The following is a 246,744-nucleotide window of genomic DNA, read 5'->3' as shown; positions in this document are numbered from 1 at the left end:
CTGACCACGCCTTGACCACGCCCTGACCACGCCCTGACCATGCCCTGACCACGCCCTGAGGTGTGCCTGCTGTATAATATATAATTTCTTCTGTTATATATTTAAATGAATAAAGATATAACATAATTCTGAACAAATTATATAGTTTTTAGACAAAAACAATTGTTGAATACCATTTGACATAATTGTCTGATTGACAGGAGGGCGTCGCCTTTAATGGAGCAGCCGCCAGGACTGAACAGGACTTTTATAGGTTTTTACAAATGAAACGTTATTAAAACCAAGACATGAAACAAAGTCATGACCTTTATAACCTCTGACTGAGATGTTTATCAAGGTCATGACCTTTATAACCTCTGACTGAGATGTTTATCAAGGTCATGACCTTTATAACCTCTGACTGAGATGTTTATCAAGTTCATGACCTTTATAACCTCTGACTGAGATGTTTATCAAGGTCATGACCTTTATAACCTCTGACTGAGATGTTTATCAAGTTCATGACCTTTATAACCTCTGACTGAGATGTTTATCAAGGTCATGACCTTTATAACCTCTGACTGAGATGTTTATCAAGGTCATGACCTTTATAACCTCTGACTGAGATGTTTATCAAGGTCATGACCTTTATAGCCTCTGACTGAGATGTTTATCAAGGTCATGACCTTTATAGCCTAACCTCTGACTGAGATGTTTATCAAGGTCATGACCTTTATAACCTCTGACTGAGATGTTTATCAAGGTCATGACCTTTATAGCCTAACCTCTGACTGAGATGTTTATCAAGGTCATGACCTTTATAGCCTCTGACTGAGATGTTTATCAAGGTCATGACCTTTATAGCCTAACCTCTGACTGAGATGTTTATCAAGGTCATGACCTTTATAACCTCTGACTGAGATGTTTATCAAGGCTTATGAAGTAGAACTTTCAAGAGGAATAATATCTAAATTATATCAATGCATTTCTAATCTGAACAAATACTAAATGATATTTAATATAATATATAAATAGAAATATAATCTATAATAATATAAATAAAATCTAATGGGAAAGAGAAGCTCATGTTGTTTTGACAGATGAAGAGTGGGAGGAGCTCAGCATCACATGGAACACATGTGTGTGGACACGCGTGTAGACAGGTGTGTGGACAGGTGTGTGGACAGGTGAGTGGACACGCGTGTGGACAGGTGAGTGGACAGGTGCATGGACAGGTGAGTGGACAGGTGTGTGGACAGGTGAGTGGACAGGTGAGTGGACAGGTGTGTGGACAGGTGTGTGGACAGGTGAGTGGACAGGTGTGTGGACAGGTGAGTGGACACGCGTGTGGACAGGTGAGTGGACAGGTGAGTGGACAGGTGTGTGGACAGGTGAGTGGACAGGTGAGTGGACAGGTGTGTGGACAGGTGAGTGGACACGCGTGTAGACAGGTGTGTGGACAGGTGAGTGGACACGCGTGTAGACAGGTGAGTGGACAGGTGAGTGGACAGGTGACTGGACAGGTGTGTGGACAGGTGAGTGGACACGCGTGTAGACAGGTGTGTGGACAGGTGAGTGGACAGGTATGTAGACAGGTGTGTGGACAGGTGAGTGGACACGCGTGTAGACAGGTGTGTGGACAGGTGAGTGGACACCCGTGTAGACAGGTGAGTGGACAGGTGAGTGGACAGGTGAGTGGACAGGTGTGTGGACAGGTGAGTGGACAGGTGAGTGGACAGGTGAGTGGACAGGTGTGTGGACAGGTGAGTGGACAGGTGAGTGGACATGCGTGTAGACAGGTGTGTGGACAGGTGAGTGGACAGGTGAGTGGACAGGTGAGTGGACAGGTGTGTGGACAGGTGAGTGGACACGCGTGTGGACAGGTGAGTGGACAGGTGTATGGACAGGTGAGTGGACAGGTGTGTGGACAGGTGAGTGGACACGCGTGTAGACAGGTGAGTGGACAGGTGTGTGGACAGGTGAGTGGACAGGTGTGTGGACAGGTGAGTGGACAGGTGAGTGGACAGGTGTGTGGACAGGTGTGTGGACAGGTGAGTGGACAGGTGTGTGGACAGGTGAGTGGACACGCGTGTGGACAGGTGAGTGGACAGGTGAGTGGACAGGTGAGTGGACAGGTGTGTGGACAGGTGAGTGGACAGGTGAGTGGACAGGTGAGTGGACAGGTGTGTGGACAGGTGAGTGGACACACGTGTAGACAGGTGTGTGGACAGGTGAGTGGACAGGTATGTAGACAGGTGTGTGGACAGGTGAGTGGACAGGTGAGTGGACACGCGTGTAGACAGGTGAGTGGACAGGTGAGTGGACAGGTGAGTGGACAGGTGTGTGGACAGGTGAGTGGACAGGTGAGTGGACAGGTGAGTGGACAGGTGTGTGGACAGGTGAGTGGACAGGTGAGTGGACACGCGTGTAGACAGGTGTGTGGACAGGTGAGTGGACAGGTGAGTGGACAGGTGAGTGGACAGGTGAGTGGACACACGTGTAGACAAGACTCTTGTGGATATTTTTTTAAGTTCTAAGTTCCTTTGTCCAATCCACTTCCTGTCCCACGGTCTAAAGACAAACACAACCAAAAATGGTTCTACAAATGAAACACATAGATGTAACTTTACTTCATCTGTAATCAGTGGTTCTTTTCTCATTAAAGGCAATTAGTAACATTCATACTGTATTTACCTCATCAAAGAAGGATTTCCTGTGAATATCATAGTCATATATTATATATCCAGTGGGAAACACTGTAATACTCAGGCAGCTGTGAAGTTAGAGCATTAGATTAAGGCTAAATATCTCAAAGTTGACTTTAATAATGTCATAGCTGATCATTTCTTCAGGAGTCAATGTAAAGAAATTGTTCACAATCTCTTCTTTTTATAGATTATAGGCTTTATATTGTTAAGATGCCTTTACAACTAGCTTAACTAGCCTAAACTAACAAGTACTCTGATAAACAAACATAATCAACGAACAGGAAACTTTTAATACAAATGAACTTCATTAACTGTCAAAGTGGGCGGAGCTATTGAGCTCGGACATTTGTGCGAATAACGCCAAACACAAGACATTAAGAACCACAATACATACCTCAACTGGATATACGTATTATACTACATCTTACAAATGGAACATGTGTAAGCTAAGCTTGTAATAAAATTAAAAAAAAAAAATCATTAAAGTGAGGTTTTACTTTCTCGGATGTTTCCGCTCCCATCACAACATCCGGTGCCACTTCCGGCACAGATCCTGTCAGCCGCGTTAGCTGCAGCGTTAGCGTCAAACGAGTTAATTTATCAAAGAAATACGTTTATTTCTATATAATTTGACACCAAATTGTTTCATTTCGATGAACACGTAGAAGACACGTTTATCGGTTTCATTTGGTGAAATTTGGTGACGGTTTAAAGGTAAAAGTGTTACGTTTTTGACTCAATGGATGTAGCTGTAGATGTTTTATTCCTGTCTATTACTAATAATAATCACTGGTAGAAAAAGCTTCAGTTGGAACACGCCTGGACGAATGAGGGATTACACCGACAATAATCACTGGTATTTTTATTGTCTTCCAGAGCCAAATGTCCGTGTTTAATCACTTGCAATAATAAAGCAATGATTTTTAATGTCGTTTTTTAATATGACTTATTTTCTAATATAATCTGACTAATTATTGCGTGCATTTGTTTAACATCGTCTGGTCGTGGATTGTAATGATGTAAAGTTCTTTCCATGAGATAATAATGGTTTTGGTGGTAAAAGAAGGAGGTTTTGTTTCAGGACAAAGCTTCTTCTGTTGTGGCGGTGCCAAGTCACAAAACACAACCAACTATTGTTCAAATCAAGACCACATTTGTTAGCTCTTCCATCCATCCATCCATTTTCTACCGCTTGTTCCCTTTCGGGGTCGCGGGTGACTGGAGCCTATCCCAGTGACTTCGGGCCTTAGGCGGGGTACACCCTGGACAGTGGCCAACTTGTCCAGGGTTGTTAGCTCTTTCTTTATATAATAATATGAATTCTCTGTTGACCCGGGAACTTTCTTACAGGTCAATATCGTTAAAAGAATTTGGTTTTAATGTTTTGTCTGGTAAAATAAATGTCAAATAAGTAAATGGTTCACGATTCCCTTAATTCAGACGTATGAATAACTCGGCACATTCAGATTAAAACTCTGCGATTTAGAACGTCACAAAATCTGATCTTATATCGACCAAAATGTCTGCACGTTCTTTCACGTCTTTCTAAACTGTGACTTGTCCGGCAGAAACATGGTGGACCTGTCCTCGTCCTGGGTCTGTGAGACGGAGGGACGATCTCTGTCCGACGTCCTGAACATCCAAAACCACCACGATCCCAACGAGAATCGCGAACAAAACGGGTGAGAAATGGGGACCGCTCGAGGCTCCGCCCCCGACGCGGCGTCACGATCGTGACAAACGCTCTTCGATCACGCCAGACGCCGGGAGGTCGCTTATTCCACCCGCTCTGAGCTGCGACTGCAGAGCAGCTAAAGGAGTGTAGCGGAGCGTCACGGGACGGTTCAGACATGTTCAATATCAGAGCACTGTCCCATTGAACTCGTGACCCGTGTTTACGTGGTTCATTTGTTCATTTAAACACAAAATAATAGTACCGCATTTGTCAGTAATAATAACAGACGAGAGAACATGGTGAATAGGTGTACGTATGCTAACATGCTAACGCTAACATCTTCAGCTACATTACGTATGCTAACATGCTAAGGCTAACACCTTCAGCTACATGACGTATGCTAACATGCTAACACCTTCAGCTACATGACGTATGCTAACGCTAACACCTTCAGCTACATGACGTATGCTAACGCTAACACCTTCAGCTACATGACGTATGCTAACGCTAACACCTTCAGCTACATGACGTATGCTAACGCTAACACCTTCAGCTACATGACGTATGCTAACGCTAACACCTTCAGCTACATGACGTATGCTAACGCTAACACCTTCAGCTACATGATGTATGCTAACGCTAATACCTTCAGCTACAGAAGTATGCTAACGCTAACACCTTCAGCTACATGACGTATGCTAACGCTAACACCTTCAGCTACATGACGTATGCTAACGCTAATACCTTCAGCTACAGAAGTATGCTAACGCTAACACCTTCGGCTACATGACGTATGCTAACGCTAACACCTTCAGCTACATGATGTATGCTAACGCTAACACCTTCAGCTACATGAGGCACAGACAGAACTGTGGTAAGTGTCTGGTATGTTAACGTAACATATGAACAGTTATTCAGATAACTATAGCATAAAGAACATGCTAACATGCTAACATGCTAACATGCTAACATGCTAACAAGTTTACCAAAGCATCAGTTTTACCCCAAATCACTAAATCCACTGAATTCTTCTTCCTCTGTGTCACTTCTAAACAACTCCACAAATTCCAGAGGAAGAGGAAGTGCAGATTCTTCTTCTGCGTCGCTCAGAGCCTAGAGCGCCCCCTTGTGGCTGTCATTGTGAAAATAACATATAAGTCGCTCTGGAGTATAAGTCGCACCCCGACCAAAACTATGAAAGAAAGTGCGATATATAGTCTGGATAATACGGTACTTTTTTCTCTCTGTCGTGTGGTCGTGTTCTTCTGATCAAGTTCAAGGTCAGGGATGTGCTCAAATATCAGTATCGACGCCGCGCTGCATCGTCGCGTCACAATTCCAGTTTAGTGTTGTTTTAAATGTATTTGATCAGGGGGAAACGTTTCATTTTAAACAACCAGAGTCGCCGGGCCCGTCCTGCTGTCGCAGCCGGAGGAGAGCGCCCCCTGCCTGCTGTCGCTGAACTGCAGGCCTCCCGCCGCCATCGCCGGGCTGGAGCTGGTGAGCGAGGCCCGGACGGCGGAGGTGTACGACCAGAGCGGGGAATACTGCGGCACAGCCCGAGGAGAGCCACGCCCGAGCGCTGACAGGTGCCAGGGGCCAGGGGCCAGGGGCCACAACCCAATCAGAACCACACCAAATAATAACAGTCGTGTCAATCGGTGTCATTTCAGTTCAATCCATGCTGATGTCATAAAGCTGGTGAAAGAAAGAACATGTAGTTTCATTGTTGTTGGGTCAAAGTCACAACAATCGTGAATCAAAATCCTAGAATTGAGCTCAAAAAGAGACAAAGTTCAAGTGTGATCGGCCAAACACGAGCATGAGGTGATGAAAGTATTACAGACACATGTGAGGCGTTCCTGTCCAGGTGATATGTCCAAATATACATCCGTTTATTGAATGATTGAAGTGATGTAAACGTTCAAACAAAAGGCAAAAGGTGAAAGTTTTGCACTTTTGTGATACATTTTACAGACATTTCTCATTTGTCTGATGATGAAACCTCAACTTACACGTTTGGTTGTCGTGATATCGCATCGTCAAAAGCCTCGCAATGATATCGTGTTCTGTCTCACGTCCCATTTTGTGTTTAAAAACGTAAGAACTACACAGACCATGATCCTTTGCTCATTCCACTGCAGAAACATGAAGAAATAACAGTTTGAATCTTTGGAACGTGACGGTAACGACTCACATTTATAACCCAAATGAATATCGTGACCGTTATGGACTCCACAGGTAAACGTGAGTGCCACACCCAAAACAACCAAAACAACCAAAATATGACAGAAGAATATCACAATATCAAAACTAATCCGTTTAAAGACATTTACACCACAAGATCGCGGTCAAAATGATTATAATCTGAGGTTTTAGACTCGTTTAAAGGTTTAAACTCCACAAATGCCTCTGAACGTTGACCAGAATGTTCTGTGTTCTTCAGTCCAGACTCGGAGACCTTCTACAGGAAACGGCTGCTTCTCGATCGTCCCGCCACTTCCTGTCAAGTCAAGGTGGGTCCGAGCATTCTTTTGTCCGTTTGATGAACACGAACATGGAACACAAATGTTGGTGAAGCGAAACAGTTAAACCTTCATCAAAATCACACAAAAACTGAATTATAAATATATATATATATATTTAGTGCAGCACAATTGCCACAAACAGGGGAAGTTTCAGACCCTTCCAGGCCACGTTTGTTGGATTTATAACGTTTTGTAGAGAAAAATGCTCTAAATTGCTGCTATTATACCTGTAACTTGTACTTTTAGTATTTCATTTTTTGGTGTACTTTTTCCTGTTACTGAAGTACACATTCGGCAGAAGTACTTGTAACTGCGTATGTTTTCATCCGTGTAACTGTACTTTGACTCTTTCCCGCTGCGTTTGACCTGGCCCTGCCCCTCAGCTGTTGTCGTTGTGCGGCCGGCGGCGCGTTCGAGTGCTCGCCGTGTCCGTGGTGGTGTCCGTGGCGACGGAGGCGGAGCGCTCGGGCGTCTCCGTAAACCACAGCGTCGACCTGCAGCGGGTGCGGTCCATGATGGAGGACATGGGCACCAGTCTGTCTCCTGGAGCGCAGCATCTGATGGACATGGTGCAGTCCCAGCAGCAGGTGAGAGGGGGCGCCGCTCAGCAGGCGAGAGGGGGCGCCGCTCAGCAGGGGAGAGGGGGCGCCGCTCAGCAGGGGAGAGGGGGCGCCGCTCAGCAGGGGAGAGGGGGCGCCGCTCAGCAGGGGAGAGGGGGCGCCGCTCAGCAGGGGAGAGGGGGCGCCGCTCAGCAGGGGAGAGGGGGCGCCGCTCAGCAGGGGAGAGGGGGCGCCGCTCAGCAGGCGAGAGGGGGCGCCGCTCAGCAGGCAGAGGGGGCGCCGCTCAGCAGGGGAGAGGGGGCGCCGCTCAGCAGGCGAGAGGGGGCGCCGCTCAGCAGGCGAGAGGGGGCGCCGCTCAGCAGGGGAGAAGGGGCGCCGCTCAGCAGAGGAGAGGGGGCGCCGCTCAGCAGGCGAGAGGGGGCGCCGCTCAGCTTCTGCACGTCTACGACAAAGATGATATTTGTGAGAAGAAACCGGGGCTCAGACACACATGACACTGAACACATCATAAACTCATGTTCCCGCCTCGTCAGTGCAGTGTGGAGTGATGCATGCTGGGACAGTTCTGTGCAGTGTGGAGTGACTCTGGTTGTTGTTGTTGTTGTTGTTGTTTTATGGCGGTTGCATTACCGCCAGACTTTATTCCTCAGACGTTTCGTAGTCCTCAGACTCTGTCGTAGTCCGTAAAAGTACTCCTCCCATCGCTTTGGCGTTACAAAGCCCATGAGGTCATGATGTGTTTTTGTGACTAGAATAGTTGTTGTGTCAGAGACCAACCGGCTTTATTCCAGGGAGACTCTTCTTCACCTTCCTCGCCCTCTTTGACTCTGGTGTTCTCCTCAGAATCACACGTCTTCTCTCACGTCTTTGTTCCCGTTGTTGATTGGAGGAAGGTCTCAGCTCCAAGTCACTCCCTCTGTCACTGACTCTCCGTCCAATCAGAACGGAGCGATGTCACATGACTCCCCCGACTCGCCCTGCTCAGGTGAGAATCGTCTGTGTTTATCTCAGAATTATGTATGTATGTATATATATCATATATGTATATGTGTATATATATATATATATATATATGTATATGTATATATATATATATCATATATCATATATATATATATATATATATATATATATATATATATATATATGATATATATCTATCATATATCATATATCATATAGATATATAGATATATAGATATATATATATCATATATATCTATATATATCATATATATATATATATATATATATGATAGATATATATCTATAGATAGATATATATATATATCTCATATCTATATATATATATCATATATATATAGATATATATCTCATATATATAGATAGATATATATATATATCTCATATATATATATATATATGAGTTCTAAAAGTGAAGGTGTCACTGTGCGTTTCAGAGAGCAGCGAGTCGCGCAGCCCTGTTAGCCCCGCCCACATCACAGAGATGATGTCACAGCTGCTGAGGGGGCGTGGCCAGGCGGACCTGCTGCCCGTCCTGCAGAGCGTGTGTGGTCATGTGACTCAGCTCAGACTGGACAACGGCGTCGCCCTGAAGGAGACGAGCGACGTCACATGGTCAGTTCCTCCCAAACATGTGTTGAGCAGGTGAAGCTGCAGCGTTAGATCTGACCTCTTCACTTGAGTTCTCATATTCTTCTATAGCTCATTATAATAAACAACAACAGTCAGAATATAAAGCACATGTGTTACAACTAACTCACTAAGACTCAACTGTAACAGACACTGGGCCCTCATCTGACAGAGCCTCTTGAAATGGGGGTGAGACAGGGCTGTGCTTGGTCCCCCCTGTTGTTTGCGTTGTACTTGGAACCATTGGTTCAGTTTATGAGACAATCACAAACATTTCATGTTTTTACAATCGATGGGACAGAACTACAAGTTACTGCAGATGATGTCGTACTATTTTGAACCAAAGCAGACATTTTCAGACCTCATGTGATGCATTTCCTTTAACCTGTTCCCACCCACCTGAGGCCAGCGAGCATTTTCTATATCTCAATTATTCTCTTACATCATCAATTTTATTTCCGTGGTCAATACCATAAGTTATACATCATTTTAAAGCTTATTTTCTCAACAAAACGAATATGTCATTGATTTATATTGAATAATTTGCCCCAAGAAGCAATTGCCAATAGTTTGTGAGAAAGTCTCAACTTTTACAAACACATGTCCTGTTTGTGTTTATGACGGAGGAAACAGCTTTAATTCTGTTCATCCTTGTGCTCAGTCTGTCCGTAAGGAACCATTGAAAAACAATATACACTTGTATTTTTACTGGAGTTTTCACATTTCGAGATATTGTCAAGTAAACAAACTTTTCTTTGTTTCTCGCCGGACGAGAATGCGCTTGTCCGCCGCATTTCTCCGTCCATAACAAATGACCTGTTTGACCTATAAGATAATGTTGGATATCCTTCTTTTCCTCAGACTGTTTCCTACAGAATGAAACCATCCACACATTTTTCTGTCCACGGGTTTGTTTGCTACAGCCTCCGCAAAAAAAAATGCGCCGCTTGCGACGCACATGGATTAGTCTGTTTACATCTAAATAGCGCCGCGTGCGAGTGACGTAGCTGAGATTGATTGACAGATTATTCTAGCCAATGAGAATAGCTTTAGAAAGAGGGGCGGGACAAAGGCCTTATTGACACAGAATCTTCTGTATTCTCGTGCGTAAGGCTCCGGGAAGGCTGTAAAGAGCCAGATTTCTCGGCAGGATTTTGCGCATAATGTTTTCTGATTTTATTAGCCTTTTGGACGTGCATTTTGTTAGATATATGTATTATTATACCAAACTAAAATGAAATAAAAATATTATAATTTTTTTTTTTTTTAACCTCTATATGGGAAATTCATGGGTAAACTCATATTTACACATTTTCACATATTTTTTTTTAGCAGTTATAATGGGTATTAGTGGCCTACAAAACATCAAAATGTATGTTTTATGATCATAGAGGAGCTAAAATTGTAATAAAACAGTTTGGCACAGTTGGCACATATTTGGATCACTTGAATATACTTTTTGATACAAAAAGGTCAACAGCACCAAAATGCTTCTGTTCTAGAGATGTGAAACTTGACACAGTTGTTGTCATGACAACATCATGTGCAGTGAACAGCATAAACACACAATGAAGTATGTCATGCTCAGGACCATTACAAATTAACAATATTCAGGCGAGACTAAAAAAAGATGTTTTGTTTATGTTTGGGCCTCTGTAGTGTGAGTTCTGAAGCCCTGACAGTGTGACACCTGCACATCTGCAGAAACTAAAAAGGCCTAAGCTTTCTAATGATGCATCACACTTGCATGTGGAACATAAGATCCTCTTTTAATAAGCAATGACATGTGGGTCTGACCAGTGTGCACAGGGCGAAAAGAGGTGGATGGAAACAGGTTAAGAAGTTGGTCTAATGTCCGGAGACAAACCGAATGTACAAAGAACTGAAATCCTCTCTCACTAGCGCCCCCTCTGGCCTTTAGTCACATTTAAATGATAGAATATAAATGTGCATCAATGGTCTTATACTGAGAGTCATGTGGTGCCGGGGGTTCCTGTACAGGTCTTATACTGAGAGTCATGTGGTGCCTGAGGTTCCTGTACAGGTCTTATACTGAGAGTCATGTGGTGCCTGAGGTTCCTGTACAGTTCTTATACTGAGAGTCATGTGGTGCCGGGGGTTCCTGTACAGGTCTTATACTGAGAGTCATGTGGTGCCGGGGGTTCCTGTACAGGTCTTATACTGAGAGTCATGTGGTGCCGGAGGTTCCTGTACAGGTCTTATACTGAGAGTCATGTGGTGCCGGGGGTTCCTGTACAGGTCTTATACTGAGAGTCATGTGGTGCCTGAGGTTCCTGTACAGGTCTTATACTGAGAGTCATGTGGTGCCGGGGGTTCCTGTACAGGTCTTATACTGAGAGTCATGTGGTGCCTGAGGTTCCTGTACAGGTCTTATACTGAGAGTCATGTGGTGCCTGAGGTTCCTGTACAGGTCTTATACTGAGAGTCATGTGGTGCCTGAGGTTCCTGTACAGGTCTCATACTGAGAGTCATGTGGTGCCGGGGGTTCCTGTACAGGTCTTATACTGAGAGTCATGTGGTGCCGGGGGTTCCTGTACAGGTCTTATACTGAGAGTCATGTGGTGCCTGAGGTTCCTGTACAGGTCTTAGTGGACATGCAGTGTTTGTCCTCCAGGTGGCAGTAGACACTCATGAATAGCGGTGGGGACAATGTGGAACAAAGGGAGCTCACAGTGACAGTGGTGAATTGTTGTGGGGCGTAAATGCCGTCTTTGTTTCTCGGAGGCTGAACTCTGACCTCAGCCTGAGCCACTAGCCCCGCCCACATGTCAAGCAACTGAAATGTCAAGAGACAAACTCTCTCTGTTCAACTGAAAACTGTCAAATCCTCCAGAGAAATCCAACCAGCGGTAAAGTACATGTACGTGTCTGTGGTTTAGACCTGGTTTAGACCTGGTTTAGTCCTGGTTTAGACCTGGTTTAGTCCTGGTTTAGACCTGGTTTAGACCTGGTTTAGACCTGGTTTAGTCCTGGTTTAGTCCTGGTTTAGTCCTGGTTTAGTCCTGGTTTAGTCCTGCTTTAGTCCTGGTTTAGTCCTGGTTTAGACCTGGTTTAGTCCTGGTTTAGTCCTGGTTTAGTCCTGGTTTAGTCCTGGTTTAGTCCTGCTTTAGTCCTGGTTTAGTCCTGGTTTAGTCCTGGTTTAGTCCTGGTTTAGTCCTGCTTTAGTCCTGGTTTAGTCCTGGTTTAGTCCTGCTTTAGTCCTGGTTTAGTCCTGTTTAAATGGTCTTGTGCTCAGTTCGGTGCAGATGGAGCGTCGCTTGGAGCAGATGGAGCAGCGTTTGAAGGAACATCTGGACAAACGACTGGACGCGCTGGAGCAGAAGCTGGACTCTGTTTTAAACCTGGCTTTGATGAACAAGAACTATGAACTTTTGACCGCAAAGAACCCGGCAGAAGAGACGAGGAACCAAGCCACCAAGAACTGTGCCTGAGAACCCGCTCCAAACAGAGAACGTCACATCCACATCTAACTCTTTTATCTTCTGCTAACGCACTTTTCTCTACTTTAACTTTCACCTTTTAATGAGGAAAGTGCACGATTAGGCCGCGTTCAGGCCGCGTTCAGGCCGCGTTCAGGCCGCGTTCAGGCCGCGTTCAGGCCGCGTTCAGGCCGCGTTCAGGCCGCGTTCTGGCCGTGTTCAGAGTAAACGCCTGAACCGTCCTCACCTGCTGCTTGTGTGTCTTGTTTTTACTGAACGGTTGAAGAACGATGGTTTTAAAGCTTTTCCTGTTTGAAATAAACTCTACCAGACTCACTTTGGTTTCACTCATTTAACTCAGACTTAGCGTCCTCCAGGGGGCGTGTCCTCCAGGGGGCGTGTCCTCCAGGGGGCGTGTCCTCCAGGGGGCGTGTCCTCTAGGGGGCGTGTCCTCCAGGGGGCGTGTCCTCTAGGGGGAAATCCCTACATCAAGTTTTTTGAAGCCCAAGTATAGGAAATATCAATTGTTGAGTTGAAGTGTTCTTTATCTCCCCCTGCCATTAGCAAAGGAGCTAGCTCTGCAGTCGAGGCCACTGTGACTTCACCTTTGACCCTTTACAGTTTGAGCCAATCAGAGGCTCCTCCCACAGAAAGGGGAGGAGCCTTTTCAGAGGCGTTTGGGAGCGGTTTGATCTGATGAGCTCATCGTTTACATCAGACTCTGACCACAAACCATCAGTGTGTTTGGTTTCTACGGCAACACGTTCACAAAGCAGTTTGTCCTAATGAAGACTTGGACTTGACCTGGTTTAGTCCTGGTTTAGTCCTGGTTTAGTCCTGGTTTAGACCTGGTTTAGACCTGGTTTAGTCCTGGTTTAGACCTGGTTTAGTCCTGGTTTAGTCATGGTTTAGTCCTGGTTTAGACCTGGTTTAGTCCTGGTTTAGTCCTGGTTTAGACCTGGTTTAGTCCTGGTTTAGACCTGGTTTAGACCTGGTTTAGACCTGGTTTAGTCCTGGTTTAGACCTGGTTTAGTCCTGGTTTAGTCCTGGTTTAGACCTGGTTTAGTCCTGGTTTAGTCCTGGTTTAGACCTGGTTTAGACCTGGTTTAGTCCTGGTTTAGTCCTGGTTTAGACCTGGTTTAGTCCTGGTTTAGTCCTGGTTTAGTCCTGGTTTAGTCCTGGTTTAGACCTGGTTTAGTCCTGGTTTAGTCCTGGTTTAGACCTGGTTTAGACCTGGTTTAGTCCTGGTTTAGTCCTGGTTTAGTCCTGGTTTAGTCCTGGTTTAGACCTGGTTTAGTCCTGGTTTAGTCCTGGTTTAGACCTGGTTTAGTCCTGGTTTAGACCTGGTTTAGACCTGGTTTAGTCCTGGTTTAGTCCTGGTTTAGTCCTGGTTTAGTCCTGGTTTAGTCAGAATGCTAAATTTAAATTTAAAATAAACATTTACAAAAACATTTTGACAAAATAACTTTATTGAAAATTTGAACAAACACAAATAAAACGTGGAGCGTTTGGACAGATTCTGCAGATGGACTTTTAGGAAATAAATACGAGCCACGCCCACAACAAGCACTGAGCCACGCCCACAACAAGCACTGAGCCACGCCCACAACAAGCACTGAGCCACGCCCACAACAAGCACTGAGCCACGCCCACAACAAGCACTGAGCCACGCCCACGACATGGCCACAGCTGCCCCGGGGCACGTTCGTGTTTGTGTGAACTGGACTAACATTTACAGGTCCCTGATTGGTTCTTTTGGAGCGTGTGGGTTCTGCAGTGGGCGGGGTCAAGGGGGTCAAGGGTCGATCTCCTCTGGGACGATGTTGATGATGACGTCTTCGTTGCCGCGGCGCACCACAGTTTGCAGCGTTTGGTCACGTTTTATGGCGGCGCTGACGTCACCGGCCGAAGTCACAGTTTCTCCATTTATACTGATGATGACGTCACTCTCCCTCAGCCCGGCACTGGACACGGGACATGGGACATGGGACAAGGGACATGGGACATGGGACAAGGGACAAGGGACAAGGGACATGGGACAAGGGACAAGGGACATGGGACAAGGGACAAGGGACAAGGGACATGGGACATGGGACAAGAGACAAGGGACATGGGACAAGGGACAAGGGACATGGGACATGGGACAAGGGACAAGGGACATGGGACATGGGACAAGAGACAAGGGACATGGGACAAGAGACAAGGGACAAGGGACAAGAGACAAGGGACAAGAGACAAGGGACAAGAGACAAGGGACAAGAGACAAGGGACAAGGGACATGGGACAAGGGACAATGGACATGGGACATGGGACATGGGACAAGAGACAAGGGACAAGGGACAAGGGACATGGGACATGGGACAAGAGACAAGAGACATGGGACAAGGGACAAGGGACAAGGGACATGGGACATGGGACAAGAGACAAGGGACAAGGGACATGGGACAAGAGACAAGGGACATGGGACAAGGGACAAGGGACAAGGGACATGGGACAAGGGACAAGGGACAAGGGACATGGGACAAGAGACAAGGGACAAGGGACAAGGGACAAGGGACAAGGGACATGGGACATGGGACAAGAGACAAGGGACATGGGACAAGAGACAAGGGACAAGGGACATGGGACAAGAGACAAGGGACATGGGACAAGGGACAAGGGACAAGGGACAAGGGACATGGGACATGGGACATGGGACAAGGGACAAGGGACAAGGGACATGGGACAAGAGACAAGGGACAAGGGACATGGGACAAGGGACAAGGGACATGGGACATGGGACAAGAGACAAGGGACAAGGGACAAGGGACATGGGACAAGAGACAAGGGACAAGAGACAAGAGACAAGGGACAAGAGACAAGGGACAAGGGACAAGGGACAAGGGACATGGGACAAGGGACAAGGGACATGGGACATGGGACAAGAGACAAGGGACAAGGGACAAGGGACATGGGACATGGGACAAGAGACAAGAGACATGGGACAAGGGACAAGGGACATGGGACAAGAGACAAGGGACAAGAGACAAGGGACATGGGACATGGGACAAGAGACATGGGACATGGGACAAGAGACAAGGGACATGGGACAAGAGACAAGGGACAAGAGACAAGGGACATGGGACAAGAGACAAGGGACAAGAGACAAGGGACAAGGGACATGGGACAAGGGACATGGGACAAGGGACATGGGACATGGGACAAGGGACAAGGGACATGGGACAAGGACAAGAGACAAGAGACAAGGGACATGGGACAAGAGACAAGGGACAAGAGACAAGAGACAAGAGACAAGGGACATGGGACAAGAGACAAGAGACAAGGGACATGGGACAAGAGACAAGGGACAAGAGACAAGGGACATGGGACATGGGACAAGAGACATGGGACAAGAGACAAGGGACAAGGGACATGGGACAAGGGACATGGGACAAGGGACATGGGACAAGAGACAAGGGACAAGAGACAAGAGACATGGGACAAGAGACAAGGGACAAGGGACATGGGACAAGGGACATGGGACAAGGGACATGGGACATGGGACAAGAGACAAGGGACAAGAGACAAGAGACAAGGGACATGGGACAAGGGACATGGGACAAGGACAAGAGACAAGGGACATGGGACAAGGGACATGGGACAAGGGACATGGGACAAGGGACATGGGACAAGAGACAAGAGACAAGGGACATGGGACAAGGGACATGGGACAAGAGACAAGGGACAAGAGACAAGGGACATGGGACAAGGGACATGGGACAAGAGACAAGGGACATGGGACAAGGGACATGGGACAAGAGACATGGGACATGGGACAAGAGACAAGGGACATGGGACAAGAGACAAGGGACATGGGACAAGAGACAAGGGACAAGAGACAAGGGACAAGAGACAAGGGACATGGGACAAGAGACAAGGGACATGGGACAAGAGACAAGGGACAAGGGACATGGGACAAGGGACATGGGACAAGGGACATGGGACATGGGACAAGAGACAAGGGACAAGAGACAAGAGACAAGAGACAAGGGACATGGGACAAGGGACATGGGACATGGGACAAGGGACATGGGACAAGGGACATGGGACAAGGACAAGAGACAAGGGACATGGGACATGGGACAAGAGACAAGGGACAAGAGACAAGGGACAAGGGACATGGGACATGGGACAAGGGACATGGGACAAGAGACAAGGGACAAGAGACAAGGGACATGGGACAAGAGACAAGGGACATGGGACAAGAGACAAGGGACAAGGGACAAGGGACATGGGACATGGGACAAGGGACATGGGACATGGGACAAGAGACAAGGGACAAGAGACAAGAGACAAGGGACATGGGACAAGGGACATGGGACATGGGACAAGGGACATGGGACAAGGGACATGGGACAAGGACAAGAGACAAGGGACATGGGACATGGGACAAGAGACAAGGGACATGGGACATGGGACAAGGACAAGAGACAAGGGACATGGGACATGGGACATGGGACAAGAGACAAGGGACATGGGACAAGGGACATGGGACAAGAGACAAGAGACATGGGACAAGGGACATGGGACAAGAGACAAGGGACAAGAGACAAGGGACATGGGACAAGGGACATGGGACAAGAGACAAGGGACATGGGACAAGGGACATGGGACAAGGGACATGGGACATGGGACAAGGACAAGAGACAAGGGACATGGGACATGGGACAAGAGACAAGGGACAAGAGACAAGGGACATGGGACAAGGGACAAGAGACAAGGGACATGGGACATGGGACAAGGGACATGGGACAAGAGACAAGGGACATGGGACAAGGGACATGGGACAAGAGACAAGGGACATGGGACAAGGGACATGGGACAAGAGACATGGGACATGGGACAAGAGACAAGAGACAAGGGACATGGGACAAGGGACAAGGGACATGGGACATGGGACAAGGGACATGGGACAAGAGACAAGGGACATGGGACATGGGACAAGAGACAAGGGACAAGAGACAAGGGACATGAGACAAGGGACATGGGACAAGAGACAAGGGACAAGAGACAAGGGACATGGGACAAGAGACAAGGGACATGGGACAAGAGACAAGGGACATGGGACAAGGGACATGGGACATGAGACAAGAGACATGGGACATGGGACAAGAGACAAGGGACATGGGACAAGGGACATGGGACAAGGGACATGGGACAAGAGACAAGGGACATGGGACAAGAGACAAGGGACAAGAGACAAGGGACATGGGACAAGGGACATGGGACAAGAGACAAGGGACAAGGGACAAGGGACATGGGACAAAAGACAAGGGACATGGGACAAGGGACATGGGACAAGAGACAAGGGACAAGAGACAAGGGACATGGGACAAAAGACAAGGGACATGGGACAAGAGACACGGGACAAGAGACAAGAGACACGGGACAAGAGACAAGAGACACGGGACAAGAGACAAGAGACACGGGACAAGAGACAAGAGACAAGAGACACGGGACAAGAGACAAGAGACACGGGACACGAGACAAGAGACAAGGGACAAGAGACAAGAGACACGGGACAAGAGAAAAGAGACACGGGACAAGAGACACGGGACAAGAGACACGGGACAAGAGACACGGGACAAGAGCCACGGGACATGAGACACGGGACGACACGGGACGACACGGGACGACAGGAGACACGGGACGACAGGAGACACGGGACGACACGAGACACGGGACGACACGAGACACGGGAAGACACAACAGAAGACACAGGGTTTAGAATGTGTCCTGTCCTCACGTTTGGAGGGACAGACTGGAAGACTCACGTCTCGGCCGGGGTTTTGCTGATCACCTCCAGGACGAACGCTCCGGACGTGACGTCAGGGAAATCCGACTGACGCTCCTTCAGCTCCAGAGACAAACTGAGGACGCAAGAGACAAACTGAGGACTCAAGAGACAAACTGAGGACGCAAGAGACAAACTGAGGACGCAAGAGACAAACTGAGGACTCAAGAGACAAACTGAGGACGCAAGAGACAAACTGAGGACGCAAGAGACAAACTGAGGACGCAAGAGACAATCTGAGGACGCAAGAGACAAACTGAGGACGCAAGAGACAATCTGAGGACATCAAGAAGCTGAACTCTGACCTTTGACAAACCTTTAGTAAGAGTTTTCACAATGTGACTTCTCGTGGTCAGATGTTCTGCCCCTGAGTTTAGTCTGAGCGCTGCCCCGCCCCCTTCAGTGTCACAGCCCCGCCCCCTTCAGTGTCACAGCCCCGCCCCCTTCAGTGTCACAGCTGCCCCGCCCCCTTCAGTGTCACAGCTGCCCCGCCCCCTTCAGTGTCACAGCCCCGCCCCCTTCAGTGTCACAGCCCCGCCCCCTTCAGTGTCACAGCTGCCCCGCCCCCTTCAGTGTCACAGCCCCGCCCCCTTCAGTGTCACAGCCCCGCCCCCTTCAGTGTCACAGCTGCCCCGCCCCCTTCAGTGCCACAGCTGCCCCGCCCCTTCAGTGCCACAGCCCCACCCCCTTCAGTGCCACAGCCCCGCCCCCTTCAGTGTCACAGCCCCGCCCCCTTCAGTGCCAGAGCTGCCCCGCCCCCTTCAGTGTCACAGCTGCCCCGCCCCCTTCAGTGCCACAGCTGCCCCGCCCCCTTCAGTGCCACAGCTGCCCCGCCCCCTTCAGTGCCAGAGCTGCCCCGCCCCCTTCAGTGCCAGAGCTGCCCCGCCCCCTTCAGTGCCAGAGCTGCCCCGCCCCCTTCAGTGCCACAGCTGCCCCGCCCCCTTCAGTGCCACAGCTGCCCCGCCCCCTTCAGTGCCACAGCTGCCCCGGGGCAGAGTCTCACCTCGGAGTGAGGCTCATCATTCTCACACCGATGTATTTCTTCTTTGGTGAAGTTTGGCCTGAAACAAGAACATTTGAATCAAATCAAGGCGTCTGTAGAGTCTGTAGCGTCAGTAGCGTCAGTAGAGTCTGTAGAGTCTGTAGAGTCTGTAGAGTCAGTAGAGTCAGTAGCGTCAGTAGTCTGTAGAGTCTGTAGAGTCTGTAGAGTCAGTAGAGTCTGTAGAGTCTGTAGAGTCTGTAGCGTCAGTAGCGTCAGTAGCGTCAGTAGAGTCTGTAGAGTCTGTAGAGTCTGTAGAGTCAGTAGAGTCTGTAGCGTCAGTAGCGTCAGTAGCGTCAGTAGTCTGTAGAGTCTGTAGAGTCAGTAGAGTCTGTAGCGTCAGTAGCGTCAGTAGCGTCAGTAGTCTGTAGAGTCTGTAGAGTCAGTAGAGTCAGTAGTCAGTAGCGTCAGTAGCGTCAGTAGCGTCAGTAGAGTCAGTAGAGTAGTCTGTAGCGTCAGTAGAGTCAGTAGAGTCAGTAGTCAGTAGCGTCAGTAGCGTCAGTAGCGTCAGTAGAGTCAGTAGAGTAGTCTGTAGAGTCTGTAGAGTCTGTAGAGTCAGTAGAGTCAGTAGAGTCTGTAGAGTCTGTAGAGTCTGTAGCGTCAGTAGCGTCAGTAGCGTCAGTAGTCTGTAGAGTCTGTAGAGTCAGTAGTCAGTAGCGTCAGTAGCGTCAGTAGCGTCAGTAGAGTCAGTAGAGTAGTCTGTAGCGTCAGTAGAGTCTGTAGAGTCTGTAGTCAGTAGAGTCAGTAGCGTCAGTAGAGTCTGTAGAGTCAGTAGAGTCAGTAGCGTCAGTAGAGTCTGTAGAGTCAGTAGAGTCTGTAGAGTCTGTAGAGTCTGTAGAGTCAGTAGAGTCAGTAGCGTCAGTAGCGTCAGAGTCTGTAGAGTCTGTAGAGTCAGTAGAGTCTGTAGAGTCTGTAGAGTCTGTAGCGTCAGTAGCGTCAGTAGCGTCAGGAGTCTGTAGAGTCTGTAGAGTCAGTAGAGTCTGTAGCGTCAGTAGCGTCAGTAGCGTCAGTAGTCTGTAGAGTCTGTAGAGTCTGTAGAGTCTGTAGAGTCAGTAGAGTCTGTAGAGTCTGTAGAGTCTGTAGCGTCAGTAGCGTCAGTAGCGTCAGTAGTCTGTAGAGTCTGTAGAGTCTGTAGTCAGTAGAGTCAGTAGCGTCAGTAGAGTCTGTAGAGTCAGTAGAGTCAGTAGCGTCAGTAGCGTCAGTAGAGTCAGTAGAGTAGTCTGTAGCGTCAGTAGAGTCTGTAGAGTCTGTAGTCAGTAGAGTCAGTAGCGTCAGTAGAGTCTGTAGAGTCAGTAGAGTCAGTAGCGTCAGTAGAGTCAGTAGCGTCAGTAGTCTGTAGAGTCTGTAGAGTCAGTAGAGTCTGTAGAGTCTGTAGAGTCTGTAGAGTCAGTAGCGTCAGTAGCGTCAGTAGTCTGTAGAGTCTGTAGAGTCAGTAGAGTCAGTAGCGTCTGTAGAGTCTGTAGAGTCTGTAGAGTCTGTAGAGTCTGTAGAGTCAGTAGAGTCTGTAGCGTCAGTAGCGTCAGTAGAGTCTGTAGAGTCTGTAGAGTCAGTAGAGTCAGTAGCGTTAGTAGAGTCTGTAACGTCAGTAGCGTCAGTAGAGTCTGTAGAGTCTGTAGAGTCAGTAGAGTCAGTAGCGTTAGTAGAGTCTGTAACGTCAGTAGAGTCAGTAGAGTCAGTAGCGTCAGTAGAGTCAGTAGAGTCTGTAGAGTCTGTAGAGTCAGTAGAGTCTGTAGAGTCAGTAGCGTCAGTAGCGTCAGTAGAGTCAGTAGCGTCAGTAGAGTCTGTAGAGTCTGTAGAGTCTGTAGAGTCTGTAGCGTCAGTAGCGTCAGTAGCGTCAGTAGTCTGTAGAGTCTGTAGAGTCAGTAGAGTCTGTAGCGTCAGTAGCGTCAGTAGCGTCAGTAGAGTCAGTAGAGTAGTCTGTAGCGTCAGTAGAGTCAGTAGAGTCAGTAGTCAGTAGCGTCAGTAGCGTCAGTAGCGTCAGTAGAGTCAGTAGAGTCAGTAGAGTAGTCTGTAGAGTCTGTAGAGTCTGTAGAGTCAGTAGCGTCAGTAGCGTCAGTAGTCTGTAGAGTCTGTAGAGTCAGTAGAGTCTGTAGAGTCTGTAGCGTCAGTAGCGTCAGTAGCGTCAGTAGTCTGTAGAGTCTGTAGAGTCAGTAGAGTCAGTAGTCAGTAGCGTCAGTAGCGTCAGTAGAGTCAGTAGAGTAGTCTGTAGCGTCAGTAGAGTCTGTAGAGTCTGTAGTCAGTAGAGTCAGTAGCGTCAGTAGAGTCTAGAGTCAGTAGAGTCAGTAGCGTCAGTAGCGTCTGTAGAGTCAGTAGAGTCTGTAGAGTCTGTAGAGTCAGTAGCGTCAGTAGAGTCTGTAGAGTCAGTAGAGTCTGTAGAGTCTGTAGAGTCAGTAGCGTCAGTAGAGTCTGTAGAGTCTGTAGCGTCTGTAGAGTCAGTAGAGTCTGTAGAGTCTGTAGAGTCAGTAGCGTCAGTAGAGTCTGTAGAGTCTGTAGAGTCTGTAGAGTCAGTAGAGTCTGTAGAGTCTGTAGAGTCTGTAGAGTCTGTAGCGTCAGTAGCGTCAGTAGCGTCAGGAGTCTGTAGAGTCTGTAGAGTCAGTAGAGTCTGTAGCGTCAGTAGCGTCAGTAGCGTCAGTAGTCTGTAGAGTCTGTAGAGTCTGTAGAGTCTGTAGAGTCTGTAGAGTCTGTAGCGTCAGTAGCGTCAGTAGCGTCAGTAGTCTGTAGAGTCTGTAGAGTCAGTAGCGTCAGTAGCGTCAGTAGCGTCAGTAGCGTCAGTAGAGTCAGTAGAGTAGTCTGTAGCGTCAGTAGAGTCTGTAGAGTCTGTAGTCAGTAGAGTCAGTAGCGTCAGTAGAGTCTGTAGTCTGTAGAGTCTGTAGAGTCAGTAGAGTCTGTAGAGTCTGTAGAGTCTGTAGAGTCAGTAGCGTCAGTAGCGTCAGTAGTCTGTAGAGTCTGTAGTCAGTAGAGTCTGTAGAGTCTGTAGCGTCAGTAGCGTCTGTAGAGTCTGTAGAGTCTGTAGAGTCTGTAGAGTCAGTAGAGTCTGTAGCGTCAGTAGCGTCAGTAGAGTCTGTAGAGTCTGTAGAGTCAGTAGAGTCTGTAGAGTCAGTAGCGTCAGTAGCGTCAGTAGCGTCAGTAGAGTCTGTAGAGTCTGTAGAGTCTGTAGAGTCTGTAGCGTCAGTAGCGTCAGTAGCGTCAGTAGTCTGTAGAGTCTGTAGAGTCAGTAGAGTGTAGCGTCAGTAGCGTCAGTAGCGTCAGTAGTCTGTAGAGTATGTAGAGTCAGTAGAGTCAGTAGAGTCTGTAGAGTCTGTAGAGTCAGTAGTCAGTAGCGTCAGTAGCGTCAGTAGAGTCAGTAGAGTAGTCTGTAGCGTCAGTAGAGTCTGTAGAGTCTGTAGTCAGTAGCGTCAGTAGAGTCTGTAGAGTCTGTAGAGTCTGTAGAGTCAGTAGAGTCAGTAGCGTCAGTAGAGTCAGTAGTCAGTAGAGTCAGTAGCGTCAGTAGCGTCAGTAGAGTCAGTAGAGTCAGTAGTCAGTAGAGTCAGTAGCGTCAGTAGCGTCAGTAGAGTCAGTAGAGTCTGTAGAGTCTGTAGAGTCAGTAGAGTCTGTAGAGTCAGTAGCGTCAGTAGCGTCAGTAGAGTCTGTAGAGTCAGTAGAGTCAGTAGTCAGTAGAGTCAGTAGCGTCAGTAGAGTCAGTAGCGTCAGTAGCGTCAGTAGTCTGTAGAGTCTGTAGCGTCAGTAGCGTCAGTAGCGTCAGTAGAGTCTGTAGAGTCTGTAGCGTCAGTAGCGTCAGTAGTCTGTAGAGTCTGTAGAGTCTGTAGCGTCAGTAGCGTCAGTAGAGTCTGTAGAGTCTGTAGAGTCTGTAGAGTCAGTAGCGTCAGTAGTCTGTAGAGTCTGTAGAGTCAGTAGCGTCAGTAGCGTCAGTAGAGTCAGTAGCGTCAGTAGAGTCTGTAGAGTCTGTAGAGTCTGTAGAGTCAGTAGAGTCTGTAGAGTCTGTAGCGTCAGTAGCGTCAGTAGCGTCAGTAGAGTCTGTAGAGTCTGTAGAGTCTGTAGAGTCAGTAGAGTCTGTAGCGTCAGTAGCGTCAGTAGCGTCAGTAGTCTGTAGAGTCTGTAGAGTCAGTAGAGTCTGTAGCGTCAGTAGCGTCAGTAGCGTCAGTAGTCTGTAGAGTCTGTAGAGTCAGTAGAGTCAGTAGTCAGTAGCGTCAGTAGCGTCAGTAGAGTCAGTAGAGTAGTCTGTAGCGTCAGTAGAGTCTGTAGAGTCTGTAGTCAGTAGAGTCAGTAGCGTCAGTAGAGTCTGTAGAGTCAGTAGAGTCAGTAGCGTCAGTAGAGTCTGTAGAGTCAGTAGAGTCTGTAGAGTCTGTAGAGTCTGTAGAGTCAGTAGAGTCTGTAGAGTCTGTAGAGTCTGTAGAGTCAGTAGAGTCAGTAGCGTCAGTAGCGTCAGTAGCGTCAGTAGAGTCTGTAGAGTCTGTAGAGTCTGTAGAGTCAGTAGAGTCTGTAGCGTCAGTAGCGTCAGTAGCGTCAGTAGTCTGTAGAGTCTGTAGAGTCAGTAGAGTCTGTAGCGTCAGTAGCGTCAGTAGCGTCAGTAGTCTGTAGAGTCTGTAGAGTCAGTAGAGTCAGTAGAGTCTGTAGCGTCAGTAGCGTCAGTAGCGTCAGTAGTCTGTAGAGTCTGTAGAGTCAGTAGAGTCTGTAGCGTCAGTAGCGTCAGTAGCGTCAGTAGTCTGTAGAGTCTGTAGAGTCAGTAGCGTCAGTAGCGTCAGTAGCGTCAGTAGAGTCAGTAGAGTAGTCTGTAGCGTCAGTAGAGTCTGTAGAGTCTGTAGTCAGTAGAGTCAGTAGCGTCAGTAGAGTCTGTAGAGTCAGTAGAGTCAGTAGCGTCAGTAGAGTCTGTAGAGTCAGTAGAGTCTGTAGAGTCTGTAGAGTCTGTAGAGTCAGTAGAGTCTGTAGAGTCTGTAGAGTCTGTAGAGTCAGTAGAGTCAGTAGCGTCAGTAGCGTCAGTAGCGTCAGTAGAGTCTGTAGAGTCTGTAGAGTCTGTAGAGTCAGTAGAGTCTGTAGCGTCAGTAGCGTCAGTAGCGTCAGTAGTCTGTAGAGTCTGTAGAGTCAGTAGAGTCTGTAGCGTCAGTAGCGTCAGTAGCGTCAGTAGTCTGTAGAGTCTGTAGAGTCAGTAGAGTCAGTAGAGTCTGTAGCGTCAGTAGCGTCAGTAGCGTCAGTAGTCTGTAGAGTATGTAGAGTCAGTAGAGTCAGTAGAGTCTGTAGAGTCTGTAGAGTCAGTAGAGTCTGTAGCGTCAGTAGCGTCAGTAGCGTCAGTAGAGTCTGTAGAGTCTGTAGAGTCTGTAGAGTCAGTAGAGTCTGTAGCGTCAGTAGCGTCAGTAGCGTCAGTAGTCTGTAGAGTCTGTAGAGTCAGTAGAGTCTGTAGCGTCAGTAGCGTCAGTAGCGTCAGTAGTCTGTAGAGTCTGTAGAGTCAGTAGCGTCAGTAGCGTCAGTAGCGTCAGTAGAGTCAGTAGAGTCAGTAGAGTAGTCTGTAGCGTCAGTAGAGTCTGTAGAGTCTGTAGTCAGTAGAGTCAGTAGCGTCAGTAGAGTCTGTAGAGTCAGTAGCGTCAGTAGAGTCTGTAGTCTGTAGAGTCTGTAGAGTCTGTAGAGTCTGTAGAGTCAGTAGCGTCAGTAGCGTCAGTAGCGTCAGTAGTCTGTAGAGTCAGTAGAGTCAGTAGAGTCTGTAGAGTCTGTAGAGTCTGTAGCGTCAGTAGCGTCTGTAGAGTCAGTAGCGTCCGTAGAGTCTGTAGAGTCTGTAGAGTCAGTAGAGTCTGTAGCGTCAGTAGCGTCAGTAGAGTCTGTAGAGTCTGTAGAGTCAGTAGAGTCAGTAGCGTTAGTAGAGTCTGTAACGTCAGTAGAGTCAGTAGAGTCAGTAGCGTCAGTAGCGTCAGTAGAGTCAGTAGAGTCTGTAGAGTCTGTAGAGTCTGTAGAGTCTGTAGCGTCAGTAGCGTCAGTAGCGTCAGTAGTCTGTAGAGTCTGTAGAGTCAGTAGAGTCTGTAGCGTCAGTAGCGTCAGTAGCGTCAGTAGTCTGTAGAGTATGTAGAGTCAGTAGAGTCAGTAGAGTCTGTAGAGTCTGTAGAGTCAGTAGTCAGTAGCGTCAGTAGCGTCAGTAGAGTCAGTAGAGTCTGTAGAGTCAGTAGAGTCTGTAGAGTCTGTAGAGTCAGTAGAGTCTGTAGAGTCAGTAGAGTCAGTAGCGTCAGTAGAGTCAGTAGTCAGTAGCGTCAGTAGCGTCAGTAGAGTCAGTAGAGTCAGTAGAGTCAGTAGCGTCAGTAGCGTCAGTAGAGTCAGTAGAGTCTGTAGAGTCTGTAGAGTCAGTAGAGTCTGTAGAGTCAGTAGCGTCAGTAGCGTCAGTAGAGTCAGTAGCGTCAGTAGAGTCAGTAGTCAGTAGAGTCAGTAGCGTCAGAGTCAGTAGAGTCTGTAGAGTCTGTAGAGTCTGTAGCGTCTGTAGAGTCTGTAGAGTCAGTAGAGTCAGTAGTCAGTAGAGTCAGTAGCGTCAGTAGAGTCAGTAGCGTCAGTAGCGTCAGTAGTGTGTAGAGTCTGTAGCGTCAGTAGCGTCAGTAGCGTCAGTAGAGTCTGTAGAGTCTGTAGCGTCAGTAGCGTCAGTAGCGTCAGTAGTCTGTAGAGTCTGTAGAGTATGTAGAGTCTGTAGAGTCAGTAGAGTCTGTAGCGTCAGTAGCGTCAGTAGTCTGTAGAGTCTGTAGCGTCAGTAGCGTCAGTAGCGTCAGTAGTCTGTAGAGTCTGTAGAGTCAGTAGAGTCTGTAGAGTCTGTAGAGTCAGTAGAGTCAGTAGAGTCAGTAGAGTAGTCTGTAGCGTCAGTAGAGTCTGTAGAGTCTGTAGAGTCAGTAGAGTCAGTAGCGTCAGTAGCGTCAGTAGAGTCTGTAGAGTCTGTAGAGTCAGTAGAGTCAGTAGCGTCAGTAGCGTCTGTAGAGTCTGTAGAGTCAGTAGAGTCGGTAGAGTCGGTAGCGTCGGTAGCGTCGGTAGCGTCGGTAGAGTCTGTAGAGTCAGTAGAGTCTCTAGAGTCAGTAGCGTCTGTAGAGTCAGTAGAGTCTGTAGAGTCTGTAGAGTCAGTAGCGTCTGTAGAGTCTGTAGCGTCTGTAAAGTCTGTAGAGTCTGTAGAGTCAGTAGCGTCTGTAGAGTCTGTAGAGTCAGTAGCGTCTGTAGAGTCCGTAGAGTCTGTAGAGTCAGTAGCGTCTGTAGAGTCAGTAGAGTCTGTAGCGTCTGTAGCGTCTGTAGAGTCAGTAGAGTCTGTAGCGTCAGTAGAGTCTGTAGAGTCTGTAGAGTCTGTAGAGTCAGTAGCGTCTGTAGAGTCAGTAGAGTCTGTAGAGTCTGTAGAGTCTGTAGAGTCAGTAGAGTCTGTAGCGTCAGTAGCGTCAGTAGCGTCAGTAGTCTGTAGAGTCTGTAGAGTCTGTAGAGTCTGTAGAGTCAGTAGAGTCAGTAGTCAGTAGCGTCAGTAGCGTCAGTAGCGTCAGTAGAGTCAGTAGAGTAGTCAGTAGCGTCAGTAGAGTCTGTAGAGTCAGTAGAGTCAGTAGCGTCAGTAGAGTCTGTAGAGTCTGTAGAGTCTGTAGAGTCTGTAGAGTCAGTAGCGTCAGTAGCGTCAGTAGAGTCAGTAGAGTCTGTAGAGTCTGTAGAGTCTGTAGCGTCAGTAGCGTCAGTAGCGTCAGTAGTCAGTAGAGTCAGTAGAGTCAGTAGAGTCTGTAGAGTCTGTAGAGAGTAGCGTCAGTAGCGTCAGTAGCGTCAGTAGAGTCAGTAGAGTAGTCTGTAGCGTCAGTAGAGTCAGTAGAGTCTGTAGAGTCTGTAGAGTCAGTAGAGTCAGTAGCGTCAGTAGAGTCTGTAGAGTCTGTAGAGTCAGTAGCGTCAGTAGAGTCTGTAGAGTCTGTAGAGTCAGTAGAGTCTGTAGAGTCTGTAGAGTCTGTAGAGTCTGTAGAGTCAGTAGCGTCAGTAGAGTCTGTAGAGTCTGTAGAGTCAGTAGAGTCTGTAGAGTCTGTAGAGTCTGTAGAGTCAGTAGTCAGTAGCGTCAGTAGAGTCAGTAGTCAGTAGAGTCAGTAGCGTCAGTAGCGTCAGTAGAGTCAGTAGAGTCAGTAGTCAGTAGAGTCAGTAGCGTCAGTAGCGTCAGTAGAGTCAGTAGAGTCTGTAGAGTCTGTAGAGTCAGTAGAGTCTGTAGAGTCAGTAGCGTCAGTAGCGTCAGTAGAGTCAGTAGCGTCAGTAGAGTCAGTAGTCAGTAGAGTCAGTAGCGTCAGAGTCAGTAGCGTCTGTAGAGTCTGTAGAGTCTGTAGAGTCTGTAGAGTCTGTAGCGTCTGTAGAGTCTGTAGAGTCAGTAGAGTCAGTAGTCAGTAGAGTCAGTAGCGTCAGTAGAGTCAGTAGCGTCAGTAGCGTCAGTAGTCTGTAGAGTCTGTAGCGTCAGTAGCGTCAGTAGAGTCTGTAGAGTCTGTAGCGTCAGTAGCGTCAGTAGCGTCAGTAGTCTGTAGAGTCTGTAGAGTATGTAGAGTCTGTAGAGTCAGTAGAGTCTGTAGCGTCAGTAGCGTCAGTAGCGTCAGTAGCGTCAGTAGCGTCAGTAGTCTGTAGAGTCTGTAGCGTCAGTAGCGTCAGTAGCGTCAGTAGCGTCAGTAGCGTCAGTAGCGTCAGTAGTCTGTAGAGTCTGTAGAGTCAGTAGAGTCTGTAGAGTCTGTAGAGTCAGTAGAGTCAGTAGAGTCAGTAGCGTCAGTAGAGTCAGTAGAGTAGTCTGTAGCGTCAGTAGAGTCTGTAGAGTCTGTAGAGTCAGTAGAGTCTGTAGAGTCAGTAGAGTCAGTAGCGTCAGTAGAGTCTGTAGAGTCTGTAGAGTCAGTAGAGTCTGTAGAGTCAGTAGAGTCTGTAGAGTCTGTAGAGTCAGTAGCGTCTGTAGAGTCAGTAGAGTCTGTAGCGTCTGTAGAGTCTGTAGCGTCAGTAGAGTCAGTAGCGTCAGTAGAGTCTGTAGAGTCTGTAGCGTCAGTAGCGTCAGTAGCGTCAGTAGTCTGTAGAGTATGTAGAGTCAGTAGTCAGTAGAGTCTGTAGAGTCTGTAGAGTCAGTAGTCAGTAGCGTCAGTAGCGTCAGTAGAGTCAGTAGAGTAGTCTGTAGCGTCAGTAGAGTCTGTAGAGTCTGTAGTCAGTAGCGTCAGTAGAGTCTGTAGAGTCTGTAGAGTCTGTAGAGTCAGTAGAGTCAGTAGCGTCAGTAGAGTCAGTAGTCAGTAGAGTCAGTAGCGTCAGTAGCGTCAGTAGAGTCAGTAGAGTCAGTAGTCAGTAGAGTCAGTAGCGTCAGTAGCGTCAGTAGAGTCAGTAGAGTCTGTAGAGTCTGTAGAGTCAGTAGAGTCTGTAGAGTCAGTAGCGTCAGTAGCGTCAGTAGAGTCAGTAGCGTCAGTAGAGTCAGTAGTCAGTAGAGTCAGTAGCGTCAGAGTCAGTAGCGTCTGTAGAGTCTGTAGAGTCTGTAGAGTCTGTAGCGTCTGTAGAGTCTGTAGAGTCAGTAGAGTCAGTAGCGTCAGTAGAGTCAGTAGCGTCAGTAGCGTCAGTAGCGTCAGTAGAGTCAGTAGCGTCAGTAGTCTGTAGAGTCTGTAGAGTCAGTAGAGTCTGTAGAGTCTGTAGAGTCTGTAACGTCAGTAGCGTCAGTAGAGTCTGTAGAGTCTGTAGAGTCAGTAGCGTCAGTAGCGTCAGTAGAGTCAGTAGCGTCAGTAGAGTCTGTAGAGTCTGTAGAGTCTGTAGAGTCTGTAGCGTCAGTAGCGTCAGTAGCGTCAGTAGTCTGTAGAGTCTGTAGAGTCAGTAGAGTCTGTAGCGTCAGTAGCGTCAGTAGCGTCAGTAGAGTCAGTAGAGTAGTCTGTAGCGTCAGTAGAGTCAGTAGAGTCAGTAGTCAGTAGCGTCAGTAGCGTCAGTAGCGTCAGTAGAGTCAGTAGAGTAGTCTGTAGAGTCTGTAGAGTCTGTAGAGTCAGTAGCGTCAGTAGCGTCAGTAGTCTGTAGAGTCTGTAGAGTCAGTAGAGTCTGTAGAGTCTGTAGCGTCAGTAGCGTCAGTAGCGTCAGTAGTCTGTAGAGTCTGTAGAGTCAGTAGAGTCAGTAGTCAGTAGCGTCAGTAGCGTCAGTAGAGTCAGTAGAGTAGTCTGTAGCGTCAGTAGAGTCTGTAGAGTCTGTAGTCAGTAGAGTCAGTAGCGTCAGTAGAGTCTAGAGTCAGTAGAGTCAGTAGCGTCAGTAGCGTCTGTAGAGTCAGTAGAGTCTGTAGAGTCTGTAGAGTCAGTAGCGTCAGTAGAGTCTGTAGAGTCTGTAGAGTCAGTAGAGTCTGTAGAGTCTGTAGAGTCAGTAGAGTCAGTAGCGTCAGTAGCGTCAGAGTCTGTAGAGTCTGTAGAGTCAGTAGAGTCTGTAGAGTCTGTAGAGTCTGTAGAGTCTGTAGAGTCTGTAGCGTCAGTAGCGTCAGTAGCGTCAGGAGTCTGTAGAGTCTGTAGAGTCTGTAGAGTCTGTAGAGTCTGTAGAGTCTGTAGCGTCAGTAGCGTCAGTAGCGTCAGTAGTCTGTAGAGTCTGTAGAGTCAGTAGCGTCAGTAGCGTCAGTAGCGTCAGTAGCGTCAGTAGAGTCAGTAGAGTAGTCTGTAGCGTCAGTAGAGTCTGTAGAGTCTGTAGTCAGTAGAGTCAGTAGCGTCAGTAGAGTCTGTAGTCTGTAGAGTCTGTAGAGTCAGTAGAGTCTGTAGAGTCTGTAGAGTCTGTAGAGTCAGTAGCGTCAGTAGCGTCAGTAGTCTGTAGAGTCTGTAGTCAGTAGAGTCTGTAGAGTCTGTAGCGTCAGTAGCGTCTGTAGAGTCTGTAGAGTCTGTAGAGTCTGTAGAGTCAGTAGAGTCTGTAGCGTCAGTAGCGTCAGTAGAGTCTGTAGAGTCTGTAGAGTCTGTAGAGTCTGTAGCGTCAGTAGCGTCAGTAGCGTCAGTAGCGTCAGTAGAGTCTGTAGAGTCTGTAGAGTCTGTAGAGTCTGTAGCGTCAGTAGCGTCAGTAGCGTCAGTAGTCTGTAGAGTCTGTAGAGTCAGTAGAGTGTAGCGTCAGTAGCGTCAGTAGCGTCAGTAGTCTGTAGAGTATGTAGAGTCAGTAGAGTCAGTAGAGTCTGTAGAGTCTGTAGAGTCAGTAGTCAGTAGCGTCAGTAGCGTCAGTAGAGTCAGTAGAGTAGTCTGTAGCGTCAGTAGAGTCTGTAGAGTCTGTAGTCAGTAGCGTCAGTAGAGTCTGTAGAGTCTGTAGAGTCTGTAGAGTCAGTAGAGTCAGTAGCGTCAGTAGAGTCAGTAGTCAGTAGAGTCAGTAGCGTCAGTAGCGTCAGTAGAGTCAGTAGAGTCAGTAGTCAGTAGAGTCAGTAGCGTCAGTAGCGTCAGTAGAGTCAGTAGAGTCTGTAGAGTCTGTAGAGTCAGTAGAGTCTGTAGAGTCAGTAGCGTCAGTAGCGTCAGTAGAGTCTGTAGAGTCAGTAGAGTCAGTAGTCAGTAGAGTCAGTAGCGTCAGTAGAGTCAGTAGCGTCAGTAGCGTCAGTAGTCTGTAGAGTCTGTAGCGTCAGTAGCGTCAGTAGCGTCAGTAGAGTCTGTAGAGTCTGTAGCGTCAGTAGCGTCAGTAGTCTGTAGAGTCTGTAGAGTCTGTAGCGTCAGTAGCGTCAGTAGAGTCTGTAGAGTCTGTAGAGTCTGTAGAGTCAGTAGCGTCAGTAGTCTGTAGAGTCTGTAGAGTCAGTAGAGTCAGTAGAGTCTGTAGAGTCTGTAGCGTCAGTAGCGTCAGTAGCGTCAGTAGAGTCTGTAGAGTCTGTAGAGTCTGTAGAGTCAGTAGAGTCTGTAGCGTCAGTAGCGTCAGTAGCGTCAGTAGTCTGTAGAGTCTGTAGAGTCAGTAGAGTCTGTAGCGTCAGTAGCGTCAGTAGCGTCAGTAGTCTGTAGAGTCTGTAGAGTCAGTAGAGTCAGTAGTCAGTAGCGTCAGTAGCGTCAGTAGAGTCAGTAGAGTAGTCTGTAGCGTCAGTAGAGTCTGTAGAGTCTGTAGTCAGTAGAGTCAGTAGCGTCAGTAGAGTCTGTAGAGTCAGTAGAGTCAGTAGCGTCAGTAGAGTCTGTAGAGTCAGTAGAGTCTGTAGAGTCTGTAGAGTCAGTAGAGTCAGTAGCGTCAGTAGCGTCAGTAGCGTCAGTAGAGTCTGTAGAGTCTGTAGAGTCTGTAGAGTCAGTAGAGTCTGTAGCGTCAGTAGCGTCAGTAGCGTCAGTAGTCTGTAGAGTCTGTAGAGTCAGTAGAGTCTGTAGCGTCAGTAGCGTCAGTAGCGTCAGTAGTCTGTAGAGTCTGTAGAGTCAGTAGAGTCAGTAGCGTCAGTAGCGTCAGTAGCGTCAGTAGAGTCAGTAGAGTAGTCTGTAGCGTCAGTAGAGTCTGTAGAGTCTGTAGTCAGTAGAGTCAGTAGCGTCAGTAGAGTCTGTAGAGTCAGTAGCGTCAGTAGAGTCTGTAGTCTGTAGAGTCTGTAGAGTCTGTAGAGTCTGTAGAGTCAGTAGCGTCAGTAGCGTCAGTAGTCTGTAGAGTCAGTAGAGTCAGTAGAGTCTGTAGAGTCTGTAGAGTCTGTAGCGTCAGTAGCGTCTGTAGAGTCAGTAGCGTCCGTAGAGTCTGTAGAGTCTGTAGAGTCAGTAGAGTCTGTAGCGTCAGTAGCGTCAGTAGAGTCTGTAGAGTCTGTAGAGTCAGTAGAGTCAGTAGCGTTAGTAGAGTCTGTAACGTCAGTAGAGTCAGTAGAGTCAGTAGCGTCAGTAGCGTCAGTAGAGTCAGTAGAGTCTGTAGAGTCTGTAGAGTCTGTAGAGTCTGTAGCGTCAGTAGCGTCAGTAGCGTCAGTAGTCTGTAGAGTCTGTAGAGTCAGTAGAGTCTGTAGCGTCAGTAGCGTCAGTAGCGTCAGTAGTCTGTAGAGTATGTAGAGTCAGTAGAGTCAGTAGAGTCTGTAGAGTCTGTAGAGTCAGTAGTCAGTAGCGTCAGTAGCGTCAGTAGAGTCAGTAGAGTAGTCTGTAGCGTCAGTAGAGTCTGTAGAGTCTGTAGAGTCAGTAGAGTCTGTAGAGTCAGTAGAGTCAGTAGCGTCAGTAGAGTCAGTAGTCAGTAGCGTCAGTAGCGTCAGTAGAGTCAGTAGAGTCAGTAGAGTCAGTAGCGTCAGTAGCGTCAGTAGAGTCAGTAGAGTCTGTAGAGTCTGTAGAGTCAGTAGAGTCTGTAGAGTCAGTAGCGTCAGTAGCGTCAGTAGAGTCAGTAGCGTCAGTAGAGTCAGTAGTCAGTAGAGTCAGTAGCGTCAGAGTCAGTAGAGTCTGTAGAGTCTGTAGAGTCTGTAGCGTCTGTAGAGTCTGTAGAGTCAGTAGAGTCAGTAGTCAGTAGAGTCAGTAGCGTCAGTAGAGTCAGTAGCGTCAGTAGCGTCAGTAGTGTGTAGAGTCTGTAGCGTCAGTAGCGTCAGTAGCGTCAGTAGAGTCTGTAGAGTCTGTAGCGTCAGTAGCGTCAGTAGCGTCAGTAGTCTGTAGAGTCTGTAGAGTATGTAGAGTCTGTAGAGTCAGTAGAGTCTGTAGCGTCAGTAGCGTCAGTAGTCTGTAGAGTCTGTAGCGTCAGTAGCGTCAGTAGCGTCAGTAGTCTGTAGAGTCTGTAGAGTCAGTAGAGTCTGTAGAGTCTGTAGAGTCAGTAGAGTCAGTAGAGTCAGTAGAGTAGTCTGTAGCGTCAGTAGAGTCTGTAGAGTCTGTAGAGTCAGTAGCGTCAGTAGAGTCAGTAGAGTAGTCTGTAGCGTCAGTAGAGTCTGTAGAGTCTGTAGAGTCAGTAGAGTCAGTAGCGTCAGTAGCGTCTGTAGAGTCTGTAGAGTCTGTAGAGTCAGTAGAGTCGGTAGAGTCGGTAGCGTCGGTAGCGTCGGTAGCGTCGGTAGAGTCTGTAGAGTCAGTAGAGTCTCTAGAGTCAGTAGCGTCTGTAGAGTCAGTAGAGTCTGTAGAGTCTGTAGAGTCAGTAGCGTCTGTAGAGTCTGTAGCGTCTGTAAAGTCTGTAGAGTCTGTAGAGTCAGTAGCGTCTGTAGAGTCTGTAGAGTCAGTAGCGTCTGTAGAGTCCGTAGAGTCTGTAGAGTCAGTAGCGTCTGTAGAGTCAGTAGAGTCTGTAGCGTCTGTAGCGTCTGTAGAGTCTGTAGCGTCAGTAGAGTCAGTAGCGTCAGTAGAGTCTGTAGAGTCTGTAGAGTCTGTAGAGTCAGTAGCGTCTGTAGAGTCAGTAGAGTCTGTAGAGTCTGTAGAGTCTGTAGAGTCAGTAGAGTCTGTAGCGTCAGTAGCGTCAGTAGCGTCAGTAGTCTGTAGAGTCTGTAGAGTCTGTAGAGTCTGTAGAGTCAGTAGAGTCAGTAGTCAGTAGCGTCAGTAGCGTCAGTAGCGTCAGTAGAGTCAGTAGAGTAGTCAGTAGCGTCAGTAGAGTCTGTAGAGTCAGTAGAGTCAGTAGCGTCAGTAGAGTCTGTAGAGTCTGTAGAGTCTGTAGAGTCTGTAGAGTCAGTAGCGTCAGTAGCGTCAGTAGAGTCAGTAGAGTCTGTAGAGTCTGTAGAGTCTGTAGCGTCAGTAGCGTCAGTAGCGTCAGTAGTCAGTAGAGTCAGTAGAGTCAGTAGAGTCTGTAGAGTCTGTAGAGAGTAGCGTCAGTAGCGTCAGTAGCGTCAGTAGAGTCAGTAGAGTAGTCTGTAGCGTCAGTAGAGTCAGTAGAGTCTGTAGAGTCTGTAGAGTCAGTAGAGTCAGTAGAGTCAGTAGCGTCAGTAGAGTCTGTAGAGTCTGTAGAGTCAGTAGCGTCAGTAGAGTCTGTAGAGTCTGTAGAGTCAGTAGAGTCTGTAGAGTCTGTAGAGTCTGTAGAGTCTGTAGAGTCAGTAGCGTCAGTAGAGTCTGTAGAGTCTGTAGAGTCAGTAGAGTCTGTAGAGTCTGTAGAGTCTGTAGAGTCAGTAGTCAGTAGCGTCAGTAGAGTCAGTAGTCAGTAGAGTCAGTAGCGTCAGTAGCGTCAGTAGAGTCAGTAGAGTCAGTAGTCAGTAGAGTCAGTAGCGTCAGTAGCGTCAGTAGAGTCAGTAGAGTCTGTAGAGTCTGTAGAGTCAGTAGAGTCTGTAGAGTCAGTAGCGTCAGTAGCGTCAGTAGAGTCAGTAGCGTCAGTAGAGTCAGTAGTCAGTAGAGTCAGTAGCGTCAGAGTCAGTAGCGTCTGTAGAGTCTGTAGAGTCTGTAGAGTCTGTAGAGTCTGTAGCGTCTGTAGAGTCTGTAGAGTCAGTAGAGTCAGTAGTCAGTAGAGTCAGTAGCGTCAGTAGAGTCAGTAGCGTCAGTAGCGTCAGTAGTCTGTAGAGTCTGTAGCGTCAGTAGCGTCAGTAGAGTCTGTAGAGTCTGTAGCGTCAGTAGCGTCAGTAGCGTCAGTAGTCTGTAGAGTCTGTAGAGTATGTAGAGTCTGTAGAGTCAGTAGAGTCTGTAGCGTCAGTAGCGTCAGTAGCGTCAGTAGCGTCAGTAGCGTCAGTAGTCTGTAGAGTCTGTAGCGTCAGTAGCGTCAGTAGCGTCAGTAGCGTCAGTAGCGTCAGTAGCGTCAGTAGTCTGTAGAGTCTGTAGAGTCAGTAGAGTCTGTAGAGTCTGTAGAGTCAGTAGAGTCAGTAGAGTCAGTAGCGTCAGTAGAGTCAGTAGAGTAGTCTGTAGCGTCAGTAGAGTCTGTAGAGTCTGTAGAGTCAGTAGAGTCTGTAGAGTCAGTAGAGTCAGTAGCGTCAGTAGAGTCTGTAGAGTCTGTAGAGTCAGTAGAGTCTGTAGAGTCAGTAGAGTCTGTAGAGTCTGTAGAGTCTGTAGAGTCAGTAGCGTCTGTAGAGTCAGTAGAGTCTGTAGCGTCTGTAGAGTCTGTAGCGTCAGTAGAGTCAGTAGCGTCAGTAGAGTCTGTAGAGTCTGTAGCGTCAGTAGCGTCAGTAGCGTCAGTAGTCTGTAGAGTATGTAGAGTCAGTAGTCAGTAGAGTCTGTAGAGTCTGTAGAGTCAGTAGTCAGTAGCGTCAGTAGCGTCAGTAGAGTCAGTAGAGTAGTCTGTAGCGTCAGTAGAGTCTGTAGAGTCTGTAGTCAGTAGCGTCAGTAGAGTCTGTAGAGTCTGTAGAGTCTGTAGAGTCAGTAGAGTCAGTAGCGTCAGTAGAGTCAGTAGTCAGTAGAGTCAGTAGCGTCAGTAGCGTCAGTAGAGTCAGTAGAGTCAGTAGTCAGTAGAGTCAGTAGCGTCAGTAGCGTCAGTAGAGTCAGTAGAGTCTGTAGAGTCTGTAGAGTCAGTAGAGTCTGTAGAGTCAGTAGCGTCAGTAGCGTCAGTAGAGTCAGTAGCGTCAGTAGAGTCAGTAGTCAGTAGAGTCAGTAGCGTCAGAGTCAGTAGCGTCTGTAGAGTCTGTAGAGTCTGTAGAGTCTGTAGCGTCTGTAGAGTCTGTAGAGTCAGTAGAGTCAGTAGCGTCAGTAGAGTCAGTAGCGTCAGTAGCGTCAGTAGCGTCAGTAGTCTGTAGAGTCTGTAGCGTCAGTAGCGTCAGTAGCGTCAGTAGAGTCTGTAGAGTCTGTAGCGTCAGTAGCGTCAGTAGCGTCAGTAGTCTGTAGAGTCTGTAGAGTATGTAGAGTCTGTAGAGTCAGTAGCGTCAGTAGCGTCAGTAGCGTCAGTAGCGTCAGTAGTCTGTAGAGTCTGTAGCGTCAGTAGCGTCAGTAGCGTCAGTAGCGTCAGTAGTCTGTAGAGTCTGTAGAGTCAGTAGAGTCTGTAGAGTCTGTAGAGTCAGTAGAGTCAGTAGAGTCAGTAGAGTAGTCTGTAGCGTCAGTAGAGTCTGTAGAGTCTGTAGAGTCAGTAGAGTCAGTAGAGTCAGTAGCGTCAGTAGCGTCAGTAGAGTCTGTAGAGTCTGTAGAGTCAGTAGAGTCTGTAGAGTCAGTAGAGTCAGTAGCGTCTGTAGAGTCTGTAGAGTCTGTAGAGTCTGTAGAGTCGGTAGAGTCGGTAGCGTCGGTAGCGTCGGTAGCGTCGGTAGAGTCTGTAGAGTCAGTAGAGACTCTAGAGTCAGTAGCGTCTGTAGAGTCAGTAGAGTCTGTAGAGTCTGTAGAGTCAGTAGAGTCAGTAGCGTCTGTAGAGTCTGTAGCGTCTGTAAAGTCTGTAGAGTCTGTAGAGTCAGTAGCGTCTGTAGAGTCCGTAGAGTCAATAGAGTCGGTAGAGTCAGTAGAGTCTGTAGAGTCTGTAGAGTCAGTAGCGTCTGTAGAGTCAGTAGAGTCTGTAGCGTCTGTAGAGTCTGTAGCGTCAGTAGAGTCAGTAGCGTCAGTAGAGTCTGTAGAGTCTGTAGAGTCTGTAGAGTCAGTAGCGTCTGTAGAGTCAGTAGAGTCTGTAGAGTCTGTAGAGTCTGTAGAGTCTGTAGAGTCAGTAGAGTCTGTAGCGTCAGTAGCGTCAGTAGCGTCAGTAGTCTGTAGAGTCTGTAGAGTCTGTAGAGTCAGTAGAGTCAGTAGAGTCTGTAGAGTCTGTAGAGTCTGTAGCGTCAGTAGCGTCAGTAGCGTCAGTAGTCTGTAGAGTCTGTAGAGTCAGTAGAGTCAGTAGTCAGTAGCGTCAGTAGCGTCAGTAGAGTCAGTAGAGTAGTCTGTAGCGTCAGTAGAGTCTGTAGAGTCTGTAGTCAGTAGAGTCAGTAGCGTCAGTAGAGTCTGTAGAGTCAGTAGAGTCAGTAGCGTCAGTAGAGTCTGTAGAGTCTGTAGAGTCTGTAGAGTCAGTAGCGTCAGTAGCGTCAGTAGTCAGTAGAGTCTGTAGAGTCTGTAGAGTCTGTAGAGTCTGTAGCGTCAGTAGAGTCAGTAGAGTCAGTAGAGTCTGTAGAGTCTGTAGAGTCTGTAGAGTCAGTAGTCAGTAGCGTCAGTAGCGTCAGTAGCGTCAGTAGAGTCAGTAGAGTAGTCTGTAGCGTCAGTAGAGTCTGTAGAGTCTGTAGAGTCTGTAGAGTCCGTGGAGTCAGTAGAGTCAGTAGCGTCAGTAGAGTCTGTAGAGTCTGTAGAGTCAGTAGAGTCAGTAGCGTTAGTAGAGTCTGTAACGTCAGTAGAGTCAGTAGCGTCAGTAGAGTCAGTAGAGTCTGTAGAGTCAGTAGAGTCTGTAGAGTCAGTAGCGTCAGTAGCGTCAGTAGAGTCAGTAGCGTCAGTAGAGTCAGTAGAGTCAGTAGCGTTAGTAGAGTCTGTAACGTCAGTAGAGTCAGTAGCGTCAGTAGAGTCAGTAGAGTCTGTAGAGTCTGTAGAGTCTGTAGCGTCAGTAGCGTCAGTAGCGTCAGTAGTCTGTAGAGTCTGTAGAGTCAGTAGAGTCTGTAGCGTCAGTAGCGTCAGTAGTCTGTAGAGTATGTAGAGTCAGTAGAGTCAGTAGAGTCTGTAGAGTCAGTAGTCAGTAGCGTCAGTAGCGTCAGTAGAGTCAGTAGAGTAGTCTGTAGCGTCAGTAGAGTCTGTAGAGTCTGTAGAGTCAGTAGAGTCTGTAGAGTCTGTAGAGTCAGTAGAGTCAGTAGCGTCAGTAGAGTCAGTAGTCAGTAGAGTCAGTAGCGTCAGTAGCGTCAGTAGAGTCAGTAGAGTCAGTAGTCAGTAGAGTCAGTAGCGTCAGTAGCGTCAGTAGAGTCAGTAGAGTCTGTAGAGTCTGTAGAGTCTGTAGAGTCAGTAGAGTCTGTAGAGTCAGTAGCGTCAGTAGCGTCAGTAGCGTCAGTAGCGTCAGTAGAGTCAGTAGCGTCAGTAGAGTCAGTAGCGTCAGAGTCAGTAGAGTCTGTAGAGTCTGTAGAGTCTGTAGAGTCTGTAGCGTCTGTAGAGTCTGTAGAGTCAGTAGAGTCAGTAGAGTCTGTAGAGTCTGTAGAGTCTGTAGAGTCTGTAGCGTCTGTAGAGTCTGTAGAGTCAGTAGAGTCAGTAGTCAGTAGAGTCAGTAGCGTCAGTAGAGTCAGTAGCGTCAGTAGCGTCAGTAGTCTGTAGAGTCTGTAGCGTCAGTAGCGTCAGTAGTCTGTAGAGTCTGTAGAGTATGTAGAGTCTGTAGAGTCAGTAGAGTCTGTAGTCTGTAGCGTCAGTAGCGTCAGTAGCGTCAGTAGTCTGTAGAGTCTGTAGCGTCAGTAGCGTCAGTAGCGTCAGTAGCGTCAGTAGCGTCAGTAGTCTGTAGAGTCTGTAGAGTCAGTAGAGTCTGTAGAGTCTGTAGAGTCAGTAGAGTCAGTAGCGTCAGTAGAGTCTGTAGAGTCTGTAGAGTCTGTAGAGTCAGTAGAGTCAGTAGCGTCAGTAGCGTCTGTAGAGTCTGTAGAGTAGTCTGTAGCGTCAGTAGAGTCTGTAGAGTCTGTAGAGTCAGTAGAGTCTGTAGAGTCAGTAGAGTCAGTAGCGTCAGTAGAGTCTGTAGAGTCTGTAGAGTCAGTAGAGTCTGTAGAGTCAGTAGAGTCAGTAGAGTCAGTAGCGTCAGTAGCGTCTGTAGAGTCTGTAGAGTCTGTAGAGTCTGTAGAGTCGGTAGAGTCGGTAGAGTCGGTAGCGTCGGTAGCGTCGGTAGCGTCGGTAGAGTCTGTAGAGTCAGTAGAGTCTCTAGAGTCAGTAGCGTCTGTAGAGTCAGTAGAGTCTGTAGAGTCTGTAGAGTCAGTAGAGTCAGTAGCGTCTGTAGAGTCCGTAGAGTCAATAGAGTCGGTAGAGTCAGTAGAGTCTGTAGAGTCAGTAGAGTCTGTAGAGTCTGTAGAGTCTGTAGAGTCTGTAGAATCAGTAGAGTCTGTAGCGTCTGTAGAGTCTGTAGCGTCAGTAGAGTCAGTAGCGTCAGTAGAGTCTGTAGAGTCTGTAGAGTCAGTAGCGTCTGTAGAGTCAGTAGAGTCTGTAGAGTCTGTAGAGTCTGTAGAGTCAGTAGCGTCTGTAGAGTCAGTAGAGTCTGTAGCGTCTGTAGAGTCTGTAGAGTCTGTAGCGTCAGTAGAGTCAGTAGCGTCAGTAGAGTCAGTAGAGTCAGTAGCGTCTGTAGAGTCAGTAGAGTCAGTAGAGTCAGTAGTCTGTAGAGTCAGTAGCGTCAGTAGTCTGTAGAGTCTGTAGAGTCTGTAGAGTCTGTAGCGTCTGTAGCGTCTGTAGAGTCTGTAGAGTCAGTAGCCTCTGTAGAGTCAGTAGAGTCAGTAGAGTCAGTAGTCTGTAGAGTCAGTAGCGTCAGTAGAGTCAGTAGCGTCAGTAGCGTCAGTAGAGTCAGTAGAGTCAGTAGAGTCAGTAGAGTCAGTAGCGTCAGTAGCGTCAGTAGAGTCAGTAGCGTCAGTAGCGTCAGTAGCAGAGTCAGTAGAGTCAGTAGAGTCTGTAGAGTCTGTAGAGTCAGTAGAGTCAGTAAAGTCGTCAGTAGAGTCAGAAGCGTCAGTAGCGTCAGTGGAGTCTGTAGAGTCTGTAGAGTCTGTAGAGTCAGTAGAGTCTGTAGAGTCTGTAGAGTCTGTAGCTTCAGTAGAGTCAGTAGCGTCTGTAGAGTCTGTAGAGTCTGTAGAGTCAGTAGAGTCAGTAGCGTCTGTAGCGTCTGTAGAGTCTGTAGAGTCTGTAGAGTCTGTAGAGTCAGTAGCGTCTGTAGAGTCTGTAGAGTCTGTAGAGTCTGTAGAGTCAGTAGAGTCTGTAGCATCTGTAGAGTCTGTAGAGTCTGTAGAGTCAGTAGCGTCTGTAGAGTCTGTAGAGTCTGTAGAGTCTGTAGAGTCAGTAGAGTCTGTAGCATCTGTAGAGTCTGTAGAGTCGGTAGAGTCTGTAGAGTCTGTAGAGTCTGTAGTCTGTAGAGTCAGTAGAGTCAGTAGCGTCAGTAGCGTCAGTAGCGTCAGTAGAGTCAGTAGAGTCTGTAGAGTCAGTAGAGTCAGTAGCGTCAGTAGCGTCAGTAGCGTCAGTAGAGTCAGTAGAGTCAGTAGAGTCTGTAGAGTCTGTAGAGTCAGTGGAGTCAATAGAGTCAGTAGCGTCAGTAGCGTCAGTAGAGTCTGTAGCGTCAGTAGCGTCAGTAGTCTGTAGCGTCAGGAGAGTATGTAGAGTCTGTAGAGTCAGTAGAGTCAGTAGCGTCTGTAGAGTCTGTAGAGTCTGTAGAGTCAGTAGAGTCAGTAGCGTCAGTAGAGTCTGTAGAGTCAGTAGCGTCAGTAGTCTGTAGCGTCAGTACAGTCTGTAGAGTCTGTAGCGTCAGTAGCGTCAGTAGAGTCAGTAGAGTCAGTAGAGTCTGTAGAGTCTGTAGAGTCAGTAGAGTCTGTAGAGTCTGTAGAGTCAGTAGATGCAGTAGAGTCAGTAGAGTCAGTAGAGTCAGTAGCGTCAGTAGCGTCTGTAGAGTCTGTAGAGTCTGTAGAGTCTGTAGAGTCAGTAGAGTCTGTAGAGTCTGTAGAGTCTGTAGAGTCAGTAGTCTGTAGAGTCAGTAGAATCAGTAGAGTCAGTAGCGTCTGTAGAGTCTGTAGAGTCTGTAGAGTCAGTAGCGTCAGTAGAGTCTGTAGAGTCTGTAGAGTCAGTAGCGTCAGTAGTCTGTAGCGTCAGTAGAGTCTGTAGAGTCAGTAGAGTCAGTAGTCAGTAGCATCAGTAGAGTCAGTAGAGTCTGTAGAGTCTGTAGAGTCTGTACAGTCAGTAGCGTCAGTAGAGTCTGTAGAGTCAGTAGCGTCAGTAGTCTGTAGCGTCAGTACAGTCTGTAGAATCTCTAGAGTCAGTAGCGTCAGTAGAGTCAGTAGAGTCAGTAGAGTCAGTAGAGTCTGTAGAGTCAGTAGCGTCAGTAGAGTCTGTAGAGTCAGTAGAGTCAGTAGAGTCTGTAGAGTCAGTAGAGTCAGTAGAGTCAGTAGCGTCAGTAGAGTCAGTAACGTCAGTAGCGTCTGTAGAGTCAGTAGAGTCTGTAGAGTCAGTAGAGTCAGTAGAGTCTGTAGCGTCTGTAGAGTCAGTAGAGTCAGTAGAGTCTGTAGAGTCTGTAGAGTCTGTAGAGTCAGTAGAGTCAGTAGAGTCTCTAGAGTCAGTAGAGTCAGTAGTCAGTAGAGTCAGTAGCGTCAGTAGCGTCAGTAGAGTCAGTAGAGTCTGTAGAGTCTGTAGAGTCTGTAGAGTCAGTAGAGTCTGTAGAGTCAGTAGCGTCAGTAGCGTCAGTAGCGTCAGTAGAGTCAGTAGCGTCAGTAGAGTCAGTAGCGTCAGAGTCAGTAGAGTCTGTAGAGTCTGTAGAGTCTGTAGAGTCAGTAGAGTCAGTAGAGTCTGTAGAGTCAGTAGAGTCAGTAGAGTCAGTAGCGTCAGTAGAGTCAGTAACGTCAGTAGCGTCTGTAGAGTCTGTAGAGTCTGTAGAGTCAGTAGAGTCAGTAGAGTCTGTAGAGTCAGTAGAGTCAGTAGAGTCAGTAGCGTCAGTAGAGTCAGTAACGTCAGTAGCGTCTGTAGAGTCAGTAGAGTCTGTAGAGTCTGTAGAGTCAGTAGAGTCTGTAGAGTCAGTAGTCAGTAGAGTCAGTAGCGTCAGTAGCGTCAGTAGAGTCAGTAGAGTCTGTAGAGTCTGTAGAGTCTGTAGAGTCAGTAGAGTCTGTAGAGTCAGTAGCGTCAGTAGCGTCAGTAGCGTCAGTAGAGTCAGTAGCGTCAGTAGCGTCAGTAGAGTCTGTAGAGTCTGTAGAGTCAGTAGAGTCTGTAGAGTCAGTAGCGTCAGTAGCGTCAGTAGCGTCAGTAGAGTCTGTAGAGTCTGTAGAGTCTGTAGAGTCTGTAGCGTCAGTAGCGTCAGTAGCGTCAGTAGTCTGTAGAGTCTGTAGAGTCAGTAGAGTGTAGCGTCAGTAGCGTCAGTAGCGTCAGTAGTCTGTAGAGTATGTAGAGTCAGTAGAGTCAGTAGAGTCTGTAGAGTCTGTAGAGTCAGTAGTCAGTAGCGTCAGTAGCGTCAGTAGAGTCAGTAGAGTAGTCTGTAGCGTCAGTAGAGTCTGTAGAGTCTGTAGTCAGTAGCGTCAGTAGAGTCTGTAGAGTCTGTAGAGTCTGTAGAGTCAGTAGAGTCAGTAGCGTCAGTAGAGTCAGTAGTCAGTAGAGTCAGTAGCGTCAGTAGCGTCAGTAGAGTCAGTAGAGTCAGTAGTCAGTAGAGTCAGTAGCGTCAGTAGCGTCAGTAGAGTCAGTAGAGTCTGTAGAGTCTGTAGAGTCAGTAGAGTCTGTAGAGTCAGTAGCGTCAGTAGCGTCAGTAGAGTCTGTAGAGTCAGTAGAGTCAGTAGTCAGTAGAGTCAGTAGCGTCAGTAGAGTCAGTAGCGTCAGTAGCGTCAGTAGTCTGTAGAGTCTGTAGCGTCAGTAGCGTCAGTAGCGTCAGTAGAGTCTGTAGAGTCTGTAGCGTCAGTAGCGTCAGTAGTCTGTAGAGTCTGTAGAGTCTGTAGCGTCAGTAGCGTCAGTAGAGTCTGTAGAGTCTGTAGAGTCTGTAGAGTCAGTAGCGTCAGTAGTCTGTAGAGTCTGTAGAGTCAGTAGAGTCAGTAGAGTCTGTAGAGTCTGTAGCGTCAGTAGCGTCAGTAGCGTCAGTAGAGTCTGTAGAGTCTGTAGAGTCTGTAGAGTCAGTAGAGTCTGTAGCGTCAGTAGCGTCAGTAGCGTCAGTAGTCTGTAGAGTCTGTAGAGTCAGTAGTCTGTAGCGTCAGTAGCGTCAGTAGCGTCAGTAGTCTGTAGAGTCTGTAGAGTCAGTAGAGTCAGTAGTCAGTAGCGTCAGTAGCGTCAGTAGAGTCAGTAGAGTAGTCTGTAGCGTCAGTAGAGTCTGTAGAGTCTGTAGTCAGTAGAGTCAGTAGCGTCAGTAGAGTCTGTAGAGTCAGTAGAGTCAGTAGCGTCAGTAGAGTCTGTAGAGTCAGTAGAGTCTGTAGAGTCTGTAGAGTCAGTAGAGTCAGTAGCGTCAGTAGCGTCAGTAGCGTCAGTAGAGTCTGTAGAGTCTGTAGAGTCTGTAGAGTCAGTAGAGTCTGTAGTGTCAGTAGCGTCAGTAGCGTCAGTAGTCTGTAGAGTCTGTAGAGTCAGTAGAGTCTGTAGCGTCAGTAGCGTCAGTAGCGTCAGTAGTCTGTAGAGTCTGTAGAGTCAGTAGAGTCAGTAGCGTCAGTAGCGTCAGTAGCGTCAGTAGAGTCAGTAGAGTAGTCTGTAGCGTCAGTAGAGTCTGTAGAGTCTGTAGTCAGTAGAGTCAGTAGCGTCAGTAGAGTCTGTAGAGTCAGTAGCGTCAGTAGAGTCTGTAGTCTGTAGAGTCTGTAGAGTCTGTAGAGTCTGTAGAGTCAGTAGCGTCAGTAGCGTCAGTAGTCTGTAGAGTCAGTAGAGTCAGTAGAGTCTGTAGAGTCTGTAGAGTCTGTAGCGTCAGTAGCGTCTGTAGAGTCAGTAGCGTCCGTAGAGTCTGTAGAGTCTGTAGAGTCAGTAGAGTCTGTAGCGTCAGTAGCGTCAGTAGAGTCTGTAGAGTCTGTAGAGTCAGTAGAGTCAGTAGCGTTAGTAGAGTCTGTAACGTCAGTAGAGTCAGTAGAGTCAGTAGCGTCAGTAGCGTCAGTAGAGTCAGTAGAGTCTGTAGAGTCTGTAGAGTCTGTAGCGTCAGTAGCGTCAGTAGCGTCAGTAGTCTGTAGAGTCTGTAGAGTCAGTAGAGTCTGTAGCGTCAGTAGCGTCAGTAGCGTCAGTAGTCTGTAGAGTATGTAGAGTCAGTAGAGTCAGTAGAGTCTGTAGAGTCTGTAGAGTCAGTAGTCAGTAGCGTCAGTAGCGTCAGTAGAGTCAGTAGAGTAGTCTGTAGCGTCAGTAGAGTCTGTAGAGTCTGTAGAGTCAGTAGAGTCTGTAGAGTCAGTAGAGTCAGTAGCGTCAGTAGAGTCAGTAGTCAGTAGCGTCAGTAGCGTCAGTAGAGTCAGTAGAGTCAGTAGAGTCAGTAGCGTCAGTAGCGTCAGTAGAGTCAGTAGAGTCTGTAGAGTCTGTAGAGTCAGTAGAGTCTGTAGAGTCAGTAGCGTCAGTAGCGTCAGTAGAGTCAGTAGCGTCAGTAGAGTCAGTAGTCAGTAGAGTCAGTAGCGTCAGAGTCAGTAGAGTCTGTAGAGTCTGTAGAGTCTGTAGCGTCTGTAGAGTCTGTAGAGTCAGTAGAGTCAGTAGTCAGTAGAGTCAGTAGCGTCAGTAGAGTCAGTAGCGTCAGTAGCGTCAGTAGTGTGTAGAGTCTGTAGCGTCAGTAGCGTCAGTAGCGTCAGTAGAGTCTGTAGAGTCTGTAGCGTCAGTAGCGTCAGTAGCGTCAGTAGTCTGTAGAGTCTGTAGAGTATGTAGAGTCTGTAGAGTCAGTAGAGTCTGTAGCGTCAGTAGCGTCAGTAGTCTGTAGAGTCTGTAGCGTCAGTAGCGTCAGTAGCGTCAGTAGTCTGTAGAGTCTGTAGAGTCAGTAGAGTCTGTAGAGTCTGTAGAGTCAGTAGAGTCAGTAGAGTCAGTAGAGTAGTCTGTAGCGTCAGTAGAGTCTGTAGAGTCTGTAGAGTCAGTAGCGTCAGTAGAGTCAGTAGAGTAGTCTGTAGCGTCAGTAGAGTCTGTAGAGTCTGTAGAGTCAGTAGAGTCAGTAGCGTCAGTAGCGTCAGTAGAGTCTGTAGAGTCTGTAGAGTCAGTAGAGTCAGTAGCGTCAGTAGCGTCTGTAGAGTCTGTAGAGTCTGTAGAGTCAGTAGAGTCGGTAGAGTCGGTAGCGTCGGTAGCGTCGGTAGCGTCGGTAGAGTCTGTAGAGTCAGTAGAGTCTCTAGAGTCAGTAGCGTCTGTAGAGTCAGTAGAGTCTGTAGAGTCTGTAGAGTCAGTAGCGTCTGTAGAGTCTGTAGCGTCTGTAAAGTCTGTAGAGTCTGTAGAGTCAGTAGCGTCTGTAGAGTCTGTAGAGTCAGTAGCGTCTGTAGAGTCCGTAGAGTCTGTAGAGTCAGTAGCGTCTGTAGAGTCAGTAGAGTCTGTAGCGTCTGTAGCGTCTGTAGAGTCTGTAGCGTCAGTAGAGTCAGTAGCGTCAGTAGAGTCTGTAGAGTCTGTAGAGTCTGTAGAGTCAGTAGCGTCTGTAGAGTCAGTAGAGTCTGTAGAGTCTGTAGAGTCTGTAGAGTCAGTAGAGTCTGTAGCGTCAGTAGCGTCAGTAGCGTCAGTAGTCTGTAGAGTCTGTAGAGTCTGTAGAGTCTGTAGAGTCAGTAGAGTCAGTAGTCAGTAGCGTCAGTAGCGTCAGTAGCGTCAGTAGAGTCAGTAGAGTAGTCAGTAGCGTCAGTAGAGTCTGTAGAGTCAGTAGAGTCAGTAGCGTCAGTAGAGTCTGTAGAGTCTGTAGAGTCTGTAGAGTCTGTAGAGTCAGTAGCGTCAGTAGCGTCAGTAGAGTCAGTAGAGTCTGTAGAGTCTGTAGAGTCTGTAGCGTCAGTAGCGTCAGTAGCGTCAGTAGTCAGTAGAGTCAGTAGAGTCAGTAGAGTCTGTAGAGTCTGTAGAGAGTAGCGTCAGTAGCGTCAGTAGCGTCAGTAGAGTCAGTAGAGTAGTCTGTAGCGTCAGTAGAGTCAGTAGAGTCTGTAGAGTCTGTAGAGTCAGTAGAGTCAGTAGCGTCAGTAGAGTCTGTAGAGTCTGTAGAGTCAGTAGCGTCAGTAGAGTCTGTAGAGTCTGTAGAGTCAGTAGAGTCTGTAGAGTCTGTAGAGTCTGTAGAGTCTGTAGAGTCAGTAGCGTCAGTAGAGTCTGTAGAGTCTGTAGAGTCAGTAGAGTCTGTAGAGTCTGTAGAGTCTGTAGAGTCAGTAGTCAGTAGCGTCAGTAGAGTCAGTAGTCAGTAGAGTCAGTAGCGTCAGTAGCGTCAGTAGAGTCAGTAGAGTCAGTAGTCAGTAGAGTCAGTAGCGTCAGTAGCGTCAGTAGAGTCAGTAGAGTCTGTAGAGTCTGTAGAGTCAGTAGAGTCTGTAGAGTCAGTAGCGTCAGTAGCGTCAGTAGAGTCAGTAGCGTCAGTAGAGTCAGTAGTCAGTAGAGTCAGTAGCGTCAGAGTCAGTAGCGTCTGTAGAGTCTGTAGAGTCTGTAGAGTCTGTAGAGTCTGTAGCGTCTGTAGAGTCTGTAGAGTCAGTAGAGTCAGTAGTCAGTAGAGTCAGTAGCGTCAGTAGAGTCAGTAGCGTCAGTAGCGTCAGTAGTCTGTAGAGTCTGTAGCGTCAGTAGCGTCAGTAGAGTCTGTAGAGTCTGTAGCGTCAGTAGCGTCAGTAGCGTCAGTAGTCTGTAGAGTCTGTAGAGTATGTAGAGTCTGTAGAGTCAGTAGAGTCTGTAGCGTCAGTAGCGTCAGTAGCGTCAGTAGCGTCAGTAGCGTCAGTAGTCTGTAGAGTCTGTAGCGTCAGTAGCGTCAGTAGCGTCAGTAGCGTCAGTAGCGTCAGTAGCGTCAGTAGTCTGTAGAGTCTGTAGAGTCAGTAGAGTCTGTAGAGTCTGTAGAGTCAGTAGAGTCAGTAGAGTCAGTAGCGTCAGTAGAGTCAGTAGAGTAGTCTGTAGCGTCAGTAGAGTCTGTAGAGTCTGTAGAGTCAGTAGAGTCTGTAGAGTCAGTAGAGTCAGTAGCGTCAGTAGAGTCTGTAGAGTCTGTAGAGTCAGTAGAGTCTGTAGAGTCAGTAGAGTCTGTAGAGTCTGTAGAGTCTGTAGAGTCAGTAGCGTCTGTAGAGTCAGTAGAGTCTGTAGCGTCTGTAGAGTCTGTAGCGTCAGTAGAGTCAGTAGCGTCAGTAGAGTCTGTAGAGTCTGTAGCGTCAGTAGCGTCAGTAGCGTCAGTAGTCTGTAGAGTATGTAGAGTCAGTAGTCAGTAGAGTCTGTAGAGTCTGTAGAGTCAGTAGTCAGTAGCGTCAGTAGCGTCAGTAGAGTCAGTAGAGTAGTCTGTAGCGTCAGTAGAGTCTGTAGAGTCTGTAGTCAGTAGCGTCAGTAGAGTCTGTAGAGTCTGTAGAGTCTGTAGAGTCAGTAGAGTCAGTAGCGTCAGTAGAGTCAGTAGTCAGTAGAGTCAGTAGCGTCAGTAGCGTCAGTAGAGTCAGTAGAGTCAGTAGTCAGTAGAGTCAGTAGCGTCAGTAGCGTCAGTAGAGTCAGTAGAGTCTGTAGAGTCTGTAGAGTCAGTAGAGTCTGTAGAGTCAGTAGCGTCAGTAGCGTCAGTAGAGTCAGTAGCGTCAGTAGAGTCAGTAGTCAGTAGAGTCAGTAGCGTCAGAGTCAGTAGCGTCTGTAGAGTCTGTAGAGTCTGTAGAGTCTGTAGCGTCTGTAGAGTCTGTAGAGTCAGTAGAGTCAGTAGCGTCAGTAGAGTCAGTAGCGTCAGTAGCGTCAGTAGCGTCAGTAGTCTGTAGAGTCTGTAGCGTCAGTAGCGTCAGTAGCGTCAGTAGAGTCTGTAGAGTCTGTAGCGTCAGTAGCGTCAGTAGCGTCAGTAGTCTGTAGAGTCTGTAGAGTATGTAGAGTCTGTAGAGTCAGTAGCGTCAGTAGCGTCAGTAGCGTCAGTAGCGTCAGTAGTCTGTAGAGTCTGTAGCGTCAGTAGCGTCAGTAGCGTCAGTAGCGTCAGTAGCGTCAGTAGTCTGTAGAGTCTGTAGAGTCAGTAGAGTCTGTAGAGTCTGTAGAGTCAGTAGAGTCAGTAGAGTCAGTAGAGTAGTCTGTAGCGTCAGTAGAGTCTGTAGAGTCTGTAGAGTCAGTAGAGTCAGTAGAGTCAGTAGCGTCAGTAGCGTCAGTAGAGTCTGTAGAGTCTGTAGAGTCAGTAGAGTCTGTAGAGTCAGTAGAGTCAGTAGCGTCTGTAGAGTCTGTAGAGTCTGTAGAGTCTGTAGAGTCGGTAGAGTCGGTAGCGTCGGTAGCGTCGGTAGCGTCGGTAGAGTCTGTAGAGTCAGTAGAGACTCTAGAGTCAGTAGCGTCTGTAGAGTCAGTAGAGTCTGTAGAGTCTGTAGAGTCAGTAGAGTCAGTAGCGTCTGTAGAGTCTGTAGCGTCTGTAAAGTCTGTAGAGTCTGTAGAGTCAGTAGCGTCTGTAGAGTCCGTAGAGTCAATAGAGTCGGTAGAGTCAGTAGAGTCTGTAGAGTCTGTAGAGTCAGTAGCGTCTGTAGAGTCAGTAGAGTCTGTAGCGTCTGTAGAGTCTGTAGCGTCAGTAGAGTCAGTAGCGTCAGTAGAGTCTGTAGAGTCTGTAGAGTCTGTAGAGTCAGTAGCGTCTGTAGAGTCAGTAGAGTCTGTAGAGTCTGTAGAGTCTGTAGAGTCTGTAGAGTCAGTAGAGTCTGTAGCGTCAGTAGCGTCAGTAGCGTCAGTAGTCTGTAGAGTCTGTAGAGTCTGTAGAGTCAGTAGAGTCAGTAGAGTCTGTAGAGTCTGTAGAGTCTGTAGCGTCAGTAGCGTCAGTAGCGTCAGTAGTCTGTAGAGTCTGTAGAGTCAGTAGAGTCAGTAGTCAGTAGCGTCAGTAGCGTCAGTAGAGTCAGTAGAGTAGTCTGTAGCGTCAGTAGAGTCTGTAGAGTCTGTAGTCAGTAGAGTCAGTAGCGTCAGTAGAGTCTGTAGAGTCAGTAGAGTCAGTAGCGTCAGTAGAGTCTGTAGAGTCTGTAGAGTCTGTAGAGTCAGTAGCGTCAGTAGCGTCAGTAGTCAGTAGAGTCTGTAGAGTCTGTAGAGTCTGTAGAGTCTGTAGCGTCAGTAGAGTCAGTAGAGTCAGTAGAGTCTGTAGAGTCTGTAGAGTCTGTAGAGTCAGTAGTCAGTAGCGTCAGTAGCGTCAGTAGCGTCAGTAGAGTCAGTAGAGTAGTCTGTAGCGTCAGTAGAGTCTGTAGAGTCTGTAGAGTCTGTAGAGTCCGTGGAGTCAGTAGCGTTAGTAGAGTCTGTAACGTCAGTAGAGTCAGTAGCGTCAGTAGAGTCAGTAGAGTCTGTAGAGTCAGTAGAGTCTGTAGAGTCAGTAGCGTCAGTAGCGTCAGTAGAGTCAGTAGCGTCAGTAGAGTCAGTAGAGTCAGTAGCGTTAGTAGAGTCTGTAACGTCAGTAGAGTCAGTAGCGTCAGTAGAGTCAGTAGAGTCTGTAGAGTCTGTAGAGTCTGTAGCGTCAGTAGCGTCAGTAGCGTCAGTAGTCTGTAGAGTCTGTAGAGTCAGTAGAGTCTGTAGCGTCAGTAGCGTCAGTAGCGTCAGTAGTCTGTAGAGTATGTAGAGTCAGTAGAGTCAGTAGAGTCTGTAGAGTCAGTAGTCAGTAGCGTCAGTAGCGTCAGTAGAGTCAGTAGAGTAGTCTGTAGCGTCAGTAGAGTCTGTAGAGTCTGTAGAGTCAGTAGAGTCTGTAGAGTCTGTAGAGTCAGTAGAGTCAGTAGCGTCAGTAGAGTCAGTAGTCAGTAGAGTCAGTAGCGTCAGTAGCGTCAGTAGAGTCAGTAGAGTCAGTAGTCAGTAGAGTCAGTAGCGTCAGTAGCGTCAGTAGAGTCAGTAGAGTCTGTAGAGTCTGTAGAGTCTGTAGAGTCAGTAGAGTCTGTAGAGTCAGTAGCGTCAGTAGCGTCAGTAGCGTCAGTAGCGTCAGTAGAGTCAGTAGCGTCAGTAGAGTCAGTAGCGTCAGAGTCAGTAGAGTCTGTAGAGTCTGTAGAGTCTGTAGAGTCTGTAGCGTCTGTAGAGTCTGTAGAGTCAGTAGAGTCAGTAGAGTCTGTAGAGTCTGTAGAGTCTGTAGAGTCTGTAGCGTCTGTAGAGTCTGTAGAGTCAGTAGAGTCAGTAGTCAGTAGAGTCAGTAGCGTCAGTAGAGTCAGTAGCGTCAGTAGCGTCAGTAGTCTGTAGAGTCTGTAGCGTCAGTAGCGTCAGTAGTCTGTAGAGTCTGTAGAGTATGTAGAGTCTGTAGAGTCAGTAGAGTCTGTAGTCTGTAGCGTCAGTAGCGTCAGTAGCGTCAGTAGTCTGTAGAGTCTGTAGCGTCAGTAGCGTCAGTAGCGTCAGTAGCGTCAGTAGCGTCAGTAGTCTGTAGAGTCTGTAGAGTCAGTAGAGTCTGTAGAGTCTGTAGAGTCAGTAGAGTCAGTAGCGTCAGTAGAGTCTGTAGAGTCTGTAGAGTCTGTAGAGTCAGTAGAGTCAGTAGCGTCAGTAGCGTCTGTAGAGTCTGTAGAGTAGTCTGTAGCGTCAGTAGAGTCTGTAGAGTCTGTAGAGTCAGTAGAGTCTGTAGAGTCAGTAGAGTCAGTAGCGTCAGTAGAGTCTGTAGAGTCTGTAGAGTCAGTAGAGTCTGTAGAGTCAGTAGAGTCAGTAGAGTCAGTAGCGTCAGTAGCGTCTGTAGAGTCTGTAGAGTCTGTAGAGTCTGTAGAGTCGGTAGAGTCGGTAGAGTCGGTAGCGTCGGTAGCGTCGGTAGCGTCGGTAGAGTCTGTAGAGTCAGTAGAGTCTCTAGAGTCAGTAGCGTCTGTAGAGTCAGTAGAGTCTGTAGAGTCTGTAGAGTCAGTAGAGTCAGTAGCGTCTGTAGAGTCCGTAGAGTCAATAGAGTCGGTAGAGTCTGTAGAGTCTGTAGAGTCTGTAGAGTCTGTAGAATCAGTAGAGTCTGTAGCGTCTGTAGAGTCTGTAGCGTCAGTAGAGTCAGTAGCGTCAGTAGAGTCTGTAGAGTCTGTAGAGTCAGTAGCGTCTGTAGAGTCAGTAGAGTCTGTAGAGTCTGTAGAGTCTGTAGAGTCAGTAGCGTCTGTAGAGTCAGTAGAGTCTGTAGCGTCTGTAGAGTCTGTAGAGTCTGTAGCGTCAGTAGAGTCAGTAGCGTCAGTAGAGTCAGTAGAGTCAGTAGCGTCTGTAGAGTCAGTAGAGTCAGTAGAGTCAGTAGTCTGTAGAGTCAGTAGCGTCAGTAGTCTGTAGAGTCTGTAGAGTCTGTAGAGTCTGTAGCGTCTGTAGCGTCTGTAGAGTCTGTAGAGTCAGTAGCCTCTGTAGAGTCAGTAGAGTCAGTAGAGTCAGTAGTCTGTAGAGTCAGTAGCGTCAGTAGAGTCAGTAGCGTCAGTAGCGTCAGTAGAGTCAGTAGAGTCAGTAGAGTCAGTAGAGTCAGTAGCGTCAGTAGCGTCAGTAGAGTCAGTAGCGTCAGTAGCGTCAGTAGCAGAGTCAGTAGAGTCAGTAGAGTCTGTAGAGTCTGTAGAGTCAGTAGAGTCAGTAAAGTCGTCAGTAGAGTCAGAAGCGTCAGTAGCGTCAGTGGAGTCTGTAGAGTCTGTAGAGTCTGTAGAGTCAGTAGAGTCTGTAGAGTCTGTAGAGTCTGTAGCTTCAGTAGAGTCAGTAGCGTCTGTAGAGTCTGTAGAGTCTGTAGAGTCAGTAGAGTCAGTAGCGTCTGTAGCGTCTGTAGAGTCTGTAGAGTCTGTAGAGTCTGTAGAGTCAGTAGCGTCTGTAGAGTCTGTAGAGTCTGTAGAGTCTGTAGAGTCAGTAGAGTCTGTAGCATCTGTAGAGTCTGTAGAGTCTGTAGAGTCAGTAGCGTCTGTAGAGTCTGTAGAGTCTGTAGAGTCTGTAGAGTCAGTAGAGTCTGTAGCATCTGTAGAGTCTGTAGAGTCGGTAGAGTCTGTAGAGTCTGTAGAGTCTGTAGTCTGTAGAGTCAGTAGAGTCAGTAGCGTCAGTAGCGTCAGTAGCGTCAGTAGAGTCAGTAGAGTCAGTAGAGTCTGTAGAGTCTGTAGAGTCAGTGGAGTCAATAGAGTCAGTAGCGTCAGTAGCGTCAGTAGAGTCTGTAGCGTCAGTAGCGTCAGTAGTCTGTAGCGTCAGGAGAGTATGTAGAGTCTGTAGAGTCAGTAGAGTCAGTAGCGTCTGTAGAGTCTGTAGAGTCTGTAGAGTCAGTAGAGTCAGTAGCGTCAGTAGAGTCTGTAGAGTCAGTAGCGTCAGTAGTCTGTAGCGTCAGTACAGTCTGTAGAGTCTGTAGAGTCAGTAGATGCAGTAGAGTCAGTAGAGTCAGTAGAGTCAGTAGAGTCAGTAGAGTCAGTAGAGTCTGTAGAGTCTGTAGAGTCAGTAGAGTCTGTAGAGTCTGTAGAGTCAGTAGATGCAGTAGAGTCAGTAGAGTCAGTAGAGTCAGTAGCGTCAGTAGCGTCTGTAGAGTCTGTAGAGTCTGTAGAGTCTGTAGAGTCAGTAGAGTCTGTAGAGTCTGTAGAGTCTGTAGAGTCAGTAGTCTGTAGAGTCAGTAGAATCAGTAGAGTCAGTAGCGTCTGTAGAGTCTGTAGAGTCTGTAGAGTCAGTAGCGTCAGTAGAGTCTGTAGAGTCTGTAGAGTCAGTAGCGTCAGTAGTCTGTAGCGTCAGTAGAGTCTGTAGAGTCAGTAGAGTCAGTAGTCAGTAGCATCAGTAGAGTCAGTAGAGTCTGTAGAGTCTGTAGAGTCTGTACAGTCAGTAGCGTCAGTAGAGTCTGTAGAGTCAGTAGCGTCAGTAGTCTGTAGCGTCAGTACAGTCTGTAGAATCTCTAGAGTCAGTAGCGTCAGTAGAGTCAGTAGAGTCAGTAGAGTCAGTAGAGTCTGTAGAGTCAGTAGCGTCAGTAGAGTCTGTAGAGTCAGTAGAGTCAGTAGAGTCTGTAGAGTCAGTAGAGTCAGTAGAGTCAGTAGCGTCAGTAGAGTCAGTAACGTCAGTAGCGTCTGTAGAGTCAGTAGAGTCTGTAGAGTCAGTAGAGTCAGTAGAGTCTGTAGCGTCTGTAGAGTCAGTAGAGTCAGTAGAGTCTGTAGAGTCTGTAGAGTCTGTAGAGTCAGTAGAGTCAGTAGAGTCTCTAGAGTCAGTAGAGTCAGTAGTCAGTAGAGTCAGTAGCGTCAGTAGCGTCAGTAGAGTCAGTAGAGTCTGTAGAGTCTGTAGAGTCTGTAGAGTCAGTAGAGTCTGTAGAGTCAGTAGCGTCAGTAGCGTCAGTAGCGTCAGTAGCGTCAGTAGAGTCAGTAGCGTCAGTAGAGTCAGTAGCGTCAGAGTCAGTAGAGTCTGTAGAGTCTGTAGAGTCTGTAGAGTCAGTAGAGTCAGTAGAGTCTGTAGAGTCAGTAGAGTCAGTAGAGTCAGTAGCGTCAGTAGAGTCAGTAACGTCAGTAGCGTCTGTAGAGTCTGTAGAGTCTGTAGAGTCAGTAGAGTCAGTAGAGTCTGTAGAGTCAGTAGAGTCAGTAGAGTCAGTAGCGTCAGTAGAGTCAGTAACGTCAGTAGCGTCTGTAGAGTCAGTAGAGTCTGTAGAGTCTGTAGAGTCAGTAGAGTCAGTAGAGTCAGTAGTCAGTAGAGTCAGTAGCGTCAGTAGCGTCAGTAGAGTCAGTAGAGTCTGTAGAGTCTGTAGAGTCTGTAGAGTCAGTAGAGTCTGTAGAGTCAGTAGCGTCAGTAGCGTCAGTAGCGTCAGTAGAGTCAGTAGCGTCAGTAGCGTCAGTAGAGTCAGTAGCGTCAGAGTCAGTAGAGTCTGTAGAGTCTGTAGAGTCTGTAGAGTCTGTAGAGTCAGTAGTCAGTAGAGTCTGTAGAGTCAGTAGAGTCAGTAGAGTCAGTAGCGTCAGTAGAGTCAGTAACGTCAGTAGCGTCTGTAGAGTCAGTAGAGTCTGTAGAGTCAGTAGAGTCAGTAGAGTCTGTAGCGTCTGTAGAGTCAGTAGAGTCAGTAGAGTCTGTAGAGTCTGTAGAGTCTGTAGAGTCAGTAGAGTCAGTAGAGTCTCTAGAGTCAGTAGAGTCAGTAGCGTCAGTAGAGTCTGTAGAGTCAGTAGCGTCAGTAGTCTGTAGCGTCAGTACAGTCTGTAGAGTCTGTAGCGTCAGTAGCGTCAGTAGAGTCAGTAGAGTCAGTAGAGTCTGTAGAGTCTGTAGAGTCAGTAGAGTCTGTAGAGTCTGTAGAGTCAGTAGAGTCAGTAGAGTCAGTAGTCAGTAGAGTCAGTAGCGTCAGTAGCGTCAGTAGAGTCAGTAGAGTCTGTAGAGTCTGTAGAGTCTGTAGAGTCAGTAGAGTCTGTAGAGTCAGTAGCGTCAGTAGCGTCAGTAGCGTCAGTAGCGTCAGTAGAGTCAGTAGCGTCAGTAGAGTCAGTAGCGTCAGAGTCAGTAGAGTCTGTAGAGTCTGTAGAGTCTGTAGCGTCTGTAGAGTCTGTAGAGTCAGTAGAGTCAGTAGAGTCTGTAGAGTCTGTAGAGTCTGTAGAGTCTGTAGCGTCTGTAGAGTCTGTAGAGTCAGTAGAGTCAGTAGTCAGTAGAGTCAGTAGCGTCAGTAGAGTCAGTAGCGTCAGTAGCGTCAGTAGTCTGTAGAGTCTGTAGCGTCAGTAGCGTCAGTAGTCTGTAGAGTCTGTAGAGTATGTAGAGTCTGTAGAGTCAGTAGAGTCTGTAGTCTGTAGCGTCAGTAGCGTCAGTAGCGTCAGTAGTCTGTAGAGTCTGTAGCGTCAGTAGCGTCAGTAGCGTCAGTAGCGTCAGTAGCGTCAGTAGTCTGTAGAGTCTGTAGAGTCAGTAGAGTCTGTAGAGTCTGTAGAGTCAGTAGAGTCAGTAGCGTCAGTAGAGTCTGTAGAGTCTGTAGAGTCAGTAGAGTCTGTAGAGTCAGTAGAGTCAGTAGAGTCAGTAGCGTCAGTAGCGTCTGTAGAGTCTGTAGAGTAGTCTGTAGCGTCAGTAGAGTCTGTAGAGTCTGTAGAGTCAGTAGAGTCTGTAGAGTCAGTAGAGTCAGTAGCGTCAGTAGAGTCTGTAGAGTCTGTAGAGTCAGTAGAGTCTGTAGAGTCAGTAGAGTCAGTAGAGTCAGTAGCGTCAGTAGCGTCTGTAGAGTCTGTAGAGTCTGTAGAGTCTGTAGAGTCGGTAGAGTCGGTAGAGTCGGTAGCGTCGGTAGCGTCGGTAGCGTCGGTAGAGTCTGTAGAGTCAGTAGAGTCTCTAGAGTCAGTAGCGTCTGTAGAGTCAGTAGAGTCTGTAGAGTCTGTAGAGTCAGTAGAGTCAGTAGCGTCTGTAGAGTCCGTAGAGTCAATAGAGTCGGTAGAGTCAGTAGAGTCTGTAGAGTCAGTAGAGTCTGTAGAGTCTGTAGAGTCTGTAGAGTCAGTAGCGTCTGTAGAATCAGTAGAGTCTGTAGCGTCTGTAGAGTCTGTAGCGTCAGTAGAGTCAGTAGCGTCAGTAGAGTCTGTAGAGTCTGTAGAGTCAGTAGCGTCTGTAGAGTCAGTAGAGTCTGTAGAGTCTGTAGAGTCTGTAGAGTCAGTAGCGTCTGTAGAGTCAGTAGAGTCTGTAGCGTCTGTAGAGTCTGTAGAGTCTGTAGCGTCAGTAGAGTCAGTAGCGTCAGTAGAGTCAGTAGAGTCAGTAGCGTCTGTAGAGTCAGTAGAGTCAGTAGAGTCAGTAGTCTGTAGAGTCAGTAGCGTCAGTAGTCTGTAGAGTCTGTAGAGTCTGTAGCGTCTGTAGCGTCTGTAGAGTCTGTAGAGTCAGTAGCCTCTGTAGAGTCAGTAGAGTCAGTAGAGTCAGTAGTCTGTAGAGTCTGTAGAGTCTGTAGAGTCAGTAGCGTCAGTAGAGTCAGTAGCGTCAGTAGCGTCAGTAGAGTCTGTAGAGTCAGTAGAGTCTGTAGAGTCAGTAGAGTCAGTAGAGTCAGTAGAGTCAGTAGCGTCAGTAGCGTCAGTAGAGTCAGTAGCGTCAGTAGCGTCAGTAGCAGAGTCAGTAGAGTCAGTAGAGTCTGTAGAGTCTGTAGAGTCAGTAGAGTCAGTAAAGTCGTCAGTAGAGTCAGAAGCGTCAGTAGCGTCAGTGGAGTCTGTAGAGTCTGTAGAGTCTGTAGAGTCAGTAGAGTCTGTAGAGTCTGTAGAGTCTGTAGCTTCAGTAGAGTCAGTAGCGTCTGTAGAGTCTGTAGAGTCTGTAGAGTCAGTAGAGTCAGTAGCGTCTGTAGCGTCTGTAGAGTCTGTAGAGTCTGTAGAGTCTGTAGAGTCAGTAGCGTCTGTAGAGTCTGTAGAGTCTGTAGAGTCTGTAGAGTCAGTAGAGTCTGTAGCATCTGTAGAGTCTGTAGAGTCTGTAGAGTCAGTAGCGTCTGTAGAGTCTGTAGAGTCTGTAGAGTCTGTAGAGTCAGTAGAGTCTGTAGAGTCTGTAGAGTCTGTAGTCTGTAGAGTCAGTAGAGTCAGTAGCGTCAGTAGCGTCAGTAGCGTCAGTAGAGTCAGTAGAGTCAGTAGCGTCAGTAGCGTCAGTAGAGTCTGTAGAGTCTGTAGTCTGTAGAGTCAGTAGAGTCAGTAGCGTCAGTAGCGTCAGTAGCGTCAGTAGAGTCTGTAGAGTCAGTAGCGTCTGTAGAGTCTGTAGAGTCTGTAGAGTCTGTAGAGTCAGTAGAGTCTGTAGCATCTGTAGAGTCTGTAGAGTCTGTAGAGTCAGTAGCGTCTGTAGAGTCTGTAGAGTCTGTAGAGTCTGTAGAGTCTGTAGAGTCTGTAGAGTCTGTAGAGTCAGTGGAGTCAATAGAGTCAGTAGCGTCAGTAGCGTCAGTAGAGTCTGTAGCGTCAGTAGCGTCAGTAGTCTGTAGCGTCAGGAGAGTATGTAGAGTCTGTAGAGTCAGTAGAGTCAGTAGCGTCTGTAGAGTCTGTAGAGTCTGTAGAGTCAGTAGAGTCAGTAGCGTCAGTAGAGTCTGTAGAGTCAGTAGCGTCAGTAGTCTGTAGCGTCAGTAGAGTCTGTAGAGTCAGTAGAGTCAGTAGTCAGTAGCATCAGTACAGTCAGTAGAGTCTGTAGAGTCTGTAGAGTCTGTACAGTCAGTAGCGTCAGTAGCGTCAGTAGAGTCAGTAACGTCAGTAGCGTCTGTAGAGTCAGTAGAGTCTGTAGAGTCAGTAGAGTCAGTAGAGTCTGTAGCGTCTGTAGAGTCAGTAGAGTCAGTAGAGTCTGTAGAGTCTGTAGAGTCTGTAGAGTCAGTAGAGTCTGTAGAGTCTGTAGAGTCTGTAGAGTCAGTAGTCTGTAGAGTCAGTAGAATCAGTAGAGTCAGTAGCGTCTGTAGAGTCTGTAGAGTCTGTAGAGTCAGTAGCGTCAGTAGAGTCTGTAGAGTCTGTAGAGTCAGTAGCGTCAGTAGTCTGTAGCGTCAGTAGAGTCTGTAGAGTCAGTAGAGTCAGTAGTCAGTAGCATCAGTACAGTCAGTAGAGTCTGTAGAGTCTGTAGAGTCTGTACAGTCAGTAGCGTCAGTAGAGTCTGTAGAGTCAGTAGCGTCAGTAGTCTGTAGCGTCAGTACAGTCTGTAGAATCTCTAGAGTCAGTAGCGTCAGTAGAGTCAGTAGAGTCAGTAGAGTCAGTAGAGTCTGTAGAGTCAGTAGCGTCAGTAGAGTCAGTAGAGTCTGTAGAGTCTGTAGAGTCAGTAGAGTCAGTAGAGTCTGTAGAGTCAGTAGAGTCAGTAGAGTCAGTAGCGTCAGTAGAGTCAGTAACGTCAGTAGCGTCTGTAGAGTCAGTAGAGTCTGTAGAGTCAGTAGAGTCAGTAGAGTCTGTAGCGTCTGTAGAGTCAGTAGAGTCAGTAGAGTCTGTAGAGTCTGTAGAGTCTGTAGAGTCAGTAGAGTCAGTAGAGTCTCTAGAGTCAGTAGAGTCTGTAGAGTCTGTAGAGTCTGTAGAGTCAGTAGAGTCATTAGAGTCAGTAGAGTCTGTAGAGTCAGTAGAGTCTGTAGAGTCTGTAGAGTCAGTAGAGTCAGTAGAGTCTGTAGAGTCTGTAGAGTCAGTAGAGTCAGTAGCGTCAGTAGCGTCAGTAGAGTCTGTAGAGTCTGTAGCGTCTGTAGAGTCTGTAGAGTCAGTAGCGTCTGTAGAGTCAGTAGCGTCAGTAGCGTCAGTAGAGTCAGTAGCGTCAGTAGCGTCAGTAGAGTCTGTAGAGTCAGTAGAGTCAGTAGAGTCAGTAGAGTCTGTAGAGTCAGTAGAGTCAGTAGAGTCAGTAAAGTCGTCAGTAGAGTCTGCAGAGTCTGTAGAGTCTGTAGAGTCTGTAGAGTCAGTAAAGTCGTCAGTAGAGTCTGTAGCGTCTGTAGAGTCTGTAGAGTCAGTAGAGTCTGTAGAGTCTGTAGAGTCTGTAGCGTCAGTAGCGTCTGTAGCGTCTGTAGAGTCTGTAGAGTCTGTAGAGTCAGTAGCGTCTGTAGAGTCTGTAGAGTCTGTAGAGTCAGTAGAGTCCGTAGCGTCTGTAGCGTCTGTAGAGTCTGTAGAGTCTGTAGAGTCAGTAGCGTCTGTAGAGTCTGTAGAGTCTGTAGAGTCAGTAGAGTCTGTAGCGTCTGTAGTCTGTAGAGTCTGTAGAGTCTGTAGAGTCAGTAGCGTCTGTAGAGTCTGTAGAGTCAATAGAGTCAGTAGAGTCTGTAGAGTCAGTAGCGTCAGTAGCGTCAGTAGTCTGTAGCGTCAGTAGAGTATGTAGAGTCTGTAGAGTCAGTAGAGTCAGTAGCGTCTGTAGAGTCTGTAGAGTCAGTAGAGTCAGTAGAGTCAGTAGAGTCAGTAGCGTCAGTAGAGTCTGTAGAGTCAGTAGCGTCAGTAGTCTGTAGCGTCAGTAGAGTCAGTAGAGTCAGTAGAGTCCGTAGCGTCTGTAGAGTCTGTAGAGTCTGTAGAGTCTGTAGAGTCAGTAGCGTCAGTAGAGTCTGTAGAGTCAGTAGCGTCAGTAGTCTGTAGCGTCAGTACAGTCTGTAGAGTCTGTAGAGTCAGTAGCGTCAGTAGAGTCAGTAGAGTCAGTAGAGTCTGTAGAGTCTGTAGAGTCTGTAGAGTCTGTAGAGTCTGTAGAGTCTGTAGAGTCAGTAGATGCAGTAGTCAGTAGAGTCAGTAGCGTCAGTAGCGTCTGTAGAGTCTGTAGAGTCTGTAGAGTCTGTAGAGTCTGTAGAGTCAGTAGAGTCAGTAGAGTCAGTAGCGTCAGTAGAGTCTGTAGAGTCTGTAGAGTCTGTAGAGTCAGTAGAGTCAGTAGAGTCAGTAGAGTCTGTAGAGTCTGTAGAGTCAGTAGAGTCAGTAGCGTCAGTAGCGTCAGTAGAGTCTGTAGAGTCTGTAGCGTCTGTAGAGTCTGTAGAGTCAGTAGCGTCTGTAGAGTCAGTAGAGTCAGTAGAGTCAGTAGTCTGTAGAGTCAGTAGCGTCAGTAGCGTCAGTAGCGTCAGTAGAGTCTGTAGAGTCAGTAGAGTCAGTAGAGTCAGTAGAGTCTGTAGAGTCAGTAGAGTCTGTAGAGTCTGTAGAGTCAGTAAAGTCGTCAGTAGAGTCTGCAGAGTCTGTAGAGTCTGTAGAGTCTGTAGAGTCAGTAAAGTCGTCAGTAGAGTCTGTAGCGTCTGTAGAGTCTGTAGAGTCAGTAGAGTCTGTAGAGTCTGTAGAGTCTGTAGCGTCAGTAGCGTCTGTAGCGTCTGTAGAGTCTGTAGAGTCTGTAGAGTCAGTAGCGTCTGTAGAGTCTGTAGAGTCTGTAGAGTCTGTAGAGTCAGTAGAGTCAGTAGCGTCTGTAGCGTCTGTAGAGTCTGTAGAGTCTGTAGAGTCAGTAGCGTCTGTAGAGTCTGTAGAGTCTGTAGAGTCAGTAGAGTCTGTAGCGTCTGTAGAGTCTGTAGAGTCTGTAGAGTCTGTAGAGTCAGTAGCGTCTGTAGAGTCTGTAGAGTCAATAGAGTCAGTAGAGTGTGTAGAGTCAGTAGCGTCAGTAGCGTCAGTAGTCTGTAGCGTCAGTAGAGTATGTAGAGTCTGTAGAGTCAGTAGAGTCAGTAGCGTCTGTAGAGTCTGTAGAGTTAGTAGAGTCAGTAGAGTCAGTAGAGTCAGTAGCGTCAGTAGAGTCTGTAGAGTCAGTAGCGTCAGTAGTCTGTAGCGTCAGTAGAGTCAGTAGAGTCCGTAGCGTCTGTAGAGTCTGTAGAGTCTGTAGAGTCTGTAGAGTCTGTAGAGTCAGTAGAGTCTGTAGAGTCAGTAGCGTCAGTAGTCTGTAGCGTCAGTACAGTCTGTAGAGTCTGTAGAGTCAGTAGCGTCAGTAGAGTCTGTAGAGTCTGTAGAGTCTGTAGAGTCAGTAGAGTCTGTAGAGTCTGTAGAGTCTGTAGAGTCAGTAGATGCAGTAGTCAGTAGAGTCAGTAGCGTCAGTAGCGTCTGTAGAGTCTGTAGAGTCTGTAGAGTCTGTAGAGTCTGTAGAGTCTGTAGAGTCAGTAGAGTCAGTAGAGTCAGTAGCGTCAGTAGAGTCTGTAGAGTCTGTAGAGTCAGTAGCGTCAGTAGTCTGTAGCGTCAGTAGAGTCTGTAGAGTCTGTAGAGTCAGTAGTCAGTAGCATCAGTAGAGTCTGTAGAGTCTGTAGAGTCTGTAGAGTCTGTAGAGTCAGTAGCGTCAGTAGAGTCTGTAGAGTCAGTAGCGTCAGTAGTCTGTAGCGTCAGTACAGTCTGTAGAGTCTCTAGAGTCAGTAGCGTCAGTAGAGTCAGTAGAGTCTGTAGCGTCTGTAGAGTCTGTAGAGTCAGTAGAGTCAGTAGAGTCTGTAGCGTCTGTAGAGTTAGTAGAGTCAGTAGAGTCTGTAGAGTCTGTAGAGTCTGTAGAGTCAGTAGCGTAGGTAGCGTCAGTAGAGTCAGTAACGTCAGTAGCGTCAGTAGAGTCAGTAGCGTCTGTAGAGTCTGTAGAGTCTGTAGAGTCTGTAGAGTCAGTAGAGTCAGTAGAGTCTGTAGCGTCTGTAGAGTTAGTAGAGTCAGTAGAGTCTGTAGAGTCTGTAGAGTCAGTAGCGTCTGTAGAGTCTGTAGAGTCAGTAGAGTCAGTAGCGTCTGTAGAGTCTGTAGCGTCTGTAAAGTCTGTAGAGTCTGTAGAGTCAGTAGCGTCTGTAGAGTCCGTAGAGTCAATAGAGTCGGTAGAGTCAGTAGAGTCTGTAGAGTCAGTAGAGTCTGTAGAGTCAGTAGCGTCAGTAGAGTCAGTACCTTTGGCTTGTCTGTCGTGAGCTTCTGAGAGAAACTGTCGGATCTTGTCAGATGGAATCGCGAAGGAGATTCCAGCCGTGACTTTCAGAGTGTTTATGCCGATCACTTCCCCATCCTGAAGACAAGAGCCAGACTGAGGCCTACTGCGGCCTACTACATCTACTACAAACTACTACAGACTACTACAGACCACTACAGACTACTACAGACTACTACATCTACTACAGCCTACTACATCTACTACAGACTACTACAGCCTACTGCAGACTACTACATCTACTACAGCCTACTACAGCCTACTACAGACTACTACAGACTATTACATCTACTACAGACTACTACTGCCTACTACAGCCTACTACAGACTACTACAGCCTACTACATCTACTACAGACTACTACAGCCTACTACATCTACTACAGACTACTACAGCCTACTACATCTACTACAGACTACTAGACTACTACAGACTACTATAGCCTACTAAAGACTACTACAGACTATTACATCTACTACAGACTACTACAGCCTACTACATCTACTACAGACTACTACAGCCTACTACATCTACTACAGACTACTAGACTACTACAGACTACTATAGCCTACTAAAGACTACTACAGACTATTACATCTACTACAGCCTACTACATCTACTACAGACTACTACAGCCTACTACAGACTACTACAGACTATTACATCTACTACAGACTACTACTGCCTACTACAGCCTACTACAGACTACTACAGCCTACTACATCTACTACAGACTACTACATCTACTACAGACTACTACAGACTACTACAGACTACTACAGCCTACTACAGACTACTACAGACTACTACATCTACTACAGACTACTACAGACTACTACAGACTATTACATCTACTACAGACTACTACAGCCTACTACAGACTACTACAGACTACTACAGACTACTACATCTACTACAGACTACTACAGACTACTACAGACTACTACAGACTACTACATCTACTACAGCCTACTACAGCCTACTACAGACTACTACAGCCTACTACAGACTACTACAGCCTACTACAGACTACTACAGACTACTACATCTACTACAGACTACTACAGCCTACTACATACTACTGCGGCCTACTACAGACTACAGACTACTACAGCCTACTACAGACTACAGACTACTACAGACTACTGCGGCCTACTACAGACTACTACAGACTACTAAAGACTACTAGAGCCTACTACAGACTACTACAGACTACTAAAGACTACTACAGCCTACTACATACTACTGCGGCCTACTACAGACTACAGACTACTACAGCCTACTACAGACTACAGACTACTACAGACTACTGCAGACTACTGCGGCCTACTACAGACTACTACAGACTACTACAGCCTACTACAGCCTACCAAAGACTACTACAGACTACTACAGCCTACTTAAGACCACTACAGCCTACTACAGACTACTACATTCTACTACAGACTACTGCAGCCTACTACAGACTACCAGAGCCTAATACAGATTACTGCAGCCTACCAAAGACTACTACAGCCTACTACAGCCTACCAAAGACTACTACAGACTACTACAGCCTACTAAAGACCACTACAGCCTACTACAGACTACTACATTCTACCTCAGACTACTACAGCCTACTACAGACTACTACAGACTACTACAAACTACTACAGCCTACTACAGCCTACTGCAGACTACTACAGCCTACTATAGACTACTACAAAATACTACAGCCTACTACAGCCTACTACAGCCTACTAAAGACTAGTACAGCCTAATACAAACTACTACAGACTACTACAGACTACAGCCTACTACAAACTAATACAGCCTACTACAGACTACTAAAGACTACTAGAGCCTACTACAGACTACTACAGACTACTAAAGACTACTACAGCCTACTACATACTACTGCGGCCTACTACAGACTACAGACTACTACAGACTACTGCGGCCTACTACAGACTACTACAGACTACCAAAGACTACTACAGCCTACTACAGCCTACCAAAGACTACTACAGACTACTACAGCCTACTTAAGACCACTACAGCCTACTACAGACTACTACATTCTACTAATGACTACTGCAGCCTACTACAGACTACTACAGACTACCAGAGCCTAATACAGATTACTGCAGCCTACCAAAGACTACTACAGCCTACTACAGCCTACCAAAGACTACTACAGACTACTACAGCCTACTAAAGACCACTACAGCCTACTACAGACTACTACATTCTACCTCAGACTACTACAGCCTACTACAGACTACTACAGCCTACTACAGCCTACTGCAGACTACTACAGCCTACTATAGACTACTACAAAATACTACAGCCTACTACAGCCTACTACAGCCTACTAAAGACTAGTACAGCCTAATACAAACTACTACAGACTACTACAGACTACAGACTACTACAAACTACTACAGCCTACTACAGACTACTATAGACTACTACAGCCAACTACAGCCTACTACAGACTAAAGACTACTACAAACTACTACAGCCTACTACAGACTACTACAAACTACTGCAGCCAACTACAGCCTACTACAGCCTACAGACTACTACAAACTACTTCAGCCTACTGCAGACTACTGCAGCCTACTACAGCCTACTACAGCCTACTAAAGACTACTACAGCCTACTAAAGACTACTGCAGCCTACTGCAGCCAACTACAGACTACTACAGCCTACTACAGACTATAGACTACTACAGACTACTACAGACTACTGCAGCCTACTACAGACTACTGCAGCCTACTACAGACTACTACAAACTACTACAGCCTACTAGAGACTACTGCAGCCTATTGCAGCCTACTACAGCCTACTAAAGACTACTACAAACTACTACAGCTTACTACAGACTACTGCAGCCTACTACAGACTACTACAGCCTACTAAAGACTACTACAGCCTACTACAGACGACTACAGACTACTGCAGCCTACTAAAGACTACTACAGACGACTACAGACTACTGCAGCCTACTAAAGACTACTACAGACTACTACAGCCTATTGCAGTCTACTGATGCCTACTACAGCCTACTACAGCCTACTGCAGTCTACTGATGCCTACTACAGCCTACTACAGCCTACTACAGCCTACTGAAGCCTACTACAGCCTACTACAGCCTACTACAGACTACGGCACCCTTCTGCAGTATACTACAGACTACTACAGCCTACTGCAGTCTACTGATGCCTACTACAGACTACTACAAACTACTATAGCCTACTACAGCCTACTGCAGCCTGTAGAGTCTGTAGAGTCTGTAGAGTCTGTAGAGTCAGTAGAGTCAGTAGCGTCAGTAGCGTCAGAGTCAGTAGCGTCTGTAGAGTCTGTAGAGTCTGTAGAGTCAGTAGCGTCAGTAGCGTCAGTAGAGTCAGTAGAGTCTGTAGAGTCTGTAGAGTCTGTAGCGTCAGTAGCGTCAGTAGCGTCAGTAGTCTGTAGAGTATGTAGAGTCAGTAGAGTCAGTAGAGTCAGTAGAGTCTGTAGAGTCTGTAGAGTCAGTAGTCAGTAGCGTCAGTAGCGTCAGTAGCGTCAGTAGAGTCAGTAGAGTAGTCTGTAGCGTCAGTAGAGTCTGTAGAGTCTGTAGAGTCTGTAGAGTCTGTAGAGTCTGTAGAGTCAGTAGAGTCAGTAGCGTCAGTAGAGTCTGTAGAGTCTGTAGAGTCTGTAGAGTCAGTAGCGTCAGTAGAGTCTGTAGAGTCTGTAGAGTCAGTAGAGTCTGTAGAGTCTGTAGAGTCTGTAGAGTCAGTAGAGTCAGTAGCGTCAGTAGAGTCTGTAGAGTCTGTAGAGTCAGTAGAGTCAGTAGCGTTAGTAGAGTCTGTAACGTCAGTAGAGTCAGTAGAGTCAGTAGCGTCAGTAGAGTCAGTAGAGTCTGTAGAGTCTGTAGAGTCAGTAGAGTCTGTAGAGTCAGTAGCGTCAGTAGCGTCAGTAGAGTCAGTAGCGTCAGTAGAGTCAGTAGTCAGTAGAGTCAGTAGCGTCAGAGTCAGTAGCGTCTGTAGAGTCTGTAGAGTCTGTAGAGTCAGTAGCGTCAGTAGCGTCAGTAGAGTCAGTAGCGTCAGTAGTCTGTAGAGTATGTAGAGTCAGTAGAGTCAGTAGAGTCTGTAGAGTATGTAGAGTCAGTAGAGTCTGTAGCGTCAGTAGAGTCAGTAGAGTCAGTAGAGTCTGTAGAGTCTGTAGAGTCTGTAGAGTCAGTAGAGTCAGTAGAGTCAGTAGAGTCTGTAGAGTCTGTAGAGTCTGTAGAGTCAGTAGTCAGTAGCGTCAGTAGCGTCAGTAGAGTAGTCTGTAGCGTCAGTAGAGTCTGTAGAGTCTGTAGAGTCAGTAGAGTCTGTAGAGTCAGTAGAGTCAGTAGAGTCTGTAGAGTCAGTAGAGTCAGTAGCGTCAGTAGTCTGTAGAGTCTGTAGAGTCAGTAGAGTCAGTAGCGTCAGTAGAGTCAGTAGCGTCAGTAGAGTCTGTAGAGTCTGTAGAGTCTGTAGTGTCAGTAGCGTCAGTAGCGTCAGTAGTCTGTAGAGTCTGTAGAGTCAGTAGAGTCTGTAGCGTCAGTAGCGTCAGTAGCGTCAGTAGTCTGTAGAGTCAGTAGAGTCAGTAGAGTCAGTAGAGTCTGTAGAGTCTGTAGAGTCAGTAGAGTCAGTAGTCAGTAGCGTCAGTAGCGTCAGTAGCGTCAGTAGAGTCTGTAGAGTCTGTAGAGTCAGTAGTCTGTAGAGTCAGTAGTCTGTAGAGTCTGTAGAGTCAGTAAAGTCTGTAGAGTCTGTAGAGTCAGTACAGTCAGTAGCGTCAGTAGAGTCTGTAGAGTCTGTAGAGTCAGTAGAGTCAGTAGCGTTAGTAGAGTCTGTAGAGTCTGTAGCGTCAGTAGCGTCAGTAGTCTGTAGAGTCTGTAGAGTCAGTAGAGTCTGTAGAGTCTGTAGAGTCAGTAGTCAGTAGCGTCAGTAGAGTCAGTAGAGTCTGTAGTCAGTAGAGTCAGTAGCGTTAGTAGAGTCTGTAGAGTCTGTAGAGTCTGTAGAGTCTGTAGAGTCAGTAGCGTTAGTAGAGTCTGTAGAGTCTGTAGAGTCAGTAGCGTTAGTAGAGTCTGTAGAGTCAGTAGAGTCAGTAGCGTTAGTAGAGTCTGTAGAGTCTGTAGAGTCAGTAGAGTCTGTAGAGTCTGTAGAGTCAGTAGCGTCAGTAGAGTCAGTAGAGTCAGTAGAGTCAGTAGCGTCAGTAGCGTCAGTAGAGTCAGTAGAGTCTGTAGTCAGTAGAGTCAGTAGCGTCAGAGTCAGTAGCGTCTGTAGAGTCTGTAGAGTCAGTAGAGTCAGTAGCGTCAGTAGAGTCTGTAGAGTCTGTAGAGTCAGTAGAGTCAGTAGCGTTAGTAGAGTCTGTAACGTCAGTAGAGTCAGTAGAGTCAGTAGCGTCAGTAGAGTCAGTAGAGTCTGTAGAGTCTGTAGAGTCAGTAGAGTCTGTAGAGTCAGTAGCGTCAGTAGCGTCAGTAGAGTCAGTAGCGTCAGTAGAGTCAGTAGTCAGTAGAGTCAGTAGCGTCAGAGTCAGTAGCGTCTGTAGAGTCTGTAGAGTCTGTAGAGTCAGTAGCGTCAGTAGCGTCAGTAGAGTCAGTAGCGTCAGTAGTCTGTAGAGTATGTAGAGTCAGTAGAGTCAGTAGAGTCTGTAGAGTATGTAGAGTCAGTAGAGTCTGTAGCGTCAGTAGAGTCAGTAGAGTCAGTAGAGTCTGTAGAGTCTGTAGAGTCTGTAGAGTCAGTAGAGTCAGTAGAGTCAGTAGAGTCTGTAGAGTCTGTAGAGTCTGTAGAGTCAGTAGTCAGTAGCGTCAGTAGCGTCAGTAGAGTAGTCTGTAGCGTCAGTAGAGTCTGTAGAGTCTGTAGAGTCAGTAGAGTCTGTAGAGTCAGTAGAGTCAGTAGCGTCAGTAGTCTGTAGAGTCTGTAGAGTCAGTAGAGTCAGTAGCGTCAGTAGAGTCAGTAGCGTCAGTAGAGTCTGTAGAGTCTGTAGAGTCTGTAGTGTCAGTAGCGTCAGTAGCGTCAGTAGTCTGTAGAGTCTGTAGAGTCAGTAGAGTCTGTAGCGTCAGTAGCGTCAGTAGCGTCAGTAGTCTGTAGAGTCAGTAGAGTCAGTAGAGTCAGTAGAGTCTGTAGAGTCTGTAGAGTCAGTAGAGTCAGTAGTCAGTAGCGTCAGTAGCGTCAGTAGCGTCAGTAGAGTCTGTAGAGTCTGTAGAGTCAGTAGAGTCTGTAGAGTCAGTAGTCTGTAGAGTCTGTAGAGTCAGTAAAGTCTGTAGAGTCTGTAGAGTCAGTACAGTCAGTAGCGTCAGTAGAGTCTGTAGAGTCTGTAGAGTCAGTAGAGTCAGTAGCGTTAGTAGAGTCTGTAGAGTCTGTAGCGTCAGTAGCGTCAGTAGTCTGTAGAGTCTGTAGAGTCAGTAGAGTCTGTAGAGTCTGTAGAGTCAGTAGTCAGTAGCGTCAGTAGAGTCAGTAGAGTCTGTAGTCAGTAGAGTCAGTAGCGTCAGTAGAGTCTGTAGAGTCTGTAGAGTCTGTAGAGTCTGTAGAGTCAGTAGCGTTAGTAGAGTCTGTAGAGTCTGTAGAGTCAGTAGCGTTAGTAGAGTCTGTAGAGTCAGTAGAGTCAGTAGCGTTAGTAGAGTCTGTAGAGTCTGTAGAGTCAGTAGAGTCTGTAGAGTCTGTAGAGTCAGTAGCGTCAGTAGAGTCAGTAGAGTCAGTAGAGTCAGTAGCGTCAGTAGCGTCAGTAGAGTCAGTAGAGTCTGTAGTCAGTAGAGTCAGTAGCGTCAGAGTCAGTAGCGTCTGTAGAGTCTGTAGAGTCTGTAGAGTCTGTAGAGTCAGTAGCGTCAGTAGCGTCAGTAGCGTCAGTAGAGTCAGTAGAGTCTGTAGAGTCTGTAGAGTCTGTAGCGTCAGTAGCGTCAGTAGCGTCAGTAGCGTCAGTAGTCTGTAGAGTATGTAGAGTCAGTAGAGTCTGTAGAGTCTGTAGAGTCAGTAGTCAGTAGCGTCAGTAGCGTCAGTAGAGTCTGTAGAGTCAGTAGAGTCTGTAGAGTCTGTAGAGTCTGTAGCGTCAGTAGCGTCAGTAGCGTCAGTAGTCTGTAGAGTCTGTAGAGTCAGTAGAGTCTGTAGCGTCAGTAGCGTCAGTAGCGTCAGTAGTCTGTAGAGTATGTAGAGTCAGTAGAGTCAGTAGAGTCTGTAGAGTCTGTAGAGTCTGTAGAGTCTGTAGAGTCAGTAGAGTCAGTAGCGTCAGTAGAGTCAGTAGTCAGTAGAGTCAGTAGCGTCAGTAGCGTCAGTAGAGTCAGTAGAGTCAGTAGAGTCAGTAGTCAGTAGAGTCAGTAGCGTCAGTAGCGTCAGTAGAGTCAGTAGAGTCTGTAGAGTCTGTAGAGTCAGTAGAGTCTGTAGAGTCAGTAGCGTCAGTAGCGTCAGTAGAGTCAGTAGCGTCAGTAGAGTCAGTAGTCAGTAGAGTCAGTAGCGTCAGAGTCAGTAGCGTCTGTAGAGTCTGTAGAGTCTGTAGAGTCTGTAGCGTCTGTAGAGTCTGTAGAGTCAGTAGAGTCAGTAGTCAGTAGAGTCAGTAGCGTCAGTAGAGTCAGTAGCGTCAGTAGAGTCAGTAGCGTCAGTAGCGTCAGTAGCGTCAGTAGTCTGTAGAGTCTGTAGAGTATGTAGAGTCAGTAGAGTCTGTAGTCTGTAGCGTCAGTAGCGTCAGTAGCGTCAGTAGTCTGTAGAGTCTGTAGCGTCAGTAGCGTCAGTAGCGTCAGTAGCGTCAGTAGTCTGTAGAGTCTGTAGAGTCAGTAGAGTCTGTAGAGTCTGTAGAGTCTGTAGAGTCTGTAGAGTCAGTAGCGTCAGTAGCGTCAGTAGAGTCAGTAGAGTCTGTAGAGTCTGTAGAGTCTGTAGAGTCTGTAGCGTCAGTAGCGTCAGTAGCGTCAGTAGTCTGTAGAGTATGTAGAGTCAGTAGAGTCAGTAGAGTCAGTAGAGTCTGTAGAGTCTGTAGAGTCAGTAGTCAGTAGCGTCAGTAGCGTCAGTAGCGTCAGTAGAGTCAGTAGAGTAGTCTGTAGCGTCAGTAGCGTCAGTAGCGTCAGTAGTCTGTAGAGTATGTAGAGTCAGTAGAGTCTGTAGAGTCTGTAGAGTCTGTAGAGTCTGTAGAGTCAGTAGAGTCAGTAGCGTCAGTAGAGTCTGTAGAGTCTGTAGCGTCAGTAGAGTCTGTAGAGTCTGTAGAGTCAGTAGAGTCTGTAGAGTCTGTAGAGTCTGTAGAGTCAGTAGCGTCAGTAGAGTCTGTAGAGTCTGTAGAGTCTGTAGAGTCAGTAGAGTCTGTAGAGTCAGTAGCGTCAGTAGCGTCAGTAGAGTCAGTAGCGTCAGTAGAGTCAGTAGTCAGTAGAGTCAGTAGCGTCAGAGTCAGTAGCGTCTGTAGAGTCTGTAGAGTCAGTAGAGTCAGTAGCGTCAGTAGTCTGTAGAGTATGTAGAGTCAGTAGAGTCAGTAGAGTCTGTAGAGTCTGTAGAGTCAGTAGTCAGTAGCGTCAGTAGCGTCAGTAGCGTCAGTAGCGTCAGTAGCGTCAGTAGCGTCAGTAGAGTAGTCTGTAGCGTCAGTAGAGTCTGTAGAGTCTGTAGAGTCTGTAGAGTCTGTAGCGTCAGTAGCGTCAGTAGCGTCAGTAGTCTGTAGAGTATGTAGAGTCAGTAGAGTCTGTAGCGTCAGTAGCGTCAGTAGCGTCAGTTGTCTGTAGAGTATGTAGAGTCAGTAGAGTCTGTAGAGTCAGTAGAGTCAGTAGAGTCTGTAGAGTCAGTAGCGTTAGTAGAGTCTGTAGAGTCAGTAGAGTCAGTAGAGTCTGTAGAGTCAGTAGTCTGTAGAGTCTGTAGAGTCAGTAGAGTCTGTAGAGTCTGTAGAGTCAGTAGCGTCAGTAGAGTCAGTAGAGTCAGTAGAGTCAGTAGAGTCAGTAGCGTCAGTAGCGTCAGTAGAGTCAGTAGAGTCTGTAGTCAGTAGAGTCAGTAGCGTCAGAGTCAGTAGCGTCTGTAGAGTCTGTAGAGTCTGTAGAGTCAGTAGCGTCAGTAGCGTCAGTAGCGTCAGTAGAGTCAGTAGAGTCTGTAGAGTCTGTAGAGTCTGTAGCGTCAGTAGCGTCAGTAGCGTCAGTAGCGTCAGTAGTCTGTAGAGTATGTAGAGTCAGTAGAGTCTGTAGAGTCTGTAGAGTCAGTAGTCAGTAGCGTCAGTAGCGTCAGTAGAGTCTGTAGAGTCAGTAGAGTCTGTAGAGTCTGTAGCGTCAGTAGCGTCAGTAGCGTCAGTAGTCTGTAGAGTCAGTAGAGTCTTTAGCGTCAGTAGCGTCAGTAGCGTCAGTAGTCTGTAGAGTATGTAGAGTCAGTAGAGTCTGTAGAGTCTGTAGAGTCAGTAGAGTCAGTAGCGTCAGTAGAGTCAGTAGTCAGTAGAGTCAGTAGCGTCAGTAGAGTCAGTAGAGTCAGTAGTCAGTAGAGTCAGTAGCGTCAGTAGCGTCAGTAGAGTCAGTAGAGTCTGTAGAGTCTGTAGAGTCTGTAGAGTCAGTAGCGTCAGTAGCGTCAGTAGAGTCAGTAGCGTCAGTAGAGTCAGTAGTCAGTAGAGTCAGTAGCGTCAGTAGCGTCAGTAGCGTCAGTAGTCTGTAGAGTCTGTAGAGTATGTAGAGTCAGTAGAGTCTGTAGTCTGTAGCGTCAGTAGCGTCAGTAGCGTCAGTAGTCTGTAGAGTCTGTAGCGTCAGTAGCGTCAGTAGCGTCAGTAGTCTGTAGAGTCTGTAGAGTCAGTAGAGTCTGTAGAGTCTGTAGAGTCAGTAGAGTCAGTAGAGTCAGTAGCGTCAGTAGCGTCAGTAGAGTAGTCTGTAGCGTCAGTAGAGTCTGTAGAGTCTGTAGAGTCAGTAGAGTCAGTAGAGTCAGTAGCGTCAGTAGCGTCAGTAGAGTCTGTAGAGTCTGTAGAGTCAGTAGAGTCTGTAGAGTCAGTAGAGTCAGTAGAGTCAGTAGAGTCAGTAGCGTCAGTAGCGTCTGTAGAGTCTGTAGAGTCTGTAGAGTCTGTAGAGTCAGTAGCGTCTGTAGAGTCAGTAACGTCAGTAGCGTCAGTAGCGTCTGTAGAGTCCGTAGAGTCAATAGAGTCGGTAGAGTCAGTAGCGTCAGTAGCGTCAGTAGAGTCAGTAACGTCAGTAGCGTCTGTAGAGTCAGTAGAGTCAGTAAAGTCGTCAGTAGAGTCAGTAGAGTCAGAAGCGTCAGTAGCGTCAGTGGAGTCTGTAGAGTCTGTAGAGTCAGTAGAGTCAGTAAAGTCGTCAGTAGAGTCAGTAGAGTCAGAAGCGTCAGTAGCGTCAGTGGAGTCTGTAGAGTCTGTAGAGTCTGTAGAGTCAGTAGCGTCTGTAGCGTCTGTAGAGTCTGTAGAGTCTGTAGAGTCAGTAGCGTCTGTAGTCAGTAGAGTCTGTAGAGTCTGTAGAGTCAGTAGAGTCAGTAGCGTCTGTAGAGTCTGTAGCGTCTGTAAAGTCTGTAGAGTCTGTAGAGTCAGTAGCGTCTGTAGAGTCCGTAGAGTCAATAGAGTCGGTAGAGTCAGTAGAGTCAGTAGAGTCTGTAGAGTCTGTAGAGTCAGTAGAGTCTGTAGAGTCAGTAGAGTCAGTAGCGTCAGTAGCGTCTGTAGAGTCTGTAGAGTCTGTAGAGTCTGTAGAGTCGGTAGAGTCGGTAGAGTCGGTAGCGTCGGTAGCGTCGGTAGCGTCGGTAGAGTCTGTAGAGTCAGTAGAGTCTCTAGAGTCAGTAGCGTCTGTAGAGTCTGTAGAGTCTGTAGAGTCAGTAGAGTCAGTAGCGTCTGTAGAGTCTGTAGCGTCTGTAAAGTCTGTAGAGTCAGTAGCGTCTGTAGAGTCCGTAGAGTCAATAGAGTCGGTAGAGTCAGTAGAGTCAGTAGAGTCTGTAGAGTCTGTAGAGTCTGTAGAGTCAGTAGAGTCAGTAGAGTCTGTAGAGTCAGTAGAGTCAGTAGAGTCAGTAGCGTCAGTAGAGTCAGTAGAGTCAGTAACGTCAGTAGCGTCTGTAGAGTCAGTAGAGTCTGTAGTCAGTAGAGTCAGTAGAGTCTGTAGAGTCAGTAGAGTCAGTAGAGTCAGTAGCGTCAGTAGAGTCAGTAACGTCAGTAGCGTCAGTAGAGTCAGTAGCGTCAGTAGAGTCAGTAGCGTCTGTAGAGTCAGTAGAGTCTGTAGAGTCTGTAGCGTCAGTAGAGTCAGTAGCGTCAGTAGAGTCTGTAGAGTCTGTAGCGTCTGTAGAGTCAGTAGAGTCTGTAGAGTCTGTAGAGTCTGTAGAGTCAGTAGCATCTGTAGAGTCAGTAGAGTCTGTAGCGTCTGTAGAGTCTGTAGAGTCTGTAGAGTCAGTAGAGTCTGTAGAGTCTGTAGAGTCTGTAGAGTCAGTAGATGCAGTAGAGTCAGTAGAGTCAGTAGAGTCAGTAGCGTCAGTAGCGTCAGTAGAGTCTGTAGAGTCAGTAGAGTCTGTAGAGTCAGTAGAGTCAGTAGTCAGTAGAGTCAGTAGCGTCAGTAGCGTCAGTAGAGTCAGTAGCGTCAGTAGCGTCAGTAGCAGAGTCAGTAGAGTCAGTAGAGTCTGTAGAGTCTGTAGAGTCAGTAGAGTCAGTAAAGTCGTCAGTAGAGTCAGTAGAGTCAGAAGCGTCAGTAGCGTCAGTAGAGTCTGTAGAGTCAGTAGAGTCTGTAGAGTCAGTAGAGTCAGTAGTCAGTAGAGTCAGTAGCGTCTGTAGAGTCAGTAGAGTCAGTAAAGTCGTCAGTAGAGTCAGTAGAGTCAGAAGCGTCAGTAGCGTCAGTGGAGTCTGTAGAGTCTGTAGAGTCAGTAGAGTCAGTAGCGTCAGTAGCGTCTGTAGAGTCTGTAGAGTCAGTAGCGTCAGTAGTCTGTAGCGTCAGTAGAGTCTGTAGAGTCTGTAGAGTCTGTAGAGTCTGTAGAGTCAGTAGAGTCTGTAGAGTCTGTAGAGTCAGTAGTCTGTAGAGTCAGTAGAATCAGTAGAGTCAGTAGCGTCTGTAGAGTCTGTAGAGTCTGTAGAGTCAGTAGCGTCAGTAGAGTCTGTAGAGTCTGTAGAGTCAGTAGCGTCAGTAGTCTGTAGCGTCAGTAGAGTCTGTAGAGTCAGTAGAGTCAGTAGACAGTAGCATCAGTAGAGTCAGTAGAGTCTGTAGAGTCTGTAGAGTCAGTAGCGTCAGTAGAGTCTGTAGAGTCAGTAGCGTCAGTAGTCTGTAGCGTCAGTACAGTCTGTAGAATCTCTAGAGTCAGTAGCGTCAGTAGAGTCAGTAGAGTCAGTAGAGTCAGTAGAGTCAGTAGAGTCTGTAGAGTCAGTAGAGTCTGTAGAGTCTGTAGAGTCAGTAGCGTCAGTAGAGTCTGTAGAGTCAGTAGAGTCAGTAGCGTCAGTAGAGTCAGTAACGTCAGTAGCGTCAGTAGAGTCAGTAGCGTCTGTAGCGTCTGTAGAGTCTGTAGAGTCTGTAGAGTCAGTAGAGTCTGTAGAGTCAGTAGAGTCAGTAGAGTCTGTAGCGTCTGTAGAGTCAGTAGAGTCAGTAGAGTCTGTAGAGTCTGTAGAGTCTGTAGAGTCTGTAGAGTCTGTAGAGACTGTAGAGTCAGTAGAGTCAGTAGAGTCTGTAGAGTCTGTAGAGTCTGTAGAGTCTGTAGAGTCTGTAGAGTCTGTAGAGTCTGTAGAGTCTGTAGAGTCTGTAGAGTCAGTAGAGTCAGTAGAGTCTGTAGAGTCAGTAGAGTCAGTAGCGTCAGTAGCGTCAGTAGAGTCTGTAGAGTCAGTAGAGTCAGTAGCGTCTGTAGCGTCTGTAGAGTCTGTAGAGTCAGTAGCGTCTGTGGAGTCAGTAGAGTAAGTAGAGTCAGTAGTCTGTAGAGTCAGTAGCGTCAGTAGCGTCAGTAGCGTCAGTAGCGTCAGTAGAGTCAGTAGCGTCAGTAGCGTCAGTAGAGTCTGTAGAGTCAGTAGAGTCTGTAGAGTCAGTAGAGTCAGTAGAGTCAGTAGCGTCAGTAGCGTCAGTAGCGTCAGTAGAGTCAGTAGCGTCAGTAGCGTCAGTAGCAGAGTCAGTAGAGTCTGTAGAGTCAGTAGAGTCAGTAGAGTCAGTAAAGTCGTCAGTAGAGTCTGCAGAGTCTGTAGAGTCTGTAGAGTCTGTAGAGTCAGTAGAGTCAGTAGAGTCAGAAGCGTCAGTATCGTCAGTGGAGTCTGTAGAGTCTGTAGAGTCTGTAGCGTCAGTAGAGACAGTAGCGTCTGTAGAGTCAGTAGAGTAGTCTGTAGCGTCAGTAGAGTCTGTAGAGTCTGTAGAGTCAGTAGAGTCAGTAGAGTCAGTAGCGTCAGTAGCGTCAGTAGAGTCTGTAGAGTCTGTAGAGTCAGTAGAGTCAGTAAAGTCGTCAGTAGAGTCAGTAGAGTCAGAAGCGTCAGTAGCGTCAGTGGAGTCTGTAGAGTCTGTAGAGTCAGTAGAGTCAGTAGCGTCAGTAGCGTCTGTAGAGTCTGTAGAGTCTGTAGAGTCTGTAGAGTCTGTAGAGTCAGTAGCGTCTGTAGAGTCTGTAGAGTCTGTAGAGTCAGTAGCGTCAGTAGAGTCTGTAGAGTCTGTAGAGTCAGTAGCGTCAGTAGTCTGTAGCGTCAGTAGAGTCTGTAGAGTCTGTAGAGTCTGTAGAGTCAGTAGCGTCAGTAGAGTCTGTAGAGTCAGTAGCGTCAGTAGTCTGTAGCGTCAGTACAGTCTGTAGAATCTCTAGAGTCAGTAGCGTCAGTAGAGTCAGTAGAGTCAGTAGAGTCAGTAGAGTCAGTAGAGTCAGTAGAGTCTGTAGAGTCAGTAGAGTCTGTAGAGTCAGTAGCGTCAGTAGAGTCAGTAGAGTCTGTAGAGTCAGTAGAGTCAGTAGAGTCTGTAGAGTCAGTAGAGTCAGTAGAGTCAGTAGCGTCAGTAGAGTCAGTAACGTCAGTAGCGTCAGTAGAGTCAGTAGCGTCTGTAGCGTCTGTAGAGTCTGTAGAGTCTGTAGAGTCAGTAGAGTCTGTAGAGTCAGTAGAGTCAGTAGAGTCTGTAGCGTCTGTAGAGTCAGTAGAGTCAGTAGAGTCTGTAGAGTCTGTAGAGTCTGTAGAGTCTGTAGAGTCTGTAGAGACTGTAGAGTCAGTAGAGTCAGTAGAGTCTGTAGAGTCTGTAGAGTCAGTAGAGTCAGTAGAGTCAGTAGAGTCTGTAGCGTCAGTAGCGTCAGTAGAGTCTGTAGAGTCAGTAGAGTCAGTAGAGTCTGTAGCGTCTGTAGCGTCTGTAGAGTCAGTAGCGTCAGTAGCGTCAGTAGAGTCTGTAGAGTCAGTAGAGTCAGTAGAGTCTGTAGCGTCTGTAGCGTCTGTAGAGTCTGTAGAGTCAGTAGCGTCTGTAGAGTCAGTAGAGTCAGTAGAGTCAGTAGTCTGTAGAGTCAGTAGCGTCAGTAGCGTCAGTAGCGTCAGTAGAGTCAGTAGCGTCAGTAGCGTCAGTAGCGTCAGTAGAGTCTGTAGAGTCAGTAGGGTCTGTAGAGTCAGTAGAGTCAGTAGCGTCAGTAGCGTCAGTAGCGTCAGTAGAGTCAGTAGCGTCAGTAGCGTCAGTAGCGTCAGTAGCAGAGTCAGTAGAGTCTGTAGAGTCAGTAGAGTCAGTAGAGTCAGTAAAGTCGTCAGTAGAGTCTGTAGAGTCTGTAGAGTCTGTAGAGTCAGTAAAGTCGTCAGTAGAGTCAGTAGAGTCAGAAGCGTCAGTAGCGTCAGTGGAGTCTGTAGAGTCTGTAGAGTATGTAGAGTCTGTAGAGTCTGTAGTCAGTAGAGTCTGTAGAGTCTGTAGAGTCTGTAGCGTCAGTAGAGACAGTAGCGTCTGTAGAGTCAGTAGAGTAGTCTGTAGCGTCAGTAGAGTCTGTAGTCTGTAGAGTCAGTAGAGTCAGTAGAGTCAGTAGCGTCAGTAGCGTCAGTAGAGTCTGTAGAGTCTGTAGAGTCAGTAGAGTCTGTAGTCAGTAGAGTCAGTAGCGTCAGTAGCGTCTGTAGAGTCTGTAGAGTCTGTAGAGTCTGTAGAGTCTGTAGAGTCAGTAGAGTCGGTAGAGTCGGTAGCGTCGGTAGCGTCGGTAGCGTCGGTAGCGTCGGTAGAGTCTGTAGAGTCAGTAGAGTCTCTAGAGTCAGTAGCGTCTGTAGAGTCAGTAGAGTCTGTAGAGTCTGTAGAGTCAGTAGAGTCAGTAGCGTCTGTAGAGTCTGTAGCGTCTGTAAAGTCTGTAGAGTCTGTAGCGTCTGTAGAGTCAGTAGAGTCGGTAGCGTCGGTAGCGTCGGTAGCGTCGGTAGCGTCGGTAGCGTCGGTAGCGTCGGTAGAGTCTGTAGAGTCTGTAGAGTCAGTAGAGTCTGTAGTCAGTAGAGTCAGTAGCGTCAGTAGCGTCTGTAGAGTCTGTAGAGTCTGTAGAGTCTGTAGAGTCTGTAGAGTCAGTAGAGTCGGTAGAGTCGGTAGCGTCGGTAGCGTCGGTAGCGTCGGTAGCGTCGGTAGAGTCTGTAGAGTCAGTAGAGTCTCTAGAGTCAGTAGCGTCTGTAGAGTCAGTAGAGTCTGTAGAGTCCGTAGAGTCAGTAGAGTCAGTAGAGTCTGTAGAGTCTGTAGAGTCAGTAGAGTCTGTAGAGTCTGTAGAGTCTGTAGAGTCAGTAGCGTCTGTAGAGTCAGTAGAGTCTGTAGCGTCTGTAGAGTCTGTAGCGTCAGTAGAGTCAGTAGCGTCAGTAGAGTCTGTAGAGTCTGTAGAGTCTGTAGAGTCTGTAGAGTCAGTAGCGTCTGTAGAGTCAGTAGAGTCTGTAGCGTCTGTAGAGTCTGTAGAGTCAGTAGCGTCTGTAGAGTCAGTAGAGTCTGTAGCGTCTGTAGAGTCTGTAGAGTCAGTAGCGTCTGTAGAGTCAGTAGAGTTTGTAGAGTCTGTAGAGTCTGTAGAGTCAGTAGCGTCTGTAGAGTCAGTAGAGTCTGTAGAGTCTGTAGAGTCTGTAGAGTCAGTAGCGTCTGTAGAGTCAGTAGAGTCTGTAGCGTCTGTAGAGTCTGTAGAGTCTGTAGCGTCAGTAGAGTCAGTAGCGTCAGTAGAGTCTGTAGAGTCTGTAGAGTCAGTAGAGTCAGTAGAGTCAGTAGAGTCAGTAGCGTCTGTAGAGTCAGTAGAGTCAGTAGAGTCAGTAGTCTGTAGAGTCAGTAGCGTCAGTAGTCTGTAGAGTCTGTAGAGTCTGTAGCGTCTGTAGCGTCTGTAGAGTCTGTAGAGTCAGTAGCGTCTGTAGAGTCAGTAGAGTCAGTAGAGTCAGTAGTCTGTAGAGTCAGTAGCGTCAGTAGCGTCAGTAGCGTCAGTAGAGTCTGTAGAGTCAGTAGAGTCAGTAGAGTCAGTAGAGTCTGTAGAGTCAGTAGAGTCTGTAGAGTCTGTAGAGTCAGTAAAGTCGTCAGTAGAGTCTGCAGAGTCTGTAGAGTCTGTAGAGTCTGTAGAGTCAGTAAAGTCGTCAGTAGAGTCTGTAGCGTCTGTAGAGTCTGTAGAGTCAGTAGAGTCTGTAGAGTCTGTAGAGTCTGTAGCGTCAGTAGCGTCTGTAGCGTCTGTAGAGTCTGTAGAGTCTGTAGAGTCAGTAGCGTCTGTAGAGTCTGTAGAGTCTGTAGAGTCTGTAGAGTCAGTAGAGTCAGTAGCGTCTGTAGCGTCTGTAGAGTCTGTAGAGTCTGTAGAGTCAGTAGCGTCTGTAGAGTCTGTAGAGTCTGTAGAGTCAGTAGAGTCTGTAGCGTCTGTAGAGTCTGTAGAGTCTGTAGAGTCTGTAGAGTCAGTAGCGTCTGTAGAGTCTGTAGAGTCAATAGAGTCAGTAGAGTGTGTAGAGTCAGTAGCGTCAGTAGCGTCAGTAGTCTGTAGCGTCAGTAGAGTATGTAGAGTCTGTAGAGTCAGTAGAGTCAGTAGCGTCTGTAGAGTCTGTAGAGTTAGTAGAGTCAGTAGAGTCAGTAGAGTCAGTAGCGTCAGTAGAGTCTGTAGAGTCAGTAGCGTCAGTAGTCTGTAGCGTCAGTAGAGTCAGTAGAGTCCGTAGCGTCTGTAGAGTCTGTAGAGTCTGTAGAGTCTGTAGAGTCTGTAGAGTCAGTAGAGTCTGTAGAGTCAGTAGCGTCAGTAGTCTGTAGCGTCAGTACAGTCTGTAGAGTCTGTAGAGTCAGTAGCGTCAGTAGAGTCAGTAGAGTCAGTAGAGTCTGTAGAGTCTGTAGAGTCTGTAGAGTCAGTAGAGTCTGTAGAGTCTGTAGAGTCTGTAGAGTCAGTAGATGCAGTAGTCAGTAGAGTCAGTAGCGTCAGTAGCGTCTGTAGAGTCTGTAGAGTCTGTAGAGTCTGTAGAGTCTGTAGAGTCTGTAGAGTCAGTAGAGTCAGTAGAGTCAGTAGCGTCAGTAGAGTCTGTAGAGTCTGTAGAGTCAGTAGCGTCAGTAGTCTGTAGCGTCAGTAGAGTCTGTAGAGTCTGTAGAGTCAGTAGTCAGTAGCATCAGTAGAGTCTGTAGAGTCTGTAGAGTCTGTAGAGTCTGTAGAGTCAGTAGCGTCAGTAGAGTCTGTAGAGTCAGTAGCGTCAGTAGTCTGTAGCGTCAGTACAGTCTGTAGAGTCTCTAGAGTCAGTAGCGTCAGTAGAGTCAGTAGAGTCTGTAGCGTCTGTAGAGTCTGTAGAGTCAGTAGAGTCAGTAGAGTCTGTAGCGTCTGTAGAGTTAGTAGAGTCAGTAGAGTCTGTAGAGTCTGTAGAGTCTGTAGAGTCAGTAGCGTAGGTAGCGTCAGTAGAGTCAGTAACGTCAGTAGCGTCAGTAGAGTCAGTAGCGTCTGTAGAGTCTGTAGAGTCTGTAGAGTCTGTAGAGTCAGTAGAGTCAGTAGAGTCTGTAGCGTCTGTAGAGTTAGTAGAGTCAGTAGAGTCTGTAGAGTCTGTAGAGTCAGTAGCGTCTGTAGAGTCTGTAGAGTCAGTAGAGTCAGTAGCGTCTGTAGAGTCTGTAGGGTCTGTAAAGTCTGTAGAGTCTGTAGAGTCAGTAGCGTCTGTAGAGTCCGTAGAGTCAATAGAGTCGGTAGAGTCAGTAGAGTCTGTAGAGTCAGTAGAGTCTGTAGAGTCAGTAGCGTCAGTAGAGTCAGTACCTTTGGCTTGTCTGTCGTGAGCTTCTGAGAGAAACTGTCGGATCTTGTCAGATGGAATCGCGAAGGAGATTCCAGCCGTGACTTTCAGAGTGTTTATGCCGATCACTTCCCCATCCTGAAGACAAGAGCCAGACTGAGGCCTACTGCGGCCTACTACATCTACTACAAACTACTACAGACTACTACAGACCACTACAGACTACTACAGACTACTACATCTACTACAGCCTACTACATCTACTACAGACTACTACAGCCTACTGCAGACTACTACATCTACTACAGCCTACTACAGCCTACTACAGACTACTACAGACTATTACATCTACTACAGACTACTACTGCCTACTACAGCCTACTACAGACTACTACAGCCTACTACATCTACTACAGACTACTACAGCCTACTACATCTACTACAGACTACTACAGCCTACTACATCTACTACAGACTACTAGACTACTACAGACTACTATAGCCTACTAAAGACTACTACAGACTATTACATCTACTACAGACTACTACAGCCTACTACATCTACTACAGACTACTACAGCCTACTACATCTACTACAGACTACTAGACTACTACAGACTACTATAGCCTACTAAAGACTACTACAGACTATTAAATCTACTACAGCCTACTACATCTACTACAGACTACTACAGCCTACTACAGACTACTACAGACTATTACATCTACTACAGACTACTACTGCCTACTACAGCCTACTACAGACTACTACAGCCTACTACATCTACTACAGACTACTACATCTACTACAGACTACTACAGACTACTACAGACTACTACAGCCTACTACAGACTACTACAGACTACTACATCTACTACAGACTACTACAGACTACTACAGACTATTACATCTACTACAGACTACTACAGCCTACTACAGACTACTACAGACTACTACAGACTACTACATCTACTACAGACTACTACAGACTACTACAGACTACTACAGACTACTACATCTACTACAGCCTACTACAGCCTACTACAGACTACTACAGCCTACTACAGACTACTACAGCCTACTACAGACTACTACAGACTACTACATCTACTACAGACTACTACAGCCTACTACATACTACTGCGGCCTACTACAGACTACAGACTACTACAGCCTACTACAGACTACAGACTACTACAGACTACTGCGGCCTACTACAGACTACTACAGACTACTAAAGACTACTAGAGCCTACTACAGACTACTACAGACTACTAAAGACTACTACAGCCTACTACATACTACTGCGGCCTACTACAGACTACAGACTACTACAGCCTACTACAGACTACAGACTACTACAGACTACTGCAGACTACTGCGGCCTACTACAGACTACTACAGACTACTACAGCCTACTACAGCCTACCAAAGACTACTACAGACTACTACAGCCTACTTAAGACCACTACAGCCTACTACAGACTACTACATTCTACTACAGACTACTGCAGCCTACTACAGACTACCAGAGCCTAATACAGATTACTGCAGCCTACCAAAGACTACTACAGCCTACTACAGCCTACCAAAGACTACTACAGACTACTACAGCCTACTAAAGACCACTACAGCCTACTACAGACTACTACATTCTACCTCAGACTACTACAGCCTACTACAGACTACTACAGACTACTACAAACTACTACAGCCTACTACAGCCTACTGCAGACTACTACAGCCTACTATAGACTACTACAAAATACTACAGCCTACTACAGCCTACTACAGCCTACTAAAGACTAGTACAGCCTAATACAAACTACTACAGACTACTACAGACTACAGCCTACTACAAACTAATACAGCCTACTACAGACTACTAAAGACTACTAGAGCCTACTACAGACTACTACAGACTACTAAAGACTACTACAGCCTACTACATACTACTGCGGCCTACTACAGACTACAGACTACTACAGACTACTGCGGCCTACTACAGACTACTACAGACTACCAAAGACTACTACAGCCTACTACAGCCTACCAAAGACTACTACAGACTACTACAGCCTACTTAAGACCACTACAGCCTACTACAGACTACTACATTCTACTAATGACTACTGCAGCCTACTACAGACTACTACAGACTACCAGAGCCTAATACAGATTACTGCAGCCTACCAAAGACTACTACAGCCTACTACAGCCTACCAAAGACTACTACAGACTACTACAGCCTACTAAAGACCACTACAGCCTACTACAGACTACTACATTCTACCTCAGACTACTACAGCCTACTACAGACTACTACAGCCTACTACAGCCTACTGCAGACTACTACAGCCTACTATAGACTACTACAAAATACTACAGCCTACTACAGCCTACTACAGCCTACTAAAGACTAGTACAGCCTAATACAAACTACTACAGACTACTACAGACTACAGACTACTACAAACTACTACAGCCTACTACAGACTACTATAGACTACTACAGCCAACTACAGCCTACTACAGACTAAAGACTACTACAAACTACTACAGCCTACTACAGACTACTACAAACTACTGCAGCCAACTACAGCCTACTACAGCCTACAGACTACTACAAACTACTTCAGCCTACTGCAGCCTACTGCAGCCTACTACAGCCTACTACAGCCTACTAAAGACTACTACAGCCTACTAAAGACTACTGCAGCCTACTGCAGCCAACTACAGACTACTACAGCCTACTACAGACTATAGACTACTACAGACTACTACAGACTACTGCAGCCTACTACAGACTACTGCAGCCTACTACAGACTACTACAAACTACTACAGCCTACTAGAGACTACTGCAGCCTATTGCAGCCTACTACAGCCTACTAAAGACTACTACAAACTACTACAGCTTACTACAGACTACTGCAGCCTACTACAGACTACTACAGCCTACTAAAGACTACTACAGCCTACTACAGACGACTACAGACTACTGCAGCCTACTAAAGACTACTACAGACGACTACAGACTACTGCAGCCTACTAAAGACTACTACAGACTACTACAGCCTATTGCAGTCTACTGATGCCTACTACAGCCTACTACAGCCTACTGCAGTCTACTGATGCCTACTACAGCCTACTACAGCCTACTACAGCCTACTGAAGCCTACTACAGCCTACTACAGCCTACTACAGACTACGGCACCCTTCTGCAGTATACTACAGACTACTACAGCCTACTGCAGTCTACTGATGCCTACTACAGACTACTACAAACTACTATAGCCTACTACAGCCTACTGCAGCCTGTAGAGTCTGTAGAGTCTGTAGAGTCTGTAGAGTCAGTAGAGTCAGTAGCGTCAGTAGCGTCAGAGTCAGTAGCGTCTGTAGAGTCTGTAGAGTCTGTAGAGTCAGTAGCGTCAGTAGCGTCAGTAGAGTCAGTAGAGTCTGTAGAGTCTGTAGAGTCTGTAGCGTCAGTAGCGTCAGTAGCGTCAGTAGTCTGTAGAGTATGTAGAGTCAGTAGAGTCAGTAGAGTCAGTAGAGTCTGTAGAGTCTGTAGAGTCAGTAGTCAGTAGCGTCAGTAGCGTCAGTAGCGTCAGTAGAGTCAGTAGAGTAGTCTGTAGCGTCAGTAGAGTCTGTAGAGTCTGTAGAGTCTGTAGAGTCTGTAGAGTCTGTAGAGTCAGTAGAGTCAGTAGCGTCAGTAGAGTCTGTAGAGTCTGTAGAGTCTGTAGAGTCAGTAGCGTCAGTAGAGTCTGTAGAGTCTGTAGAGTCAGTAGAGTCTGTAGAGTCTGTAGAGTCTGTAGAGTCAGTAGAGTCAGTAGCGTCAGTAGAGTCTGTAGAGTCTGTAGAGTCAGTAGAGTCAGTAGCGTTAGTAGAGTCTGTAACGTCAGTAGAGTCAGTAGAGTCAGTAGCGTCAGTAGAGTCAGTAGAGTCTGTAGAGTCTGTAGAGTCAGTAGAGTCTGTAGAGTCAGTAGCGTCAGTAGCGTCAGTAGAGTCAGTAGCGTCAGTAGAGTCAGTAGTCAGTAGAGTCAGTAGCGTCAGAGTCAGTAGCGTCTGTAGAGTCTGTAGAGTCTGTAGAGTCAGTAGCGTCAGTAGCGTCAGTAGAGTCAGTAGCGTCAGTAGTCTGTAGAGTATGTAGAGTCAGTAGAGTCAGTAGAGTCTGTAGAGTATGTAGAGTCAGTAGAGTCTGTAGCGTCAGTAGAGTCAGTAGAGTCAGTAGAGTCTGTAGAGTCTGTAGAGTCTGTAGAGTCAGTAGAGTCAGTAGAGTCAGTAGAGTCTGTAGAGTCTGTAGAGTCTGTAGAGTCAGTAGTCAGTAGCGTCAGTAGCGTCAGTAGAGTAGTCTGTAGCGTCAGTAGAGTCTGTAGAGTCTGTAGAGTCAGTAGAGTCTGTAGAGTCAGTAGAGTCAGTAGAGTCTGTAGAGTCAGTAGAGTCAGTAGCGTCAGTAGTCTGTAGAGTCTGTAGAGTCAGTAGAGTCAGTAGCGTCAGTAGAGTCAGTAGCGTCAGTAGAGTCTGTAGAGTCTGTAGAGTCTGTAGTGTCAGTAGCGTCAGTAGCGTCAGTAGTCTGTAGAGTCTGTAGAGTCAGTAGAGTCTGTAGCGTCAGTAGCGTCAGTAGCGTCAGTAGTCTGTAGAGTCAGTAGAGTCAGTAGAGTCAGTAGAGTCTGTAGAGTCTGTAGAGTCAGTAGAGTCAGTAGTCAGTAGCGTCAGTAGCGTCAGTAGCGTCAGTAGAGTCTGTAGAGTCTGTAGAGTCAGTAGAGTCTGTAGAGTCAGTAGTCTGTAGAGTCTGTAGAGTCAGTAAAGTCTGTAGAGTCTGTAGAGTCAGTACAGTCAGTAGCGTCAGTAGAGTCTGTAGAGTCTGTAGAGTCAGTAGAGTCAGTAGCGTTAGTAGAGTCTGTAGAGTCTGTAGCGTCAGTAGCGTCAGTAGTCTGTAGAGTCTGTAGAGTCAGTAGAGTCTGTAGAGTCTGTAGAGTCAGTAGTCAGTAGCGTCAGTAGAGTCAGTAGAGTCTGTAGAGTCTGTAGAGTCTGTAGAGTCTGTAGAGTCAGTAGCGTTAGTAGAGTCTGTAGAGTCTGTAGAGTCAGTAGCGTTAGTAGAGTCTGTAGAGTCAGTAGAGTCAGTAGCGTTAGTAGAGTCTGTAGAGTCTGTAGAGTCAGTAGAGTCTGTAGAGTCTGTAGAGTCAGTAGCGTCAGTAGAGTCAGTAGAGTCAGTAGAGTCAGTAGCGTCAGTAGCGTCAGTAGAGTCAGTAGAGTCTGTAGTCAGTAGAGTCAGTAGCGTCAGAGTCAGTAGCGTCTGTAGAGTCTGTAGAGTCAGTAGAGTCAGTAGCGTCAGTAGAGTCTGTAGAGTCTGTAGAGTCAGTAGAGTCAGTAGCGTTAGTAGAGTCTGTAACGTCAGTAGAGTCAGTAGAGTCAGTAGCGTCAGTAGAGTCAGTAGAGTCTGTAGAGTCTGTAGAGTCAGTAGAGTCTGTAGAGTCAGTAGCGTCAGTAGCGTCAGTAGAGTCAGTAGCGTCAGTAGAGTCAGTAGTCAGTAGAGTCAGTAGCGTCAGAGTCAGTAGCGTCTGTAGAGTCTGTAGAGTCTGTAGAGTCAGTAGCGTCAGTAGCGTCAGTAGAGTCAGTAGCGTCAGTAGTCTGTAGAGTATGTAGAGTCAGTAGAGTCAGTAGAGTCTGTAGAGTATGTAGAGTCAGTAGAGTCTGTAGCGTCAGTAGAGTCAGTAGAGTCAGTAGAGTCTGTAGAGTCTGTAGAGTCTGTAGAGTCAGTAGAGTCAGTAGAGTCAGTAGAGTCTGTAGAGTCTGTAGAGTCTGTAGAGTCAGTAGTCAGTAGCGTCAGTAGCGTCAGTAGAGTAGTCTGTAGCGTCAGTAGAGTCTGTAGAGTCTGTAGAGTCAGTAGAGTCTGTAGAGTCAGTAGAGTCAGTAGAGTCTGTAGAGTCAGTAGAGTCAGTAGCGTCAGTAGTCTGTAGAGTCTGTAGAGTCAGTAGAGTCAGTAGCGTCAGTAGAGTCAGTAGCGTCAGTAGAGTCTGTAGAGTCTGTAGAGTCTGTAGTGTCAGTAGCGTCAGTAGCGTCAGTAGTCTGTAGAGTCTGTAGAGTCAGTAGAGTCTGTAGCGTCAGTAGCGTCAGTAGCGTCAGTAGTCTGTAGAGTCAGTAGAGTCAGTAGAGTCAGTAGAGTCTGTAGAGTCTGTAGAGTCAGTAGAGTCAGTAGTCAGTAGCGTCAGTAGCGTCAGTAGCGTCAGTAGAGTCTGTAGAGTCTGTAGAGTCAGTAGAGTCTGTAGAGTCAGTAGTCTGTAGAGTCTGTAGAGTCAGTAAAGTCTGTAGAGTCTGTAGAGTCAGTACAGTCAGTAGCGTCAGTAGAGTCTGTAGAGTCTGTAGAGTCAGTAGAGTCAGTAGCGTTAGTAGAGTCTGTAGAGTCTGTAGCGTCAGTAGCGTCAGTAGTCTGTAGAGTCTGTAGAGTCAGTAGAGTCTGTAGAGTCTGTAGAGTCAGTAGTCAGTAGCGTCAGTAGAGTCAGTAGAGTCTGTAGTCAGTAGAGTCAGTAGCGTCAGTAGAGTCTGTAGAGTCTGTAGAGTCTGTAGAGTCTGTAGAGTCAGTAGCGTTAGTAGAGTCTGTAGAGTCTGTAGAGTCAGTAGCGTTAGTAGAGTCTGTAGAGTCAGTAGAGTCAGTAGCGTTAGTAGAGTCTGTAGAGTCTGTAGAGTCAGTAGAGTCTGTAGAGTCTGTAGAGTCAGTAGCGTCAGTAGAGTCAGTAGAGTCAGTAGAGTCAGTAGCGTCAGTAGCGTCAGTAGAGTCAGTAGAGTCTGTAGTCAGTAGAGTCAGTAGCGTCAGAGTCAGTAGCGTCTGTAGAGTCTGTAGAGTCTGTAGAGTCTGTAGAGTCAGTAGCGTCAGTAGCGTCAGTAGCGTCAGTAGAGTCAGTAGAGTCTGTAGAGTCTGTAGAGTCTGTAGCGTCAGTAGCGTCAGTAGCGTCAGTAGCGTCAGTAGTCTGTAGAGTATGTAGAGTCAGTAGAGTCTGTAGAGTCTGTAGAGTCAGTAGTCAGTAGCGTCAGTAGCGTCAGTAGAGTCTGTAGAGTCAGTAGAGTCTGTAGAGTCTGTAGAGTCTGTAGCGTCAGTAGCGTCAGTAGCGTCAGTAGTCTGTAGAGTCTGTAGAGTCAGTAGAGTCTGTAGCGTCAGTAGCGTCAGTAGCGTCAGTAGTCTGTAGAGTATGTAGAGTCAGTAGAGTCAGTAGAGTCTGTAGAGTCTGTAGAGTCTGTAGAGTCTGTAGAGTCAGTAGAGTCAGTAGCGTCAGTAGAGTCAGTAGTCAGTAGAGTCAGTAGCGTCAGTAGCGTCAGTAGAGTCAGTAGAGTCAGTAGAGTCAGTAGTCAGTAGAGTCAGTAGCGTCAGTAGCGTCAGTAGAGTCAGTAGAGTCTGTAGAGTCTGTAGAGTCAGTAGAGTCTGTAGAGTCAGTAGCGTCAGTAGCGTCAGTAGAGTCAGTAGCGTCAGTAGAGTCAGTAGTCAGTAGAGTCAGTAGCGTCAGAGTCAGTAGCGTCTGTAGAGTCTGTAGAGTCTGTAGAGTCTGTAGCGTCTGTAGAGTCTGTAGAGTCAGTAGAGTCAGTAGTCAGTAGAGTCAGTAGCGTCAGTAGAGTCAGTAGCGTCAGTAGAGTCAGTAGCGTCAGTAGCGTCAGTAGCGTCAGTAGTCTGTAGAGTCTGTAGAGTATGTAGAGTCAGTAGAGTCTGTAGTCTGTAGCGTCAGTAGCGTCAGTAGCGTCAGTAGTCTGTAGAGTCTGTAGCGTCAGTAGCGTCAGTAGCGTCAGTAGCGTCAGTAGTCTGTAGAGTCTGTAGAGTCAGTAGAGTCTGTAGAGTCTGTAGAGTCTGTAGAGTCTGTAGAGTCAGTAGCGTCAGTAGCGTCAGTAGAGTCAGTAGAGTCTGTAGAGTCTGTAGAGTCTGTAGAGTCTGTAGCGTCAGTAGCGTCAGTAGCGTCAGTAGTCTGTAGAGTATGTAGAGTCAGTAGAGTCAGTAGAGTCAGTAGAGTCTGTAGAGTCTGTAGAGTCAGTAGTCAGTAGCGTCAGTAGCGTCAGTAGCGTCAGTAGAGTCAGTAGAGTAGTCTGTAGCGTCAGTAGAGTCTGTAGAGTCTGTAGAGTCTGTAGAGTCTGTAGAGTCTGTAGAGTCAGTAGAGTCAGTAGCGTCAGTAGAGTCTGTAGAGTCTGTAGCGTCAGTAGAGTCTGTAGAGTCTGTAGAGTCAGTAGAGTCTGTAGAGTCTGTAGAGTCTGTAGAGTCAGTAGCGTCAGTAGAGTCTGTAGAGTCTGTAGAGTCAGTAGAGTCAGTAGCGTTAGTAGAGTCTGTAACGTCAGTAGAGTCAGTAGAGTCAGTAGCGTCAGTAGAGTCAGTAGAGTCTGTAGAGTCTGTAGAGTCTGTAGAGTCTGTAGAGTCAGTAGCGTCAGTAGCGTCAGTAGAGTCAGTAGCGTCAGTAGAGTCAGTAGTCAGTAGAGTCAGTAGCGTCAGAGTCAGTAGCGTCTGTAGAGTCTGTAGAGTCTGTAGAGTCAGTAGCGTCAGTAGCGTCAGTAGAGTCAGTAGCGTCAGTAGTCTGTAGAGTATGTAGAGTCAGTAGAGTCAGTAGAGTCTGTAGAGTCTGTAGAGTCAGTAGTCAGTAGCGTCAGTAGCGTCAGTAGCGTCAGTAGCGTCAGTAGCGTCAGTAGCGTCAGTAGAGTAGTCTGTAGCGTCAGTAGAGTCTGTAGAGTCTGTAGAGTCTGTAGAGTCTGTAGCGTCAGTAGCGTCAGTAGCGTCAGTAGTCTGTAGAGTATGTAGAGTCAGTAGAGTCTGTAGCGTCAGTAGCGTCAGTAGCGTCAGTTGTCTGTAGAGTATGTAGAGTCAGTAGAGTCTGTAGAGTCAGTAGAGTCAGTAGAGTCTGTAGAGTCAGTAGCGTTAGTAGAGTCTGTAGAGTCAGTAGAGTCAGTAGAGTCTGTAGAGTCAGTAGTCTGTAGAGTCTGTAGAGTCAGTAGAGTCTGTAGAGTCTGTAGAGTCAGTAGCGTCAGTAGAGTCAGTAGAGTCAGTAGAGTCAGTAGAGTCAGTAGCGTCAGTAGCGTCAGTAGAGTCAGTAGAGTCTGTAGTCAGTAGAGTCAGTAGCGTCAGAGTCAGTAGCGTCTGTAGAGTCTGTAGAGTCTGTAGAGTCAGTAGCGTCAGTAGCGTCAGTAGCGTCAGTAGAGTCAGTAGAGTCTGTAGAGTCTGTAGAGTCTGTAGCGTCAGTAGCGTCAGTAGCGTCAGTAGCGTCAGTAGTCTGTAGAGTATGTAGAGTCAGTAGAGTCTGTAGAGTCTGTAGAGTCAGTAGTCAGTAGCGTCAGTAGCGTCAGTAGAGTCTGTAGAGTCAGTAGAGTCTGTAGAGTCTGTAGCGTCAGTAGCGTCAGTAGCGTCAGTAGTCTGTAGAGTCAGTAGAGTCTTTAGCGTCAGTAGCGTCAGTAGCGTCAGTAGTCTGTAGAGTATGTAGAGTCAGTAGAGTCTGTAGAGTCTGTAGAGTCAGTAGAGTCAGTAGCGTCAGTAGAGTCAGTAGTCAGTAGAGTCAGTAGCGTCAGTAGAGTCAGTAGAGTCAGTAGTCAGTAGAGTCAGTAGCGTCAGTAGCGTCAGTAGAGTCAGTAGAGTCTGTAGAGTCTGTAGAGTCTGTAGAGTCAGTAGCGTCAGTAGCGTCAGTAGAGTCAGTAGCGTCAGTAGAGTCAGTAGTCAGTAGAGTCAGTAGCGTCAGTAGCGTCAGTAGCGTCAGTAGTCTGTAGAGTCTGTAGAGTATGTAGAGTCAGTAGAGTCTGTAGTCTGTAGCGTCAGTAGCGTCAGTAGCGTCAGTAGTCTGTAGAGTCTGTAGCGTCAGTAGCGTCAGTAGCGTCAGTAGTCTGTAGAGTCTGTAGAGTCAGTAGAGTCTGTAGAGTCTGTAGAGTCAGTAGAGTCAGTAGAGTCAGTAGCGTCAGTAGAGTCAGTAGAGTAGTCTGTAGCGTCAGTAGAGTCTGTAGAGTCTGTAGAGTCAGTAGAGTCAGTAGAGTCAGTAGCGTCAGTAGCGTCAGTAGAGTCTGTAGAGTCTGTAGAGTCAGTAGAGTCTGTAGAGTCAGTAGAGTCAGTAGCGTCAGTAGCGTCTGTAGAGTCTGTAGAGTCTGTAGAGTCTGTAGAGTCAGTAGCGTCTGTAGAGTCAGTAACGTCAGTAGCGTCAGTAGCGTCTGTAGAGTCCGTAGAGTCAATAGAGTCGGTAGAGTCAGTAGCGTCAGTAGCGTCAGTAGAGTCAGTAACGTCAGTAGCGTCTGTAGAGTCAGTAGAGTCTGTAGTCAGTAGAGTCAGTAGAGTCTGTAGAGTCAGTAGAGTCAGTAGAGTCAGTAGCGTCTGTAGAGTCAGTAGAGTCTGTAGCGTCTGTAGAGTCTGTAGCGTCAGTAGAGTCTGTAGAGTCAGTAGCGTCTGTAGAGTCAGTAGAGTCTGTAGAGTCTGTAGAGTCTGTAGAGTCAGTAGCGTCTGTAGAGTCAGTAGAGTCTGTAGCGTCTGTAGAGTCTGTAGAGTCTGTAGAGTCAGTAGCGTCTGTAGAGTCAGTAGAGTCTGTAGCGTCTGTAGAGTCTGTAGAGTCTGTAGCGTCAGTAGAGTCAGTAGCGTCAGTAGAGTCTGTAGAGTCTGTAGAGTCAGTAGAGTCAGTAGAGTCAGTAGAGTCAGTAGCGTCTGTAGAGTCAGTAGAGTCAGTAGAGTCAGTAGTCTGTAGAGTCAGTAGCGTCAGTAGTCTGTAGAGTCTGTAGCGTCTGTAGCGTCTGTAGAGTCTGTAGAGTCAGTAGCCTCTGTAGAGTCAGTAGAGTCAGTAGAGTCAGTAGTCTGTAGAGTCAGTAGCGTCAGTAGAGTCAGTAGCGTCAGTAGCGTCAGTAGAGTCTGTAGAGTCAGTAGAGTCTGTAGAGTCAGTAGAGTCAGTAGAGTCAGTAGAGTCAGTAGCGTCAGTAGCGTCAGTAGAGTCAGTAGCGTCAGTAGCGTCAGTAGCAGAGTCAGTAGAGTCAGTAGAGTCTGTAGAGTCTGTAGAGTCAGTAGAGTCAGTAGAGTCAGTAAAGTCGTCAGTAGAGTCAGTAGAGTCAGAAGCGTCAGTAGCGTCAGTGGAGTCTGTAGAGTCTGTAGAGTCAGTAGAGTCAGTAAAGTCGTCAGTAGAGTCAGTAGAGTCAGAAGCGTCAGTAGCGTCAGTGGAGTCTGTAGAGTCTGTAGAGTCTGTAGAGTCAGTAGCGTCTGTAGCGTCTGTAGAGTCTGTAGAGTCTGTAGAGTCAGTAGCGTCTGTAGTCAGTAGAGTCTGTAGAGTCTGTAGAGTCAGTAGAGTCAGTAGCGTCTGTAGAGTCTGTAGCGTCTGTAAAGTCTGTAGAGTCTGTAGAGTCAGTAGCGTCTGTAGAGTCCGTAGAGTCAATAGAGTCGGTAGAGTCAGTAGAGTCAGTAGAGTCTGTAGAGTCTGTAGAGTCAGTAGAGTCTGTAGAGTCAGTAGAGTCAGTAGCGTCAGTAGCGTCTGTAGAGTCTGTAGAGTCTGTAGAGTCTGTAGAGTCGGTAGAGTCGGTAGAGTCGGTAGCGTCGGTAGCGTCGGTAGCGTCGGTAGAGTCTGTAGAGTCAGTAGAGTCTCTAGAGTCAGTAGCGTCTGTAGAGTCTGTAGAGTCTGTAGAGTCAGTAGAGTCAGTAGCGTCTGTAGAGTCTGTAGCGTCTGTAAAGTCTGTAGAGTCAGTAGCGTCTGTAGAGTCCGTAGAGTCAATAGAGTCGGTAGAGTCAGTAGAGTCAGTAGAGTCTGTAGAGTCTGTAGAGTCTGTAGAGTCAGTAGAGTCAGTAGAGTCTGTAGAGTCAGTAGAGTCAGTAGAGTCAGTAGCGTCAGTAGAGTCAGTAGAGTCAGTAACGTCAGTAGCGTCTGTAGAGTCAGTAGAGTCTGTAGTCAGTAGAGTCAGTAGAGTCTGTAGAGTCAGTAGAGTCAGTAGAGTCAGTAGCGTCAGTAGAGTCAGTAACGTCAGTAGCGTCAGTAGAGTCAGTAGCGTCAGTAGAGTCAGTAGCGTCTGTAGAGTCAGTAGAGTCTGTAGAGTCTGTAGCGTCAGTAGAGTCAGTAGCGTCAGTAGAGTCTGTAGAGTCTGTAGCGTCTGTAGAGTCAGTAGAGTCTGTAGAGTCTGTAGAGTCTGTAGAGTCAGTAGCATCTGTAGAGTCAGTAGAGTCTGTAGCGTCTGTAGAGTCTGTAGAGTCTGTAGAGTCAGTAGAGTCTGTAGAGTCTGTAGAGTCTGTAGAGTCAGTAGATGCAGTAGAGTCAGTAGAGTCAGTAGAGTCAGTAGCGTCAGTAGCGTCAGTAGAGTCTGTAGAGTCAGTAGAGTCTGTAGAGTCAGTAGAGTCAGTAGTCAGTAGAGTCAGTAGCGTCAGTAGCGTCAGTAGAGTCAGTAGCGTCAGTAGCGTCAGTAGCAGAGTCAGTAGAGTCAGTAGAGTCTGTAGAGTCTGTAGAGTCAGTAGAGTCAGTAAAGTCGTCAGTAGAGTCAGTAGAGTCAGAAGCGTCAGTAGCGTCAGTAGAGTCTGTAGAGTCAGTAGAGTCTGTAGAGTCAGTAGAGTCAGTAGTCAGTAGAGTCAGTAGCGTCTGTAGAGTCAGTAGAGTCAGTAAAGTCGTCAGTAGAGTCAGTAGAGTCAGAAGCGTCAGTAGCGTCAGTGGAGTCTGTAGAGTCTGTAGAGTCAGTAGAGTCAGTAGCGTCAGTAGCGTCTGTAGAGTCTGTAGAGTCAGTAGCGTCAGTAGTCTGTAGCGTCAGTAGAGTCTGTAGAGTCTGTAGAGTCTGTAGAGTCTGTAGAGTCAGTAGAGTCTGTAGAGTCTGTAGAGTCAGTAGTCTGTAGAGTCAGTAGAATCAGTAGAGTCAGTAGCGTCTGTAGAGTCTGTAGAGTCTGTAGAGTCAGTAGCGTCAGTAGAGTCTGTAGAGTCTGTAGAGTCAGTAGCGTCAGTAGTCTGTAGCGTCAGTAGAGTCTGTAGAGTCAGTAGAGTCAGTAGACAGTAGCATCAGTAGAGTCAGTAGAGTCTGTAGAGTCTGTAGAGTCAGTAGCGTCAGTAGAGTCTGTAGAGTCAGTAGCGTCAGTAGTCTGTAGCGTCAGTACAGTCTGTAGAATCTCTAGAGTCAGTAGCGTCAGTAGAGTCAGTAGAGTCAGTAGAGTCAGTAGAGTCAGTAGAGTCTGTAGAGTCAGTAGAGTCTGTAGAGTCTGTAGAGTCAGTAGCGTCAGTAGAGTCTGTAGAGTCAGTAGAGTCAGTAGCGTCAGTAGAGTCAGTAACGTCAGTAGCGTCAGTAGAGTCAGTAGCGTCTGTAGCGTCTGTAGAGTCTGTAGAGTCTGTAGAGTCAGTAGAGTCTGTAGAGTCAGTAGAGTCAGTAGAGTCTGTAGCGTCTGTAGAGTCAGTAGAGTCAGTAGAGTCTGTAGAGTCTGTAGAGTCTGTAGAGTCTGTAGAGTCTGTAGAGACTGTAGAGTCAGTAGAGTCAGTAGAGTCAGTAGAGTCTGTAGAGTCTGTAGAGTCTGTAGAGTCTGTAGAGTCTGTAGAGTCTGTAGAGACTGTAGAGTCAGTAGAGTCAGTAGAGTCAGTAGTCTGTAGAGTCAGTAGCGTCAGTAGCGTCAGTAGCGTCAGTAGCGTCAGTAGAGTCAGTAGCGTCAGTAGCGTCAGTAGAGTCTGTAGAGTCAGTAGAGTCTGTAGAGTCAGTAGAGTCAGTAGAGTCAGTAGCGTCAGTAGCGTCAGTAGCGTCAGTAGAGTCAGTAGCGTCAGTAGCAGAGTCAGTAGAGTCTGTAGAGTCAGTAGAGTCAGTAGAGTCAGTAAAGTCGTCAGTAGAGTCTGCAGAGTCTGTAGAGTCTGTAGAGTCTGTAGAGTCAGTAGAGTCAGTAGAGTCAGAAGCGTCAGTATCGTCAGTGGAGTCTGTAGAGTCTGTAGAGTCTGTAGCGTCAGTAGAGACAGTAGCGTCTGTAGAGTCAGTAGAGTAGTCTGTAGCGTCAGTAGAGTCTGTAGAGTCTGTAGAGTCAGTAGAGTCAGTAGAGTCAGTAGCGTCAGTAGCGTCAGTAGAGTCTGTAGAGTCTGTAGAGTCAGTAGAGTCAGTAAAGTCGTCAGTAGAGTCAGTAGAGTCAGAAGCGTCAGTAGCGTCAGTGGAGTCTGTAGAGTCTGTAGAGTCAGTAGAGTCAGTAGCGTCAGTAGCGTCTGTAGAGTCTGTAGAGTCTGTAGAGTCTGTAGAGTCTGTAGAGTCAGTAGCGTCTGTAGAGTCTGTAGAGTCTGTAGAGTCAGTAGCGTCAGTAGAGTCTGTAGAGTCTGTAGAGTCAGTAGCGTCAGTAGTCTGTAGCGTCAGTAGAGTCTGTAGAGTCTGTAGAGTCTGTAGAGTCAGTAGCGTCAGTAGAGTCTGTAGAGTCAGTAGCGTCAGTAGTCTGTAGCGTCAGTACAGTCTGTAGAATCTCTAGAGTCAGTAGCGTCAGTAGAGTCAGTAGAGTCAGTAGAGTCAGTAGAGTCAGTAGAGTCAGTAGAGTCTGTAGAGTCAGTAGAGTCTGTAGAGTCAGTAGCGTCAGTAGAGTCAGTAGAGTCTGTAGAGTCAGTAGAGTCAGTAGAGTCTGTAGAGTCAGTAGAGTCAGTAGAGTCAGTAGCGTCAGTAGAGTCAGTAACGTCAGTAGCGTCAGTAGAGTCAGTAGCGTCTGTAGCGTCTGTAGAGTCTGTAGAGTCTGTAGAGTCAGTAGAGTCTGTAGAGTCAGTAGAGTCAGTAGAGTCTGTAGCGTCTGTAGAGTCAGTAGAGTCAGTAGAGTCTGTAGAGTCTGTAGAGTCTGTAGAGTCTGTAGAGTCTGTAGAGACTGTAGAGTCAGTAGAGTCAGTAGAGTCTGTAGAGTCTGTAGAGTCAGTAGAGTCAGTAGAGTCAGTAGAGTCTGTAGCGTCAGTAGCGTCAGTAGAGTCTGTAGAGTCAGTAGAGTCAGTAGAGTCTGTAGCGTCTGTAGCGTCTGTAGAGTCAGTAGCGTCAGTAGCGTCAGTAGAGTCTGTAGAGTCAGTAGAGTCAGTAGAGTCTGTAGCGTCTGTAGCGTCTGTAGAGTCTGTAGAGTCAGTAGCGTCTGTAGAGTCAGTAGAGTCAGTAGAGTCAGTAGTCTGTAGAGTCAGTAGCGTCAGTAGCGTCAGTAGCGTCAGTAGAGTCAGTAGCGTCAGTAGCGTCAGTAGCGTCAGTAGAGTCTGTAGAGTCAGTAGGGTCTGTAGAGTCAGTAGAGTCAGTAGCGTCAGTAGCGTCAGTAGCGTCAGTAGAGTCAGTAGCGTCAGTAGCGTCAGTAGCGTCAGTAGCAGAGTCAGTAGAGTCTGTAGAGTCAGTAGAGTCAGTAGAGTCAGTAAAGTCGTCAGTAGAGTCTGTAGAGTCTGTAGAGTCTGTAGAGTCAGTAAAGTCGTCAGTAGAGTCAGTAGAGTCAGAAGCGTCAGTAGCGTCAGTGGAGTCTGTAGAGTCTGTAGAGTATGTAGAGTCTGTAGAGTCTGTAGTCAGTAGAGTCTGTAGAGTCTGTAGAGTCTGTAGCGTCAGTAGAGACAGTAGCGTCTGTAGAGTCAGTAGAGTAGTCTGTAGCGTCAGTAGAGTCTGTAGTCTGTAGAGTCAGTAGAGTCAGTAGAGTCAGTAGCGTCAGTAGCGTCAGTAGAGTCTGTAGAGTCTGTAGAGTCAGTAGAGTCTGTAGTCAGTAGAGTCAGTAGCGTCAGTAGCGTCTGTAGAGTCTGTAGAGTCTGTAGAGTCTGTAGAGTCTGTAGAGTCAGTAGAGTCGGTAGAGTCGGTAGCGTCGGTAGCGTCGGTAGCGTCGGTAGCGTCGGTAGAGTCTGTAGAGTCAGTAGAGTCTCTAGAGTCAGTAGCGTCTGTAGAGTCAGTAGAGTCTGTAGAGTCTGTAGAGTCAGTAGAGTCAGTAGCGTCTGTAGAGTCTGTAGCGTCTGTAAAGTCTGTAGAGTCTGTAGCGTCTGTAGAGTCAGTAGAGTCGGTAGCGTCGGTAGCGTCGGTAGCGTCGGTAGCGTCGGTAGAGTCTGTAGAGTCAGTAGAGTCTCTAGAGTCAGTAGCGTCTGTAGAGTCAGTAGAGTCTGTAGAGTCCGTAGAGTCAGTAGAGTCAGTAGAGTCTGTAGAGTCTGTAGAGTCAGTAGAGTCTGTAGAGTCTGTAGAGTCTGTAGAGTCAGTAGCGTCTGTAGAGTCAGTAGAGTCTGTAGCGTCTGTAGAGTCTGTAGCGTCAGTAGAGTCAGTAGCGTCAGTAGAGTCTGTAGAGTCTGTAGAGTCTGTAGAGTCTGTAGAGTCAGTAGCGTCTGTAGAGTCAGTAGAGTCTGTAGCGTCTGTAGAGTCTGTAGAGTCAGTAGCGTCTGTAGAGTCAGTAGAGTCTGTAGCGTCTGTAGAGTCTGTAGAGTCAGTAGCGTCTGTAGAGTCAGTAGAGTTTGTAGAGTCTGTAGAGTCTGTAGAGTCAGTAGCGTCTGTAGAGTCAGTAGAGTCTGTAGAGTCTGTAGAGTCTGTAGAGTCAGTAGCGTCTGTAGAGTCAGTAGAGTCTGTAGCGTCTGTAGAGTCTGTAGAGTCTGTAGCGTCAGTAGAGTCAGTAGCGTCAGTAGAGTCTGTAGAGTCTGTAGAGTCAGTAGAGTCAGTAGAGTCAGTAGAGTCAGTAGCGTCTGTAGAGTCAGTAGAGTCAGTAGAGTCAGTAGTCTGTAGAGTCAGTAGCGTCAGTAGTCTGTAGAGTCTGTAGAGTCTGTAGCGTCTGTAGCGTCTGAAGAGTCTGTAGAGTCAGTAGCCTCTGTAGAGTCAGTAGAGTCAGTAGTCTGTAGAGTCAGTAGCGTCAGTAGAGTCAGTAGCGTCAGTAGAGTCTGTAGAGTCAGTAGAGTCTGTAGAGTCAGTAGAGTCAGTAGAGTCAGTAGAGTCAGTAGCGTCAGTAGCGTCAGTAGAGTCAGTAGAGTCAGTAGCGTCAGTAGCAGAGTCAGTAGAGTCTGTAGAGTCTGTAGAGTCAGTAGAGTCAGTACAGTCGTCAGTAGAGTCAGTAGAGTCAGAAGCGTCAGTAGCGTCAGTGGAGTCTGTAGAGTCTGTAGAGTCAGTAGCGTCTGTAGAGTCTGTAGAGTCTGTAGAGTCTGTAGAGTCAGTAGCGTCTGTAGAGTCGGTAGAGTCAGTAGAGTCAGTAGAGTCTGTAGAGTCTGTAGAGTCTGTAGCGTCTGTAGAGTCTGTAGAGTCAATAGAGTCGGTAGAGTCGGTAGAGTCTGTAGAGTCTGTAGAGTCGGTAGTCTGTAGAGTCAGTAGAGTCAGTAGAGTCAGTAGCGTCAGTAGCGTCAGTAGAGTCAGTAGAGTCAGTAGAGTCTGTAGAGTCTGTAGTCTGTAGAGTCAGTGGAGTCAATAGAGTCAGTAGCGTCAGTAGCGTCAGTAGTCTGTAGCGTCAGGAGAGTATGTAGAGTCTGTAGAGTCAGTAGAGTCAGTAGCGTCTGTAGAGTCTGTAGAGTCTGTAGAGTCAGTAGAGTCAGTAGCGTCAGTAGAGTCTGTAGAGTCAGTAGCGTCAGTAGTCTGTAGCGTCAGTACAGTCTGTAGAGTCTGTAGAGTCAGTAGAGTCTGTAGAGTCTGTAGAGTCTGTAGAGTCAGTAGATGCAGTAGAGTCAGTAGAGTCAGTAGAGTCAGTAGCGTCAGTAGCGTCTGTAGAGTCTGTAGAGTCTGTAGTCTGTAGAGTCTGTAGAGTCAGTAGAGTCTGTAGAGTCTGTAGAGTCTGTAGAGTCAGTAGTCTGTAGAGTCAGTAGAATCAGTAGAGTCAGTAGCGTCTGTAGAGTCTGTAGAGTCTGTAGAGTCAGTAGCGTCAGTAGAGTCTGTAGAGTCTGTAGAGTCAGTAGCGTCAGTAGTCTGTAGCGTCAGTAGAGTCTGTAGAGTCAGTAGAGTCAGTAGTCAGTAGCATCAGTAGAGTCAGTAGAGTCTGTAGAGTCTGTAGAGTCAGTAGCGTCAGTAGAGTCTGTAGAGTCAGTAGCGTCAGTAGTCTGTAGCGTCAGTACAGTCTGTAGAATCTCTAGAGTCAGTAGCGTCAGTAGAGTCAGTAGAGTCAGTAGAGTCAGTAGAGTCAGTAGAGTCTGTAGAGTCAGTAGAGTCTGTAGAGTCTGTAGAGTCAGTAGCGTCAGTAGAGTCAGTAGAGTCTGTAGAGTCTGTAGAGTCTGTAGAGTCAGTAGAGTCAGTAGAGTCTGTAGAGTCAGTAGAGTCAGTAGAGTCAGTAGCGTCAGTAGAGTCAGTAACGTCAGTAGCGTCTGTAGAGTCAGTAGAGTCTGTAGAGTCAGTAGAGTCAGTAGAGTCTGTAGCGTCTGTAGAGTCAGTAGCGTCAGTAGAGTCTGTAGAGTCTGTAGAGACTGTAGAGTCAGTAGAGTCAGTAGAGTCTGTAGAGTCTGTAGAGTCTGTAGAGTCTGTAGAGTCAGTAGAGTCAGTAGCGTCAGTAGCGTCAGTAGAGTCTGTAGAGTCTGTAGAGTCAGTAGAGTCAGTAGAGTCTGTAGCGTCTGTAGAGTCTGTAGAGTCTGTAGAGTCAGTAGCGTCTGTAGAGTCAGTAGAGTCAGTAGAGTCAGTAGTCTGTAGAGTCAGTAGCGTCAGTAGCGTCAGTAGCGTCAGTAGCGTCAGTAGAGTCAGTAGCGTCAGTAGCGTCAGTAGAGTCTGGAGAGTCAGTAGAGTCTGTAGAGTCAGTAGAGTCAGTAGAGTCAGTAGCGTCAGTAGCGTCAGTAGCGTCAGTAGCGTCAGTAGCGTCAGTAGCAGAGTCAGTAGAGTCTGTAGAGTCTGTAGAGTCAGTAAAGTCGTCAGTAGAGTCTGCAGAGTCTGTAGAGTCTGTAGAGTTTGTAGAGTCAGTAAAGTCGTCAGTAGAGTCTGTAGAGTCTGTAGAGTCAGTAGAGTCTGTAGAGTCTGTAGAGTCTGTAGCGTCAGTAGCGTCTGTAGCGTCTGTAGAGTCTGTAGAGTCTGTAGAGTCAGTAGCGTCTGTAGAGTCTGTAGAGTCTGTAGAGTCTGTAGAGTCAGTAAAGTCAGTAGCGTCTGTAGCGTCTGTAGAGTCTGTAGAGTCTGTAGAGTCAGTAGCGTCTGTAGAGTCTGTAGAGTCTGTAGAGTCAGTAGAGTCTGTAGCGTCTGTAGAGTCTGTAGAGTCTGTAGAGTCAGTAGCGTCTGTAGAGTCTGTAGAGTCAATAGAGTCGGTAGAGTCGGTAGAGTCAGTAGAGTCAGTAGAGTCTGTAGAGTCTGTAGAGTCTGTAGAGTCAGTAGCGTCTGTAGAGTCAATAGAGTCGGTAGAGTCAGTAGCGTCAGTAGCGTCAGTAGAGTCAGTAGAGTCAGTAGCGTCAGTAGCGTCAGTAGCGTCAGTAGTCTGTAGCGTCAGTAGAGTATGTAGAGTCTGTAGAGTCAGTAGAGTCAGTAGCGTCTGTAGAGTCTGTAGAGTCAGTAGAGTCAGTAGAGTCAGTAGAGTCAGTAGCGTCAGTAGAGTCTGTAGAGTCAGTAGCGTCAGTAGTCTGTAGCGTCAGTAGAGTCAGTAGAGTCAGTAGCGTCTGTAGAGTCTGTAGAGTCTGTAGAGTCTGTAGAGTCAGTAGCGTCAGTAGAGTCTGTAGAGTCAGTAGCGTCAGTAGTCTGTAGCGTCAGTACAGTCTGTAGAGTCTGTAGAGTCAGTAGCGTCAGTAGAGTCAGTAGAGTCAGTAGAGTCTGTAGAGTCTGTAGAGTCTGTAGAGTCAGTAGAGTCTGTAGAGTCTGTAGAGTCTGTAGAGTCAGTAGAGTCAGTAGTCTGTAGAGTCAGTAGAATCAGTAGAGTCAGTAGCGTCTGTAGAGTCTGTAGAGTCTGTAGAGTCTGTAGAGTCAGTAGCGTCAGTAGAGTCTGTAGAGTCTGTAGAGTCTGTAGAGTCAGTAGTCAGTAGCATCAGTAGAGTCTGTAGAGTCTGTAGAGTCAGTAGCGTCAGTAGAGTCTGTAGAGTCTGTAGAGTCTGTAGAGTCTGTAGAGTCAGTAGCGTCAGTAGAGTCTGTAGAGTCAGTAGCGTCAGTACAGTCTGTAGAGTCTCTAGAGTCAGTAGCGTCAGTAGAGTCAGTAGAGTCTGTAGCGTCTGTAGAGTCTGTAGAGTCTGTAGAGTCTGTAGAGTCAGTAGAGTCAGTAGAGTCTGTAGCGTCTGTAGAGTTAGTAGAGTCAGTAGAGTCTGTAGAGTCTGTAGAGTCTGTAGAGTCAGTAGAGTCAGTAGCGTCAGTAGCGTCAGTAGAGTCAGTAACGTCAGTAGCGTCAGTAGAGTCAGTAGCGTCTGTAGCGTCTGTAGAGTCTGTAGAGTCTGTAGTCAGTAGAGTCTGTAGAGTCAGTAGAGTCAGTAGAGTCTGTAGCGTCTGTAGAGTTAGTAGAGTCAGTAGAGTCTGTAGAGTCTGTAGAGTCAGTAGAGTCAGTAGAGTCAGTAGCGTCAGTAGAGTCAGTAGCGTCAGTAGAGTCAGTACCTTTGGCTTGTCTGTCGTGAGCTTCTGAGAGAAACTGTCGGATCTTGTCAGATGGAATCGCGAAGGAGATTCCAGCCGTGACTTTCAGAGTGTTTATGCCGATCACTTCCCCATCCTGAAGACAAGAGCCAGACTGAGGCCTACTGCGGCCTACTGCGGCCTACTACATCTACTACAAACTACTACAGACTACTACAGACCACTACAGACTACTACAGACTACTACATCTACTACAGCCTACTACATCTACTACAGACTACTACAGACCACTACAGACTACTACAGACTACTACATCTACTACAGCCTACTACATCTACTACAGACTACTACAGCCTACTGCAGACTACTACATCTACTACAGCCTACTACAGCCTACTACAGACTACTACAGACTACTACAGACTACTACATCTACTACAGCCTACTACAGACTACTACAGACTACTACAGCCTACTGCAGACTACTACATCTACTACAGCCTACTACAGCCTACTACAGACTACTACAGACTACTACAGACTACTACAGACTATTACATCTACTACAGACTACTACTGCCTACTACAGCCTACTACAGACTACTACAGCCTACTACATCTACTACAGACTACTACAGCCTACTACATCTACTACAGACTACTACAGCCTACTACATCTACTACAGACTACTAGACTACTACAGACTACTATAGCCTACTAAAGACTACTACAGACTATTACATCTACTACAGACTACTACAGCCTACTACATCTACTACAGACTACTAGACTACTACAGACTACTATAGCCTACTAAAGACTACTACAGACTATTACATCTACTACAGACTACTACAGCCTACTACATCTACTACAGACTACTACAGCCTACTACATCTACTACAGACTACTAGACTACTACAGACTACTATAGCCTACTAAAGACTACTACAGACTATTACATCTACTACAGACTACTACATCTACTACAGCCTACTACATCTACTACAGACTACTACATCTACTACAGACTACTACAGCCTACTACATCTACTACAGCCTACTACATCTACTACAGACTACTACAGCCTACTACAGACTACTACAGACTATTACATCTACTACAGACTACTACAGACTACTACAGACTACTACAGCCTACTACATCTACTACAGACTACTACAGCCTACTACATCTACTACAGACTACTACATCTACTACAGACTACTACAGCCTACTACATCTACTACAGCCTACTACATCTACTACAGACTACTACAGACTACTACAGACTACTACAGCCTACTACAGACTACTACAGACTATTACATCTACTACAGACTACTACAGCCTACTACAGACTACTACATCTACTACAGCCTACTACAGACTACTACAGACTATTACATCTACTACAGACTACTACATCTACTACAGACTACTACAGCCTACTACAGACTACTACATCTACTTCAGACTACTACAGCCTACTACAGACTACTACAGACTACTACAGACTACTACATCTACTACAGCCTACTACAGCCTACTACAGACTACTACAGACTACTACATCTACTACAGACTACTACAGCCTACTACAGACTACTACAGACTACTACAGACTACTACATCTACTACAGACTACTACAGACTACTACAGACTACTACATCTACTACAGCCTACTACAGCCTACTACAGACTACTACAGCCTACTACAGACTACTACAGACTACTACATCTACTACAGACTACTACAGCCTACTACAGACTACTAAAGACTACTACAGCCTACTACATACTACTGCGGCCTACTACAGACTACAGACTACTACAGCCTACTACAGACTACAGACTACTACAGACTACTGCGGCCTACTACAGACTACTACAGACTACCAAAGACTACTACAGCCTACTACAGCCTACCAAAGACTACTACAGACTACTACAGCCTACTTAAGACCACTACAGCCTACTACAGACTACTACATTCTACTACAGACTACTGCAGCCTACTACAGACTACTACAGACTACTACAGACTACCAGAGCCTAATACAGATTACTGCAGCCTACCAAAGACTACTACAGCCTACTACAGCCTACCAAAGACTACTACAGACTACTACAGCCTACTAAAGACCACTACAGCCTACTACAGACTACTACATTCTACCTCAGACTACTACAGCCTACTACAGACTACTACAGACTACTACAAACTACTACAGCCTACTACAGCCTACTGCAGACTACTACAGCCTACTATAGACTACTACAAAATACTACAGCCTACTACAGCCTACTACAGCCTACTAAAGACTAGTACAGCCTAATACAAACTACTACAGACTACTACAGACTACAGCCTACTACAGACTACTACAAACTACTACAGCCTACTACAGACTACTGCAGCCTACTGCAGCCAACTACAGCCTACTACAGCCTACAGACTACTACAAACTACTACAGCCTACTGCAGACTACTGCAGCCTACTACAGCCTACTACAGCCTACTAAAGACTACTACAGCCTACTAAAGACTACTGCAGCCTACTGCAGCCAACTACAGACTACTACAGCCTACTACAGACTATAGACTACTACAGACTACTGCAGCCTACTACAGACTACTGCAGCCTACTACAGACTACTACAAACTACTACAGCCTACTAGAGACTACTGCAGCCTATTGCAGCCTACTACAGCCTACTAAAGACTACTACAAACTACTACAGCTTACTACAGACTACTGCAGCCTACTACAGACTACTACAGCCTACTAAAGACTACTACAGCCTACTACGGACGACTACAGACTACTGCAGCCTACTAAAGACTACTACAGCCTATTGCAGTCTACTGATGCCTACTACAGCCTACTACAGCCTACTGCAGTCTACTGATGCCTACTACAGCCTACTACAGCCTACTACAGCCTACTGATGCCTACTACAGCCTACTACAGCCTACTACAGACTACGGCACCCTTCTGCAGTATACTACAGACTACTACAGCCTACTGCAGTCTACTGATGCCTACTACAGACTACTACAAACTACTATAGCCTACTACAGCCTACTGCAGCCTACTACAGCCTACTGCAGCCTACTACAGACTACTACAGCCTACTACAGACTACTAAAGCCTACTGCAGTATACTACAGACTACTGCAGACTACTACGAAGAAGTAAAAGTATTTGTTTCTACAAAACACTTTAAACAATTCTGTAACATGAGAAAAAATGCAGAGACTTACCAGGTTCACTAACGGTCCACCTGAGTTACCGTACTGAAGGAACAGAGACATGTTACTGAGCAGAACTAAAGCAGGTCTAAACAAGGACTAAACAAGGACTAAACCAGGTCTAAAAAAGGTCTAAACCAGGACTAAACCAGGTCCAAACCAGTTCTAAACCAGGTCTAAACCAGGACTAAACCAGGTCTAAACCTGGTCTAAACCAGTTCTAAACCAGGTCTAAACCAGGACTAAACCAGGTCTAAACCAGTTCTAAACCAGGTCTAAACCAGGACTAAACCAGGTCTAAACAAGGACTAAACCAGGTCTAAACCAGGTCTAAACCAGGACTAAACCTGGTCTAAACCTGGTCTAAACCAGGTCTAAACCAGGTCTAAACAAGGACTAAACCAGGTCTAAACCTGGTCTAAACCAGGTCTAAACCAGGTCTAAACCAGGTCTGAACAAGGTCAGTCCGTACGTTGATGATGGCGTCCGTCTGGATATAGTCCATGTCAGAGTTCCTCAGGCCCAGCTCTCGGCCGCCTCGCTGTGTCGTGCTGACGATTCCTGTGGTGACCGTGTTCTGCAGTGAGAAGGGACTCCCGATGGCCACCACGAACTCTCCAGGACGAAGGTCTGAGGACCGGCCCAGCAGCAGGACCGGCAGTTTCATCTGAGGGAGGGTCAGACCAGGGTCAGACCAGGACATGGACCGGGGTGAGACCAGGACATGGACCGGGGTGAGACCAGGACATGGACCGGGGTCAGACCAGGACATGGACCGGGTCAGACCAGGACATGGACCGGGTCAGACCAGGACATGGACCGGGTCAGACCAGGACATGGACCGGGGTCAGACCAGGACATGGACCGGGTCAGACCAGGACATGGACCGGGGTCAGACCAGGGTCAGACCAGGACATGGACCGGGGTCAGACCAGGACTGAGCCGGGATTAAAACACAAACTCTCCAGAACAAAAGTTCAATAATTCAACAGTATAAGTTGAGATAAAGACCAGGACTGGACCAGGACTGGACCAGGAATGGACCAGGAATGGACCAGGTTTGGACCAGGACTGGACCAGGATTAAACCAGGACTGAATGAGGACTAATGTCTTCGGTTTAATCGTGTGAGGTTTAGATCCTGGTTCAGATCCTGGTTTAGATCCTGTTCCTCACTTTCCTTTGACCCCGAGAGACTCTTGAATAATTCTATTTCACTTGTTTACTAGACTTTTATTAGTCATATCATTAAAACAGAACATTTAATCCAGATGCCCCGCCTCTGCTCCAGGGACTGACATCACCTCATTCAGGCCAAGTATCTGACGTCAAATGAACATAACTCATGTTAGAGTAACACCAGAGTATCATCAGAGTATCACCAGAGTATCACCAGAGTAACACCAGAGTATCACCAGAGTATCACCAGAGTATCACCAGAGTAACACCAGAGTATCACCAGAGTATCACCAGAGTAACACCAGAGTATCACCAGAGTATCACCAGAGTATCACCAGAGTAACACCAGAGTATCACCAGAGTATCACCAGAGTAACACCAGAGTATCACCAGAGTATCACCAGAGTAACACCAGAGTATCACCAGAGTAACACCAGAGTAACACCAGAGTATCACCAGAGTAACACCAGAGTATCACCAGAGTATCACCAGAGTAACACCAGAGTATCACCAGAGTAACACCAGAGTATCACCAGAGTATCACCAGAGTAACACCAGAGTATCACCAGAGTATCACCAGAGTAACACCAGAGTATCACCAGAGTATCACCAGAGTATCACCAGAGTATCACCAGAGTAACACCAGAGTATCACCAGAGTAACACCAGAGTATCACCAGAGTATCACCAGAGTATCACCAGAGTATCACCAGAGTAACACCAGAGTATCACCAGAGTATCACCAGAGTATCACCAGAGTAACACCAGAGTATCACCAGAGTAACAACAGAGTATCACCAGAGTATCACCAGAGTATCACCAGAGTATCACCAGAGTAACACCAGAGTAACACCAGAGTATCACCAGAGTAACACCAGAGTATCACCAGAGTATCACCAGAGTAACACCAGAGTAACACCAGAGTATCACCAGAGTAACACCAGAGTATCACCAGAGTATCACCAGAGTAACACCAGAGTATCACCAGAGTAACACCAGAGTATCACCAGAGTATCACCAGAGTAACACCAGAGTAACAACAGAGTATCACCAGAGTATCACCAGAGTATCACCAGAGTAACACCAGAGTAACACCAGAGTATCACCAGAGTATCACCAGAGTATCACCAGAGTAACACCAGAGTATCACCAGAGTAACACCAGAGTAACACCAGAGTAACACCAGAGTATCACCAGAGTATCACCAGAGTAACACCAGAGTAACACCAGAGTAACGTCAGAGTATCACCAGAGTATCACCAGAGTATCACCAGAGTAACACCAGAGTATCACCAGAGTAACACCAGAGTATCACCAGAGTATCACCAGAGTAACACCAGAGTATCACCAGAGTATCACCATAGTATCACCAGAGTATCACCAGAGTATCACCAGAGTAACACCAGAGTAACACCAGAGTATCACCAGAGTAACACCAGAGTATCACCAGAGTAACACCAGAGTATCACCAGAGTATCACCAGAGTATCACCAGAGTAACACCAGAGTATCACCAGAGTAACACCAGAGTATCACCAGAGTATCACCAGAGTATCACCAGAGTATCACCAGAGTATCACCAGAGTAACACCAGAGTAACACCAGAGTATCACCAGAGTATCACCAGAGTAACACCAGAGTATCACCAGAGTATCACCAGAGTAACACCAGAGTATCACCAGAGTATCACCAGAGTATCACCAGAGTAACACCAGAGTATCACCAGAGTATCACCAGAGTAACACCAGAGTATCACCAGAGTATCACCAGAGTATCACCAGAGTAACACCAGAGTATCACCAGAGTTGAAAATAACAATCACAAATACACAAATGAATAAACACGTAAAATGTGGACTGCTAAACATTAGAGCAATTTCCTCCAAATCGCTCTTAGTTAATGAATTAATTAGTGACTATAACATAGATCTTCTAGCTCTAACTGAAACGTGGCTTCAACAAGACGACTACGTCAGACTAAATGAGTCCACCCCACCCAGCCATGTTAACCCCACCCACCCATGTTAACCCCACCCACCATGTTAACCCCACCCACCCATGTTAACCCCACCCACCCATGTTAACCCCACCCAGCCATGTTAACTTTCAGACTGCCAGGAGCACAGGCCGAGGTGGTGGTGTGGCAGTGATCTCACACTCAAGCGACTCATGAGCCCTAAAACTAACAATGCATTTCACTCATTTAAAGCCTTATGCTGTCAATCACATGTCCAAATATGAAAAACCAAAAAGGAGTTTTGTTCATAGTTATCTACCGACCTCCTGGTCCCTACTCAGAGTTTTTAACAGAGTTTTCTGACTTTATATCAAACTTAGTGTTAGCCTGGGATAAAATAGTTATAGTTGGAGACTTTAATATCCACGTGAACATGAGTGATGACGCTCTCAGTAATGCCTTCAGCGCCTTGTTAGACAGCATTGGTTTCACTCAGAATTTAAATAAACCGACTCACACTCACAAGAACACTCTGGATCTTGTCCTAACGTATGGAACAGAGATTAGTGACCTCATTGTCCTCCCTCAAAACCCTATATTGTCAGATCATTTCCTAATTACCTTTCAGTTTATTCTTAAAGATCATCCAGTCCCACAAAATAAAGTTATAATGAAAAGGACAATATCTGAAAAATCTATCTCAAAATTCAAAGAAATAATAGAGCCAATATTCAGTGACATGTCATGTGATCATGTCATGTGATCATGTCATGTGATCATGTCATGTGATCATGTCATGTGATCAGGTCATGTGATCATGTCATGTGATCATGTCATGTGATCATGTCATGTGATCCTGCTGAGAACAGCTTTAGTCCCAGTTTAAGTGATCAATGTGTCGACTTGACCATGAATTCTCTGAAGTCTGCTCTTGACGTTGTCGCGCCGTTAAAACAGAAGGTCATTAGGCCAAAGCGCGCCTCCCCATGGTACAACCAAGAACTGCGTTCACATAAACAAAGAGTTAGAAAGTTAGAGGGATTATTTCGTCGCTCTCACACCGAAGAATCCCTAAAAGCAGGAAAAGTTGCCTGCTGTCCTATAAGCAGGCTCTGCGTAAGGCCCAAACCAGATATTATTCAAATCTAATAGAAGTCAACAAAAGTAACACTAAATTCCTTTTCAGCACTGTAGCTAGGCTAACAAACTGTCACAGTGCAGTAGAGCCCTCAATCCCAGCTACACTTAGCTCTGATGATTTCCTCCTATTTTTTAATAATAAAATAAAAACAATCAGAGATAAATTAGATGAAATTACCCCCGCTATTAGCCCTGAACTAGCCCAAGCTGTAAATCTAACGTCCCATATAAATCCACCTGTAAACCTAGAAAGGTTCACAGCTGTTGATCAAGCAGAGATAACTTCAGCCATTATGTCCTCTAAAAGCTCAACTTGTGTCCTAGACCCCATTCCAAGCAGACTCCTCAAAGACATTCTCCCCCTAATTATAGACCCTATTCTTAATATAATAAATACTTCACTCGAAAGTGGCTATGTTCCACAGTCCTTCAAACATGCAGTCATTAAACCTCTTCTGAAAAAGCCTAATCTAGATCCCGACCTATTGGTAAACTACAGACCTATTTCAAATCTTCCCTTCGTCTCTAAAATCCTTGAAAAAGTTGTAGTAAAACAGCTTTGTCGCCACCTGCAGGACAATAACTTATTTGAAGTTTTCCAGTCAGGGTTCAGAGCCCACCACAGCACTGAAACTGCACTAGTTAAAGTCACAAATGATTTGTTATTAGCCGCTGACGATGGACTGGTCTCAGTCCTGGTTCTGTTGGACCTCAGCGCAGCGTTTGACACCATTGACCACAACATTCTACTGCAGAGGTTAGAATGTGATGTAGGTGTTGGAGGAACAGCCCTCAGCTGGTTTAAATCCTATCTATCTGATAGGTTCCAATTTGTTAATGTAAACCAGAGCTCCTCACCAAGCTCTAAAGTAATTCACGGTGTGCCACAGGGTTCGGTACTCGGTCCAATTCTGTTTACTCTTTATATGCTGCCATTAGGTCACATGATCAGGTCACATGACATTAACTTCCACTGCTCTGCAGACGACACTCAGCTGTATTTATCAATGAAACCTGATCAGAGCGATCAAGTAGACAGACTTAGTACTTGTGTGAAGGAGATAAAAACCTGGATGACACTAAACTACCTGCTTCTTAACCCTGAAAAAACCGAGGTCATTGTGCTTGGCCCTAAACATCTACGAGACGCTCTATCTGAGCAGATAGTCACACTGGACAATGTCAGTGTAGCCTCCAGTTCTACTGTAAGAAACCTTGGAGTCTTATTTGACCAGGAGCTCTCATTTAAAGCTCATATAAATCAAGCTTGTAAAACAGCCTATTTCCATTTGCGCAACAAGAGCCAAAATCAGAAGAATCCTGCCTAAAAGTGATGCCGAAAAACTTATCCATGCATTTGTAACGACTAGATTAGACTACTGTAACTCCCTGCTTGCAGCGTGTCCTAAAAGCTCCATAAAAAGCTTTCAACTGGTTCAAAATGCAGCAGCAAGATTACTAACAGGAACAAAAAGAAGAGAGCACATTACGCCAGTGCTGAAGTCTCTTCACTGGCTCCCCGTCGAGTCCAGAATCAAATTCAAAATTCTACTCTTGACCTACAAAGCCATAAATGACATGGCCCCATCCTACCTCAAAGATGCTATAGAACCATATCATCCAAACAGAGCTCTTCGCTCTCAGAATGCCGGCCTTCTGGTGGTGCCAAGAGTCTCTAAAAGTACTGTAGGAGGTAGAGCGTTTAGCTACCAAGCCCCTGTGTTATGGAATCAGCTCCCGACCCATGTTAAATCTGCTGACACAGTCTCTTCATTTAAGTCCAGGCTTAAAACGTTCCTCTTTGAAATCGCTTATGGTCAGAGTAGTTAGGAACAGAAAGATAAACCCACAGCTTCAGCTACGCTGCCCTAGGAGTAACTATGCTGGGGGAAGTATGACAGCTTGAGCACTGTCCTCTTCTTCTGACTACTTATGCTATCAAACAATATTTATTTTTTAATTCCACTTGCAAACTGTTCACCGCCTTCTTTTTCTTTCTCTCACTCCTGAGGACCTGTGGACCCAGATGTCCCTCTCCTGGTGAAGTGGTCCCTGCCCCATGTGGACGGTCCCTCATCTGCCTGAAGAGTGGGTCCAGCTCGCCTCAGTCGGTCCCTCATCTACCTGAAGAGTGGGTCCAGCTCGCCTCCCACGGTCCCTCATCTGCCTGAGGAGTGGGTCCAGTTCGCCTCCGACGGTCCCTCTTCTGCCTGAAGAGTGGGTCCAGTTCGCCTCAGTCGGTCCCTCATCTGCCTGAAGAGTGGGTCCAGCTCCAGTCTCCTCGTGTCCGTCTGTCCGTCTGTGAGAGTCGGATCTCTCCTTCACTGGAACTCCTCCAGGTTTCTACGCTTTTTTCCCAAAGAGGTTTTTTTTGTAGTTTTTCCTGGCCGAGAAGGAGAGTCTAAGGACAGAGGACCCTGGGACATCGTCCCTCGCCACCACAGACATTGTTGATTCATTTCTCCCTGTGGCCCTCAGAGGCAACTGTTGTTGTGATTTTGGGCCTTACAAAAATAAATTGATTTGATTTGATTTGATGATTTGATTTGATTTGATTTGATTGATTTGATTTAGAGTAACACCAGAGTAACAACAGAGTATCACCAGAGTAACACCAGAGTAACACCAGAGTAACACCAGAGTATCACCAGAGTATCACCAGAGTATCACCAGAGTATCACCAGAGTATCACCAGAGTAACACCAGAGTAACACCAGAGTATCACCAGAGTATCACCAGAGTAACACCAGAGTAACACCAGAGTATCACCAGAGTATCACCAGAGTAACACCAGAGTAACACCAGAGTAACACCAGAGTAACGTCAGAGTATCACCAGAGTATCACCAGAGTATCACCAGAGTAACACCAGAGTATCACCAGAGTAACACCAGAGTATCACCATAGTATCACCAGAGTATCACCAGAGTATCACCAGAGTATCACCAGAGTAACACCAGAGTAACACCAGAGTATCACCAGAGTATCACCAGAGTAACACCAGAGTAACACCAGAGTATCACCAGAGTATCACCAGAGTATCACCAGAGTATCACCAGAGTAACACCAGAGTAACACCAGAGTATCACCAGAGTAACACCAGAGTATCACCAGAGTATCACCAGAGTATCACCAGAGTAACACCAGAGTATCACCAGAGTAACAACAGAGTATCACCAGAGTATCACCAGAGTATCACCAGAGTATCACCAGAGTATCACCAGAGTAACACCAGAGTATCACCAGAGTAACACCAGAGTAACACCAGAGTATCACCAGAGTAACACCAGAGTATCACCAGAGTATCACCAGAGTATCACCAGAGTATCACCAGAGTAACACCAGAGTAACACCAGAGTATCACCAGAGTAACACCAGAGTATCACCAGAGTAACAACAGAGTATCACCAGAGTATCACCAGAGTATCACCAGAGTAACAACAGAGTATCACCAGAGTATCACCAGAGTATCACCAGAGTAACACCAGAGTATCACCAGAGTAACACCAGAGTATCACCAGAGTATCACCAGAGTATCACCAGAGTAACACCAGAGTAACACCAGAGTATCACCAGAGTAACACCAGAGTATCACCAGAGTATCACCAGAGTAACACCAGAGTATCACCAGAGTATCACCAGAGTAACACCAGAGTATCACCAGAGTATCACCAGAGTAACACCAGAGTATCACCAGAGTAACACCAGAGTAACAACAGAGTATCACCAGAGTAACGTCATAAGGCGCTGGTACAGCTGGCAGCCCGGTGTAAACGCTCTCTCTTCTTTCTCACACTTATTGTGCTTTATCTCCTATATTTTGTAAATATAGTTAGTATATTTTTTCTATTTTACTGTACGATAGGGACACGCGCTGGAATAGTTTTTTTAATTCAACTGTTTTGGACTTTTTTCGGCTGGATTTGAGCGTTATTCGTTGCGTTCGTTGTGTTGTTGTGACGTGAGCTAGCTCCGCCCCCCGCGCCCTCCGGCCGCGCTAAAGTACGGCGTGTCGTCGGTACACGTTTATATACACGTTTATATACACGTTTATATACACGTTTATATGAAAGAGGAACTTCACGAACGATCGGGACACGCACTGGAATCGCTTTAAATTGACTTGTTTTGACTTTATTCGGCTGGATTGAGTGTTTTCGTCGTGTCGTGGCGATGTGTCTTGGCTCTGAGTCCCCCGGCCCCGCCCCCCGGCTCCGGCCCCGCCCCCCGGCTCCGGCCCCGCCCCCCGGCTCCGGCCCCGCCCCCCGGCCGCGTTTCCACAAAGGAGGAACTCATGAAACTGTCGTCTTACCCGGAGATCGTCACGTTATCCCGGCGCAATACTGACCTAACCTAATACTGCTGTGCAATTCTGTCATATGTGCAATTACTGTGAAATTCATGTGCAATTCATGTGCTGTCGTGATCACATGCAATGGTATTTATGTATTTATTTATGTATTTATTTGTCTATGGGAGTTTTTATTTATTTATAGGAGATCTTCTACTGAAAGTGTTTTTCAGACTTCCTATAAGTGATCTGTTCTTCTGCATCTACCTCTGTATCTACCTGCGTTGCACCAATGAAATTTCCCCATGTGGGACAATAAAGGAATATCTTATCTTATCTCTAACTCTGAGAGTATCACCAGAGTAAAAGCAAATAAAAATGGGAAATTAACTGCTGCAACTGACAAACTGGTTTAGTCCTGGTTTAGACCTGGTTTAGTCCTGGTTTAGTCCTGGTTTAGACCTGGTTTAGTCCTGGTTTAGTCCTGGTTTAGACCTGGTTTAGTCCTGGTTTAGACCTGGTTTAGACCTGGTTTAGTCCTGGTTTAGTCCTGGTTTAGTCCTGGTTTAGTCCTGGTTTAGACCTGGTTTAGACCTGGTTTAGTCCTGGTTCATGACTCAACAGTTTTACACTGAATCGTCAAAACCTCAAATTCCACGAGTCAGATCCAAGTCAAAGCTTCTGCATGAAACATGTGAGGGCAAAAACATGACTAAAGGTGATAAAAAACACTACTAAAGGTGATAAAACATGACTAAAGATGATAAAACATGACTAAAGGTGATAAAAACATGACTAAAGGTGATAAAAACATGACTAAAGGTGATAAAAACATGACTAAAGGTGACAAAAACATGACTAAAGGTGACAAAAACATGACTAAAGGTGATAAAACACGACTAAAGGTGACAAAACATGACTAAAGGTGACAAAAACATGACTAAAGGTGTTAAAACATGTCTAAAGATGATAAAACATGACTAAAGGTGATAAAAACATGACTAAAGGTGATAAAAACATGACTAAAGGTGACAAAAACATGACTAAAGGTGATAAAACATGACTAAAGGTGATAAAAACATGACTAAAGGTGACAAAAACATGACTAAAGGTGACAAAAACATGACTAAAGGTGATAAAACACGACTAAAGGTGACAAAACATGACTAAAGGTGACAAAAACATGACTAAAGGTGTTAAAACATGTCTAAAGATGATAAAACATGACTAAAGGTGATAAAAACATGACTAAAGATGATAAAACATGACTAAAGGTGATAAAAACATGACTAAAGATGATAAAACATGACTAAAGGTGATAAAAACATGACTAAAGGTGACAAAAACATGACTAAAGGTGACAAAAACATGACTAAAGGTGATAAAACATGACTAAAGGTGACAAAACATGACTAAAGGTGACAAAAACATGACTAAAGGTGTTAAAACATGACTAAAGATGATAAAACATGATTACAGGTGATAAAACATGACTAAAGGTGTTAAAACATGACTAAAGATGATAAAACATGATTACAGGTGATAAAACATGACTAAAGGTGACAAAACATGACTAAAGGTGACAAAAACATGACTATAGGTGACAAAAACATGACTAACGGTGACAAAACATGACTAAAGGTGACAAAACATGACTAAAGGTTACAAAAACATGACTAAAGGTGACAGAACATGACTATAGGTGACAAAAACATGACTAACGGTGACAAAACATGACTATAGGTGACAAAAACATGACTAACGGTGACAAAACATGACTAAAGGTGACAAAACATGACTAAAGGTTACAAAAACATGACTAAAGGTGATAAAAACACTACTAAAGGTGATAAAACATGACTAAAGATGATAAAACATGACTAAAGGTGATAAAAACATGACTAAAGGTGATAAAAACATGACTAAAGGTGACAAAAACATGACTAAAGGTGATAAAACATGACTAAAGGTGATAAAAACATGACTAAAGGTGACAAAAACATGACTAAAGGTGATAAAAACACTACTAAAGGTGATAAAACATGACTAAAGATGATAAAACATGACTAAAGGTGATAAAAACATGACTAAAGGTGATAAAAACATGACTAAAGGTGATAAAAACATGACTAAAGGTGACAAAAACATGACTAAAGGTGATAAAACACGACTAAAGGTGACAAAACATGACTAAAGGTGACAAAAACATGACTAAAGGTGTTAAAACATGTCTAAAGATGATAAAACATGACTAAAGGTGATAAAAACATGACTAAAGGTGATAAAAACATGACTAAAGGTGACAAAAACATGACTAAAGGTGATAAAACATGACTAAAGGTGATAAAAACATGACTAAAGGTGACAAAAACATGACTAAAGGTGACAAAAACATGACTAAAGGTGATAAAACACGACTAAAGGTGACAAAACATGACTAAAGGTGACAAAAACATGACTAAAGGTGTTAAAACATGTCTAAAGATGATAAAACATGACTAAAGGTGATAAAAACATGACTAAAGATGATAAAACATGACTAAAGGTGATAAAAACATGACTAAAGATGATAAAACATGACTAAAGGTGATAAAAACATGACTAAAGGTGACAAAAACATGACTAAAGGTGACAAAAACATGACTAAAGGTGATAAAACATGACTAAAGGTGACAAAACATGACTAAAGGTGACAAAAACATGACTAAAGGTGTTAAAACATGACTAAAGATGATAAAACATGATTACAGGTGATAAAACATGACTAAAGGTGTTAAAACATGACTAAAGATGATAAAACATGATTACAGGTGATAAAACATGACTAAAGGTGACAAAACATGACTAAAGGTGACAAAAACATGACTATAGGTGACAAAAACATGACTAACGGTGACAAAACATGACTAAAGGTGACAAAACATGACTAAAGGTTACAAAAACATGACTAAAGGTGACAGAACATGACTATAGGTGACAAAAACATGACTAACGGTGACAAAACATGACTATAGGTGACAAAAACATGACTAACGGTGACAAAACATGACTAAAGGTGACAAAACATGACTAAAGGTTACAAAAACATGACTAAAGGTGATAAAAACACTACTAAAGGTGATAAAACATGACTAAAGATGATAAAACATGACTAAAGGTGATAAAAACATGACTAAAGGTGATAAAAACATGACTAAAGGTGACAAAAACATGACTAAAGGTGATAAAACATGACTAAAGGTGATAAAAACATGACTAAAGGTGACAAAAACATGACTAAAGGTGATAAAAACACTACTAAAGGTGATAAAACATGACTAAAGATGATAAAACATGACTAAAGGTGATAAAAACATGACTAAAGGTGATAAAAACATGACTAAAGGTGACAAAAACATGACTAAAGGTGATAAAACATGACTAAAGGTGATAAAAACATGACTAAAGGTGACAAAAACATGACTAAAGGTGACAAAAACATGACTAAAGGTGATAAAACACGACTTAAGGTGACAAAACATGACTAAAGGTGACAAAAACATGACTAAAGGTGTTAAAACATGACTAAAGATGATAAAACATGACTGAAGGTGATAAAAACATGACTAAAGATGATAAAACATGACTAAAGGTGATAAAAACATGACTAAAGATGATAAAACATGACTAAAGGTGATAAAAACATGACTAAAGGTGATAAAAACATGACTAAAGGTGATAAAAACATGACTAAAGGTGACAAAAACATGACTAAAGGTGATAAAACATGACTAAAGGTGATAAAAACATGACTAAAGGTGACAAAAACATGACTAAAGGTGATAAAAACACTACTAAAGGTGATAAAACATGACTAAAGATGATAAAACATGACTAAAGGTGATAAAAACATGACTAAAGGTGATAAAACATGACTAAAGGTGACAAAAACATGACTAAAGGTGATAAAACATGACTAAAGGTGATAAAAACATGACTAAAGGTGACAAAAACATGACTAAAGGTGACAAAAACATGACTAAAGGTGATAAAACACGACTAAAGGTGACAAAACATGACTAAAGGTGACAAAAACATGACTAAAGGTGACAAAAACATGACTAAAGGTGATAAAAACATGACTAAAGGTGACAAAAACATGACTAAAGGTGATAAAACATGACTAAAGGTGATAAAAACATGACTAAAGGTGACAAAAACATGACTAAAGGTGACAAAAACATGACTAAAGGTGATAAAACACGACTAAAGGTGACAAAACATGACTAAAGGTGACAAAAACATGACTAAAGGTGTTAAAACATGTCTAAAGATGATAAAACATGACTAAAGGTGATAAAAACATGACTAAAGGTGACAAAAACATGACTATAGGTGACAAAAACATGACTAAAGGTGACAGAACATGACTATAGGTGACAAAAACATGACTAACGGTGACAAAACATGACTATAGGTGACAAAAACATGACTAAAGGTGATAAAACACGACTAAAGGTGACAAAACATGACTAAAGGTGACAAAAACATGACTAAAGGTGTTAAAACATGTCTAAAGATGATAAAACATGACTAAAGGTGATAAAAACATGACTAAAGGTGACAAAAACATGACTATAGGTGACAAAAACATGACTAAAGGTGACAGAACATGACTATAGGTGACAAAAACATGACTAACGGTGACAAAACATGACTATAGGTGACAAAAACATGACTAACGGTGACAAAACATGACTAAAGGTGACAAAACATGACTAAAGGTTACAAAAACATGACTAAAGGTGATAAAAACACTACTAAAGGTGATAAAACATGACTAAAGATGATAAAACATGACTAAAGGTGATAAAAACATGACTAAAGGTGATAAAAACATGACTAAAGGTGACAAAAACATGACTAAAGGTGATAAAAACATGACTAAAGGTGACAAAAACATGACTAAAGGTGATAAAAACACTACTAAAGGTGATAAAACATGACTAAAGATGATAAAACATGACTAAAGGTGATAAAAACATGACTAAAGGTGATAAAAACATGACTAAAGGTGACAAAAACATGACTAAAGGTGATAAAACATGACTAAAGGTGATAAAAACATGACTAAAGGTGACAAAAACATGACTAAAGGTGACAAAAACATGACTAAAGGTGATAAAACACGACTAAAGGTGACAAAACATGACTAAAGGTGACAAAAACATGACTAAAGGTGTTAAAACATGACTAAAGATGATAAAACATGACTAAAGGTGATAAAAACATGACTAAAGATGATAAAACATGACTAAAGGTGATAAAAACATGACTAAAGATGATAAAACATGACTAAAGGTGATAAAAACATGACTAAAGGTGACAAAAACATGACTAAAGGTGACAAAAACATGACTAAAGGTGATAAAACATGACTAAAGGTGACAAAACATGACTAAAGGTGACAAAAACATGACTAAAGGTGTTAAAACATGACTAAAGATGATAAAACATGATTACAGGAGATAAAACATGACTAAAGGTGTTAAAACATGACTAAAGATGATAAAACATGATTACAGGTGATAAAACATGACTAAAGGTGACAAAACATGACTAAAGGTGACAAAAACATGACTATAGGTGACAAAAACATGACTAACGGTGACAAAACATGACTAAAGGTGACAAAACATGACTAAAGGTTACAAAAACATGACTAAAGGTGACAAAACATGACTATAGGTGACAAAAACATGACTAACGGTGACAAAACATGACTAACGGTGACAAAACATGACTAAAGGTGACAAAACATGACTAAAGGTTACAAAAACATGACTAAAGGTGACAAAACATGACTAAAGGTGACAAAAACATGACTAACGGTGATAAAAACATGACTAAAGGTGATAAAAACATGACTAAAGATGATAAAACATGATTACAGGTGACAAAACATGTCTAAAGGTAACAGAAACATGACTAAACGTGATAAAACATGACTAAAGGTGATAAAAACATGACTCAAAGTGATAAAACATGACTAAAGGTAACAAAAACATGACTAAAAGCAAAAACTGCTAACCAGGACGAAACCAGGACTAAACCAGGTCTAAACCAGGACTAAACCAGGACTAAACCAGGTCTAAACCAGGACTAAACCAGGTCTAAACCAGGACTAAACCAGGACTAAACCAGGACTAAACCAGGACTAAACCAGGTCTAAACCAGGACTAAACCAGGACTAAACCAGGACTAAACCAGGTCCAAACCAGGACTAAACCAGGACTAAACCAGGACTAAACCAGGTCTAAACCAGGACTAAACCAGGACTAAACCAGGACTAAACCAGGTCCAAACCAGGATTAAACCAGGACTAAACCAGGACTAAACCAGGTCTAAACCAGGACTAAACCAGGTCCAAACCAGGACTAAACCAGGACTAAACCAGGACTAAACCAGGACTAAACCAGGACTAAACCAGGACTAAACCAGGTCCAAACCAGGATTAAACCAGGACTAAACCAGGACTAAACCAGGTCTAAACCAGGACTAAACCAGGTCCAAACCAGGACTAAACCAGGACTAAAACAGGACTAAACCAGGACTAAACCAGGTTTAAACCAGGACTAAACCAGGACTAAACCAGGTCCAATCCAGGACTAAACCAGGACTAAACCAGGCCTAAACCAGGACTGAACCAGGTCTAAACCAGGACTAAACCAGGACTAAACCAGGTTTAAACCAGGACTAAACCAGGACTAAACCAGGTCTAAACCAGGTCCAATCCAGGACTAAACCAGGACTAAACCAGGTCTAAACCAGGACTAAACCAGGACTAAACCAGGTCTAAACCAGGACTAAACCAGGACTAAACCAGGAATAAACCAGGTCTAAACCAGGACTAAACCAGGTCTAAACCAGGACAAAACCAGGCCTAAACCAGGTCTAAACCAGGTCTAAACCAGGTCTAAACCAGGACTAAACCAGGACTAAACCAGGACGAAACCAGGTCTAAACCAGGTCTAAACCAGAACTAAACCAGGTCTAAACCAGAACTAAACCAGGACTAAACCAGGACTAAACCAGGACTAAACCAGGCCTAAACCAGGTTTAAACCAGGTCTAAACCAGGACTAAACCAGGACTAAACCAGGTCTAAACCAAAACTAAACCAGGTTTAAACCAGGTCTAAACCAGGACTAAACCAGGCCTAAACCAGGACTAAACCAGGACTAAACCAGGTCTAAACCAGAACTAAACCAGGTCTAAACCAGAACTAAACCAGGACTAAACCAGGTCAAAACCAGGACTAAACCAGGACTAAACCAGGTCTAAACCAGAACTAAACCAGGACGAAACCAGGACTAAACCAGGACGAAACCAGGTCTAAACCAGGTCTAAACCAGGACTAACCAGGACTAAACCAGGTCTAAACCAGGACTAAACCAGGACTAAACCAGGTCTAAACCAGAACTAAACCAGGACTAAACCAGGACTAAACCAGGACTAAACCAGGTTTGAACCAGAACTAAACCAGGACTAAACCAGGACTAAACCAGGACTAAACCAGGTCTAAACCAGAACTAAACCAGGTCTAAACCAGAACTAAACCAGGACTAAACCAGGACTAAACCAAAACTAAACCAGGTTTAAACCAGGTCTAAACCAGGACTAAACTAGGTCTAAACCAGGACTAAACCAGGCCTAAACCAGGACTAAACCAGGCCTAAACCAGGACTAAACCAGGACTAAACCAGGTCTAAACCAGGTTTAAACCAGGTCTAAACCAGGACTAAACCAGGACTAAACCAGGACTAAACCAGGACTAAACCAGGTCTAAACCAGAACTAAACCAGGTCTAAACCAGGACTAAACCAGGACTAAACCAGGTCTAAACAAGGACTAAACCAGGACTAAACCAGGACTAAACCAGGACTAAACCAGGCCTAAACCAGGACTAAACCAGGACTAAAACAGGACTAAACCAGGTCTAAACCAGGACTAAACAAGGACTAAACCAGGACTAAACCAGGTCTAAACCAGGACTAAACCAGGACTAAACCAGGACTAAACCAGGTCTAAACCAGAACTAAACCAGGACTAAACCAGGACTAAACCAGGACTAAACCAGGACTAAACCAGGACTAAACCAGGTCTAAACCAGGACTAAACCAGGACTAAACCAGGTCTAAACCAGGACTAAAACAGGACTAAACCAGGTCTAAACCAGAACTAAACCAGGTCTAAACCAGAACTAAACCAGGACTAAACCAGGTCAAAACCAGGACTAAACCAGGACGAAACCAGGTCTAAACCAGGTCTAAACCAGGACTAACCAGGACTAAACCAGGTCTAAACCAGGACTAAACCAGGACTAAACCAGGTCTAAACCAGAACTAAACCAGGACTAAACCAGGACTAAACCAGGACTAAACCAGGTTTGAACCAGAACTAAACCAGGACTAAACCAGGACTAAACCAGGACTAAACCAGGTCTAAACCAGAACTAAACCAGGTCTAAACCAGAACTAAACCAGGACTAAACCAGGACTAAACCAAAACTAAACCAGGTTTAAACCAGGTCTAAACCAGGACTAAACTAGGTCTAAACCAGGACTAAACCAGGCCTAAACCAGGACTAAACCAGGCCTAAACCAGGACTAAACCAGGACTAAACCAGGTCTAAACAAGGACTAAACCAGGACTAAACCAGGACTAAACCAGGACTAAACCAGGACTAAACCAGGACTAAAACAGGACTAAACCAGGTCTAAACCAGGACTAAACAAGGACTAAACCAGGACTAAACCAGGTCTAAACCAGGACTAAACCAGGACTAAACCAGGACTAAACCAGGACTAAACCAGGACTAAACCAGGACTAAACCAGGTCTAAACCAGGACTAAACCAGGACTAAACCAGGTCTAAACCAGGACTAAAACAGGACTAAACCAGGTCTAAACCAGAACTAAACCAGGTCTAAACCAGAACTAAACCAGGTCTAAACCAGAACTAAACCAGGTCTAAACCAGAACTAAACCAGGACTAAACCAGGTCTAAACCAGAACTAAACCAGGTCTAAACCAGAACTAAACCAGGACTAAACCAGGACTAAACCAGGACCAAACCAGGTCTAAACCAGGACTAAACCAGGACTAAACCAGGACTAAACCAGGTCTAAACCAGAACTAAACCAGGACGAAACCAGGTCTAAACCAGGACTAAATCAGGTCTAAACCAGGACTAAACCAGGACTAAACCAGGTCTAAACCAGGACTAAACCAGGACTAAACCAGAACTAAACCAGGTCTAAACCAGAACTAAACCAGGACTAAACCAGGTCTAAACCAGGACTAAACCAGGTCTAGACCAGGACGAAACCAGGTCTAAACCAGGACTAAATCAGGTCTAAACCAGGACTAAACCAGGACTAAACCAGGTCTAAACCAGGACTAAACCAGGACTAAACCAGGACTAAACCAGGACTTAACCAGGACTAAACCAGGACTAAACCAGGACGAAACCAGGACTAAACCAGGTCTAAACCAGAACTAAACCAGGACTAAACCAGGTCTAAACCAGGACTAAACCAGGTCTAAACCAGGTCTAAACCAGAACTAAACCAGGACTAAACCAGGTCTAAACCAGGACTAAACCAGGTCTAAACCAGGTCTAAACCAGAACAAAACCAGGACTAAACCAGGTCTAAACCAGGACTAAACCAGGACGAAACCAGGTCTAAACCAGGACTAAACCAGGTCTAAACCAGGTCTAAACCAGGACTAAACCAGGACTAAACCAGGTCTAAACCAGGACTAAACCAGGACGAAACCAGGACGAAACCAGGACTAAACCAGGACTAAACCAGGTCTAAACCAGGTCTAAACCAGGACTAACAAGGACTAAACCAGGTTTAAACCAGAACTAAACCAGGACTAAACCAGGACTAAACCAGGACTAAACCAGGACTAAACCAGGTCTAAACCAGGACTAAACCAGGTCTAAACCAGGACTAAACCAGGACTAAACCAGGTCTAAACCAGGACTAAACCAGGACTAAACCAGGTCTAGACCAGGACGAAACCAGGTCTAAACCAGGACTAAACCAGGACTAAACCAGGACTAAACCAGGTCTAAACCAGAACTAAACCAGGTCTAAACCAGAACTAAACCAGGACTAAACCAGGTCTAGACCAGGACGAAACCAGGTCTAAACCAGGACGAAACCAGGTCTAAACCAGGACTAAACCAGGTCTAAACCAGGACTAAACCAGGTCTAGACCAGGACGAAACCAGGTCTAAACCAGGTCTAAACCAGGAATAAACCAGGACTAAACCAGGTCTAAACCTGGACTAAACCAGGACTAAACCAGGACTAAACCAGGTCTAAACCAGGACTAAACCAGGTCTAAACCAGGACTAAACCAGGACTAAACCAGGTCCAATCCAGGACTAAACCAGGACTAAACCAGGACTAAACCAGGACTAAACCAGGTCTAAACAAGGACTAAACCAGGACTAAACCAGGTCCAAACCAGGACTAAACCAGGACTAAACCAGGTCTAAACCAGGACTAAACCAGGACTAAACCAGGACTAAACCAGGTCTAAACCAGGACTAAACCAGGACTAAACCAGGTCCAAACCAGGACTAAACCAGGACTAAACCAGGACTGAACCAGGACTAAACCAGGACTAAACCAGGACTAAACCAGGACTGAACCAGGTCTAAACCAGGACTAAACTAGGACTAAACCAGGTCTAAACCAGGTCCAATCCAGGACTAAACCAGGACTAAACCAGGCCTAAACCAGGACTGAACCAGGTCTAAACCAGGACTAAACCAGGACTAAACCAGGTTTAAACCAGGACTAAACCAGGACTAAACCAGGTCTAAACCAGGTCCAATCCAGGACTAAACCAGGACTAAACCAGGACTAAACCAGGACTGAACCAGGTCTAAACCAGGACTAAACCAGGACCAAACCAGGAGTAAACCAGGTCCAAACCAGGACTAAACCAGGACTAAACCAGGTCTAAACCAGGACTAAACCAGGACTAAACCAGGACTAAACCAGGTCTAAACCAGAACTAAACCAGGTCTAAACCAGAACTAAACCAGGACTAAACCAGGTCTAGACCAGGACGAAACCAGGTCTAAACCAGGACTAAACCAGGTCTAAACCAGGACTAAACCAGGACTAAACCAGGACTAAACCAGGACTTAACCAGGACTAAACCAGGACTAAACCAGGACTAAACCAGGACGAAACCAGGTCTAAACCAGGTCTAAACCAGGACTAAACCAGGTCTAAACCAGGACTAAACCAGGACTAAACCAGGACTAAACCAGGACGAAACCAGGTCTAAACCAGGACTAAACCAGGACTAAACTAGGACTAAACCAGGTCTAGACCAGGACTAAACCAGGTCTAAACCAGAACTAAACCAGGACGAAACCAGGTCCAAACCAGGACTAAACCAGGTCTAAACCAGGACTAAACCAGGACTAAACCAGGACTAAACCAGGTCTAAACCAGAACTAAACCAGGACTAAACCAGGTCTAAACCAGGACTAAACCAGGTCTAAACCAGGTCTAAACCAGGACTAAACCAGGACTAAACCAGGTCTAAACCAGAACTAAACCAGGACTAAACCAGGACTAAGCCAGGACTAAACCAGGACTAAACCAGGTTTAAACCAGGACTAAACCAGGACTAAACCAGGTCTAAACCAGGTCTAAACCAGGACTAAACCAGGACTAAACCAGGACGAAACCAGGACTAAACCAGGTCTAAACCAGGTCTAAACCAGGTCTAAACCAGGTCTAAACCAGGACTAAACCAGGACTAAACCAGGTCTAGACCAGGACTAAACCAGGTCTAAACCAGGACTAACCAGGACTAAACCAGGTCTAAACCAGGACTAACCAGGACTAAACCAGGTCTAAACCAGAACTAAACCAGGACTAAACCAGGTCTAGACCAGGACTAAACCAGGTCTAAACCAGGACTAACCAGGACTAAACCAGGTCTAAACCAGGACTAACCAGGACTAAACCAGGTCTAAACCAGAACTAAACCAGGACTAAACCAGGTCTAGATCAGGACTAAACCAGGTCCAAACCAGAACTAAACCAGGACTAAACCAGGTCTAAACCAGGACTAAACCAGGACTAAACCAGGACTAAACCAGGACTAAACCAGGACGAAACCAGGACGAAACCAGGTCTAAACCAGGTCTAAACCAGAACTAAACCAGGACTAAACCAGGTCTAGACCAGAACTAAACCAGGTCTAAACCAGAACTAAACCAGGACTAAACCAGGTCTAGACCAGGACGAAACCAGGTCTAAACCAGGACTAAACCAGGTCTAAACCAGGACTAAACCAGGACTAAACCAGGACTAAACCAGGACTTAACCAGGACTAAACCAGGACTAAACCAGGACTAAACCAGGACTAAACCAGGACGAAACCAGGACTAAACCAGGTCTAAACCAGAACTAAACCAGGACTAAACCAGGTCTAAACCAGGACTAAACCAGGACTAAACCAGGACTAAACCAGGACTTAACCAGGACTAAACCAGGACTAAACCAGGACTAAACCAGGACTAAACCAGGACGAAACCAGGACTAAACCAGGACTAAACCAGGACTAAACCAGGACTAAACCAGGTCCAAACCAGGACTAAACCAGGACGAAACCAGGACTAAACCAGGTCTAAACCAGAACTAAACCAGGACTAAACCAGGTCTAGACCAGGACTAAACCAGGTCTAAACCAGAACTAAACCAGGACTAAACCAGGTCTAGACCAGGACTAAACCAGGTCTAAACCAGGTCTAAACCAGAACTAAACCAGGACTAAACCAGGACGAAACCAGGACTAAACCAGGTCTAAACCAGGACGAAACCAGGTCTAAACCAGGACTAAACCAGGTCTAGACCAGGACGAAACCAGGTCTAAACCAGGACTAAACCAGGACTAAACCAGGACTTAAACAGGACTAAACCAGGACTAAACCAGGACTAAACCAGGACGAAACAGGTCTAAACCAGGACTAAACCAGGTCTAAACCAGGACTAAACAGGACTAAACCAGGACGAAACCAGGTCTAAACCAGGACTAAACCAGGACTAAACCAGGACTAAACCAGGTCTAAACCAGGACTAACCAGGACTAAAACCAGGTCTAAACCAGAACTAAACCAGGTCTAAACCAGAACTAAACCAGACTAAACCAGGTCCAAACCAGGACTAAACCAGGTCTAAACCAGGACTAAACCAGGACTAAACCAGGACGAAACCAGGTCTAAACCAGGACTAAACCAGGACTAAACCAGACTAAACCAGGTCTAAACAGGACTAACCAGGACTAAACCAGGTCTAAACCAGGACTAAACCAGGTCTAAACCAGAACTAAACCAGGACTAAACCAGGACTAAATCAGGACGAAACCAGGACTAAACCAGGACTAAACCAGGACTAAACCAGGACTAAACCAGGTCTAAACCAGGACTAAACCAGGACTAAACCAGGACGAAACCAGGTCTAAACCAGGTCTAAACCAGGACTAACCAGGACTAAACCAGGTCTAAACCAGAACTAAACCAGGACTAAACCAGGTCTAAACCAGGACTAACCAGGACTAAACCAGGTCTGAACCAGGACTAAACCAGGACTAAACCAGGACTAAACCAGGACTAAACCAGGACTAAACCAGGACTAAAACAGGACTAAACCAGGACGAAACCAGGTCTAAACCAGGACTAAACCAGGTCTAAACCAGGTCTAAACCAGGACTAAACCAGGACTAAACCAGGACTAAACCAGGTCTAAACCAGGACTAAACCAGGACTAAACAAGGACGAAACCAGGTCTAAACCAGGACTAAACCAGGTCTAAACCAGGACTAAACCAGGACTAAACCAGGTCTAAACCAGAACTAAACCAGGTCTAAACCAGAACTAAACCAGGACTAAACCAGGTCTAGACCAGGACGAAACCAGGTCTAAACCAGGACTAAACCAGGTCTAAACCAGGACTAAACCAGGACTAAACCAGGACTAAACCAGGACTTAACCAGGAATAAACCAGGACTAAACCAGGACTAAACCAGGACGAAACCAGGTCTAAACCAGGACTAAACCAGGTCTAAACCAGGACTAAACCAGGACTAAACCAGGACTAAACCAGGACGAAACCAGGTCTAAACCAGGACTAAACCAGGACTAAACCAGGACGAAACCAGGACGAAACCAGGACTAAACCAGGACTAAACCAGGTCTAAACCAGGTCTAAACCAGGTCTAAACCAGGACGAAACCAGGTCTAAACCAGGACTAAACCAGGACGAAACCAGGACAAAACCAGGACTAAACCAGGACTAAACCAGGTCTAAACCAGAACTAAACCAGGACTAAACTAGGACTAAACCAGGACTAAACCAGGACTAAACCAGGACTAAACCAGGACGAAACCAGGACTAAACCAGGACGAAACCAGGACTAAACCAGGACTAAACCAGGACTAAACCAGGTCTAAACCAGGACGAAACCAGGACTAAACCAGGACTAAACCAGGTCTAAACCAGGTCTAAACCAGGACTAACCAGGACTAAACCAGGACTAAACCAGGTCTAAACCAGGTCTAAACCAGGACTAAACCAGGTCTAAACCAGGACTAAACCAGGACTAAACCAGGTCTAGACAGGACTAAACCAGGTCTAAACAGAACTAAACCAGGACTAAACCAGGGTCTAAACCAGGACTAAACCAGGTCTAAACCAGGTCTAAACCAGGACTAAACCAGGACTAAACCAGGTCTAAACCAGGTCTAAACCAGGACTAAACCAGGACTAAACCAGGACTAAACCAGGTCTAAACCAGACTAAACCAGACGAAACCAGGTCTCTAAACCAGGACTAAACCAGGACGAAACCAGGACGAAACCAGGACTAAACCAGGACTAAACCAGGTCTAAACCAGGTCTAGACCAGGACTAACCAGGACTAAACCAGGTCTAAACCAGAACTAAACCAGGTCTAAACCAGAACTAAACCAGGACTAAACCAGGTCTAGACCAGGACGAAACCAGGTCTAAACCAGGACTAAACCAGGTCTAAACCAGGACTAAACCAGGTCTAAACCAGGACTAAACCAGGACTAAACCAGGACTAAACCAGGTCTAAACCAGGACTAAACCAGGTCTAAACCAGGACTAAACCAGGACTAAACCAGGACTAAACAAGGACGAAACCAGGACTAAACCAGGTCTAAACCAGGACTAAACCAGGACTAAACCAGGACTAAACCAGGTCTAAACCAGGACTAAACCAGGACTAAACCAGGACTAAACCAGGTCTAAACCAGGACTAAACCAGGACTAAACCAGGACTAAACCAGGTCTAAACCAGAACTAAACCAGGTCTAAACCAGGACTAAACCAGGACTAAACCAGGACTTAACCAGGACTAAACCAGGTCTAAAGCAGGACTAAACCAGGACTAAACCAGGACTAAACCAGGACGAAACCAGGTCTAAACCAGGACTAAACCAGGACGAAACCAGGACTAAACCAGGACTAAACCAGGACTAAACCAGGACTAAACCAGGTCTAAACCAGGTCTAAACCAGGACTAACCAGGACTAAACCAGGTCTAAACCAGAACTAAACCAGGTCTAAACCAGAACTAAACCAGGACTAAACCAGGTCTAGACCAGAACTAAACCAGGACTAAACCAGGACGAAACCAGGTCCAAACCAGGACTAAACCAGGTCTAAACCAGGACTAACCAGGTCTAAACCAGGTCTAAACCAGAACTAAACCAGGACTAAACCAGGTCTAGACCAGGACTAAACCAGGTCTAAACCAGAACTAAACCAGGACTAAACCAGGACGAAACCAGGTCTAAACCAGAACTAAACCAGGACGAAACCAGGACTAAACCAGGTCTAAACCAGAACTAAACCAGGACTAAACCAGGTCTAAACCAGGACTAAACCAGGTCTAAACCAGGACTAAACCAGGACTAAACCAGGTCTAAACCAGGACTAAACCAGGACTAAACCAGGACTAAACCAGGACTAAACCAGGACGAAACCAGGTCTAAACCAGGTCTAAACCAGAACTAAACCAGGACTAAACCAGGTCTAAACCAGGACTAAACCAGAACTAAACCAGGACGAAACCAGGACTAAACCAGGTCTAAACCAGGACTAACCAGGTCTAAACCAGGACTAAACCAGGTCTAAACCAGAACTAAACCAGGACTAAACCAGGTCTAAACCAGGACTAAACCAGGTCTAAACCAGGACTAAACCAGGACTAAACCAGGTCTAAACCAGGACTAAACCAGGACTAAACCAGGTCTAAACCAGGACTAAACCAGGTCTAAACCAGGACTAAACCAGGACTAAACCAGGACTAAACCAGGACGAAACCAGGACGAAACCAGGACTAAACCAGGACTAAACCAGGTCTAAACCAGGTCTAAACCAGGACTAACCAGGACTAAACCAGGTCTAAACCAGAACTGAACCAGGTCTAAACCAGAACTAAACCAGGACTAAACCAGGTCTAAACCAGGACTAACCAGGACTAAACCAGGTCTAAACCAGGTCTAAACCAGGACTAAACCAGGACTAAACCAGGTCTAAACCAGAACTAAACCAGGACTAAACCAGGACTAAACCAGGTCTAAACCAGGTCTAAACCAGGACTAACCAGGACTAAACCAGGTCTAAACCAGAACTAAACCAGGTCTAAACCAGAACTAAACCAGGACTAAACCAGGTCTAGACCAGGACTAAACCAGGTCTAAACCAGAACTAAACCAGGACTAAACCAGGACGAAACCAGGTCTAAACCAGAACTAAACCAGGACGAAACCAGGACTAAACCAGGTCTAAACCAGGACTAAACCAGGTCTAAACCAGAACTAAACCAGGACTAAACCAGGTCTAAACCAGGACTAAACCAGGTCTAAACCAGGACTAAACCAGGACTAAACCAGGTCTAAACCAGGACTAAACCAGGACTAAACCAGGTCTAAACCAGGACTAAACCAGGACTAAACCAGGACTAAACCAGGACGAAACCAGGTCTAAACCAGAACTAAACCAGGACGAAACCAGGACTAAACCAGGTCTAAACCAGGACTAACCAGGTCTAAACCAGGACTAAACCAGGTCTAAACCAGAACTAAACCAGGACTAAACCAGGTCTAAACCAGGACTAAACCAGGTCTAAACCAGGACTAAACCAGGACTAAACCAGGACTAAACCAGGACGAAACCAGGTCTAAACCAGGACTAAACCAGGTCTAAACCAGGACTAAACCAGGACTAAACCAGGACTAAACCAGGTCTAAACCAGGTCTAAACCAGGACTAAACCAGGTCTAAACCAGGACTAAACCAGGACTAAACCAGGACGAAACCAGGTCTAAACCAGGACTAAACCAGGTCTAAACCAGGACTAAACCAGGACTAAACCAGGACTAAACCAGGTCTAAACCAGGTCTAAACCAGGACTAACCAGGACTAAACCAGAACTGAACCAGGTCTAAACCAGGTCTAAACCAGAACTAAACCAGGACTAAACCAGGTCTAAACCAGGACTAAACCAGGTCTAAACCAGGACTAAACCAGGACTAAACCAGGACTAAACCAGGACGAAACCAGGACGAAACCAGGACTAAACCAGGACTAAACCAGGTCTAAACCAGGTCTAAACCAGGACTAACCAGGACTAAACCAGGTCTAAACCAGAACTGAACCAGGTCTAAACCAGAACTAAACCAGGACTAAACCAGGTCTAAACCAGGTCTAAACCAGGACTAACCAGGACTAAACCAGGTCTAAACCAGGACTAACCAGGACTAAACCAGGTAAACCAGAACTAAACCAGGACTAAACCAGGTCTAGACCAGGACTAAACCAGGTCCAAACCAGAACTAAACCAGGACTAAACCAGGACTAAACCAGGACTAAACCAGGTCTAAACCAGAACTAAACCAGGACTAAACCAGGTCTAAACCAGGACTAAACCAGGTCTAAACCAACCTAAACCAGGACTAAACCAGGACTAAACCAGGACTAAACCAGGACTAAACCAGGTCTAAACCAGAACTAAACCAGGACTAAACCAGGTCTAGACCAGGACTAAACCAGGTCTAAACCAGGACTAAACCAGGACTAAACCAGGACGAAACCAGGACTAAACCAGGACTAAACCAGGACGAAACCAGGCCTAAACCAGGACTAAACCAGGTCTAAACCAACCTAAACCAGGACTAAACCAGGACTAAACCAGGACTAAACCAGGACTAAACCAGGACGAAACCAGGACGAAACCAGGACTAAACCAGGACTAAACCAGGTCTAAACCAGGTCTAAACCAGGACTAACCAGGACTAAACCAGGTCTAAACCAGAACTAAACCAGGTCTAAACCAGAACTAAACCAGGACTAAACCAGGACGAAACCAGGACTAAACCAGGACTAAACCAGGTCTAAACCAGGTCTAAACCAGGAATAACCAGGACTAACCAGGACTAAACCAGGTCTAGACCAGAACTAAACCAGGTCTAAACCAGAACTAAACCAGGTCTAAACCAGAACTAAACCAGGACTAAACCAGGTCTAAACCAGGACTAAACCAGGACTAAACCAGGACTAAACCAGGTCTAAACCAGGACTAAACCAGGACGAAACCAGGTCTAAACCAGGACTAAACCAGGTCTAAACCAGGACTAAACCAGGACTAAACCAGGACGAAACCAGGTCTAAACCAGGACTAAACCAGGTCTAAACCAGGACTAAACCAGGTCTAAACCAGGACTAAACCAGGACTAAACCAGGACGAAACCAGGACGAAACCAGGACTAAACCAGGACTAAACCAGGTCTAAACCAGGTCTAAACCAGGACTAACCAGGACTAAACCAGGTCTAAACCAGAACTGAACCAGGTCTAAACCAGGTCTAAACCAGGTCTAAACCAGGACTAACCAGGACTAAACCAGGTCTAAACCAGGACTAACCAGGACTAAACCAGGTCTAAACCAGAACTAAACCAGGACTAAACCAGGTCTAGACCAGGACTAAACCAGGTCCAAACCAGAACTAAACCAGGACTAAACCAGGACTAAACCAGGACTAAACCAGGTCTAAACCAGAACTAAACCAGGACTAAACCAGGTCTAAACCAACCTAAACCAGGACTAAACCAGGACTAAACCAGGACTAAACCAGGACTAAACCAGGTCTAAACCAGAACTAAACCAGGACTAAACCAGGTCTAGACCAGGACTAAACCAGGTCTAAACCAGGACTAAACCAGGACTAAACCAGGACGAAACCAGGACTAAACCAGGACTAAACCAGGACGAAACCAGGACTAAACCAGGACTAAACCAGGACTAAACCAGGACTAAACCAGGTCTAAACCAACCTAAACCAGGACTAAACCAGGACTAAACCAGGACTAAACCAGGACGAAACCAGGACGAAACCAGGACTAAACCAGGACTAAACCAGGTCTAAACCAGGTCTAAACCAGGACTAACCAGGACTAAACCAGGTCTAAACCAGAACTAAACCAGGTCTAAACCAGAACTAAACCAGGACTAAACCAGGACGAAACCAGGACTAAACCAGGACTAAACCAGGTCTAAACCAGGTCTAAACCAGGTCTAAACCAGAACTAAACCAGGACTAAACCAGGTCTAAACCAGGACTAAACCAGGACTAAACCAGGTCTAAACCAGGACTAAACCAGGACTAAACCAGAACTAAACCAGGTCTAAACCAGAACTAAACCAGGACTAAACCAGGACGAAACCAGGACTAAACCAGGACTAAACCAGGTCTAAACCAGAACTAAACCAGGACTAAACCAGGTCTAAACCAGGTCTAAACCAGGAATAACCAGGACTAAACCAGGACTAAACCAGGACTAAACCAGGACGAAACCAGGTCTAAACCAGGACTAAACCAGGTCTAAACCAGGACTAAACCAGGACTAAACCAGGTCTAAACCAGAACTAAACCAGGTCTAAACCAGGACTAAACCAGGTCTAAACCAGGACTAAACCAGGACTAAACCAGGACTAAACCAGGACTAAACCAGGACGAAACCAGGTCTAAACCAGGACTAAACCAGGTCTAAACCAGGACTAAACCAGGACTAAACCAGGACGAAACCAGGTCTAAACCAGGACTAAACCAGGTCTAAACCAGGACTAAACCAGGTCTAAACCAGGACTAAACCAGGACGAAACCAGGACTAAACCAGGACTAAACCAGGACTAAACCAGGTCTAAACCAGGTCTAAACCAGGACTAACCAGGACTAAACCAGGACTAAACCAGGACTAAACCAGGACGAAACCAGGTCTAAACCAGGACTAAACCAGGTCTAAACCAGGACTAAACCAGGACTAAACCAGGTCTAAACCAGAACTAAACCAGGTCTAAACCAGGACTAAACCAGGACTAAACCAGGACGAAACCAGGTCTAAACCAGGACTAAACCAGGTCTAAACCAGGACTAAACCAGGTCTAAACCAGGACTAAACCAGGACTAAACCAGGTCTAAACCAGAACTAAACCAGGACTAAACCAGGACGAAACCAGGTCTAAACCAGGACTAAACCAGGACTAAACCAGGTCTAAACCAGGACTAAACCAGGACTAAACCAGGTCTAAACCAGAACTAAACCAGGACGAAACCAGGACTAAACCAGGACGAAACCAGGTCTAAACCAACCTAAACCAGGACTAAACCAGGACTAAACCAGGACTAAACCAGGACTAAACCAGGACGAAACCAGGTCTAAACCAGGACTAAACCAGGACTAAACCAGGACTAAACCAGGACTAAACCAGGTCTAAACCAGGTCTAAACCAGGACTAACCAGGACTAAACCAGAACTAAACCAGGTCTAAACCAGAACTAAACCAGGTCTAAACCAGAACTAAACCAGGTCTAAACCAGAACTAAACCAGGACTAAACCAGGTCTAGACCAGAACTAAACCAGGTCTAAACCAGAACTAAACCAGGTCTAAACCAGAACTAAACCAGGACTAAACCAGGTCTAGACCAGGACTAAACCAGGACTAAACCAGGACGAAACCAGGTCTAAACCAGGACTAAACCAGGACTAAACCAGGACTAAACCAGGTCTAAACCAGGACTAAACCAGGACTAAACCAGGACTAAACAAGGACGAAACCAGGTCTAAACCAGGACTAAACCAGGACTAAACCAGGACTAAACCAGGACTAAACCAGGACGAAACCAGGTCTAAACCAGGACTAAACCAGGTCTTAACCAACCTAAACCAGGACTAAACCAGGACTAAACCAGGACTAAACCAGGACTAAACCAGGTCTAAACCAGGACTAAACCAGGACGAAACCAGGACTAAACCAGGTCTAAACCAGGACTAAACCAGGACTAAACCAGGTCTAAACCAGGACGAAACCAGGACTAAACCAGGTCTAAACCAGGACTAAACCAGGACTAAACCAGGTCTAAACCAGAACTAAACCAGGACGAAACCAGGACTAAACCAGGACTAAACCAGGACGAAACCAGGACGAAACCAGGACTAAACCAGGACGAAACCAGGTCTAAACCAGGACTAAACCAACCTAAACCAGGACTAAACCAGGACTAAACCAGGACTAAACCAGGACGAAACCAGGTCTAAACCAGGACTAAACCAGGACGAAACCAGGACGAAACCAGGACTAAACCAGGTCTAAACCAGGTCTAAACCAGGACTAACCAGGACTAAACCAGGACGAAACCAGGACGAAACCAGGACTAAACCAGGACTAAACCAGGTCTAAACCAGGTCTAAACCAGGACTAACCAGGACTAAACCAGAACTAAACCAGGTCTAAACCAGAACTAAACCAGGTCTAAACCAGAACTAAACCAGAACTAAACCAGGTCTAAACCAGAACTAAACCAGGACTAAACCAGGTCTAGACCAGAACTAAACCAGGTCTAAACCAGAACTAAACCAGGTCTAAACCAGAACTAAACCAGGACTAAACCAGGTCTAGACCAGGACTAAACCAGGTCTAAACCAGGACTAAACCAGGACTAAACCAGGACGAAACCAGGTCTAAACCAGGACTAAACCAGGACTAAACCAGGACTAAACCAGGACTAAACCAGGACGAAACCAGGTCTAAACCAGGACTAAACCAGGTCTAAACCAACCTAAACCAGGACTAAACCAGGACTAAACCAGGACTAAACCAGGTCTAAACCAGGACTAAACCAGGACGAAACCAGGACTAAACCAGGACTAAACCAGGTCTAAACCAGAACTAAACCAGGACTAAACCAGGACGAAACCAGGTCCAAACCAGGACTAAACCAGGTCTAAACCAGGTCTAAACCAGGACTAAACCAGGTCTAAACCAGGACTAAACCAGGTCTAAACCAGGACTAAACCAGGACTAAACCAGGTCTAAACCAGGACTAAACCAGGTCTAAACCAGAACTAAACCAGGACTAAACCAGGTCTAAACCAGGACTAAACCAGGACTAAACCAGGACTAAACCAGGACTAAACCAGGACGAAACCAGGTCTAAACCAGGTCTAAACCAGAACTAAACCAGGACTAAACCAGGTCTAGACCAGGACTAAACCAGGTCTAAACCAGAACTAAACCAGGACTAAACCAGGACGAAACCAGGTCCAAACCAGGACTAAACCAGGTCTAAACCAGGACTAAACCAGGACTAAACCAGGTCTAAACCAGAACTAAACCAGGACTAAACCAGGACGAAACCAGGTCCAAACCAGGACTAAACCAGGTCTAAACCAGGTCTAAACCAGGACTAAACCAGGTCTAAACCAGGACTAAACCAGGACTAAACCAGGTCTAAACCAGGACTAAACCAGGACTAAACCAGGACTAAACCAGGACTAAACCAGGTCTAAACCAGGACTAAACCAGGTCTAAACCAGGACTAAACCAGGACGAAACCAGTACGAAACCAGGACTAAACCAGGACTAAACCAGGTCTAAACCAGGTCTAAACCAGGACTAAACCAGGTCTAAACCAGGTCTAAACCAGGACTAACCAGGACTAAACCAGGACGAAACCAGGTCTAAACCAGGACTAAACCAGGACGAAACCAGGACTAAACCAGGTCCAAACCAGGACTAAACCAGGACTAAACCAGGTCTAAACCAGGACTAAACCAGGTCTAAACCAGGACGAAACCAGGTCTAAACCAGGTCTAAACCAGGACTAACCAGGACTAAACCAGGTCTAAACCAGGTCTAAACCAGGACTAACCAGGACTAAACCAGGACGAAACCAGGTCTAAACCAGGACTAAACCAGGACTAAACCAGGACTAAACCAGGACTAAACCAGGACGAAACCAGGTCTAAACCAGGACTAAACCAGGACTAAACCAGGACGAAACCAGGACTAAACCAGGTCTAAACCAGGTCTAAACCAGGACTAAACCAGGACTAAACCAGGACTAAACCAGGACTAAACCAGGTCTAGACCAGGACTAAACCAGGTCTAAACCAGAACTAAACCAGGACTAAACCAGGTCTAAACCAGGACTAAACCAGGACTAAACCAGGACTAAACCAGGACTTAACCAGGACTAAACCAGGACGAAACCAGGTCTAAACCAGGACTAAACCAGGTCTAAACCAGGACGAAACCAGGTCTAAACCAGGTCTAAACCAGGACTAAACCAGGACTAAACCAGGACTAAACCAGGACGAAACCAGGTCTAAACCAGGACTAAACCAGGTCTAAACCAGGACTAACTAAACCAGGACTAAACCAGGACTAAACCAGGACGAAACCAGTTCTAAACCAGGACTAAACCAGGTCTAAACCAGGACTAAACCAGGACGAAACCAGGACTAAACCAGGACTAAACCAGGTCTAAACCAGGTCTAAACCAGGACTAAACCAGGACTAAACCAGGTCTAAACCAGGACTAAACCAGGACTAAACCAGGTCTAAACCAGAACTAAACCAGGTCTAAACCAGAACTAAACCAGGACTAAACCAGGTCTAAACCAGGACGAAACCAGGTCTAAACCAGGACTAAACCAGGACTAAACCAGGACGAAACCAGGACTAAACCAGGTCTAGACCAGGACTAAACCAGGTCTAAACCAGGACTAAACCAGGACGAAACCAGGTCCAAACCAGGACTAAACCAGGTCTGAACCAGAACTAAACCAGGTCAAAACCAGGTCTAAACCAGAACTAAACCAGGACGAAACCAGGACTAAACCAGGACTAAACCAGGACTAACCAGGACTAAACCAGGTCTAAACCAGGACTAAACCAGGACGAAACCAGGACTAAACCAGGACTAAACCAGGACTAACCAGGACTAAACCAGGTCTAAACCAGAACTAAACCAGGACGAAACCAGGACTAAACCAGGACTAAACCAGGACTAACCAGGACTAAACCAGGTCTAAACCAGGACTAAACCAGGTCTAAACAAGAACTAAACCAGGACTAAACCAGGTCTAAACCAGGACTAAACCAGGTCTAAACCAGGTCTAAACCAGAACTAAACCAGGACTAAACCAGGACTAAACCAGGACTAAACCAGGACTAAACCAGGTCTAAACCAGGACGAAACCAGGACTAAACCAGGACTAAACCAGGTCTAAACCAGGTCTAAACCAGGACTGAACCAGGACTAAACCAGGTCTAAACCAGGTCTAAACCAGGTCTAAACCAGAACTAAACCAGGAATAAACCAGGACTAAACCAGGACTAAACCAGAACTAAACCAGGTCTAAACCAGAACTAAACCAGGACTAAACCAGGTCTAGACCAGGACTTAACCAGGTCTAAACCAGGTCTAAACCAGAACTAAACCAGGACTAAACCAGGACGAAACCAGGTCTAAACCAGGACTAAACCAGGTCTAAACCAGGACTAAACCAGGACTAAACCAGGACTAAACCAGGACGAAACCAGGTCTAAACCAGGACTAAACCAGGTCTAAACCAGAACTAAACCAGGACTAAACCAGGTCTAGACCAGGACTAAACCAGGTCTAAACCAGGTCTAAACCAGAACTAAACCAGGACTAAACCAGGACGAAACCAGGTCTAAACCAGGACTAAACCAGGTCTAAACCAGGACTAAACCAGGACTAAACCAGGACTAAACCAGGACGAAACCAGGTCTAAACCAGGACTAAACCAGGTCTAAACCAGGACTAAACCAGGACTAAACCAGGACTAAACCAGGACTAAACCAGGACTAAACCAGGTCTAAACCAGAACTAAACCAGGACTAAACCAGGTCTAGACCAGGACTAAACCAGGTCTAAACCAGGTCTAAACCAGAACTAAACCAGGACTAAACCAGGTCTAGACCAGGACTAAACCAGGTCTAAACCAGAACTAAACCAGGACTAAACCAGGACGAAACCAGGTCCAAACCAGGACTAAACCAGGTCTAAACCAGGACTAAACCAGGACTAAACCAGGTCTAAACCAGAACTAAACCAGGACGAAACCAGGTCTAAACCAGGACGAAACCAGGTATAAACCAGGTCTAAACCAGGACTAACCAGGACTAAACCAGGTCTAAACCAGGTCTAAACCAGGACTAACCAGGACTAAACCAGGACGAAACCAGGTCTAAACCAGGACTAAACCAGGACTAAACCAGGACTAAACCAGGACTAAACCAGGACTAAACCAGGACGAAACCATGTCTAAACCAGGACTAAACCAGGTCTAAACCAGGACTAAACCAGGACTAAACCAGGACGAAACCAGGACTAAACCAGGTCTAAACCAGGTCTAAACCAGGACTAAACCAGGACTAAACCAGGACTAAACCAGGTCTAAACCAGAACTAAACCAGGACTAAACCAGGTCTAGACCAGGACTAAACCAGGTCTAAACCAGAACTAAACCAGGACTAAACCAGGTCTAAACCAGGACTAAACCAGGACTAAACCAGGACTAAACCAGGACTTAACCAGGACTAAACCAGGACGAAACCAGGTCTAAACCAGGACTAAACCAGGTCTAAACCAGGACGAAACCAGGTCTAAACCAGGTCTAAACCAGGACTAAACCAGGACTAAACCAGGACTAAACCAGGACGAAACCAGGTCTAAACCAGGACTAAACCAGGTCTAAACCAGGACTAAACCAGGACTAAACCAGGACTAAACCAGGACTAAACCAGGACTAAACCAGGACTAAACCAGGTCTAAACCAGGACTAAACCAGGACGAAACCAGGTCTAAACCAGGTCTAAACCAGGACTAAACCAGGACGAAACCAGGTCTAAACCAGGACTAAACCAGGACTAAACCAGGACTAAACCAGGTCTAAACCAGGACTAAACCAGGACTAAACCAGGACTAAACCAGGTCTAAACCAGGTCTAAACCAGGACTAAACCAGGACTAAACCAGGTCTAAACCAGAACTAAACCAGGTCTAAACCAGAACTAAACCAGGACTAAACCAGGTCTAAACCAGGACGAAACCAGGTCTAAACCAGGACTAAACCAGGACTAAACCAGGACTAAACCAGGACTTAACCAGGACGAAACCAGGACTAAACCAGGTCTAGACCAGGACTAAACCAGGTCTAAACCAGGACTAAACCAGGACGAAACCAGGTCCAAACCAGGACTAAACCAGGACTAAACCAGGACGAAACCAGGTCCAAACCAGGTCAAAACCAGATCTAAACCAGAACTAAACCAGGTCTAAACCAGAACTAAACCAGGACTAAACCAGGACGAAACCAGGTCCAAACCAGGACTAAACCAGGTCAAAACCAGGTCTAAACCAGAACTAAACCAGGACGAAACCAGGACTAAACCAGGACTAAACCAGGACTAACCAGGACTAAACCAGGTCTAAACCAGGACTAAACCAGGTCTAAACAAGAACTAAACCAGGACTAAACCAGGTCTAAACCAGGACTAAACCAGGTCTAAACCAGGTCTAAACCAGAACTAAACCAGGACTAAACCAGGACTAAACCAGGACTAAACCAGGTCTAAACCAGGACGAAACCAGGACTAAACCAGGTCTAAACCAGGTCTAAACCAGGACTAAACCAGGTCTAAACCAGAACTAAACCAGGTCTAAACCAGAACTAAACCAGGTCTAAACCAGGACTAAACCAGGACTAAACCAGGACTAAACCAGGTCTAAACCAGGACTAAACCAGGACTAAACAAGGACGAAACCAGGTCTAAACCAGGACTAAACCAGAACTAAACCAGGACTAAACCAGGTCTAGACCAGGACGAAACCAGGTCTAAACCAGGACTAAACCAGGACTAAACCAGGACTAAACCAGGTCTAAACCAGAACTAAACCAGGTCTAAACCAGAACTAAACCAGGACTAAACCAGGTCTAGACCAGGACTAAACCAGGTCTAAACCAGGACTAAACCAAGTCTAGACCAGGACGAAACCAGGTCTAAACCAGGACTAAACCAGGACTAAACCAGGACTAAACCAGGTCTAAACCAGAACTAAACCAGGTCTAAACCAGAACTAAACCAGGACTAAACCAGGTCTAGACCAGGACTAAACCAGGTCTAAACCAGAACTAAACCAGGACTAAACCAGGACGAAACCAGGTCCAAACCAGGACTAAACCAGGTCTAAACCAGGACTAAACCAGGACTAAACCAGGTCTAAACCAGGTCTAAACCAGGACTAAACCAGGACTAAACCAGGACTAAACCAGGACTAAACCAGGACGAAACCAGGACTAAACCAGGACTAAACCAGGACTAAACCAGGACGAAACCAGGTCTAAACCAGGACTAAACCAGGTCTAGACCAGGACTAAACCAGGTCTAAACCAGAACTAAACCAGGACTAAACCAGGACGAAACCAGGTCCAAACCAGGACTAAACCAGGTCTAAACCAGGACTAAACCAGGACTAAACCAGGACTAAACCAGGACTAAACCAGGACTAAACCAGGTCTAAACCAGGACTAACCAGGACTAAACCAGGTCTGGACCAGAACTAAACCAGGTCTAAACCAGAACTAAACCAGGTCTAAACCAGAACTAAACCAGGACTAAACCAGGTCTAAACCAGGACTAAACCAGGACTAAACCAGGACGAAACCAGGTCTAAACCAGAACTAAACCAGGTCTAAACCAGAACTAAACCAGGACTAAACCAGGTCTAGACCAGGACGAAACCAGGTCTAAACCAGGACTAAACCAGGTCTAAACCAGGACTAAACCAGGACTAAACCAGGTCTAAACCAGAACTAAACCAGGACGAAACCAGGACTAAACCAGGTCAAAACCAGGACTAAACCAGGTCTAAACCAGGACTAAACCAGGACTAAACCAGGTCTAAACCAGGACTAAACCAGGTCTAAACCAGAACTAAACCAGGACTAAACCAGGTCTAAACCAGGACTAAACCAGGTCTAAACCAGGACTAAACCAGGACTAAACCAGGACTAAACCAGGACTAAACCAGGTCTAAACCAGAACTAAACCAGGACTAAACCAGGTCTAGACCAGGACTAAACCAGGTCTAAACCAGAACTAAACCAGGACTAAACCAGGACGAAACCAGGTCCAAACCAGGACTAAACCAGGTCTAAACCAGGACTAAACCAGGACTAAACCAGGTCTAAACCAGAACTAAACCAGGACGAAACCAGGACTAAACCAGGTCTAAACCAGGACTAACCAGGTCTAAACCAGGACTAAACCAGGACTAAACCAGGTCTAAACCAGGACTAAACCAGGTCTAAACCAGGACTAAACCAGGACTAAACCAGGTCTAAACCAGGACTAAACCAGGACTAAACCAGGACTAAACCAGGACTAAACCAGGCCTAAACCAGGACTAAACCAGGACGAAACCAGGTCTAAACCAGGTCTAAACCAGGACTAACCAGGACTAAACCAGGTCTAAACCAGGTCTAAACCAGGACTAACCAGGACTAAACCAGGACTAAACCAGGACTAAACCAGGACTAAACCAGGACTAAACCAGGACTAAACCAGGACGAAACCAGGTCTAAACCAGGACTAAACCAGGTCTAAACCAGGACTAAACCAGGTCTAAACCAGGACTAAACCAGGACTAAACCAGGACGAAACCAGGACTAAACCAGGTCCAAACCAGGTCTAAACCAGGACTAAACCAGGTCTAAACCAGGACGAAACCAGGTCTAAACCAGGTCTAAACCAGGACTAACCAGGACTAAACCAGGTCTAAACCAGGTCTAAACCAGGACTAACCAGGACTAAACCAGGACTAAACCAGGAATAAACCAGGACTAAACCAGGACTAAACCAGGACGAAACCATGTCTAAACCAGGACTAAACCAGGTCTAAACCAGGACTAAACCAGGACTAAACCAGGACTAAACCAGGTCTAAACCAGGTCTAAACCAGGACTAACCAGGACTAAACCAGGTCTAAACCAGAACTAAACCAGGACTAAACCAGGTCTAAACCAGGACTAAACCAGGACTAAACCAGGACTAAACCAGGACTTAACCAGGACTAAACCAGGACGAAACCAGGTCTAAACCAGGACTAAACCAGGTCTAAACCAGGACTAAACCAGGTCTAAACCAGGACTAAACCAGGACTAAACCAGGACTTAACCAGGACTAAACCAGGACGAAACCAGGTCTAAACCAGGACTAAACCAGGTCTAAACCAGGACTAAACCAGGACTAAACCAGGACTAAACCAGGACGAAACCAGGTCTAAACCAGGACTAAACCAGGTCTAAACCAGGACTAAACCAGGACTAAACCAGGACTAAACCAGGTCTAAACCAGGACTAAACCAGGACTAAACCAGGACTAAACCAGGTCTAAACCAGGACTAAACCAGGACTAAACCAGGTCTAAACCAGAACTAAACCAGGTCTAAACCAGAACTAAACCAGGACTAAACCAGGTCTAAACCAGGACTAAACCAGGTCTAGACCAGGACGAAACCAGGTCTAAACCAGGACTAAACCAGGACTAAACCAGGACTAAACCAGGACTAAACCAGGACTTAACCAGGACGAAACCAGGTCTAAACCAGGACTAAACCAGGACTAAACCAGGACGAAACCAGGACTAAACCAGGTCTAGACCAGGACTAAACCAGGTCTAAACCAGGACTAAACCAGGACGAAACCAGGTCCAAACCAGGACTAAACCAGGTCTGAACCAGGACTAAACCAGGACTAAACCAGGACTAAACCAGGACTAAACCAGGACTTAACCAGGACGAAACCAGGTCAAAACCAGATCTAAACCAGAACTAAACCAGGTCTAAACCAGAACTAAACCAGGACTAAACCAGGACGAAACCAGGTCCAAACCAGGACTAAACCAGGTCAAAACCAGGTCTAAATCAGAACTAAACCAGGACGAAACCAGGACTAACCAGGACTAAACCAGGTCTAAACCAGGACTAAACCAGGTCTAAACCAGGACTAAACCAGGACTAAACCAGGACTAACCAGGACTAAACCAGGTCTAAACCAGGACTAAACCAGGTCTAAACCAGGACTAAACCAGGACTAAACCAGGTCTAAACAAGAACTAAACCAGGACTAAACCAGGTCTAAACCAGGACTAAACCAGGTCTAAACCAGGTCTAAACCAGAACTAAACCAGGACTAAACCAGGACTAAACCAGGACTAAACCAGGATTAAACCAGGTCTAAACCAGGACGAAACCAGGACTAAACCAGGACTAAACCAGGTCTAAACCAGGTCTAAACCAGGACTGAACCAGGACTAAACCAGGTCTAAACCAGGTCTAAACCAGGTCTAAACCAGAACTAAACCAGGACTAAACCAGGACTAAACCAGGACTAAACCAGAACTAAACCAGGTCTAAACCAGAACTAAACCAGGACTAAACCAGGTCTAGACCAGGACTAAACCAGGTCTAAACCAGGTCTAAACCAGAACTAAACCAGGACTAAACCAGGACGAAACCAGGTCTAAACCAGGACTAAACCAGGTCTAAACCAGGACTAAACCAGGACTAAACCAGGACTAAACCAGGACGAAACCAGGTCTAAACCAGGTCTAAACCAGGTCTAAACCAGGACTAAACCAGGACTAAACCAGGACTAAACCAGGTCTAAACCAGGACTAAACCAGGTCTAAACCAGGACTAAACCAGGACTAACCAGGTCTAAACCAGGACTAAACCAGGTCTAAATCAGGTCTAAACCAGAACTAAACCAGGAGTAAACCAGGTCTAAACCAGGACTAAACCAGGACTAAACCAGGACTAAACCAGGACTTAACCAGGACTAAACCAGGACGAAACCAGGTCTAAACCAGGACTAAACCAGGTCTAAACCAGGACTAAACCAGGTCTAAACCAGGACTAAACCAGGACTAAACCAGGACTAAACCAGGACTAAACCAGGACGAAACCAGGTCTAAACCAGGACTAAACCAGGACTAAACCAGGTCTAAACCAGGACTAAACCAGGACTAAACCAGGACTAAACCAGGTCTAAACCAGGTCTAAACCAGGACTAAACCAGGACTAAACCAGGACTAAACCAGGTCTAAACCAGAACTAAACCAGGTCTAAACCAGAACTAAACCAGGACTAAACCAGGTCTAAACCAGGACTAAACCAGGTCTAGACCAGGACGAAACCAGGTCTAAACCAGGACTAAACCAGGACTAAACCAGGACTAAACCAGGACTTAACCAGGACGAAACCAGGTCTAAACCAGGACTAAACCAGGACTAAACCAGGACGAAACCAGGACTAAACCAGGTCTGAACCAGGACTAAACCAGGACTAAACCAGGACTAAACCAGGACTAAACCAGGTCTAAACCAGGTCTAAACCAGGACTGAACCAGGACTAAACCAGGTCTAAACCAGGTCTAAACCAGGTCTAAACCAGAACTAAACCAGGACTAAACCAGGACTAAACCAGGACTAAACCAGAACGAAACCAGGTCCAAACCAGGTCAAAACCAGGTCTAAACCAGAACTAAACCAGAACTAAACCAGGACTAAACCAGGACTAAACCAGGACTAACCAGGACTAAACCAGGTCTAAACCAGGACTAAACCAGGTCTAAACAAGAACTAAACCAGGACTAAACCAGGTCTAAACCAGGACTAAACCAGGTCTAAACCAGGTCTAAACCAGAACTAAACCAGGACTAAACCAGGACTAAACCAGGACTAAACCAGGATTAAACCAGGACTAAACCAGAACTAAACCAGGTCTAAACCAGAACTAAACCAGGTCTAAACAAGAACTAAACCAGGACTAAACCAGGTCTAAACAAGAACTAAACCAGGACTAAACCAGGTCTAAACCAGGACTAAACCAGGTCTAAACCAGGTCTAAACCAGAACTAAACCAGGACTAAACCAGGACTAAACCAGGACTAAACCAGGTCTAAACCAGGTCTAAACCAGGACTGAACCAGGACTAAACCAGGTCTAAACCAGGTCTAAACCAGGTCTAAACCAGGACTAAACCAGGACTAAACCAGGACTAAACCAGAACTAAACCAGGTCTAAACCAGAACTAAACCAGGACTAAACCAGGTCTAAACCAGGACTAAACCAGGTCTAAACCAGGACTAAACCAGGTCTAAACCAGGTCTAAACCAGGACTAAACCAGGTCTAAACCAGGACTAAACCAGGTCTAAACCAGGTCTAAACCAGAACTAAACCAGGACTAAACCAGGACTAAACCAGGACTAAACCAGGTCTAAACCAGGTCTAAACCAGGACTAAACCAGGTCTAAACAAGAACTAAACCAGGACTAAACCAGGTCTAAACCAGGACTAAACCAGGTCTAAACCAGGACTAAACCAGGTCTAAACCAGGTCTAAACCAGAACTAAACCAGGACTAAACCAGGACTAAACCAGGACTAAACCAGGTCTAAACCAGGTCTAAACCAGGACTGAACCAGGACTAAACCAGGTCTAAACCAGGTCTAAACCAGGTCTAAACCAGAACTAAACCAGGACTAAACCAGGACTAAACCAGGACTAAACCAGAACTAAACCAGGTCTAAACCAGAACTAAACCAGGACTAAACCAGGTCTAGACCAGGACTAAACCAGGTCTAAACCAGGTCTAAACCAGAACTAAACCAGGACTAAACCAGGACGAAACCAGGTCTAAACCAGGACTAAACCAGGTCTAAACCAGGACTAAACCAGGACTAAACCAGGACTAAACCAGGACGAAACCAGGTCTAAACCAGGACTAAACCAGGTCTAAACCAGGACTAAACCAGGACTAAACCAGGTCTAAACCAGAACTAAACCAGGACTAAACCAGGTCTAGACCAGGACGAAACCAGGTCTAAACCAGGACTAAACCAGGACTAAACCAGGACTAAACCAGGACTAAACAAGGACTAAACCAGGACTTAACCAGGACTAAACCAGGACTAAACCAGGACTAAACCAGGACTAAACCAGGACTAAACCAGGTCTAAACCAGGACTAAACCAGGACTAAACCAGGTCTAAACCAGAACTAAACCAGGACGAAACCAGGACTAAACCAGGTCTAAACCAGAACTAAACCAGGACTAAACCAGGTCTAAACCAGGACTAAACCATGTCTAAACCAGGACTAAACCAGGTCTAAACCAGGACTAAACCAGGACTAAACCAGGTCTAAACCAGGACTAAACCAGGACTAAACCAGGACTAAACCAGGACTAAACCAGGACGAAACCAGGACTAAACCAGGACGAAACCAGGACTAAACCAGGACTAAACCAGGTCTAAACCAGAACTAAACCAGGACTAAACCAGGTCTAAACCAGAACTAAACCAGGACTAAACCAGGTCTAGACATGAACTAAACCAGGACTAAACCAGGACGAAACCAGGTCCAAACCAGGACTAAACCAGGTCTAAACCAGGACTAAACCAGGACTAAACCAGGTCTAAACCAGGACTAAACCAGGACTAAACCAGGTCTAAACCAGAACTAAACCAGGACGAAACCAGGACTAAACCAGGTCTAAACCAGAACTAAACCAGGACTAAACCAGGTCTAAACCAGGACTAAACCATGTCTAAACCAGGACTAAACCAGGTCTAAACCAGGACTAAACCAGGACTAAACCAGGTCTAAACCAGGACTAAACCAGGACTAAACCAGGACTAAACCAGGACTAAACCAGGTCTAAACCAGGACTAAACCAGGACTAAACCAGGACTAAACCAGGTTTAAACCAGGTCTAAACCAGGACTAAACCAGGTCTAAACCAGGACTAAACCAGAACTAAACCAGGACTAAACCAGGTCTAAACCAGGACTAAACCAGGACTAAACCAGGACTAAACCAGGACTAAACCAGGACTAAACCAGGACTAAACCAGGTCTAAACCAGGACTAAACCAGGACTAAACCAGGACTAAACCAGGTTTAAACCAGGTCTAAACCAGGACTAAACCAGGTCTAAACCAGGACTAAACCAGGACTAAACCAGGACTAAACCAGGTCTAAACCAGAACTAAACCAGGTCTAAACCAGAACTAAACCAGGACTAAACCAGGACTAAACCAGGTTTAAACCAGGTCTAAACCAGGACTAAACCAGGTCTAAACCAGGACTAAACCAGGCCTAAACCAGGACTAAACCAGGCCTAAACCAGGACTAAACCAGGACTAAACCAGGTTTAAACCAGGTCTAAACCAGGACTAAACCAGGACTAAACCAGGTCTAAACCAGGACTAAACCAGGACTAAACCAGGTCTAAACCAGAACTAAACCAGGTCTAAACCAGAACTAAACCAGGACTAAACCAGGACTAAACCAGGACTAAACCAGGTCTAAACCAGGACGAAACCAGGACTAAACCAGGACTAAACCAGGTCTAAACCAGAACTAAACCAGGTCTAAACCAGAACTAAACCAGGACTAAACCAGGACTAAACCAGGTTTAAACCAGGTCTAAACCAGGACTAAACCAGGTCTAAACCAGGACTAAACCAGGACTAAACCAGGACTAAACCAGGTCTAAACCAGAACTAAACCAGGTCTAAACCAGAACTAAACCAGGACTAAACCAGGACTAAACCAGGTTTAAACCAGGTCTAAACCAGGACTAAACCAGGTCTAAACCAGGACTAAACCAGGCCTAAACCAGGACTAAACCAGGCCTAAACCAGGACTAAACCAGGACTAAACCAGGTTTAAACCAGGTCTAAACCAGGACTAAACCAGGACTAAACCAGGTCTAAACCAGGACTAAACCAGGACTAAACCAGGTCTAAACCAGAACTAAACCAGGTCTAAACCAGAACTAAACCAGGACTAAACCAGGACTAAACCAGGACTAAACCAGGTCTAAACCAGGACTAAACCAGGACTAAACCAGGACTAAACCAGGTCTAGACCAGGACTAAACCAGGTCTAAACCAGGACTAAACCAGGACTAAACCAGGACTAAACCAGGACTAAACCAGGACTAAACCAGGTCTAAACAAGGACTAAACCAGGACTTAACCAGGACTAAACCAGGACTAAACCAGGACTAAACCAGGACTAAACCAGGACTAAACCAGGACGAAACCAGGACTAAACCAGGTCTAAACCAGGACTAAACCAGGACTAAACCAGGACAAAACCAGGTCTAAACCAGGACTAAACCAGGACTAAACCAGGTCTAAACCAGGTCTAAACCAGGACTAACCAGGACTAAACCAGGTCTAAACCAGAACTAAACCAGGTCTAAACCAGAACTAAACCAGGACTAAACCAGGTCTAGACATGAACTAAACCAGGACTAAACCAGGACGAAACCAGGTCCAAACCAGGACTAAACCAGGTCTAAACCAGGACTAAACCAGGACTAAACCAGGTCTAAACCAGGACTAAACCAGGACTAAACCAGGTCTAAACCAGGTCTAAACCAGGTCTAAACCAGGACTAAACCAGGACTAAACCAGGTCTAAACCAGGACTAAACCAGGACTAAACCAGGTCTAAACCAGGACTAAACCAGGACTAAACCAGGACGAAACCAGGTCTAAACCAGGACTAAACCAGGTCTAAACCAGGACTAAACCAGGACTAAACCAGGACGAAACCAGGACGAAACCAGGACTAAACCAGGACTAAACCAGGTCTAAACCAGAACTAAACCAGGTCTAAACCAGAACTAAACCAGGACTAAACTAGGTCTAAACCAGGACTAAACCAGGTCTAAACCAGGACTAAACCAGGACTAAACCAGGACTAAACCAGGTCTAAACCAGAACTAAACCAGGTCTAAACCAGAACTAAACCAGGACTAAACCAGGTTTAAACCAGGTCTAAACCAAAACTAAACCAGGTTTAAACCAGGACTAAACCAGGACTAAACCAGGACTAAACCAGAACTAAACCAGGTCTAAACCAGAACTAAACCAGGACTAAACTAGGTCTAAACCAGGACTAAACCAGGTCTAAACCAGGACTAAACCAGGACTAAACAAGGACTAAACCAGGTCTAAACCAGAACTAAACCAGGTCTAAACCAGAACTAAACCAGGACTAAACCAGGTTTAAACCAGGTCTAAACCAAAACTAAACCAGGTTTAAACCAGGACTAAACCAGGACTAAACCAGGACAAAACCAGGACTAAACCAGGACTAAACCAGGTCTAAACCAGGACTAAACCAGGTCTAAACCAGGACTAAACCAGGACTAAACCAGGACTAAACCAGGACGAAACCAGGACTAAACCAGGTCTAGACCAGGTCTAAACCAGGTCTAAACCAGGACTAAAGCAGGTCTAAACCAGGACTAAACCAGGTCTAAACCAGGTCTAAACCAGGTCTAAACCAGGACTGAACCAGGTCTAAACCAGAACTAAACCAGGTCTAAACCAGGACTAAACCAGGACTAAACCAGGTCTAAACCAGGACTAAACCAGGACTAAACCAGGTCTAAACCAGAACTAAACAAGGACTAAACCAGGTCTAAACCAGGACTAAACCAGGTCTAAACCAGGACGAAACCAGGTCTAAACCAGGACTAAACCAGGTCTAAAACAGGACTAAACCAGGACTAAACCAGGTCTAAACCAGGTCTAAACCAGGTCTAAACCAGAACTAAACCAGGACTAAACCAGGTCTAAACCAGGTCTAAACCAGGTCTAAATCAGGACTAACCAGGACTAAACCAGGTCTAAACCAGAACTAAACCAGGACTAAACCAGGTCTAGACCAGGACTAAACCAGGTCCAAACCAGAACTAAACCAGGACGAAACCAGGACTAAACCAGGTCTAAACCAGAACTAAACCAGGACTAAACCAGGTCTAAACCAGGACTAAACCATGTCTAAACCAGGACTAAACCAGGTCTAAACCAGGACTAAACCAGGACTAAACCAGGTCTAAACCAGGACTAAACCAGGACTAAACCAGGACTAAACCAGGACTAAACCAGGACGAAACCAGGACTAAACCAGGACGAAACCAGGACTAAACCAGGACTAAACCAGGTCTAAACCAGAACTAAACCAGGACTAAACCAGGTCTAAACCAGAACTAAACCAGGACTAAACCAGGTCTAGACATGAACTAAACCAGGACTAAACCAGGACGAAACCAGGTCCAAACCAGGACTAAACCAGGTCTAAACCAGGACTAAACCAGGACTAAACCAGGTCTAAACCAGGACTAAACCAGGACTAAACCAGGTCTAAACCAGAACTAAACCAGGACGAAACCAGGACTAAACCAGGTCTAAACCAGAACTAAACCAGGACTAAACCAGGTCTAAACCAGGACTAAACCATGTCTAAACCAGGACTAAACCAGGTCTAAACCAGGACTAAACCAGGACTAAACCAGGTCTAAACCAGGACTAAACCAGGACTAAACCAGGACTAAACCAGGACTAAACCAGGACGAAACCAGGACTAAACCAGGACGAAACCAGGACTAAACCAGGACTAAACCAGGACTAAACCAGGACTAAACCAGGACTAAACCAGGTTTAAACCAGGTCTAAACCAGGACTAAACCAGGTCTAAACCAGGACTAAACCAGGACTAAACCAGGACTAAACCAGGTCTAAACCAGAACTAAACCAGGTCTAAACCAGAACTAAACCAGGACTAAACCAGGACTAAACCAGGTTTAAACCAGGTCTAAACCAGGACTAAACCAGGTCTAAACCAGGACTAAACCAGGCCTAAACCAGGACTAAACCAGGCCTAAACCAGGACTAAACCAGGACGAAACCAGGTCTAAACCAGGTCTAAACCAGGACTAAACCAGGTCTAAACCAGGACTAAACCAGGACTAAACCAGGACTAAACCAGGACGAAACCAGGACTAAACCAGGTCTAGACCAGGTCTAAACCAGGTCTAAACCAGGACTAAAGCAGGTCTAAACCAGGACTAAACCAGGTCTAAACCAGGTCTAAACCAGGTCTAAACCAGGACTGAACCAGGTCTAAACCAGAACTAAACCAGGTCTAAACCAGGACTAAACCAGGACTAAACCAGGTCTAAACCAGGACTAAACCAGGACTAAACCAGGTCTAAACCAGAACTAAACAAGGACTAAACCAGGTCTAAACCAGGACTAAACCAGGTCTAAACCAGGACGAAACCAGGTCTAAACCAGGACTAAACCAGGTCTAAAACAGGACTAAACCAGGACTAAACCAGGTCTAAACCAGGTCTAAACCAGGTCTAAACCAGAACTAAACCAGGACTAAACCAGGTCTAAACCAGGTCTAAACCAGGTCTAAATCAGGACTAACCAGGACTAAACCAGGTCTAAACCAGAACTAAACCAGGACTAAACCAGGTCTAGACCAGGACTAAACCAGGTCCAAACCAGAACTAAACCAGGACGAAACCAGGACTAAACCAGGTCTAAACCAGAACTAAACCAGGACTAAACCAGGTCTAAACCAGGACTAAACCATGTCTAAACCAGGACTAAACCAGGTCTAAACCAGGACTAAACCAGGACTAAACCAGGTCTAAACCAGGACTAAACCAGGACTAAACCAGGACTAAACCAGGACTAAACCAGGACGAAACCAGGACTAAACCAGGACGAAACCAGGACTAAACCAGGACTAAACCAGGTCTAAACCAGAACTAAACCAGGACTAAACCAGGTCTAAACCAGAACTAAACCAGGACTAAACCAGGTCTAGACATGAACTAAACCAGGACTAAACCAGGACGAAACCAGGTCCAAACCAGGACTAAACCAGGTCTAAACCAGGACTAAACCAGGACTAAACCAGGTCTAAACCAGGACTAAACCAGGACTAAACCAGGTCTAAACCAGAACTAAACCAGGACGAAACCAGGACTAAACCAGGTCTAAACCAGAACTAAACCAGGACTAAACCAGGTCTAAACCAGGACTAAACCATGTCTAAACCAGGACTAAACCAGGTCTAAACCAGGACTAAACCAGGACTAAACCAGGTCTAAACCAGGACTAAACCAGGACTAAACCAGGACTAAACCAGGACTAAACCAGGACGAAACCAGGACTAAACCAGGACGAAACCAGGACTAAACCAGGACTAAACCAGGTCTAAACCAGAACTAAACCAGGTCTAAACCAGAACTAAACCAGGACTAAACCAGGACTAAACCAGGTTTAAACCAGGTCTAAACCAGGACTAAACCAGGTCTAAACCAGGACTAAACCAGGACTAAACCAGGACTAAACCAGGTCTAAACCAGAACTAAACCAGGTCTAAACCAGAACTAAACCAGGACTAAACCAGGACTAAACCAGGTTTAAACCAGGTCTAAACCAGGACTAAACCAGGTCTAAACCAGGACTAAACCAGGCCTAAACCAGGACTAAACCAGGCCTAAACCAGGACTAAACCAGGACTAAACCAGGTTTAAACCAGGTCTAAACCAGGACTAAACCAGGTCTAAACCAGGACTAAACCAGAACTAAACCAGGTCTAAACCAGAACTAAACCAGGACTAAACCAGGACTAAACCAGGACTAAACCAGGTCTAAACCAGGACGAAACCAGGACTAAACCAGGACTAAACCAGGTCTAAACCAGAACTAAACCAGGTCTAAACCAGAACTAAACCAGGACTAAACCAGGACTAAACCAGGTTTAAACCAGGTCTAAACCAGGACTAAACCAGGTCTAAACCAGGACTAAACCAGGACTAAACCAGGACTAAACCAGGTCTAAACCAGAACTAAACCAGGTCTAAACCAGAACTAAACCAGGACTAAACCAGGACTAAACCAGGTTTAAACCAGGTCTAAACCAGGACTAAACCAGGTCTAAACCAGGACTAAACCAGGCCTAAACCAGGACTAAACCAGGCCTAAACCAGGACTAAACCAGGACTAAACCAGGTTTAAACCAGGTCTAAACCAGGACTAAACCAGGACTAAACCAGGTCTAAACCAGGACTAAACCAGGACTAAACCAGGTCTAAACCAGAACTAAACCAGGTCTAAACCAGAACTAAACCAGGACTAAACCAGGACTAAACCAGGACTAAACCAGGTCTAAACCAGGACTAAACCAGGACTAAACCAGGACTAAACCAGGTCTAGACCAGGACTAAACCAGGTCTAAACCAGGACTAAACCAGGACTAAACCAGGACTAAACCAGGACTAAACCAGGACTAAACCAGGTCTAAACAAGGACTAAACCAGGACTTAACCAGGACTAAACCAGGACTAAACCAGGACTAAACCAGGACTAAACCAGGACCAAACCAGGACGAAACCAGGACTAAACCAGGTCTAAACCAGGTCTAAACCAGGACTAAACCAGGACTAAACCAGGACAAAACCAGGTCTAAACCAGGACTAAACCAGGACTAAACCAGGTCTAAACCAGGTCTAAACCAGGACTAACCAGGACTAAACCAGGTCTAAACCAGAACTAAACCAGGTCTAAACCAGAACTAAACCAGGACTAAACCAGGTCTAGACATGAACTAAACCAGGACTAAACCAGGACGAAACCAGGTCCAAACCAGGACTAAACCAGGACTAAACCAGGACTAAACCAGGTCTAAACCAGGACTAAACCAGGACTAAACCAGGTCTAAACCAGGTCTAAACCAGGTCTAAACCAGGACTAAACCAGGACTAAACCAGGTCTAAACCAGGACTAAACCAGGACTAAACCAGGTCTAAACCAGGACTAAACCAGGACTAAACCAGGACGAAACCAGGTCTAAACCAGGACTAAACCAGGTCTAAACCAGGACTAAACCAGGACGAAACCAGGACGAAACCAGGACTAAACCAGGACTAAACCAGGTCTAAACCAGAACTAAACCAGGTCTAAACCAAAACTAAACCAGGTTTAAACCAGGACTAAACCAGGACTAAACCAGGACTAAACCAGAACTAAACCAGGTCTAAACCAGAACTAAACCAGGACTAAACTAGGTCTAAACCAGGACTAAACCAGGTCTAAACCAGGACTAAACCAGGACTAAACAAGGACTAAACCAGGTCTAAACCAGAACTAAACCAGGTCTAAACCAGAACTAAACCAGGACTAAACCAGGTTTAAACCAGGTCTAAACCAAAACTAAACCAGGTTTAAACCAGGACTAAACCAGGACTAAACCAGGACAAAACCAGGACTAAACCAGGACTAAACCAGGACTAAACCAGGACTAAACCAGGACTAAACCAGGACTAAACCAGGACTAAACCAGGTCTAAACCAGGACTAAACCAGGACTAAACCAGGACGAAACCAGGTCTAAACCAGGTCTAAACCAGGACTAAACCAGGACGAAACCAGGACTAAACCAGGTCTAGACCAGGTCTAAACCAGGTCTAAACCAGGACTAAAGCAGGTCTAAACCAGGACTAAACCAGGTCTAAACCAGGTCTAAACCAGGTCTAAACCAGGACTGAACCAGGTCTAAACCAGAACTAAACCAGGTCTAAACCAGGACTAAACCAGGACTAAACCAGGTCTAAACCAGGACTAAACCAGGACTAAACCAGGTCTAAACCAGAACTAAACAAGGACTAAACCAGGTCTAAACCAGGACTAAACCAGGTCTAAACCAGGACGAAACCAGGTCTAAACCAGGACTAAACCAGGTCTAAAACAGGACTAAACCAGGACTAAACCAGGTCTAAACCAGGTCTAAACCAGGTCTAAACCAGAACTAAACCAGGACTAAACCAGGTCTAAACCAGGTCTAAACCAGGTCTAAATCAGGACTAACCAGGACTAAACCAGGTCTAAACCAGAACTAAACCAGGACTAAACCAGGACTAAACCAGGTCCAAACCAGAACTAAACCAGGACGAAACCAGGACGAAACCAGGTCTAAACCAGGACTAAACCAGGTCTAAACCAGGACTAAACCAGGACTAAACCAGGACTAAACCAGGACTAAACCAGGACGAAACCAGGTCTAAACCAGGACTAAACCAGGACTAAACCAGGACTAAACCAGGACTAAACCAGGTCTAAACCAGAACTAAACCAGGTCTAAACCAGGACTAAACCAGGACTAAACCAGGTCTAAACCAGGACTAAACCAGGACTAAACCAGGTCTAAACCAGAACTAAACCAGGACTAAACCAGGACTAAACCAGGACTAAACCAGGACTAAACCAGGTCTAAACCAGGACTAAACCAGGACTAAACCAGGACTAAACCAGGTCTAAACCAGGACTAAACCAGGACTAAACCAGGACTAAACCAGGTCTAAACCAGAACTAAACCAGGTCTAAACCAGAACTAAACCAGGACTAAACCAGGTCTAAACCAGGACTAAACCAGGACTAAACCAGGACTAAACCAGGACTAAACCAGGTCTAAACCAGGACTAAACCAGGACTAAACCAGGACTAAACCAGGACGAAACCAGGACTAAACCAGGTCTAGACCAGGTCTAAACCAGGTCTAAACCAGGACTAAAGCAGGTCTAAACCAGGACTAAACCAGGTCTAAACCAGGTCTAAACCAGGTCTAAACCAGGACTGAACCAGGTCTAAACCAGAACTAAACCAGGTCTAAACCAGGACTAAACCAGGACTAAACCAGGTCTAAACCAGGACTAAACCAGGACTAAACCAGGTCTAAACCAGAACTAAACAAGGACTAAACCAGGTCTAAACCAGGACTAAACCAGGTCTAAACCAGGACGAAACCAGGTCTAAACCAGGACTAAACCAGGTCTAAAACAGGACTAAACCAGGACTAAACCAGGTCTAAACCAGGTCTAAACCAGGTCTAAACCAGAACTAAACCAGGACTAAACCAGGTCTAAACCAGGTCTAAACCAGGTCTAAATCAGGACTAACCAGGACTAAACCAGGTCTAAACCAGAACTAAACCAGGACTAAACCAGGACTAAACCAGGTCCAAACCAGAACTAAACCAGGACGAAACCAGGACGAAACCAGGTCTAAACCAGGACTAAACCAGGTCTAAACCAGGACTAAACCAGGACTAAACCAGGACTAAACCAGGACTAAACCAGGACGAAACCAGGTCTAAACCAGGACTAAACCAGGACTAAACCAGGACTAAACCAGGACTAAACCAGGTCTAAACCAGAACTAAACCAGGTCTAAACCAGGACTAAACCAGGACTAAACCAGGTCTAAACCAGGACTAAACCAGGACTAAACCAGGTCTAAACCAGAACTAAACCAGGACTAAACCAGGACTAAACCAGGACTAAACCAGGACTAAACCAGGTCTAAACCAGGACTAAACCAGGACTAAACCAGGACTAAACCAGGTCTAAACCAGGACTAAACCAGGACTAAACCAGGACTAAACCAGGTCTAAACCAGAACTAAACCAGGTCTAAACCAGAACTAAACCAGGACTAAACCAGGTCTAAACCAGGACTAAACCAGGACTAAACCAGGACTAAACCAGGACTAAACCAGGTCTAAACCAAAACTAAACCAGGTTTAAACCAGGTCTAAACCAGGACTAAACCAGGACTAAACCAGGACAAAACCAGGACTAAACCAGGACTAAACCAGGACTAAACCAGGACTAAACCAGGTCTAAACCAGGACTAAACCAGGACTAAACCAGGACGAAACCAGGTCTAAACCAGGTCTAAACCAGGACTAAACCAGAACTAAACCAGGTCTAAACCAGAACTAAACCAGGACTAAACCAGGTCTAGACATGAACTAAACCAGGACTAAACCAGGACGAAACCAGGTCCAAACCAGGACTAAACCAGGACTAAACCAGGACTAAACCAGGTCTAAACCAGGACTAAACCAGGACTAAACCAGGTCTAAACCAGGTCTAAACCAGGTCTAAACCAGGACTAAACCAGGACTAAACCAGGTCTAAACCAGGACTAAACCAGGACTAAACCAGGTCTAAACCAGGACTAAACCAGGACTAAACCAGGACGAAACCAGGTCTAAACCAGGACTAAACCAGGTCTAAACCAGGACTAAACCAGGACTAAACCAGGACGAAACCAGGACGAAACCAGGACTAAACCAGGACTAAACCAGGTCTAAACCAGAACTAAACCAGGTCTAAACCAAAACTAAACCAGGTTTAAACCAGGACTAAACCAGGACTAAACCAGGACTAAACCAGAACTAAACCAGGTCTAAACCAGAACTAAACCAGGACTAAACTAGGTCTAAACCAGGACTAAACCAGGTCTAAACCAGGACTAAACCAGGACTAAACAAGGACTAAACCAGGTCTAAACCAGAACTAAACCAGGTCTAAACCAGAACTAAACCAGGACTAAACCAGGTTTAAACCAGGTCTAAACCAAAACTAAACCAGGTTTAAACCAGGACTAAACCAGGACTAAACCAGGACAAAACCAGGACTAAACCAGGACTAAACCAGGACTAAACCAGGACTAAACCAGGACTAAACCAGGACTAAACCAGGTCTAAACCAGGACTAAACCAGGACTAAACCAGGACGAAACCAGGTCTAAACCAGGTCTAAACCAGGACTAAACCAGGTCTAAACCAGGACTAAACCAGGACTAAACCAGGACTAAACCAGGACGAAACCAGGACTAAACCAGGTCTAGACCAGGTCTAAACCAGGTCTAAACCAGGACTAAAGCAGGTCTAAACCAGGACTAAACCAGGTCTAAACCAGGTCTAAACCAGGTCTAAACCAGGACTGAACCAGGTCTAAACCAGAACTAAACCAGGTCTAAACCAGGACTAAACCAGGACTAAACCAGGTCTAAACCAGGACTAAACCAGGACTAAACCAGGTCTAAACCAGAACTAAACAAGGACTAAACCAGGTCTAAACCAGGACTAAACCAGGTCTAAACCAGGACGAAACCAGGTCTAAACCAGGACTAAACCAGGTCTAAAACAGGACTAAACCAGGACTAAACCAGGTCTAAACCAGGTCTAAACCAGGTCTAAACCAGAACTAAACCAGGACTAAACCAGGTCTAAACCAGGTCTAAACCAGGTCTAAATCAGGACTAACCAGGACTAAACCAGGTCTAAACCAGAACTAAACCAGGACTAAACCAGGACTAAACCAGGTCCAAACCAGAACTAAACCAGGACGAAACCAGGACGAAACCAGGTCTAAACCAGGACTAAACCAGGTCTAAACCAGGACTAAACCAGGACTAAACCAGGACTAAACCAGGACTAAACCAGGACGAAACCAGGTCTAAACCAGGACTAAACCAGGACTAAACCAGGACTAAACCAGGACTAAACCAGGTCTAAACCAGAACTAAACCAGGTCTAAACCAGGACTAAACCAGGACTAAACCAGGTCTAAACCAGGACTAAACCAGGACTAAACCAGGTCTAAACCAGAACTAAACCAGGACTAAACCAGGACTAAACCAGGACTAAACCAGGACTAAACCAGGTCTAAACCAGGACTAAACCAGGACTAAACCAGGACTAAACCAGGTCTAAACCAGGACTAAACCAGGACTAAACCAGGACTAAACCAGGTCTAAACCAGAACTAAACCAGGTCTAAACCAGAACTAAACCAGGACTAAACCAGGTCTAAACCAGGACTAAACCAGGACTAAACCAGGACTAAACCAGGACTAAACCAGGTCTAAACCAAAACTAAACCAGGTTTAAACCAGGTCTAAACCAGGACTAAACCAGGACTAAACCAGGACAAAACCAGGACTAAACCAGGACTAAACCAGGACTAAACCAGGACTAAACCAGGTCTAAACCAGGACTAAACCAGGACTAAACCAGGACGAAACCAGGTCTAAACCAGGTCTAAACCAGGACTAAACCAGGTCTAAACCAGGACTAAACCAGGACTAAACCAGGACTAAACCAGGACAAAACCAGGACTAAACCAGGACTAAACCAGGACTAAACCAGGACTAAACCAGGTCTAAACCAAAACTAAACCAGGTTTAAACCAGGTCTAAACCAGGACTAAACCAGGACTAAACCAGGACTAAACCAGGACTAAACCAGGTCTAAACCAGGACTAAACCAGGACTAAACCAGGACGAAACCAGGTCTAAACCAGGTCTAAACCAGGACTAAACCAGGTCTAAACCAGGACTAAACCAGGACTAAACCAGGACTAAACCAGGACTAAACCAGGACTAAACCAGGACGAAACCAGGACTAAACCAGGACTAAACCAGGTCTAAACCAGAACTAAACCAGGTCTAAACCAGGACTAAACCAGGACTAAACCAGGTCTAAACCAGGACTAAACCAGGACTAAACCAGGTCTAAACCAGAACTAAACCAGGACTAAACCAGGTCTAAACCAGGACTAAACCAGGTCTAAACCAGGACTAAACCAGGACTAAACCAGGACTAAACCAGGACGAAACCAGGTCTAAACCAGGACTAAACCAGGTCTAAAACAGGACTAAACCAGGACTAAACCAGGTCTAAACCAGGTCTAAACCAGGTCTAAACCAGAACTAAACCAGGACTAAACCAGGTCTAAACCAGGTCTAAACCAGGTCTAAATCAGGACTAACCAGGACTAAACCAGGTCTAAACCAGAACTAAACCAGGACTAAACCAGGTCTAGACCAGGACTAAACCAGGTCCAAACCAGAACTAAACCAGGACGAAACCAGGTCTAAACCAGGACTAAACCAGGTCTAAACCAGGACTAAACCAGGACTAAACCAGGACTAAACCAGGACTAAACCAGGACTAAACCAGGACTAAACCAGGACGAAACCAGGACTAAACCAGGACTAAACCAGGTCTAAACCAGAACTAAACCAGGTCTAAACCAGGACTAAACCAGGACTAAACCAGGTCTAAACCAGGACTAAACCAGGACTAAACCAGGTCTAAACCAGAACTAAACCAGGACTAAACCAGGTCTAAACCAGGACTAAACCAGGTCTAAACCAGGACTAAACCAGGACTAAACCAGGTCTAAACCAGGACTAAACCAGGACTAAACCAGGACTAAACCAGGACTAAACCAGGTCTAGACCAGGACTAAACCAGGTCTAAACCAGGTCTAAACCAGGACTAAACCAGGACTAACCAGGACTAAACCAGGTCTAAACCAGAACTAAACCAGGTCTAAACCAGGACTAAACCAGGACTAAACCAGGTCTAAACCAGGACTAAACCAGGACTAAACCAGGTCTAAACCAGGACTAAACCAGGTCTAAACTAGGACTAAACCAGGACTAAACCAGGTCTAAACCAGGACTAAACCAGGACTAAACCAGGACTAAACCAGGACTAAACCAGGTCTAGACCAGGACTAAACCAGGACTAAACCAGGTCTAAACCAGAACTAAACCAGGTCTAAACCAGAACTAAACCAGGACTAAACCAGGTCTAGACCAGGACTAAACCAGGTCTAAACCAGGTCTAAACCAGAACTAAACCAGGACTAAACCAGGACGAAACCAGGTCTAAACCAGGACTAAACCAGGTCTAAACCAGGACTAAACCAGGACTAAACCAGGTCTAAACCAGGACTAAACCAGGACTAAACCAGGACTATACCAGGACTAAACCAGGTCTAAACCAGGACGAAACCAGGTCTAAACCAGGACTAAACCAGGTCTAAACCAGGTCTAAACCAGGACTAAACCAGGACTAAACCAGGACTAAACCAGGTCTAAACCAGAACTAAACCAGGTCTAAACCAGAACTAAACCAGGACTAAACCAGGTCTAGACCAGGACTAAACCAGGTCTAAACCAGAACTAAACCAGGACTAAACCAGGACGAAACCAGGTCTAAACCAGGACTAAACCAGGACTAAACCAGGACTAAACCAGGTCTAAACCAGGACTAAACCAGGACTAAACCAGGACGAAACCAGGTCTAAACCAGGTCTAAACCAGGACTAAACCAGGTCTAAACCAGGACTAAACCAGGACTAAACCAGGACTAAACCAGGACTAAACCAGGACGAAACCAGGACTAAACCAGGACTAAACCAGGTCTAAACCAGAACTAAACCAGGTCTAAACCAGGACTAAACCAGGACTAAACCAGGTCTAAACCAGGACTAAACCAGGACTAAACCAGGTCTAAACCAGAACTAAACCAGGACTAAACCAGGTCTAAACCAGGACTAAACCAGGACTAAACCAGGTCTAAACCAGGTCTAAACCAGGTCTAAATCAGGACTAACCAGGACTAAACCAGGTCTAAACCAGAACTAAACCAGGACTAAACCAGGTCTAGACCAGGACTAAACCAGGTCCAAACCAGAACTAAACCAGGACGAAACCAGGTCTAAACCAGGACTAAACCAGGACTAAACCAGGACTAAACCAGGACTAAACCAGGACTAAACCAGGACGAAACCAGGTCGAAACCAGGACTAAACCAGGACTAAACCAGGACTAAACCAGGACTAAACCAGGACGAAACCAGGACTAAACCAGGACTAAACCAGGTCTAAACCAGAACTAAACCAGGTCTAAACCAGGACTAAACCAGGACTAAACCAGGTCTAAACCAGGACTAAACCAGGACTAAACCAGGTCTAAACCAGAACTAAACCAGGACTAAACCAGGTCTAAACCAGGACTAAACCAGGTCTAAACCAGGACTAAACCAGGACTAAACCAGGTCTAAACCAGGACTAAACCAGGACTAAACCAGGTCTAAACCAGAACTAAACCAGGACTAAACCAGGTCTAAACCAGGACTAAACCAGGACTAAACCAGGACTAAACCAGGTCTAAACCAGGACTAAACCAGGACTAAACCAGGACTAAACCAGGACTAAACCAGGTCTAGACCAGGACAAAACCAGGACTAAACCAGGACTAAACCAGGTCTAAACCAGAACTAAACCAGGTCTAAACCAGAACTAAACCAGGACTAAACCAGGTCTAGACCAGGACTAAACCAGGTCTAAACCAGGTCTAAACCAGAACTAAACCAGGACTAAACCAGGTCTAAACCAGGACTAAACCAGGACTAAACCAGGTCTAAACCAGGTCTAAACCAGGACTAAACCAGGACTAAACCAGGACTAAACCAGGACTAAACCAGGTCTAAACCAGGTCTAAACCAGGACTAAACCAGGACTAAACCAGGTCTAAACCAGAACTAAACCAGGACTAAACCAGGACGAAACCAGGTCCAAACCAGGTCTAAACCAGGACTAAACCAGGACTAAACCAGGTCTAAACCAGGTCTAAACCAGGACTAAACCAGGTCTAGACCAGGACTAAACCAGGTCTAAACCAGGTCTAAACCAGAACTAAACCAGGTCTAAACCAGAACTAAACCAGGACTAAACCAGGACTAAACCAGGACTAAACCAGGTCTAAACCAGAACTAAACCAGGACTAAACCAGGACGAAACCAGGTCCAAACCAGGACTAAACCAGGTCTAAACCAGGACTAAACCAGGTCTAAACCAGGTCTAAACCAGGACTAAACCAGGACTAAACCAGGTCTAAACCAGAACTAAACCAGGACTAAACCAGGACTAAACCAGGACTAAACCAGGTCTAAACCAGGTCTAAACCAAGACTAAACCAGGACTAAACCAGGACTAAACCAGGACTAAACCAGGACTAAACCAGGACTAAACCAGGTCTAAACCAGGACTAAACCAGGTCTAAACCAGGACTAAACCAGGACTAAACCAGGACTAAACCAGGACTAAACCAGGTCTAAACCAGGTCTAAACCAAGACTAAACCAGGACTAAACCAGGTCTAAACCAGGACTAAACCAGGCCTAAACCAGGACTAAACCAGGACTAAACCAGGTCTAAACCAGGACTAAACCAGGACTAAACCAGGTCTAAACCAGGACTAAACAAGGTCTAAACCAGGTCTAAACCAGGACTAAACCAGGACTAAACCAGGTCTAAACCAGGTCTAAACCAGGTCTAAACCAGGACTAAACCAGGACTAAACCAGGACTAAACCAGGACTAAACCAGGACTAAACGAGGTCTAAACCAGGTCTAAACCAGGACTAAACCAGGACTAAACCAGGTCTAAACCAGGTCTAAACCAGGACTAAACCAGGACTAAACCAGGACTAAACCAGGACTAAACCAGGACTAAACCAGGACTACTCACTGGCGTGTCGATCTTGATCAGAGCGATGTCGGCTTTCTCGTCCACGTCTTTGATTTTGGCGTCGTATGTCTCTCCGCTCTTCAGCTCCACCTGCAGGACACGTGTGGAACTGCATGTAAAAGCGGTGGTTCATTTCCATGTTTGTAACGTCTGTGGTGGTGAAACGTCTCTGAACCTTGACTCGATGTTTGTTGGCGACGACGTGAGCGTTTGTGACGATGAGTCCGTCTTCAGACACGACAAAGCCAGATCCGCTCGCCACGGCAACCTCACGTTTAGAGAAGACCAACCTGACGACACAAACCAGGCTAAACCAAGACTAAAACCAAAGCTAAACCAGGTCTGAACCAGGTCTAAACCAGGACTAAACCAGGTCTAAACCAGGACTAAACCAGGACTAAACCAGGACTAAACCAGGACTAAACCAGGTCTAAACCAGGTCTAAACCAGGACTAAACCAGGTCTAAACCAGGTCTAAACCAGGACTAAACCAGGACTAAACCAGGACTAAACCAGGACTAAACCAGGACTAAACCAGGACAAAGCTTGATTCCTGTAATATTCAGTGAGAACATTTAAATGGCGTGACTATGTTTCCGTGGTGACGCAAACATGTTTGTGTCACTGAGGGATTGTGGAAGTTTAACAATGTTTTCAGAGCGTTTCCTCATCCTCCAAAAATGCTCCTGACGAGAGACGGACCCGGACTGGGGCCAAATGTGTCCAGGAAAACACTAAACCGGGTCTAAACCGGGTCTAAATCGGGTCTAAACCGGGTCTAAACCGGGTCTAAACCTTGTCTAAACCGGGTCTAAACCGGGTCTAAATCGGGTCTAAACCGGGTCTAAACCGGGTCTAAACCTTGTCTAAACCGGGTCTAAATCGGGTCTAAATCGGGTCTAAACCAGGACTAAACCAGGACTAATATCAATAAAAGAACAGATGAATCCTTGTTACTTCCGGTAGAGCTCGATGTGAACCACGGCAGGAGCGATCTTCTCCACCACGTCAGCGATGAAGTTGTACTTGTACCTCAAACTGTCAGGGTTCTGCGACTCTGAAAGTACACAGTACACACAAGTACTACACAAGTACTACAGTCATACAAGTACCACATCAGAGAAGTGCACAGAGATACGCACAGTACTACAGTCAGAGGGCCGGTTTAGACTGGTTTAGACCTGGTTTAGTTCTGGTTTAGACCTGGTTTAGACCTGGTTTAGACAGTGAAACGTGTTTGCGCTCGTTTAAGTTCAGATCTAATCAGAATAATTAATGCAACGATAAAACATCAAATATGAGAAATATGTGTGCGAGTCTGAACCGCTCACAGAAACATCCAGAAGGGTCTAAACCAGGACTAAACCAGGACTAAACCAGGTCTAAACCAGGTCTAAACCAGGTCTAAACCAGGTCTAAACCAGGTCTAAAACAGGTCTAAACCAGGTCTAAACCAGGTCTAAACCAGGACTAAACCAGGTCTAAACCAGGTCTAAAACAGGTCTAAACCAGGTCTAAACCAGGACTAAACCAGGTCTAAACCAGGTCTAAACCAGGACTAAACCAGGTCTAAACCAGGTCTAAACCAGGTCTAAACCAGGTCTAAACCAGGACTAAACCAGGTCTAAACCAGGTCTAAACCAGGTCTAAACCATGACTAAACCAGGTCAAAACCAGGTCTAAAACAGGTCTAAACCAGGACTAAACCAGGTCTAAACCAGGTCTAAACCAGGTCTAAACCAGGACTAAACCAGGACTAAACCAGGACTAAACCAGGACTAAAACAGGTCCAAACCAGGACTAAACCAGGTCTAAACCAGGTCTAAACCAGGACTAAACCAGGTCTACACCAGGTCTAAACCAGGTCTAAAACAGGTCTAAACCAGGACTAAACCAGGTCTAAACCAGGTCTAAACCAGGTCTAAACCAGGACTAAACCAGGTCTAAACCAGGACTAAACCAGGACTAAACCAGGACTAAAACAGGTCCAAACCAGGACTAAACCAGGTCTAAACCAGGTCTAAACCAGGACTAAACCAGGTCTAAACCAGGTCTAAACCAGGTCTAAAACAGTCTAAACCAGGACTAAAACAGGTCTAAACCAGGTCTAAACCAGGACTAAACCAGGACTAAACCAGGTCTAAACCAGGACTAAACCAGGACTAAACCAGGACTAAACCAGGACTAAACCAGGACTAAACCAGGACTAAAACAGGTCCAAACCAGGACTAAACCAGGTCTAAACCAGGTCTAAAACAGGTCTAAACCAGGACTAAACCAGGTCTAAACCAGGTCTAAACCAGGTCTAAACCAGGACTAAACCAGGTCTAAACCAGGTCTACACCAGGTCTAAACCAGGTCTAAACCAGGACTAAAACAGGTCCAAACCAGGACTAAACCAGGTCTAAACCAGGTCTAAAACAGTCTAAACCAGGACTAAAACAGGTCTAAACCAGGACTAAACCAGGACTAAACCAGGACTAAACCAGGACTAAACCAGGACTAAACCAGGACTAAAACAGGTCCAAACCAGGACTAAACCAGGTCTAAACCAGGACTAAACCAGGTCTAAAACAGGTCCAAACCAGGACTAAACCAGGTCTAAACCAGGTCTAAACCAGGTCTAAAACAGTCTAAACCAGGACTAAACCAGGTCTAAACCAGGTCTAAACCAGGACTAAACCAGGACTAAACCAGGTCTAAACCAGGACTAAACCAGGACTAAACCAGGACTAAACCAGGTTGTTGTTTTTTTGGTTTTGTTTTAATGGTTTTTTATAAGTTTTCTGTTCTTTTACTTCTGTATCTACTTTGTGTTGCAACAGTGGAATTTCCCTCATCGTGGGACAAATAAAGGCTTATGTGATCTTAAAGCAGGAGCAGGTTCAGTCCCATGTGGTCTTAAAGCTCCCTGTGGATTATTCTCAAACTTAAACTTGTGTCACTTTCGTGTGCGCATGCGTACTCACGTCCGCCGCACGCGCCGCGCTGCACCGCGATGACGCTTGGCTGCCGCAGGCTCGCGCGCAGGTCGCAGATGTTCGCGTATGACGCTCCGTCGCTGCCGCACACTTGCTCCGGGCTCGCGCACGCGCACGCGCCCAGGGTCCCTCTGCGTCTCACGGTGGCGGTCACGTGCACCGCGCCGCTTGGGAGTTCGCAGCGCGTGCCCTCCGCGCAGTCCGCGTCCACCGCGCACGCGTCACCTTCACCGCTCGCGCACACGGGACAGCACGCGCACTTGTCCAGTGCATCCGCGCGTGCGCAGTCCGCAGGCAGGGGCGCGCACGCGGACTTGTCGCACTTGTCCGGACACGTGAGCGGCGCGCGCCTGTCTCTGCCGCATTGTCCGCGCGGCAGGAGCAGCAGGAGCGGCAGGAGCGGCAGGAGCGGCAGGAGCGGCAGAGAGACGCGCATCATGAGACTTTGTGATGAGAGAGACAGACGCACGCGCTTATAAAGGCTCCGGAGTAAACACGCGCTCTGATTGGTCCTGAGGGCGGTGACGTCACAGTGACTCGGAGTAAATCACAAAAACCCAACAAGAGACCCAAACTGGACCAAAGACCCAAACTGGACCAAAGACCCAAACTGGACCTGAGACCCAAACTGGACCTGAGACCCAAACTGGACCAAAGACCCAAACTGGACCAAAGACCCAAACTGGACCTGAGACCCAAACTGGACCTGAGACCCAAACTGGACCAAAGACCCAAACTGGACCAGAGACCCAAACTGGACCAAAGACCCAAACTGGACCTGAGACCCAAACTGGACCAGAGACCCAAACTGGACCAAAGACCCAAACTGGACCAAAGACCCAAACTGGACTTCAGACCTTTGACCTCTGACCTCAGAATTCGGACCGTCCCAGTGTCGTTCATGTTTGATTTTAAACCAAAACATGTTCCTGTCCATCGGCCTGAGGATTTCTGATGTATTATATAGATATATATCATACGGTCCAGTCCCTGTCCTGTCCCTGTCCTGTCCCTGTCCCGGTCCAGTCCCTGTAATCCCAGTTCACCCTGATGTGTTCACGTTTCGTTCATCCCAGCTTTCTGTGTTGGGTCATCTCCAGGAAACCTTTTGTTTAAAGACCTGTCTAAACCAGGTCTAAACCAGGTCTAAACCAGGTCTAAACCAGGTCTAAACCAGGACTAAACCAGGACTAAACCAGGTCTAAACCAGGTCTAAAACAGGACTAAACCAGGTCTAAACCAGGACTAAACCAGGTCTAAACCAGGTCTAAACCAGGTCTAAACCAGGTCTAAACCAGGTCTAAACCAGGACTAAACCAGGACTAAACCAGGTCTAAACCAGGTCTAAACCAGGTCTAAACCAGGACTAAACCAGGACTAAACCAGGTCTAAACCAGGACTAAACCAGGACTAAACCAGGACTAAACCAGGACTAAACCAGGTCTAAACCAGGTCTAAACCAGGACTAAACCAGGACTAAACCAGGACTAAACCAGGTCTAAACCAGGTCTAAACCAGGTCTAAACCAGGACTAAACCAGGACTAAACCAGGTCTAAACCAGGTCTAAACCAGGACTAAACCAGGACTAAACCAGGTCTAAACCAGGTCTAAACCAGGTCTAAACCAGGACTAAACCAGGACTAAACCAGGTCTAAACCAGGTCTAAACCAGGTCTAAACCAGGACTAAACCAGGTCTAAACCAGGTCTAAACCAGGACTAAACCAGGACTAAACCAGGTCTAAACCAGGTCTAAACCAGGACTAAACCAGGACTAAACCAGGTCTAAACCAGGTCTAAACCAGGTCTAAACCAGGTCTAAACCAGGACTAAACCAGGACTAAACCAGGTCTAAACCAGGTCTAAACCAGGTCTAAACCAGGACTAAACCAGGACTAAACCAGGACTAAACCAGGACTAAACCAGGTCTAAACCAGGTCTAAACCAGGTCTAAACCAGGACTAAACCAGGACTAAACCAGGACTAAACCAGGACTAAACCAGGTCTAAACCAGGTCTAAACCAGGTCTAAACCAGGACTAAACCAGGTCTAAACCAGGTCTAAACCAGGACTAAACCAGGACTAAACCAGGTCTAAACCAGGTCTAAACCAGGACTAAACCAGGACTAAACCAGGTCTAAACCAGGACTAAACCAGGTCTAAACCAGGTCCAAACCAGGTCTAAACCAGGTCTAAACCAGGACTAAACCAGGACTAAACCAGGTCTAAACCAGGTCTAAACCAGGTCTAAACCAGGTCTAAACCAGGACTAAACCAGGTCTAAACCAGGTCTAAACCAGGTCTTCTTCGAGGACGGGGCGCTGTGTTTATGCGTCTGTAAATAATGACCTCAGAGCTGAGGTGCATGCTGGGAAACGAGGCTGGAAAGTATTGATGAGAATGTTCTGAATCTAAAGTTACACAACACTAGGCCAGATGCCCTCCCATAATCCTCCTGTGGGTTTGACTAACTCAGCAAAACACACACAAGCAGAGTGACGCGAAGAGTGCAGTGACATGAAGAGTGCAGAGTGACACGAAGAGTGCAGAGTGACATGAAGAGTGCAGAGTGACACGAAGAGTGCAGAGTGTCATGAAGAGTGCAGAGTGTCATGAAGAGTGCAGAGTGACATGAAGAGTGCAGTGACATGAAGAGTGCAGAGTGACACGAAGAGTGCAGTGACATGAAGAGTGCAGAGTGTCATGAAGAGTGCAGAGTGACATGAAGAGTGCAGAGTGACACGAAGAGTGCAGTGACATGAAGAGTGCAGAGTGTCATGAAGAGTGCAGAGTGACATGAAGAGTGCAGAGTGTCATGAAGAGTGCAGAGTGTCATGAAGAGTGCAGAGTGACACAAAGAGGGCAGTGACATGAAGAGTGCAGAGTGTCATGAAGAGTGCAGAGTGACACGAAGAGTGCAGAGTGTCATGAAGAGTGCAGAGTGACACGAAGAGTGCAGAGTGACATGAAGAGTGCAGAGTGTCATGAAGAGTGCAGAGTGACATGAAGAGTGCAGAGTGACATGAAGAGTGCAGAGTGACACGAAGAGTGCAGAGTGACATGAAGAGTGCAGAGTGACACGAAGAGTGCAGAGTGACATGAAGAGTGCAGAGTGACACGAAGAGTGCAGAGTGACACAAAGAGTGCAGAGTGACACGAAGAGTGCAGAGTGACATGAAGAGTGCAGAGTGACACGAAGAGTGCAGAGTGTCATGAAGAGTGCAGAGTGTCATGAAGAGTGCAGAGTGTCATCAAGAGTGCAGAGTGACACGAAGAGTGCAGAGTGACACGAAGAGTGCAGAGTGACACGAAGAGTGCAGAGTGTCATGAAGAGTGCAGAGTGTCATGAAGAGTGCAGAGTGTCATCAAGAGTGCAGAGTGACACGAAGAGTGCAGAGTGACACGAAGAGTGCGGTGACACGAAGAGTGCAGAGTGTCATGAAGAGTGCAGAGTGTCATGAAGAGTGCAGAGTGACACGAAGAGTGCAGAGTGACATGAAGAGTGCAGAGTGACACGAAGAGTGCAGAGTGACACGAAGAGTGCAGAGTGTCATGAAGAGTGCAGAGTGACACGAAGAGTGCAGAGTGACATGAAGAGTGCAGAGTGTCATGAAGAGTGCAGAGTGACATGAAGAGTGCAGAGTGACATGAAGAGTGCAGTGACATGAAGAGTGCAGTGACATGAAGAGTGCAGAGTGACACGAAGAGTGCAGAGTGACACGAAGAGTGCAGAGTGTCATGAAGAGTGCAGAGTGTCATGAAGAGTGCAGAGTGTCATGAAGAGTGCAGAGTGTCATGAAGAGTGCAGAGTGACACGAAGAGTGCAGAGTGACATGAAGAGTGCAGAGTGTCATGAAGAGTGCAGAGTGTCATGAAGAGTGCAGAGTGTCATGAAGAGTGCAGAGTGACATGAAGAGTGCAGAGTGTCATGAAGAGTGCAGAGTGTCATGAAGAGTGCAGAGTGTCATGAAGAATGCAGAGTGACATGAAGAGTGCAGAGTGACATGAAGAGTGCAGAGTGACATGAAGAGTGCAGAGTGACACGAAGAGTGCAGAGTGACACGAAGAGTGCAGAGTGACACGAAGAGTGCAGAGTGTCATGAAGAGTGCAGAGTGTCATGAAGAGTGCAGAGTGTCATGAAGAGTGCAGAGTGTCATGAAGAGTGCAGAGTGACATGAAGAGTGCAGTGACATGAAGAGTGCAGAGTGACACGAAGAGTGCAGAGTGACATGAAGAGTGCAGAGTGACATGAAGAGTGCAGAGTGACATGAAGAGTGCAGTGACATGAAGAGTGCAGAGTGACACGAAGAGTGCAGTGACATGAAGAGTGCAGAGTGTCATGAAGATTGCAGAGTGACACGAAGAGTGCAGTGACATGAAGAGTGCAGAGTGTCATGATGAGTGCAGAGTGACATGAAGAGTGCAGAGTGTCATGAAGAGTGCAGAGTGACACGAAGAGTGCAGAGTGACATGAAGAGTGCCGAGTGACACAAAGAGTGCAGTGACATGAAGAGTGCAGAGTGTCATGAAGAGTGCAGAGTGACATGAAGAGTGCAGAGTGACATGAAGAGTGCAGAGTGTCATGAAGAGTGCAGAGTGACATGAAGAGTGCAGAGTGACATGAAGAGTGCAGAGTGACATGAAGAGTGCAGAGTGACATGAAGAGTGCAGAGTGACACGAAGAGTGCAGAGTGACATGAAGAGTGCAGAGTGACACGAAGAGTGCAGAGTGACACAAAGAGTGCAGAGTGACACGAAGAGTGCAGAGTGACATGAAGAGTGCAGAGTGACACGAAGAGTGCAGAGTGACACGAAGAGTGCAGAGTGACACGAAGAGTGCAGAGTGTCATGAAGAGTGCAGAGTGTCATGAAGAGTGCAGAGTGTCATGAAGAGTGCAGAGTGTCATGAAGAGTGCAGAGTGACACGAAGAGTGCAGAGTGACACGAAGAGTGCAGTGACATGAAGAGTGCAGAGTGTCATGAAGAGTGCAGAGTGTCATGAAGAGTGCAGAGTGACACGAAGAGTGCAGAGTGACACGAAGAGTGCAGAGTGTCATGAAGAGTGCAGAGTGACACGAAGAGTGCAGAGTGACATGAAGAGTGCAGAGTGTCATGAAGAGTGCAGAGTGACATGAAGAGTGCAGAGTGACATGAAGAGTGCAGTGACATGAAGAGTGCAGTGACATGAAGAGTGCAGAGTGACACGAAGAGTGCAGAGTGACACGAAGAGTGCAGAGTGTCATGAAGAGTGCAGAGTGTCATGAAGAGTGCAGAGTGTCATGAAGAGTGCAGAGTGACACGAAGAGTGCAGAGTGACATGAAGAGTGCAGAGTGTCATGAAGAGTGCAGAGTGTCATGAAGAGTGCAGTGTCATGAAGAATGCAGAGTGACATGAAGAGTGCAGAGTGACATGAAGAGTGCAGAGTGACACGACGAGTGCAAAGTGACACAAAGAGTGCAGTGACATGAAGAGTGCAGAGTGTCATGAAGAGTGCAGAGTGTCATGAAGAGTGCAGAGTGTCATGAAGAGTGCAGAGTGACATGAAGAGTGCAGAGTGACACGAAGAGTGCAGAGTGACATGAAGAGTGCAGAGTGACATGAAGAGTGCAGAGTGACATGAAGAGTGCAGAGTGACACGAAGAGTGCAGAGTGACATGAAGAGTGCAGAGTGACACAAAGAGGGCAGTGACATGAAGAGTGCAGAGTGACACGAAGACTGCAGAGTGTCATGAAGAGTGCAGAGTGACATGAAGAGTGCAGAATGACATGAAGAGTGCAGAGTGACATGAAGAGTGCAGAGTGACATGAAGAGTGCAGAGTGACACGAAGAGTGCAGAGTGTCATGAAGAGTGCAGAGTGACACGAGGAGTGCAGAGTAACACAAAGAGGGCAGTGACATGAAGAGTGCAGAGTGACACGAAGAGTGCAGAGTGACACGAAGAGTGCAGAGTGACACAAAGAGTGCAGTGACATGAAGAGTGCAGTGTCATGAAGAGTGCAGAGTGACATGAAGAGTGCACAGTGACATGAAGAGTGCAGAGTGACACAAAGAGTGCAGTGACATGAAGAGTGCAGAGTGTCATGAAGAGTGCAGAGTGTCATGAAGAGTGCAGAGTGACATGAAGATTGCAGAGTGTCATGAAGAGTGCAGAGTGACATGAAGAGTGCAGAGTGACACAAAGAGTGCAGTGACATGAAGAGTGCAGAGTGACATGAAGAGTGCAGAGTGTCATGAAGAGTGCAGAGTGACATGAAGAGTGCAGAGTTTCATGAAGAGTGCAGAGTGACATGAAGAGTGCAGAGTGTCATGAAGAGTGCAGAGTGACATGAAGAGTGCAGAGTGACATGAAGAGTGCAGACTGTCATGAAGAGTGCAGAGTGTCATGGAGAGTGCAGAGTGACATGAAGAGTGCAGAGTGACATGAAGAGTGCAGAGTGACACGAAGAGTGCAGAGTGACATGAAGAGTGCAGAGTGACACGAAGAGTGCAGAGTGACACGAAGAGTGCAGAGTGACACGAAGAGTGCAGAGTGTCATGAAGAGTGCAGAGTGTCATGAAGAGTGCAGAGTGACATGAAGAGTGCAGAGTGACATGAAGAGTGCAGAGTGACATGAAGAGTGCAGAGCGACATGAAGAGTGCAGAGTGTCATGAAGAGTGCAGAGTGTCATGAAGAGTGCAGAGTGTCATGAAGAGTGCAGTGTCATGAAGAATGCAGAGTGACATGAAGAGTGCAGAGTGACATGAAGAGTGCAGAGTGACACGACGAGTGCAAAGTGACACAAAGAGTGCAGTGACATGAAGAGTGCAGAGTGTCATGAAGAGTGCAGAGTGTCATGAAGAGTGCAGAGTGTCATGAAGAGTGCAGAGTGACATGAAGAGTGCAGAGTGACACGAAGAGTGCAGAGTGACATGAAGAGTGCAGAGTGACATGAAGAGTGCAGAGTGACACAAAGAGGGCAGTGACATGAAGAGTGCAGAGTGACACGAAGACTGCAGAGTGTCATGAAGAGTGCAGAGTGACATGAAGAGTGCAGAATGACATGAAGAGTGCAGAGTGACATGAAGAGTGCAGAGTGACATGAAGAGTGCAGAGTGACACGAAGAGTGCAGAGTGTCATGAAGAGTGCAGAGTGACACGAAGAGTGCAGAGTAACACAAAGAGGGCAGTGACATGAAGAGTGCAGAGTGACACGAAGAGTGCAGAGTGACACGAAGAGTGCAGAGTGACACAAAGAGTGCAGTGACATGAAGAGTGCAGTGTCATGAAGAGTGCAGAGTGACATGAAGAGTGCACAGTGACATGAAGAGTGCAGAGTGACACAAAGAGTGCAGTGACATGAAGAGTGCAGAGTGACATGAAGAGTGCAGAGTGTCATGAAGTGTGCAGAGTGACATGAAGAGTGCAGAGTTTCATGAAGAGTGCAGAGTGACATGAAGAGTGCAGAGTGTCATGAAGAGTGCAGAGTGTCATGGAGAGTGCAGAGTGACATGAAGAGTGCAGAGTGACATGAAGAGTGCAGAGTGACACGAAGAGTGCAGAGTGACATGAAGAGTGCAGAGTGACACGAAGAGTGCAGAGTGACACGAAGAGTGCAGAGTGTCATGAAGAGTGCAGAGTGACATGAAGAGTGCAGAGTGACATGAAGAGTGCAGAGTGACATGAAGAGTGCAGAGCGACATGAAGAGTGCAGAGTGTCATGAAGAGTGCAGAGTGTCATGAAGAGTGCAGAGTGTCATGAAGAGTGCAGAGTGACATGAAGAGTGCAGAGTGACATGAAGAGTGCAGAGTGACACGAAGAGTGCAGAGTGACACGAAGAGTGCAGAGTGACACAAAGAGTGCAGTGACATGAAGAGTGCAGAGTGTCATGAAGAGTGCAGAGTGACATGAAGAGTGCACAGTGACATGAAGAGTGCAGAGTGACACAAAGAGTGCAGAGTGACACAAAGAGTGCAGTGACATGAAGAGTGCAGAGTGTCATGAAGAGTGCAGAGTGACATGAAGAGTGCACAGTGACATGAAGAGTGCAGAGTGACACAAAGAGTGCAGTGACATGAAGAGTGCAGAGTGTCATGAAGAGTGCAGAGTGTCATGAAGAGTGCAGAGTGTCATGAAGAGTGCAGAGTGACATGAAGATTGCAGAGTGTCATGAAGAGTGCAGAGTGACACGAAGAGTGCACAGTGACATGAAGAGTGCAGAGTGACACAAAGAGTGCAGTGACATGAAGAGTGCAGAGTGTCATGAAGAGTGCAGAGTGACATGAAGAGTGCAGAGTGACACAAAGAGTGCAGTGACATGAAGAGTGCAGAGTGACATGAAGAGTGCAGAGTGTCATGAAGAGTGCAGAGTGACATGAAGAGTGCAGAGTTTCATGAAGAGTGCAGAGTGACATGAAGAGTGCAGAGTGTCATGAAGAGTGCAGAGTGACATGAAGAGTGCAGAGTGACATGAAGAGTGCAGACTGTCATGAAGAGTGCAGAGTGACATGAAGAGTGCAGAGTGACACGAAGAGTGCAGAGTGACACGAAGAGTGCAGAGTGACACGAAGAGTGCAGAGTGTCATGAAGAGTGCAGAGTGTCATGAAGAGTGCAGAGTGACATGAAGAGTGCAGAGTGACATGAAGAGTGCAGAGCGACATGAAGAGTGCAGAGTGACATGAAGAGTGCAGAGTGTCATGAAGAGTGCAGAGTGTCATGAAGAGTGCAGAGTGACATGAAGAGTGCAGAGTGACATGAAGAGTGCAGAGTGACACGACGAGTGCAAAGTGACACAAAGAGTGCAGAGTGACATGAAGAGTGCAGAGTGACACGAAGAGTGCAGAGTGACATGAAGAGTGCAGAGTGACACGAAGAGTGCAGAGTGACATGAAGAGTGCAGAGTGTCATGAAGAGTGCAGAGTGTCATGAAGAGTGCAGAGTGACATGAAGAGTGCAGAGTGACACGAAGAGTGCAGAGTGACATGAAGAGTGCAGAGTGACACAAAGAGTGCAGAGTGACATGAAGAGTGCAGAGTGACATGAAGAGTGCAGAGTGACATGAAGAGTGCAGAGTGTCATGAAGAGTGCAGAGTGTCATGAAGAGTGCAGAGTGACATGAAGAGTGCAGAGTGTCATGAAGAGTGCAGAGTGACACAAAGAGGGCAGTGACATGAAGAGTGCAGAGTGACACGAAGAGTGCAGAGTGTCATGAAGAGTGCAGAGTTTCATGAAGAGTGCAGAGTGACACGAAGAGTGCAGAGTGACACGAAGACTGCAGAGTGTCATGAAGAGTGCAGAGTGACATGAAGAGTGCAGAATGACATGAAGAGTGCAGAATGACATGAAGAGTGCAGAGTGTCATGAAGAGTGCAGAGTCACACAAAGAGTGCAGAGTGACATGAAGAGTGCAGAGTGACACGAAGAGTGCAGAGTGTCATGAAGAGTGCAGAGTGACACGAAGAGTGCAGAGTGACACAAAGAGGGCAGTGACATGAAGAGTGCAGAGTGACACGAAGAGTGCAGAGTGACATGAAGAGTGCAGAGTGACATGAAGAGTGCAGAGTGACACGAAGAGTGCAGAGTGACATGAAGAGTGCAGACTGTCATGGAGAGTGCAGAGTGACATGAAGAGTGCAGAGTGACATGAAGAGTGCAGAGTGACACGAAGAGTGCAGAGTGACACGAAGAGTGCAGAGTGACACGAAGAGTGCAGAGTGTCATGAAGAGTGCAGAGTGTCATGAAGAGTGCAGAGTGACATGAAGAGTGCAGAGTGACACAAAGAGTGCAGTGACACGAAGAGTGCAGAGTGTCATGAAGAGTGCAGAGTGACATGAAGAGTGCAGAGTGACATGAAGAGTGCAGAGCGACATGAAGAGTGCAGAGTGACATGAAGAGTGCAGAGTGTCATGAAGAGTGCAGAGTGTCATGAAGAGTGCAGAGTGACATGAAGAGTGCAGAGTGACATGAAGAGTGCAGAGTGACACGACGAGTGCAGAGTGACACAAAGAGGGCAGTGACATGAAGAGTGCAGAGTGACACGAAGAGTGCAGAGTGTCATGAAGAGTGCAGAGTGTCATGAAGAGTGCAGAGTGTCATGAAGAGTGCAGAGTGACATGAAGAGTGCAGAGTGACACGAAGAGTGCAGAGTGTCATGAAGAGTGCAGAGTGTCATGAAGAGTGCAGAGTGACACAAAGAGTGCAGTGACATGAAGAGTGCAGAGTGTCATGAAGAGTGCAGAGTGACATGAAGAGTGCACAGTGACATGAAGAGTGCAGAGTGACACAAAGAGTGCAGTGACATGAAGAGTGCAGAGTGTCATGAAGAGTGCAGAGTGTCATGAAGAGTGCAGAGTGACATGAAGATTGCAGAGTGTCATGAAGAGTGCAGAGTGACATGAAGAGTGCAGAGTGACACAAAGAGTGCAGTGACATGAAGAGTGCAGAGTGACATGAAGAGTGCAGAGTGTCATGAAGAGTGCAGAGTGACATGAAGAGTGCAGAGTTTCATGAAGAGTGCAGAGTGACATGAAGAGTGCAGAGTGTCATGAAGAGTGCAGAGTGACATGAAGAGTGCAGAGTGACATGAAGAGTGCAGAGTGACATGAAGAGTGCAGAGTGACACGAAGAGTGCAGAGTGACACGAAGAGTGCAGAGTGACACGAAGAGTGCAGAGTGTCATGAAGAGTGCAGAGTGTCATGAAGAGTGCAGAGTGTCATGGAGAGTGCAGAGTGACATGAAGAGTGCAGAGCGACATGAAGAGTGCAGAGTGACATGAAGAGTGCAGAGCGACATGAAGAGTGCAGAGTGTCATGAAGAGTGCAGAGTGTCATGAAGAGTGCAGAGTGACATGAAGAGTGCAGAGTGACACGAAGAGTGCAGAGTGACACGAAGAGTGCAGAGTGACACAAAGAGTGCAGTGACATGAAGAGTGCAGAGTGTCATGAAGAGTGCAGAGTGACATGAAGAGTGCACAGTGACATGAAGAGTGCAGAGTGACACAAAGAGTGCAGAGTGACACAAAGAGTGCAGTGACATGAAGAGTGCAGAGTGTCATGAAGAGTGCAGAGTGACATGAAGAGTGCAGAGTGACATGAAGAGTGCAGAGTGACACAAAGAGTGCAGTGACATGAAGAGTGCAGAGTGTCATGAAGAGTGCAGAGTGTCATGAAGAGTGCAGAGTGTCATGAAGAGTGCAGAGTGACATGAAGATTGCAGAGTGTCATGAAGAGTGCAGAGTGACACGAAGAGTGCACAGTGACATGAAGAGTGCAGAGTGACACAAAGAGTGCAGTGACATGAAGAGTGCAGAGTGTCATGAAGAGTGCAGAGTGACATGAAGAGTGCAGAGTGACACAAAGAGTGCAGTGACATGAAGAGTGCAGAGTGACATGAAGAGTGCAGAGTGTCATGAAGAGTGCAGAGTGACATGAAGAGTGCAGAGTTTCATGAAGAGTGCAGAGTGACATGAAGAGTGCAGAGTGTCATGAAGAGTGCAGAGTGACATGAAGAGTGCAGAGTGACATGAAGAGTGCAGACTGTCATGAAGAGTGCAGAGTGACATGAAGAGTGCAGAGTGACACGAAGAGTGCAGAGTGACACGAAGAGTGCAGAGTGACACGAAGAGTGCAGAGTGTCATGAAGAGTGCAGAGTGTCATGAAGAGTGCAGAGTGACATGAAGAGTGCAGAGTGACACAAAGAGTGCAGTGACACGAAGAGTGCAGAGTGTCATGAAGAGTGCAGAGTGACATGAAGAGTGCAGAGTGACATGAAGAGTGCAGAGCGACATGAAGAGTGCAGAGTGACATGAAGAGTGCAGAGTGTCATGAAGAGTGCAGAGTGTCATGAAGAGTGCAGAGTGACATGAAGAGTGCAGAGTGACATGAAGAGTGCAGAGTGACACGACGAGTGCAAAGTGACACAAAGAGTGCAGAGTGACATGAAGAGTGCAGAGTGACACGAAGAGTGCAGAGTGACATGAAGAGTGCAGAGTGACACGAAGAGTGCAGAGTGACATGAAGAGTGCAGAGTGTCATGAAGAGTGCAGAGTGTCATGAAGAGTGCAGAGTGACATGAAGAGTGCAGAGTGACACGAAGAGTGCAGAGTGACATGAAGAGTGCAGAGTGACACAAAGAGTGCAGAGTGACATGAAGAGTGCAGAGTGACATGAAGAGTGCAGAGTGACATGAAGAGTGCAGAGTGTCATGAAGAGTGCAGAGTGTCATGAAGAGTGCAGAGTGACATGAAGAGTGCAGAGTGACATGAAGAGTGCAAAGTGACATGAAGAGTGCAGAGTGACACGAAGAGTGCAGAGTGACATGAAGAGTGCAGACTGTCATGGAGAGTGCAGAGTGACATGAAGAGTGCAGAGTTTCATGAAGAGTGCAGAGTGACATGAAGAGTGCAGAGTGACATGAAGAGTGCAGAGTGACACGAAGAGTGCAGAGTGACACGAAGAGTGCAGAGTGACACGAAGAGTGCAGAGTGTCATGAAGAGTGCAGAGTGTCATGAAGAGTGCAGAGTGACATGAAGAGTGCAGAGTGACACAAAGAGTGCAGTGACACGAAGAGTGCAGAGTGTCATGAAGAGTGCAGAGTGACATGAAGAGTGCAGAGTGACATGAAGAGTGCAGAGCGACATGAAGAGTGCAGAGTGACATGAAGAGTGCAGAGTGTCATGAAGAGTGCAGAGTGTCATGAAGAGTGCAGAGTGACATGAAGAGTGCAGAGTGACATGAAGAGTGCAGAGTGACACGACGAGTGCAAAGTGACACAAAGAGTGCAGAGTGACATGAAGAGTGCAGAGTGACACGAAGAGTGCAGAGTGACATGAAGAGTGCAGAGTGACACGAAGAGTGCAGAGTGACATGAAGAGTGCAGAGTGTCATGAAGAGTGCAGAGTGTCATGAAGAGTGCAGAGTGACATGAAGAGTGCAGAGTGACACGAAGAGTGCAGAGTGACATGAAGAGTGCAGAGTGACACAAAGAGTGCAGAGTGACATGAAGAGTGCAGAGTGACATGAAGAGTGCAGAGTGACATGAAGAGTGCAGAGTGTCATGAAGAGTGCAGAGTGTCATGAAGAGTGCAGAGTGACATGAAGAGTGCAGAGTGACATGAAGAGTGCAAAGTGACATGAAGAGTGCAGAGTGACACGAAGAGTGCAGAGTGACATGAAGAGTGCAGACTGTCATGGAGAGTGCAGAGTGACATGAAGAGTGCAGAGTGACATGAAGAGTGCAGAGTGACACGAAGAGTTTAGAGTGACATGAAGAGTGCAAAGTGACATGAAGAGTGCAGAGTGACACGAAGAGTGCAGAGTGACACGAAGAGTGCAGAGTGACACGAAGAGTGCAGAGTGTCATGAAGAGTGCAGAGTGTCATGAAGAGTGCAGAGTGACATGAAGAGTGCAGAGTGACACAAAGAGTGCAGTGACACGAAGAGTGCAGAGTGTCATGAAGAGTGCAGAGTGACATGAAGAGTGCAGAGTGACATGAAGAGTGCAGAGCGACATGAAGAGTGCAGAGTGACATGAAGAGTGCAGAGTGTCATGAAGAGTGCAGAGTGTCATGAAGAGTGCAGAGTGACATGAAGAGTGCAGAGTGACATGAAGAGTGCAGAGTGACACGACGAGTGCAGAGTGACACAAAGAGGGCAGTGACATGAAGAGTGCAGAGTGACACGAAGAGTGCAGAGTGACACGACGAGTGCAGAGTGACACAAAGAGGGCAGTGACATGAAGAGTGCAGAGTGACACGAAGAGTGCAGAGTGACATGAAGAGTGCAGAGTGTCATGAAGAGTGCAGAGTGTCATGAAGAGTGCAGAGTGTCATGAAGAGTGCAGAGTGACATGAAGAGTGCAGAGTGACACGAAGAGTGCAGAGTGTCATGAAGAGTGCAGAGTGACATGAAGAGTGCAGAGTGACATGAAGAGTGCAGAGTGTCATGAAGAGTGCAGAGTGTCATGAAGAGTGCAGAGTGACATGAAGAGTGCAGAGTGACACGAAGAGTGCAGAGTGACATGAAGAGTGCAGAGTGACACAAAGAGTGCATTGACATGAAGAGTGCAGAGTGTCATGAAGAGTGCAGAGTGTCATGAAGAGTGCAGAGTGTCATGAAGAGTGCAGAGTGTCATGAAGAGTGCAGAGTGACACGAAGAGTGCAGACTGACATGAAGAGTGCAGAGTGTCATGAAGAGTGCAGAGTGTCATGAAGAGTGCAGAGTGACACAAAGAGGGCAGTGACATGAAGAGTGCAGAGTGACACGAAGAGTGCAGAGTGTCATGAAGAGTGCAGAGTGACATGAAGAGTGCAGAGTGACATGAAGAGTGCAGAGTGACACGAAGAGTGCAGAGTGTCATGAAGAGTGCAGAGTGACATGAAGAGTGCAGAGTGACACGAAGAGTGCAGAGTGACACAAAGAGGGCAGTGACATGAAGAGTGCAGAGTGACACGAAGAGTGCAGAGTGACACGAAGAGTGCAGAGTGTCATGAAGAGTGCAGAGTGACACGAAGAGTGCAGAGTGTCATGAAGAGTGCAGAGTGACATGAAGAGTGCAGAGTGACACGAAGAGTGCAGAGTGACACAAAGAGGGCAGTGACATGAAGAGTGCAGAGTGTCATGAAGAGTGCAGAGTCACACAAAGAGTGCAGAGTGTCATGAAGAGTGCAGAGTGACACGAAGAGTGCAGAGTGTCATGAAGAGTGCAGAGTGTCATGAAGAGTGCAGAGTGTCATGAAGAGTGCAGAGTGACATGAAGAGTGCAGAGTGACATGAAGAGTGCAGAGTGACATGAAGAGTGCAGAGTGACATGAAGAGTGCAGAGTGACACGAAGAGTGCAGAGTGACATGAAGAGTGCAGAGTGACATGAAGAGTGCAGAGTGACATGAAGAGTGCAGAGCGACATGAAGAGTGCAGAGTGTCATGAAGAGTGCAGAGTGTCATGAAGAGTGCAGAGTGACATGAAGAGTGCAGAGTGACACGAAGAGTGCAGAGTGACACGAAGAGTGCAGAGTGACACAAAGAGTGCAGTGACATGAAGAGTGCAGAGTGTCATGAAGAGTGCAGAGTGACATGAAGAGTGCACAGTGACATGAAGAGTGCAGAGTGACACAAAGAGTGCAGAGTGACACAAAGAGTGCAGTGACATGAAGAGTGCAGAGTGTCATGAAGAGTGCAGAGTGACATGAAGAGTGCACAGTGACATGAAGAGTGCAGAGTGACACAAAGAGTGCAGTGACATGAAGAGTGCAGAGTGTCATGAAGAGTGCAGAGTGTCATGAAGAGTGCAGAGTGTCATGAAGAGTGCAGAGTGACATGAAGATTGCAGAGTGTCATGAAGAGTGCAGAGTGACACGAAGAGTGCACAGTGACATGAAGAGTGCAGAGTGACACAAAGAGTGCAGTGACATGAAGAGTGCAGAGTGTCATGAAGAGTGCAGAGTGACATGAAGAGTGCAGAGTGACACAAAGAGTGCAGTGACATGAAGAGTGCAGAGTGACATGAAGAGTGCAGAGTGTCATGAAGAGTGCAGAGTGACATGAAGAGTGCAGAGTTTCATGAAGAGTGCAGAGTGACATGAAGAGTGCAGAGTGTCATGAAGAGTGCAGAGTGACATGAAGAGTGCAGAGTGACATGAAGAGTGCAGACTGTCATGAAGAGTGCAGAGTGACATGAAGAGTGCAGAGTGACACGAAGAGTGCAGAGTGACACGAAGAGTGCAGAGTGACACGAAGAGTGCAGAGTGTCATGAAGAGTGCAGAGTGTCATGAAGAGTGCAGAGTGACATGAAGAGTGCAGAGTGACACAAAGAGTGCAGTGACACGAAGAGTGCAGAGTGTCATGAAGAGTGCAGAGTGACATGAAGAGTGCAGAGTGACATGAAGAGTGCAGAGCGACATGAAGAGTGCAGAGTGACATGAAGAGTGCAGAGTGTCATGAAGAGTGCAGAGTGTCATGAAGAGTGCAGAGTGACATGAAGAGTGCAGAGTGACATGAAGAGTGCAGAGTGACACGACGAGTGAAAAAGTGACACAAAGAGTGCAGAGTGACATGAAGAGTGCAGAGTGACACGAAGAGTGCAGAGTGACATGAAGAGTGCAGAGTGACACGAAGAGTGCAGAGTGACATGAAGAGTGCAGAGTGTCATGAAGAGTGCAGAGTGACATGAAGAGTGCAGAGTGACACAAAGAGTGCAGAGTGACATGAAGAGTGCAGAGTGTCATGAAGAGTGCAGAGTGTCATGAAGAGTGCAGAGTGACATGAAGAGTGCAGAGTGACACGAAGAGTGCAGAGTGACATGAAGAGTGCAGAGTGACACAAAGAGTGCAGAGTGACATGAAGAGTGCAGAGTGACATGAAGAGTGCAGAGTGACATGAAGAGTGCAGAGTGTCATGAAGAGTGCAGAGTGTCATGAAGAGTGCAGAGTGACATGAAGAGTGCAGAGTGACATGAAGAGTGCAAAGTGACATGAAGAGTGCAGAGTGACACGAAGAGTGCAGAGTGACATGAAGAGTGCAGACTGTCATGGAGAGTGCAGAGTGACATGAAGAGTGCAGAGTGACATGAAGAGTGCAGAGTGACACGAAGAGTTTAGAGTGACATGAAGAGTGCAAAGTGACATGAAGAGTGCAGAGTGACACGAAGAGTGCAGAGTGACACGAAGAGTGCAGAGTGACACGAAGAGTGCAGAGTGTCATGAAGAGTGCAGAGTGTCATGAAGAGTGCAGAGTGACATGAAGAGTGCAGAGTGACACAAAGAGTGCAGTGACACGAAGAGTGCAGAGTGTCATGAAGAGTGCAGAGTGACATGAAGAGTGCAGAGTGACATGAAGAGTGCAGAGCGACATGAAGAGTGCAGAGTGACATGAAGAGTGCAGAGTGTCATGAAGAGTGCAGAGTGTCATGAAGAGTGCAGAGTGACATGAAGAGTGCAGAGTGACATGAAGAGTGCAGAGTGACACGACGAGTGCAGAGTGACACAAAGAGGGCAGTGACATGAAGAGTGCAGAGTGACACGAAGAGTGCAGAGTGACACGACGAGTGCAGAGTGACACAAAGAGGGCAGTGACATGAAGAGTGCAGAGTGACACGAAGAGTGCAGAGTGACATGAAGAGTGCAGAGTGTCATGAAGAGTGCAGAGTGTCATGAAGAGTGCAGAGTGTCATGAAGAGTGCAGAGTGACATGAAGAGTGCAGAGTGACACGAAGAGTGCAGAGTGTCATGAAGAGTGCAGAGTGACATGAAGAGTGCAGAGTGACATGAAGAGTGCAGAGTGTCATGAAGAGTGCAGAGTGTCATGAAGAGTGCAGAGTGACATGAAGAGTGCAGAGTGACACGAAGAGTGCAGAGTGACATGAAGAGTGCAGAGTGACACAAAGAGTGCATTGACATGAAGAGTGCAGAGTGTCATGAAGAGTGCAGAGTGTCATGAAGAGTGCAGAGTGTCATGAAGAGTGCAGAGTGTCATGAAGAGTGCAGAGTGACACGAAGAGTGCAGACTGACATGAAGAGTGCAGAGTGTCATGAAGAGTGCAGAGTGTCATGAAGAGTGCAGAGTGACACAAAGAGGGCAGTGACATGAAGAGTGCAGAGTGACACGAAGAGTGCAGAGTGTCATGAAGAGTGCAGAGTGACATGAAGAGTGCAGAGTGACATGAAGAGTGCAGAGTGACACGAAGAGTGCAGAGTGTCATGAAGAGTGCAGAGTGACATGAAGAGTGCAGAGTGACACGAAGAGTGCAGAGTGACACAAAGAGGGCAGTGACATGAAGAGTGCAGAGTGACACGAAGAGTGCAGAGTGACACGAAGAGTGCAGAGTGTCATGAAGAGTGCAGAGTGACACGAAGAGTGCAGAGTGTCATGAAGAGTGCAGAGTGACATGAAGAGTGCAGAGTGACACGAAGAGTGCAGAGTGACACAAAGAGGGCAGTGACATGAAGAGTGCAGAGTGTCATGAAGAGTGCAGAGTCACACAAAGAGTGCAGAGTGTCATGAAGAGTGCAGAGTGACACGAAGAGTGCAGAGTGTCATGAAGAGTGCAGAGTGTCATGAAGAGTGCAGAGTGTCATGAAGAGTGCAGAGTGACATGAAGAGTGCAGAGTGACATGAAGAGTGCAGAGTGACATGAAGAGTGCAGAGTGACATGAAGAGTGCAGAGTGACACGAAGAGTGCAGAGTGACATGAAGAGTGCAGAGTGACATGAAGAGTGCAGAGTGACATGAAGAGTGCAGAGCGACATGAAGAGTGCAGAGTGTCATGAAGAGTGCAGAGTGTCATGAAGAGTGCAGAGTGACATGAAGAGTGCAGAGTGACACGAAGAGTGCAGAGTGACACGAAGAGTGCAGAGTGACACAAAGAGTGCAGTGACATGAAGAGTGCAGAGTGTCATGAAGAGTGCAGAGTGACATGAAGAGTGCACAGTGACATGAAGAGTGCAGAGTGACACAAAGAGTGCAGAGTGACACAAAGAGTGCAGTGACATGAAGAGTGCAGAGTGTCATGAAGAGTGCAGAGTGACATGAAGAGTGCACAGTGACATGAAGAGTGCAGAGTGACACAAAGAGTGCAGTGACATGAAGAGTGCAGAGTGTCATGAAGAGTGCAGAGTGTCATGAAGAGTGCAGAGTGTCATGAAGAGTGCAGAGTGACATGAAGATTGCAGAGTGTCATGAAGAGTGCAGAGTGACACGAAGAGTGCACAGTGACATGAAGAGTGCAGAGTGACACAAAGAGTGCAGTGACATGAAGAGTGCAGAGTGTCATGAAGAGTGCAGAGTGACATGAAGAGTGCAGAGTGACACAAAGAGTGCAGTGACATGAAGAGTGCAGAGTGACATGAAGAGTGCAGAGTGTCATGAAGAGTGCAGAGTGACATGAAGAGTGCAGAGTTTCATGAAGAGTGCAGAGTGACATGAAGAGTGCAGAGTGTCATGAAGAGTGCAGAGTGACATGAAGAGTGCAGAGTGACATGAAGAGTGCAGACTGTCATGAAGAGTGCAGAGTGACATGAAGAGTGCAGAGTGACACGAAGAGTGCAGAGTGACACGAAGAGTGCAGAGTGACACGAAGAGTGCAGAGTGTCATGAAGAGTGCAGAGTGTCATGAAGAGTGCAGAGTGACATGAAGAGTGCAGAGTGACACAAAGAGTGCAGTGACACGAAGAGTGCAGAGTGTCATGAAGAGTGCAGAGTGACATGAAGAGTGCAGAGTGACATGAAGAGTGCAGAGCGACATGAAGAGTGCAGAGTGACATGAAGAGTGCAGAGTGTCATGAAGAGTGCAGAGTGTCATGAAGAGTGCAGAGTGACATGAAGAGTGCAGAGTGACATGAAGAGTGCAGAGTGACACGACGAGTGAAAAAGTGACACAAAGAGTGCAGAGTGACATGAAGAGTGCAGAGTGACACGAAGAGTGCAGAGTGACATGAAGAGTGCAGAGTGACACGAAGAGTGCAGAGTGACATGAAGAGTGCAGAGTGTCATGAAGAGTGCAGAGTGACATGAAGAGTGCAGAGTGACACAAAGAGTGCAGAGTGACATGAAGAGTGCAGAGTGACATGAAGAGTGCAGAGTGACATGAAGAGTGCAGAGTGTCATGAAGAGTGCAGAGTGTCATGAAGAGTGCAGAGTGACATGAAGAGTGCAGAGTGACATGAAGAGTGCAAAGTGACATGAAGAGTGCAGAGTGACATGAAGAGTGCAGACTGTCATGGAGAGTGCAGAGTGACATGAAGAGTGCAGAGTGACATGAAGAGTGCAGAGTGACACGAAGAGTTTAGAGTGACATGAAGAGTGCAAAGTGACATGAAGAGTGCAGAGTGACACGAAGAGTGCAGAGTGACACGAAGAGTGCAGAGTGACACGAAGAGTGCAGAGTGTCATGAAGAGTGCAGAGTGTCATGAAGAGTGCAGAGTGACATGAAGAGTGCAGAGTGACACAAAGAGTGCAGTGACACGAAGAGTGCAGAGTGTCATGAAGAGTGCAGAGTGACATGAAGAGTGCAGAGTGACATGAAGAGTGCAGAGCGACATGAAGAGTGCAGAGTGACATGAAGAGTGCAGAGTGTCATGAAGAGTGCAGAGTGTCATGAAGAGTGCAGAGTGACATGAAGAGTGCAGAGTGACATGAAGAGTGCAGAGTGACACGACGAGTGCAGAGTGACACAAAGAGGGCAGTGACATGAAGAGTGCAGAGTGACACGAAGAGTGCAGAGTGTCATGAAGAGTGCAGAGTGTCATGAAGAGTGCAGAGTGTCATGAAGAGTGCAGAGTGACATGAAGAGTGCAGAGTGACACGAAGAGTGCAGAGTGTCATGAAGAGTGCAGAGTGACATGAAGAGTGCAGAGTGACATGAAGAGTGCAGAGTGTCATGAAGAGTGCAGAGTGTCATGAAGAGTGCAGAGTGACATGAAGAGTGCAGAGTGACACGAAGAGTGCAGAGTGACATGAAGAGTGCAGAGTGACACAAAGAGTGCAGTGACATGAAGAGTGCAGAGTGTCATGAAGAGTGCAGAGTGTCATGAAGAGTGCAGAGTGTCATGAAGAGTGCAGAGTGTCATGAAGAGTGCAGAGTGACACGAAGAGTGCAGACTGACATGAAGAGTGCAGAGTGTCATGAAGAGTGCAGAGTGTCATGAAGAGTGCAGAGTGACACAAAGAGGGCAGTGACATGAAGAGTGCAGAGTGACACGAAGAGTGCAGAGTGTCATGAAGAGTGCAGAGTGACATGAAGAGTGCAGAGTGACATGAAGAGTGCAGAGTGACACGAAGAGTGCAGAGTGTCATGAAGAGTGCAGAGTGACATGAAGAGTGCAGAGTGACACGAAGAGTGCAGAGTGACACAAAGAGGGCAGTGACATGAAGAGTGCAGAGTGACACGAAGAGTGCAGAGTGACACGAAGAGTGCAGAGTGTCATGAAGAGTGCAGAGTGACACGAAGAGTGCAGAGTGTCATGAAGAGTGCAGAGTGACATGAAGAGTGCAGAGTGACACGAAGAGTGCAGAGTGACACAAAGAGGGCAGTGACATGAAGAGTGCAGAGTGTCATGAAGAGTGCAGAGTCACACAAAGAGTGCAGAGTGTCATGAAGAGTGCAGAGTGACACGAAGAGTGCAGAGTGTCATGAAGAGTGCAGAGTGTCATGAAGAGTGCAGAGTGTCATGAAGAGTGCAGAGTGACATGAAGAGTGCAGAGTGACATGAAGAGTGCAGAGTGACATGAAGAGTGCAGAGTGACATGAAGAGTGCAGAGTGACATGAAGAGTGCAGAGTGACACGAAGAGTGCAGAGTGACACGAAGAGTGCAGAGTGTCATGAAGAGTGCAGAGTGTCATGAAGAGTGCAGAGTGACATGAAGAGTGCAGTGACATGAAGAGTGCAGAGTGTCATGAAGAGTGCAGAGTGACATGAAGAGTGCAGAGTGACACGAAGAGTGCAGTGACATGAAGAGTGCAGAGTGTCATGAAGAGTGCAGAGTGACATGAAGAGTGCAGAGTGTCATGAAGAGTGCAGAGTGTCATGAAGAGTGCAGAGTGACACAAAGAGGGCAGTGACATGAAGAGTGCAGAGTGTCATGAAGAGTGCAGAGTGTCATGAAGAGTGCAGAGTGACACGAAGAGTGCAGAGTGACATGAAGAGTGCCGAGTGACACAAAGAGTGCAGTGACATGAAGAGTGCAGAGTGTCATGAAGAGTGCAGAGTGACATGAAGAGTGCAGAGTGACATGAAGAGTGCAGAGTGACACGAAGAGTGCAGAGTGACATGAAGAGTGCAGAGTGACACGAAGAGTGCAGAGTGACATGAAGAGTGCAGAGTGACACGAAGAGTGCAGAGTGACACAAAGAGTGCAGAGTGACATGAAGAGTGCAGAGTGACACGAAGAGTGCAGAGTGACACGAAGAGTGCAGAGTGTCATGAAGAGTGCAGAGTGTCATGAAGAGTGCAGAGTGTCATGAAGAGTGCAGAGTGACACGAAGAGTGCAGAGTGACACGAAGAGTGCGGTGACACGAAGAGTGCAGAGTGTCATGAAGAGTGCAGAGTGTCATGAAGAGTGCAGAGTGACACGAAGAGTGCAGAGTGACACGAAGAGTGCAGAGTGTCATGAAGAGTGCAGAGTGACACGAAGAGTGCAGAGTGACATGAAGAGTGCAGAGTGTCATGAAGAGTGCAGAGTGACATGAAGAGTGCAGAGTGACATGAAGAGTGCAGTGACATGAAGAGTGCAGTGACATGAAGAGTGCAGAGTGACACGAAGAGTGCAGAGTGACACGAAGAGTGCAGAGTGTCATGAAGAGTGCAGAGTGACATGAAGAGTGCAGAGTGTCATGAAGAGTGCAGAGTGTCATGAAGAGTGCAGAGTGTCATGAAGAGTGCAGAGTGACACGAAGAGTGCAGAGTGACATGAAGAGTGCAGAGTGTCATGAAGAGTGCAGAGTGTCATGAAGAGTGCAGAGTGTCATGAAGAGTGCAGAGTGACATGAAGAGTGCAGAGTGTCATGAAGAGTGCAGAGTGTCATGAAGAGTGCAGAGTGTCATGAAGAATGCAGAGTGACATGAAGAGTGCAGAGTGACATGAAGAGTGCAGAGTGACATGAAGAGTGCAGAGTGACACGAAGAGTGCAGAGTGACACGAAGAGTGCAGAGTGACACGAAGAGTGCAGAGTGTCATGAAGAGTGCAGAGTGACATGAAGAGTGCAGAGTGACATGAAGAGTGCAGTGACATGAAGAGTGCAGAGTGACACGAAGAGTGCAGTGACATGAAGAGTGCAGAGTGTCATGAAGAGTGCAGAGTGACATGAAGAGTGCAGAGTGACACGAAGAGTGCAGAGTGACATGAAGAGTGCAGAGTGACACGAAGAGTGCAGAGTGACACAAAGAGTGCAGAGTGACACGAAGAGTGCAGAGTGACATGAAGAGTGCAGAGTGACACGAAGAGTGCAGAGTGTCATGAAGAGTGCAGAGTGACATGAAGAGTGCAGAGTGTCATGAAGAGTGCAGAGTGACACGAAGAGTGCAGAGTGACACGAAGAGTGCAGTGACATGAAGAGTGCAGAGTGTCATGAAGAGTGCAGAGTGACATGAAGAGTGCAGAGTGTCATGAAGAGTGCAGAGTGACATGAAGAGTGCAGAGTGACATGAAGAGTGCAGAGTGACATGAAGAGTGCAGAGTGTCATGAAGAGTGCAGAGTGTCATGAAGAGTGCAGAGTGTCATGAAGAGTGCAGAGTGACACGAAGGGTGCAGAGTGACACGAAGAGTGCAGTGACACGAAGAGTGCAGAGTGTCATGAAGAGTGCAGAGTGTCATGAAGAGTGCAGAGTGACACGAAGAGTGCAGAGTGACACGAAGAGTGCAGAGTGTCATGAAGAGTGCAGAGTGACACGAAGAGTGCAGAGTGACATGAAGAGTGCAGAGTGTCATGAAGAGTGCAGAGTGACATGAAGAGTGCAGAGTGACATGAAGAGTGCAGTGACATGAAGAGTGCAGTGACATGAAGAGTGCAGAGTGACACGAAGAGTGCAGAGTGACACGAAGAGTGCAGAGTGTCATGAAGAGTGCAGAGTGACATGAAGAGTGCAGAGTGTCATGAAGAGTGCAGAGTGTCATGAAGAGTGCAGAGTGTCATGAAGAGTGCAGAGTGACACGAAGAGTGCAGAGTGACATGAAGAGTGCAGAGTGTCATGAAGAGTGCAGAGTGTCATGAAGAGTGCAGAGTGTCATGAAGAATGCAGAGTGACATGAAGAGTGCAGAGTGACATGAAGAGTGCAGAGTGACACGACGAGTGCAAAGTGACACAAAGAGTGCAGTGACATGAAGAGTGCAGAGTGTCATGAAGAGTGCAGAGTGACATGAAGAGTGCAGAATGACATGAAGAGTGCAGAGTGACATGAAGAGTGCAGAGTGACATGAAGAGTGCAGAGTGACACGAAGAGTGCAGAGTGTCATGAAGAGTGCAGAGTGACACGAAGAGTGCAGAGTAACACAAAGAGGGCAGTGACATGAAGAGTGCAGAGTGACACGAAGAGTGCAGAGTGACACGAAGAGTGCAGAGTGACACAAAGAGTGCAGTGACATGAAGAGTGCAGAGTGTCATGAAGAGTGCAGAGTGTCATGAAGAGTGCAGAGTGTCATGAAGAGTGCAGAGTGACATGAAGATTGCAGAGTGTCATGAAGAGTGCAGAGTGACATGAAGAGTGCAGAGTGACATAAGAGTGCACAGTGACATGAAGAGTGCAGAGTGACACAAAGAGTGCAGTGACATGAAGAGTGCAGAGTGTCATGAAGAGTGCAGAGTGTCATGAAGAGTGCAGAGTGTCATGAAGAGTGCAGAGTGACATGAAGATTGCAGAGTGTCATGAAGAGTGCAGAGTGACATGAAGAGTGCAGAGTGACACAAAGAGTGCAGTGACATGAAGAGTGCAGAGTGACATGAAGAGTGCAGAGTGTCATGAAGAGTGCAGAGTGACATGAAGAGTGCAGAGTTTCATGAAGAGTGCAGAGTGACATGAAGAGTGCAGAGTGACATGAAGAGTGCAGAGTGTCATGAAGAGTGCAGAGTGACATGAAGAGTGCAGAGTGTCATGAAGAGTGCAGAGTGACATGAAGAGTGCAGAGTGACATGAAGAGTGCAGACTGTCATGAAGAGTGCAGAGTGTCATGGAGAGTGAAGAGTGACATGAAGAGTGCAGAGTGACATGAAGAGTGCAGAGTGACACGAAGAGTGCAGAGTGACATGAAGAGTGTAGAGTGACACGAAGAGTGCAGACTGACATGAAGAGTGCAGAGTGTCATGAAGAGTGCAGAGTGACATGAAGAGTGCAGAGTGACATGAAGAGTGCAGAGTGTCATGAAGAGTGCAGAGTGACATGAAGAGTGCAGAGTGACATGAAGAGTGCAGAGTGTCATGAAGAGTGCAGAGTGTCATGAAGAGTGCAGAGTGACACGAAGAGTGCAGAGTGACACGAAGAGTGCGGTGACACGAAGAGTGCAGAGTGTCATGAAGAGTGCAGAGTGTCATGAAGAGTGCAGAGTGACACGAAGAGTGCAGAGTGACACGAAGAGTGCAGAGTGTCATGAAGAGTGCAGAGTGACACGAAGAGTGCAGAGTGACATGAAGAGTGCAGAGTGTCATGAAGAGTGCAGAGTGACATGAAGAGTGCAGAGTGACATGAAGAGTGCAGTGACATGAAGAGTGCAGTGACATGAAGAGTGCAGAGTGACACGAAGAGTGCAGAGTGACACGAAGAGTGCAGAGTGTCATGAAGAGTGCAGAGTGACATGAAGAGTGCAGAGTGTCATGAAGAGTGCAGAGTGTCATGAAGAGTGCAGAGTGTCATGAAGAGTGCAGAGTGACACGAAGAGTGCAGAGTGACATGAAGAGTGCAGAGTGTCATGAAGAGTGCAGAGTGTCATGAAGAGTGCAGAGTGTCATGAAGAGTGCAGAGTGACATGAAGAGTGCAGAGTGTCATGAAGAGTGCAGAGTGTCATGAAGAGTGCAGAGTGTCATGAAGAATGCAGAGTGACATGAAGAGTGCAGAGTGACATGAAGAGTGCAGAGTGACATGAAGAGTGCAGAGTGACACGAAGAGTGCAGAGTGACACGAAGAGTGCAGAGTGACACGAAGAGTGCAGAGTGTCATGAAGAGTGCAGAGTGTCATGAAGAGTGCAGAGTGACATGAAGAGTGCAGAGTGACATGAAGAGTGCAGTGACATGAAGAGTGCAGAGTGACACGAAGAGTGCAGAGTGACACGAAGAGTGCAGTGACATGAAGAGTGCAGAGTGTCATGAAGAGTGCAGAGTGACATGAAGAGTGCAGAGTGACACGAAGAGTGCAGTGACATGAAGAGTGCAGAGTGTCATGAAGAGTGCAGAGTGTCATGAAGAGTGCAGAGTGACATGAAGAGTGCCGAGTGACACAAAGAGTGCAGTGACATGAAGAGTGCAGAGTGTCATGAAGAGTGCAGAGTGACATGAAGAGTGCAGAGTGACATGAAGAGTGCAGAGTGTCATGAAGAGTGCAGAGTGACATGAAGAGTGCAGAGTGACATGAAGAGTGCAGAGTGACATGAAGAGTGCAGAGTGACACGAAGAGTGCAGAGTGACATGAAGAGTGTAGAGTGACACGAAGAGTGCAGACTGACATGAAGAGTGCAGAGTGTCATGAAGAGTGCAGAGTGACATGAAGAGTGCAGAGTGACATGAAGAGTGCAGAGTGTCATGAAGAGTGCAGAGTGACATGAAGAGTGCAGAGTGACATGAAGAGTGCAGAGTGTCATGAAGAGTGCAGAGTGTCATGAAGAGTGCAGAGTGACACGAAGAGTGCAGAGTGACACGAAGAGTGCGGTGACACGAAGAGTGCAGAGTGTCATGAAGAGTGCAGAGTGTCATGAAGAGTGCAGAGTGACACGAAGAGTGCAGAGTGACACGAAGAGTGCAGAGTGTCATGAAGAGTGCAGAGTGACACGAAGAGTGCAGAGTGACATGAAGAGTGCAGAGTGTCATGAAGAGTGCAGAGTGACATGAAGAGTGCAGAGTGACATGAAGAGTGCAGTGACATGAAGAGTGCAGTGACATGAAGAGTGCAGAGTGACACGAAGAGTGCAGAGTGACACGAAGAGTGCAGAGTGTCATGAAGAGTGCAGAGTGACATGAAGAGTGCAGAGTGTCATGAAGAGTGCAGAGTGTCATGAAGAGTGCAGAGTGTCATGAAGAGTGCAGAGTGACACGAAGAGTGCAGAGTGACATGAAGAGTGCAGAGTGTCATGAAGAGTGCAGAGTGTCATGAAGAGTGCAGAGTGTCATGAAGAGTGCAGAGTGACATGAAGAGTGCAGAGTGTCATGAAGAGTGCAGAGTGTCATGAAGAGTGCAGAGTGTCATGAAGAATGCAGAGTGACATGAAGAGTGCAGAGTGACATGAAGAGTGCAGAGTGACATGAAGAGTGCAGAGTGACACGAAGAGTGCAGAGTGACACGAAGAGTGCAGAGTGACACGAAGAGTGCAGAGTGTCATGAAGAGTGCAGAGTGTCATGAAGAGTGCAGAGTGACATGAAGAGTGCAGAGTGACATGAAGAGTGCAGTGACATGAAGAGTGCAGAGTGACACGAAGAGTGCAGAGTGACACGAAGAGTGCAGTGACATGAAGAGTGCAGAGTGTCATGAAGAGTGCAGAGTGACATGAAGAGTGCAGAGTGACACGAAGAGTGCAGTGACATGAAGAGTGCAGAGTGTCATGAAGAGTGCAGAGTGTCATGAAGAGTGCAGAGTGACATGAAGAGTGCCGAGTGACACAAAGAGTGCAGTGACATGAAGAGTGCAGAGTGTCATGAAGAGTGCAGAGTGACATGAAGAGTGCAGAGTGACATGAAGAGTGCAGAGTGTCATGAAGAGTGCAGAGTGACATGAAGAGTGCAGAGTGACATGAAGAGTGCAGAGTGACATGAAGAGTGCAGAGTGACATGAAGAGTGCAGAGTGACACGAAGAGTGCAGAGTGACATGAAGAGTGCAGAGTGACACGAAGAGTGCAGAGTGACACAAAGAGTGCAGAGTGACACGAAGAGTGCAGAGTGACATGAAGAGTGCAGAGTGACACGAAGAGTGCAGAGTGACACGAAGAGTGCAGAGTGACACGAAGAGTGCAGAGTGTCATGAAGAGTGCAGAGTGTCATGAAGAGTGCAGAGTGTCATGAAGAGTGCAGAGTGTCATGAAGAGTGCAGAGTGACACGAAGAGTGCAGAGTGACACGAAGAGTGCAGTGACACGAAGAGTGCAGAGTGTCATGAAGAGTGCAGAGTGTCATGAAGAGTGCAGAGTGACACGAAGAGTGCAGAGTGACACGAAGAGTGCAGAGTGTCATGAAGAGTGCAGAGTGACACGAAGAGTGCAGAGTGACATGAAGAGTGCAGAGTGTCATGAAGAGTGCAGAGTGACATGAAGAGTGCAGAGTGACATGAAGAGTGCAGTGACATGAAGAGTGCAGTGACATGAAGAGTGCAGAGTGACACGAAGAGTGCAGAGTGACACGAAGAGTGCAGAGTGTCATGAAGAGTGCAGAGTGACATGAAGAGTGCAGAGTGTCATGAAGAGTGCAGAGTGTCATGAAGAGTGCAGAGTGTCATGAAGAGTGCAGAGTGACACGAAGAGTGCAGAGTGACATGAAGAGTGCAGAGTGTCATGAAGAGTGCAGAGTGTCATGAAGAGTGCAGAGTGTCATGAAGAATGCAGAGTGACATGAAGAGTGCAGAGTGACATGAAGAGTGCAGAGTGACACGACGAGTGCAAAGTGACACAAAGAGTGCAGTGACATGAAGAGTGCAGAGTGTCATGAAGAGTGCAGAGTGTCATGAAGAGTGCAGAGTGTCATGAAGAGTGCAGAGTGACATGAAGAGTGCAGAGTGACACGAAGAGTGCAGAGTGACATGAAGAGTGCAGAGTGACATGAAGAGTGCAGAGTGACACAAAGAGGGCAGTGACATGAAGAGTGCAGAGTGACACGAAGACTGCAGAGTGTCATGAAGAGTGCAGAGTGACACGAAGAGTGCAGAGTAACACAAAGAGGGCAGTGACATGAAGAGTGCAGAGTGACACGAAGAGTGCAGAGTGACACGAAGAGTGCAGAGTGACACAAAGAGTGCAGTGACATGAAGAGTGCAGAGTGTCATGAAGAGTGCAGAGTGACATGAAGAGTGCACAGTGACATGAAGAGTGCAGAGTGACACAAAGAGTGCAGTGACATGAAGAGTGCAGAGTGTCATGAAGAGTGCAGAGTGACATGAAGAGTGCAGAGTGACATGAAGAGTGCAGAGTGTCATGAAGAGTGCAGAGTGACATGAAGAGTGCAGAGTGACATGAAGAGTGCAGAGTGACATGAAGAGTGCAGAGTGACATGAAGAGTGCAGAGTGACACGAAGAGTGCAGAGTGACATGAAGAGTGCAGAGTGACACGAAGAGTGCAGAGTGACACAAAGAGTGCAGAGTGACACGAAGAGTGCAGAGTGACATGAAGAGTGCAGAGTGACACGAAGAGTGCAGAGTGACACGAAGAGTGCAGAGTGACACGAAGAGTGCAGAGTGTCATGAAGAGTGCAGAGTGTCATGAAGAGTGCAGAGTGTCATGAAGAGTGCAGAGTGTCATGAAGAGTGCAGAGTGACACGAAGAGTGCAGAGTGACACGAAGAGTGCAGTGACACGAAGAGTGCAGAGTGTCATGAAGAGTGCAGAGTGTCATGAAGAGTGCAGAGTGACACGAAGAGTGCAGAGTGACACGAAGAGTGCAGAGTGTCATGAAGAGTGCAGAGTGACACGAAGAGTGCAGAGTGACATGAAGAGTGCAGAGTGTCATGAAGAGTGCAGAGTGACATGAAGAGTGCAGAGTGACATGAAGAGTGCAGTGACATGAAGAGTGCAGTGACATGAAGAGTGCAGAGTGACACGAAGAGTGCAGAGTGACACGAAGAGTGCAGAGTGTCATGAAGAGTGCAGAGTGACATGAAGAGTGCAGAGTGTCATGAAGAGTGCAGAGTGTCATGAAGAGTGCAGAGTGTCATGAAGAGTGCAGAGTGACACGAAGAGTGCAGAGTGACATGAAGAGTGCAGAGTGTCATGAAGAGTGCAGAGTGTCATGAAGAGTGCAGAGTGTCATGAAGAATGCAGAGTGACATGAAGAGTGCAGAGTGACATGAAGAGTGCAGAGTGACACGACGAGTGCAAAGTGACACAAAGAGTGCAGTGACATGAAGAGTGCAGAGTGTCATGAAGAGTGCAGAGTGTCATGAAGAGTGCAGAGTGTCATGAAGAGTGCAGAGTGACATGAAGAGTGCAGAGTGACACGAAGAGTGCAGAGTGACATGAAGAGTGCAGAGTGACATGAAGAGTGCAGAGTGACACAAAGAGGGCAGTGACATGAAGAGTGCAGAGTGACACGAAGACTGCAGAGTGTCATGAAGAGTGCAGAGTGACACGAAGAGTGCAGAGTAACACAAAGAGGGCAGTGACATGAAGAGTGCAGAGTGACACGAAGAGTGCAGAGTGACACGAAGAGTGCAGAGTGACACAAAGAGTGCAGTGACATGAAGAGTGCAGAGTGTCATGAAGAGTGCAGAGTGACATGAAGAGTGCACAGTGACATGAAGAGTGCAGAGTGACACAAAGAGTGCAGTGACATGAAGAGTGCAGAGTGTCATGAAGAGTGCAGAGTGTCATGAAGAGTGCAGAGTGTCATGAAGAGTGCAGAGTGACATGAAGATTGCAGAGTGTCATGAAGAGTGCAGAGTGACATGAAGAGTGCAGAGTGACACAAAGAGTGCAGTGACATGAAGAGTGCAGAGTGACATGAAGAGTGCAGAGTGTCATGAAGAGTGCAGAGTGACATGAAGAGTGCAGTTTCATGAAGAGTGCAGAGTGACATGAAGAGTGCAGAGTGTCATGAAGAGTGCAGAGTGACATGAAGAGTGCAGAGTGACATGAAGAGTGCAGACTGTCATGAAGAGTGCAGAGTGTCATGGAGAGTGCAGAGTGACATGAAGAGTGCAGAGTGACATGAAGAGTGCAGAGTGACACGAAGAGTGCAGAGTGACATGAAGAGTGCAGAGTGACACGAAGAGTGCAGAGTGACACGAAGAGTGCAGAGTGACACGAAGAGTGCAGAGTGTCATGAAGAGTGCAGAGTGTCATGAAGAGTGCAGAGTGACATGAAGAGTGCAGAGTGACATGAAGAGTGCAGAGTGACATGAAGAGTGCAGAGCGACATGAAGAGTGCAGAGTGTCATGAAGAGTGCAGAGTGTCATGAAGAGTGCAGAGTGTCATGAAGAGTGCAGAGTGACATGAAGAGTGCAGAGTGACATGAAGAGTGCAGAGTGACACGAAGAGTGCAGAGTGACACGAAGAGTGCAGAGTGACACAAAGAGTGCAGTGACATGAAGAGTGCAGAGTGTCATGAAGAGTGCAGAGTGACATGAAGAGTGCACAGTGACATGAAGAGTGCAGAGTGACACAAAGAGTGCAGAGTGACACAAAGAGTGCAGTGACATGAAGAGTGCAGAGTGTCATGAAGAGTGCAGAGTGACATGAAGAGTGCACAGTGACATGAAGAGTGCAGAGTGACACAAAGAGTGCAGTGACATGAAGAGTGCAGAGTGTCATGAAGAGTGCAGAGTGTCATGAAGAGTGCAGAGTGTCATGAAGAGTGCAGAGTGACATGAAGATTGCAGAGTGTCATGAAGAGTGCAGAGTGACACGAAGAGTGCACAGTGACATGAAGAGTGCAGAGTGACACAAAGAGTGCAGTGACATGAAGAGTGCAGAGTGTCATGAAGAGTGCAGAGTGACATGAAGAGTGCAGAGTGACACAAAGAGTGCAGTGACATGAAGAGTGCAGAGTGACATGAAGAGTGCAGAGTGTCATGAAGAGTGCAGAGTGACATGAAGAGTGCAGAGTTTCATGAAGAGTGCAGAGTGACATGAAGAGTGCAGAGTGTCATGAAGAGTGCAGAGTGACATGAAGAGTGCAGAGTGACATGAAGAGTGCAGACTGTCATGAAGAGTGCAGAGTGACATGAAGAGTGCAGAGTGACACGAAGAGTGCAGAGTGACACGAAGAGTGCAGAGTGACACGAAGAGTGCAGAGTGTCATGAAGAGTGCAGAGTGTCATGAAGAGTGCAGAGTGACATGAAGAGTGCAGAGTGACACAAAGAGTGCAGTGACACGAAGAGTGCAGAGTGTCATGAAGAGTGCAGAGTGACATGAAGAGTGCAGAGTGACATGAAGAGTGCAGAGCGACATGAAGAGTGCAGAGTGACATGAAGAGTGCAGAGTGTCATGAAGAGTGCAGAGTGTCATGAAGAGTGCAGAGTGACATGAAGAGTGCAGAGTGACATGAAGAGTGCAGAGTGACACGACGAGTGCAGAGTGACACAAAGAGGGCAGTGACATGAAGAGTGCAGAGTGACACGAAGAGTGCAGAGTGTCATGAAGAGTGCAGAGTGTCATGAAGAGTGCAGAGTGTCATGAAGAGTGCAGAGTGACATGAAGAGTGCAGAGTGACACGAAGAGTGCAGAGTGTCACGAAGAGTGCAGAGTGACATGAAGAGTGCAGAGTGACATGAAGAGTGCAGAGTGTCATGAAGAGTGCAGAGTGTCATGAAGAGTGCAGAGTGACATGAAGAGTGCAGAGTGACACGAAGAGTGCAGAGTGACATGAAGAGTGCAGAGTGACACAAAGAGTGCAGTGACATGAAGAGTGCAGAGTGTCATGAAGAGTGCAGAGTGTCATGAAGAGTGCAGAGTGTCATGAAGAGTGCAGAGTGTCATGAAGAGTGCAGAGTGACACGAAGAGTGCAGACTGACATGAAGAGTGCAGAGTGTCATGAAGAGTGCAGAGTGTCATGAAGAGTGCAGAGTGACACAAAGAGGGCAGTGACATGAAGAGTGCAGAGTGACACGAAGACTGCAGAGTGTCATGAAGAGTGCAGAGTGACATGAAGAGTGCAGAGTGACATGAAGAGTGCAGAGTGACACGAAGAGTGCAGAGTGTCATGAAGAGTGCAGAGTGACATGAAGAGTGCAGAGTGACACGAAGAGTGCAGAGTGACACAAAGAGGGCAGTGACATGAAGAGTGCAGAGTGACACGAAGAGTGCAGAGTGACACGAAGAGTGCAGAGTGTCATGAAGAGTGCAGAGTGACACGAAGAGTGCAGAGTGTCATGAAGAGTGCAGAGTGACATGAAGAGTGCAGAGTGACACGAAGAGTGCAGAGTGACACGAAGAGTGCAGAGTGACATGAAGAGTGCAGAGTGTCATGAAGAGTGCAGAGTGACATGAAGAGTGCAGAGTGACATGAAGAGTGCAGTGACATGAAGAGTGCAGTGACATGAAGAGTGCAGAGTGACACGAAGAGTGCAGAGTGACACGAAGAGTGCAGAGTGTCATGAAGAGTGCAGAGTGACATGAAGAGTGCAGAGTGTCATGAAGAGTGCAGAGTGACACAAAGAGGGCAGTGACATGAAGAGTGCAGAGTGACACGAAGAGTGCAGAGTGACACGAAGAGTGCAGAGTGTCATGAAGAGTGCAGAGTGACACGAAGAGTGCAGAGTGTCATGAAGAGTGCAGAGTGACATGAAGAGTGCAGAGTGACACGAAGAGTGCAGAGTGACACGAAGAGTGCAGAGTGACATGAAGAGTGCAGAGTGTCATGAAGAGTGCAGAGTGACATGAAGAGTGCAGAGTGACATGAAGAGTGCAGTGACATGAAGAGTGCAGTGACATGAAGAGTGCAGAGTGACACGAAGAGTGCAGAGTGACACGAAGAGTGCAGAGTGTCATGAAGAGTGCAGAGTGACATGAAGAGTGCAGAGTGTCATGAAGAGTGCAGAGTGTCATGAAGAGTGCAGAGTGTCATGAAGAGTGCAGAGTGACACGAAGAGTGCAGAGTGACATGAAGAGTGCAGAGTGTCATGAAGAGTGCAGAGTGTCATGAAGAGTGCAGAGTGTCATGAAGAATGCAGAGTGACATGAAGAGTGCAGAGTGACATGAAGAGTGCAGAGTGACACGACGAGTGCAAAGTGACACAAAGAGTGCAGTGACATGAAGAGTGCAGAGTGTCATGAAGAGTGCAGAGTGTCATGAAGAGTGCAGAGTGTCATGAAGAGTGCAGAGTGACATGAAGAGTGCAGAGTGACACGAAGAGTGCAGAGTGACATGAAGAGTGCAGAGTGACATGAAGAGTGCAGAGTGACACAAAGAGGGCAGTGACATGAAGAGTGCAGAGTGACACGAAGACTGCAGAGTGTCATGAAGAGTGCAGAGTGACACGAAGAGTGCAGAGTAACACAAAGAGGGCAGTGACATGAAGAGTGCAGAGTGACACGAAGAGTGCAGAGTGACACGAAGAGTGCAGAGTGACACAAAGAGTGCAGTGACATGAAGAGTGCAGAGTGTCATGAAGAGTGCAGAGTGACATGAAGAGTGCACAGTGACATGAAGAGTGCAGAGTGACACAAAGAGTGCAGTGACATGAAGAGTGCAGAGTGTCATGAAGAGTGCAGAGTGTCATGAAGAGTGCAGAGTGTCATGAAGAGTGCAGAGTGACATGAAGATTGCAGAGTGTCATGAAGAGTGCAGAGTGACATGAAGAGTGCAGAGTGACACAAAGAGTGCAGTGACATGAAGAGTGCAGAGTGACATGAAGAGTGCAGAGTGTCATGAAGAGTGCAGAGTGACATGAAGAGTGCAGAGTTTCATGAAGAGTGCAGAGTGACATGAAGAGTGCAGAGTGTCATGAAGAGTGCAGAGTGACATGAAGAGTGCAGAGTGACATGAAGAGTGCAGACTGTCATGAAGAGTGCAGAGTGTCATGGAGAGTGCAGAGTGACATGAAGAGTGCAGAGTGACATGAAGAGTGCAGAGTGACACGAAGAGTGCAGAGTGACATGAAGAGTGCAGAGTGACACGAAGAGTGCAGAGTGACACGAAGAGTGCAGAGTGACACGAAGAGTGCAGAGTGTCATGAAGAGTGCAGAGTGTCATGAAGAGTGCAGAGTGACATGAAGAGTGCAGAGTGACATGAAGAGTGCAGAGTGACATGAAGAGTGCAGAGCGACATGAAGAGTGCAGAGTGTCATGAAGAGTGCAGAGTGTCATGAAGAGTGCAGAGTGTCATGAAGAGTGCAGAGTGACATGAAGAGTGCAGAGTGACATGAAGAGTGCAGAGTGACACGAAGAGTGCAGAGTGACACGAAGAGTGCAGAGTGACACAAAGAGTGCAGTGACATGAAGAGTGCAGAGTGTCATGAAGAGTGCAGAGTGACATGAAGAGTGCACAGTGACATGAAGAGTGCAGAGTGACACAAAGAGTGCAGAGTGACACAAAGAGTGCAGTGACATGAAGAGTGCAGAGTGTCATGAAGAGTGCAGAGTGACATGAAGAGTGCACAGTGACATGAAGAGTGCAGAGTGACACAAAGAGTGCAGTGACATGAAGAGTGCAGAGTGTCATGAAGAGTGCAGAGTGTCATGAAGAGTGCAGAGTGTCATGAAGAGTGCAGAGTGACATGAAGATTGCAGAGTGTCATGAAGAGTGCAGAGTGACACGAAGAGTGCACAGTGACATGAAGAGTGCAGAGTGACACAAAGAGTGCAGTGACATGAAGAGTGCAGAGTGTCATGAAGAGTGCAGAGTGACATGAAGAGTGCAGAGTGACACAAAGAGTGCAGTGACATGAAGAGTGCAGAGTGACATGAAGAGTGCAGAGTGTCATGAAGAGTGCAGAGTGACATGAAGAGTGCAGAGTTTCATGAAGAGTGCAGAGTGACATGAAGAGTGCAGAGTGTCATGAAGAGTGCAGAGTGACATGAAGAGTGCAGAGTGACATGAAGAGTGCAGACTGTCATGAAGAGTGCAGAGTGACATGAAGAGTGCAGAGTGACACGAAGAGTGCAGAGTGACACGAAGAGTGCAGAGTGACACGAAGAGTGCAGAGTGTCATGAAGAGTGCAGAGTGTCATGAAGAGTGCAGAGTGACATGAAGAGTGCAGAGTGACACAAAGAGTGCAGTGACACGAAGAGTGCAGAGTGTCATGAAGAGTGCAGAGTGACATGAAGAGTGCAGAGTGACATGAAGAGTGCAGAGCGACATGAAGAGTGCAGAGTGACATGAAGAGTGCAGAGTGTCATGAAGAGTGCAGAGTGTCATGAAGAGTGCAGAGTGACATGAAGAGTGCAGAGTGACATGAAGAGTGCAGAGTGACACGACGAGTGCAGAGTGACACAAAGAGGGCAGTGACATGAAGAGTGCAGAGTGACACGAAGAGTGCAGAGTGTCATGAAGAGTGCAGAGTGTCATGAAGAGTGCAGAGTGTCATGAAGAGTGCAGAGTGACATGAAGAGTGCAGAGTGACACGAAGAGTGCAGAGTGTCACGAAGAGTGCAGAGTGACATGAAGAGTGCAGAGTGACATGAAGAGTGCAGAGTGTCATGAAGAGTGCAGAGTGTCATGAAGAGTGCAGAGTGACATGAAGAGTGCAGAGTGACACGAAGAGTGCAGAGTGACATGAAGAGTGCAGAGTGACACAAAGAGTGCAGTGACATGAAGAGTGCAGAGTGTCATGAAGAGTGCAGAGTGTCATGAAGAGTGCAGAGTGTCATGAAGAGTGCAGAGTGTCATGAAGAGTGCAGAGTGACACGAAGAGTGCAGACTGACATGAAGAGTGCAGAGTGTCATGAAGAGTGCAGAGTGTCATGAAGAGTGCAGAGTGACACAAAGAGGGCAGTGACATGAAGAGTGCAGAGTGACACGAAGACTGCAGAGTGTCATGAAGAGTGCAGAGTGACATGAAGAGTGCAGAGTGACATGAAGAGTGCAGAGTGACACGAAGAGTGCAGAGTGTCATGAAGAGTGCAGAGTGACATGAAGAGTGCAGAGTGACACGAAGAGTGCAGAGTGACACAAAGAGGGCAGTGACATGAAGAGTGCAGAGTGACACGAAGAGTGCAGAGTGACACGAAGAGTGCAGAGTGTCATGAAGAGTGCAGAGTGACACGAAGAGTGCAGAGTGTCATGAAGAGTGCAGAGTGACATGAAGAGTGCAGAGTGACACGAAGAGTGCAGAGTGACACAAAGAGGGCAGTGACATGAAGAGTGCAGAGTGTCATGAAGTGTGCAGAGTCACACAAAGAGTGCAGAGTGTCATGAAGAGTGCAGAGTGACACGAAGAGTGCAGAGTGTCATGAAGAGTGCAGAGTGTCATGAAGAGTGCAGAGTGTCATGAAGAGTGCAGAGTGACATGAAGAGTGCAGAGTGACATGAAGAGTGCAGAGTGACACGAAGAGTGCAGTGACATGAAGAGTGCAGAGTGTCATGAAGAGTGCAGAGTGACATGAAGAGTGCAGAGTGTCATGAAGAGTGCAGAGTGTCATGAAGAGTGCAGAGTGACACAAAGAGGGCAGTGACATGAAGAGTGCAGAGTGTCATGAAGAGTGCAGAGTGTCATGAAGAGTGCAGAGTGACACGAAGAGTGCAGAGTGACATGAAGAGTGCCGAGTGACACAAAGAGTGCAGTGACATGAAGAGTGCAGAGTGTCATGAAGAGTGCAGAGTGACATGAAGAGTGCAGAGTGACATGAAGAGTGCAGAGTGACACGAAGAGTGCAGAGTGACATGAAGAGTGCAGAGTGACACGAAGAGTGCAGAGTGACATGAAGAGTGCAGAGTGACACGAAGAGTGCAGAGTGACACAAAGAGTGCAGAGTGACACGAAGAGTGCAGAGTGACATGAAGAGTGCAGAGTGACACGAAGAGTGCAGAGTGACACGAAGAGTGCAGAGTGACACGAAGAGTGCAGAGTGACACGAAGAGTGCAGAGTGTCATGAAGAGTGCAGAGTGTCATGAAGAGTGCAGAGTGTCATGAAGAGTGCAGAGTGACACGAAGAGTGCAGAGTGACACGAAGAGTGCGGTGACACGAAGAGTGCAGAGTGTCATGAAGAGTGCAGAGTGTCATGAAGAGTGCAGAGTGACACGAAGAGTGCAGAGTGACACGAAGAGTGCAGAGTGTCATGAAGAGTGCAGAGTGACACGAAGAGTGCAGAGTGACATGAAGAGTGCAGAGTGACACAAAGAGTGCAGAGTGACACGAAGAGTGCAGAGTGACATGAAGAGTGCAGAGTGACACAAAGAGTGCAGTGACATGAAGAGTGCAGAGTGTCATGAAGAGTGCAGAGTGACATGAAGAGTGCAGAGTGACACAAAGAGTGCAGTGACACGAAGAGTGCAGAGTGTCATGAAGAGTGCAGAGTGACATGAAGAGTGCAGAGTGACATGAAGAGTGCAGAGCGACATGAAGAGTGCAGAGTGACATGAAGAGTGCAGAGTGACACAAAGAGTGCAGTGACATGAAGAGTGCAGAGTGACATGAAGAGTGCAGAGTGACATGAAGAGTGCAGAGTGACACAAAGAGTGCAGTGACATGAAGAGTGCAGAGTGACATGAAGAGTGCAGAGTGACACGACGAGTGCAGAGTGACACAAAGAGGGCAGTGACATGAAGAGTGCAGAGTGACACGAAGAGTGCAGAGTGTCATGAAGAGTGCAGAGTGTCATGAAGAGTGCAGAGTGTCATGAAGAGTGCAGAGTGACATGAAGAGTGCAGAGTGACACGAAGAGTGCAGAGTGTCATGAAGAGTGCAGAGTGACATGAAGAGTGCAGAGTGACATGAAGAGTGCAGAGTGTCATGAAGAGTGCAGAGTGTCATGAAGAGTGCAGAGTGACAATTAGAGTGCAGAGTGACACAAAGAGTGCAGTGACACGAAGAGTGCAGAGTGTCATGAAGAGTGCAGAGTGACATGAAGAGTGCAGAGAGTCATGAAGAGTGCAGAGTGTCATGAAGAGTGCAGAGTGACATGAAGAGTGCAGAGTGTCATGAAGAGTGCAGAGTGACATGAAGAGTGCAGAGTGACACGAAGAGTGCAGAGTGACATGAAGAGTGCAGAGTGACACAAAGAGTGCAGTGACATGAAGAGTGCAGAGTGTCATGAAGAGTGCAGAGTGTCATGAAGAGTGCAGAGTGTCATGAAGAGTGCAGAGTGTCATGAAGAGTGCAGAGTGACACGAAGAGTGCAGACTGACATGAAGAGTGCAGAGTGTCATGAAGAGTGCAGAGTGTCATGAAGAGTGCAGAGTGACACAAAGAGGGCAGTGACATGAAGAGTGCAGAGTGACACGAAGACTGCAGAGTGTCATGAAGAGTGCAGAGTGACATGAAGAGTGCAGAGTGACATGAAGAGTGCAGAGTGACACGAAGAGTGCAGAGTGTCATGAAGAGTGCAGAGTGACATGAAGAGTGCAGAGTGACACGAAGAGTGCAGAGTGACACAAAGAGGGCAGTGACATGAAGAGTGCAGAGTGACACGAAGAGTGCAGAGTGACACGAAGAGTGCAGAGTGTCATGAAGAGTGCAGAGTGACACGAAGAGTGCAGAGTGACATGAAGAGTGCAGAGTGTCATGAAGAGTGCAGAGTGACATGAAGAGTGCAGAGTGACATGAAGAGTGCAGTGACATGAAGAGTGCAGTGACATGAAGAGTGCAGAGTGACACGAAGAGTGCAGAGTGACACGAAGAGTGCAGAGTGTCATGAAGAGTGCAGAGTGACATGAAGAGTGCAGAGTGACATGAAGAGTGCAGTGACATGAAGAGTGCAGAGTGACACGAAGAGTGCAGTGACATGAAGAGTGCAGAGTGTCATGAAGAGTGCAGAGTGACATGAAGAGTGCAGAGTGACAAGAAGAGTGCAGAGTGACATGAAGAGTGCAGAGTGACACGAAGAGTGCAGATTGACACAAAGAGTGCAGAGTGACACGAAGAGTGCAGAGTGACATGAAGAGTGCAGAGTGACACGAAGAGTGCAGAGTGTCATGAAGAATGCAGAGTGACATGAAGAGTGCAGAGTGTCATGAAGAGTGCAGAGTGACACGAAGAGTGCAGAGTGACATGAAGAGTGCCGAGTGACACAAAGAGTGCAGTGACATGAAGAGTGCAGAGTGTCATGAAGAGTGCAGAGTGACATGAAGAGTGCAGAGTGTCATGAAGAGTGCAGAGTGACATGAAGAGTGCAGAGTGACATGAAGAGTGCAGAGTGACATGAAGAGTGCAGAGTGACATGAAGAGTGCAGAGTGACACGAAGAGTGCAGAGTGACATGAAGAGTGCAGAGTGACACGAAGAGTGCAGAGTGACACAAAGAGTGCAGAGTGACACGAAGAGTGCAGAGTGACATGAAGAGTGCAGAGTGACACGAAGAGTGCAGAGTGACACGAAGAGTGCAGAGTGACACGAAGAGTGCAGAGTGTCATGAAGAGTGCAGAGTGTCATGAAGAGTGCAGAGTGTCATGAAGAGTGCAGAGTGACACGAAGAGTGCAGAGTGACACGAAGAGTGCAGTGACACGAAGAGTGCAGAGTGTCATGAAGAGTGCAGAGTGTCATGAAGAGTGCAGAGTGACACGAAGAGTGCAGAGTGACACGAAGAGTGCAGAGTGTCATGAAGAGTGCAGAGTGACACGAAGAGTGCAGAGTGACATGAAGAGTGCAGAGTGTCATGAAGAGTGCAGAGTGACATGAAGAGTGCAGAGTGACATGAAGAGTGCAGTGACATGAAGAGTGCAGTGACATGAAGAGTGCAGAGTGACACGAAGAGTGCAGAGTGACACGAAGAGTGCAGAGTGTCATGAAGAGTGCAGAGTGACATGAAGAGTGCAGAGTGTCATGAAGAGTGCAGAGTGTCATGAAGAGTGCAGAGTGTCATGAAGAGTGCAGAGTGACACGAAGAGTGCAGAGTGACATGAAGAGTGCAGAGTGTCATGAAGAGTGCAGAGTGTCATGAAGAGTGCAGAGTGTCATGAAGAATGCAGAGTGACATGAAGAGTGCAGAGTGTCATGAAGAGTGCAGAGTGACACGACGAGTGCAAAGTGACACAAAGAGTGCAGTGACATGAAGAGTGCAGAGTGTCATGAAGAGTGCAGAGTGACATGAAGAGTGCAGAATGACATGAAGAGTGCAGAGTGACATGAAGAGTGCAGAGTGACATGAAGAGTGCAGAGTGACACGAAGAGTGCAGAGTGTCATGAAGAGTGCAGAGTGACACGAAGAGTGCAGAGTAACACAAAGAGGGCAGTGACATGAAGAGTGCAGAGTGACACGAAGAGTGCAGAGTGACACGAAGAGTGCAGAGTGACACAAAGAGTGCAGTGACATGAAGAGTGCAGAGTGTCATGAAGAGTGCAGAGTGTCATGAAGAGTGCAGAGTGTCATGAAGAGTGCAGAGTGACATGAAGATTGCAGAGTGTCATGAAGAGTGCAGAGTGACATGAAGAGTGCAGAGTGACATAAGAGTGCACAGTGACATGAAGAGTGCAGAGTGACACAAAGAGTGCAGTGACATGAAGAGTGCAGAGTGTCATGAAGAGTGCAGAGTGTCATGAAGAGTGCAGAGTGTCATGAAGAGTGCAGAGTGACATGAAGATTGCAGAGTGTCATGAAGAGTGCAGAGTGACATGAAGAGTGCAGAGTGACACAAAGAGTGCAGTGACATGAAGAGTGCAGAGTGACATGAAGAGTGCAGAGTGTCATGAAGAGTGCAGAGTGACATGAAGAGTGCAGAGTTTCATGAAGAGTGCAGAGTGACATGAAGAGTGCAGAGTGACATGAAGAGTGCAGAGTGTCATGAAGAGTGCAGAGTGACATGAAGAGTGCAGAGTGTCATGAAGAGTGCAGAGTGACATGAAGAGTGCAGAGTGACATGAAGAGTGCAGACTGTCATGAAGAGTGCAGAGTGTCATGGAGAGTGCAGAGTGACATGAAGAGTGCAGAGTGACATGAAGAGTGCAGAGTGACACGAAGAGTGCAGAGTGACATGAAGAGTGCAGAGTGACACGAAGAGTGCAGACTGACATGAAGAGTGCAGAGTGTCATGAAGAGTGCAGAGTGACATGAAGAGTGCAGAGTGACATGAAGAGTGCAGAGTGTCATGAAGAGTGCAGAGTGACATGAAGAGTGCAGAGTGACATGAAGAGTGCAGAGTGTCATGAAGAGTGCAGAGTGTCATGAAGAGTGCAGAGTGACACGAAGAGTGCAGAGTGACACGAAGAGTGCGGTGACACGAAGAGTGCAGAGTGTCATGAAGAGTGCAGAGTGTCATGAAGAGTGCAGAGTGACACGAAGAGTGCAGAGTGACACGAAGAGTGCAGAGTGTCATGAAGAGTGCAGAGTGACACGAAGAGTGCAGAGTGACATGAAGAGTGCAGAGTGTCATGAAGAGTGCAGAGTGACATGAAGAGTGCAGAGTGACATGAAGAGTGCAGTGACATGAAGAGTGCAGAGTGACACGAAGAGTGCAGAGTGACACGAAGAGTGCAGAGTGTCATGAAGAGTGCAGAGTGACATGAAGAGTGCAGAGTGTCATGAAGAGTGCAGAGTGTCATGAAGAGTGCAGAGTGTCATGAAGAGTGCAGAGTGACACGAAGAGTGCAGAGTGACATGAAGAGTGCAGAGTGTCATGAAGAGTGCAGAGTGTCATGAAGAGTGCAGAGTGTCATGAAGAGTGCAGAGTGACATGAAGAGTGCAGAGTGTCATGAAGAGTGCAGAGTGTCATGAAGAGTGCAGAGTGTCATGAAGAATGCAGAGTGACATGAAGAGTGCAGAGTGACATGAAGAGTGCAGAGTGACATGAAGAGTGCAGAGTGACACGAAGAGTGCAGAGTGACACGAAGAGTGCAGAGTGACACGAAGAGTGCAGAGTGTCATGAAGAGTGCAGAGTGTCATGAAGAGTGCAGAGTGACATGAAGAGTGCAGAGTGACATGAAGAGTGCAGTGACATGAAGAGTGCAGAGTGACACGAAGAGTGCAGAGTGACACGAAGAGTGCAGTGACATGAAGAGTGCAGAGTGTCATGAAGAGTGCAGAGTGACATGAAGAGTGCAGAGTGACACGAAGAGTGCAGTGACATGAAGAGTGCAGAGTGTCATGAAGAGTGCAGAGTGACATGAAGAGTGCAGAGTGTCATGAAGAGTGCAGAGTGACACGAAGAGTGCAGAGTGACATGAAGAGTGCCGAGTGACACAAAGAGTGCAGTGACATGAAGAGTGCAGAGTGTCATGAAGAGTGCAGAGTGACATGAAGAGTGCAGAGTGACATGAAGAGTGCAGAGTGTCATGAAGAGTGCAGAGTGACATGAAGAGTGCAGAGTGACATGAAGAGTGCAGAGTGACATGAAGAGTGCAGAGTGACACGAAGAGTGCAGAGTGACATGAAGAGTGCAGAGTGACACGAAGAGTGCAGAGTGACACAAAGAGTGCAGAGTGACACGAAGAGTGCAGAGTGACATGAAGAGTGCAGAGTGACACGAAGAGTGCAGAGTGACACGAAGAGTGCAGAGTGACACGAAGAGTGCAGAGTGTCATGAAGAGTGCAGAGTGTCATGAAGAGTGCAGAGTGTCATGAAGAGTGCAGAGTGTCATGAAGAGTGCAGAGTGACACGAAGAGTGCAGAGTGACACGAAGAGTGCAGTGACACGAAGAGTGCAGAGTGTCATGAAGAGTGCAGAGTGTCATGAAGAGTGCAGAGTGACACGAAGAGTGCAGAGTGACACGAAGAGTGCAGAGTGTCATGAAGAGTGCAGAGTGACACGAAGAGTGCAGAGTGACATGAAGAGTGCAGAGTGTCATGAAGAGTGCAGAGTGACATGAAGAGTGCAGAGTGACATGAAGAGTGCAGTGACATGAAGAGTGCAGTGACATGAAGAGTGCAGAGTGACACGAAGAGTGCAGAGTGACACGAAGAGTGCAGAGTTTCATGAAGAGTGCAGAGTGACATGAAGAGTGCAGAGTGTCATGAAGAGTGCAGAGTGTCATGAAGAGTGCAGAGTGTCATGAAGAGTGCAGAGTGACACGAAGAGTGCAGAGTGTCATGAAGAGTGCAGAGTGTCATGAAGAATGCAGAGTGACATGAAGAGTGCAGAGTGACATGAAGAGTGCAGAGTGACACGACGAGTGCAAAGTGACACAAAGAGTGCAGTGACATGAAGAGTGCAGAGTGTCATGAAGAGTGCAGAGTGTCATGAAGAGTGCAGAGTGTCATGAAGAGTGCAGAGTGACATGAAGAGTGCAGAGTGACACGAAGAGTGCAGAGTGACATGAAGAGTGCAGAGTGACATGAAGAGTGCAGAGTGACACAAAGAGGGCAGTGACATGAAGAGTGCAGAGTGACACGAAGACTGCAGAGTGTCATGAAGAGTGCAGAGTGACACGAAGATGCAGAGTAACACAAAGAGGGCAGTGACATGAAGAGTGCAGAGTGACACGAAGAGTGCAGAGTGACACGAAGAGTGCAGAGTGACACAAAGAGTGCAGTGACATGAAGAGTGCAGAGTGTCATGAAGAGTGCAGAGTGACATGAAGAGTGCACAGTGACATGAAGAGTGCAGAGTGACACAAAGAGTGCAGTGACATGAAGAGTGCAGAGTGTCATGAAGAGTGCAGAGTGTCATGAAGAGTGCAGAGTGTCATGAAGAGTGCAGAGTGACATGAAGATTGCAGAGTGTCATGAAGAGTGCAGAGTGACATGAAGAGTGCAGACTGTCATGAAGAGTGCAGAGTGTCATGGAGAGTGCAGAGTGACATGAAGAGTGCAGAGTGACATGAAGAGTGCAGAGTGACACGAAGAGTGCAGAGTGACATGAAGAGTGCAGAGTGACACGAAGAGTGCAGAGTGACACGAAGAGTGCAGAGTGACACGAAGAGTGCAGAGTGTCATGAAGAGTGCAGAGTGTCATGAAGAGTGCAGAGTGACATGAAGAGTGCAGAGTGACATGAAGAGTGCAGAGTGACATGAAGAGTGCAGAGCGACATGAAGAGTGCAGAGTGTCATGAAGAGTGCAGAGTGTCATGAAGAGTGCAGAGTGTCATGAAGAGTGCAGAGTGACATGAAGAGTGCAGAGTGACATGAAGAGTGCAGAGTGACACGAAGAGTGCAGAGTGACACGAAGAGTGCAGAGTGACACAAAGAGTGCAGTGACATGAAGAGTGCAGAGTGTCATGAAGAGTGCAGAGTGACATGAAGAGTGCAGAGTGACACAAAGAGTGCAGAGTGACACAAAGAGTGCAGTGACATGAAGAGTGCAGAGTGTCATGAAGAGTGCAGAGTGACATGAAGAGTGCACAGTGACATGAAGAGTGCAGAGTGACACAAAGAGTGCAGAGTGACACAAAGAGTGCAGTGACATGAAGAGTGCAGAGTGTCATGAAGAGTGCAGAGTGACATGAAGAGTGCACAGTGACATGAAGAGTGCAGAGTGACACAAAGAGTGCAGTGACATGAAGAGTGCAGAGTGTCATGAAGAGTGCAGAGTGTCATGAAGAGTGCAGAGTGTCATGAAGAGTGCAGAGTGACATGAAGATTGCAGAGTGTCATGAAGAGTGCAGAGTGACACGAAGAGTGCACAGTGACATGAAGAGTGCAGAGTGACACAAAGAGTGCAGTGACACAAAGAGTGCAGAGTGTCATGAAGAGTGCAGAGTGACATGAAGAGTGCAGAGTGACACAAAGAGTGCAGTGACATGAAGAGTGCAGAGTGACATGAAGAGTGCAGAGTGTCATGAAGAGTGCAGAGTGACATGAAGAGTGCAGAGTTTCATGAAGAGTGCAGAGTGACATGAAGAGTGCAGAGTGTCATGAAGAGTGCAGAGTGACATGAAGAGTGCAGAGTGACATGAAGAGTGCAGACTGTCATGAAGAGTGCAGAGTGACATGAAGAGTGCAGAGTGACACGAAGAGTGCAGAGTGACACGAAGAGTGCAGAGTGTCATGAAGAGTGCAGAGTGTCATGAAGAGTGCAGAGTGTCATGAAGAGTGCAGAGTGACATGAAGAGTGCAGAGTGACACAAAGAGTGCAGTGACACGAAGAGTGCAGAGTGTCATGAAGAGTGCAGAGTGACATGAAGAGTGCAGAGTGACATGAAGAGTGCAGAGCGACATGAAGAGTGCAGAGTGACATGAAGAGTGCAGAGTGTCATGAAGAGTGCAGAGTGTCATGAAGAGTGCAGAGTGACATGAAGAGTGCAGAGTGACATGAAGAGTGCAGAGTGACACGACGAGTGCAGAGTGACACAAAGAGGGCAGTGACATGAAGAGTGCAGAGTGACACGAAGAGTGCAGAGTGTCATGAAGAGTGCAGAGTGTCATGAAGAGTGCAGAGTGTCATGAAGAGTGCAGAGTGACATGAAGAGTGCAGAGTGACACGAAGAGTGCAGAGTGTCATGAAGAGTGCAGAGTGACATGAAGAGTGCAGAGTGACATGAAGAGTGCAGAGTGTCATGAAGAGTGCAGAGTGTCATGAAGAGTGCAGAGTGACATGAAGAGTGCAGAGTGACACGAAGAGTGCAGAGTGACATGAAGAGTGCAGAGTGACACAAAGAGGGCAGTGACATGAAGAGTGCAGAGTGACACGAAGACTGCAGAGTGTCATGAAGAGTGCAGAGTGACATGAAGAGTGCAGAGTGACACAAAGAGGGCAGTGACATGAAGAGTGCAGAGTGACACGAAGACTGCAGAGTGTCATGAAGAGTGCAGAGTGACATGAAGAGTGCAGAGTGACATGAAGAGTGCAGAGTGACACGAAGAGTGCAGAGTGTCATGAAGAGTGCAGAGTGACATGAAGAGTGCAGAGTGACACGAAGAGTGCAGAGTGACACAAAGAGGGCAGTGACATGAAGAGTGCAGAGTGACACGAAGAGTGCAGAGTGACACGAAGAGTGCAGAGTGTCATGAAGAGTGCAGAGTGACACGAAGAGTGCAGAGTGTCATGAAGAGTGCAGAGTGACATGAAGAGTGCAGAGTGACACGAAGAGTGCAGAGTGACACAAAGAGGGCAGTGACATGAAGAGTGCAGAGTGTCATGAAGAGTGCAGAGTCACACAAAGAGTGCAGAGTGTCATGAAGAGTGCAGAGTGACACGAAGAGTGCAGAGTGTCATGAAGAGTGCAGAGTGTCATGAAGAGTGCAGAGTGTCATGAAGAGTGCAGAGTGACATGAAGAGTGCAGAGTGACATGAAGAGTGCAGAGTGACATGAAGAGTGCAGAGTGACATGAAGAGTGCAGAGTGACACGAAGAGTGCAGAGTGACACAAAGAGTGCAGTGACATGAAGAGTGCAGAGTGTCATGAAGAGTGCAGAGTGACATGAAGAGTGCACAGTGACATGAAGAGTGCAGAGTGACACAAAGAGCGCAGTGACATGAAGAGTGCAGAGTGTCATGAAGAGTGCAGAGTGTCATGAAGAGTGCAGAGTGTCATGAAGAGTGCAGAGTGACATGAAGATTGCAGAGTGTCATGAAGAGTGCAGAGTGACATGAAGAGTGCAGAGTGACACAAAGAGTGCAGTGACATGAAGAGTGCAGAGTGACATGAAGAGTGCAGAGTGTCATGAAGAGTGCAGAGTGACATGAAGAGTGCAGAGTTTCATGAAGAGTGCAGAGTGACATGAAGAGTGCAGAGTGTCATGAAGAGTGCAGAGTGACATGAAGAGTGCAGAGTGACATGAAGAGTGCAGAGTGACACGAAGAGTGCAGAGTGACATGAAGAGTGCAGAGTGACACGAAGAGTGCAGAGTGACACGAAGAGTGCAGAGTGACACGAAGAGTGCAGAGTGTCATGAAGAGTGCAGAGTGTCATGAAGAGTGCAGAGTGACATGAAGAGTGCAGAGTGACATGAAGAGTGCAGAGTGACATGAAGAGTGCAGAGCGACATGAAGAGTGCAGAGTGTCATGAAGAGTGCAGAGTGTCATGAAGAGTGCAGAGTGTCATGAAGAGTGCAGAGTGACATGAAGAGTGCAGAGTGACATGAAGAGTGCAGAGTGACACGAAGAGTGCAGAGTGACACGAAGAGTGCAGAGTGACACAAAGAGTGCAGTGACATGAAGAGTGCAGAGTGTCATGAAGAGTGCAGAGTGACATGAAGAGTGCACAGTGACATGAAGAGTGCAGAGTGACACAAAGAGTGCAGAGTGACACAAAGAGTGCAGTGACATGAAGAGTGCAGAGTGTCATGAAGAGTGCAGAGTGACATGAAGAGTGCACAGTGACATGAAGAGTGCAGAGTGACACAAAGAGTGCAGTGACATGAAGAGTGCAGAGTGTCATGAAGAGTGCAGAGTGTCATGAAGAGTGCAGAGTGTCATGAAGAGTGCAGAGTGACATGAAGATTGCAGAGTGTCATGAAGAGTGCAGAGTGACACGAAGAGTGCACAGTGACATGAAGAGTGCAGAGTGACACAAAGAGTGCAGTGACATGAAGAGTGCAGAGTGTCATGAAGAGTGCAGAGTGACATGAAGAGTGCAGAGTGACACAAAGAGTGCAGTGACATGAAGAGTGCAGAGTGACATGAAGAGTGCAGAGTGTCATGAAGAGTGCAGAGTGACATGAAGAGTGCAGAGTTTCATGAAGAGTGCAGAGTGACATGAAGAGTGCAGAGTGTCATGAAGAGTGCAGAGTGACATGAAGAGTGCAGAGTGACATGAAGAGTGCAGACTGTCATGAAGAGTGCAGAGTGACATGAAGAGTGCAGAGTGACACGAAGAGTGCAGAGTGACACGAAGAGTGCAGAGTGACACGAAGAGTGCAGAGTGTCATGAAGAGTGCAGAGTGTCATGAAGAGTGCAGAGTGACATGAAGAGTGCAGAGTGACACGAAGAGTGCAGTGACACGAAGAGTGCAGAGTGTCATGAAGAGTGCAGAGTGACATGAAGAGTGCAGAGTGACATGAAGAGTGCAGAGCGACATGAAGAGTGCAGAGTGACATGAAGAGTGCAGAGTGTCATGAAGAGTGCAGAGTGTCATGAAGAGTGCAGAGTGACATGAAGAGTGCAGAGTGACATGAAGAGTGCAGAGTGACACGACGAGTGCAGAGTGACACAAAGAGGGCAGTGACATGAAGAGTGCAGAGTGACACGAAGAGTGCAGAGTGTCATGAAGAGTGCAGAGTGTCATGAAGAGTGCAGAGTGTCATGAAGAGTGCAGAGTGACATGAAGAGTGCAGAGTGACACGAAGAGTGCAGAGTGTCATGAAGAGTGCAGAGTGACATGAAGAGTGCAGAGTGACATGAAGAGTGCAGAGTGTCATGAAGAGTGCAGAGTGTCATGAAGAGTGCAGAGTGACATGAAGAGTGCAGAGTGACACGAAGAGTGCAGAGTGACATGAAGAGTGCAGAGTGACACAAAGAGTGCAGTGACATGAAGAGTGCAGAGTGTCATGAAGAGTGCAGAGTGTCATGAAGAGTGCAGAGTGTCATGAAGAGTGCAGAGTGTCATGAAGAGTGCAGAGTGACACGAAGAGTGCAGACTGACATGAAGAGTGCAGAGTGTCATGAAGAGTGCAGAGTGTCATGAAGAGTGCAGAGTGACACAAAGAGGGCAGTGACATGAAGAGTGCAGAGTGACACGAAGACTGCAGAGTGTCATGAAGAGTGCAGAGTGACATGAAGAGTGCAGAGTGACATGAAGAGTGCAGAGTGACACGAAGAGTGCAGAGTGTCATGAAGAGTGCAGAGTGACATGAAGAGTGCAGAGTGACACGAAGAGTGCAGAGTGACACAAAGAGGGCAGTGACATGAAGAGTGCAGAGTGACACGAAGAGTGCAGAGTGACACGAAGAGTGCAGAGTGTCATGAAGAGTGCAGAGTGACACGAAGAGTGCAGAGTGTCATGAAGAGTGCAGAGTGACATGAAGAGTGCAGAGTGACACGAAGAGTGCAGAGTGACACAAAGAGGGCAGTGACATGAAGAGTGCAGAGTGTCATGAAGAGTGCAGAGTCACACAAAGAGTGCAGAGTGTCATGAAGAGTGCAGAGTGACACGAAGAGTGCAGAGTGTCATGAAGAGTGCAGAGTGTCATGAAGAGTGCAGAGTGACATGAAGAGTGCAGAGTGACATGAAGAGTGCAGAGTGACATGAAGAGTGCAGAGTGACATGAAGAGTGCAGAGTGACACGAAGAGTGCAGAGTGACACGAAGAGTGCAGAGTGTCATGAAGAGTGCAGAGTGTCATGAAGAGTGCAGAGTGACATGAAGAGTGCAGTGACATGAAGAGTGCAGAGTGACACGAAGAGTGCAGTGACATGAAGAGTGCAGAGTGTCATGAAGAGTGCAGAGTGACATGAAGAGTGCAGAGTGACACGAAGAGTGCAGTGACATGAAGAGTGCAGAGTGTCATGAAGAGTGCAGAGTGACATGAAGAGTGCAGAGTGTCATGAAGAGTGCAGAGTGTCATGAAGAGTGCAGAGTGACACAAAGAGGGCAGTGACATGAAGAGTGCAGAGTGTCATGAAGAGTGCAGAGTGTCATGAAGAGTGCAGAGTGACACGAAGAGTGCAGAGTGACATGAAGAGTGCCGAGTGACACAAAGAGTGCAGTGACATGAAGAGTGCAGAGTGTCATGAAGAGTGCAGAGTGACATGAAGAGTGCAGAGTGACATGAAGAGTGCAGAGTGACACGAAGAGTGCAGAGTGACATGAAGAGTGCAGAGTGACACGAAGAGTGCAGAGTGACATGAAGAGTGCAGAGTGACACGAAGAGTGCAGAGTGACACAAAGAGTGCAGAGTGACACGAAGAGTGCAGAGTGACATGAAGAGTGCAGAGTGACACGAAGAGTGCAGAGTGACACGAAGAGTGCAGAGTGACACGAAGAGTGCAGAGTGACACGAAGAGTGCAGAGTGTCATGAAGAGTGCAGAGTGTCATGAAGAGTGCAGAGTGTCATGAAGAGTGCAGAGTGACACGAAGAGTGCAGAGTGACACGAAGAGTGCGGTGACACGAAGAGTGCAGAGTGTCATGAAGAGTGCAGAGTGTCATGAAGAGTGCAGAGTGACACGAAGAGTGCAGAGTGACACGAAGAGTGCAGAGTGTCATGAAGAGTGCAGAGTGACACGAAGAGTGCAGAGTGACATGAAGAGTGCAGAGTGACACAAAGAGTGCAGAGTGACACGAAGAGTGCAGAGTGACATGAAGAGTGCAGAGTGACACAAAGAGTGCAGTGACATGAAGAGTGCAGAGTGTCATGAAGAGTGCAGAGTGACATGAAGAGTGCAGAGTGACACAAAGAGTGCAGTGACACGAAGAGTGCAGAGTGTCATGAAGAGTGCAGAGTGACATGAAGAGTGCAGAGCGACATGAAGAGTGCAGAGTGACATGAAGAGTGCAGAGTGTCATGAAGAGTGCAGAGTGTCATGAAGAGTGCAGAGTGACATGAAGCGTGCAGAGTGACATGAAGAGTGCAGAGTGACACGACGAGTGCAGAGTGACACAAAGAGGGCAGTGACATGAAGAGTGCAGAGTGACACGAAGAGTGCAGAGTGTCATGAAGAGTGCAGAGTGTCATGAAGAGTGCAGAGTGTCATGAAGAGTGCAGAGTGACATGAAGAGTGCAGAGTGACACGAAGAGTGCAGAGTGTCATGAAGAGTGCAGAGTGACATGAAGAGTGCAGAGTGACATGAAGAGTGCAGAGTGTCATGAAGAGTGCAGAGTGTCATGAAGAGTGCAGAGTGACAATTAGAGTGCAGAGTGACACAAAGAGTGCAGTGACACGAAGAGTGCAGAGTGTCATGAAGAGTGCAGAGTGACATGAAGAGTGCAGAGAGTCATGAAGAGTGCAGAGTGTCATGAAGAGTGCAGAGTGACATGAAGAGTGCAGAGTGTCATGAAGAGTGCAGAGTGACATGAAGAGTGCAGAGTGACACGAAGAGTGCAGAGTGACATGAAGAGTGCAGAGTGACACAAAGAGTGCAGTGACATGAAGAGTGCAGAGTGTCATGAAGAGTGCAGAGTGTCATGAAGAGTGCAGAGTGTCATGAAGAGTGCAGAGTGTCATGAAGAGTGCAGAGTGACACGAAGAGTGCAGACTGACATGAAGAGTGCAGAGTGTCATGAAGAGTGCAGAGTGTCATGAAGAGTGCAGAGTGACACAAAGAGGGCAGTGACATGAAGAGTGCAGAGTGACACGAAGACTGCAGAGTGTCATGAAGAGTGCAGAGTGACATGAAGAGTGCAGAGTGACATGAAGAGTGCAGAGTGACATGAAGAGTGCAGAGTGTCATGAAGAATGCAGAGTGACATGAAGAGTGCAGAGTGACATGAAGAGTGCAGAGTGACACGACGAGTGCAAAGTGACACAAAGAGTGCAGTGACATGAAGAGTGCAGAGTGTCATGAAGAGTGCAGAGTGACATGAAGAGTGCAGAATGACATGAAGAGTGCAGAGTGACATGAAGAGTGCAGAGTGACATGAAGAGTGCAGAGTGACACGAAGAGTGCAGAGTGTCATGAAGAGTGCAGAGTGACACGAAGAGTGCAGAGTAACACAAAGAGGGCAGTGACATGAAGAGTGCAGAGTGACACGAAGAGTGCAGAGTGACACGAAGAGTGCAGAGTGACACAAAGAGTGCAGTGACATGAAGAGTGCAGAGTGTCATGAAGAGTGCAGAGTGTCATGAAGAGTGCAGAGTGTCATGAAGAGTGCAGAGTGACATGAAGATTGCAGAGTGTCATGAAGAGTGCAGAGTGACATGAAGAGTGCAGAGTGACATAAGAGTGCACAGTGACATGAAGAGTGCAGAGTGACACAAAGAGTGCAGTGACATGAAGAGTGCAGAGTGTCATGAAGAGTGCAGAGTGTCATGAAGAGTGCAGAGTGTCATGAAGAGTGCAGAGTGACATGAAGATTGCAGAGTGTCATGAAGAGTGCAGAGTGACATGAAGAGTGCAGAGTGACACAAAGAGTGCAGTGACATGAAGAGTGCAGAGTGACATGAAGAGTGCAGAGTGTCATGAAGAGTGCAGAGTGACATGAAGAGTGCAGAGTTTCATGAAGAGTGCAGAGTGACATGAAGAGTGCAGAGTGACATGAAGAGTGCAGAGTGTCATGAAGAGTGCAGAGTGACATGAAGAGTGCAGTGTCATGAAGAGTGCAGAGTGACATGAAGAGTGCAGAGTGACATGAAGAGTGCAGACTGTCATGAAGAGTGCAGAGTGTCATGGAGAGTGAAGAGTGACATGAAGAGTGCAGAGTGACATGAAGAGTGCAGAGTGACACGAAGAGTGCAGAGTGACATGAAGAGTGCAGAGTGACACGAAGAGTGCAGACTGACATGAAGAGTGCAGAGTGTCATGAAGAGTGCAGAGTGACATGAAGAGTGCAGAGTGACATGAAGAGTGCAGAGTGTCATGAAGAGTGCAGAGTGACATGAAGAGTGCAGAGTGACATGAAGAGTGCAGAGTGTCATGAAGAGTGCAGAGTGTCATGAAGAGTGCAGAGTGACACGAAGAGTGCAGAGTGACACGAAGAGTGCGGTGACACGAAGAGTGCAGAGTGTCATGAAGAGTGCAGAGTGTCATGAAGAGTGCAGAGTGACACGAAGAGTGCAGAGTGACACGAAGAGTGCAGAGTGTCATGAAGAGTGCAGAGTGACACGAAGAGTGCAGAGTGACATGAAGAGTGCAGAGTGTCATGAAGAGTGCAGAGTGACATGAAGAGTGCAGAGTGACATGAAGAGTGCAGTGACATGAAGAGTGCAGTGACATGAAGAGTGCAGAGTGACACGAAGAGTGCAGAGTGACACGAAGAGTGCAGAGTGTCATGAAGAGTGCAGAGTGACATGAAGAGTGCAGAGTGTCATGAAGAGTGCAGAGTGTCATGAAGAGTGCAGAGTGTCATGAAGAGTGCAGAGTGACACGAAGAGTGCAGAGTGACATGAAGAGTGCAGAGTGTCATGAAGAGTGCAGAGTGTCATGAAGAGTGCAGAGTGTCATGAAGAGTGCAGAGTGACATGAAGAGTGCAGAGTGTCATGAAGAGTGCAGAGTGACATGAAGAGTGCAGAGTGTCATGAAGAGTGCAGAGTGACATGAAGAGTGCAGAGTGACACGAAGAGTGCAGAGTGACATGAAGAGTGCAGAGTGACACAAAGAGTGCAGTGACATGAAGAGTGCAGAGTGTCATGAAGAGTGCAGATTCATGAAGAGTGCAGAGTGTCATGAAGAGTGCAGAGTGTCATGAAGAGTGCAGAGTGACACGAAGAGTGCAGACTGACATGAAGAGTGCAGAGTGTCATGAAGAGTGCAGAGTGTCATGAAGAGTGCAGAGTGACACAAAGAGGGCAGTGACATGAAGAGTGCAGAGTGACACGAAGACTGCAGAGTGTCATGAAGAGTGCAGAGTGACATGAAGAGTGCAGAGTGACATGAAGAGTGCAGAGTGACATGAAGAGTGCAGAGTGTCATGAAGAATGCAGAGTGACATGAAGAGTGCAGAGTGACATGAAGAGTGCAGAGTGACACGACGAGTGCAAAGTGACACAAAGAGTGCAGTGACATGAAGAGTGCAGAGTGTCATGAAGAGTGCAGAGTGACATGAAGAGTGCAGAATGACATGAAGAGTGCAGAGTGACATGAAGAGTGCAGAGTGACATGAAGAGTGCAGAGTGACACGAAGAGTGCAGAGTGTCATGAAGAGTGCAGAGTGACACGAAGAGTGCAGAGTAACACAAAGAGGGCAGTGACATGAAGAGTGCAGAGTGACACGAAGAGTGCAGAGTGACACGAAGAGTGCAGAGTGACACAAAGAGTGCAGTGACATGAAGAGTGCAGAGTGTCATGAAGAGTGCAGAGTGTCATGAAGAGTGCAGAGTGTCATGAAGAGTGCAGAGTGACATGAAGATTGCAGAGTGTCATGAAGAGTGCAGAGTGACATGAAGAGTGCAGAGTGACATAAGAGTGCACAGTGACATGAAGAGTGCAGAGTGACACAAAGAGTGCAGTGACATGAAGAGTGCAGAGTGTCATGAAGAGTGCAGAGTGTCATGAAGAGTGCAGAGTGTCATGAAGAGTGCAGAGTGACATGAAGATTGCAGAGTGTCATGAAGAGTGCAGAGTGTCATGAAGAGTGCAGAGTGACATGAAGAGTGCAGAGTGACATGAAGAGTGCAGAGTGTCATGAAGAGTGCAGAGTGACATGAAGAGTGCAGAGTGACACGAAGAGTGCAGAGTGACATGAAGAGTGCAGAGTGACACAAAGAGTGCAGTGACATGAAGAGTGCAGAGTGTCATGAAGAGTGCAGAGTGTCATGAAGAGTGCAGAGTGTCATGAAGAGTGCAGAGTGTCATGAAGAGTGCAGAGTGACACGAAGAGTGCAGACTGACATGAAGAGTGCAGAGTGTCATGAAGAGTGCAGAGTGTCATGAAGAGTGCAGAGTGACACAAAGAGGGCAGTGACATGAAGAGTGCAGAGTGACACGAAGACTGCAGAGTGTCATGAAGAGTGCAGAGTGACATGAAGAGTGCAGAGTGACATGAAGAGTGCAGAGTGACACGAAGAGTGCAGAGTGTCATGAAGAGTGCAGAGTGACATGAAGAGTGCAGAGTGACACGAAGAGTGCAGAGTGACACAAAGAGGGCAGTGACATGAAGAGTGCAGAGTGACACGAAGAGTGCAGAGTGACACGAAGAGTGCAGAGTGTCATGAAGAGTGCAGAGTGACACGAAGAGTGCAGAGTGTCATGAAGAGTGCAGAGTGACATGAAGAGTGCAGAGTGACACGAAGAGTGCAGAGTGACACAAAGAGGGCAGTGACATGAAGAGTGCAGAGTGTCATGAAGAGTGCAGAGTCACACAAAGAGTGCAGAGTGTCATGAAGAGTGCAGAGTGACACGAAGAGTGCAGAGTGTCATGAAGAGTGCAGAGTGTCATGAAGAGTGCAGAGTGACATGAAGAGTGCAGAGTGACATGAAGAGTGCAGAGTGACATGAAGAGTGCAGAGTGACATGAAGAGTGCAGAGTGACACGAAGAGTGCAGAGTGACACGAAGAGTGCAGAGTGTCATGAAGAGTGCAGAGTGTCATGAAGAGTGCAGAGTGACATGAAGAGTGCAGTGACATGAAGAGTGCAGAGTGACACGAAGAGTGCAGTGACATGAAGAGTGCAGAGTGTCATGAAGAGTGCAGAGTGACATGAAGAGTGCAGAGTGACACGAAGAGTGCAGTGACATGAAGAGTGCAGAGTGTCATGAAGAGTGCAGAGTGACATGAAGAGTGCAGAGTGTCATGAAGAGTGCAGAGTGTCATGAAGAGTGCAGAGTGACACAAAGAGGGCAGTGACATGAAGAGTGCAGAGTGTCATGAAGAGTGCAGAGTGTCATGAAGAGTGCAGAGTGACACGAAGAGTGCAGAGTGACATGAAGAGTGCCGAGTGACACAAAGAGTGCAGTGACATGAAGAGTGCAGAGTGTCATGAAGAGTGCAGAGTGACATGAAGAGTGCAGAGTGACATGAAGAGTGCAGAGTGACACGAAGAGTGCAGAGTGACATGAAGAGTGCAGAGTGACACGAAGAGTGCAGAGTGACATGAAGAGTGCAGAGTGACACGAAGAGTGCAGAGTGACACAAAGAGTGCAGAGTGACACGAAGAGTGCAGAGTGACATGAAGAGTGCAGAGTGACACGAAGAGTGCAGAGTGACACGAAGAGTGCAGAGTGACACGAAGAGTGCAGAGTGACACGAAGAGTGCAGAGTGTCATGAAGAGTGCAGAGTGTCATGAAGAGTGCAGAGTGTCATGAAGAGTGCAGAGTGACACGAAGAGTGCAGAGTGACACGAAGAGTGCGGTGACACGAAGAGTGCAGAGTGTCATGAAGAGTGCAGAGTGTCATGAAGAGTGCAGAGTGACACGAAGAGTGCAGAGTGACACGAAGAGTGCAGAGTGTCATGAAGAGTGCAGAGTGACACGAAGAGTGCAGAGTGACATGAAGAGTGCAGAGTGACACAAAGAGTGCAGAGTGACACGAAGAGTGCAGAGTGACATGAAGAGTGCAGAGTGACACAAAGAGTGCAGTGACATGAAGAGTGCAGAGTGTCATGAAGAGTGCAGAGTGACATGAAGAGTGCAGAGTGACACAAAGAGTGCAGTGACACGAAGAGTGCAGAGTGTCATGAAGAGTGCAGAGTGACATGAAGAGTGCAGAGCGACATGAAGAGTGCAGAGTGACATGAAGAGTGCAGAGTGTCATGAAGAGTGCAGAGTGTCATGAAGAGTGCAGAGTGACATGAAGCGTGCAGAGTGACATGAAGAGTGCAGAGTGACACGACGAGTGCAGAGTGACACAAAGAGGGCAGTGACATGAAGAGTGCAGAGTGACACGAAGAGTGCAGAGTGTCATGAAGAGTGCAGAGTGTCATGAAGAGTGCAGAGTGTCATGAAGAGTGCAGAGTGACATGAAGAGTGCAGAGTGACACGAAGAGTGCAGAGTGTCATGAAGAGTGCAGAGTGACATGAAGAGTGCAGAGTGACATGAAGAGTGCAGAGTGTCATGAAGAGTGCAGAGTGTCATGAAGAGTGCAGAGTGACAATTAGAGTGCAGAGTGACACAAAGAGTGCAGTGACACGAAGAGTGCAGAGTGTCATGAAGAGTGCAGAGTGACATGAAGAGTGCAGAGAGTCATGAAGAGTGCAGAGTGTCATGAAGAGTGCAGAGTGACATGAAGAGTGCAGAGTGTCATGAAGAGTGCAGAGTGACATGAAGAGTGCAGAGTGACACGAAGAGTGCAGAGTGACATGAAGAGTGCAGAGTGACACAAAGAGTGCAGTGACATGAAGAGTGCAGAGTGTCATGAAGAGTGCAGAGTGTCATGAAGAGTGCAGAGTGTCATGAAGAGTGCAGAGTGTCATGAAGAGTGCAGAGTGACACGAAGAGTGCAGACTGACATGAAGAGTGCAGAGTGTCATGAAGAGTGCAGAGTGTCATGAAGAGTGCAGAGTGACACAAAGAGGGCAGTGACATGAAGAGTGCAGAGTGACACGAAGACTGCAGAGTGTCATGAAGAGTGCAGAGTGACATGAAGAGTGCAGAGTGACATGAAGAGTGCAGAGTGACATGAAGAGTGCAGAGTGTCATGAAGAATGCAGAGTGACATGAAGAGTGCAGAGTGACATGAAGAGTGCAGAGTGACACGACGAGTGCAAAGTGACACAAAGAGTGCAGTGACATGAAGAGTGCAGAGTGTCATGAAGAGTGCAGAGTGACATGAAGAGTGCAGAATGACATGAAGAGTGCAGAGTGACATGAAGAGTGCAGAGTGACATGAAGAGTGCAGAGTGACACGAAGAGTGCAGAGTGTCATGAAGAGTGCAGAGTGACACGAAGAGTGCAGAGTAACACAAAGAGGGCAGTGACATGAAGAGTGCAGAGTGACACGAAGAGTGCAGAGTGACACGAAGAGTGCAGAGTGACACAAAGAGTGCAGTGACATGAAGAGTGCAGAGTGTCATGAAGAGTGCAGAGTGTCATGAAGAGTGCAGAGTGTCATGAAGAGTGCAGAGTGACATGAAGATTGCAGAGTGTCATGAAGAGTGCAGAGTGACATGAAGAGTGCAGAGTGACATAAGAGTGCACAGTGACATGAAGAGTGCAGAGTGACACAAAGAGTGCAGTGACATGAAGAGTGCAGAGTGTCATGAAGAGTGCAGAGTGTCATGAAGAGTGCAGAGTGTCATGAAGAGTGCAGAGTGACATGAAGATTGCAGAGTGTCATGAAGAGTGCAGAGTGACATGAAGAGTGCAGAGTGACACAAAGAGTGCAGTGACATGAAGAGTGCAGAGTGACATGAAGAGTGCAGAGTGTCATGAAGAGTGCAGAGTGACATGAAGAGTGCAGAGTTTCATGAAGAGTGCAGAGTGACATGAAGAGTGCAGAGTGACATGAAGAGTGCAGAGTGTCATGAAGAGTGCAGAGTGACATGAAGAGTGCAGTGTCATGAAGAGTGCAGAGTGACATGAAGAGTGCAGAGTGACATGAAGAGTGCAGACTGTCATGAAGAGTGCAGAGTGTCATGGAGAGTGAAGAGTGACATGAAGAGTGCAGAGTGACATGAAGAGTGCAGAGTGACACGAAGAGTGCAGAGTGACATGAAGAGTGCAGAGTGACACGAAGAGTGCAGACTGACATGAAGAGTGCAGAGTGTCATGAAGAGTGCAGAGTGACATGAAGAGTGCAGAGTGACATGAAGAGTGCAGAGTGTCATGAAGAGTGCAGAGTGACATGAAGAGTGCAGAGTGACATGAAGAGTGCAGAGTGTCATGAAGAGTGCAGAGTGTCATGAAGAGTGCAGAGTGACACGAAGAGTGCAGAGTGACACGAAGAGTGCGGTGACACGAAGAGTGCAGAGTGTCATGAAGAGTGCAGAGTGTCATGAAGAGTGCAGAGTGACACGAAGAGTGCAGAGTGACACGAAGAGTGCAGAGTGTCATGAAGAGTGCAGAGTGACACGAAGAGTGCAGAGTGACATGAAGAGTGCAGAGTGTCATGAAGAGTGCAGAGTGACATGAAGAGTGCAGAGTGACATGAAGAGTGCAGTGACATGAAGAGTGCAGTGACATGAAGAGTGCAGAGTGACACGAAGAGTGCAGAGTGACACGAAGAGTGCAGAGTGTCATGAAGAGTGCAGAGTGACATGAAGAGTGCAGAGTGTCATGAAGAGTGCAGAGTGTCATGAAGAGTGCAGAGTGTCATGAAGAGTGCAGAGTGACACGAAGAGTGCAGAGTGACATGAAGAGTGCAGAGTGTCATGAAGAGTGCAGAGTGTCATGAAGAGTGCAGAGTGTCATGAAGAGTGCAGAGTGACATGAAGAGTGCAGAGTGTCATGAAGAGTGCAGAGTGACATGAAGAGTGCAGAGTGTCATGAAGAGTGCAGAGTGACATGAAGAGTGCAGAGTGACACGAAGAGTGCAGAGTGACATGAAGAGTGCAGAGTGACACAAAGAGTGCAGTGACATGAAGAGTGCAGAGTGTCATGAAGAGTGCAGATTCATGAAGAGTGCAGAGTGTCATGAAGAGTGCAGAGTGTCATGAAGAGTGCAGAGTGACACGAAGAGTGCAGACTGACATGAAGAGTGCAGAGTGTCATGAAGAGTGCAGAGTGTCATGAAGAGTGCAGAGTGACACAAAGAGGGCAGTGACATGAAGAGTGCAGAGTGACACGAAGACTGCAGAGTGTCATGAAGAGTGCAGAGTGACATGAAGAGTGCAGAGTGACATGAAGAGTGCAGAGTGACATGAAGAGTGCAGAGTGTCATGAAGAATGCAGAGTGACATGAAGAGTGCAGAGTGACATGAAGAGTGCAGAGTGACACGACGAGTGCAAAGTGACACAAAGAGTGCAGTGACATGAAGAGTGCAGAGTGTCATGAAGAGTGCAGAGTGACATGAAGAGTGCAGAATGACATGAAGAGTGCAGAGTGACATGAAGAGTGCAGAGTGACATGAAGAGTGCAGAGTGACACGAAGAGTGCAGAGTGTCATGAAGAGTGCAGAGTGACACGAAGAGTGCAGAGTAACACAAAGAGGGCAGTGACATGAAGAGTGCAGAGTGACACGAAGAGTGCAGAGTGACACGAAGAGTGCAGAGTGACACAAAGAGTGCAGTGACATGAAGAGTGCAGAGTGTCATGAAGAGTGCAGAGTGTCATGAAGAGTGCAGAGTGACATGAAGAGTGCAGAGTGACATAAGAGTGCACAGTGACATGAAGAGTGCAGAGTGACACAAAGAGTGCAGTGACATGAAGAGTGCAGAGTGTCATGAAGAGTGCAGAGTGTCATGAAGAGTGCAGAGTGTCATGAAGAGTGCAGAGTGACATGAAGATTGCAGAGTGTCATGAAGAGTGCAGAGTGACATGAAGAGTGCAGAGTGACACAAAGAGTGCAGTGACATGAAGAGTGCAGAGTGACATGAAGAGTGCAGAGTGTCATGAAGAGTGCAGAGTGACATGAAGAGTGCAGAGTTTCATGAAGAGTGCAGAGTGACATGAAGAGTGCAGAGTGACATGAAGAGTGCAGAGTGTCATGAAGAGTGCAGAGTGACATGAAGAGTGCAGAGTGTCATGAAGAGTGCAGAGTGACATGAAGAGTGCAGAGTGACATGAAGAGTGCAGACTGTCATGAAGAGTGCAGAGTGTCATGGAGAGTGAAGAGTGACATGAAGAGTGCAGAGTGACATGAAGAGTGCAGAGTGACACGAAGAGTGCAGAGTGACATGAAGAGTGCAGAGTGACACGAAGAGTGCAGACTGACATGAAGAGTGCAGAGTGTCATGAAGAGTGCAGAGTGACATGAAGAGTGCAGAGTGACATGAAGAGTGCAGAGTGTCATGAAGAGTGCAGAGTGACATGAAGAGTGCAGAGTGACATGAAGAGTGCAGAGTGTCATGAAGAGTGCAGAGTGTCATGAAGAGTGCAGAGTGACACGAAGAGTGCAGAGTGACACGAAGAGTGCGGTGACACGAAGAGTGCAGAGTGTCATGAAGAGTGCAGAGTGTCATGAAGAGTGCAGAGTGACACGAAGAGTGCAGAGTGAAACGAAGAGTGCAGAGTGTCATGAAGAGTGCAGAGTGACACGAAGAGTGCAGAGTGACATGAAGAGTGCAGAGTGTCATGAAGAGTGCAGAGTGACATGAAGAGTGCAGAGTGACATGAAGAGTGCAGTGACATGAAGAGTGCAGTGACATGAAGAGTGCAGAGTGACACGAAGAGTGCAGAGTGACACGAAGAGTGCAGAGTGTCATGAAGAGTGCAGAGTGACATGAAGAGTGCAGAGTGTCATGAAGAGTGCAGAGTGTCATGAAGAGTGCAGAGTGTCATGAAGAGTGCAGAGTGACACGAAGAGTGCAGAGTGACATGAAGAGTGCAGAGTGTCATGAAGAGTGCAGAGTGTCATGAAGAGTGCAGAGTGTCATGAAGAGTGCAGAGTGACATGAAGAGTGCAGAGTGTCATGAAGAGTGCAGAGTGTCATGAAGAGTGCAGAGTGTCATGAAGAATGCAGAGTGACATGAAGAGTGCAGAGTGACATGAAGAGTGCAGAGTGACATGAAGAGTGCAGAGTGACACGAAGAGTGCAGAGTGACACGAAGAGTGCAGAGTGACACGAAGAGTGCAGAGTGTCATGAAGAGTGCAGAGTGTCATGAAGAGTGCAGAGTGACATGAAGAGTGCAGAGTGACATGAAGAGTGCAGTGACATGAAGAGTGCAGAGTGACACGAAGAGTGCAGAGTGACACGAAGAGTGCAGTGACATGAAGAGTGCAGAGTGTCATGAAGAGTGCAGAGTGACATGAAGAGTGCAGAGTGACACGAAGAGTGCAGTGACATGAAGAGTGCAGAGTGTCATGAAGAGTGCAGAGTGACATGAAGAGTGCAGAGTGTCATGAAGAGTGCAGAGTGACACGAAGAGTGCAGAGTGACATGAAGAGTGCCGAGTGACACAAAGAGTGCAGTGACATGAAGAGTGCAGAGTGTCATGAAGAGTGCAGAGTGACATGAAGAGTGCAGAGTGACATGAAGAGTGCAGAGTGTCATGAAGAGTGCAGAGTGACATGAAGAGTGCAGAGTGACATGAAGAGTGCAGAGTGACATGAAGAGTGCAGAGTGACATGAAGAGTGCAGAGTGACACGAAGAGTGCAGAGTGACATGAAGAGTGCAGAGTGACACGAAGAGTGCAGAGTGACACAAAGAGTGCAGAGTGACACGAAGAGTGCAGAGTGACATGAAGAGTGCAGAGTGACACGAAGAGTGCAGAGTGACACGAAGAGTGCAGAGTGACACGAAGAGTGCAGAGTGTCATGAAGAGTGCAGAGTGTCATGAAGAGTGCAGAGTGTCATGAAGAGTGCAGAGTGTCATGAAGAGTGCAGAGTGACACGAAGAGTGCAGTGACACGAAGAGTGCAGAGTGTCATGAAGAGTGCAGAGTGTCATGAAGAGTGCAGAGTGACACGAAGAGTGCAGAGTGACACGAAGAGTGCAGAGTGTCATGAAGAGTGCAGAGTGACACGAAGAGTGCAGAGTGACATGAAGAGTGCAGAGTGTCATGAAGAGTGCAGAGTGACATGAAGAGTGCAGAGTGACATGAAGAGTGCAGTGACATGAAGAGTGCAGTGACATGAAGAGTGCAGAGTGACACGAAGAGTGCAGAGTGACACGAAGAGTGCAGAGTGTCATGAAGAGTGCAGAGTGACATGAAGAGTGCAGAGTGTCATGAAGAGTGCAGAGTGTCATGAAGAGTGCAGAGTGTCATGAAGAGTGCAGAGTGACACGAAGAGTGCAGAGTGACATGAAGAGTGCAGAGTGTCATGAAGAGTGCAGAGTGTCATGAAGAGTGCAGAGTGTCATGAAGAATGCAGAGTGACATGAAGAGTGCAGAGTGACATGAAGAGTGCAGAGTGACACGACGAGTGCAAAGTGACACAAAGAGTGCAGTGACATGAAGAGTGCAGAGTGTCATGAAGAGTGCAGAGTGTCATGAAGAGTGCAGAGTGTCATGAAGAGTGCAGAGTGACATGAAGAGTGCAGAGTGACACGAAGAGTGCAGAGTGACATGAAGAGTGCAGAGTGACATGAAGAGTGCAGAGTGACACAAAGAGGGCAGTGACATGAAGAGTGCAGAGTGACACGAAGACTGCAGAGTGTCATGAAGAGTGCAGAGTGACACGAAGAGTGCAGAGTAACACAAAGAGGGCAGTGACATGAAGAGTGCAGAGTGACACGAAGAGTGCAGAGTGACACGAAGAGTGCAGAGTGACACAAAGAGTGCAGTGACATGAAGAGTGCAGAGTGTCATGAAGAGTGCAGAGTGACATGAAGAGTGCACAGTGACATGAAGAGTGCAGAGTGACACAAAGAGTGCAGTGACATGAAGAGTGCAGAGTGTCATGAAGAGTGCAGAGTGTCATGAAGAGTGCAGAGTGTCATGAAGAGTGCAGAGTGACATGAAGATTGCAGAGTGTCATGAAGAGTGCAGAGTGACATGAAGAGTGCAGAGTGACACAAAGAGTGCAGTGACATGAAGAGTGCAGAGTGACATGAAGAGTGCAGAGTGTCATGAAGAGTGCAGAGTGACATGAAGAGTGCAGAGTTTCATGAAGAGTGCAGAGTGACATGAAGAGTGCAGAGTGTCATGAAGAGTGCAGAGTGACATGAAGAGTGCAGAGTGACATGAAGAGTGCAGACTGTCATGAAGAGTGCAGAGTGTCATGGAGAGTGCAGAGTGACATGAAGAGTGCAGAGTGACATGAAGAGTGCAGAGTGACACGAAGAGTGCAGAGTGACATGAAGAGTGCAGAGTGACACGAAGAGTGCAGAGTGACACGAAGAGTGCAGAGTGACACGAAGAGTGCAGAGTGTCATGAAGAGTGCAGAGTGTCATGAAGAGTGCAGAGTGACATGAAGAGTGCAGAGTGACATGAAGAGTGCAGAGTGACATGAAGAGTGCAGAGCGACATGAAGAGTGCAGAGTGTCATGAAGAGTGCAGAGTGTCATGAAGAGTGCAGAGTGTCATGAAGAGTGCAGAGTGACATGAAGAGTGCAGAGTGACATGAAGAGTGCAGAGTGACACGAAGAGTGCAGAGTGACACGAAGAGTGCAGAGTGACACAAAGAGTGCAGTGACATGAAGAGTGCAGAGTGTCATGAAGAGTGCAGAGTGACATGAAGAGTGCACAGTGACATGAAGAGTGCAGAGTGACACAAAGAGTGCAGAGTGACACAAAGAGTGCAGTGACATGAAGAGTGCAGAGTGTCATGAAGAGTGCAGAGTGACATGAAGAGTGCACAGTGACATGAAGAGTGCAGAGTGACACAAAGAGTGCAGTGACATGAAGAGTGCAGAGTGTCATGAAGAGTGCAGAGTGTCATGAAGAGTGCAGAGTGTCATGAAGAGTGCAGAGTGACATGAAGATTGCAGAGTGTCATGAAGAGTGCAGAGTGACACGAAGAGTGCACAGTGACATGAAGAGTGCAGAGTGACACAAAGAGTGCAGTGACATGAAGAGTGCAGAGTGTCATGAAGAGTGCAGAGTGACATGAAGAGTGCAGAGTGACACAAAGAGTGCAGTGACATGAAGAGTGCAGAGTGTCATGAAGAGTGCAGAGTGACATGAAGAGTGCAGAGTGACATGAAGAGTGCAGAGTGACACAAAGAGTGCAGTGACATGAAGAGTGCAGAGTGTCATGAAGAGTGCAGAGTGTCATGAAGAGTGCAGAGTGTCATGAAGAGTGCAGAGTGTCATGAAGAGTGCAGAGTGACACGAAGAGTGCAGACTGACATGAAGAGTGCAGAGTGTCATGAAGAGTGCAGAGTGTCATGAAGAGTGCAGAGTGACACAAAGAGGGCAGTGACATGAAGAGTGCAGAGTGACACGAAGACTGCAGAGTGTCATGAAGAGTGCAGAGTGACATGAAGAGTGCAGAGTGACATGAAGAGTGCAGAGTGACACGAAGAGTGCAGAGTGTCATGAAGAGTGCAGAGTGACATGAAGAGTGCAGAGTGACACGAAGAGTGCAGAGTGACACAAAGAGGGCAGTGACATGAAGAGTGCAGAGTGACACGAAGAGTGCAGAGTGACACGAAGAGTGCAGAGTGTCATGAAGAGTGCAGAGTGACACGAAGAGTGCAGAGTGTCATGAAGAGTGCAGAGTGACATGAAGAGTGCAGAGTGACACGAAGAGTGCAGAGTGACACAAAGAGGGCAGTGACATGAAGAGTGCAGAGTGTCATGAAGTGTGCAGAGTCACACAAAGAGTGCAGAGTGTCATGAAGAGTGCAGAGTGACACGAAGAGTGCAGAGTGTCATGAAGAGTGCAGAGTGTCATGAAGAGTGCAGAGTGTCATGAAGAGTGCAGAGTGACATGAAGAGTGCAGAGTGACATGAAGAGTGCAGAGTGACACGAAGAGTGCAGTGACATGAAGAGTGCAGAGTGTCATGAAGAGTGCAGAGTGACATGAAGAGTGCAGAGTGTCATGAAGAGTGCAGAGTGTCATGAAGAGTGCAGAGTGACACAAAGAGGGCAGTGACATGAAGAGTGCAGAGTGTCATGAAGAGTGCAGAGTGTCATGAAGAGTGCAGAGTGACACGAAGAGTGCAGAGTGACATGAAGAGTGCCGAGTGACACAAAGAGTGCAGTGACATGAAGAGTGCAGAGTGTCATGAAGAGTGCAGAGTGACATGAAGAGTGCAGAGTGACATGAAGAGTGCAGAGTGACACGAAGAGTGCAGAGTGACATGAAGAGTGCAGAGTGACACGAAGAGTGCAGAGTGACATGAAGAGTGCAGAGTGACACGAAGAGTGCAGAGTGACACAAAGAGTGCAGAGTGACACGAAGAGTGCAGAGTGACATGAAGAGTGCAGAGTGACACGAAGAGTGCAGAGTGACACGAAGAGTGCAGAGTGACACGAAGAGTGCAGAGTGACACGAAGAGTGCAGAGTGTCATGAAGAGTGCAGAGTGTCATGAAGAGTGCAGAGTGTCATGAAGAGTGCAGAGTGACACGAAGAGTGCAGAGTGACACGAAGAGTGCGGTGACACGAAGAGTGCAGAGTGTCATGAAGAGTGCAGAGTGTCATGAAGAGTGCAGAGTGACACGAAGAGTGCAGAGTGACACGAAGAGTGCAGAGTGTCATGAAGAGTGCAGAGTGACACGAAGAGTGCAGAGTGACATGAAGAGTGCAGAGTGACACAAAGAGTGCAGAGTGACACGAAGAGTGCAGAGTGACATGAAGAGTGCAGAGTGACACAAAGAGTGCAGTGACATGAAGAGTGCAGAGTGTCATGAAGAGTGCAGAGTGACATGAAGAGTGCAGAGTGACACAAAGAGTGCAGTGACTCGAAGAGTGCAGAGTGTCATGAAGAGTGCAGAGTGACATGAAGAGTGCAGAGTGACATGAAGAGTGCAGAGCGACATGAAGAGTGCAGAGTGACATGAAGAGTGCAGAGTGACACAAAGAGTGCAGTGACATGAAGAGTGCAGAGTGACATGAAGAGTGCAGAGTGACATGAAGAGTGCAGAGTGACACGACGAGTGCAGAGTGACACAAAGAGGGCAGTGACATGAAGAGTGCAGAGTGACACGAAGAGTGCAGAGTGTCATGAAGAGTGCAGAGTGTCATGAAGAGTGCAGAGTGTCATGAAGAGTGCAGAGTGACATGAAGAGTGCAGAGTGACACGAAGAGTGCAGAGTGTCATGAAGAGTGCAGAGTGACATGAAGAGTGCAGAGTGACATGAAGAGTGCAGAGTGTCATGAAGAGTGCAGAGTGTCATGAAGAGTGCAGAGTGACAATTAGAGTGCAGAGTGACACAAAGAGTGCAGTGACACGAAGAGTGCAGAGTGTCATGAAGAGTGCAGAGTGACATGAAGAGTGCAGAGAGTCATGAAGAGTGCAGAGTGTCATGAAGAGTGCAGAGTGACATGAAGAGTGCAGAGTGTCATGAAGAGTGCAGAGTGACATGAAGAGTGCAGAGTGACACGAAGAGTGCAGAGTGACATGAAGAGTGCAGAGTGACACAAAGAGTGCAGTGACATGAAGAGTGCAGAGTGTCATGAAGAGTGCAGAGTGTCATGAAGAGTGCAGAGTGTCATGAAGAGTGCAGAGTGTCATGAAGAGTGCAGAGTGACACGAAGAGTGCAGACTGACATGAAGAGTGCAGAGTGTCATGAAGAGTGCAGAGTGTCATGAAGAGTGCAGAGTGACACAAAGAGGGCAGTGACATGAAGAGTGCAGAGTGACACGAAGACTGCAGAGTGTCATGAAGAGTGCAGAGTGACATGAAGAGTGCAGAGTGACATGAAGAGTGCAGAGTGACACGAAGAGTGCAGAGTGTCATGAAGAGTGCAGAGTGACATGAAGAGTGCAGAGTGACACGAAGAGTGCAGAGTGACACAAAGAGGGCAGTGACATGAAGAGTGCAGAGTGACACGAAGAGTGCAGAGTGACACGAAGAGTGCAGAGTGTCATGAAGAGTGCAGAGTGACATGAAGAGTGCAGAGTGACATGAAGAGTGCAGAGTGACATGAAGAGTGCAGTGACATGAAGAGTGCAGTGACATGAAGAGTGCAGAGTGACACGAAGAGTGCAGAGTGACACGAAGAGTGCAGAGTGTCATGAAGAGTGCAGAGTGACATGAAGAGTGCAGAGTGTCATGAAGAGTGCAGAGTGTCATGAAGAGTGCAGAGTGTCATGAAGAGTGCAGAGTGACACGAAGAGTGCAGAGTGACATGAAGAGTGCAGAGTGTCATGAAGAGTGCAGAGTGACATGAAGAGTGCAGAGTGACATGAAGAGTGCAGAGTGACACGAAGAGTGCAGTGACATGAAGAGTGCAGAGTGTCATGAAGAGTGCAGAGTGACATGAAGAGTGCAGAGTGTCATGAAGAGTGCAGAGTGTCATGAAGAGTGCAGAGTGACACAAAGAGGGCAGTGACATGAAGAGTGCAGAGTGTCATGAAGAGTGCAGAGTGTCATGAAGAGTGCAGAGTGACACGAAGAGTGCAGAGTGACATGAAGAGTGCCGAGTGACACAAAGAGTGCAGTGACATGAAGAGTGCAGAGTGTCATGAAGAGTGCAGAGTGACATGAAGAGTGCAGAGTGACATGAAGAGTGCAGAGTGACACGAAGAGTGCAGAGTGACATGAAGAGTGCAGAGTGACACAAAGAGTGCAGTGACATGAAGAGTGCAGAGTGTCATGAAGAGTGCAGAGTGTCATGAAGAGTGCAGAGTGTCATGAAGAGTGCAGAGTGTCATGAAGAGTGCAGAGTGACACGAAGAGTGCAGAGTGACACAAAGAGTGCAGAGTGACACGAAGAGTGCAGAGTGACATGAAGAGTGCAGAGTGACACGAAGAGTGCAGAGTGACACGAAGAGTGCAGAGTGACACGAAGAGTGCAGAGTGACACGAAGAGTGCAGAGTGTCATGAAGAGTGCAGAGTGTCATGAAGAGTGCAGAGTGTCATGAAGAGTGCAGAGTGACACGAAGAGTGCAGAGTGACACGAAGAGTGCGGTGACACGAAGAGTGCAGAGTGTCATGAAGAGTGCAGAGTGTCATGAAGAGTGCAGAGTGACACGAAGAGTGCAGAGTGACACGAAGAGTGCAGAGTGTCATGAAGAGTGCAGAGTGACACGAAGAGTGCAGAGTGACATGAAGAGTGCAGAGTGACACAAAGAGTGCAGAGTGACACGAAGAGTGCAGAGTGACATGAAGAGTGCAGAGTGACACAAAGAGTGCAGTGACATGAAGAGTGCAGAGTGTCATGAAGAGTGCAGAGTGTCATGAAGAGTGCAGAGTGACATGAAGAGTGCAGAGTGACATGAAGAGTGCAGAGCGACATGAAGAGTGCAGAGTGACATGAAGAGTGCAGAGTGACACAAAGAGTGCAGTGACATGAAGAGTGCAGAGTGACATGAAGAGTGCAGAGTGACATGAAGAGTGCAGAGTGACACGACGAGTGCAGAGTGACACAAAGAGGGCAGTGACATGAAGAGTGCAGAGTGACACGAAGAGTGCAGAGTGTCATGAAGAGTGCAGAGTGTCATGAAGAGTGCAGAGTGTCATGAAGAGTGCAGAGTGACATGAAGAGTGCAGAGTGACACGAAGAGTGCAGAGTGTCATGAAGAGTGCAGAGTGACATGAAGAGTGCAGAGTGACATGAAGAGTGCAGAGTGTCATGAAGAGTGCAGAGTGTCATGAAGAGTGCAGAGTGACAATTAGAGTGCAGAGTGACACAAAGAGTGCAGTGACACGAAGAGTGCAGAGTGTCATGAAGAGTGCAGAGTGACATGAAGAGTGCAGAGAGTCATGAAGAGTGCAGAGTGTCATGAAGAGTGCAGAGTGACATGAAGAGTGCAGAGTGTCATGAAGAGTGCAGAGTGACATGAAGAGTGCAGAGTGACACGAAGAGTGCAGAGTGACATGAAGAGTGCAGAGTGACACAAAGAGTGCAGTGACATGAAGAGTGCAGAGTGTCATGAAGAGTGCAGAGTGTCATGAAGAGTGCAGAGTGTCATGAAGAGTGCAGAGTGTCATGAAGAGTGCAGAGTGACACGAAGAGTGCAGACTGACATGAAGAGTGCAGAGTGTCATGAAGAGTGCAGAGTGTCATGAAGAGTGCAGAGTGACACAAAGAGGGCAGTGACATGAAGAGTGCAGAGTGACACGAAGACTGCAGAGTGTCATGAAGAGTGCAGAGTGACATGAAGAGTGCAGAGTGACATGAAGAGTGCAGAGTGACACGAAGAGTGCAGAGTGTCATGAAGAGTGCAGAGTGACATGAAGAGTGCAGAGTGACACGAAGAGTGCAGAGTGACACAAAGAGGGCAGTGACATGAAGAGTGCAGAGTGACACGAAGAGTGCAGAGTGACACGAAGAGTGCAGAGTGTCATGAAGAGTGCAGAGTGTCATGAAGAGTGCAGAGTGACATGAAGAGTGCAGAGTGACATGAAGAGTGCAGTGACATGAAGAGTGCAGTGACATGAAGAGTGCAGAGTGACACGAAGAGTGCAGAGTGACACGAAGAGTGCAGAGTGTCATGAAGAGTGCAGAGTGACATGAAGAGTGCAGAGTGTCATGAAGAGTGCAGAGTGTCATGAAGAGTGCAGAGTGTCATGAAGAGTGCAGAGTGACACGAAGAGTGCAGAGTGACATGAAGAGTGCAGAGTGTCATGAAGAGTGCAGAGTGTCATGAAGAGTGCAGAGTGTCATGAAGAGTGCAGAGTGACATGAAGAGTGCAGAGTGTCATGAAGAGTGCAGAGTGTCATGAAGAGTGCAGAGTGTCATGAAGAATGCAGAGTGACATGAAGAGTGCAGAGTGACATGAAGAGTGCAGAGTGACATGAAGAGTGCAGAGTGACACGAAGAGTGCAGAGTGACACGAAGAGTGCAGAGTGACACGAAGAGTGCAGAGTGTCATGAAGAGTGCAGAGTGTCATGAAGAGTGCAGAGTGACATGAAGAGTGCAGAGTGACATGAAGAGTGCAGTGACATGAAGAGTGCAGAGTGACACGAAGAGTGCAGTGACATGAAGAGTGCAGAGTGTCATGAAGAGTGCAGAGTGACATGAAGAGTGCAGAGTGACACGAAGAGTGCAGAGTGACATGAAGAGTGCAGAGTGACACGAAGAGTGCAGAGTGACACAAAGAGTGCAGAGTGACACGAAGAGTGCAGAGTGACATGAAGAGTGCAGAGTGACACGAAGAGTGCAGAGTGTCATGAAGAGTGCAGAGTGACATGAAGAGTGCAGAGTGTCATGAAGAGTGCAGAGTGACACGAAGAGTGCAGAGTGACATGAAGAGTGCCGAGTGACACAAAGAGTGCAGTGACATGAAGAGTGCAGAGTGTCATGAAGAGTGCAGAGTGACATGAAGAGTGCAGAGTGTCATGAAGAGTGCAGAGTGACATGAAGAGTGCAGAGTGACATGAAGAGTGCAGAGTGACATGAAGATTGCAGAGTGACATGAAGAGTGCAGAGTGACACGAAGAGTGCAGAGTGACATGAAGAGTGCAGAGTGACACGAAGAGTGCAGAGTGACACAAAGAGTGCAGAGTGACACGAAGAGTGCAGAGTGACATGAAGAGTGCAGAGTGACACGAAGAGTGCAGAGTGACACGAAGAGTGCAGAGTGACACGAAGAGTGCAGAGTGTCATGAAGAGTGCAGAGTGTCATGAAGAGTGCAGAGTGTCATGAAGAGTGCAGAGTGTCATGAAGAGTGCAGAGTGACACGAAGAGTGCAGAGTGACACGAAGAGTGCAGTGACACGAAGAGTGCAGAGTGTCATGAAGAGTGCAGAGTGTCATGAAGAGTGCAGAGTGACACGAAGAGTGCAGAGTGACACGAAGAGTGCAGAGTGTCATGAAGAGTGCAGAGTGACACGAAGAGTGCAGAGTGACATGAAGAGTGCAGAGTGTCATGAAGAGTGCAGAGTGACATGAAGAGTGCAGAGTGACATGAAGAGTGCAGTGACATGAAGAGTGCAGTGACATGAAGAGTGCAGAGTGACACGAAGAGTGCAGAGTGACACGAAGAGTGCAGAGTGTCATGAAGAGTGCAGAGTGACATGAAGAGTGCAGAGTGTCATGAAGAGTGCAGAGTGTCATGAAGAGTGCAGAGTGTCATGAAGAGTGCAGAGTGACACGAAGAGTGCAGAGTGACATGAAGAGTGCAGAGTGTCATGAAGAGTGCAGAGTGTCATGAAGAGTGCAGAGTGTCATGAAGAATGCAGAGTGACATGAAGAGTGCAGAGTGACATGAAGAGTGCAGAGTGACACGACGAGTGCAAAGTGACACAAAGAGTGCAGTGACATGAAGAGTGCAGAGTGTCATGAAGAGTGCAGAGTGACATGAAGAGTGCAGAATGACATGAAGAGTGCAGAGTGACATGAAGAGTGCAGAGTGACATGAAGAGTGCAGAGTGACACGAAGAGTGCAGAGTGTCATGAAGAGTGCAGAGTGACACGAAGAGTGCAGAGTAACACAAAGAGGGCAGTGACATGAAGAGTGCAGAGTGACACGAAGAGTGCAGAGTGACACGAAGAGTGCAGAGTGACACAAAGAGTGCAGTGACATGAAGAGTGCAGAGTGTCATGAAGAGTGCAGAGTGTCATGAAGAGTGCAGAGTGTCATGAAGAGTGCAGAGTGACATGAAGATTGCAGAGTGTCATGAAGAGTGCAGAGTGACATGAAGAGTGCAGAGTGACATAAGAGTGCACAGTGACATGAAGAGTGCAGAGTGACACAAAGAGTGCAGTGACATGAAGAGTGCAGAGTGTCATGAAGAGTGCAGAGTGTCATGAAGAGTGCAGAGTGTCATGAAGAGTGCAGAGTGACATGAAGATTGCAGAGTGTCATGAAGAGTGCAGAGTGACATGAAGAGTGCAGAGTGACACAAAGAGTGCAGTGACATGAAGAGTGCAGAGTGACATGAAGAGTGCAGAGTGTCATGAAGAGTGCAGAGTGACATGAAGAGTGCAGAGTTTCATGAAGAGTGCAGAGTGACATGAAGAGTGCAGAGTGACATGAAGAGTGCAGAGTGTCATGAAGAGTGCAGAGTGACATGAAGAGTGCAGAGTGTCATGAAGAGTGCAGAGTGACATGAAGAGTGCAGAGTGACATGAAGAGTGCAGACTGTCATGAAGAGTGCAGAGTGTCATGGAGAGTGCAGAGTGACATGAAGAGTGCAGAGTGACATGAAGAGTGCAGAGTGACACGAAGAGTGCAGAGTGACATGAAGAGTGCAGAGTGACACGAAGAGTGCAGACTGACATGAAGAGTGCAGAGTGTCATGAAGAGTGCAGAGTGACATGAAGAGTGCAGAGTGACATGAAGAGTGCAGAGTGTCATGAAGAGTGCAGAGTGACATGAAGAGTGCAGAGTGACATGAAGAGTGCAGAGTGTCATGAAGAGTGCAGAGTGTCATGAAGAGTGCAGAGTGACACGAAGAGTGCAGAGTGACACGAAGAGTGCGGTGACACGAAGAGTGCAGAGTGTCATGAAGAGTGCAGAGTGTCATGAAGAGTGCAGAGTGACACGAAGAGTGCAGAGTGACACGAAGAGTGCAGAGTGTCATGAAGAGTGCAGAGTGACACGAAGAGTGCAGAGTGACATGAAGAGTGCAGAGTGTCATGAAGAGTGCAGAGTGACATGAAGAGTGCAGAGTGACATGAAGAGTGCAGTGACATGAAGAGTGCAGAGTGACACGAAGAGTGCAGAGTGACACGAAGAGTGCAGAGTGTCATGAAGAGTGCAGAGTGACATGAAGAGTGCAGAGTGTCATGAAGAGTGCAGAGTGTCATGAAGAGTGCAGAGTGTCATGAAGAGTGCAGAGTGACACGAAGAGTGCAGAGTGACATGAAGAGTGCAGAGTGTCATGAAGAGTGCAGAGTGTCATGAAGAGTGCAGAGTGTCATGAAGAGTGCAGAGTGACATGAAGAGTGCAGAGTGTCATGAAGAGTGCAGAGTGTCATGAAGAGTGCAGAGTGTCATGAAGAATGCAGAGTGACACGAAGAGTGCAGAGTGACACGAAGAGTGCAGAGTGACATGAAGAGTGCAGAGTGACATGAAGAGTGCAGAGTGACATGAAGAGTGCAGAGTGACACGAAGAGTGCAGAGTGACACGAAGAGTGCAGAGTGACACGAAGAGTGCAGAGTGTCATGAAGAGTGCAGAGTGTCATGAAGAGTGCAGAGTGACATGAAGAGTGCAGAGTGACATGAAGAGTGCAGTGACATGAAGAGTGCAGAGTGACACGAAGAGTGCAGAGTGACACGAAGAGTGCAGTGACATGAAGAGTGCAGAGTGTCATGAAGAGTGCAGAGTGACATGAAGAGTGCAGAGTGACACGAATAGTGCAGTGACATGAAGAGTGCAGAGTGTCATGAAGAGTGCAGAGTGACATGAAGAGTGCAGAGTGTCATGAAGAGTGCAGAGTGACACGAAGAGTGCAGAGTGACATGAAGAGTGCCGAGTGACACAAAGAGTGCAGTGACATGAAGAGTGCAGAGTGTCATGAAGAGTGCAGAGTGACATGAAGAGTGCAGAGTGACATGAAGAGTGCAGAGTGTCATGAAGAGTGCAGAGTGACATGAAGAGTGCAGAGTGACATGAAGAGTGCAGAGTGACATGAAGAGTGCAGAGTGACATGAAGAGTGCAGAGTGACACGAAGAGTGCAGAGTGACATGAAGAGTGCAGAGTGACACGAAGAGTGCAGAGTGACACAAAGAGTGCAGAGTGACACGAAGAGTGCAGAGTGACATGAAGAGTGCAGAGTGACACGAAGAGTGCAGAGTGACACGAAGAGTGCAGAGTGACACGAAGAGTGCAGAGTGTCATGAAGAGTGCAGAGTGTCATGAAGAGTGCAGAGTGTCATGAAGAGTGCAGAGTGTCATGAAGAGTGCAGAGTGACACGAAGAGTGCAGAGTGACACGAAGAGTGCAGTGACACGAAGAGTGCAGAGTGTCATGAAGAGTGCAGAGTGTCATGAAGAGTGCAGAGTGACACGAAGAGTGCAGAGTGACACGAAGAGTGCAGAGTGTCATGAAGAGTGCAGAGTGACACGAAGAGTGCAGAGTGACATGAAGAGTGCAGAGTGTCATGAAGAGTGCAGAGTGACATGAAGAGTGCAGAGTGACATGAAGAGTGCAGTGACATGAAGAGTGCAGTGACATGAAGAGTGCAGAGTGACACGAAGAGTGCAGAGTGACACGAAGAGTGCAGAGTGTCATGAAGAGTGCAGAGTGACATGAAGAGTGCAGAGTGTCATGAAGAGTGCAGAGTGTCATGAAGAGTGCAGAGTGTCATGAAGAGTGCAGAGTGACACGAAGAGTGCAGAGTGACATGAAGAGTGCAGAGTGTCATGAAGAGTGCAGAGTGTCATGAAGAGTGCAGAGTGTCATGAAGAATGCAGAGTGACATGAAGAGTGCAGAGTGACATGAAGAGTGCAGAGTGACACGACGAGTGCAAAGTGACACAAAGAGTGCAGTGACATGAAGAGTGCAGAGTGTCATGAAGAGTGCAGAGTGTCATGAAGAGTGCAGAGTGTCATGAAGAGTGCAGAGTGACATGAAGAGTGCAGAGTGACACGAAGAGTGCAGAGTGACATGAAGAGTGCAGAGTGACATGAAGAGTGCAGAGTGACACAAAGAGGGCAGTGACATGAAGAGTGCAGAGTGACACGAAGACTGCAGAGTGTCATGAAGAGTGCAGAGTGACACGAAGAGTGCAGAGTAACACAAAGAGGGCAGTGACATGAAGAGTGCAGAGTGACACGAAGAGTGCAGAGTGACACGAAGAGTGCAGAGTGACACAAAGAGTGCAGTGACATGAAGAGTGCAGAGTGTCATGAAGAGTGCAGAGTGACATGAAGAGTGCACAGTGACATGAAGAGTGCAGAGTGACACAAAGAGTGCAGTGACATGAAGAGTGCAGAGTGTCATGAAGAGTGCAGAGTGTCATGAAGAGTGCAGAGTGTCATGAAGAGTGCAGAGTGACATGAAGATTGCAGAGTGTCATGAAGAGTGCAGAGTGACATGAAGAGTGCAGAGTGACACAAAGAGTGCAGTGACATGAAGAGTGCAGAGTGACATGAAGAGTGCAGAGTGTCATGAAGAGTGCAGAGTGACATGAAGAGTGCAGAGTTTCATGAAGAGTGCAGAGTGACATGAAGAGTGCAGAGTGTCATGAAGAGTGCAGAGTGACATGAAGAGTGCAGAGTGACATGAAGAGTGCAGACTGTCATGAAGAGTGCAGAGTGTCATGGAGAGTGCAGAGTGACATGAAGAGTGCAGAGTGACATGAAGAGTGCAGAGTGACACGAAGAGTGCAGAGTGACATGAAGAGTGCAGAGTGACACGAAGAGTGCAGAGTGACACGAAGAGTGCAGAGTGACACGAAGAGTGCAGAGTGTCATGAAGAGTGCAGAGTGTCATGAAGAGTGCAGAGTGACATGAAGAGTGCAGAGTGACATGAAGAGTGCAGAGTGACATGAAGAGTGCAGAGCGACATGAAGAGTGCAGAGTGTCATGAAGAGTGCAGAGTGTCATGAAGAGTGCAGAGTGTCATGAAGAGTGCAGAGTGACATGAAGAGTGCAGAGTGACATGAAGAGTGCAGAGTGACACGAAGAGTGCAGAGTGACACGAAGAGTGCAGAGTGACACAAAGAGTGCAGTGACATGAAGAGTGCAGAGTGTCATGAAGAGTGCAGAGTGACATGAAGAGTGCACAGTGACATGAAGAGTGCAGAGTGACACAAAGAGTGCAGAGTGACACAAAGAGTGCAGTGACATGAAGAGTGCAGAGTGTCATGAAGAGTGCAGAGTGACATGAAGAGTGCACAGTGACATGAAGAGTGCAGAGTGACACAAAGAGTGCAGTGACATGAAGAGTGCAGAGTGTCAAGAAGAGTGCAGAGTGTCATGAAGAGTGCAGAGTGTCATGAAGAGTGCAGAGTGACATGAAGATTGCAGAGTGTCATGAAGAGTGCAGAGTGACACGAAGAGTGCACAGTGACATGAAGAGTGCAGAGTGACACAAAGAGTGCAGTGACATGAAGAGTGCAGAGTGTCATGAAGAGTGCAGAGTGACATGAAGAGTGCAGAGTGACACAAAGAGTGCAGTGACATGAAGAGTGCAGAGTGACATGAAGAGTGCAGAGTGTCATGAAGAGTGCAGAGTGACATGAAGAGTGCAGAGTTTCATGAAGAGTGCAGAGTGACATGAAGAGTGCAGAGTGTCATGAAGAGTGCAGAGTGACATGAAGAGTGCAGAGTGACATGAAGAGTGCAGACTGTCATGAAGAGTGCAGAGTGACATGAAGAGTGCAGAGTGACACGAAGAGTGCAGAGTGACACGAAGAGTGCAGAGTGACACGAAGAGTGCAGAGTGTCATGAAGAGTGCAGAGTGTCATGAAGAGTGCAGAGTGACATGAAGAGTGCAGAGTGACACAAAGAGTGCAGTGACACGAAGAGTGCAGAGTGTCATGAAGAGTGCAGAGTGACATGAAGAGTGCAGAGTGACATGAAGAGTGCAGAGCGACATGAAGAGTGCAGAGTGACATGAAGAGTGCAGAGTGTCATGAAGAGTGCAGAGTGTCATGAAGAGTGCAGAGTGACATGAAGAGTGCAGAGTGACATGAAGAGTGCAGAGTGACACGACGAGTGCAGAGTGACACAAAGAGGGCAGTGACATGAAGAGTGCAGAGTGACACGAAGAGTGCAGAGTGTCATGAAGAGTGCAGAGTGTCATGAAGAGTGCAGAGTGTCATGAAGAGTGCAGAGTGACATGAAGAGTGCAGAGTGACACGAAGAGTGCAGAGTGTCATGAAGAGTGCAGAGTGACATGAAGAGTGCAGAGTGACATGAAGAGTGCAGAGTGTCATGAAGAGTGCAGAGTGTCATGAAGAGTGCAGAGTGACACGAAGAGTGCAGAGTGACATGAAGAGTGCAGAGTGACACAAAGAGTGCAGTGACATGAAGAGTGCAGAGTGTCATGAAGAGTGCAGAGTGTCATGAAGAGTGCAGAGTGTCATGAAGAGTGCAGAGTGTCATGAAGAGTGCAGAGTGACACGAAGAGTGCAGACTGACATGAAGAGTGCAGAGTGTCATGAAGAGTGCAGAGTGTCATGAAGAGTGCAGAGTGACACAAAGAGGGCAGTGACATGAAGAGTGCAGAGTGACACGAAGACTGCAGAGTGTCATGAAGAGTGCAGAGTGACATGAAGAGTGCAGAGTGACATGAAGAGTGCAGAGTGACACGAAGAGTGCAGAGTGTCATGAAGAGTGCAGAGTGACATGAAGAGTGCAGAGTGACACGAAGAGTGCAGAGTGACACAAAGAGGGCAGTGACATGAAGAGTGCAGAGTGACACGAAGAGTGCAGAGTGACACGAAGAGTGCAGAGTGTCATGAAGAGTGCAGAGTGACACGAAGAGTGCAGAGTGTCATGAAGAGTGCAGAGTGACATGAAGAGTGCAGAGTGACACGAAGAGTGCAGAGTGACACAAAGAGGGCAGTGACATGAAGAGTGCAGAGTGTCATGAAGAGTGCAGAGTCACACAAAGAGTGCAGAGTGTCATGAAGAGTGCAGAGTGACACGAAGAGTGCAGAGTGTCATGAAGAGTGCAGAGTGTCATGAAGAGTGCAGAGTGTCATGAAGAGTGCAGAGTGACATGAAGAGTGCAGAGTGACATGAAGAGTGCAGAGTGACATGAAGAGTGCAGAGTGACATGAAGAGTGCAGAGTGACACGAAGAGTGCAGAGTGACACAAAGAGTGCAGTGACATGAAGAGTGCAGAGTGTCATGAAGAGTGCAGAGTGACATGAAGAGTGCACAGTGACATGAAGAGTGCAGAGTGACACAAAGAGTGCAGTGACATGAAGAGTGCAGAGTGTCATGAAGAGTGCAGAGTGTCATGAAGAGTGCAGAGTGTCATGAAGAGTGCAGAGTGACATGAAGATTGCAGAGTGTCATGAAGAGTGCAGAGTGACATGAAGAGTGCAGAGTGACACAAAGAGTGCAGTGACATGAAGAGTGCAGAGTGACATGAAGAGTGCAGAGTGTCATGAAGAGTGCAGAGTGACATGAAGAGTGCAGAGTTTCATGAAGAGTGCAGAGTGACATGAAGAGTGCAGAGTGTCATGAAGAGTGCAGAGTGACATGAAGAGTGCAGAGTGACATGAAGAGTGCAGAGTGACACGAAGAGTGCAGAGTGACATGAAGAGTGCAGAGTGACACGAAGAGTGCAGAGTGACACGAAGAGTGCAGAGTGACACGAAGAGTGCAGAGTGTCATGAAGAGTGCAGAGTGTCATGAAGAGTGCAGAGTGACATGAAGAGTGCAGAGTGACATGAAGAGTGCAGAGTGACATGAAGAGTGCAGAGCGACATGAAGAGTGCAGAGTGTCATGAAGAGTGCAGAGTGTCATGAAGAGTGCAGAGTGTCATGAAGAGTGCAGAGTGACATGAAGAGTGCAGAGTGACATGAAGAGTGCAGAGTGACACGAAGAGTGCAGAGTGACACGAAGAGTGCAGAGTGACACAAAGAGTGCAGTGACATGAAGAGTGCAGAGTGTCATGAAGAGTGCAGAGTGACATGAAGAGTGCACAGTGACATGAAGAGTGCAGAGTGACACAAAGAGTGCAGAGTGACACAAAGAGTGCAGTGACATGAAGAGTGCAGAGTGTCATGAAGAGTGCAGAGTGACATGAAGAGTGCACAGTGACATGAAGAGTGCAGAGTGACACAAAGAGTGCAGTGACATGAAGAGTGCAGAGTGTCATGAAGAGTGCAGAGTGTCATGAAGAGTGCAGAGTGTCATGAAGAGTGCAGAGTGACATGAAGATTGCAGAGTGTCATGAAGAGTGCAGAGTGACACGAAGAGTGCACAGTGACATGAAGAGTGCAGAGTGACACAAAGAGTGCAGTGACATGAAGAGTGCAGAGTGTCATGAAGAGTGCAGAGTGACATGAAGAGTGCAGAGTGACACAAAGAGTGCAGTGACATGAAGAGTGCAGAGTGACATGAAGAGTGCAGAGTGTCATGAAGAGTGCAGAGTGACATGAAGAGTGCAGAGTTTCATGAAGAGTGCAGAGTGACATGAAGAGTGCAGAGTGTCATGAAGAGTGCAGAGTGACATGAAGAGTGCAGAGTGACATGAAGAGTGCAGACTGTCATGAAGAGTGCAGAGTGACATGAAGAGTGCAGAGTGACACGAAGAGTGCAGAGTGACACGAAGAGTGCAGAGTGACACGAAGAGTGCAGAGTGTCATGAAGAGTGCAGAGTGTCATGAAGAGTGCAGAGTGACATGAAGAGTGCAGAGTGACACGAAGAGTGCAGTGACACGAAGAGTGCAGAGTGTCATGAAGAGTGCAGAGTGACATGAAGAGTGCAGAGTGACATGAAGAGTGCAGAGTGACACGAAGAGTGCAGAGTGACACGAAGAGTGCAGAGTGACACGAAGAGTGCAGAGCGACATGAAGAGTGCAGAGTGACATGAAGAGTGCAGAGTGTCATGAAGAGTGCAGAGTGTCATGAAGAGTGCAGAGTGACATGAAGAGTGCAGAGTGACATGAAGAGTGCAGAGTGACACGACGAGTGCAGAGTGACACAAAGAGGGCAGTGACATGAAGAGTGCAGAGTGACACGAAGAGTGCAGAGTGTCATGAAGAGTGCAGAGTGTCATGAAGAGTGCAGAGTGTCATGAAGAGTGCAGAGTGACATGAAGAGTGCAGAGTGACACGAAGAGTGCAGAGTGTCATGAAGAGTGCAGAGTGACATGAAGAGTGCAGAGTGACATGAAGAGTGCAGAGTGTCATGAAGAGTGCAGAGTGTCATGAAGAGTGCAGAGTGACATGAAGAGTGCAGAGTGACACGAAGAGTGCAGAGTGACATGAAGAGTGCAGAGTGACACAAAGAGTGCAGTGACATGAAGAGTGCAGAGTGTCATGAAGAGTGCAGAGTGTCATGAAGAGTGCAGAGTGTCATGAAGAGTGCAGAGTGACACGAAGAGTGCAGACTGACATGAAGAGTGCAGAGTGTCATGAAGAGTGCAGAGTGTCATGAAGAGTGCAGAGTGACACAAAGAGGGCAGTGACATGAAGAGTGCAGAGTGACACGAAGACTGCAGAGTGTCATGAAGAGTGCAGAGTGACATGAAGAGTGCAGAGTGACATGAAGAGTGCAGAGTGACACGAAGAGTGCAGAGTGTCATGAAGAGTGCAGAGTGACATGAAGAGTGCAGAGTGACACGAAGAGTGCAGAGTGACACAAAGAGGGCAGTGACATGAAGAGTGCAGAGTGACACGAAGAGTGCAGAGTGACACGAAGAGTGCAGAGTGTCATGAAGAGTGCAGAGTGACACGAAGAGTGCAGAGTGTCATGAAGAGTGCAGAGTGACATGAAGAGTGCAGAGTGACACGAAGAGTGCAGAGTGACACAAAGAGGGCAGTGACATGAAGAGTGCAGAGTGTCATGAAGAGTGCAGAGTCACACAAAGAGTGCAGAGTGTCATGAAGAGTGCAGAGTGACACGAAGAGTGCAGAGTGTCATGAAGAGTGCAGAGTGTCATGAAGAGTGCAGAGTGTCATGAAGAGTGCAGAGTGACATGAAGAGTGCAGAGTGACATGAAGAGTGCAGAGTGACATGAAGAGTGCAGAGTGACATGAAGAGTGCAGAGTGACACGAAGAGTGCAGAGTGACACGAAGAGTGCAGAGTGTCATGAAGAGTGCAGAGTGTCATGAAGAGTGCAGAGTGACATGAAGAGTGCAGTGACATGAAGAGTGCAGAGTGACACGAAGAGTGCAGAGTGTCATGAAGAGTGCAGAGTGTCATGAAGAGTGCAGAGTGTCATGAAGAGTGCAGAGTGACATGAAGAGTGCAGAGTGACATGAAGAGTGCAGAGTGACACGAAGAGTGCAGAGTGACACGAAGAGTGCAGAGTGACACAAAGAGTGCAGTGACATGAAGAGTGCAGAGTGTCATGAAGAGTGCAGAGTGACATGAAGAGTGCACAGTGACATGAAGAGTGCAGAGTGACACAAAGAGTGCAGAGTGACACAAAGAGTGCAGTGACATGAAGAGTGCAGAGTGACACAAAGAGTGCAGTGACATGAAGAGTGCAGAGTGTCATGAAGAGTGCAGAGTGACATGAAGAGTGCACAGTGACATGAAGAGTGCAGAGTGACACAAAGAGTGCAGTGACATGAAGAGTGCAGAGTGTCATGAAGAGTGCAGAGTGTCATGAAGAGTGCAGAGTGTCATGAAGAGTGCAGAGTGACATGAAGATTGCAGAGTGTCATGAAGAGTGCAGAGTGACACGAAGAGTGCACAGTGACATGAAGAGTGCAGAGTGACACAAAGAGTGCAGTGACATGAAGAGTGCAGAGTGTCATGAAGAGTGCAGAGTGACATGAAGAGTGCAGAGTGACACAAAGAGTGCAGTGACATGAAGAGTGCAGAGTGACATGAAGAGTGCAGAGTGTCATGAAGAGTGCAGAGTGACATGAAGAGTGCAGAGTTTCATGAAGAGTGCAGAGTGACATGAAGAGTGCAGAGTGTCATGAAGAGTGCAGAGTGACATGAAGAGTGCAGAGTGACATGAAGAGTGCAGACTGTCATGAAGAGTGCAGAGTGACATGAAGAGTGCAGAGTGACACGAAGAGTGCAGAGTGACACGAAGAGTGCAGAGTGACACGAAGAGTGCAGAGTGTCATGAAGAGTGCAGAGTGTCATGAAGAGTGCAGAGTGACATGAAGAGTGCAGAGTGACACAAAGAGTGCAGTGACACGAAGAGTGCAGAGTGTCATGAAGAGTGCAGAGTGACATGAAGAGTGCAGAGTGACATGAAGAGTGCAGAGCGACATGAAGAGTGCAGAGTGACATGAAGAGTGCAGAGTGTCATGAAGAGTGCAGAGTGTCATGAAGAGTGCAGAGTGACATGAAGAGTGCAGAGTGACATGAAGAGTGCAGAGTGACACGACGAGTGCAGAGTGACACAAAGAGGGCAGTGACATGAAGAGTGCAGAGTGACACGAAG

The 246,744-nt window shown here is 46.9% G+C and overlaps 2 protein-coding genes across 2 annotated transcripts; one reads left to right on the top strand and one right to left on the bottom strand.

The window, feature by feature from the left end:
- Positions 1-3,218: 3,218 nt before the first annotated feature.
- Positions 3,219-12,542, top strand: cunh10orf88 (chromosome unknown C10orf88 homolog). Its single transcript, XM_072456613.1, has 8 exons — positions 3,219-3,401; positions 4,256-4,369; positions 5,763-5,951; positions 6,809-6,878; positions 7,274-7,477; positions 8,294-8,435; positions 8,872-9,049; positions 12,321-12,542. The coding sequence occupies exons 2-8, from the start codon at positions 4,260-4,262 to the stop codon at positions 12,514-12,516; spliced, it is 1,089 nt and encodes a 362-aa protein (XP_072312714.1). The 5' UTR covers positions 3,219-3,401; positions 4,256-4,259; the 3' UTR covers positions 12,517-12,542.
- A 1,602-nt stretch (positions 12,543-14,144) lies between these two features.
- LOC140369083 (serine protease HTRA1B-like) lies at positions 14,145-164,758 on the bottom strand. The gene is made up of 10 exons (XM_072456317.1): positions 164,311-164,758; positions 162,299-162,398; positions 161,517-161,631; positions 161,342-161,431; positions 102,718-102,912; positions 102,258-102,290; positions 78,701-78,815; positions 19,341-19,398; positions 18,318-18,413; positions 14,145-14,468 (listed from the first exon to the last, which is right to left on the bottom strand). Exons 1-10 carry the CDS (start codon positions 164,756-164,758, stop codon positions 14,300-14,302), a joined length of 1,419 nt encoding a protein of 472 aa, XP_072312418.1. The 3' UTR covers positions 14,145-14,299.
- Between the last annotated feature and the right edge of the window lie 81,986 nt (positions 164,759-246,744).

This window comes from Eucyclogobius newberryi, unplaced genomic scaffold (assembly GCF_026437365.1).
Source record: "Eucyclogobius newberryi isolate DKJ021-1_F unplaced genomic scaffold, fEucNew1.0.hap1 SCAF_20, whole genome shotgun sequence".
Classification (NCBI taxonomy): Eukaryota; Metazoa; Chordata; class Actinopteri; order Gobiiformes; family Gobiidae; genus Eucyclogobius; species Eucyclogobius newberryi.
The sequence above is the reverse complement of the archived record's forward strand: the minus strand, read 5'-3'. Positions and strand labels throughout refer to the sequence as shown.

Excerpts from the sequence above, each read along its gene's own strand:
- cunh10orf88 (XM_072456613.1), top strand. The coding sequence starts at position 4,260 with ATGGTGGACCTGTCCTCGTCCTGGGTCTGTGAGACGGAGGGACGATCT. Across the intron at positions 8,436-8,871 it reads CCCCGACTCGCCCTGCTCAG|AGAGCAGCGAGTCGCGCAGC; the intron begins GTGAGAATCGTC and ends TGTGCGTTTCAG. Across the intron at positions 9,050-12,320 it reads GAGACGAGCGACGTCACATG|TTCGGTGCAGATGGAGCGTC; the intron begins GTCAGTTCCTCC and ends TCTTGTGCTCAG.
- LOC140369083 (XM_072456317.1), bottom strand. The coding sequence starts at position 164,758 with ATGCGCGTCTCTCTGCCGCTCCTGCCGCTCCTGCCGCTCCTGCCGCTC. Across the intron at positions 162,399-164,310 it reads GCGCGGCGCGTGCGGCGGAC|AGTCGCAGAACCCTGACAGT; the intron begins GTGAGTACGCAT and ends GTGTACTTTCAG. Across the intron at positions 18,414-19,340 it reads ATGATGAGCCTCACTCCGAG|TTTGTCTCTGGAGCTGAAGG; the intron begins GTGAGACTCTGC and ends TTGCGTCCTCAG.